The 241524-nt window shown below is 40.3% G+C and overlaps 10 protein-coding genes and 5 long non-coding RNA genes across 24 annotated transcripts; 6 read left to right on the top strand and 9 right to left on the bottom strand.

Moving 5' to 3' along the window:
• Positions 1 to 5432: 5432 nt before the first annotated feature.
• Positions 5433 to 7160, bottom strand: npvf (neuropeptide VF precursor). The gene is made up of 3 exons (XM_028035376.1): positions 6890 to 7160; positions 5796 to 6166; positions 5433 to 5702 (listed from the first exon to the last, which is right to left on the bottom strand). The coding sequence occupies exons 1-3, from the start codon at positions 7049 to 7051 to the stop codon at positions 5630 to 5632; spliced, it is 606 nt and encodes a 201-aa protein (XP_027891177.1). The 5' UTR covers positions 7052 to 7160; the 3' UTR covers positions 5433 to 5629.
• A 21693-nt stretch (positions 7161 to 28853) lies between these two features.
• Positions 28854 to 65045, bottom strand: LOC114155417 (uncharacterized). Its single transcript, XR_003597739.1, has 4 exons — positions 64350 to 65045; positions 62457 to 62603; positions 29880 to 29911; positions 28854 to 29780 (listed from the first exon to the last, which is right to left on the bottom strand). It is a non-coding gene; the product is annotated as an uncharacterized LOC114155417 (long non-coding RNA).
• Positions 65046 to 72067: 7022 nt separating this feature from the next.
• Positions 72068 to 82596, top strand: nfe2l3 (nfe2 like bZIP transcription factor 3). The gene is made up of 5 exons (XM_028036415.1): positions 72068 to 72938; positions 76291 to 76371; positions 78188 to 78292; positions 78625 to 79084; positions 79162 to 82596. Exons 1-5 carry the CDS (start codon positions 72444 to 72446, stop codon positions 79920 to 79922), a joined length of 1902 nt encoding a protein of 633 aa, XP_027892216.1. The 5' UTR covers positions 72068 to 72443; the 3' UTR covers positions 79923 to 82596.
• Positions 82597 to 84839: 2243 nt separating this feature from the next.
• Positions 84840 to 89215, top strand: cbx3a (chromobox homolog 3a (HP1 gamma homolog, Drosophila)). 2 transcript variants are annotated; one of them, XM_028036993.1, is made up of 5 exons: positions 84840 to 84996; positions 85626 to 85776; positions 85988 to 86144; positions 86324 to 86418; positions 88585 to 89215. In XM_028036993.1, the coding sequence occupies exons 2-5, from the start codon at positions 85634 to 85636 to the stop codon at positions 88709 to 88711; spliced, it is 522 nt and encodes a 173-aa protein (XP_027892794.1). In that variant the 5' UTR covers positions 84840 to 84996; positions 85626 to 85633; the 3' UTR covers positions 88712 to 89215. The 2 variants fall into 2 exon arrangements, with proteins under 2 accessions (XP_027892794.1, XP_027892795.1); XM_028036994.1 differs by lacking the exon at positions 84840 to 84996 and adding an exon at positions 85060 to 85210.
• A 1900-nt stretch (positions 89216 to 91115) lies between these two features.
• snx10a (sorting nexin 10a) lies at positions 91116 to 114475 on the top strand. 2 transcript variants are annotated; one of them, XM_028036992.1, is made up of 7 exons: positions 91116 to 91447; positions 93021 to 93067; positions 93229 to 93315; positions 93406 to 93506; positions 93586 to 93684; positions 93758 to 93949; positions 112950 to 114475. In XM_028036992.1, exons 2-7 carry the CDS (start codon positions 93035 to 93037, stop codon positions 112951 to 112953), a joined length of 516 nt encoding a protein of 171 aa, XP_027892793.1. In that variant the 5' UTR covers positions 91116 to 91447; positions 93021 to 93034; the 3' UTR covers positions 112954 to 114475. The 2 variants fall into 2 exon arrangements, with proteins under 2 accessions (XP_027892793.1, XP_027892792.1); XM_028036991.1 differs by lacking the exon at positions 112950 to 114475 and adding an exon at positions 96561 to 97800 and having other exon boundaries at positions 91118 to 91447.
• Positions 114476 to 159864: 45389 nt separating this feature from the next.
• LOC114155491 (uncharacterized) lies at positions 159865 to 167527 on the top strand. The gene is made up of 3 exons (XR_003597762.1): positions 159865 to 159990; positions 165348 to 165466; positions 167392 to 167527. It is a non-coding gene; the product is annotated as an uncharacterized LOC114155491 (long non-coding RNA).
• Positions 164951 to 186653, bottom strand: LOC114155492 (uncharacterized). Its single transcript, XR_003597763.1, has 3 exons — positions 186518 to 186653; positions 167355 to 167475; positions 164951 to 165445 (listed from the first exon to the last, which is right to left on the bottom strand). It is a non-coding gene; the product is annotated as an uncharacterized LOC114155492 (long non-coding RNA).
• A 738-nt stretch (positions 186654 to 187391) lies between these two features.
• On the bottom strand, positions 187392 to 195341 carry hoxa1a (homeobox A1a). The gene is made up of 2 exons (XM_028035436.1): positions 189297 to 195341; positions 187392 to 188502 (listed from the first exon to the last, which is right to left on the bottom strand). Exons 1-2 carry the CDS (start codon positions 189901 to 189903, stop codon positions 188120 to 188122), a joined length of 990 nt encoding a protein of 329 aa, XP_027891237.1. The 5' UTR covers positions 189904 to 195341; the 3' UTR covers positions 187392 to 188119.
• A 120-nt stretch (positions 195342 to 195461) lies between these two features.
• LOC114155516 (homeobox protein Hox-A2a) lies at positions 195462 to 201182 on the bottom strand. Of its 2 annotated transcripts, XM_028035435.1 has the most exons (3): positions 200877 to 201182; positions 197262 to 197484; positions 195462 to 196679 (listed from the first exon to the last, which is right to left on the bottom strand). In XM_028035435.1, the coding sequence occupies exons 1-3, from the start codon at positions 200913 to 200915 to the stop codon at positions 195958 to 195960; spliced, it is 984 nt and encodes a 327-aa protein (XP_027891236.1). In that variant the 5' UTR covers positions 200916 to 201182; the 3' UTR covers positions 195462 to 195957. The 2 variants fall into 2 exon arrangements, with proteins under 2 accessions (XP_027891236.1, XP_027891235.1); XM_028035434.1 differs by lacking the exon at positions 200877 to 201182 and having other exon boundaries at positions 197262 to 198492.
• On the top strand, positions 199339 to 202531 carry LOC114155520 (uncharacterized). The gene is made up of 2 exons (XR_003597765.1): positions 199339 to 200439; positions 201520 to 202531. It is a non-coding gene; the product is annotated as an uncharacterized LOC114155520 (long non-coding RNA).
• hoxa3a (homeobox A3a) lies at positions 202089 to 235679 on the bottom strand. Of its 7 annotated transcripts, XM_028035427.1 has the most exons (6): positions 235565 to 235677; positions 228446 to 228519; positions 222347 to 222483; positions 212002 to 212056; positions 207791 to 208379; positions 202089 to 203776 (listed from the first exon to the last, which is right to left on the bottom strand). In XM_028035427.1, the coding sequence occupies exons 5-6, from the start codon at positions 208260 to 208262 to the stop codon at positions 202965 to 202967; spliced, it is 1284 nt and encodes a 427-aa protein (XP_027891228.1). In that variant the 5' UTR covers positions 208263 to 208379; positions 212002 to 212056; positions 222347 to 222483; positions 228446 to 228519; positions 235565 to 235677; the 3' UTR covers positions 202089 to 202964. The 7 variants fall into 7 exon arrangements, with proteins under 7 accessions (XP_027891228.1, XP_027891230.1, XP_027891234.1 ...); XM_028035429.1 differs by lacking the exon at positions 228446 to 228519 and having other exon boundaries at positions 235565 to 235679; XM_028035433.1 differs by lacking the exons at positions 222347 to 222483; positions 228446 to 228519 and having other exon boundaries at positions 235565 to 235673.
• On the top strand, positions 210899 to 215632 carry LOC114155519 (uncharacterized). Its single transcript, XR_003597764.1, has 2 exons — positions 210899 to 211127; positions 215022 to 215632. It is a non-coding gene; the product is annotated as an uncharacterized LOC114155519 (long non-coding RNA).
• Positions 219767 to 221005, bottom strand: hoxa4a (homeobox A4a). Its single transcript, XM_028036471.1, has 2 exons — positions 220582 to 221005; positions 219767 to 220119 (listed from the first exon to the last, which is right to left on the bottom strand). Exons 1-2 carry the CDS (start codon positions 221003 to 221005, stop codon positions 219767 to 219769), a joined length of 777 nt encoding a protein of 258 aa, XP_027892272.1.
• hoxa5a (homeobox A5a) lies at positions 229689 to 235677 on the bottom strand. The gene is made up of 3 exons (XM_028035438.1): positions 235565 to 235677; positions 231435 to 232536; positions 229689 to 230736 (listed from the first exon to the last, which is right to left on the bottom strand). The coding sequence occupies exons 2-3, from the start codon at positions 232033 to 232035 to the stop codon at positions 230486 to 230488; spliced, it is 852 nt and encodes a 283-aa protein (XP_027891239.1). The 5' UTR covers positions 232036 to 232536; positions 235565 to 235677; the 3' UTR covers positions 229689 to 230485.
• Positions 235680 to 236845: 1166 nt separating the features above from the next.
• LOC114155609 (homeobox protein Hox-A7-like) lies at positions 236846 to 239657 on the bottom strand. Its single transcript, XM_028035576.1, has 2 exons — positions 238572 to 239657; positions 236846 to 237629 (listed from the first exon to the last, which is right to left on the bottom strand). Exons 1-2 carry the CDS (start codon positions 238930 to 238932, stop codon positions 237340 to 237342), a joined length of 651 nt encoding a protein of 216 aa, XP_027891377.1. The 5' UTR covers positions 238933 to 239657; the 3' UTR covers positions 236846 to 237339.
• Positions 239658 to 241524: the final 1867 nt, after the last annotated feature.

Genomic DNA, 241524 nt, shown 5'->3' with positions numbered 1-241524 from the left:
ACAGCTATCTAACAGTTCAAAGGAAGAAGAAGTTCCTGCTGAGCAATAAACCCCGTGAGCACGGTTGTCACTGCTTCTCTTCAGGGAGGCCCTCTTGTAAAAAGGAAATAAAGTAAATCAAACAATACAGAAACATTCTTTATGCTGAAGGGAAAGAAAACAATAAAGGCATATAAGACGGAACATCATATAAGTAACACTATTGTTATAAATGAAACAACAAATATATGATAATATATATACATTTCACCTAACACTAACTAACTAACTAACTAACTCAGCTATTTAAGATAGAAATGCACAAGTAAAGTATGTAAATCTTTGTTTCCCTACAAGGAGTCTGGGACATAAGACTTTTCCTCAGTTTTATCTGATTTGTTTTGTTTGGGGGAAATTCTTGTCAACTGTCAACTTATATTAATACAATAATTGTGGTGCTGATGGTTTTGTTAGAACAATTATTTGTCGACGTGGTTTATAATCCTTACTAAAGAAATGTACTTATGCTAAAGGTTGGGTATTTCCATCATTCTCTGATTGTACCTGCAATAAAATTATTTATTTGAGAGTTTTCCACAAAAAACTGAAAGGTATGTTGAGGAAAAATAGAAAAAAAAATGATGTTGATTATGTTAAATTTGAAGAAAATTATCACCTCTTTACAAGGTTATTTCTGCGACCTGCTAAATTACATAAAAAAATGTGTCTACGCAACACATTCTGTTGAGATTTCTGTATTCAAAACAATGACTGTGTGAATGAGACAAGGTTTTTGTTTACAAAAACACAAGCCTGTATGACATTATAGCCTCAAATGTCAACTAACAATAAAACCAACATTTTCCATTGATGCAACATGAAAAACGAACACAGTGTGAAACATGTAGGGAAAAAATAAAGTTAGGCAAAAATGACAAATAAGAGTATAAGGTAAAAATGCAGCTCTTGTGCGTGTGGCAGTAAAACTTTTGCTTTCTGGAATATTCACAAACTGCAGGCGGTGTCAATCATGGTCATTAAAAACAGGCACTTCCAAGAAACCTAAACATCATGATGAGTCAGCGGTTGTTAAAAATTTTGACACCCAACTTTTCAAAAGCAAGTCAGGAATAAAACCTGTAACTATTGTTCATAGAGAAAATATTTATTTCATCAAGATGAACAATGCTCTTGTAGGGATCATCGGCGTATTAGGAGGTCGCATCCTTCAAGTCAGCAATAAGGTCTTCTCTCTCCTTTTTCTTTTTGATGCCATTGGAGATCATCTTCGTTCCCGGAATGTATTTCTTTGGGTTTTCGAGGTAGATGTTCAGCGTTTCCTCGTACCATATGACACCTGTATGAAAAGTGAAAATTTTAACTGCTTATTGGCAAAGCAGGAACCTTTCATAAATGCGGCCTCATAAAAAAAATAAACTGTCTGCCTCCTCAGACGTGTGGTGACAGTTGTAGGCTTTTCATGTCCTGCTGTCGGAGCGTAGCTCAGAGTCAGAAACGAAAAGTACCACCAACCCCGGCCGGCCTGTCCAGACCGGCTGTTCTCACTGTCATGTCAAGAAAACAAGCTTCCTTTCCTCACAGCAAAAAAACTCTTGGCTGAGATGAGCAGCATGCAACATAAAGTCCTGTGATATAAAGTTATACTATAGTACATTAGAACATCATTGCAAAGAACAGGCTGCAGAGAATGGGCTTTGGTGTATTTAAATATAGATAAAATTTTAGATCAATAATCTTGAAGTGTTGAGTGCTGGGGGGACAGTACTCATCTATCACTGTGCCAACGCACCAATAATATATCACTTCACTTTAAATATCAAACTGACTCTCGGTTTTGATTAATCCACACTGTAATAAAACTCTTCAAATTCTTTTATGGCTTTGTGGTTTTGACATGCCAGTGCAAGACTGTCAGTAAAATCCCCTTCAAAAGCATGATATCCTTAAACTATCCTTTAAAGCTGCTAGCCAGACATCTCCGTCTTGCTCAGTTTTTCTGTTTATCTTCTGGTCTCTGGTAGTTTTATTGTAATCCGTTTGTAATCTGATTGTCGCTTTATCATATGATTTCAGTTACAATGGAGCCATAACTTAAACCAGCCTCTCTAGTTCTCAAGGTCACTCTATATTTGAGAGAAACACCGCTCCTAGAACACGATAAGATGAGCTGTGACTTGCTTTGTAATCTGTAAAAAACTTGAGTTGCTGTGTCATTTACTTTTTAGGACAAACTGGGGTCATGGAGCATGACCATATCAAGTTATTTTGCCCAGTGAAGGCTGCGTGGAACTCAGGTAAGCTGAGTTATCGTTTTTCTTGAAGGCTTGAAGGCTCTCAGTAACTTTTCCCATTATATTGATGATGTAAGAAGCAAAAACATGAATAAGACAGCTTGTACAAAGCAAAAGGTTGTGGTATTCAGAAGACAATGGAACTTGCGACTGATTCCAACTATTTAGCAGATAAGCAAAAAAACATTTTGTGTGCTTTATTATTTGGGGTTAAAAATAGAGGCTTGTTTCACAATCACAATTGTCTGGAATAATTGTTTCAACACAGCATGGCGACCCACTGTGGTAGCATTATGGAAAGAACGCCTTGACTTTAAAAACGTTTGTCTCCCTCTAGTGGTCAAATATAGTAAAGACGGCACAGTCACATCCTCTGCTTTTCATCCCTCACAAAACTAGTTGATCATTGGTTGATCTAATGCTTCACACATTTATGTTCGGTGGAAAAAGTCAAGATTCACCTGGGATCAATTTAGCAGCTCAGGACAGATTTAAGAAAAAAGATAAGCTTGACACATTATGGCAACTTTTTAAAGCATTTTGCATGGAAAGACCTATATTACAAATTTAAGGTTAAATATTACACAGGTTGCGATCATTAAACAGAGACCCATATTATACATTTTGATGACATAAGCAGAAGACAATGTAGGAAAAGGCAAGTAATCGTACATTATCAATTGTATTATTGACCAATGCATTTGCAACCTGCTCAAATGAATGATTAACTGTTTGTTGGATGTGCACAAATGACGATAATTTGAAGACTGAACAAGTACGGTTTTGAACATTTCAAATCTGTTCTGAGAAATGCAACAAAATGACTGAGAAAACTGTAATGTACTTTTTACTCTTGCCATTACTGTATGTAAATGTCCAGTAACACAAAGAAGGGTCTGTAGCCTTTAACTATTTATTTTTTAGCAACTGACAGTAAAAAATACATTGCAATACAATGCAGTGCTTTACTCAAATTAACTTCCCATGCAGCAGCCAGAAAACCTAATATAAAACTCCTGCTAAGGAAAACCAACAACAGAAAAAAAATAATAAAAAATCCCCTGCCCTCTGAGACATAGCAAAAAGGAAAATACAAGATTTGACACAAAACAATTTTATTTATTGGTTCAGATGTTGTACAACACCTCTTAAGAAAATTTTATGATGTGAAACGACTTATTATTGACCCAGCTGCTGAATTACAAATTTACACATAACCTGTCAAGATCTGCTCTAGCAAATTGAAAATGAAAAGATTTGCTTGTAAGTTGCTGTTCTTAAAATACGAGAAATGAGGACAAGAGTAAAATATCTTCCCCATTCAACCCATTCAAAAAAAGGGCCAGTACAAATCTAAACCAGAATTGAACAATCAATATCTTCAGCAAGAACAAACAAGATAAATATAATTGAATAGTTTAGCATAGGTGTTACTATGTGCGTCGAGCGGCTTATTCCACAATGAATAGGCATGAAAAAATAAGAGAAACAGCACATTTCTGACTCATAAAAGCTCATTCAGTCCCTATATGTGTAGCTGTTTGAACGCAATCTACTGTGTCAGTATATTAGGAGGTCGCGTCCTTTAAGTAGCCAATAACATCTGCTCTTTCTTTCTTCTTTCTGATCCCACTGAAGATCATCTTGGTACCAGGAATGTACTTCTTTGGATTTTCAAGGTAGACATTCAGAGTTTCCTCATCCCAGATGATGCCTAAATGGAAAACAAGACAGAAACAATCAGACACATCTGGTGTGTGCACTAATGACTTCAGAATGTCAGTGGAATGGGTTTATAGAGCACAGAGAGGAACAGTAGTGCTGCCAGCTGCATGATCAGACCTGCTGTCTTACTTTATATAGATAAAACCAGCTCCTGTTAAGGAGGAGCAAGAGAAACTTGGACATTATGTAGAGGGAAAGCTACTAATAGCTTTTTCAGATTGATTGAAAAGGAGAAGAAACATTAGGTAGATTATTGTCAAGAGTGTGGTCATCATATCAGATTTGTTATCTTTGACCTGTGTACTTCTGAAACAAATGTTTTGCCGAAGACTTGCAAACAGTATGCAGATATAATAAACAATTTTCCACATTAGGTTGCTTTATTTTGTGTATTTCTTAAAAATTATGATGGTTAGCTAATTGATATTTGTCTGAGACATTTGGTCACTGTAACACGTGAATATGTGTTGACGTAAACCATTCCGTTGCGGCATCCGCTTTATGTTGAGAATAAAACATCGCTGCAGTCTCAAGTCAGCCTCAGTCAGGTTATCTTCCATTGTTGTCCAGTAATTAGCTCCATCCATCTTCCTATCAACTTTAACCAGCTTCACTGTCCCTGCTGATCATAGCGGCCCCACAGCATGATACTGTCACGACCATGTTTCACAAGTGAGACAGAGTTTTCCATGTAGGCATTAAGAAGTTCTGATCAGATGACCTGGATGATTACAGATTACAGATGACTGGAAGCATCTATAATATTCATTTGATATTTCAGTGTGTAATTTCGACAAGCTGTTATTTCTTAAAGCAAATAAGATTAATATTGGATAACTTGCAAACAACTCAGTGATGTGAACTGCCCAAAAAAGAAACAAAAAAAAAATGCATACTTCCGCTTTCCTTTATACCCCTGCCAAATGTAGATTTTGACAAGCTTTTGTCAAAAACAGCTTCTTGACTGAAATGATGAATTTAGCTATTTTTTTTCTGCCAGTACTTTGAGTACTGTTTCCAATTCATATGTCCTGTAAAGCTAAATCTAAGTGTGAAAAAAGGGTATTGTGCACATTTTGTTGTTCTCTCTTGTTGTAATAGTGACATGATGAGTTTGTAGCACAGCAATCAGGGAAGGTTTTTGATTTAAAACACGTTCATTGCACCCTCTAGTGTTCAAATAATGCAACAACTGCATCCTCAGCAGCTTGCTATAGCAGGTTCAGTTTTGCTCATTTTTTAATGAACCGCATTAAGCTCAAAACGTATCTACTCCCCTCTAAATCCAGTTCAAGAGAATAATTCAAAGTAAAGGGCTTTATGATGAACCTTATGCTTTCTCTCCAGAATATCCCTAAGAATCTTGGGACATTTCTACAGAAATGATGACGGGTTAAGATGAATAACACAATAACATTTTGCATTCTCATTGCTTGAAGCTTTATTTTTTACTTTTTGTATAAACCTCATTGTTCTATAAGATCAGTTTCAATACAGAGAAGGACATTATTATCAGGAGACAACATCTACATGGAAATACTCCAGATCTAAGCTTTGTTTTAATAGCTTGAAGCATCTTTACAATAAAAACACTCAATGGAAGGAAGATCTGGCTATCCTTTGAAGGTCTTTTCGTCTGTGTCTACGTCTTCTTCAGAACTGGCTTTGTAGTCAAAATCTTCAGTCCTGTTGGATAATAAGACGCTTTAATCATAGCAAAGGAAGCAGGGTTAGTGGTTGTGATGAGTGTAAGAGGTATATTTAAGATTGTGTCATTACCAGTGCAAGCCAGCGTCCAACAAGTGTTCACTGGCCAGCGTCCTGAGGAGACTCCAGTAAGGAGCGTTTCTTCCAAATCTCTGAGGCAGCACCGGGCTGGGGGCGTCTCGTGCCTCGCGGCACTCTCCGCACATCTCGACCAACTCCCAGGACCTCCCGAACCTCTGGGGCATGTTGGGGCTGGAGTTGGGCACCCTCTCGTCGTTGCTGTCCCTGCCGAAGCGCAGCGGCATGTTGGCGTGCATGTGGAGAGGTTTGGCCGTAGGGGGGTACAGCTTGATGATGGTCGGCAGGCTGTTCCTGCTGGTGGCCGGAGTCACGTGCAGCTTGAAGCTCTCCAGATCCAAACTTCTGCGGAGCCCACTCGGTATCTGGATATGTTAGAATTGCATTTAATCAGATCAAGTGGATTTTCAATGCGGGCCTTTGTTACTGTCACTTTCAAAAAGTGACAGTAACAAATCAACGTCTACTATTTTTAGTTGTCCTATAAGCTAAAGAGCAAACATTTAATGTTTATTTTTCAAAAGTAAAATGGTTTGGTGATTTTCTTTTTGATGCTATCTGAAAGCATGATAGGACCTTGATCAATCAATCGATCAATTAGTCTTTATTTATGGAGCTTTTTTTTACACTAAATAACCCAAAGCACACATGTAAATAAACTTAAAATTAATTAGACAGTTATTTTGAAACAGGAAGTGAGAAAGATCTACTGAAAATTATTCAAAAACAAGAGAGTTGAGTTACAAAATTGATTGATGACGATGATTATCACACTAAGAGGTGATGCATAGCTGTAATTATGCTATGCTCTGAAAGCATGCATTTCTTTTACTGTTATACAACGGCTCTTTCTACTGGATTGAAATAGTTTATTGCCATTTGAAAATCTACGCCTTATACTACATCTTAAGTTTAGCCCTCACAAAGCTGGAGAAAAGCCTTCCACTTATGAAGTACAAGATCTAAAATAAAGTTACAAAGGGCATCAACTGGACCTCGGTTATCTGGAGACCCAGAATATAAGATGGGTTTCAGGAAAAAAAACAAAAAACTAACACACAAGTCATTGGTTTCTGGTTGCTTCTTACCTGCTGGCGCGGCTGTTTCCTCACAGAGTGGCTGTCGTCGATGCTGCTTCGCAGGGCTTCACCGTTGTGGAAGGACTTCCCGAAGACGTGGAAGTCAGACGCCGCCACCCCTCCGAGACCCCCCATCATCAGGAGCGCTGACAGTATCACTGCTGTCAACATGCTGAAATCTGTTGTTCCTTTCTGAACTGTGTTTGGACATGTGGCTTATTTCCCGCTAAGTGACCTGCCGCGTGTCATATAAGCCCTGTGAAAACCCACGTCACATTAAAAAAACTGACGCGCACACACACACACACGCACTCACACACAAAGTGATGCATTCACATTTATTTTTGGCTTCATTTAAACAAGGCAAATTCCTGACTTAGCCACCATTCATACCTGGGAAGGTATCTATGTATGTATGCACTAATTGGGCTGCTGAATGAACAGGGCGCTTTTGTTTCTTCTAAAGAGCAGATAACATTAAAAAAAAAAAAATAAATAAATCACACTTTACTAATTGTACTGAATCAGCCATCAGTTGGGATCAACTTATAATACTGGAACCAAAGTTTGATCCTTCAAGAAGTTTTGCAGCCAAACATCCTAACCTGTGAATTAACATAAAATGCACATTTTTGAAGTTTAACTGTATACATTTTGAAATTAAATCAAAATATTCAGAAGTCATCTGATTAGTAATTAGTCTACCTGTGCATAATTTGAGCTCAGTGAAATCAACGAAAGCCTCAGACGTTTGTCCGAGAATTTTAGTGAAGGATCAGGATCACAAAGACCAAGAAAACCACAGCAGACCGGTCAGGGAGGAAGTGGTAGAGAAGTTTAAAGCAGGTTAGGGTGTGAAACAATATCCCAAGTGTTAACTATCTCAGGAAGTACATTCCTCATTATTTTTGCATTGATCTATCATTTATAAATCCAGTGAACTGCATTGAAGTTTGCAATTCTTACTTAGACAAATGTAAAGAAGTTTGAGGGATATTAATGCAAGTATAGGGAATTTTTAGATGATTTTAAGAAATCTTCTGCTAAATATGGACAAAATTACTCTTTTTTTTCAAGGTTTTATCAGCTCCAGTGGATTTTATTAATTTTTTTGATAATGGTCAGATAGGAAAGCGGATTGTGAGAAAGGGGGAAGACAAGGGGTCGAAGGTCACCGGGCTGGGACTCGAGGATTAAGGCTTCTGCAGATGAGCCACTGCAGTGCCCAAACTACACACATTTATTATGTATTTTGCATCCACTTATTAGATTAGTTATGATTAGATTGGTTTTTATTAGAAAGAACTTTGTTAATCTCTGGAGAGGTTTCCTCTGTGAAATTCAGTTTCCAGCTGCATTACACTGATAGAAAGAAAAATAACTTTAGCTAAGGAGTATACAAAAAGGAGGGCAGGGGGGAAAGAAACATAAAAGATGAAGATGCCTAAAAACAATATAGGAAAACATGAGATGAATTCAACATGGATTCATTAATGACTCGTGTTTATCTCATGAGACTGACTGACGTCACCACATTTTTTATTTCTCAGGTTCTTACAGTTGAAGCCAGTAATGAGCCATTTTTTGTGGGAGGGTCGGGGGGGAGAGGTTGCATTTGGACCAACAACAAACTGAATGTGAAGAATCCCTGTCAGGCATCAGCGACAGCCAGAGAGGGAATTTTAATTTGATCGTTGCATTTTCCCATGTTGCCACGTCTGAGCACTCAGAACATGTAACACCGCGGCTGAGGCAACTCAGCGGAAAAGAATTTCAGTCCCATCTGGTTTTAGTGATTCAGACTTAGCCTTGAGAAGGCTTACGTCTCAGTTTACTTTTCCGTATTATCATTTACCTCCCATCTCTTCTCAGCTCGCCTCTTTGTGCTTTCTTTGCCTGACCCTGGTCCCGGCTCGCAGACTGTGGGATTTGGGATTTACGACCGCGTGTCGGACACTCATCCTGAGCACTATCAGCAGAGGCCTTCAATAGACCTCCCCCTTTGTTCTTTAGCTGAGCTCATAGAGCACTCCCTGGAAGACCTTGTTCTCTGCCACTGTAATTCTCCCTTCCTAATGTTTTTAATGCTCTTCTTTCGCCACCCCTGCAGCCTTTTCATCTTTCCATCTACATGCTTTCAGGCCTCCTTCTCCCTGCCCCCTGCTTCTCCATGTTATTAATGCATGTCTTGCTTCCTTGACAGAAATATAGCCATCATTCCCATGTTTAATGAAAAATGTTACCCATATTGGGGAATCTTGCATTCCCATGACTTTGTTTGGACATTAAAATGTTCTTTATTTGCCTATACAAGAGCCTCAGTCATGTGTATCATATTTTCTGCAACTTATAAATCAACAGATTTGTCTGAGCGAATCATTTTTAGTCCAGTTTGACTGCTCACTCGATGAACTAAAACGTTACTTCTTGGTTTCTCTAGAGTTTGTCTTGTGCTGGTTTGTTAATTTCCGCCTTCTTTCTCGTAATCTTGTGACCGATTTCCATGGAGTTTCCAGCAAACCAGAGAAAATAAACCTGTAAAAGGCAAATATAGTCAGTTAGTGCTATTTAATTCTCAAAACATTCCTTTTTTTTATTGCCTCCTTGTTTAGCAGATGTTGTCCAAGAAAAATTTTCCCTGCAAAGAAAACAAACCAACCCGAGACAAACTCCAGAGAAACCAAGAAGTAACGTGACAACAGGTTCACCATGATCACCGCTGCCTCCCTGACTCTCTAAGCTGCTTGTTTAAAGTCTGGCAACGATCGCAGAGTTCCTTTCTCAGTCTAGATCTCAAATACCTGATATGATATGTGGGAGTCTGCGGCTGCCTCTCCGCTGAGCTGATTTACGTGGAGCTTTATCCTCACCCTTACTTAGACAACAGCCAGGTCATCATCACAACACTTCACATGCCTGCACACTCCGAGAGGAGACCCATTCATCAAGCCTTCCTGGCCGCTTAAGGTTCAGATGGTGATCAAATCCATTTCTGTTGGATCTCAGCGTCAGCGTATGGCACAATTAGCTGACACAAGGCACACAGCGCTGCGTGTGTGGTCTGTATAAAAAAGCAACTGGTTACAGAATGAAAGGAAAACTATTAAAGATACACTAGCGCAAATGTCTTCCTGTCTACTGAGCAAACATTGAATTCCTAGTATTTTATTGGGATTTTAAGTGATAGATCAACTAAAATCATGGCTAATTGTCATATTTTTTTGTAAGAAGGGTCTTGGTAATTTGCATGCACTCCGCTTACTCAAATACCTCTAACTGAAATCCAGCGCTACCAGTTTTCTTCCAAAGAAACCTAATTAATAAATTGTGCACCTGAATATCATTTTTTTTGGTTTCTTGCAATGAAATATTATACAATTGTGTGTATAAGCGCAAACCAGTGATCTATGTATTACCTAAATGATCATGCAATTAAAAAACTCAAAGGTCAGTCACTTTAAAATCTCCAGCTGGCCTTAATTAGAGAAGCAATAAATGCAATCACTGGTGAATATTTTCAACTGCAGGGTTAGTGTTATTAAGAGCTATAACAGCATTATGAAAGCACATGGTGACTATCACAAGACAAAAATGACTCATGCCAAAGCTGGACAATTACAGGTCTCAGATTAAACAAACAGTAAGTCTTAGAGAAATGATGTGATTATGGCTTTTTGGTCTTGTATACATTGTGAGCAGGGCTGGGACTACTTCCTAATTTCTAGGACGGTTTCAACAAACCGATGCCAGCTGTGAGTGTGGACTACAGTTTTCTTTTGAACAAGCGAATGCAGCAGTCTGCTGGCTTGAGTATGAATTTAATGGTACTCATTGCGCTCAACATTAAACACTTAAAAACACACAGTGGCCATGGCTGGCTGTTCTTTATAGGCTATAAAAAGCACCAGCTACTGTAGTTCAACAGACTGGGTTTTAGCACCGTATTAATATTCATGTGATGAACCAGGCGCTATAGAACACCCTGGATAAAACAGTCTGTGGTCCAGAACACAGTAGCCAAACAAACAGGACTACAGGGAAAATTGTTACTCTTTTTCACCAGGGCTTTCGCACCATCTGTGAGATCTTGGTGTTCTTTTAACAATGACACATAAAAAATGTTGATTCCAGCCATACCTTAACGTTCTCTTCCCAGGAGAATACACTCTTGGGGGCTTCGCAGATTCCACACAGACTGGAAAACTTTAAGTTTGGACTCAGAGCATTAAAAAAAATGCCTCAAGGGATTTTTTTAGTTACAACTCCTCATTAGTTTACATGAACACCATTGAGGTTGTGTGTGTTGTGTTGTTAGTGTACTGCCTGACTGTATTTTGCATGTGGGCAGAAAAACCTTAATTTTGCTCTTGACTGACTTTTGAACCTCCGACAGAGCTAACATAGCTATTGGGATGATACTGACAATGAGACCAGTAGATTTGTTGGAAACAATAAATTGTTCCTAACTTTAGCCTAAAACTCATTTGCATGAGGGTCATGTTAGCTGACCTGGCTGCTCTAAAATGCTCATATAGGTGTGATTGTGTGGTACCTAATCACCTTCCTTTTTTATCATTATTGCACAGGTGGTGCTGCTCTTTAGTTTTCTCCTCCTGACAACACTAGATGGCACTAAAGGACAGAGAAATAAAAACGTGCACTTGTTATTTACACAGAAATGTCCTTTCTGCTGTAAATGTTTTCATGTTATACATTATTTTACTGTTTTTAGACTCAGACATTGCATTTTTACAAAGGTTTTTGCACTATATTGCTTTTATTTTCAAATGTAGAACTGAATAATAAGCCACTTAGATTAACACAATGTCCTAATCTAAGAGAATCACCCCACCAGGTGGAGCCCTGGCACACTTATTCCACAAACTTCAAGGAAGGTGGAGCATCTAAAACAGAGGCGGCGAATTAGACGGGGAGGCGGTCCTAACAAAAAGTAGGAGGTGCCAGTAAAAGGGGGAGGTGTTTTCAGGAAGAGGGAGGTGCAAAAGGAGGTCCAATCAGCATCTGGTCTGAATCGACCAATCAGAGGAAGAGAAGAAAAAAGCAGCAATAGGCAGGAGGAAACTGAGCAAATTACCCTTGATGAGAGAGGAGGTGGAGGATGGGAAGGATGGGGCGGGGAGGAAAGGGGCCCTGGAACAGGGATGGGTGTGTGTAGGCGTGTGCGTGTGTGTGGGGGTGTTTGTGTGTGTGTTTAAAATGTTGCCTTTGCTGAAAAAAATCGTCTATATCTTTTGTCGCTCTTCAATCGGAGATGCATTTCTGTTTTTTAACAATACTTATGACTTGTGAATTAAAAAAGCCAAAGTTTGCTGGAGAGGCCAAGTTCCTTTGATAAAGCACGAACAGAGGCAAACATTTCAACGCGAAGTGAGGCTCAGGGACAGCGTTAGTGGGAACGGACGAGGAAAAAACCCGAGATTTCTACATTTACCAATGAGTTATGATTTCTCCAACAATGACGCCTCGTTGAGCGATTAATGCTCAACGAGGTTTAGACATGCCTGCTGTTTTGGGGTGGAAAAAAACAAGTCTTTTTATTGCTTTCCTTGCTCTCTCTTGATTTGAATGTTTACACGGTCATTTATCTGTTGAGTGACTTTCATGATCATTGGGCCCTGGAAACCTCTTAAAAGCCTGGCACATAAATTCCAGAAACACGCCTGTCTTTAGAAAAATAAGCATTTTTGTCCCACCTTTGCTTCTGCTGGTCATGGCACATGCGTGCCATTGTTTGTGCAACTCTGGCTTCAGGAAGACAAAATGAGAAGCTCAGTAAGAAGAAATAGAGGGAAAGAGCAGAAAACATGGCGGAGAGAAAGCTTTTTCCTTGATTGTTCCTCCTGACCCCCGTGCATCCTCTCCTACTCCCAGTTGAACGGCCAGTTTGGCTGCTGTTCAGTGGGTCAGAGGGGGTCAAAGGGTATTAAGACACCCACACAAAAATCTACACTGTAACCTCTGACCTGTTTCCCCATGATGCAGCTGAATGCTGGGAATGCAGCACAGAAAGCGAGGCAGAAAAGATTTTTTCCAATCAGCTTTACACCAAAAATGCGTTTCTGTGGTCTTGTAAAAGGCTTTTTAAATGTTCCAGGAGGAAAATTTGACGTGCAAACTGTTTTTGTTTTTTCGTTTTTTTTTCTTTGCCTTAAAGTCTCAGAAAAGGTTAGATCCCACTCTAACTGTGGGTAGCGTAGATGCGAATGCTGAGTATTATCTGTAATTGAACACATGAGACTTTCATAGCTGGTACCAAAAGCATGTGCTTCTCTGACTCGTCAATGAAGACTAGCAACTTACAAAAAAATAAAATAAAATAAAAATTAAGTAACCAGAATTTGGATGAACAAAACATATTTTTCAAGATTTTTGTGATCCCTAAGTAACTTAGGAAAATGTAAAAAAAACAAAAACAATAGAAATATATAGTGTGCTTTTTAAAAAAAAAAAATAGCAAGAATAGTTTATTGTATTTATAAATTACAAAAAACAACATTAAGGAAAATACTGTCAAATGTGCATCTTTAATTTGAAACCAGAGCTGCAGAAGTGTGTGTGTATCTGTGTGTGTGTTCTGGGAGATGATGGGAAAAAAACCTCACAAATCCCTGAATGAAATCAATGCAGATATAAAATAACAGCTCTCCCAAAGTTCTCCATTCAAAAAAAAAATTGTTTAAACACAAGAGTCAAAGTGCATGCACTTACTGTAGCTGCTTACGGTTCTAGTAAAAGCACTCATGTTTCATTTCCAGGAAGCTCTCAACCTCTGATACAATAAAGCCTTTAAATTAGGATTACACAGTAGTTAATGCTATGTTAAGCTCTCTAATCTGTTTTTCTTTGAGTAATGCTTCTCACTGTCTGAGAAGATATGCATGTTTTAATTATAAACAACAGGGAATGAAAGGGAGGTGTTTTATTATTGGTATGATTTTTTGAAAAAAAAAAAACAACCATCATTGCAAGTTGCAGAAGTATAAAAAAAGTACTTCTAAGTGTAATGAACATAACGGAAAGTAAGAGCATGTTGGAAGAACTTTAAAGCTGACTCTATAAAGTTTTGTGAGATCAACTAACAAGCTCGCACTGTGGGAGCGACCCGGAATTTTGGCTGCTATAATAATTTTACAGGAGCAACGGGACATATGGTAGCTACTAACTTATGGTACATTATTTCAGGGGTTACGTTTGGAAAAGCCACTATGTATCTCATTAATTTATCTCGTGAACTAAAATGCACTTTGGGGACATCGTGGCAGGGCATCAGTGAGGACCTGAAGTGAACTTTTAGTTTTTTTGTTGTTGTTTGTTTCTGGTTTTTAGAAGCAACTTTTGGTAAAAGTCAAGTGTTCTTTACCTGGGCTCTTTTTTAGTCTAATCTAGGGAGCCTTGCAAAAGTCTTCACTCCCACTGAACGCTTTCACATTGTGTCATGTTATCACCAGTAACGTGAAAATATTCTAGTGTTGTTTAATAGAGTAGCACAAAGTAGGGCATAATTGTGAAGGTAAAGAAAAATGGTCTTCAGTATTTCTAATGAAGAGAATCTGAATAATGTGAAAAACCTTTGGGTACACCGCTTTTAATAATAATAATTTTTACTTTATTCATCCCAGCAGGGAAATTATTTCACAGTTACAGCACACGACAGGAGCTGTGTCTGCAGGCAGCCAGTTGAGCCGGCGCCATTTTTTGAAGGAGGACATGTGGTCGTCGGGACCGGGAGTCGAACCCGCGACGTCCGCAGGTCTAAGGCCTCCAAACGTGGGGCGTGCTAACCCGCTGCGCCACCACAGCACACCCCTTAAAAGGAAGCACTCTCCTTCGAGCCGGATATTTGAAACCAGATTCAATTCTATTCTTTTAATAGAATTAAGTGCAACCACTTGCCTTTAGAAATGAACAAATTAGTGAAAGCATTAGTGAAGAAATTAGTAAGTTAATGTCACTCAAATGCGAGAATGATTGTTGGATTATAAAGCACTGTATGAGAGTTTGCAATGTTACCCACAGGTAAAACTATGAGCTGCGACCCTGCTGCAAATCACAGCGAAAGCACCGATCCGTGTTGAGTGATGCGGTGGAGGCAACATCATGTTGTGGGGATGGCTCTCTTCAGCAGAGAACTTGAAGTTGGTCATAGTTGATGGAAAGAGCTACGTCCAGGGCAATTTGGGAAGAAAAAGTTGTTAGATACAACAGAGACTTCCCAACTGGGGGCAGAAATGAACCCCCTACAAAAACTGCGGCCATTTAGCCAGGAGAACTGTGATGGATTGTTTGAATCAAAGAATATTCATACGCCAAAATCTAAGTAGAAATGAGAGGCATCACCTGAAAAGGCTCAGCTACTTTGTATAGATGAATAAGAAAAAAAAAATCTGCCTCTGGATACCAACAGAACTGCAGATCTGTTGTGTAGTTTTATATTGACTCAGGGGGATAAACACAAATTCACACCACACCTTTCAGATGTATCTAGGTACATTTTTACTTTATGTTGACTTATGATCGATGTGTCAAACTCATTTTCATTGTAGACCACATCAAGGTCATAAATGTCCTTGGAATATCCTCAAAAGGCTGAGGCAGAATGTATTGGTAAAACCCATTAACAAACTATTAAAATATTAATAAATATCTGCCTCTGCATTGGATGAGAACTTCTTAAAATGTAGTAATGTTGAACATCTTTTCATACTGATGTAATTTGACAGTATACAGATAAAAAATAACTGCTTTGATTTGATTGATGAAATAATATTTAAGTACACAGCTGTTATCTTCATGGTTCTATTTATGTGTTCCTCTAGAGCCTGGAGGGCCACATAAAAAGTTATGGCGGGTCAGATTTGGTCCCCAGGTCTCGAGTTTGACACTTGTGGTCTATGACATAAAATCTACTAAAGTTTGAAGTTGAAGCAAAACCAAATGTGAAAAATTTGTAGTTGGAATGAATACATCTGAAAGGCACTGAACATTTAAGTATTTTACATGCTACACTGGATTAGGAACAAGATTATATCTTTTTAAGCATCGTAAAGCAAAATATGTAAAGTTCAGAGCAAAATTATTAATATCCAAGGAATGTTAAAATTTTAAATAATAACATAATTAAATTTTATGGGTCTAATTTAATTTGACCATTATAAAATGCATTGGGTGGGATTTGAATCCAAGAAATAATCTACAGCTTTAGGTCGGAGAGAACTCCACATAAACTTTCAATCTTGAACACTTGGAGCTTCTTGCAAAAGATGACTCGGCAAAAATACCAACATGAAAAGGTTGACCGACAATTTTAGGAAGGTTTTTACATTTCTAAATAAAGTCGGACACATGTCATTTTTCATGTGGAAATTCTTATAAAAACAGATGTTTTTTTTTTTTCCTTGAAAATGACATTCTGTCGTAAATTGCTGGTTTGAGATCGGAAAAGAGTGAAAGCAGGAGCTCTGGAGGATCGTGATGTGAAGACTTTTTTTAATGGCGATAAACAAACTACACGCAGGCACAACAGGATCAGGATGAGGAACAGACAGGAACAGGGTGAACTCAAAAACCAGCAAGTAATGAGAAGCAGCAGGCAGGATTCGGGGAAAGACAGTCAGACAGACAGACAGACAGACAGACAGACACAGAGACGAGGGAAGAAGTGGAGAACCAGGAGGCTAGATGGGTGAACAGAAGAATGTGGCAGTGAGTGACAGATAATGAGGAGCTTATATACTGATGAGCTTGATTACTTGACAAAGAACAGGTGGTGGATTAGAAACAGGGTGAAGCTGAGAGAGAAGACCAGGCAAGCCGACTGAGGGAGTTATACAGGAGTACATAAAACTAGAAAGGAATTCCTTGTAAATTGTTTATTCTATTCGGATGAAAATATTTTTGTTGCTCTTGAACCAAAAAGAAACATCCACAATGTAAAGTTTGGGGGGAAAAAAGCAGTTTGACATACCACATTTAGCTAATAGTTGGAATTTTTTTTTATACCCTGCCTGGATTGCGTGTTTTTTTAATTTCCACTCTATTTTCCCACACTCAGGATACAGGGATGTGTGTGGCCTGTTTTGTGTGAATAAAATATTTCTTTACCCTGATTGTTTGTGATGGTGCTGCTGTAAAAGAATCCCCACTTTTTTCTCATTTCCCCACACAATCCCCACCTACCCCAGAGCCATTCCCGGCAACCGGAATTGGAGCATACAGCGCATGTCTGCGTGCGCTGTATGCACGCGTTTGGGTGTGCGTGCGTAGGCGTGCGTATGTAGGGGTGTGTGTGTGTGTGTGTGTGTGTGTGTGGCTTACATACACACAGAGGCAACACGATCCAGACCATTGCTTTCAGAGCGGCGTGCAGGATCCCCAGAGTTTTGAGAGAAGACAGAATTAAAGGGCGGGAGACGGAGAGAGATTTGACCTCGGTGAAGCTGTTCGCGCACACGCACTCGTGCACGGTGTGTGTGTCTGTGTGTGTGCATATCTCTGAGTGGTAGGGACAGCTGTGGGATAGTGACATCATCTGGTTGCTGATTCGCGTATTTGATCTGGGCAGAGAGAGAGAGATTGAAACTGAAACATCTGACTTCTCTTTGGACCTACATCCTTTGGGAAAGTTTGGGAAAGTTTGGGAATGTCTGCGTGCGTGTGCTTCCGAGCACATCTGGATGTGTGTGTGCATTAAAGATATAGGAGCAGCAATAAAAACACCACACTGAACTGTACACCTCGTTCTTTCTCTCCGTCTGCCTCCCTGCTGATTGATGAGTTGTATATATCCTGCGCGGTAACCAGATCCGTTTTATCCAGAGGTAGCTGTAAATACAGTCTGCTGGAGTGCCAGGCTGCCAGGCAGACAAGCCGACTGTCTCTGGCAGGGATTTGGCAGAAGCTGTAAAACCCTGCGGTGGAGGCCTCCCCCCCCGGGAAGCAATGGACGAACACACGATGTCCCACCGTAATGAGATGAGAACATGGATGCAGTGGTGTGCGTTTGACTGTGGGCGTGTGCACGAGCGGGATAGAGGAAGGTCAAATGAGGCCCATGTTAGCATAGACGTGCAGATTCATTAGACATCGGAGTTGATTTAGGCGGTAAATTAGCTGTTACATGGAGATGAGCGAGGCAGAGAGGTGGTGCGCTGATGTGACTTTTTGCAGTTCACTGAAGAGGACAGAAATTGGAGGACATGCAGAAGTCGTACACACAGAGTGACACAACCATGTTAGAGTGTAATTATCTGACAGCAGAAACACACACACAAGTCCGTATTTCTACCCATATCAGGACTTTGTATTGACTTCCATTCATTTTAGTCACTATTTATGCATAACCCAGACATGTTCCCTAACCCTAACCAGTACTGGTCTATTCTGAAATCGAATTCACACTTTATCTCCAAACCAAACCACATCATCTTAGTTTTATGATGTGGCCCTGTACAGGGGGGTGCATCGTATTAGAACCTGGCTTTGGTCCCCATAAGGCCCATTTGTTTCTAAAAGGTTAGTAAATATGTTATAAATGATCAAGTTTAGTAAGGATGAGAAATTTTGGTTTTAAAATGTCCATGTTGTGTTCTGAATAAATGTGACAAATTAGATAGATATTTAATTGCAGTATGTTTTTCTATCTTCACAAGGACTTTGTATTGACTTCCATTTAATATTTTATTCATTTTTATAGTCTAACCCTAACCCCAAAACCTAACTGTTACCAGCCTAAACTCAATTGACACATTAGTCCAAAACTTAACCTCTAACCCAAAACAACACTTCTTCATATGGGGCCCATTAAAGTAAAGGTTTCTGACAACATATTACATTTAGAATACCATGACCCTTTGCATGCTAATACATTACCTATTATGCAAATACTCTTTATTATTGTTGTTGTTTTTTTTTATCATTGTCTCCAAAATGCCAAAAGCAAACTTAAGAACAACAAAAGTGAACTGATAGATAATTGACCAATATGCTAATGTTTATACTTTTAAAATATTAAATTTTACTGTCTGTTTTTTTATTTTGTGAGCAGAATGTTCTGCTCTGCTTAAACTGTGATCATGTTTGCTATAGCACTAGCCAAACGCAACGCCACTGTAGCACATTTGCAGTGAACAGAATTGATGCACTGAAAACAAGCGGTCGAGTGACAAAGACAGAGAGAAAGAGTGAATCTATTGAAAGTGAGAGGAGGGCTACCACCCTCCAGAGCAGACAGCACACCCTGTCTCACTCTCAGCAAGTCAGCTCAGACACAAAAGGTACAAAAGCCATCTGGGATAGGCGGCTACGCTACATCCAGAGACAAAAGGGGCTCATTCACACAGTTCGGCCCAGCCAGAGCCATCTGCTCTTGGTGAGAGTGAGTGGGCGAGGGGGACACCCGGTACCTCCAGAACCCCCCGTTGCTCAGAAGCACAACATCTGATTTCAGCACAATATGAGGACAGAAGTATGGAAATATGAATTTGGATGAGCCGCTTTACAAAACAGGCAATCACAATGAGAGTGGTGGCCGATACAAGCATGAAAGGCTCACGCATTGGGAACGACAACATGTGCTGCCCTCTGCACAACAATGCTAAAAAAGAGAGCAACTGCTAGAAAGACAGCGAGCGAGTGCGGACGCATGCAGTTGTACATGGGCTCTGCAACGTAGCATGTTGCAGAGCCCATGTCATCATGCAGTGGAAACTAAACAAAGAGACAGAGGAAGCTGGAGGGAGTGCGAGCAAATGTCCTTACTGTTTATTTTGTAAACTTTATCTAGCATTGTCTGGGCCCAGAAGTGTTATAAATTTCTGTAGGAAAAACATTCCACTAGAGCACAGATCCTTCTGAGCTTCTGCATTGCGGGACAAGTTAAGAAATAGCGTGAAATCACAGCTGAAACACAGGAGGTTGTACAGTGCAATTGAACCCACACTGAGACTCTATCTGAAGTAGAGATTGGCATGACATATCAAGCACGCAATCATAAAAGTTATGAATGTGCACACTGTCCAATTTTTACCATCTGGACTTGGGATTTCCCCCCCCCATTTGATTTAGTGTCCTTTCTTCTTTTACTCAATAATCCTCTTTCAAAGAAATCTGTTGAGTTTCTTACTGACCTTATGAATGTAGACGCAACACTTCACTCTATGCACTGACCTCTTCAGACAGTAGACTGAATAAAACAGCTGCAATAACTTGATTTGTTGTCTGGTATAGTTCAAAGTTGCTCTTGGAGTTATCAGAAGCATAAGAATCAAAAATATTTAAGAAGTTTGCTAAAGATGTATCTTTCAACCAAAGTGGTGTTGGTTATGCCTTCTAGTGACATTTTTGTAAATTTTCTAAGTGTACTGTAGGTGAAACAAGTGAAGACAGTTTGTCAACTCTTTTTTTCCAAAACCCTTAAGATACAAAAAAACCCCAAAAGACTTAAGAGCTACTGTTCTGCTGCTTTGTGATGCAGCCTTTTACCGACAAACCAGAATCAAATCATTTGACTCCCTCCCAGGCCTCTGGAGAGCTGGATGAAAAAAAAAATAGCTTAAGTAATTCACAGCAGAGGGGCAAAATGGACTCGAGCCTCTTCAAAAAAGGCAAAAAACCAAACATTTCACTCTCTGGCATATTCTCATCACGTTCCGTCTCTGCTTTTTTGGTTTCGAATCAAACTCAGAAGACACAACAATCTGCCCCTAGTTAAACTCGCAGCACAGCAGCAGCACTTGGCTGTCATCAGCAGCTATTGTTAAACTGTATCAGACACAATGACAGCCTGTCAGCGGTAAGTACTTGGCAGCTTCTATTATTTCAGTGTCAACACTGTCATCTCAAAGCTTTTGTCTACCCACTCTTCACTGGCAAAACACTGTTTACACAGTCAAGTTTGAGCAGGCAGGTAGTATTTTTAGCCTTGACTTTAAAGTGTTTTTTTTTTTTTTTGTTTGTGTGTTGATTGTGACGCTACTTGTGCGGCAGTGAGCAACGCACTGGATTTGTGAATCCGTTCGAGCAGGGAAGCACCTGAGTTTACTCTGAGATCAGACGTCGAGGTGCACACCGACGAGAGACGCGGTGTCAAAATGTACGCCCGCGCGATAATGAGTAGCTTTGTTCTCAAACACAACCAAACTGAACAGTGTGGAAATCCCTCTCAGCTGGTGACAGACGTGTGTCAGAAACCTCAGATTAATGAAGGCGTCTCTCAGTCAGCTGTGTCCCGGAGTTCATCCCTCGAGCTTAGTGTCTGCTCAAATCTTCTTAGGTTGTATGTTCACAAGATGTCCCACAAACTTAACGTACACATTCATTCCCATATGATGTGTTGTTATTGTTGCGATATCTCTCGCATGATATGTTATTCATAGAACCCAAGAGCCACAAGTTACACGTGGATCTGTCCGTTCCAGGGTTGATTACAAGCTGGATTCTGCTACACTAAATCAAGAAGATTGTGTTCTGTCAGTTTGTGTCATATTGAGTGAAGTGGAGGCAAGAAGAAGAAAGAAAGAAAGAAATGTGCGTCCCTTACGGTTAAATTGAATTTTTGCACATTTCCCTTGTGGAAAACATGGAGACCAAAATGGTTCTCAGAGAAGCAGGGGACTAAGAGGAAAGCCCTTCATGTGGAAGAGCAACACTACATCCAGAGATGAAGTGATACACGACAATAAAGCAATATTTTATTTTAACAACATTGTTGGGAGATCAAATCATTCTTATAAATAAAATGTAAGAAGAACTTTAATCAGCATACAATATTCCAACCCAGATCTAACAAGTGTTAGACAACTAAGCTACTTAATTGAAAAAACATAAACACAGTAATAATTCACTATTATAGAAAATATTTTGGTGCTTTAATTGTCGCTCACTTTAAACTGCTACATACAAAGCAACAGCATGTGAAATATTTCATGCATGAAAAAGTTACATTGCTGTGATTCGATTTATCACAGTTTGACTGAAATGTTGTTTCAGTAAATAATATGTTCTTAATGAGGCAGGAGCAAAATATGCATTTGCATGTTAAATTGCAAATGCAAACATTCATCATTCTCACTTCTCCAGGGTCATGCCGCCCCCCTCCCCTCACAAGATGCCACTCTGGGCAGTTGCCCATGTCGCCCATATCAGAAACCGCCACTGGTTGTACTGGCTCCTCTGGTTACAAGTGCATGTTAGTGCCTGTGTTTCCCTTACAGAATGTCCAAAGTAGGCTTAGCTTTCTTGATTTTCGCTCACCAACTTAGTCACAGTCATTTGTTGAAAAGCCACCCACAAAGTGAGGGATTACACCAGCACAGCTTGAACTAAATACACTCAAGTGTACTGAAGAGTGACAGAAAAAGCTGCCCTTTGCTGAAGCTTGACAGGGTTTTGTTCAAAGTCATTTGTATATTGTATGCTGACATCTTGCACGTTTTTCATTAGAAGCAAACACATTTCTATCAAACTGTCAAGAGGCCAGCTAAAATAAACGTTCACGTGCCTGATACTGTTACCCTCATCATATTTTGAAGCCTTGGTGTCCTTTTCAGCCAGCCATTTATGTGGTCCAAGTTATCCAAGTTGCATGTGACTCAATTACTACTTGTCCTGACTCCTAGCACTTTAGGGAATTACCAAGAAAGTGACAGGGAGAAAACGCTGAAGAATTCACACTGTGTTTTTTTTGTTGTTGTTTTTTTTTTACTTTTTGGAAAGCTGGAACAAAAGTGCATTCATCTCTTCAATGAGTCCCTTTTTTCAGAGGATACAAACTACATGCATGAGTTGGATCCACTGAGTAGCACTAAACAGCCTCTGTGATGTGATGTATTGAATTTTCGAACTAACTGGATTGAATTTGCAGAATAGATTTAATTTGCAGAGGCAGTTTAGGTGCTCTGGGGCCAGACCTAAAACCATTAATGGCTCACTGTCTCAACAATTTCCAATGTAACTTGTTTCATAATTTGTATGCCGGCAGCTTATCAATTGCCACATACGGTCATTGAGAAAAAAAATAAAACTGCCTGCTCTTCTTCTTCTCTTTCTTTTTCTACGCTTTGCTTCTGTTTGCGAAAGAGTGTGTGTGCACTCGCAGAGTGGAAAGATGTTTTTGACAGGTTTTGACAGGTATGGCACGGTGGCAGACCTCCTGGCTGTCAAACAAACAGACAAACCTCTGAAACCAGACATAAACAGTGCTCACTAAAGAAAGATGACGGATGGATGGCTGTGCGGACTGGGAGGGGAGTGTGCAAGTGGCTGAAAAACAAAGGAAGAGAATAATAAATATTCTTCACTCGCTCTTTTTCCTTCCCTTTTGTCTCCTTCACTCAACACCTGGCTCTCACCTGGACGAGTGGACAGAACCGCAACAAGATGCTGCTTCGCACAAGTAAATATAAACACACCTCAAGTGCTCTGCGTCTTGAAACGGGCCTGTGCAGGAGGAAAGCTGATCGGTGTTTTTAAAGAGTTTTGCCAGTTGGAACTTGTCGTGAAAGGATATACAGTGCCTCGCAAACGTATTCACGTCCGCTGAGCGTTTCGCACATTTTCACTGGGGTTTTACATCCAAGACCAATGCAAAGAAGTGAACAATTTGAAATGGAAGGGAAATCATAGATCGTTTTTTTGAATACAGAAAAAATCAAAAGGCTTGCTTTTGTACTCAACCGCAGTTACTTTAAAGCCCCACGTAAAAATCAACTTCTAACAGAACGTTTCATCTTGAGTAATTTTGTATAAATACACTTTTTCTATGAAAGTCTCAAATGTTAAAGAACTTTTATAAAACAAGCAGCATCACAAAGATCAAGGAACGCAGCAGGGATCTTAGAAATAAAGTTAAAATCCAAATCAGGGTTATGGTGATACAACAATGTCATAAGCTCTCAACATCTCGCTGAGCACTGCTGAGTCCATCATCTGAAAACTGAAAGAGTGTGACAAAACTGTAAATCTACATACATGCTCACATACATCCACAAGTTATGGGGGAATTTGTCCACAAGATAAATTACAAATTCATCATGCAATCCATGAGTCTTGCCATCAGAAGCAAGCAAGCCATAAGCAGTTTGGTTAAGGAAACAAAACCCTTGTGGTGAAATAATGTGTTCTGGTCAGAAGGGACCAAAATGTAACTTTTTGGGTTTCTATGCAATGGCCTATATTTGCATAGCACTTTATCAAGCCAGAGGACTCCAAAGTGTCTTACACTATAACCAACCAATCATTCATACACACATTCGTACAATACTGGTGGTAAGCTTCATTGTATCCACAGCTGCCCTGGTCATGTTTTCCACTTATGACTTGTCATATTCTCAAACTCAAGTGGTCATCTTTGGTCAAAGACAGTAAAATATATCAGAGCGGTGATTAAAAATACGACATGGGGTGGAGGTGGCTCCGGGGATAAGAGTTTGTCCTGTGAGCCGTGGGCTGACAGTTCAACCTGCTGCCTTCGTCTTAGTCATTTTACCATTGTGTCTTTGGGCAAGACACTCCACCCGTCTTACCTGTTGGTGGTAGTCCAAGGGTCTGGTGGTGCCAATTGAATGGCAGGCTCACTTCTGTCAGACTGCCTAAGGCTATGTCTACAATGTAGCTTTATAAAATGAGCTTGTCAAAGTCCAGACCTAAAGGCAACTGAGAGTCTGTGACAATCAACCCAATTTTACTGAATCAGTGGGCAAAACGTTCATTCTCAAATACAGTGAATGTATATCTCAAAAGATTAGAAGATGCTATAGTATTAACTCAGCAGGCTAATTAAATTTTATGTTTCACCTTCAAGGTTTCCACCAGAAAACTTGCTAAGCCCGGTCTTTGGGCGCTCAGCAGTCATTCATCCAGCGGCCCGCCATGTTTTTGAGTTAAAAAATGTGTAAAGTCGACAGGAAATTTGAAAATATAATTAGATAATTATTGTATTTTCCTGACTATAGAGCGCACCATACTAAAAGCTGCACCTACAAATTTTTGAAAAAAAAAAAAAAAAGGAAACGTACATATATAGGCCGCACCGGGCTATAAGCCGCTGGTATCTCCACCGCTCTCGGTTTTTCATAAGGACCCAGCAGAGGGCTGTGTCCTAATAAATCTGCTGGATATATAAAGGATGCAACCCTCCGTCTCCAACGCTGAACTGTGGTTTCGTTCACTCCGAGTTTGCGTGCAGCGTCTCTATTTCCCTCCTGTACTGCCAGATCAATAGCCTTCAACTTAAAAGCTTCATCATATGAGTTTGAATAAATTTCTCAGTCGTGCCTGCTGCTAGCATGTGCTTGTTCTAAATGAAAATCAGCACTTTCTTCTTCGTTTTCCAATTTTTGCTTCCAATGATTCACTTCCTGCTAAAGAGCCCCCTGGTGGTTGAAGAAAAGTCCACAGAAAAGCCGCACCGGGCTATAAGCCGTATGGTTCAAAGCGTGGGGAGAAAATAGGGGCTTATAGTCCGAAAAATATGGTATGTGTTATTGGAAGATTGTAATATTAATATCTGAACGGCAATTATAAAGTCTTAAACAATGCAAACATTTTATAAAGACTTAAATAAATAAGCAAAGCTAAGCCTGCTGGGGGCAAAAGTAAAGCCTGGTGGTCCGCCAGGCTTATAATACATTGGGGAAACCCAGCACCTTTCAGGTTTTTATGTCAAAAATCTTGAAAACTATGTTTGATTTTCCTCTTACGTCACAGTAATGCTGCGACTATGTTGTGTTGGTCTAGTAGCTAAAGCCCAATGATATTGTAGCATGATGCAACGAGGTGAAGTTAAAGTAATACAAGCACTTTTGCAAGTCACTGTTTAGTCAGAGGGCTCAATTAGAGCATGTGAAATGCTGGGAGAAGCACAGAGTGAGCTTTCAGGAATAAGTAACATAGACTGGAGGGAGTGTGTATAAAAAAAAACAGGAGATCTGTGTATTTCCTTGGTGAGAGGGTGCTGATGGTTGAGTTGGAGTGGTCTGTCAGGCTTGTCACCCCTACAACCAACCCTTTATTTCACGCACTTGGTAAAAAAAAAAAAAGAGGCCTCTGGCTTCTAAACCCCTGTATACACCAACATACACAAACCTTCCCTTACACCACCCGAAAACACCCCTACACACACAAAACTAATTCATTCCACTTCCTCATTTAGCTCTGCCAGCTAGAGATCCGTTTCAGAGAAATTACACAACCTGTTGATGCTGTGCTGAAACTCTTGGGAGTCTTTGCGAGTCTTGTTTTAGCAGAAGAGCTGCACCTGGCATGCTCCAAGCTGGAAACACCACGAGGAAAACGGCATCTTTCTTCTCGCTTTGGCACACTGCCAGGCATGCAGGTGTGAATTATCTGTGCGAAAGCATGCAAACGTTCGGCTTCGAATCTGTTACCGTGTTTCTGCCGAAAGAAGCCAAGATCACAGCAGCAGTCACAACAGTGTCTTGGTGCACAAAAGGCACGATGGACAGATGAATGAAGGAGGGATGAGCTGAGTGAGTCGCATGAAAGACGGATGGTCTAATGGATGGATGATTTAAGTGACAAGAGAAATGACAGATGTTGCTGAATAAATGGATAGATTGACAGATCGATGGAGAGGCGAACAGATCCGTGGAGATGTAAAGTGACAAAAGCCGGGAGGAAAGAAAAATGAAAGCACACGGGGAAAGAAGATATCATGTTCAGTCACTGAAACACTCACAGAGAAGAAAAGAAATCTGAATAATGGCTCTTGAAGCCATTTATCTTTAAATGTTTTATGGTACAAACTGAGGTTTTGACAGCTCCTAAAGTGACTGAGAAAAAACATCTCTCTACAAGAAGTTCAGCTTTGAGAGTGGACTTCCGTTTCTTCCGGCTCCGTAGATAGATGAAAAAGCAGGATGGAGCAGGAATGCTGTGTTCCAGCTTGAAGGCAGGAAAAACACACAGACTGAGAGACTTCCCATCCGAATCTCACACGCAAGAGATAGACAGAGGATGCGGGCAGGGACAGAGGGTTTCGTTATACATCTGCATTTCATAATCATCTTGTGTGGCTTCATAAGACTTTTCAAATGGAAAACAGTAAGTGAAAACAGCAAACACAAATGTGGTTCATTTGTGTGTTTAACATCAAGCAAGAAATTCCGTGGAGGGAAGCATTCCCGCTGCCAGAGCCCGACAGCAGGAAACGCTTCCAGATATGGAGTATAAATTTGCGTTTGGGAGAAATGCTCAGAATTGCGTATCAATAGAGGTGTAAAAAAAAAGTTGTCATCCACAGCAATGGACGTGAGAGCTGAAGTTACTTTAATTCTTAATCCGCTGCCACACTCTTTTTTTTTTATGCAGTCTATGTCAGAATATGGCCTAAATGCAGGGATCCAAACAGTTATTTGACCTCAAGATGTTGAAATCCATCCAGAGTGTGCATCCAGAAATCCATTTCCTTGATTTTGTTGGTGGCTGTTTTTACAGCATACTGAGGACTAGCAGTATGCTAGTCCTCAGCATTTATAGCACAATGTAAAAGAGAGCATATTCTTTTTTGAGAGATCCTGCTGACATAAAATCTTAGTACTCTTTTCTTATCACACATAGCTCTCCAATCACTGCTTCTGTTTTGTTTTGATTTTTGTTTGTGTTTTTGTGTGTCTGATTTCACGGTTTTCTCCAAACATCAGTCAGTTGAGGTAGATGACCGGCCACACAGGATCAGGTTCTGTTTGAGGCTGTTTCTTGCTGAAAGGGAGTCCTTCCTTTCCTCTGTCACCACATGCAATCTGGGATTGCTGCAAATAAGGTGTGCACTATGACATTGCAACCTCACTCAGGAGGAAGGATTGCTGGAGAATCACAGACTCACGTTTCCTTTAAAAAAATCTTTTTACCAATCGGTATATATATATATATATTTTTGTATATAAATTGCATCGGTTTTTCATGTTCAGTGCCTGCAGGTGACATTTATTGCAAATTACCCCAATATAAACACATTAAATGGAATTGGATTACCACTTTGGACTAAACTTTAGAATGTTCTGTGTTCTTAATTTGCATTATAAATACTTTGAATAATAGTTGCTAGAATCCCTTCTTTATCACTCATCACCTAGCCTTCCTGCATCATGGTCATTGAAATGAAGGTATTAGAAAGCCTGCAGTAGGTCAACATATTGGTAGACAAGTGAAAATGAAAACCATTAAAGTGCCAGACCAACTAGACAAAATAGGATGGTACATTTGTAATCAGCTTTGGGTACCCCATTCAAGTAAATACAATATTAATTGTGCTTCTTTTATGCTATTTTGGAAAATTATTATTTTTTTTTTTCATTTTGTAAGCCTGTGGGCAATAGGTGCAAGCAGCATTATGTAAAAGGCTCATATGTAAAATACCTCCAGCTATATAAAGTTAGTTTTTCTAACACTAACTTTATATTTTCAATATGATATCATTGTTGTTGTTTTTTTTATTCCACTGTTTTGTTTCCTGGTGTGTCTGAACATTGTGAAATTTATCATCCTTTGGAGACTTACTAACATCACATCACAAGTTAGTTAATTATCATCAGTGATTTCTGAAGGGAATATCTGGGGCATATTTTCCCGATGACAGCTATTCGATCTTTATCAGCTGACATTGAACAAATGACCACTTCATTCGGTCCAGACGGAGACTCTGTTCCCCCTCAGGAAGGACTCTTGTTCATTGCTTATACAGAGACATCATCTTCTGGCAGTTGTAGTGCAACAAAGAATGGCTTGGAAGTGATCTTTTTAAGTGTTTTAATGTTGTTTTTTTTATGTGAGTCATTGTTTCTGAGGTTTGTGTTCAAGTTAAATTAACCCTGATTATTTTTTAACCAAAGACAGACAGTGTTGCTTTTCTTTTTATGAAACGAGTCAGCAGAAAAATGAACAACAATTTTCAAATTGAGAACAGAAAAAAAAAAAAAAAATCCTTTTTTAGCTCTTTTTTAAAACAATAAATATTTAGCTGAAGAGAAACTCCTTTGACTTGTTGAGTTGTGCCATTATAGGGGAGCTTTGTGAGCCTTTCTCAGGTCAGTCTGCACCTCACAGCTGTGGGACAAGAGGTGGTGAAAAGTCAAAAGATACAATTTAACCAGGCACACACTTTTACAAACCGCCACCTACACACCGTGTGCGCACTCAAGTTTAAGTTTGTGCACAGTTTGAAGCGTCTGTTGACCCTCCAACTTCGTCTGCACACACTTTACCGGGACCTTATTCATTAATCTTCATTTCAACACACACTCCGGCTGCCGTCAGCACATATGCTCCCAACAATCACTTCGCACTGTGTATTCTCTCTCCCACGCCGCCTCGCACACACACGAGTTCTCAGTGGGTGAGATCTGATTGCTGACACTGATATCAGGTCCCCTCTTGCTGCTGAGCTGTCCATCTGGTTGCCCGATCAGACGACAGAGTGGGGTCCTCACCGCGGGGCTCCTGTCACTGAGTATTAGGACCGGGCTGACGGGAGATCTGCACTGACATTGAGGATAATATTGGCATCAAAAGATGCCTTTGGAGCTAGTATCACGTTGAGTTTACAGTGGAACATGATGACATGTAAGGTGGCCGGGTCGAGTCATTTGCAGGGCATAGTGTACGCCTACGATCCAGTGTGTATTTTTCTGGCTTTTTCAAGAGGCAAACATTTGGAGTCTCGCTACGCTACTGTCCTTTGCTGAGGTTTTAAATGCGATGACAATTTTGTCACGTCACTGCAGCAAACATTAAGGCATTTTGGAAGTTCATGTGACAGAAGGAGAAGACTCGTGCTCACTTGGTTGTGGGATACACCTTTTATACACGGTGCAGACCAACAGGTGGACATTAAGGACTGTTACACGTTGGTCATCTGCGGGGTCACCTGGAGGGACAGAGAGCAATCTGATGTCAGGGGGCAGCAGCCATTTGAGAGTCTTCGTAGATATTTAATGAAGAATTACAAATGTGAAAAATTTCTCACTGTGTAGGATAAGCACTCCTCAAATGTGTCACCTGCAGATATAAAAATAGTAAAAGTGGACGAGTTGAAGCGTTAGTGTCAGCATTACTGTCTGAGCGCATTTCCACATAAAACATGCCCAAAATCTTTTGACCAATCACACAACACATCCAACGGAGCAAATTCATGCCGTAAAAAAGAACCATTCCACCAGGTGGAATGGTTCGACTCGGCCAAAATGTCGCAATTTCCGTAATTCAACAACGTCAGTGAGTGATGATTTCGAGCCTTTAAGCCATACCTGTGAAAGCATTGTTCATTCAAGCTGTCAATAAAGCAGTCAGGCTGAATGGATGACGTCTTTTAACATGGATCAAATCCTGCAACAGATACTACAGGTTCGATTTTGGTGTGTAATTTGATTGGGCCTTGCAGAACTCTGCACAGGATTGCTGACCAGGTTTCAGGTTTTTTGCAGCTCTTTTATTCCTGTTTTTACCTCCATCCGGCGTCTAATCAGCTCTGACTGGTTTTCCTGTCTCTGCTGGAGAAAAATATCCCCATGGCATGATGCTGTCACCACCACGTTTCACTTTGACAATGGTAGGCGTAGTTTGATGTGCAGTTAGTTATTAGCCACACATGCCCGTAAACAAAAAAAAAAATTTCAAAATTTGGCACAACAGTTCCCCTGTGAATAGATTCTCTCACCTCACCTGGGTGCTTTTTAGCACACTTCAAAATCCCTAAAAGAAATTCTATATTTACATGTGATTACATTACACATCTTTGGTCTATGTTGATAATAATAATAAAGCGACTGCTGAAGGTAATTAGTTACACTGGATATTTATTTGGGGCTCTCAGAGCAAGTGGGATCTGAATGCAAATGCACATGCCACTTTTATAATTTTTATTGTGATTTAGGAAGCTCTATTTCACTTTCCTCTCATTTCAGAATAATGTGCAACTTTGTGCTTGTTTCTCATAAATTCGGAGTAAAAACGGATCGAAGCTTGTGAGATGTTAAGCTTTTGTTACGCTACACTGTAATATTTCCCTGGTGTTGTGACGTTTCTGAATCACAAAATTTCCAGACAGCATGAATCACGTCAGTAGACATGCACCCCCGATGCACAATGTGCCAATCCAATCAGCTTTCCGGTGCTGTTTTTCAAAAACGTCCAAATTGTTGGGGTCTTGTGTTTGTTTGAAGTTTGTTTCTAGCAGGGCCTGACTGATTCAGTACAACATAGACAAATAAACTCCAGATCTGGGTCTTGCCAAGCAAATCAGAGCTGCTGAATGATTCAATCCCACCGTTTATTATGGTTTTTACGGCATGAATTCCAAATGAGGGCCTGAGCACGAACAGGCGAGCGGGGGGGGGGGGAAAGCAGGCACTTATGCTTTGTATATTTATTGCTCCCAGGTCCTGTCTGTATTTTCTGTATTAAATCTTCTCTGTTGAAAAGATTAATTCAAAATCTACAATGCCACATTGTCAGAAATAAGAACAATGGTTCAGAAGGAAAGTCAGACTCTAGCTCCCAAATTGCAGTGAACAGAGGGGCCAGTGTGGGCTGGAGTCATTTCTCCCATCGTCCCCAGCTGTGACTTGGCTGTCAGTGAGACATTTGGCCCTCTGGCTGAGGGCGACAGGAAGGTTTAGGTGTTGTAATCAAGCTCCCCTTATTCCTCCAAGGCTCGTTACGATGCTCAAATTCTACACTAATTGGCCAGTGAGTCCCCTGGCAGCCAGGCACCCTGTCTGCCCAGCAACACCCCATGGGGGGAAAAGAAAGAGCGGTTTTTATTATTTTCATATTGTAGCAATATATAACCTTCTAGTGAATTTTCCAGAATTTAGGGGGAAAAAAAGTACAGATCACACACAAGTGAAACCAGGTATATACACACAGTGTCTGAAAAGAGACATAAACATTATTTTTGGTTAAATTAGGCTAAACGTTTCTTGCTATAGATCTCTTTCTTATTTCCATTTGCTAAATGTCAGAATAATAAAAGGTGTTTTTGGAGATTTAAATGTATTTTCCAAACACAAGCCCTTCCATATGCAACATTTAGAAAGTCCAGTTTGATGTTTGATGATGTAAAGACTTTGACAGCATGTGGATTGGCTGTTTTGCTGAGTGGGGATCTGATGCTTTTCACATAACAAATAGGATGAAGAAAAACGTGTAGAGATATTGAAGCAACATTTTGGGAATCGGTCAGGAAATTAAAACTTGGACACAAATAGTTCTTATGATTGGACAATAAATGTAAAATAAAATACCATAATATTTGTTACAAAGTGGCCTAAGAACAACAAAGCTGATGTTTGGTGTGACCATCGCAAAGCCGTGATCTCAGTCCTACAGGAAATCAATCAAAGCACATGTATTGTAAAGCACATGTTAGCAGCAAGGAAATTCAAAGTGCTTTACATCATAAAAGCATAAAAATACAAAGCCACTAAAGACACCACCCGGTCAAAAATTGTGAAAAAATATATGTGTAAACAAGGTGGACTTTATGTCTGACTCAGCTGCATGTGTTCAGTCTGGAGGAATATGGCAAAATTAGAAAATTACGCTGAGATGCCTGTGGAAGAATACACAAAAGGTTTGACCTAAGCCATTAGGTCAAGACAGAAACAGTCAAATTCTAAAGAAATGCATGGAAACTTCTGACTATGACAAGTTAGTCTTAACAAAATTATCAAAAAAATCTCTCTTTCGTTATTCTTATATTTACCAAACAATTCTGACTGAGCTTAAACACAAATTGTTTTATTTGATTTCATGTCAGACAGTGAGAAAAATAAGCACAGGTATCTCTTTATCCTGTTTATTATGCTAATGTTGTTTTCCAACTGTATGTACAAGACCTGAAATTAGCAGGTTTCTCTGTTAATTTCTGCTAAATTTAAAAGTAGAAGTTCTTTTGAGAGCTGAAAACGTGTCAGTAGATGAACACTTTCTGACCAAAAGGATAAAATGTGCTAGTTTGTCATCCTTGCGGTGGTGCATGATGTGTGTTTTCATAGAGATTTATCAGGATCCACTGCAGACGGATTTGAAAACTAAATGGATTCTGACACTGCCAGACACTAAAGATAATGAAGTGTAACACATAAAGCAGGGTGATGCAAGTGTGGTTTTTCAATAATTGGAACTGGAAGATGAAGAGCCTACCTTCAGCTCCTCCTCTATCTCTGTAAATACCTCTACTGTTGTCCTCCTTCATCTCCTTTAATCTACTTTGCTCCCTTTCTCGCCTCCCTTTCGTTAGTTTATGGCTAGCACTTCTATGGTTGCTGAACCGTCACTCCCTACCCCCCCATCCTTCACCCTAAAGTAACAACAAACTGATCCACGGTCAGCGGAAGTGTCCTTTTTTTTTTACACCGGATAGGTGAGAAATGTTCACCTTTCTGTCTCTCTCATGCACTTACACATCCAAACGTATCTTTCCCGTCCACGCCCGGGCTCAGCGCTTTCAAGATGAAAGGAAAAGGACAGCTGAGAACAGAAAACAAGAGACTGAGAATGGCTGGAAATGTGATCTACTACGGGATGGGTTTCTTCTTTTCTTGTTTTATTGTTTTTGTAGGGTCTCCTTGAACCAAAGCAATTGACACATGTAAGCCTCTACTTCCTAAACCTTGAACAAGAGTTATGGAGAAGTCTTTAAAAGTAAGACATTGTTATGGTTCAGCTTTGTTTGGTGCAGACTGAACATATTTTGTCACATTACAATTGCAGTATTTTTTTTTATTTTGCTTTCATTCTACTGGAATAATATGTCTAACCACAAAGCACTGCTCAATTGTGAGCTAGAAAGAACGCGACACATGGTTCTTAAAAATCTTCTGTAAAGTCTCTGTCATGCATTTGAATGTGGTCTTTTTCATCTGACATTCCAAAATAAAATCATGTGCAAGCAATTGCCTTCTGAAGTCGCAAGTATACTCGTGTGCAACTGAATCTATGTAAATACTGCTGTGCTGCAAAGGCGTAAGAGGTTTGTCATAGAAAGAATTAACCTGACTTGTCATGTGCCCAATTGCCCAACAACTGCTGGGATATGCTCCATTAAATAATTTATACTTTGTGTTTTGAAATAATAAATAAATAAGCAAACGAAAATACTGATCAAAATTAATGTGCCATAAAAAACATTGTGTATGCCATGAGATGCCTAACATATAAGTCCTTGTTATTTGTGGCCATCGATAATATTTTGCCATAAAAGTTTGCAATGTGTTTACAAAGTACCCTTCGAAATTATTGCCATCACTGGCAATGATGTTCAAAAAAACATATAAAATGTAAGGTTTTTAGTGTAGGTCAGAAAGTTTAATTTAATCTGACAGGATAACCTGTTTTGGTTATCCTGTTTTGAGGATAACCAAAAAACTGCTCAAAACAGGATGATCTTCAGAGTCAACACAGGACTTCTGGCTGCTTCTCTGATTAGTTTAGGTAGACTGACATAGCTTGGTGTGGAATGTTTACCATTGTGTCATTGTCTTTGTGTCATGAGGATTTAAAGACAAACTGGGGATTGACAACCACAAACCACACTAAGGTTTGTGGTTGAATGAACATCATGACATGAATACTTTTGCTCGGCACAATACCATATTTATAGACCGATGAATGATTGAATAGCTTTATATATGTTCGGCAGCTCTGAAGGCAATTTCACTCCCAATTAAGAAACATAATACTGAAAGCCAAGCACTTTTTCACTGCAAAGCACGATTCTCCTGCAAGTTTCCTTTGCTTTCAACAAGGGGTTAGTTTTTCATGTTGATCCAAATTAAGTGTGAATTTGTTCATGGTCATGTGGCTGATTAAGAGCACGTCTCATGAAGGCTTGGGTTTCTCGCTTTGACCCACCGCCCACCCAGCAGGCATCACTGGACAGCTGCAGGCGGAAGAGCAGGATAGAGGGAAAACACGGAGGCCTGGGGCCTGAGTGTCACCATTGCTCAGTGTTCTCAGACCTTTGCTGCGAGGACCACGTACACACACCCAGCCATACGGAGACGTATGAAAATGCCCAAACCATCAGCTTGAATGCAACATCAGAGATCTGACAAAGACAAGCTGGCCCTGGCTGTCTCGGTTTTAACAAGCTCCAGCTGAGGGTGGACATTGTGTGCTTGAGTGTGTGTGTTTAGCCTGGCACCCATGGCGACACAAGGCAGCCTGTATATGTGTCTGCTTCTTCATTTCCTGTTCCTGTGGGGCAGACATTCCTCCAGCAGAACATGGCAGCTCACCACTGGAGACCAAATGGGGCCTGTTGTGAGAGAGCGTGTGTGTTCCTGTACCAATGGGACTGAAATGTTATTCACACAAAATGGACTCGGTCGCACTTGTTGCTGATTAATGCCTGACTCCACCCGTTAGCTCTGTCTTTCTCCTTCGCCTTCTTCTTCTTCTACTCATTCTCTGGCTCCTCAGCTGTGAGTGATTAAGTCGAAGGGAGAGCGGTGAAGGGGTGGAAGAGGTGAGATGGGGGGACGGGGTACTCACTCACAGGCTGAGTAATAGCTTCCAGAGATCCACAACTGCCTAGCTCTGTGCAACACGAGAGCTAATCAGGAGTGACGGCTCGACCCGTTTGGACAGTGTAAAGGCAGCCCCACTTCTGTCAGGAAAAAAGACCCGGACAGCCACTCCCCCGTCTTTCCCCCTTCACCACAGAACGCCAGCTTGTCCCCTCCACAGCCATCTGACAGGCGAACGTTGGGGTAAGAAACATGAACAGAAGGACAGGAGAGAATAATTCAAGAAGATTTGAGGCTGAAAAGGGGAAAGCAAGTCAAAGAAAAGCACACGGGGAGATACATGAAAGGCTCCGCGTATAGGGAAGCGGTTGATGCGGTGTGATGCTTTCATGTTTGTACATGCTTCGCTGTCAGACAGACTGCGGGTGTTTAATGGAAATGACGGCGAAACCCATCATGTTCATTTACCCCAACGGATCTCAAAATCAAAAGACAACAAAAAAAGAAAAAAATACAGATGTTGCGATGCTTGTGCAGACGCACGTGCTACGCATACAGGGTGGAACGCATAGGGCCACGATGCGGTTGGCTGATTCGTGCTGTTTCCACAACGATTGGTTTCCATCGCACGTCCGGGGGGGTGTAAGGGAGTGGGTTTCAGCCATTGACAGCGGTCTCCCTTTCCCCGCAACCCGACTTTCTTTTCATTTTTCAATTTCGTTCTCATCGGCCGCTGCTGCCTGCATTTTTTTTTCCTCCTCCATTTTTCTATTTCCAGCAGACGACAGAGAGCGTGTGAAGTGTGAAATTAGAAAGAGCGTCTGTAAATAATGACGTGTAACACAGGGAATACACAGATGGACAAGCACGCACAAACACACGCATGCTGAATTATATAAGCTGGGAGACAAAACTCATTACCTTCAAACTGATCGAAGGGAAGAAGTGAGCTGATTACTTAGTCTTGCTTCTAAATAACTTGATAACAAACAGAAGTTGATAGTTGGACTTCCTATTCGCTTATATCGACAGTAAAAATTCAACTAAACGTGCAGAAAGAACCCTGTGCTACTTTCTCGCTCTGACCAAGACATTATGTGTTCAGTTTAAGTATTTTATTCCATCCTTTTGGGGTCTCTCCATGAAGGAGCCCCTGTTCTATGTCTCTTTGGCACAAAAACACTTTCACACACAGCTTGTGCCCCCACCTGGGTTTAACTGTCTGACAGAGTGAGATGTTGGCGTGGTGGAGTGCTGGAGAAGGAGGTCAGGGGCGCAAGGGCAGCCAGGTCCCTCAGACGTCCATCAAAGTGACAGGTACCCCTGCCTTAAAACTCAGTGACCCCACCCCAAAAAACCCAGTTTCCCTCCTTTTTCACTAAACACACAAACCTTCAAAAACACACACACACACACACACACACACACATCCCCCCACACACCCACAGAAACACACAAATACTGAATTACCAGGCCTGAAAAAGCAGCCCTGCAGCAAAGTAGACCAGCTCTCCGTAATTAGGACATTCTGTGGCCATGAAATCATTCTGAAAATTAGCTCCAGGAAGCATGAGAAGGGAGACAGAGTACTAAAGAAAGAAAAGAGTGAAGTTGAGAGAGGAAAAAAAGTGTTCTGGATGTCTTCAACAGGCAAATTGACAAGCCACATGTGCTGGCAAGGTGAGAAATGAAATAATTTAGACCCATCCCAGATAATGACAGCTGTTAAGATTACTAATTAATCCTCTGGCCTTGTGACATGTTAGATTTAGTTCGGGGGAAATTGCTTGAAGAGGTGTGGGAGTGAGCAAATAAGAACTCAGTCAAGGTAGGATTCCCCTTTCTGTGTCTCTGTTTGTGCCTCATTTGGCTGACGGTGTCCAGGCCTCTGGTCCTGACAGGAGAAAAAACCAAGGGTTTGGATCCCGTCTCTCGGTTGACCAGCTCTGCTCTGTGTTCACCATTTCTTTCAGGTTTTGGCTACAGTAACACTTGCAGATCAGCGAAGCTCCTGTCGCCACTGGTTTACCCCATTCTGACCTTCTGCCATTGCGCAAACAGCATCTGCCAGCAATCAACCCTCCAACAAGCACTAAGCACTATAGGACAACATAAACCAGTGTCACCACGACCCTCAGGCCATCCTGTCTTCTCAGCTGAACACTCAAGAGATAAAATTGGGGAACACTTGCTGGTAGCTATTTAACTCAAGGATAAATGAATGTGTGGATAAAAGTGGTGTTGGCCCAGCTGTGGGTTGTTAACACTGAACTGAGCTCTGTAGGGAAGGGCCACCAGATGGCTGGCGAACGGAACGATTGAGAGTTGAAAGGGAAAGGTGTAAAAAAAAAAGGCAACAGGATGGAGAAATTGTAGAACCAAGCACAGACGTGAGCTAAAACAGAACTTTTCCACCACTTTACTCCAAAAGAATTGTGCAGACATGCGTAAAGTGCCTTGCAAAAGTATTCAGCGTCCAGAATGTCTTTACAGTTACTCATTTGCTTAGAAATAGACTCTGGTGTATTTATTGACATTTTATGTTACATACACAATGTAGAATATAATAACTTTTCTCTATTTTCAGATAAAAATACAATGGGATGATGGTGACGGTGGCGATAGGAGTTCGTCCAACAGTTGGTGGGTCGAACCCCGCGCTGTCCACCTCTGGAGGCAAGGTGAATTGCTTTGCCCAAAAAGGCAACAACTGAGACAAACACAGTGGGGGTTTGAACCAGCATCCCACCTGTTACAGGACAAACTCCTACCACCTTTGTAACCAAAACCTTGTGGAGTGAGCATAAACATTTGAGACATCAAATGTCTCAAATGTTTAAGACATCAAATCTTAAACAGTCAGAGCTGCAATGGAATAGCTTCTTCTTCTGATAGAACGGCCTAGTCAAAGTCAAGACCTAAATCTAACTGAAAATATGTGGCAAAACTTGAGAATTTATATGATTTTGGATAAATATGTAAAACGATGTGAAGAAGGTCAACGAGTGTGAATTCTAATGAGAGTCAATGTATGACTCCTTAAATGCGCAAAGTAGGTAACACAGAGAAGTTTTATGAATTGGGACATCAGTAACTTTGGGGGCTGGCAGTTTTGCTCTGCGTATCTATGGAGACAAAACAAGAGTAAACATTTTCTAAGGTTGTGTAATCCAGGCTGTGTTACAACACACTTCCCTTTTAATTTAGTTCAAACAAGGGAACAATCTGACAGTCAACCAAATATCACGCTATCGGCAAAACAGCTAATCAAGCGATGAGAGACGTTGGGAATTCCACAGCAGGCGGACAATGGCAATGTTTTGCAGTATCCAGAGCAGGAGGCAAGGACAAATCAAGCTCAGATGACTGGCCAGTCAGATACGCTCACATTATTATTTGACAAACATTTGGCAAGATCAGTGCTGATCTTGATTAAAGGCCATGCTCTTACTGTATTTTTCTACTGATGACATGTTTCACTGTACCACAAGGTTTCAAAAATCCAGTCAAATTCTGTCCTGAATGGGAGGGTTGGTGTTATATGTGTTTGTTTTGTCCATGCTGATCGACAACTTGTTGATATAAACAACAAAAATACACGCAATACGCACAAATACACGCTCCGACACATTTCTAAAAGAAATGGGAAAGAAGTCAAACCCAGGTAAAGCTATGATGTTGAAGTGCATTATGGGTCACCGAGACCTCACTCAGGCGCTGAGTGATGATGTAAGTCTGAGGAAACCACCACTGGGACAGCAGGAGGAAAAATAAGAGCTGTGGCATGAAAACAGGGGGGAACGATGGAGATTGGAGGCGACAGTTGAGTTGTGAGAAAGTGTTTTTGGGGCGCCGTGGCTGAGAGTGTGCTGTGCGGTTGCTGGCTGGCTAAGGGATTTTAATAAACAGCCTGCTGAAACATGACAGGACTATTGGGTGAAATCATGGTTGTTTTAAAGTGATGACTGTTGGAATTCCCTGAACCTAAAAATTAAAGCAGAGCTCACCAGAAAGTGCCTTTATTATACTTTGTGCACATTCAGATCTACAAAGAGCACCCTAATTCTTTTACTTGTCTGTCAGACAAAAGCAAAGATATATATATATTTTTAAATTCTTTAAACAGAACAAGCGCTTGCTTTGTCATGAAGTATGTATGCTCAAAGCTTGTACACTTTAAGAATACATACAGTGTGGCCTCCTTTCCTACTTTCCTTTCCTCCTTTCGCTTTTCCGTGATGACTGAAAAGCTTGATCCCTCAACAGTTAGGACACATTCTCTGGTCCTCTTTCTTTAAAGTGACATGATGCTCAAGCAAGATCGCTCAGCCCACACTGAAGTGTAACTCAGATAGAGAGGACCTAAGAAAAACAAGCACGGTTATAACGATGGGGGTATTGAAGCTCACAGCGTTACCTGAGACATTTGGTGAGTCATTTTTGCCTTATCAGCCAACATGAAAGCAAAGAAGGTAGGCCAAAAAAAGATTCAAACGAGTCATATTTTAGGTCCTTGAAATTATTTGTGGGAAACGTTTAAGCCAAATTGTCTGATCTTAAACCATTCCACATACAGGCCATCAGGCTGTGTATGAGTATTTGTATCACATGCCTGAAAAGTTATTGCTTTACCCAATAAACTGTACCCAGAGAAAATAGAATTGCAGCCACAGCTCACATGTATTGTTTTGAAAAGCAAGCAATGTAATGATGAGAAAAAAATGGAAGATTTTCTTTCAGTTACCTTCATAAAGACGAGAATTTGGTAGTATTGTCGACCACTGTTGTAATCAGATTCTCATGAGGTCAGCTGCAGACATTTTATTTATATATATATATATTTTCCAATCTGTTAAGGTTTTGAACATTTAAACAGCTCTATACCACCCTGTAAGTGTTTTTGGTAAAGCATGTTGTGATTGAACACTCAGCATTTAGCCATTTTCTCTGATTTCTTTTCACCAAATCTCTACGACCGCGCAGCGTATTCGTAATGATAAACTCTGACAACCTTTTCAGAGGTAAAGGTTGTCAGTTCCTCCAGCTTCTTCAGGACAAATTGTGATTGCCAATCAGTCAGTTGCTGACAGATGCACTGGATTGATTGACAGGTTGTGTCATGTCAATTGGGACCATTTCTTTGGTCTACCACCCTATAGGCATTGTTTTTTATGGACATCACATGTCACACACAGAAGTCCAACCACAAGACCCCATGCCTCCTAATTGGATCACTCCATGTAACCTCATTGCTGCCCATGTGGGCAGTCTCACAGGAGAACAACAGAACAGAGACTCAAGAATGTTAGGCATTCTGAACTGATGGTCAGTGTAGCGGCACACATGCTAGTCCCAAACTTTTTCTCACATCTCAAAGTTGCAAAGGGACAATCCTCTCAGTTACTGAGGAACAATTAAACATGAAGAGACTCAACCAGGGGCTGGTGTGTATCTGCACAATTTCCTACCACCTCACTGTCTGGGCTTCTCTAGAGCAGGAAAAATGCCAACCCTTTTCCGGGAGTTGGGTTCCAGAGCCCAAACTTTGTGCAGAGTTGAAATCTTCTAAACAGATGTCCTCAGTTAAGAATTTTAATAGTATAGTGTGACTAAAACACAAGACTGCCTCTAGATCTAAAAACTAGCGTCAAACAACAGATAAGTGAAACAGCCTATTATTCAAAAAAGACTAAGTTTATGGCCAATGATTTGCTTTGCTTCTGATTTTTTTTTTTTTTGCCAGTTGTTTGTTGATTCTTGCGTTGTGTGTGAATTTTTTTTGGGCATGTGCACCGACTGATGGCACCTTTTGAATTTCGTTGTCCTTGTGACAATGACAATAAAGATTTATCTTATCTTATCTTATCTTATTATGCACTCTAAAATCAAACATGATTCTGGATTGATTGCAAATCTGATAAAACTTAGGGTACTAATTGGCAACAAAGGGTTCCATTGCACTAAGCCAAACCTCTACATAGTGACAGCTTGTTTATTTAATCAGCAAATTGTTTGCATTATTACATATCACAATAAATGACAGTGAGTTAATTATCTTTACCACTTAAAACATTAGAAAACTAGCATAAAATTCTGAGTTTTTCTACTTTTCCGCTATCAGTTGTAGTTGTAGTAGAATGAGCTTTGGAATTATTGCTTAAGCAAAACAACTTTGTTTTTCCAACATCCTTTACTTTGAGCAAGTGGGAAAAGTCCTCAATGATAAACAGACAAATCCTATTTCTGGGAGGCTTCTTAAAAAAGACATAAAAATGAGGAGCTGTGATTACCTTCACCAAAGTCTCTGCAACAATTACATTCAGCAACGGGATTTAAAATCTGCATCTTTCTCATCTGCATCTCAACATTTACATAATATAAGGACATTAGGCACATGAGTTTGCCACTTGAGATGCATCAGCATTGTAGACACTTTTGACCTTAACTACCAAACATTTATGTTGCGCTGAGGAAAACTGTTGTATCTTGTAGATTGATGTACCTGTAAGGAGATGGCAGCATAGTGTATGTTATTCTAAATTAAACGTAACTCCACAGTTGCCTTCATGGACTTTTACGTACAGCACCACATACAAAAACCCTTTCTGGTTTAAGCACACCCTGAGGCACTCAATTATAAAATCCACCAATTTATGTAAATGTTGCAATTGCCAGTTGGCTATAGAAATGCTGCTGCCATGGAAAGCAGACAAAGCAGGTATGTACCAGTCATGCGCTCATGGCACTCACTGCTTCCATAGGCAATTTGGAGGACAGAGAGGATGCTGATGTGAGCAAAAAGCCACCTTGCCTAACCCAGTCCCTCAACAGACGTATTATGCTGCTGTAAGGGTGAGGGGTGAGAGGTTACAGGCGAGGGGGTGGACTGTAGGGGGAGGAAGGGTGTCATGCCTCTGGATGACAGCTCTCTCCACGTCATCCGCACACCAGCTGCCCATGATGCATACAAACACACACACACACACGCCCACACACGCCCGCACACACGTGACATTCATGCATAAGCACACTCTTCACATTAACCCACTCAACCTCCCACCCCCTTTCCTCCCCAGCCTCATCAACTTCTCTCCTTTTTCAACAAAGACTTTCTCGCCGCTTGATGTCGGCGTTATTCACCCCGTCTCCATGCAGGTGCCTCATGTTTTTTCCATATCTGTCCTGCGGTCAAGGTTTGACATTTAGACCAATGCCTGGGGCTTTCTGTGATGGCTGACATGTTGTAGTAAATGAGCATTGGTATATGTTCGATGGCGATGCCACAATGATCAGGTATGACTCTTAAGCAGGTAGTGTTCTCAACCTTTTATGAGTGCTGGTAGGGCTCTCCCATTCTTCCATTGCATTAGGCAACCTGTGGATTTTGGTCTTTCACTTATGCCTAATTCATACCTATTTGTCAGCTGTACCGCTCAACTGAAAAGCTGGTGCAAAGTACATTTCAACATCTTGTTTGCCTGCAGGCCAGATTTTCATGACTCCATTGGTTGTGCACTCTGGCAGGTACAGTAATACTCCCAATCAGAAGGTGTTGCCTCGACTAAAGAAGACTTACTACACAGTATATAAAACAGCTCATCATCTTCCTCTAAGAGGCTATAGAGAATAGAGCATATCTCTGAGGTTAATGTTACAGTTCAGCAGAGCTAAAAAGAATATGCATAGGACAACATGGTTATTTGCAATGCCTAAGCAGGTTGCATACATGATTGCAAACAGGTATGTCAAGGCCTTTATAAGGGGAGTAATTTTTCTCCTGACCACATCAGCTTGCCAGTCAGGTTTTGTGGTTAAGATATTGTTTTTGTGAAACCCTCTGGTATCAGAAAGGAAGAAGTCTTGGTAACTGGTTAGTTCAAACTTCCTTTAACTCAGTGACTGCATAATATGTTGCCCATAATTCCACTTCATGGTGATTGAGTAGTCAAGGTTGAGCTCCTCTTGTGGGGAGTGCAATTCTTGCACAAAGAGAAATGTTGTGGAATGAGTAGGAATCTTGGAGAAACTTTGACCAGGCTGAGTCAGAACCATAACTTAATACTCATTTGGACAGTTTTAACTGTGGTTGCAAAAAAATGTCTGGAGTCATGCCCTCTGTTAAGTTTGCCAAGATATACCTATTCATCTTTCCATCCATCCATCCATCCATCCATCCATCCATCCATTCTTACTTTGTGGTTATTGTTGCATCCATATTAAAAAGCCAATGTAGAAATCTGCGATAATTGCATGGTAAACTTTCATTTTTGTACTTTTAGAAACTGTCAACAAAGGACTGAGAACTGTGTGAAATTTGAGTCTGGAGAAGTATGGCATTTTGACATTAAAAAAATGTGCATGAACCCTAGGGGTACATGCCTGCGGGGCAGATGTTAAACACACTGTGAAGGAAGATGGAAAGAGCACAGGAGGACTACTGTCAGAGGTTGAGTGCAGTAGACACTAAAAATCGGCACCGAGAACTGAAATGGCAGACAGAAGAGAGGGGATTTCGTTGTCTTAAACAGAACACAGGTTTTTTTTTGGAGATTAAAACCGAGTGTAAGAATCCACGGCTCACTACATCAAGACCAATCGAGCTGTGATCAAAGATATCACATCTGCAGGAAAAGAACTGCATGTCTCAGATGAAAAGGACGTATTCTTGATTTCTTTCCTGGTAGGTCTGAGCTGTCATGGTGATGGAAATGAGCACCGGCGCTGATCCGCTGGGCCCGATCCGCACATGTGCTGGCCCGTGAGTGTGCAACAGTCTCTCCACTTTCTCCTCCTTCTGGTTCTCTGTCATCTCTCCGTCTCTCCCATAGTTTCCTCCCATGGTTTATTATTACGGTATAATCGCTTCCATCTGCCTATCAAGCCGACGGGCAGAGCGAGATTGGGAACAAAAAGAGAGCGAGAAGGAGGGCAGGGAGGGATTTTTCCCCCTCCTTTCCAACACAAACACTTCTCCTCCGTCCGCTCACCTCTTCTCAAAGTCCCTCGTCAGACCAAATCAAAATGCTGCAGAGTCACTTCTCTCTTTCTGTCTAGTATATTATAATCTAGCATGACTTCTGGACAGCTTCACGCATAATTAGGAGTTCAGCAGCTCTGGGCAACAAAATCTGATTCGAATTAGTGCTGTATTACATTACTGTTTACTCGTGATCTTTCTTGCCATCTCGCATCTCTTTTTGAGGTACCTCTCGTGTGTGCATGTGTGACTGTTAGCACTGCAAAGTTGCAAGACAGGAGAAGAAATTTATCTGCTTACGAGAACAGATTTGAGTTCATGTAAACTTGGTGGATTCTTCAGGAAGTTTTAGTAACCAACAAATGTTTGCTTTGAAAATGGATTCCCAAAATCTCACGGCAGCAACCGGTAGCAATCAGCTGTGCTACAAACAAATATGTTTGATGTGTACATCTTGGGTCAATGCAGGGGCCAAGGGAATACTCACTCTCAAACCACACAGGACCCCCAGTCCTCTGATCTACAATCAGATTAGCCCCTCGGCCCAATTACAGCCAATCAAAGGCAATTAAGTCCAATTATGACCAATTATGGGTAATTAGAATGCCTCGGAGATTGATAACTTGGACAGATGGGGCAAGATGGGGCACCGGGGTGTCACTTTCAAAAAACTGTCACCGGCCTCTCACTCCATCTTTGTCCAAAATCAGAGTGCTGGCTCTTTTCAAAGGATGCCCGCAGAGTTCAAAAAGACTTGGCGATAACTGGGGAATCTAAGAATAAAAATAACACAGGTCTCCATATGCCTTTTGGATTCCCTGCCCCATTTCTTGCAAATTCTGGAGGTTAACATGGCAAAGTGAAAAATCAATGAACACCAGTTGAACTGTGTAACCACTGCGACCCAAGATGATTTTCTCTGCTGCTTTTCTTAGGACATGACCAATTTGATTGTCAGCTCTTTACCTCAGAACAATCTTTGCTTTCGGCACTTGGGTATTTTGGTAATGTGGTCTGGAAACTTCAAGTGAGGGAAGGCAAAGCCTTCGTTTTATTTCCAGTTTCAGATCAGTGTTCTTAAAAATATCAATGTTATACTCTAGTACTTTCTGGGGTTTCCTTGTATGGTGAGTGTTTTTACATTTGCACAGTCCCTCTCACTGAGTCCCGTGGAATGTCCACCGGCTATGTTATTCCATGGCTTTAGGTTTCGGACTGTGAGGGTGTTGATGTTTGACTTGGGGTTGGCGAGAGATTTAGGGAGGCATGTTTCCATCTTTTAGCCCAGAGAAGGTAAAATCTGGAAAATAAATCTAAGACGCCAGCTGATGTTACTCTGTTTTCAAAGGTTTAACATGTTTGTCCATCAAATCTGTTTCTGTCCATCAAAAAGGTCGACTTGTGACCACATCTTATCCCCGCCTCATGCTATCACCGAGGTAGTTTCGTCTTAGCCTTGCATTTAGACAATTCTGTTTTCCATTCCACAAAGCGGTTGATGTTATCATTTTGATTAAAATCACCGCTCAGATATTCGCCTCTAATGGCTGACAGAGAGTAATGGGGGCCTTTTTCAGAAAAAAAAGGGCCTGCCAAGATAAAGTGCACTGAGTGTGGAGTGCAGGCTTTTGCTGTTGGGAGCATTTAAAGAACTGAAATAATTGCAACAAAATGCTTACATGAAAGCTTTCCTCTGTTTGACTCCATCAGATATTGCCTGCAGGGGTTTTCTTCCCTGGATTAGAGCAGAAATAAGCCAAGCTACAAAGAGTTTCACGGCGATATGGCTTTGAATGAACTCCATCGCTGGTCACCCGATGAAACTATGGCGTGTTTTGACAGTTGCTGTTTTCACGCAGCTCCTTTTTTTTTTTTTTACGTCACAAACCTAACTCCACAAACCTAACTCTGCCCTGCGGTTCCTGCTTCCTCTCGGTTTATAGAAGTTCGGATGCCGAAAATCCGAGTGTGCGTTCGAGGCACGGAGGGTTCAAAGGAAACATGGAGGATAAACAAACAAGAGTTTCAGAAGTGTAGACGGCACAGCGCTGATTGCGGGGCTTAGATTGGCTCGGCCCTGGTTTATTTGTGTATGTCACAGAGATAAACATCACTCCGGGACTTCGACAAGAAAAATGAACCCACAAGAGAGGATGGACACTGGTGAGCAGAAACCGCTCACACATGTAGATTAGTACATGCTCGCATGTATAACACACCCACAAACTCTCTTGCTCTCTCAATACACACATTCCGCCTTCCCTTGCAGGGCCCCTGCAATGAAGGGACCTTTTTAGGAGCTGTCACTCAGAGCTGGTCACCATGGAGGTGACTTGGGCACACAACAAAGACCGTTAAGAGTTTCTCACAAGGCCGGAAAAAAAAAGGAAGGCATACAGAGAAAAACAACAAAGAAGGAGATAGAAACAGACAGCGAGAGATTCACTGGGAGACAACATGAACACTTGCGAGGTAAAAAGATTGACTGACTAAGCGAGTGGGATGCCATGCAGATGAAGATGGATGGAATGGATCTGATGGACAAATGAGACACAAGCATATTGTGATAAAGAGGTAGGGAGGTAGAATTTAGAGCTGGCGACATTAAGAGAGAAACAACATGCAGACAGGAACCAAGCCTATAGCAACTACCAACAAAACCCCAAAACCTTCACTTATTAGATAGTTGGGAATTATGATCATGACAAGCTTTTAAGTGCAGATAACTCTGTCTTCATTTTCTAGAAATCCAGATAATATGACTGGAGAGGCTGAAGCTAAAGGCCTCTTTAAGAGAAGTCAAGTCTGAAGCAAACATCTAAAACAACTTCAATTTCAAAAATCTCAAAAACTATTTTATGAAACTTTAATCCATTATCACTTTTGCTTTGAAAAGTTGTTTATGCAGAAGCCAATTCATATTTTCACGTTAAAAGGAAAGTTGGAGGAGGTATGTCACCAAGGCTCTTTTTGTGTGAAACACACACAGGTAAAGGAACATGTATAAAAATCTCCTGTAAGAGTTTGACTTAAAAGTAAATTGGTGTAAAATAATTAATACTATATCGGTCTCCTCAGCCAGTGTAATATTTTAGTTTTCTTTGCACCACCTGACATTTGCAACAGAGAACTAAGTTGTCAGAAATGCTGAGCATGTTTCGTTCTCAGTGTGTTTCCCCGCACTGAAAGATCATTGGTGGTACACAGCCTGCAAATGACTCTTCAAAAAGCCTTTTTTACAGTTTTATTTCTTCTCAGTTTACACCTCTGGGCTTTTACTAGGAAATTGATTACAGTCGTATCCACTGAGTTAGAATATGAGTTCCGGTGAGGCATGTTTTTCAGGTTAAAAGTACCTTTTGAAAATAACACCATTTAAGCAGGAACTAAGCTTCCTTTTTATTAAGACCACATCACTGCATTAAATATGCTCTTTTATAGTCTGATGTGGTAATCTAATTTTAAATGAGCTGAGCAAGGTGGTGGGAAAAGATGCCAATAAAGTTTCATAGAGCGTCACTTTGAGAGTTGGAAATTGTTTCCAACTGGGGATGCCGCCTAAAACCTCTATGTCCCATGAAAATGGATAATTGGGTTATGCGTAAATTATTATCCAGTGAAAACAGTTTAGAGCTGCTAAAGTCAGTGCATATTTAATATTTCTAAGCAATTAGCATCTTAACTAAAGTAGATAATTCTCTCCATTTCCTAAAACTCCAGATTAGTTGGTGGTGGAGGCTGAAGTAAATAGCTTGAAAGAGAGACCCCATGTGTCGACTTCTTTCACATTATTGTCATATTTAAATTGGCTAATTATTTACAAGTAAACCAACGGTTCTTTACCCAAGAAGCGGTGGTAGGAGGCGGTTTAACACTTCTGATCTGTAATCTCACTATACAGAAGCGTTATGAAGCATTTCCTTCGGATTCTCATGTATTCATATATTCATTTCTCTGTTAAATAATATTTGGTTCATGTTTAAATATCTGCCCAATGCAAGTAGGTCCGAATTTACTAAGTGAGTTTCTACTTAAAGGTTATTGGCAGTTGAAATTTCAACTATATTTAACAAATTTTGTGCCATCATAATTAAGTTTAAATCCATATTAGCTGTATCTCTGGCCTGATGTTAAAAGGGTCCCAGACTAAATAAGATTTGTAAAGCAATACAAATCTTTTATTATTATTATTATTCTTTTAGCTGCATTAATAATTATTTACATATATGTCAATACTTTCTTTTTTTTCCAGCAAAACGAGGTATGAGGCAGTGAACCTCAAATTTCTTTTTGTGTAAATTATACTGAAACATCATATGTAAAACATTTTTGATCAGTGACCGTCTTAACCAAAAGTCAAGTGGTAAAGAAAACAGAAATAATAGAAAAACAGGAAACACTTTACATTTTCTATGCTCTGTGCATGTTTAATTTTGCCGTTTCATTGATGACACAAGGCCGACATAGATTTGCTTTGTACATAAAGCTTTTCTGTAAGCAAGCCTCTATTGCAATGAGAAAAGCTTAAAAGTCCATAAATGTTCTCATAATGTTCTGAGCTGTGATGTTTTTGAGAAGAGACTTGTGTTAAGACACTCGGTTGGTCTCTGCCTTCTTTAGCCTTCAGGTCCAGTAATCTGGAACTAACGTAATCTATGGTAATCTGGTTTTACACTAAATAAAGATGTCGAGAAGTTTATCTAGTGCAGGTAAGATCTTAACAACTTTTCAAGTAACCTGGGTTCAAATTATCCGAATTACAATCGATTATTGCCACTACCTATGTACAAAACATTCTGCATGCTGTAACAGCTGGATAAGAACATTTATGTTCTGGATTATGTGGTGAGTAAAAAAGCCAAAGGGAGCGTGGGACAGTGGGTCAAGAGGTGATGGGTCCATGGACGCAAAGGGGGGCCGGGGCAGTGGGTCCTGTGATCATGGGTCAGATGGGAGTGTGGGCCTCGGGCAGAGTGCCAGGGTGAAAGGCGCTTGGGTGGGCTGTCCACTGATTTTTCCGGGAGTAAAAAGCAATGGAGTCAAGGGTGGGGGAACAGTGGGTGAGGGTGGAATACACACACTGGATGAATTCTCAAAGCCAATTGGGCTTCAAAGTAATTCACCCATATAATGTTTTCAAAATGTGATGATCACCAAGCTGTCTTTTTTGAGAAACCACCAGATTTGGGTGGATCAGCTTTATGTGGAAAAGAGGAGAGTACACGGAAAAACCTAGAACCAGAATAAACTGTTTAATTGACTGTTGTGATTCACGTACACACATACACAGTCTGAAGTTGTTCTCAAACACTCCTGCACCTTTTACACTCTGTTTAAAACACTTTCCATCCAATCTTTGACTGAAAGGCACAAGTCGGAGGTTGTCAAGTTTGTTCTTGAGAGTCGCTGACACAGTGATAGAAGGCAGCACGAAGCAATGACAGGCAGAAGGAAAGAGGAGAAAGGAAGGGGGGTGGACTACAGACATTTAAAAACAAAATAGACAGAAGCCCTCAGTGGAAGCAGAAAATACCCACAGAGAGAAAAAGAATAAGATTAGCTTGCAAAGGCGGTGAGAAGATGAGAAGAAGCCAAAGAGAGGCAAAGGAAAGAGAGGCCAGCGGGAAAAGGAGAAAGAGTGACTCAGAAAAGAGAAAGCAAAAGAGAGCGAGTTAAAAAGATTACTTTCAGGTTCAGAGACGCTCTTTCTGGCTGTTTACTGGCTGTCACTCAGTGCCTGGCTCCTAGAGAGAGGGACTGCTGGTTCTCATTGGTGTCATTCACCTGCCAATCTGCCTGACAGGGGGACCATAGGGCCCCATGTTGTGGTGCGGAAACTGTCTGTCAGCCACGCAGCAGCTGCATATGACATCATCCAAGATCAGGTTCGAAACATTCATACGCAAGCTGAGCGTGTGACAAAAACCATGCACATCATGCATGGTAAAACACAGAAGCTTGGATTAAGGACATGCCATGCCATCAGTGCTTATTCCTGTGTAAAAGCACACAAGTGTGTGGAGACAAAGCACGACGATTCCCTGCAGACTGTAAGCCTCGGCCTTACCAATCCCCTGGCTGTCCCGCCCCTCCTCTGTGCAACCCAGAAGTCCTTGTTACTGGCAACCAACTGTGGGGCATCTGCACACCAGAGAAGACTCTCGTTCCCATCAGCACACATGAGCAATATGCACAAAGAAACCAAAGAGAAACCACATTTATGTATAAGTCTTGGTAGCAATTAGGCACACATAAACAACACAAGTGAAGATAAGCACATGAATAAACTCTGTCTGGTTTACTCTGGCACAACCGCACATAGCTTACAGAGATGTCTTGGCAACAAGTAAGCGCCCTTCTGTTTCGAGCTAATTTAACAAGATCACTCAAACAACAGAGACAAAGGCTTGCACTGTGAATAATGGTTCAGTTTCAGTCGGCTAAAATAATAGTGAAAAAAAAATCAATTTCTACTGTATGTAGATTACTGTCAACACACTTCAGGGTTTTTTTTTTTCCTCATTGTGTCATAGAAATCACAGCTAAAACACCAGCAATTAGGTTTACATCAGATATATTCCAGTAAGTGAGTTGCATGAGTAATGCACATGAGAAAAATCTGAGATTTTGAAGTCAGCAGCAATCAGAGCCATCTCTGCTTGGAGAGTTAACAAGAGCACAGTTCTCACTCACTGATTTTGTTGAGTGTTGTTAGCTGCGTACAATGACTTTTGATAAAGTAAAAAAAAAAAATTAAAAAAAATCATGGTTGCATGAAAAAAGTAAAAAATAAAAACAACAGGCTGTTATTTTTTTGTTACAACAGGATCATCAACCAAAAGTCTTTGAGTTAGCAACAAGCTATGATAGTTATCATGTCTTCCAGTACAATGACCATTGACTTGCTGCAAGACAAGAGCAGAATGTCTAAAACCAACTATCATTTAACTTAATTAAAACGACTATTTAGAACCATTACAAATTTTAGCATGTTGAAGTGATATTTATTTGTCTGTTTTTCTTATGGACTTACTGAGTTCTAGATTGGTGGTTTAGATTTTGTTAAAACACTTACAGTACTTGCCAAAGCCCACATTTGGAGTGAAAAAAGTCAGTGTGACAAAACTGTGACAGATGATTGTCGTCTCCCACAGAGAGTCCCTTTCTTTTTAATTTATTCTCTCTGAGGCTAGCTGAGTCTCTTATGTCCATGTTGTGGTCAGAAAGCTACAGGCTTAAAGGTCGTTGAGGGAAATAGCAGAAGGTACATTAACAGAGAACAGAATGAAACGGAAATATTATAGCTTTTGAGTCAGTCCATGTCCGCCTTTTTATCTTCGCCAATTTGACGTTCACAGGCAACATTTTTAATAATGAGAATCCCATTTGAGCTGAGATTTCTTTGTTTACTCGCTGTCATCTGGAGGTTAATAACATATTTGCATAACCAACAGATCGTCAGTTTACATCAGTTGAACAGAAGCATGCGGACCATCTTTGGAGGGAACAGGCTGTTCTGCTGAATGAACCCACCTCTGCCTGTGATTTGTTGCCTGCTGACAGGTTTGTCCATCGGCTAGAGCAACCAGGAGGCTGTTATTACAACATGACGGTCCACAGATTCTTGGAGTGTCTGGCATGAATGCTCAGAGCGCTCCGAATGGCTGCTCACGGTTACATGTCACTTGGAGATCAGTGGGTTGCAGCTTACAAAAGGACTCGCTGCTGTTATTAAGGACAAGCAGAGAGGCTGGAAGACCTCCGTTGTTTCTTTTCTGATCCATCGACTTTCTTCTTAGGAGTTAATTTTCTTCTTAGGAGTAAAACATTGCAAACGTTTTTAAAAACTGTTTCCAATGTGGCAAACGTTTTTAAAAGGGCAATACTGATTGGGAAAATTCTTCCCTTTTTTACAGTACTGTAATAAATGAACTGGGTCAGAATTTTGTGGGCTCACCTTTTTTTTTTTTTTTTTTTTTTTTTTACCAATTTGCAAAGAAGAAGCTCTGTATTCCATTGTCAAGAGCAACAAAGTAGAAGAACATGAGTAACTAAGTTCTTAATTTTAATTGGTCTTGCAGTTGAAGGTACTTTTCCTTCAGTGACATCAGTTAAGAAATATAAAAGTGTATCAAAAGTATCACCTAAAATACAAGCATTAGAATGTGCTTATGATGTGCTTATGAAATTAGCTATTTGCATGCACTGTGTAAAAAGACATTATCTTTTACCCCTCACTACACTTCTTCTGCTTTAGGATTATAAAAGTTGTTTCATTGTTCGGGAAATAATAGTTCTCAACTTTTTGTTTTGTTGCTTTTCTTTCAGGTCAGGAGCTAAACATGTTCTTAATATTTGATAAAATTGCCTCTTAAAGTGTTTAATTTCAGCAGGTGCTGGAATTTGAGTCTGTTCCTCCTAACAGAATTAATCCAACTAAGTCAAGTTGCTGACCTTTCAAGCTGTGGCAACATCTTTTCTAGGGGATCAACATTAAGGGTTTTATGTTGGCCAATCTAGAATATCAACTTTGTTGTCTTTCAGATACTGTGCAATAATTTGGTAATATGCTCAGGGTCGTTGTCCTATTTTTGTGGGACCCATTTGTGCTCAAGTTTTAACTTCCTGGCTAATGTCTTAAGATGCTACTTCAATTTTTCCATATGTTTTTTCCTCGTGATGCCATCCGGTTTGCGAAGTACACCAGTTCCTCGAAGAAAAACCACCATCCCACAGCTGACATGGTGTTCTTCCTCTTTTTTTTCTTTTTTCTCCAAATGTGCCTGTGATCATTACGGCTAAACTACTTAATATTAGTCTCATTAGACCACACAGCATGTCTCCATAAATTGAGGTCTCTGTTCCTGTGTGCAAATTGTAATCTAGCTTTTTGAAGTTGCTTTTAGAGTAATGGCTTAATTCTTTCTCTCGCTGTGGGCTCTTAGGTTATGTCAGCACAGCAATAGTTTCAATGTGGAAAAATTTAAAACTGTCTTTCCAGCCAACATCTTCAAAATGTGTTTTGTTTTTTGTTCTGGGCTTGACACATAGATTTTATTTTAAAAGGTGTTAATCACTTAGAAACAGAACTCATCTTCTCCTAAAACGTTCTAATAAACTTATTGAAAGCTTACAGAGCCATGGCATCATCATTTGTGGTTTCACAACCCATTACACATAATAATCCTATTGTATGTAAACCTATAGCACTTTAAGAAAATATTTTAAAAATGAAAATATTTATCCTTCTCTGTTTTCAGGCATTTAAGAAATAACTTTTTTTCCCCTTAATCCTAACTAACCTCAAACAGGAAATGTTAAATCTGCTTTAATGCCAGACAGTAAAAGCAAATAATGGTGCCTATGTATACAATGTATTCTAATGATAGCATCACATCAGTAGCATGTTCACTCAGGGATTGAATGTCTAACTAGCAGTTCAGCTCTTGAAACCTTTCATTCCGGTTCCAGTCTCAGGCAAGCTTGCAGAGAAAGTCATTCTCCTGCTTTACAAACTTTGCCTTGCTTGAAAATCATACTCTTTAAGTTCAATTGTTTCAGCGACTCTCTGCTTAGCATTTTTTTTTATATAAACAGCTAAAAATATTGCAGCACACCCTAGCATTTTTCTCACTTGGTGGAACCAAATCTAAATATTAAATAGTGTATGATAGATTTAAGGCAATAATCACTAATAACATATTTTAAAATATTTTAGTTTAACAAGCTCAGAGCCATAATGTTGCTTAGCTGCTGTCAATTCAGAATTTTTCCTCTTGAAAATATACATATATAGACATCTATGAAAAAACACATGAGCAGGAATGTTTCACTGTGTAGAGAGCAAAATAGTCACTTTTCATGTTTCTCCAGCTCTATTCTTCTGCTCATCTGTTTCTCTTCTTCAATTTTCGGCTTAAAGTGGTGCTGTTTTTCCAGATGGCTTTGTTGCTACGAATACGGAGAACAACAAGCACAACTTCACTGGGAATATGAAAATATCTTAGCATGTGGAGGTCATTATGGTTGCCTAAATTGTTTGAGCTCCAGAAAGAAATCTAATCCAGACCTAAAGAGCAATAATAAATTTGTGTGCTCATGCACGAAGGCTCAACATGTATGCCTCTGCATTTCTTCAGATCTGAGATGTGCAGATTTCAAACACATGTCTGTTTGTTTCTTGGAAAACTTGAAAGCAATTAACGTGCACAAACCCAATTTGCCTTCCATCTGGTTGAAAAGCCCTAAGTGTCTGACTTCTTGCAGATAAATACCAAACACGAGAGTCGCTCAAACTCATACGAGGAAGAGAAAGAACCCAACTCGTGCTTCGCTTTCTTACTCTGCACGCTGTTTAATTTTCCTCAGATTAGCCGAGGGAAGCCTGTTTTCATTTATTGCTTAGTCGTTCCTTAAATCTGCCTCCAGCGAGTCCTGAAAGTGCCCCAGTGCCAAATGAGCAGTATAAAGCATGCCCCAAAGCATGGCCCGAAATGACAGCCTAACAGCAAAGCTGTCAGCCCATGAGCCAATGCACTAAAACTTGAATGCAGCCGAACAGTGGGGTTTTATAGCTGACAACCCTCAGTCACAAACTCTCTAATGCCCTGTTTAACAAGCTGAAAATCCTTCATTTATTCCGTCTGCATTTCCCTTTATATGAGCTCGTCCATTACAATTCACAAACGGAGGTGGTCTAAAATAAACACTGTTTTGCTTATGGATTTTTGGTGTACAAGGAGGTCCAGTGCCATAGCAGTGTCCAGACTTGCACATAATGTCAGTTGTGTTTTCTTAACTTATTACATGATGTTTGTAGGCAACATATGGGGTGCAATGATACAGGCAGAAGAGCATTATGTCAAAAAATATGAATTCATTTTTATTCTCAAAATAGCTGCAACCCAGATAGGATGGAGAGCATCTATAAAGAGGTTTCCAGCAGCAACGCTCCTAAATTTAGGGACGTGGCCATTTGCTACGTCTTCTACAGGACATTCTATAACTTTTAACTTTTTCTTGCCACTTGTGAAGTTTAGTTCTGTTAAATTGTTCCATCCGAGCAGTGGATCTCTGCAGCTCCTCCAGAGTTACCACAGACAATTTACCTGCTTCCTTGAGTAAAGATCTCATGTGAATTTGCATGGATGGTGGATGGTCACGCCCTCGGTAGGTTTGCAGTTGTGCAGTCCTCTGTCCATATATTGAATTACTAGTTTGGGGTTAGATTGAACCTTTAATAACCTAACACTGTGCTAACGCAGCTGAAGGTACATTCTTCTTCATGTATACTGAGGTCAGCTGGTCAGGATTTCTTGGAAGTGCCATCACTACATTTAAAACTCATGGAGATTGGAAGTTTCAAGACTGTCGAACTCTCTGCCACGTCCTTGAGTTTACACATTAACTCTTAAAAAGCAGGTGGTGATATTTTTGTACAGGAAAGCTTTCAACCGATTAATTTGGTGATTTATTTTGGGTCATTGGGTTTAATCTGTGTGCCTTTGTATTAGTTTGTTTTATTCGTGAAGCATTTGTGATTTTTATTTGGGTGCATTCATACCAGCTCTGTTTAATCTGCTTTAGTTGCTTTAGTTTGTTTGTCAAGAAAGTGCGATTCGTTTTGGGAAGTGTGAATGCGTAACTGAACTCTGATGCGGACCAAAAGTGCAAACTCTAGTGTGCCTAAAAATCTAGGTCTCAGTCTGGTTGAAGTAAACTTTGGCGCAGTTGGAATGCGTATGTGAATGCAAGTGGACCAGAGACTGTTCCAAAGACCAGGAAGTGGACTACAGCGCTGGGCATCCTGGGTAAATACAATCTAAACAAAGGTGTAAGTCAATTACTGGAGAGAGAAATGGCTTGTGATCTTTTAAGAGAGACAAAAGAGAATGCTACAACTGCTAAAATCTGACACTACTCCATTTTTGTTTACATTTTGTGAAGAAGGAAGTTGGGCTCATGTCCTCCGCTGAGGGTTTTGTGCCGTTACCTTCAGTACTTTGTGGTGCAGCACCATCACAGTGAACAGGTTTTCCAATGGGTTTGGATCATTGCAGTATGAAAGTGAATAGTACCCACATCAGTATTACTTACTTACTAATTTCTGTTCACTAATGCAACCATTTGGGGTATTTCTAGACTCTGTTTACTAATTAGACTTCTTAAGGCAATCAGTTACACTAGATTTTATTTAGAGCTATGAGAGAAGAGTGGGCTGGATTGCATGCCCACCTTTTCTGATATTTCCATACAAAAAATATATAAATGCAATTTTTCTTCTTGTTCACAATTATCTAGTGTTTTTGTTGTTGCTGTTGATCTGTCACACAACACCCCAATACAAGACAACGAAGTTTGTGGTTGTAATGGATCAAGATGTGAAAAGGTTTAAGGGGTGTGAATGCGTACCCACTATGTATTCAGCAGTTTGATTTCAAGAAGCTCATATATTTATAAAGCACAAATCAAACGCAATGTACTGCAAAACGCCACCTCAAGCATTAAGAGAGATGTCACTCAACATTTGCAGAGAAAGTTGAGGAATACACGGACAACGATCATTTTAGCCGCTTATTAAAACATATTGTTTTAATAAGCGGCTAAAATGATCGTCTCTATTAGACATAGCATTTCCACTTTTATGGGTTTGAACTGGTAAACACATTTATCCTTCGCAGGCCTTCCTGCTTCAGTTAAATTTTTGGCAAGTGGAGTGCAGCCCAGTTGGGTTCAGATCAGGGGATTTACTGGATCATTGCAGAGTATTACACCTCTTTAGTTTCAGTAACTCCGGGGTTGCCTTAACAGTATGTTTTGGTTTGCTGTCCATCTGAACTGTGGAGCTCTTTCCTGTCAGCTTTGCTGCATTTGTCATTGTTTTTCCGCCTCACTGAACTGCAGCACCGCTGGAAGCCGAGCTCGCTCATGCCATCACACCTCCTCCACATGTGGTGTAGATGACGTTGCTGGCCTTAAGTCGTATTTCATTCGCAGCTTCTTTTTTTCCCAGTATTTTCTGTCCTGTGTTTCTGGTACAGAATGATTTCTTTCTCATCTGTTTTGAGAACTGGTCTGATTTTTTTAACGTTTTTCTTTCTACTTTTACAACCGTGATGGCTTTATCGTCAGTTTGCGCAATATTTTGATCTTTCCTCAGCTGGACGAGATAGACCTCTACTACAAAAAAAAACATGGTTATTTTCATTTTACTAAGCCCAGAACAATGAATTTTCCCAAAAACCTACCATGATTTTTACAGCTCTGATATTGACATGTGGTTTTTTTTTTATGGTTCCAAGGATGTTTTAATTCACTTGAATAGAAGGTTCATTTACCTGCAGGTTTAAAGCAAAGTGTTTTATAGGCACGTACCACTGAGGGACTTCTACTTGCCGAAATAATCATGGAAAAGCTCGAAGCAGTTAATAATATGCAGAGCCTGACACATTTATTGCTTTTAAAAGGTCTTTAAAAATTAAACGATCTTGTATTGCAGTAGCAGAGTCTTAAACTAAAGATTTCAATCCAAGCTTTAATTTGAGCACATTTACTCAGCAGGGAAAAATGTTAAAGATGTAAGGCATTTTATGTCATTTTTAAAAGAAAAATAATTACTTCCACCCCGCTGCTTTAGTACAGTGTCTTTTTGACACTGGGAAAGCACTAATGACAGCAATAATATTTAACAATGTTGGAGAACACGTAGAGGGATCTTTTCACTATTCCTGTTTCACATGTCTAAGTCCTCTCTTGTACTCACCCCACAAGTTTTGTGTTTGGTTTAGGCAAGGGAGCTAAGATAGTTATGGAATAAGTTGAAATCTGTGTCTTATGAAACATTTATTCATTGAGGGCCCATTTTTAGCGTAGTGGCTGAGGCCACAGCATTCTAAAGTAAAATGTCCTGGTATTTGAAGCTTTGGAGGTGAATCTGAAAGAAAAACAGGCCCAGAGCACCACAGATCCCCCTCCATGCTGAACAATAGGCTTAATGTAGTTTTCCACATATTCATCCTTTTTGTTAGCAAAAAGCTCAAATTTACTTTAATCTGATCAAAGCAAGATTTAACTACATAGTGTAGCCAGGGATTATGTTAAAAACAACTATTTCTTACGATTTTTCAGTTGGATTTTTCAGATTAGTCCAGCTTGGGATTATCTTGCTGCAATCGAAGATTAGTTCATTTTATGGCCTTAAGAGTCAGATGTACATAGAAATGTCACCAAGTATGGAAGAGAAGATGTTCACATTCAAGTTCTTACTGATTATGTTACTTTGAGGGACACATATTTAGATAAAGTAATACAGACAAAGGTGGGAGCATATAGTTCCACCACCATTTCTGCACGGACTAGCTTGGCAAATGGTCTTTTTTTTCCTGTTAATCTTTTCACATCTTGTCACAACTACAAAAGTCAGTTGTTTTTTGTATTTTTTACAAATAAAAATCTGACAAGCCTGTAACGCATTTGAATTTATCCCCTTACAATGCGACATCACAGAGCATCAAATTTCTTTCAGTCGTCACGATTAGTAGCGCATCACCTTCATGCAAAACAAGACGTGTGGTGGAAAATTACCCATCACCCTAATGGCACCATTATCCATGGTTCAACATGACGGCAGCATCATGGTTTGGGGATGCCCTCAGGAAGCTGGATGGAGCTTTATACAGACTGAATTCTGGAAGAAAACATGGTGCAGGCTGCAGAAGACTGGAGACGGTGGAGGGTGTTAATCTGTCAGCACCACAATGAGCACAACTGAAATGTTTTGACCAAAGTATATATTTATGTCAGAAGTGAAAATAATTCACCCTCAAGGTGTGCAGAGCTGGAATACACAAGTGGCAAAAGAAGTTATGTGTGATTTTCTTCCGCTGTACAATGTTTCACTACTTTCAGACGCTTCATCTCACACAGACCTTTAGAAAAATAATTTGAGGTTTGTATTTCTAAGCTGATAGAATATTGAAAGGACAACGAGAACATTTGCAATTCTATGTACACGAATTCAGATTGAAAAGGTTTGAAGTTCGTCTTTATAAAGGCTTCTTGCACGTTTTTACGTAAAGGACGAAAAAACTCAACAAGAAGAAAAAGATGGAGTAAAGAGATAAAATGGTATAAGGATGAGGGGGGGTGGTACCTCTGTTCCTCCATCGTAATCACAACAGACTGGATGAAGTCCTCATCGGCGTTAAGCTGTCCCAGTCACAGTCCCGTGAAACCAGCACCGTGCCCTCCCCACACACACACTATATGCCTCCCCCGCCTTTCAAAACAATGGTGTCACTTCTGAGAGCCAAAGAGACTCGCAAGGCATGCTGCATCATGGATATTAGCTATGGGGATCACTTGTTTAAAACAAGAGATCAGAGGTGTGCTTTTGCAGCCTGTCAAGCACCAGCGGCACATGACCACGTTTGAAGTTTTGACTCCTTGCGGTACACACGTCTGTCTTTTGCTTTCAGGCTGGTTGGCGACGGCGAGGACATCCGTGTAGGTTCGTACAGGCATTCCAGCCCGACTCCGCTTGTATATTACCGTTGTGTTTTGTTTTCATCATAGGTTTCAGCACTCTCTGTGGCAGTTTGGAGCGTTCTTTCCACTTCATTTAATTTTACAACATGTCCTGTGGGGTGCTGTTTTACCATCTCAGAGAGAAGATTTTAAGTCAGTTTTAGATGCCCTAATCACACACCAAAGAAGGTTCTGTATTAAGTGGGTCGACTTTATGAGTTGTGGTCATATTTTCCAGCTAAGAATAGTCTGCTTGTTTGTTTCTCTGTTTTTCCACCCTCCAATTTAGCAATGTAACGTGGGAGACTAGCTTGTGCTCCACCTTGTTTCTCGTATCTTGACAACAAACTGTTGTGGCCTCTTCTGAGAATTACCAGTTAAGCGAAGACAAAACCTGGATCAGATGCGATCATCTTTACCTCCCACATCCCCCCACCCCCCAACTATTTTCGTTGAGCGTGTTTTTATAGCCACAGGAGGACATATTTATGTTCAACGCCGTGGCAGGGTTGGAATCCTCAAGAGTGCCGTGATGCGGACAGGAAACCCTGAATCGCTCTCCAGCCCAAACATCATACGGCGTTTACCCCCTCTCCTCACCCGCTTCTCTAAAACAACAGCTTTGACACGATCTGTACCACGTCGCTCGTAACTTGAGAGTAACCTGCCAGACGTCGGAGCTCAGAGGGATCCTTTGCGAGAGTCAATCAGACGACTGATTCATGAAGGAGAAGATCAGGTCGGGGAGATGGTGCAGAAGGTTCTCCCTGGTTGAACAGGCCTAAGCCAGCTTAAGGTGGCAGTCAGCAAAAAATGTCCACTTAAATATGTTGTGGCTCAATCACACACAAAGTCTTGCTACCTTCTTCATTTGGTCACAGAAGTGCAGTCGGGCAAACATCTGTCAGCCATTGCCTCCACTCTCCTCATCCGCCCCCCACCTACTTCCAGCAGTTCATTTTGCCCTCTGACCCTCAGTTGAAGAAAGAGCAACTGTGACTTTCTTGCAAAAACTCTGCACAGACCTTAACTTTTTTGACAAGTAGCTCAAGAAAGATTTAAAGCTTTGACTGCACATGGATAAATCTGTGTTAAATGTAATACCTATTAACATTATTGCACCGTGATGTAGGGAAGTGATAACTCTGTGTTGTTTGATCTCTTCAGCAAAACACAAAATTGGTCATTTACCGATTCGTTTGTTTTTTTTTTGTCTTCATATCTTTTATAAGAGAAGCATTCATGCAGCATCACAGATCCTCCACCGTATCTAACCGCCAGCATGAGATGCTTTTCCACACATGCGTTCTTTGTTTTAGCCAAGACCCACATGGGGTGTTTGTTCCACAAAAGCTCAGTCTTAGTCTCTAAGTCACTCTCAAGCTGGTTAGCAGATAGAAAATGTCTAGTAGACGGCCCAAGACGGCACTCAGTGGTAACATTATCTTGTGATTTGGAGATTTTTCACGTGTCCAATTGATTTATTTGTTTTTTTATCTAATCCTTTGAAAGTTGTTTTCTGAAGGTAAAAGAGTTGAAGTTCTATAATTTCTGCTTCATTCTGATTTTATTTGATCTTTCCTGTTCCTCATCCTGCTCAGTTAATTAGTCAGAAGCTCTGTTCTGCCATCATGGCAGCCACCCTACGTCCCACAGGACCACCAGACCAGCACCACGGACCCAAGGACACACACCAGAGCTCTCATCAGCTCGCCCACTCCCACCTATCTCAGGGGCCTCAGGTTTCTCCACAGTCCCTGCCGTCGCCTCTGCTTCCAGCAGCCCCCCCCCCCCCCCCCCCCCCGCTCCCCCCCTCCAGACTTCCCTCTTTCTCCACATCAATTACGGCCTCTCCCCGTTGCCAGAGCCCTCAGCTCTACGACCCCTAGGGTTACCAAGTCAGGGGGGTCAGAGGTCAATCTCCCCGCTGCCAGCCCAGGCATCTCTCAGAAGTTTCCGGCCCTGCGCCTGAAACCCTGCGGTCGTAAGGGGCAACACCCACACGACCCTCGAGCGGCCAGGGAGAAACACCGAAAAAATCCCCCCACCATTGCTGCAAACAATGCCGTGCCACAGTCAGCCTGGAGAAGTTAGTTGGTTCTCTTAAGTGATTCAGTTTTATGCCTAAGAATAAAAATTAAATGCCGCTTGTTCTCCAGATGATTTTTTTTTTTTTTGGTTAAGATTCCAAGATTAATTTTATGTTGAATGTGTGTATCTTGTTTTCATCTGCTTATCATAAATATGGGAGACAGTGTATTAAATATTCAACAATTTAAACAGTAAATACTAAGTTTTCTAAGTACCACCCTAAAGGAGCGTACTACTGGACAAACACGAGGTTTGATTGGGCGCTCAAATTCCAGTGTGGCTGCCATTCACTTAAGTCCTACTATGACTTACAGTTAAAAGTGGGTTAATTGACATTTGTATTTCTGACTAAATCAAACGTCATTAGTTCTTTCACACATAAGGAATTACACGATATTTAGCAAACATGTTACTACAGTGTTTTAAAACACAAAATGCAAAGATTTATTAGCTTATGTTGCTCATAGCACATACCCACCAGTGCTGTAACATGCTTTCTTCTAGACCATTCCAATCAGACTTTGGCTCTATGTTCAGGGTCATTGATGTGCTGGAATCTGACGTTCTGCCGCGATCTTCATTCTTTTGTGGGTGGCCATGCCGGCTTGTCAGTCTAACAGGTTTCCTGTGCAAAATGACAAAATAAAAACAATCTCAACATTGTGTTAATTCCCATTATTCACTGTAAAACTGGAGTGTCTTTAGGGAGCCTTCTGAGACACAGTTTGTGGAGTGTGTTGCTAATAGTTTTCAACAGATTTTCCCACCTGAGGTGAGAATCTCCGCAACTCCTCTAGCGTTAGCATGAACGTCTCCGCTGCTTCCCTGATAAAATGTTCTCCTGGCCTGCCAGTTTAGTGGATATGTCTGGGTAGTTTTGCAGTTGTGACATACTCTTATTTTTAATTGAGGGATTAAGAATGATAATATTTCTTAACAATGCCATACTGGCTGCAAATAACCCTTAATTTATCGTTTTCCTTTCCTATTATCACACTGTCTCTAAAACTATCAGCATCGTAGTCATTAAGATCTGTCAGGTAGGATGGTGAGTCGCTCTAACTGGCTAAATTGATACACTGGATCAAATGCAAATATGACTTTGCACAAATATCATGACAAATATTAATGACCCTGTCTATTAATGTTGTCTAAACATCCTCTGAGGCCTTCACAGAAGAGCTAAAAACAATTGGTTGCAGTGGATTTTAGGTGGTATCCGAATAAGGAGGGAAAAGGTAAAAAAAAATAAATAATAATTACGCACTTTTCAGATTCCTATTTGTAAAGAAAAAATATGTGCCAATATTCTGGTCAACTTTTTACCAGCCTATTGTTTAAAATCCAATGAAGCACAGTGAGTTTTCTATTTGTAACACGACAAAACTCAATGCAACCAAGTTAAGATGATATAAACACTAAATGGTAAATGGCCTGTACTTGCAAAGCTCTCTAACAAATGCGCATCACACAACAGTCAGTCATTCACTCATTCATGCACACATCCACATGCTGAAAGGCAGATTGTTTGCAAACTGAGCTCAAAGACATAAAAAAACAATGATTTTACACATATGGATTTTGGAAATACTTGAATTTCCTGGGCACCTTGCTGAAAGACAGGGCCAATAAAACCAAAATAATGTTTTTACATCAATTTTTATGTGAGTAAAAAAGGGACATCTCAACAGCCTTGAATTTATGCTCGCTGCGGCAGCTCCCCCACTCCATAAATCTCTTTAAATTGATTACTAATCAACCACAGATATTAAAGAAGGGGGGAGATTTTCACTGATTCGGTGGTAAATTTCACAATGAAAGGCCAGCAGTCTATAAAGATGTATCACACAGTCAGGCAGGTTAAACAGCATGTCAATGGCTCGGGTCGCTTGGTTGAGCACACAGCCTTGATGTGGAGCACAGCTGTATTTCTGTCGTGGATCCCAGAGCTAACAGTATCAATATCAGACGCATTATTGCTAATGGGAAAGCCAGAGGCTGGAGGGAAAGCGGGAGACAGAGAGCCTGCAGAGGGACGGTATCTCTATTGATTAGCTGGGGGAAAAAAGGACCTCCACTCCAGTCCGCTCCCTGTTCAGACATATGGGGTAATAAGGACCACTCTTCCCCACTGCTGCTCATCCCATCTCCCCACACCCCCTAGCAGAGAGCCTTTTAATCAGCCCCCGGGGGAATACATGGATATGATATGGGAGAGAAAGAAAGAGGAAAAGGAGACAGGGTGAGAGGAGTCCATTAGTGAAGCCGACACAATAGCTGCAGAAACAAACCTGACACATGGACGGTTGCTTCATGCACACAAAATATGAGGGACATGAGTAACAAGCACAAACATTTTTAATATGCTTACATGTTTTGATTTGGAATAAAATAGATTTCAAGTTTCAACCACTTTTTGATGATTTATAGAGCTGCTCGTGGTCCACATGACATCTAAGCTGATGGCACTCCACAGTTTCCTGAAGGTCAATTTTCTCTCTGCGCCAGGGCTATTTTCCTCTGTTTATGTATAAGAGCTTTCTGTTTTCTTTTCCAGCCAGAAGGATGCCAATCTCAGCGAGCCAGACTAACTTTATCAAAGCGGCCATCTCAGACGCTGACATCGAGTCCACAACTATGTTTCATGCTGAAAAGACATGAAAAAGAAAGCTGTCAGCGCCTCACCCCTTCGCTGGCCTCTCAGCCTCTCAGGCTCTCTAGGGAGATGGTGAGAGAAAGGGAAGTAAGGCGGAAGAGAATTCAAGAGTAGTTAAAACAAGTTTTAATGTGACTTGAAACTCCGAATAAAGTGCCAGAGATCATCTTTAGGTTTATTTTCAAACAAAATAACAGAGATGTGAATGAAGTGGTAAGATTTCAATTAAGAAGCCCCAGTTTCTGTGAGGCAAAGTAACAAAATCACTGGAAAGCGCTTGTGTTGCGTAAAACTTGTGCAACAGCACCCTCCTGTGGCAGATAAGATTGGAGCACTTTTTAGAGCATCTGCAGATTCAAAGTTTCACACCAGACTTTATTGTTAAATTGTTCAAACTCACTTGGATATTGAAATCTGTAGAAAAAATGTGGCGGTCAGTTTTTCAATTGTGGTTTTGATTTCCCATAACCTTTTATGAAATTGAAATAAAATCTACTTTACCAAACAGTAGCCTTGTACGGACATAATTATTGGAACAACCCATGAAACTTGAACAATTCTTCAAAGTTCAGTTACTTTTTTCCCTATCTATCTATCTATCTATCTATCTATCTATCTATCTATCTATCTATCTATCTATCTATCTATCTATTTTTATTAAAACGAGGGTACAATAAAACACCTGAAAGCAATTTGTGAAACAGACCACGGCATGTCACGTATGTTAAAGTCTGTCTGCAATATTGTTTCCTAATAGGAGTTGATTACCTCCATTTCTAAACCTCTTGTGATGTCACTTTGTTAAGGAGTTTTTCCTCTTTAAAATATTGTACCTTTTTCAATTCCCGCTGGGAAATTCATGCTTTATTGCCCACTTGTATTTTCTGTCACTCTAAAACTAGGCTAGATAGTATAATGTTGAACATGTTGAGGAAAAAGTGGCAAGGTTGAGCTAAAACGAGCAACAACAGTCCTGTAATACTGTCAATAGGACTTTTATTATTGTTGAAGGAGCAAGGCAGAACTACTCCTTAATGTAACACATGTTTCCCTCTGACCAGAGGGACACATTAGGTCTGTTTATTCAATCAGCGTTAAAACAGAACTGGAAAGGGGGAATGGAGGTCGGGGGGGTGGCTGGATTTGGACGGAGGAGAGCAGTTTTCATCAATACGCGTCAATTGGCAAGGAATAATCCTGATGTGAAATTTCTTCCATATGCCCCCGCTGCGGGGCGCCAAAGAGTCTGGCAAAGCGTTCTCCATAGAGTCTGTAAGGACATTTGTTCTCTGTGATTGGCTGATGAGCTTGGAAGCAGCTGGAGAGAGGGACCAATAATGAACTCGTATATTGAGTCTCCAATGCCATTGGCTTAGAGTGGGTGTCAATCAAGCAGCGATTGGGGTCTGAAGAGAGAGATCCGGCCAGTTGGTTGTTTGGCACTCTGGAGGACGGAGCTCTGCAGCAGAGAGTTGCAGACACACACTCGCACTGCTGCTGATCACCGAGCTGAGGACTATGCATTTATATTTAACAAATAATAATAATAATAATAATAATAATAATTTTTGTAACAGTATTTTTTACTACAAACTTTAAATATTTACAAATACCAAATTTGGAATTTCTTGTTATTTATTTTTATCTTACAACAATGTGGTGTTAATAAATGTAAATTTATTCATTTGTTTTATTATTATTTTTGTTATTAGTAGTAGTGTCAGTATCAGTAATAATAATAATAATAATAATAATAGCTATTGTTATTATAATTAGAAGTACAGAAGTAACAACAACAACAATAATAATAATAATAATAATAATAATAATAATAATAATAATAATAATAACAACAACAATAATAATAATCATTAATATTATTGTTATCATCATCATTATATTTATTAGATATTTGATTATTTTTGTTTGCATTGTTTTATTTACTTGTAATATATTCTTTAGATAGATAGATAGATAGATAGATAGATAGATAGATAGATAGATAGATAGATAGATAGATTAAATTTGATGAGGTGTCAGTGGTATACTCAAACTTAACCCCTCATAACTACTAAACTAACAATTTTATAACTCACAGAATTACTACGTGTGTCCAACTTCACATCAAGCCAAGCTGCCTCCATTTTTTTTTAGATACATGCGCGTGCGCATTAGTCTGCCACTACGTCACGCGTGGCTCCTCCAATCAGCCTCGCTCTAAGAGGGCTACATAGTGTGTGATTTAGGAGTCCTCCCTCAATAAATCTGTCCGAACTTCGCAAAGTTGATTTGAATGTGCTTGTTTCACTTCGTTATTGAAAGTTGTCTCGGATTAATGACGTGACAGCGCGCTGGCGTCAGATCAGTGGGAGTTGATAGTTTTAAGCTTCCTAAGCGGCACGCGAGGCGGAGCGGTTCGGGTCTGGACCTCGTTTGAGCCGCGCCGTCCGGTCAGTGACGCTTTCACGAGGCGAAACGCAGATGTCACGTGCTGTCAAGGATCAGTTTCTTTCTATTTCTATTTCGAAGAGTTTTTGCATGTACCCCCTATTTAGGATAGTGGGGATATGTGTATTTCTTTCCTTAGCTTATGCGTTGAAAGATTGTCAGTTGCATGTAATTTAATCTCACAGTAAATACAGTTAATGGGTAGGAAGAGTTGCGGTCGATTGCCAAACACTAAGTTTGTTGGTGTATTTTAGGGACGCTAAATAGTCGAGAGATGTTTGTGCTGAAATACACTATTTACTTCTTAAAATAAAAAAAAATGAATTTAAAGAAACTGTTAAAATATTTTCTCTGTGTGCTTTACGACGCTGTTATATTTTGAAATTAAAGAAACGGTTAAAATAATTTCTCGGTGTACTTGTCATGCACAACGGTGTGTCATAAAAACCCTGTGTACAGAAGGTTATTTTTAACAGACGGTGCATTTCCACTGATGCACATTATGTAGGCTAATCTGGGCCAGGAAAAAATCAGTGTTTTGTATCTCTGTGTGCTTTTGAAAAACCAGTGTTTCACTTTCTGTTTGCGATTAATAAAGTGTTTTGTCAACTGTATTTAGTGAAATTTAGTCTCACTTCTCTCACTTTCTAGTCAAAGTAGACTAGTAAAGTTAATAGTGTCTTCCCATCTATTTCATTTAATGGATAATTTTTAAGGTCTTTTGAAAATTTTAGTCAGTGTGATCAGTTTTTATGGATTATACTTTTGTCTTATTGTGACGATTTTAGGGAGAAAATTCAATTCATTTTCCCCTGAAAATGAATTGAATTGTAATATAAAGGATTTTCTACCAACAACTACGTGTCCATTTAGACATTTGTTACAGTATTATTCAAAGTCCAAAACTGCTTTGAAAAACATCAGTTCAGCAATTACCAAATTGTGACAGCAGGGGTCGCAATGGATCACTAACAAATTACACACACGGACACGGTGCATTTCACCAGCTAGTTCAATCATCTTAATTTACATTTTGTAAGTATAATCTCTACATGTAACGTCATTTTTTTGTTGTTGCTTATTTGTCAATATCGATTTATTCTTATTATGCAAATGAAACCGGATCTTTCTTTGCCCATGTGCTAAATTGCTAAAAACAACAACAACAAAAAACCCTTTTGATATAATTTTTAATGATTTAGACAATACAAAAATGAATTAATAAAACTAGCTTTTTACAGATAAAAGTAGTCTTAGAGATCCAGTACTTCATCAGCACTTGGGATTTTGGCAAAAGGTATTTATTTATACTTTTATAAATAAATAAATGCTTTTATTTATTCATAAAAGTAAATAAATCCTGCATTTGTTTTCAAACCCAGTTTACTATATGTGCATAAATGCGTCACAAACACATCGATCCAATAAAATGAACAACCACGCTAAGTTTTAACAACCATTTCCTCTCTTGTGGCATCAGTCAAGGATATTCGTTCACACAATCCTGCAGAGACCTTGGATAGTGTCTGGTGAAAAACTCTGACTGTCCAAAGTATAGCTTTATCAACTCTCCTACTGCATGAATGCAATCTGTCCTTTTTTTAACCTTAACTATTATTCTTTGATTTGTGCCAAAGAAATAAAGGCGGGCATAAGATAAGTGTGTTCAAAAGAGGCAAATAATAAAAAAGAAAACCCTGCAGTCTATACAAAAGTCTCACTGAAATAGCATGTGGATGAATTGAGACTGACATTGACATTACGGGTTAGAATGGCTTCCATCTTCCAATTCTCAAATTCTCCTGGAGACACAGAAACTATATTTTCAAAACATATTACGCTCAAGGCCTGTGATGGAGATGGTGAACTGTAGAATACATTATTGTTCAAAAACATTGAAAACCACACTCTGCTCTCTAAGTCAATGTACACATGCTGTACCATAATCAGAACTGAATGGAGATTTGATGCATAAAGCCCATATTGTTTCTTCATCATGTTCAGCTTTTAAGAAAAGAACGATTGCCAGCAAGGTGTGGATTTAAATGTGGACTTTCCTCACATGTCCCAGTAGGATAAACCACAAAAAATATGAAAAGATACTATTAAAGGCTGCAATTATTTGGTTTTGCAAGACATAGAAAATTGTATATGTTGTTCAGCAAGTGCTAGTTTAGATTCTTAGTCATCAAGGACATTACAGTCACAAGTGGTTAAACAGAACATAATTAGACCTCTTTGCTTATTACTTGAAGATACTTCACCTCTCATCCAAAAGGCTTTCTCAGTTCTGAACATGTCTTTGAGCAAAAGTACTCACATGGAGAGGCAACATTAAAAATATACAATTAAGTAAGATGAGGCCTATCCAGGTCTTTAAGACTGCCATTAAATTGCATCTGCATTTTTAAGATGCAGCTGCAAGGCAACATCTAAATAAAGCAGTTGGTTCCTGTTGTATTTTTTTCTCTTTTATGTGTGCACAATAAAGTGAAATCCAGTGTCATGTCAGAGCACTTTGCAACGCAAACAGGCCAATTCATATCCACACATAGAATCCAATTATAATTCAAATAATTTTCTGATACAATTAAATTATAAAGTACCGTAATATTCATGTTGGTCCTGTTAAACAACACAATCAAATTTAGTTTATGTAACACCAAGTGGTCTGTCTAAAGAAGTCCAGCTGATTGCATTGATTCACTGACTTTTTTAGAGATTCCTTATCCTACATAACCCTTGCACAAAAGCACTGGTAGCTCCTTCAATAACATTATCTGGGAAAGAAGCACAGATAAGTACTGAACCTGTTGTACTTTTTGTGAAAAAATAAAAATAAAAATCATGGATGGAATAGCTAATTGTGGCAATATCTTGGTCAAAAGGTTTATCCAGAAATGAGACATGATTAACAAAAGCACCGGCCCCAAATTACTTTGTATCAGCAAGACAAATAAAGAGAATAAAGTAAATAATTCTATCAGTGATTCTGTGAAACAGCTTACTTCAGAATGACTGAGCTGGGAGTCTAGCAAGGACAATTAAAGCGAGGACACAGCTTATGGCAATAATATTTGTGCCAGTGACTCCATCCAGGAAAAAGACACAGCTAAACTCAGAAGCAATAAACCACGTGTACTTTCTATGGAAAAGAGAAAACCTTAATGCACATAATTCATGGCAGCAATAGCTCTCTCAATGTCTTCCATACAGGAAAGATTTAAAACAAAACACAGAAGCAATGTGCCAATCACACCTTCTATAAAAAGCACAATTAGCGAGAGAGCGCAAAGTTAATGTCTGCGATAATGGCATTGCAACAATTATTTATTAAGGACTAAACGAGGACTACACTCATATTGTGAATAGCTGCTTTGGGCTAAAAGGAAACAAATTGTTTCACTTCAGTATATATCTATATTATTATTATGGGTTTGTTTTACCCAGAAAGAGATCATACATTTATTGTTCAAAATCAATTTGCAGGGGCTGCACAGTGGTAGAGCTGTTGCCTTGAAGCAACACACACACTCACACCTTAGGTGTGAGTGTGTGTGTGCATGGTTGTGTGTCCTGTCTGTTTCTGTGTTGCCCTGCAACAGACTGGCGACCTGTCCAGGGTGAACCCCGCCTCTTGGCCTGAACGTTAGCTGGAGATAGACACCAGCAACCCTCCTGAACCCACTAAGGGACAAAGGTGTACAGAAAATGAATGAATGGATGAATCAATTTGCTGACAAAATCCCAGGATTATCACTTTTTTGTTTGTTTATAATATAATAGCAAAAGAACGAAAGCTATTTAACCTGCTTCATTCCATGTAACTTTTTAATATACTTTATTAGAAAATATATGAGGGAAAAACAATGTAATCAAGCTCAGTTTTGCTATATTAATGTGTATGGCACTGTAAAACAAAAGGATTTTCCCCTTTTTTATTTTGCATGGGACATTTTTGCCTAACGTCTTTCTTATTGTTAAATTGTGAATAATGACATGAACCATTAAGGCACTGGGACATGCAGTGCTTTAAGTGATCTGTGATTTTTCATGACTCATTGATGCACTCTTAAAGTAATTTTGGTAAATTGCATTAGGGTTCAGAACTGTGGTTCCACAGTCATCCACAGTCATCCGCAATCTCAGTAAATTACTTTGTAACCCCTTTGAGGCACATCAATTTCAACTGATTTGTTTCTCATCTGTTCTTGAACTTGTTGATATCAGAGCATCATGTTGTTTTGAGATCTTTTAGCATTATTTTGTCAGCCAGTAATCATCCTAGACTATAACTATTGAAACTTACCTTAACAAGGAAGCATTTATGTAGGCTTGTGTGTATTGGGTGGAGAGCCTGGTTAGTTATCTTAAGTAAAATCATCATTTGAAAACTTCACTGACTCAGTTGACTAGGCAAGATTTTAAGATAGTAAGCAACACAGATCAACAGCTCCGTTTGTATTTACTCTGTTTATATGATTTTAAAATGTGGTTGAGAATTTCAAACATAAGTACGTATTCTGTAATGGGATAAATACTTTTTTTTATATGGCATTTTACTGCTTCCATTTGTGCTCCTTTGTAAATAAATTAAGTAAACAGTTTGAACGTATTCGACTACCACCTTGTAAAGATACAGGTTAAAAACTAACAGAGAGGCTAAAAGGTTAAAAAGTTGGTTCAAAGCACAAATACAAGGGGAATTAGAAAATCCTCACTGAAATTCCTAAGTAACAATATAATCTTGCACCTTAGAACTTAGAGATATTCAAAATTAATCAACACATTATCAAAATCATAGCTCACCTCGTTCGGTTAATTATTAAAGTATGAATGATAAACGATTAAATGGAAGCTTACTTTCTTGTTGTTCAAGTGGACAACTTTTCTTTGCTCCTATTGGTTTGAATTTATGGACAGTTGGCTTGACCAATTACTCTCTCTTCTGGCTAAAGCTTTCGCCCAATCAACACGGAGCTATGCAAATTACGAAAGAGTTGCAGCAGTTTACAGTGACAGCATTGGAGCTATTTACATGTTTCATTTTCACTTTTATCCAAACGACTTTGGACTTGTGATAGCGTGGACTCGTCGGGAAGAAATGTATCCGCTGCAACGCACAGAAAGTTAAAGCTTGTAGTATGTTAATGACGTGAAGTTGCCTTTTTGCCGGTAGTTAAGGTCTTGGAGCTAAACGCTAACAGCTAGCTAGACGTTGTCACCGGTACAGGCGGACCTCTTTGTCTGACAGGGGAAGGCGTGCTCTTTTGTTAGCTTTTTCCCCCTTTGTCCGCTCGGGATAGAGGAACTGACGGGTCAGGATTTCATAGGCGCCCGTATTTTGGGAGTATTTAGAAAATGCAGGTCGCGAAAAAATACTTTACAGAAGGCCTAATTCAGTTGACTATCTTGCTCAGTTTGGTTGGAGTTCGAGTAGACATCGACAGCTACCTTACCGGCTACTATCCGCCACTCACTGAGATCAACTTGGGTCCAAGCTCAGCCTACATTCAGACACCCTTTCACGTCTTGAGAGACACGCTTGACGGATACGGAGTGCATCCAAAATGCCCCGAGCTGGACTACTTCTTCGCCAGTCGTCGTCTGCTGGATGAGGTGAGGAACCTCGGCTCGCCGCGGTTCCACACGCAGCTGAACGCGTGGCTGGTGCACCAGGTTTCCTCCACGGGGCCTTCCACCAGCGACAACCCTGACGCCAGCGTAGGGTTAGAAAGCACTGACAATGAACCTGCAGATGCCGGTGAGCACCTGCTTGCCAGAGACCAAGAAGTGCACTGCCAGCCCAACTCTGAGCTGGGACAGGGGCCTTGTGGTGCTGGAGCCTTCCTGAATGTAAGTAATGTCTTATTACGTTGGGGGAATTGTTATTAATCAACAACATGTTTTGGGGTAGGCTGGCTAACTGACAACAAACAAAGGGATCAACAAGGACTTAAAAACTTATGCCGTGACTAACCGGTGCCTCAGAAAGGGGGAATATCCACCCATGTAGTCAATTATTTTTATGTTTCCTTGTAAACCAGGAAGGAAACAACAGAATGTGATAAATCGTTGGCATAAGGAACAGAGTACATTCCTTTTCATTTGTTTGAGGCACTTCCAAACCTAAAGTGCTTTTCTGGAGTATACGTACAGTTGTCTGTGTGAAAGTCAAGAACTTGGGGTTTGCAGGGAAAATCAAGGATGGGGTTTGTACTTTAGTTAGAATTTCTCAAAAAGAACGCATGAAATCTCACATAATATTTAGACATGCCCTTTAGAAAGTTGCTGATGAACCAGGCAGGTCTTGTAGCGTCAAAACAATGTCAGCTCCACTCCATAAGCTTAATCCTGCCCTGTTTTTATCCATTTCAACACCAGTTTCAGTGTATGTTTCAAATTGTTATGACTACCCAGTAGTCTCCAAGTCCAGCCATCTGAACCAAACTGTTTCATGTGTTTGGGAGCAACCAGAAAACCACCAAGATTTAAACCTTTCATAAACTGGAAGATGCTGGGGGACCGTTGTATTTATCTATAGTGAAATTAAACTCAAAAACACAGCATCAGTTGTCAAGCATGGTAGTGGTAGCGACATGATTAGAGCATTTTCTGCTACCACTGGTCCTGATGCGCAAAAAGAGGATGGAGTAAGAGAGAGAAGGACTACCTCTGAATTCTTCAACTTGACTTCAAACCAACAGATAAAGGTTCGAAACATGGACAAAACTAAATGTAGAGTGATTCCTGAAAAACATGCTGCTTTTGGAGCGGGTGCGGCAAGATTATATTAAGCTTCTGGAAAGATCTGACTTTAACCCTAAAAAAGGTGGCTACACACTGTACATTGAAACAGGCCAATTCAAAAACAATTCTGCTGCCTTTGCTGAGAAGAGTGGGCAAATATTGGCCAGAATTAGACAAAGTTAATAGAGGGCTACAAAAAGCAAATGGGTTCTCTGCAAGTTGCTAACTTGCTAAACACATTTAACCAAATACAGGTGATGGTGCATGTATTTTTATATTTGGGACGGTTTATATAATCTTTGACCATGTTTAAACCAGAGACGATGCAGCATATATTCATAACCTTTTTATTCTTGTTTTTAAATTTTACTTCACTCCAGCATGGAAAGGTGACAAGTTCATGTGCTTCATCAAAAGTCCGATATTTATGATATTCACACTGATGAGTATTTTAATTTTAGCAAGGGGTTTGCAATTGCTAGATCTTCCTTGGTAATGCAACTAGTCTAGTTAGATACTCATTAAAGGAGATAACATGACAGTCAGGCATCAAAAGTATGCAGAAAACCTTAGGCTGCTCCTGTCAGTTCTCACTAGGTGTTTTCGCCTTTAGTTGGAATTTGATACCTCTAAATAACACAACCAAGATAAAAAATCTTGTTTGTAGTTTCTTCATTTATCATTCTGGGTTTCTGTTTGAGCGCTACATTCTCAGAAAATAAAAGAAAAGCACTGAACATTCTCCTTGTAGTCTTCCTGCTGTTAGCACATATTAATCATTTATATTAAAAGCAGAGGTGACGTCACACTGTGTGTGAGAAAGCAGCTGCTATAAAACATTGCATCACTGGCATTTTAAAACAACTGAATATTTACAGCGCTGATGTTTTATGTTAGTAATTAGCATGGTTAGCATTACTAAAACGATAATCTCTGTTAGGGACTTGCGATGTTTCGGCATCAACATTGATATCGGCCAATAACTTTTCCAAAACTGACAAGTATTTATTTCCTTATTTTTTTGCCATTTGTGTTTCAGGAGGGGTTTAGGAGTGGGTTGGCCATGTGGTATTTGTTTGATCATGTGATAGTGATGCAGCAAAGCATTATGGGCTATCTAACTGAAGAAAAGAAGCAATGTAAGCGATGTGGTTGCTTCAAACATTAGTTATTGGCAGTAATGGCAATATTGATATCAGATATTGATGTCTGCCCAAAATGTTCATATCGGTGCCTGTCGTAAAGAATGTTGCTCTTTACTTTGGAGAATGCTAGAAGGCGGCCAAACTTTCCCAATCCATCATGTTCCATGATCAACTTTTCTATACCCCAGTCGCCATCCTGTTTTCTACCAATGGTCTTAGTCTCTCGCATCATCAGCATTGAGTCATCTTCACTCGATTACAAACTCCTCTCTAAAGAGCGTAGTTGCCTTTCTGACTTGTTTGTTCTTAATATGGTGGAACATATAGAAGAAGGGATCTGATTTATGCGTTTCCAAACAGCTAATCAGTGCCAACCAGCTGATTTCTTAGTGCATCTCATAGATTTTCTTCTTTTTGTAACACAGATAAAACTCTCAACCCTCATGTTTAATTCCTCCCCCCATTAATGACGCTTTTCTAGCTCTTTCTAGTAGAAACAGCTGCTTGGTGTAGGTTATGTTCTGGCAACAGTTGATGTTACAAACAGTGTCGCCTTTCTTCAGGGTTAATCACCAGCTGTGGACCTGGAGAGGTGAAGGAGTGAGGATCAGATCCGCACCCTGTTTGCTTACAATAGCAGTGGTCTACTCTTGAACATTGTCCCTCCCATAGAGTTCCTTTGGAACTGCTAAATGCAATGTTGATGTCTTTATTTCTTTTATTTTACCTCCAAAGCTTTTTAAATTAGCTTTTGCTCTCTACTGTCTAAAGAAGAACGCTTCAGCTGGGATTTTTATAGACTCCAGTCGGCAAGTGTCACAAAGCTATTTGAAGCTGAAGAAGTGACCGAGTAAGGAGTCGGCAAGTTCAGGCAGAGCAGAAATAGGCTGCTTTCTTTTTGCTTTTAGCAAGGACGCAGAAAGTTAAATAGTAATCATTATCCTTTTACATCCAATCCCACTGCACATGGAAAACAACTATAGTGTGTGTGTGTGTGTGTGTGTGTGTGCGTGCGTGTGTGTGTGTAACAGCTGGTAACTCACATCACTGGCAGTGTATCAGGTCATCGCTGCCCTAACTTTTACAACTGCCTATTAAAACAGACCTTGACGTCGTTAGAACGTTACATAACACAAGAACCGCATTCTGCTATGGCTAAAACGGGATCAGGGAACCTGAAAATGCAGTGACCTCTGGCGGCTTATTGGGTCGCAGCAAACAAGATGTTTGCGTCTCTCTTTTCGAACACAAAGTTCAAAGTTTACAATTTACTCATTGCCAATCTCTCTATCTATACTTATTCTCCCTACCAGGAGGATGAAGTTAAGATTAAAGAAGAGGAGGAAGCAGTTCCACTTACTCACCTGGCTCACAGTTCAACTCTAGAACAAGAGGTATGACGGTTCCTTTGTGATTTTTAATGCACTTTTTATTTTTTTGAGCATATACCTTACAGTTCTTGTCTTAGTTTAAGTTCCTCCAGCTCAGTATCGTGCTATGTTGGATGTACTTGTGTAAAAGACGTCATATGGCAGTAATCTTTGAACAGATGTTCTAATTTTGTACAGCATATTTAAGCATATTTGGACTTTAGTGCAAAATTTGCAGGACATTTTGCACTAAAGTCCTGCAAAATGTAAGGTAAAGTAACACCTAAGGCAAAGAACTCTCATAAAATTGTGTGGCATTAATAGGTTCATTTCACAGAAAACCAGTAACAATCCTAGATTTTGAGATTGCTCTGTTTCGCTTCATTGCCCACAGAGTTTACCCAGTTGTTCCAGTTTCTTTTAGTCTTCCAAACTTCTATTTTCACGTGATTCATAAACAGGAGCTTCTAGTTCATATAAAACTTAGCAAAAGAGCCTCTCCCATTTTCTCCTAATAGCACTGATTATGTTCATGTTGTTACCTAACATAGGTGTGGGAGTGTTTCAGTTAGGAAAATGGGTCAGGTTTCTCCGCTGTTCCTGTGCTTCCTGCCTGACTCATCTGCTTTGAGGCGACTCTGCTCACTTCCCGTTAAAACAGTACTGGACGTGTTGTCTAAGACTCCTCTGAGACCCGCTGCAGGGCCCACGACAAAGTCGGCAAGCAAAGTCTGTCTGAAACAGACTTTGCAAGCAAATGCATACACATCTACAGGAAAATCATTTCCGTCTTGTTAAAGTGTTTAACCAAGAATCAAATGTAATGAGTCGGAAAAAAATACATTAGCTCAAAAGCACTACTAAAAACAATGTTCAGTAATTACATTGCACCACCATGGTTCCCCTGGTAAAGATATATAGTTAAATTTTAAAGTCCAAACTTTTCTTTAATGTCAATTTTCAGTTTACAAAATCTCAAATATCTCAAATATAAACTGAGCATATTCTATTATGTCAAAGTGTCAAGGAAAAGCTGACAAGCATGACTTTGTTTTTTTCCTGATGTATAATCTTATGACCAAAATGGACATAGGTGACTCATTATAAGGTCATAAATAAGAGGAAAGTAGACAAATGCTGATTTGAAAGCGTCCGGAAAGTGCTACTTGAAAATAGCTGCTAGCCTAAACTTGCCCTCCAGGAAAGGCAATAATTAAAATGTTTAAAACAAGTGGAACTGTGACAAACAAGGATGGAAAAGGACCCAAGTTAATCTTTCTTTCACGCACAGAGAACAAGACAGTGGGAGAGAAATTAAATAAAAAATATCCAACTGTTTCCTTATCACACATTTGATTCTATCCATACACCAACAACTGCTTTCAGAGGCAGAGGAGGGACAATAGTTTTCTGCACTTTTGTCAAAAATGTAAATGTGTCGAAGTTGATAAATCCTACTTGAGTGTTTAACTGGAACAGGGTGGTTTGGTCAGATAACGCCATGATTAAGCCTTTCTGCAACGAACTGCAACAAAGGTACTGATTCAAACAAAGGGTGAATGTGCCTGTAAAGTATGATGGAAGATCTGTAATGCTGTGGGCATGGTTCTTCTCCAAAAGCCTTCTCTCAGTATGTCTTTTGTGATATGTTATAGAAGAAGACCAACTAGTTTTCTGTTGGCAAAAAGTACCATAATTGCTAATCCAGACAGCAGCAATTTTTGTTTCAAAAAATATATATATTCAAAGAGATTTTACATCTACGGCAATGAAATATACCTCATTTGTGAAATTTGGTTTTTGTTTAGCCTTTCATGCCTGTTTTCCTTTTTTCTTTCAGAGTTTGCTTGAAGGCATCACTACGCTGCCTGAGCCGGTTCTTCATCTTGTTCCTCCAGCTGCTGATATCGACTGGAACAATTTGCTTTCTGTTGCAGATCTTGATGTGAGTTTTCTCAAAATACAAGTGCAAAACACAAGAGTTTGGTTTAAATGGATCTGTATGCTGTGGAAAGGAGTTTTAAAATTGAACAAGATTCCTGTGCAGTCCAGAAGAGAATGGAATTTGAATTGTGTATTTTCCAAATCTTGGTGTTTAGGGAAAAACAATTATATTTCCAGTGTTTTCTCTGTTGCTTTGTCTTAATCTCTCCATCCATCATTCAATTATCCCTCTGTTTTTCATCCATTTGTTCTATTTTGATTCGTTTTGTTTGACCTGAAAAGATGCAGGAACGCTGTGTAAACGACGTTGCTATTTGCTCTTTCAAAACGCAGGATCTGGACTCTCTTGTCACCGATCGTCTCTCGGAGCTCGACTCGGACATCAGCAGCGCCATCAGCCAGGACGTCAGTTTGCATGATGCCATGGTTACCAGCGCCGGGGCGTTTGGACCGACGGACTCCCAGACGGTCAGCCAGCGGGATAGAAACCTCCTGCGACTGGAGTCCACAAACTCCTCGCTCTCTGACTCTTTGCCGGGCATGGCCGTGGGCCTCGCTGCGCTGCCCTTTGCCTCGGTGTGCAACTTAACTGGAAATCTGACATCGCAGAGCGCGCTCGGTAGCTGTCTAGATGAGGCTGTGTTTGAACAAATCAATCAGCTGGGTTTGGGCCTGGAGGCAATAGACAATCAGCTGAACTACCTCGAGTGCTTAGACTCTCAAGCGTTTGAGGACTTGGACTCCGATTCAGGACTCTCCTTGGAAAGCAGCTATGGATGTCCAGCCTCCCCTGGTTAGTAAAATTTTTTTTAGGTTACTAATATATTGCTAATATTTGTACCAATATTTATTTTATCCTCTCTCTTTTAGGTTCATCTGAGATGTCATCATCGACCAGCTCGTACTATGAAGAAGAGGGTGGCGCGACTGGCTACAGCAGCGAGGTGGACTCCAAACCCCCTAAAGGCATACTGGACCACCGTGCCATGTGGCCACCTGTTGATCTGAGTGAGAGTGTGTGGCACGACCACAGCTACTCATCTCCCCCTCTCCTCAGCATGCCACCCCTAAGGCTGCCATGTAAAACCGAGGAGCCAGAGGAGGACGGCGGGTCCCAGCTGGAGGAACAGGAGCTGAGCCGTGACGAGCTGCGCGCCCGCGCCATGTTCATCCCCTTCTCCGTCCTGCAGATCGTCAACATGCCCGTGGAAGAGTTCATGGAGGTGCTGGACAGCCACAGCTTTTCCGCCGATCAGGTGACGCTCCTGAGGGACATCCGCAGGCGCGGGAAGAACAAGCTGGCGGCGCAAAACTGCCGCAAGCGTAAGCTGGACGCCATCACGGGGCTCCAGGAGGAGGTGGAGAGGCTGCAGGCCCAGAGAGACAGACTGCTGAGGGAAAAGCGGCTCACGGCCAAGACCATGGGCGCTGTGGCCCACCAGTTTAAGCAGCTGACCCGGGACGTCCTCTCTCGGGTGAGGGACGCGTCGGGGCGACCCCTGAACCCCGAGAGGTTTACCCTGCAGTGCGGTGCTAACGGGAGGGTTGTAGTTCAGCCCATCAGACAGCCTGCTGTCGCCACATCAGCTGGCAAAAAAACAGACAAGAGAAAGAAGGAGAAGAAGCAGTGAGATTGCTCACTGAGACTTGAGCTTTAGGGGGGTGTTTTGGATATTGCTGAACTTTACTAAACCTAGCATTGGGGTTTTACGTTTGTAAAGATTGCATTGGGAGCCTAAATTTTCACAAGCTGCAAAAACAAGAGAGACTCAGAGCATAAATTAATAAAAAAAACTATCTGTTCTTATGGAAAAGAAAAAGTAGCTTACACACTGGACTTTTGTTTGCTTGTTAAAGATGGGCAAAGCAGGGTTTAAGGGAACAGCTTAACTGCTGGAAACAGCATCAATCTCTCTTTGTGCCTATTAAGATATGAACTCGGACATTTATTGCTAAGTATGGCAGATTCTGGTTAGAGCTCTAAGAAGAGGGTTGTTCTGTTTGTTTGCCTTGTACTTTGCCTATTTAGTAGAAGTAGGAGGGTAAAGATTGTATTTATAAATGGCTTGAGGTTCTTGAACTTGAAGTTCTTATATGCGTCATGAGACTTTTTTATATATATATATATATATATATATATATATATAACTTAAAATGTAACTGATAAGAAAATTTAAATTCCACCAAATGTTTACAGCCAACATTTCAGACATCAGGGGGTAGGTATGGTTAACCTTTTGAACTGAAATGAAAAAAATAATAAAGTAATTCTTTTCTACAATCTTTTTGAATACATAAAGCAAACCAATGATTAAAGAGGCCTTAATCTGCTTTTAAGAAAGTGTGAATTTGTTGTTTTTTTTTTGTTATGTTGGGTGTAAACATGTTTTAAGAGTTTTAAAGGTTTCTAGAACAAATAAAACATCTACATCAGTTGGAGATGAGGACATGTAGGTTTGACCTTTTCAATTGCAACAATTTAAGTGCTGGCATAAAAATACTCAACCTCATCCCTAAAAAAAACATATCAATGTTGCTACAAGGTAAAAGAAAGTCTAAAATTGTCAACATCAACTTTTGGTCAAAAAACATTAAGTTTTGCTTTGACACAATATTACATATTACAGAAATAGTTGCTAGGGAATGCACTGATTAACATTCTGTGGAGGACTTTTAGATCTTTATTTGAACTTGCTGATACTGAATGCAGCTAATTCAAATTTCTCTTTAAGAATAGGCGAGACATATTCAAAGTTTTTTGTTTTTTTTTTCCCTCCAATGAATGTTCAACTATTAGCAGGGATGGAGTCAAAGAATATCCTTAGATTAGCGATTTCCAAAACACGAACAATACTTTAGAATCCACAACAGACTCGAACTCAAAAGGATACAATAGCTCAACCGTGTCTGTACTGTTTAATCTTCTGATTGTCTTCTGAAAGTCTGGCTCTTTCTTCCACCCCGAGTGAGCTGCAAATATGTCTCAAAATTGTATTAAATGCAGTTTATTTTTATAAATATCTGCTTACTTCACCGTCGTTCATCTGCAGTTTCAGGCACTTGTGCAGTAAATAGTTAACTTTGATTCGGTAACAGCATCCACACCCAAAAGTGTTTTTGCCAGTCATCCATCATGGTCTTATCTGTTAATTATTTATGTTGAAGTCGTTCTATTAAAAGGTTCTTCAGTTTATATAGTCACATGAGTGTGGAGGAGAAATGTATCATGTTTGGAGTAGTCTCTAATTTGGAAAATTGTCTTCCGTCAAAAATCCAGCTTTGTTGTTCTGAAGTGCATAATCTGTTAATATTAGATTTGACCTTATTTCTACTTTCTATTCTTTGATCAAACTGGTTTGGAGGAACCAAAAAGGGTGTTTTATTTTTTTTATTTCATGATCAGTGAGGTTGTGTCAAGTACTTACAAGGTGTTTTTGCACTCCTTCACTTTCCACTATATAGTATTTACCTTGGATCAAACACACTGACCCACTCTGGTAATGTTGAGGGCACATTTTTTTAACTCCGCTTGTCTGTCAGGAATCGTACCTGTTCTTTTCTACAAGTAATAAAGTGACCTATAAATAAGTACTGGGCACAACCCCACTTTAATTTATCATTTTGTCAAAGCCACGCAGCAAAAACACGAAATCTTGTCAAGTATTTTTGGTCTAGTTTCTAGTGCAAATATCTGAAATGAAGCAAAACTATCTTATTAGTCACTTTTTAGCAGGATACAGGATCTTATTCTAAGTGAGCAATCCCTTAATATCGATGAAAGGGTACTTGTTTCATTGGCAGATTATTTCACATATAACATTGGGAAAATGTCTTGTTATAAGTGAAATAATCTGCCAATGGAACTAGAACTTTTTCATCAATATTAAGGGATAACCGAGTTAAAACAAGCTCTCATATCTTGCTGAAAAGTTACTTGCAAGTTAGTTTCGTCTTATTTCAGCTGTGCTAAGATATTTGCACTAGAAACTAGACCAAAATTGGCTAAGATTTTGCGTTTTTGCAGTGCAACCAGACCAATTTTCTCCGTGCTCTTTATTATTGGGTGTTGCTGTTGAGATTATCAGAGAACGAAGTGAGATGTTACCATTTATTGCATGAAAGTTGTTCTAGAAGAGGCTAAAAAAAAAAAAAAAAGAAAAGTTGGAGTGCATAATGTCATTTGTTTTAAGTTGTGCTGTTTGTATGCCTTTTTTATAATTTGTTCTTTTTCTGAAAATCATATTTGCTAGACTTCAGAGTGATTGTTGAAAATAAGTTTGTGTGATTAAAAAGAAGAAAAACTTATTGTCTGATTGTTCTTAGCAAATCACAACAGCGATATACTTCAAAGTCAGTGCAACTGAAACTTTAAATGAGTGACTCTCTACAAGTAATAATCTATGCCTGATGCAGGAATAAAGAGATATTGGTAGAATATTTTGGGGTGAGACTTAAAAGACAGATTCTAGTCTTCCTTTCAAGCTTATCTACCGACTGAGCTGATTAATTAATCACTTATGCAAGGAATTTTAACACAAGGGATACATTTATAAAGTTACTCTAAAATTTATTGGCACTCCTGGAAATTAATCTCACACTAATATGATGGTAATACTTAAGGGGCATTGTTATATACACTGCCTGGCCAAAAAAAAAAGTCACCACCAAAAAATGGTCACACTCTAATATTTTGTTGGACCGCCTTTAGCTTTGATTACAGCCCACATTCGCTGTGGCATTGTTTCAATAAGCTTCTGCAGTTTCACAAGATTTATTTCCATCCAGTGTTGCATTAATCTTTCACCAAGATCTTGTATTGATGATGGGAGAGTCTGACCACTGCGCAAAGCCTTCTCCAGCACATCCCAAAGATTCTCAATGGGGTTAAGGTCTGGACTCTGCGGTGGCCAATCCATGTGTGAAAAAGATGTCTCATGCTCCCTGAACCAGTCTTTCACAATGTGAGCCTGATGAATCCTGGCATTGTCATCTTGGAATATGCCCGTTCCATTTGGGAAGACAAAATCCATTGATGGAATAACCTGGTCATTCAGTATATTCAGGTAGTCAGCTGACCTCATTCTTTGGGCACACAATGTTGCTGAACCTAGACCTGACCAACTGCAGCAACCCCAGATCATAGCACTGCCCCCACAGGCTTGTACAGTAGGCACTAGGCATGATGGGTGCATCACTTCACCTGCCTCTCTTCTTACCCTGATGCGCCCATCACTCTGGAACAGGGTAAATCTGGACTCATCAGACCACATGACCCTCTTCCATTCCTCCAGAGTCCAGTCTTTATGCTCCCTAGCAAACTGAAGCCTTTTTTTCTGGTTAGCCTTACTGATTAGAGGTTTTCTTACGGCTACACAGCTGTTCAATCCCAACCCCTCGAGTTCCCTTCGCATTGTGCGTGTGGAAATGCTTTTGCGTTCACAATTAAACATACTCCTGAGTTCTGCTGTTGTTTTTCTTCGATTTGATTTGACCAACCATTTAAGTAATCGCCGATCACGATCATTCAGGATTTTTTTCCGACCACATTTCTTCCTGGAAGACGATGGTTCCCCACCATCCTTCCAGTTTTTAATGATGCGTTGGACAGTTCTTAACCCAATTCTAGTAGTTTCTGCAATCTCCTTAGACGTTTTCTCTGCTTGATGCATGCCAATGATTTGACCCTTGTTAATCAGACTAACGTCTTTTCCACAGGATGTGTCTTTTGCCATGGTTGTTTAAGAAATGAGGAGTTACTCATTGCATCAGCTGGGGTTAAATAACTTGTTGCCAGCTGAAAGATAATCGCCTATGCAGTACTTATCCAATAGGAGGCTTGTACCTATTTGCTTAATTAAATCCAGGTGGTGACTTTTTTTTTGGCCAGGCAGTGTAGATTCCCTTTGCAACGTTTTTTATTTTTGGCAATAAAGGAGAAATACCCTGGACAGCTTGCTGGTGGGTCAAAGCAAGACCTGAGAAAGGCAGGACAAACGTGACTGCAATCAAGAGCAATGAGAAGAATGCAAAACCTGCACAAAGCTAACTTACTGTCCACTGATATGACCTTTAAGTCTGACTGATATTGATCTATTTTGCAAAGAATAGGTTAAATTTCGAGGGACAAAGCTGGTAAAGTCAGATGTCAAAGAACTTTCAGCTGCAACCGGAGAAGCTGGTTTAACTAAGGGAGGAGAGTTGAATACAAATAAATGACCTAAATGTTGAAATTTTATTCATAAAAGTAAATATATTAGGAAATCGTGTAGAATTTTTGTCGAATCTCAAAAATCATTTGCTCTGTCTGCTTTATCCGACTAAATGGAACGTCACAAAATGTTGAATGTTTTTCTACGTTTACTTTATTTTTTCCCCCACATGGAAGAAACACCTGTTTTCTAAAAACCTATAAAAGCTGCCGCTGTTAAAACTTTTCTCTTTCGGTTTTTAAACACGCAAAAAAAAAAAAAAAAAAAAAAGTGAAATAAAAATAAATGTTAATCCCAGTTCTGCTCAAAACAATAAAAAGTGGAGAACTCAAAAGGGGCTAAAATCCTCTCTTTGAAGGCGGAGCCTGAAAGCGAGCGTGTTTCCTTCCGGGTTGCCGTAGAGCACCTAAATCTGGCTTTTCGCGCTATAACTTGAGAGTTCGTTTAGTGGACCGCGTGTTTAGAAGATCTCCCCAAGTGGATAACTGGGTTTAAGGTCGGTGTGCATATTTCACTTATCTTCAAAAACGGCTCATATTCCCACTTTTCGTTTTAACTTGTCGCTTTACTAAAGCGAACTTACAGAGTGCATGCTGATTCTGCACGGTTGCATGTCTATCAGTGACTCTTTAAGTGTTATTACTCAGCAAGGCTCGCTGCACTATTGTTGTATATTCGGCTAGCTAAAGAATAGACGTACCTTTTCGCAGGTACACTGTACTATCTTCCTTTGTGTGCTTTTAGCGCATCATTGCTATGATATTTATTGCATAGTATAGAAATGATTGAATTTTCCACTCGGATATAATGTTAAAAGTTTATAACCTAACGGTAAAAGTCAATCGGCGAAACTTGTAGCTAACTCAAGTTAGCACAGCGGCTTACCTCTGTAATGCTATCAAGAGTTCCCTGGCTAATGAGCTAACGCCGGATGCTAGCAAGTTTATTTCAACACGGAGAAGGCCTCACGATATCAACCAGATTTAGATTGTATTTGTTTCCCCTTTTCAGCATCTGTGGCTGGCTACCAAAAAGCTAACTGTTTTACATATATGTACATAAGCGTATCAATCAAACCGACTTGATGCTAATAATGTGATGCTAATCCCTCCTCCTTGATTATAGAGCACACAATGGGCAAGAAACAAAACACCAAAACTAAGAAGGAAGCGCAGACTCAGGAGGAGCCGGAGGAGTTTGTTGTGGAAAAAGTGATGGACCAGCGCATCGTCAATGGGAAAGTGGAGTTCTACCTGAAGTGGAAAGGATTTACTGAGTGAGTTTCCCCGTGGCTACTATCTCTTCTCTGGCTGAACTGAAAGTGCTTCCCTGGTTGTGCTGTACATTTGGATGCATGTTTGTGCTGCCGTTCTTTGGCGGTGGATGGATGTAGTTCGCTTTCAGGTTTCGGCACCTGTTCATGGAAGTTTGGAGTTGGGGAGAGAAAAAACAAAATGTCCTCCCCCTGCCTGTCTTTGTTCATTTAGTGCTGACAACACCTGGGAGCCTGAGGAGAACTTGGACTGCCCCGAGCTGATTTCAGCTTTTCTGGAGTCGCAGAAAAACATCAAGGAGAAGCCCACGGCTGTGAAGAGGAAAGCTTCCACAGAGGAGGGAGAAACTGATTCTGCAAAGAAAATTGAGGTTGGTTTAAAATAAAAATAGAAAATTCATTGTTTTAGCTGAGTTAGTGGTCATTGTGTAATGATCTACATTTATTGCTGGACTATGTGAAAGACTCATAACTTCATCATTACTATTTTCTTTTAAGATGTGAGTAGCAAGAAAATGTTCCATTCTCATGTTATGCTGTGGTTTTGTAGGCTGAGCAGCCACGTGGCTTTGCCAGAAACCTCAACCCAGAAAAAATAATTGGTGCCACGGATAGCAGTGGGGAGTTGATGTTCTTGATGAAATGGTAAGCTACTATGGATTCCTATAAATGTCAATAGGGACTGCTTGAAGACTCTTTTTTTTAAGTTTTAATTTTTGCTCTCAAGCAAAGATGTTTGCTTGTATGGATGTAAAATGTTCAAATCTTCTAAAATACAATTGAGCTATTCTGAATCCAGGCTGTTTCCTGTAAGGCAGTGATGTCCAGAGTATTTCAAGAGCCAGAATTCTGCATGTTTTCATTCTTCCCTGGTTTATCGCACCTGAATCAAATGATGGTCCACTACCAGACCTCTGTAGAACATTGACATGCTGAGGAAATAGTTGAAAATATTGAGATGCGAAAACTGACACTGGAGCAGGAAACCCCTTCTGCAAGGGACGGCTGGTTATGATTTATATGGGGATCACTGTATTTCATATATGTTGTAGAAAAGTTTTATTTTTCTTTAAATACGCTTTCCATTCAGTGCATCACAGTCCACTTTAGGCTTGGACATTTTCTAGATTCCTTAAAGGGTAACGCAGCTCTAGGCCTGTCACGATAGCAAATTTTGCTGAACGATTAATTGTCTCAAAAATTATTGCGATAAACGATAATATTGTTTGAAGACCTTTTTACACTGATTTAATGAAAATGATGTAATGATGCATGTGATTTCCTGCCAAAGATAGATACACTTTATTTTCAAAAGAATATTTAACACTGGAAATGATAAACAAAATAAACAAAGCAAACAAAAATAAAATGGATTCTCAGTCTCCATTAACAAAAAATGCAGTTGAAAAAGAACTAAACACCATAAAGCCAAAGTGGAAATAAATACTGCATTCAATGAAAAGAGGGCAGATTATGAAGTGTATATACTATGTTGCCCTTCAGTAATAATTAGATTTAAATAGAGAAGATGGGCTCATCGACTACCTGATGCAATAGTTCACACTACACGGTTTTTTGCTACTATCTTTCCCCTTATGACAATCTTAGAACGTTGATCTTTCTAAGATTATGTGGTGTGTTAAGGTAGATCGTTGCTCCGATACTGGGATGTTAACTCCACCTGTTCATTGTAACAGGTAGCCAATCAGAAAGCATGGATTCTCCTCAGCGTTTTCTGAGGGGAAATTACGGAGGGGAATCCCAAACAGCTGACACAACCAATATGTGGAAACAACATTAATGTTTATTCAACATGCAAAGAATATAGAAATGACAAGAGGAGGAGTTGGAGCGAAATTGCTACCGCAGTTGATAAACCCGGTAACTTTTCAGCTGTTCTTCATTACGTGAGGTAAATAGGTTATAATGATTTTCATTCAGTCAGGACTGACACTAGCCACACGCATTGGAGGTAGATTGATTAATGCCCGGTTTTAAAATTAGTTAACTGAACTTGTAGCCATTATTTTGTGCCCATTGTTGGACACCACACGGCAGGAACAAACCCAATCTAACTGTTATACCTAGGATTTCTGTCGGCTAATGTGTGGTCTGTCAGGTTTTGAAAATGGGCCGACAATCGGCCGACAGCTCTAAGATCGTGTCGTGTGCGCTGGGCAGTACACGAAGTAAAATGAGGAAGGGAGGGTCAGTGGAGAGCACCGGAGTTTAGCCTTTTTTCCATTCAGTGTCATTAACAGAAAGAGAAAAGGGCTGGAAGAGACGATAATGCCGATAATTGTTGATAGTTTTAATTTATCGTACGGTTTATCGTTTATCGCGACAGGCCTTTGCAGCTCTTTTGTGTAGTGCTAAATCTGAAGCACCAAATCATGCCAGCCAGTGTACAATTATATTTTCTCAGTGTTTACCTTTTTCTTTCTTTCACTTTGTTTTTGTTTTTCCTATAAATATCAAAACGTTGTTTTTTTTTTCCAGTGCTTATTAGAATTGTTTTGCTAATGCAACCATTTACCATGAATAAGTGTGAAATAGTACAAACACGGTTCAAGATGCTTTAGATTAATTCTTGATAACAAACGTCAAGCTTCCTTCTAGATTTGATTTCTGGCCTTGAAAAATCATCTGCAGTAAGAGCTCTAAAGTGTTATTGCTTGATATTAGTGACTTTTGTTAACTGTGTGACAAAGAATTGTATTTATTTCTGCTTTTATTATTAGTGGAAATTTTCTCCACTGACTAACTTTAATGTTGTGGGTTTTTTTTCTCTCTCCTTATCTGCTTTCTCAGGAAAGACTCAGATGAAGCAGATTTAGTCCCAGCCCGCGAGGCTAACACACGCTGCCCTCAGGTCGTCATAGCTTTTTATGAGGAGCGACTGACATGGCATTCATGTCCAGAGGATGAAGCTCAATAATTCTTCCCTCTGGTTTCTACTGTTTGTTTTTGTATTTTTTCTCTCTCCATAAAACCTGGACTCCTCCTCCTGGTCTGCCTCTTAATTTTAGCTACCTTTAGACTGTTTTGTAGAGTTTTTTGTAGAGTACATTTGTACTTTGTTTGGCAGCAGAGGAGAGCTTTATGGCTGTGTGAAGTAACCGAGCAGCTGATGTGTGCGACAGAGTTCATCCAAATGTCATGTCGCGACGGAGCTACCTTGCATCTCATGCCTGCTCTCAAATGTTTTTTCTGACTACTTGAAAAATGTTAAAAGCTGTTAATTGAGCTTGTTTTTGTTGTTGTTTTATCCTGCAAGTTGTTCTGAAATTCCATTTTGTTTATGGGGTGTAAATACTATCCCAGGTTCCAATTAAAACTTGTATGTACATATTTATAGCTCTGTTTAATTTTGACCCCTTCTATATATGCATACATGACAAGAACAAGAAAATAAATTGGCAATCTTTATGCCTTTTTGTAATTTCCTCTAGTTGTGTGACCTTTTCTTACAGGGCAGCTTGTGTGTATTAAATCCAAGCCGGCATTAAGAGATGAACTTTAGACTTTTGAGCATATTGTTGGGCCTTCTGTGGCAACACCTTGTGTAACGTTGTGCAAACTTTTATAACTTTGCATTAAGGCCAGTTAAAACTCCATCACTTTTACAGTCTTTTTGGGATTCTTGTGGTGTTCTTAAATTAGGTAATTTCTTACTAAGACTTTGTGCTTTTTACTGCTAAAGAAACACATTAGACCATTTGAAAACAACCTGAGTTCAGAAAGGGGTATTTAAGTGACTTGGAATGTGACATGGTTAAATGTGCAAGGTGTACTGGCGTAACCATTTGACCCACTAAAATGTTTTCAAAGCTTTTAACATAACCACCTTGATTTAAAAAAAAGAAAAACGAACAATTAAAGAAAATGGCTTTATATTGGGGGACATGAAACTGAATTGATGAGTTATAGTAGCTCAAATAACCCCATCATAACAATCAAGGTATTTGGAATACCTTTTCTAAGAGCATTTAGCATTGAAATGTTGAAGCAGATGTCCCATAGCAGTCCTACTGGGTAAAAACAGGCTACGATTGTAGCATTCACATGATAGTCAGAATTTGATTTAAAAAAGGGGGGGGGGATTTGATTACTTTGGGCTTTTTAGCACCAATTGAATACTGTTTAAATGACAGCCTCCTTAATTTTTCCTGTCCATTCCTTTATGATTGTAGTGTACCCATTTGTTGACAGCAGTTTCCTCCAATCACTTTGCAACATATCACAGAAATCAAATCATCTAAACTTTTTTTTTTTTTTTTTTTAGTTTACTGAAAAGGACTTCAGGGTTACCAGATCTCTTCCAGTAGTGTATCTCTTAAAATGTGTCTTGAGTTGTAGATTCACATCATGGGTGTGTAACCTGACAAATCTAACAATCAAGATGGAGCAAAGTCTGGACATTTGGGATTTTACCACTTTTGCATCTGGATCACACTAGAACTGCTCCAGTCCCTAAAATACAACTCTTAGACTCTTCAAACTTGGACTAGATTATTCTGCTGTAGTAGCAGAATATTTAGAACCATGTTTGTGATTTGTGAAACCTTTTTCTGATTTGTGAAAATTCAAAAAAGGGCGATTTCACCACGTTTTTTTTATCTTGGTCACACAAGAACTGCTCTAATTTCAAATCTACAACACCTGGACTCTTCAAACCTAGACTAAATTATTCTCAACTAATAGCAGAATATTTAAAATATTTAAAATCCCATGTTTGGGATGCGTGAAACTTTTTTCTGATTTGTGAAACTTCACTTTACAGACCGCTGCAGAAGATCTTTCCTTCCAACAGCCATCACCATAATAACTTTTTGAAGAATTAATGAGTTACACCAACATTTAATTTCCCATTGGGATTAATAAAGTGGTTTTGAATTAGAATTGAATTTAAATTTTAAAAAAACCAGCATGGAACAAGTGTGAATAGTCATCTAAACTTTAGTGAAGTTTCACAAATCACGTAAGAGTTTCACAAATCCCAAACATGGACTAAAATATTCTGCTATTAGAGCAGAATAATCTAGTCCAGGTTTTGAAGTGTCTAGGAGTCTAGGTGTTGCGGTTTTGGAATTAGAGCAGTTCTAATATGAACTAGATGCAAAAAAAAAGAGTAAAAAAAATTGCATGTTTTGAAGTTTCACAAATCAGAACAAGGCTTCACAAATCCCAAACATGGTTCTAAATATTCTGCTATTAAAGTAGAATAATCCCGTCCAGGTTTGAAGAGTCTAGGGGTTGTAGTTTTTAAACTAGAGTCGATTAAAGATGCGGAAGGTAGTGAAAAATTAGGTGGAATCGCCCTTTAGCCATTTCCCGAATCGGAAACCAACTTCAGCTTCGTTCCCACCAGGCTGATTACGGGACAAATGGGTGTGCTGGTGTACAAATGATCCTCTCCTATCGACAGAGGTCGTCACTCCTCTTCCCCATATCCCCGGCTTGTGGGAAATAAAAGTTCAGAGAAAAGGAAAGTGGTTTGTTGATTCTCTGAAGCATCGTGTGCTTCAGAGAAGCAGGTCTCACCGAGCTGTTAGTGGTTAACAGCCGAGCTGCAGTCCAGGCGGGGCGGAGCTGCAAGCCAGAGCCCTGAGCCACCTGGGTCCCGGTTGTTCACAAACACCGGATTAAGTCTCTGAACTTGAAGAGAACAAAGGTAGGAATTGTTTAACTGCATAAGGTCTATGTAATTTCGAATTTTCAACTCTGAAATATTAATATTTAGTTTCATCAACTCCGAATAATCAGCTTATACCGTGAGGCGCTGAGTCTTTAATTAGTTTTAACTGGCAGGTTTGACTCAGGACCCTACATCTTGAAGCAGTGCAACGTTTATATCTTGCATTGACTTTAGTTTTGGTTGTGGTCTTCTGACTAAAATTTAAATTGGATAGTCTAATCAACTGTTTGTTCCTTTATTTACTTATTTACTTATTTATTTTTTATAAATGAATCAAATTCTTGAAGAAAATTCTGATCTGGATGTGTTGCCAAAATGTTTGACTGTACACTTGGTTGAGAAGTTGTTGCAAACGTGTATTAATAATTAATTTGGTAAATCCCTCTGATTCCTCAACCTGCTGCTGCAACATGGTTAAGTTTTATGTTTTAATAGCTCGGTTACTGTGGTAAAGCAACTTCTGATTTACTTAGCAAAATGAGTACTACTAAAGATGTCCGATGTAACAGTGGTACTTGTACAAAGTCTGAAACCATGGCTTTAGAGGGGAAAAATGTGTTGCAGTCTGAAGATGGATAGTCTTTTCTTGTCCTTAGTCAACTTCTGTTTTTTCTTTCAAATTGGACTTGCTGTTAAGAGATTCAGTATTTTCATAACTATAGCACATAAAAATGATGCTGGAGTCTTCTAGGTTTTAATTGGGTTGTAATTTTGAATATTGCAAGGTTAGCTCTGTTTTTTTTGTTTGTTTGTTTTTTTTAAATTAAACTCAAATGGCATCAAAATAAATGTTCCTGGTTTGTCACCGTTATGCAAGACAATCGACTGTCCCAACAAAGAGCTGTTTTTCCTCAACGTGAAGAAATTGTGCCATGAACTGACAATTAACTCAACATGAGGACAGTAATGCTGTCCTGCAGAAAGATTACTGGATCGGTTTGTGACTTCATGCGGTAGTTTTGCAGAGCACATCTACAGATTAGACATGGACTGACAATGTTTGGTTCTATTGATCAGTTCTGCTTGAGGCATGCCTCAAGTAATGTGTCTAAAAACACATGTTGGCAATGTGCAGAGGCCTGTATATGTGACTGGCCATGTGATGGGAGCAGTTGTGCAACAAATAGACCCACACACCCCGTCCATTAGGGGTAGGCTACTCTTGGAGATATTCAAAGATCTTTAAAGTGAGTCTCTAAAAGGATTTAGTTTATCCTAGGAACGTGAAGCTAATGGCTTGGTCAAGATGAGATAAGTGGACTTCTGTCTATAGCTCCATTCTCAAACATCACTTCACTCCTTCTTCCAACGCTAGGTTCACATTTGGATTAGTTTAAACCAAAGCCCTCGATTATTTACACAGCAAAAAGAGGTGACTGGGAAGTGACTTTCATGTGTGAAACCCATACTGGATGTCTCTTTAGAGTGACTGCTGGATATTAAAGTAAAAAAAAAATGTATAAAGTGTTTTGAAGGAATGTTATTACTGGTCTTCTACTTGGAAGAAAAGTTGGATTTGCAATATAATTTTTTTTTACCTTCTATACAGAACTTGTACCAGTAATGGACAGTATTCTGGATAATCTATCAAAAACTGTAAGTATTCAAATGTATTCTTCAAATCTTCAGAATCAGATTGAACTGAAGTACTGAAAATGGCCCCAGATGAAACCCCCCTATACCACCCTCTTTTTTTTCTTTCTTTTTTTTAACTTGGTGAGAAATTTGGATTCTCATTTTCCCACTGACTTTTTCAGGAATTTGTTAGCGTTTGTGTTCGAGATCCTAGACTGCACAAAGTTGACCCTTGGCACACTCATGTCGACTACGAGATCTGTTTACAAGCAAGTGTTTTTGACATAATATTGACCTGTGCTTTATTTTTGTCAGTAAGCCTGTTCGATCAGATAAGTGAACAAATATTTCTCTTTCAGACCAACAGCATGTGTTTTCGAAAGAACACTTCCTATGTGAGACGGCGTTACAGTGATTTTGTTTGGCTGCGTCACTGTCTGAAGGGGAATGCTCTGATCATGTACGTTTAAACTGAAGAATCTTGTATAAACTTGTATAAACATCTAGATGCATGTAAAAATATTTCGTTTTCTGTGCAGAGAATTGCCCAAGTTGCCACCCTGGAATCCCTTCTTTAGTTTGAAGAACAAAGAGCAAGTATCCAAAAGAATGAAGGGCCTGCAGGAGTTTCTAGAAAAGTTAGTAGTTTTATAAAAGTACTGGGTTTTTTTATGCTAACTGAGATGTTTCAATGCAATTTTCTTTTTCCAGTGTTTTTCAGAATCCCTTATTGTTATCAGATAGTCGGCTCCATCTTTTCCTCCAATCAGAACTCAGTATCAGAAGGATTGAAAGGTGTGCTCTTGGTAAGACCAGGTTCACTGTAGCTGAAGCTATTCAACAGTCCAGAAGCAGTTACAGCAGTTCAGAGGACAAGAGTTCTTCTGACTCGGACTGTGAAAGGTGAGATGTTTACAGTGGCTTACAAAAGTAATATGCTTTTTTTTTTTTTTTTTTTGACCTTGAGATTTTCTTTAATATTTAATACTTAAATGGGCTGTTAATGAAAAAGTAAGTCACTTAAGATAATGTGAATTACACAAAAGACGATTAGGACCATTAATAAATTATTTTTTTCAGATTTCTGCCTTGTTTTTTTTTTTCAATTTTCAATGTTTATTAAATCCTTCAACAATTAAACATACAGTGAAACCGATGTTGACAATATCGGTATTGTAAAGTACCGTATACAACATTAAGTAGTTATACAGAGAAGTATCTGAGTTTTAACATTTTCCCCGCTGAACTCCCCCGTTCCCCCCGTACTTCCCCCACCCCAGCCAACAAAAGGAGCTAAAGCAAAAGAAAATATATAAAAATAAAATAAAATAATGTAAACAAAAAGTTCAAACACACTGTATCTTTTATGCTGGACCAATAGTGTTTGAGCCTTATCTCTCTGGTTTTAAGAATGGTTCCCATGTACTCTGATACTCCTCAATCTGACCGTTTATCTTGTGGATGAGTCGTTCGTAAGAGGCGGTTTCTAAAAGTGTCGGATACCATTCTGTATAGGTAGGGATATTTTGACCTTTCCAGTGTCTTAATATAACTCACTTTGCTGTGGTGAGGGCAATTTTTAACCATTTTGCTTCCTTTGTTCCTATTCCGACCTTATAATCTAAGAAATTAAGTAGTCCCAATGTACTGTAGGTGTCAAGAGTAAGTTGGAGTTAAGTGTGCTGTTCATTTTTCCCATAACATTCTGCCAATAAGAAATTCGATTCGGACACATAAGGAACATATGAAGCATTTCTCCCGGACTTTGTTTACATCGCCAGCAAATATCAGAGTTACTTATTCTAGCTCTAAATAATTTAACCGGTGTCCAATATAATCGATTAAAAATTTTGAACTGTAACAATTTGGAGCGCAAATTTCTCATGGGTTTTTTTTTTTGTTTGTTTTTTCCTCCGAAGAGCTTTTTGCGGCGCTAGTGGCTCGTATTTTTTTTGTACAGTAGGCAGACAGGAAGGAGGGTGAGGAAGACATGCGGTAAAGGTCGTCGGGACCGGGAGTCGAACCCGCGACGTCCGCGTCGAGGACTAAGGCCTCCAAACGTGGGGCGTGCTAACCCCCTGCGCCACCACAGCACGCCCCAATTTCTCATGGGTTTTAACATTTGTTTGACTGTTGCACTCCACTGTTCCTCTGTGAACTTTTTGTTTCATTCTGATTCCCATACCTTTTTAAAGTCCCGTATTAATGTTACAGGTGTTCTCAATCAGATAGTTATAAATATGACTTACTCGTCTTGGGGAATCTTTCGTTTTATTAAACATAGCGTATATTGGTGATTCCGTGGGTATGGTTCCCTCAGGATTCTTTCATTTTGTGAGGCAGTCCCTAATTTGTAGGAACTTCCAGAAATCTTTGTGGTTTAGATTGTATCATTCTTGAAGTTGTTGAAATGACAGTAAGCTACCATTTTGGCAGAAGCAGTTTATACTGTCAGTCCCTTTTGTATGCCAGTTCCTCCAAAAGATTATTTTTCCCTCTATTTTTATTTTTGGGTTATTCCACACTGAAGCTGTTCCTTGAGTGAAGGGACAGGTGTTTGCTTTTTTATGTAAATGCTGCCAAACGTTTTTAGTATGGTTGACAATTGGATTGGATTTAACTCCATCATTTGGATGTTGGGATAGATAATCAAAAGCTTTAAATGGAGCATTTATTTCACTTTCCAAGTTCACCCAGGTCGGATTATTGTGGTTGTTTAACATAAGTGATGTTATTTGTGCACTTATAAAAGCTTCCTGATAAAGTTGCATATTGCGTAGTCGTAATCCTCCATATTCTATTTTAGTTTGGCATTTTAGGCTTTTCCCCCTCCCAAATAAAGCTGTTTATCATTTTGTCCAGGGTTTTAAATATAGAGTGTGGGATTTTAAGAGGTAGTAAACTGAATAGGTAATTTAATTTCGGTGTAATAATCATTTTAATGACCTGGACTCTGCCCCACAGCGATATTTGTAAAAGTAATATGCTTTGAACTTTTTGATATTCACATCAGTCACAACGTTCAATGTACAGTTGTCGTTTGGATTGTGGTGGACGAATGTAAAATATCACACAGTTGTTGAAATTGAATGTGGTTTTATTTATTGAACAGTCTGTATTTTTCTGTGCAGAATTCAGTCTTGAAGACAAATATTTTAAATGTGAAAGTTGAATCTTGTGACGGTGCTCTGGTTTAAACATCAGTGTCCTCTCTGACCTTTCTTCTGTCACTTGGTCTTCATGATGCCTGTTCAGTTTTCTATTAAGTCTCTGAGGTATTTACAGAACAGCCAGATTTATACTCTGCTTAATTTGTACTGGTACTATTTCTATAGCTCCTGCAGGCATCTGTTTGCACTGGCTTTTATTTAGTGGGGAGAGAGGAGCTGTGTACACTTGAAGTTCATTCTTTGTAGTTGTAACATGACTAAATCTAAAGGGTCAAATACATTTGACCAAACGTTGTAGCTTGTGCAATTTAGATGCTAATCTTGCGATTTTTTTCATTGTCCAGCTCTGCGTCTTCAGATCTGGGATTGAGCATCGATGCTATGGCTCGAGACAGTCCGGTCCCTTTTCATCATTCAAATTGAAAGAGACCCCTAATTGAGGATTCTCCTTTCCATATCATGCACAGTAGTTGTATTAAAACCTGCATTACCTTCCCTCAGATTATAAATTGGTGTAACTGCCTGTTGGCGATAGTCCTTGAAGTCATGGTATGTTTGACCAGAAAAGTGCAAAAAAAAATTTTATGTTCAGTGTCCTGCTTGGACCATTTTATTTTACCTCATTGTACTCAAAGACCTTTGTCACTTAAATGGTATGTTTGCGAGGAGGAAGTTTGATATACATTTTTTTTAAAACTATATAACATGTATGTTACGGAGAACTCTTAAAAATTTCAGATGCATTTTATTATTGCTTCAGTGTTGCACTGTATAGTAAGTAAGATTTGAATTGTTTTAATATTTGAATATTTGAATTGTATTATTAATGCAATATATTAATAATACGATATATAAAATATGTTTTAACCAATCAGATGTTATGGTTAAAAAATAAACAAATTGTCTTTGAAAAATTGTTGTGGATTTTTATATACATATTCTTTTTTTACTTGCCAAAGTTTAGATTTGCTTTTCACAAGACGATGGTACATGTTTGCATTGTGCCAACACTCCAGTAGAGGGAGTGTAGACAGCATCTTAAACTGAAACAGTTGGCTGTTCAGAAATGAAGGCCACATGGATTGCAGAACATTAACGTCCTCTCGCCCTCTATGTAAGGGAATATTTCTGCAGTTTTAGGAAAACTTGGTGGCCTTATACCTAAATAATTTGATTGGAAGACGGACTTAAAATAGCCAGAGTATGCGTGCACATATTAAAGTTTGAGTTGAGATTTTCATCTCCAGTTATGTAGCCTGAACCCCAAGATGCAAGTTTGAGCAGCAGTTCTTGCATGTATTGCTTTTACATCCTCCTATGTGGCTATAAGATAAAAATTTATGTCCAGACCTCTGGGCAGTGGTGAGAAATGGCTCTGTCAAATCTGATTTCTAGCCTAGCAATTATTTGAAGTTACTGAAACTCCACTGAGAAAGTAAAATGCATCTAAAAGGTTCAGTAATTCTTGTCTCATTTGTGATACATTAATGTCTGGAAGGTTTCCTGACATTAATGTTAGAACATTTCTAACATTTTCAGTGTGGGGTTGATGCTTCAATAAAATATTTGCACATTCACATTTGTCAGCACTTGTGTACTTGGTCACGTTGTTGTATGCCTGTCCAATTTCTGGCTGTTGAAAGGAGATGTTTGTTACATTTCAAATATTCTAGATGAGATCGGTCGAACTAGTCAAGACTACTTTTGAACTTCAAACCTTCCCAGGATGCAACAGTACTTGGCACCCTTTTCAAATTGGAGGAACCAATTGCTCATTACAGAAGACAGCAGCTGCCCCCACCAACCAACCACTGGACAGGACATGAGGATGCTCCCCCCACCTACATTAAACCTGGCCCGTCCTGTCTCTGTTCTTCTTTCCTCTGGATCACACCATCTCCCTGTGCGCACAGGCCATAATGAAGCTGTCAGCGACTTCACACGCCAGCCGCTGAGCTGTTTTTCACACTGCAAACACTGTTGCGTACGTACACGCAACACTGACAGTTGTGAAAGCACACGAGCGAAAGCTGTGCATGAGTGAACATTTTCTCTCCTCTCCTCATCCTGTTGTCATCCGCCCCCCGCTCCAGTCCCACTGGTTTGTGTTTGGAGCTCTCAATCTGTTTGCTGTTAAGGCTGACCTTATCAGTGTACACCCCTTGACAAGCATACAGTTATGACACACACAGTTTGGTTCAGAGCGGGTCAATTTTTCTGCAAAAATGAAATGCAGCTGAAAGCGTTTGCATCTGGTGTGTGTGTGTGTGTGTGTGCACATCTGCAGTTTTGAAGGAAGGGAGTATGGAGGAAGGGGGAGCGGGGGGGGACCAACCAGCATTTGGATATTGAGTATTCACGGTACATGTCTATTTCAGCTTGGTAATTTATAACTCAATTTCCAGTGTGCATTGATGCGCTTCATACCTCAAAAACACCAAACAAAGCCCAAACCCAATTGTATTTGAAAGCAATTAGGGTGTCCACTGGGTTGTGAACGGTCCACGTTGCGATGGCTCTGGGCCCGTGTGATATTTAATTGTTAATTTTCTATCACATTAGTCAACTTCAGTGCGTTTGGACAGGTGACCAAGAGTCTTGTACGTAACACACTCGCTGCTTTTTAATGGCGGGGATACTTCTGTGCGTAGGAGGGGAAAGGTGATGTATGTGCAGAGTTAAATGACAGGACTGGTATATCATATTTACCGCTGCTTTACTGTCACAAAACTCTTAATGCTTTTCAATATACGTGGGTGACCGTCAATATTGGTTTAAGTTTATGACTGTAAATTATTAGCTCATTTAGTCTCTCACCTGACGGCGCCACAGGGGAATGGATTCACCTCCTTGACCGTACAAAAGCCAACAATGGTAAAATCCATACCAGCAATTAGCCTGCGTAGCTCTCACCCTGCCCCTGCTTTCACTTCCACACCCATTTTTCTACTTCTCTCACTTTTTCCCTCTGTTCTCCTCATCATCTCCCTGTAGGCCACAAGTTAATTACCTGTACTCTTTTGTAGTTGGGAGGCTATTTTTTATTTATTTATTTTTTTGCTCTTTTTTCTGCTGATGCTGCACACCCTGACTCCCTGTGCGTCAGATGTTGGACTGTTGAGAAAGTACGTAGGCTTCTGTCTAGAGCTTGAAGATTTCTATGGGCTTTTTTTGTATGGCCAAAGAAGCAATCCTCCATAATTTATCATAAACAATCTGAAGGATGAATCTCACACTCTAAAGGGAATATCGTAAAGGGAAGTCATCATCAGATTTAAACTTATACTTAAGTACAATAAAACAAAATTAGGTTCAGTGTCTGGATATTCGAATTTGAGAAAGATTGTAAATACACATATATATAAAAAACTAAAATGTATTGTATTATCGTCCCCAAATCTATTTCCTCTTTAAATTTTTTTTCTATTATCAGAGAAAAAAATTTAAAGATCCTGAAACGGACTGCTGCTTTCATACAAAAACATATATTATCTAATGTTTTGTAACCTATAATGGTTTGAAAAAATAAAATGTGTTGCACTTAACAGTTATCTAATTCAGCGATCAACTTTCTGACCAGTGTATGATGACCACATTATATAGAGATTTCTGTGATGACCTGGCAAAATTAAGAAACACTCAGTCAGTACATTAATAAGTCTTCATTTGTAGAGCAGTTCTCACACACAATCACGCACGCACGCATGCACACACACCCACCCACCCCTACACACAAAGATAAAATCAGCACAAAGGAACGTTTTTAATCCAAAAAAGGAGCCACTTGTGTGTCCCCTCCCACTTCTGAAATCAAAATCCCATTTTATTTCTTAAAGACCCAGCATTTTGTTTATTTAACGGTGTGACCAAATTTAGTTTTTTCTACTTAAGCATAAGTTTAAATCTGCGGATGACTTCCCCAGCTGAACTACAGCTGGGTAATAAGATATTCCCTTTAGTGTGAGAATTACATGTGCTGATCTCTATGTCCGGTTCCCAGAGATACAACTAGTGTAAGGAATGTTAGCACTTTTATTGTGGTTCAGAGGTGATGTATTAAAGAGATGTATCAAGAGTTCAATCTTCTCCCTAAGCTCCCAGTGAGCCTCTGTGGAGAGACTGACTGCTACTTCCATACAAAACACATACATTATCAAATGTTTTGGAACTGTCTTACCCTGAAAACTTAGTACAGTTTGAAAAAATAGATTGTATTCCACTTAATACAATAGGAGAACCTTCCAGAAGGACAACCATCTCTGCAGCAATCCACCAATAAGGTCTCTATAGGATAGTGACAAGACGAAAGCCACTCCTTAATAAAAGACTCATGGCAGCCAGAGTCTAGACTTGAGTACAGGTGAACATCTAAAAGGTGAGAAATCTGAAAATGGCTGCATGGAGGTCTCCCATCCAACCTGATGGGGCTGGGGAAGTACTGGAAAGAGCGGGCCAAACTGCCTAGAGATTGGTGAGCAAAGCCTGTGACATCACATTCAAAAGGACTTCGGATTGTAAAAGATGCCAAATACGTATAAACACGGTATCAAGCAAAGGCTGCGAATACTTGCTTAAATGTGATGTCTTGGTTTTCTATTTCTAATTCATTTGCAAAACACAAACATTTTTCAACATTGTCATAATGGTGTATACTGTATTTGAGGAAAGAGATTAATTTAATCCAATTTGGAGTAAGGCTGGGACATAGCAAAATGGGGAAAAAGTGAACTGCTGTAAATACCTTCCAGATGCACTTTATTGCTACCTGACAATGGAGGTCGTTTTACCTGTTTGTCAAAAACATATCTTTCACAGTTTGGTACATTAGCAATGATCAATATTTAATGAATATTTTATAAATCTAGTCATAATTCACCTTAAAACTTCCTACACTTATAATGTACTGAAATAAAGGAAAAGTAATGTGTTTCTCATATTTTGGACTTTCTAAGGTGCCACCTACCAAACTAAGGTTTTGTTTTGACTAGTTATAGAAGGCCATGGGGAAAAAAATAGTTTTGCAGGGTAAAGTTCAAATCAGGAGAAAGGCACGTGTGTGTGCACTGTGCAGTTATGTGTTGTTTTGGGGTCAAAAGTCATCACGTCTATTGTCTTTTGGATAATTCCATCTTAAGTGTAATTGCACAAGCTGTCATTTAAAGTCAATGGGTCTCCCTCCACAAACACCGCCACCGCATGCCTAAAACATACACATGGCAAGGTTTTGCACTCACTCCGCACATCACAGACCGTTTAGCAGCTAAAATATGACCCGTGCACAGATAAATGTCAGCGGGCCATCTATCTGAGAGTGTTAAAAGTCGGCTAATGGAGATGACATATTAGCGGCCCAAATGACTGCCATAAAAAGAAGCGCCCTCCATACCTCGCGGCTGTGCCTGGCCACTGTGACGGCAGTCAGACGCAGCAGCGGTCTGTTCGGAGTGGAGGGTGAGCTCATATCTGGATCTTTTGATTCAATAAATTGTGTGGGTTCGGCTGTGAGGCTCTGTGATTGGGAGATGGATGTGACATATTTACTTGAGGGCTCCCACTTTCATGTTGTATTACACATTTCCCATATAAAACTCTTGCTGTAATCCCAATAACCTCTCACCTTTGACTCTTCACCCAGAAATTATTAGCCGGGCCGGCTTTACTGTTGCCATTTGAGTCAGAGGCAAGACTTGCTTTCAAATCAATATCCCCCTCTTCAACCTCGACTTGAAGATCCTCCACAGGTACGCGATTGCCCTCTGATACTTCACCCCCCAACCCCCCTTTCCATCTCTTTATTAATTACCCCTCTCCAGCCATGCGTGTCTTTCTCTCTCTGAGTGAATGGAGCAGTTGTAATTGCTTCTCTCTGGAGCAGTTAGAAGCGACACAAAGGAACCGTATAGAAAACCACATTTGCATTTGAGATGAGCTGAGATGGAGAGAAGGGGAGGGAGTGCTGCCCTCCTGCCCCACACCGAACGGCTCCTCTTACGCTCTACCTTTTCCCCCCTTTTTTCCTCTCCATCCCTTGCTCCTCTCATCTATTGTCTCCCTCCCTTCCCTTCCATCTTATCAACTCCCACCACCACCTGCCCCGGCCTCCTCCCTTGCGCAGCATGCCTCCCCTTGCATTGTCTTTCCAGAGAGTTCCAAGGTCGACGGGAGCTTGCTCATCAGAGCAGGGTTTTGTAGGGCTCAGTGTTGGTACGGGTGAGCTAATTTCTGTAGGGGTGTGCGTGCGTGTGCATGATTCTCCTCATGTGTACATGTGTTTGTCTACATCCCGAGGCCTGCAGGAGTGTGCTTCTGTGTATATAAAAAAAAGAAAGAAGAAAATTGTGGTTGTATTTCTAATGGCTGTTAAAGAAGAGGTAGGGGTAAGGGTGGCTGTAATTAATAACTCAAAACCTCAGAATTGCACTTTTTTACAACCACCAATATCTCACAACCTCTCAGCCCTCCGACATCACTCTCACTCACTCCTGTGGAGGACGCACATACACAAGACGTAAACAAACACACAACTCCGGAGGGCTCTTCTTTTCCAGCTTGATAAGCATTTCTCGCTTGTTTCAGCGTTTTGATCAATACACTTAAAAACGCCAAAGCTAGCATAATTAGGCCTGAGATGGCTCCCGCCGTGACTGAATGGGCTCCACCTGGGGAGGCGCTCACCATTATCATCATCGCCCCGTGGATGCGTGCGCGCATGTGTGCTCATTCCCCGCGCTCAGTGTGATCTAATAGAATTGACAAAGTGCGCATCAGGATGTAGATTAAAGTAGAACTCGGAGCTATAGGTTAATTTTAGCAGGTGATGGAGTTCCCCCATCCACTGCGCTCTCCCTCACCTCCATCTTCGTTCACCATAATCATTTGGAACAACTTTAACAATGCATCTCTGCCAGTGTGTGGCTCATTTCAATATGTTGTAGGCCACCTCAATCATTTTTTATTGGTTTATTTACTCAGAACGATACATGGATGGGGGCCAGAGTGATCATAAATTGCCCACAATTGCCATTATGCACACAGAAGTGGCTCTCCTTTGTGCTACAATTCAGGGTCAAGATCTTTGTAAAATCCATCTTAGACAGTAAAGAAAGCTTTTAGGTACTTGGTGAAGGCTCACTCTCCGACTGATGTTCCATTTTTGATCTTCATCCCCACAATAAATCTATCAGGGGTAACGATGTCCATTTCATAGGTTATTCTTTTATTTTTTTCCCCCCTTGTTGCTTATCTACATTAAACCTAGATGTAATGAAGTAGTGCAAGGTTCCATGTGACATTTCAGTTATTCTGTATACTTTAGTTCCCTGTTAAAGGATTTGTAATCCTTGAACTTTTTCATATTTTGCTATATTGAAACTTTCAATTTTTTTAGTGGAATTGTAGGAGACAGAATAGCACAAAGTAACTCACATCTACCTTGAGAAAACGTGTAGCTAACAAGCTGTGTGTAATTTAGCTTTAAATATAAATACGAAACTTCTGAGTAGGTCTAGGAAGTTTGTGAGAGAGCATTAGTGAACAATCACGTAGACAGAAAAATAAAGCAGGAGGATGAAGTTGTGAAGGTGAAAGCAAGGTTGGGTTATAAAATATAAAACGATATCCCAGACTCTTCACTGAGCACTGTTCCCTCTATCATACAGAGTGAAAGAGTGTTTGCAGTACAACAACAAACCTACCAAGACATTGATGCCCACCTAAACAGATAGGCCTTGCAGAGATCAGGTAGGAGAATTTGTTGTCAGGACAACTACTACTTGAGCACTCAACAAATTTGGTCTCTAAGGAAAGAACAAAAATGAAGTCATTATGAAGAGAAAACTATATAAAAAAATTCTGTTTAAAAGTGCTCTTATCATAAAACCCAAACTGAGTTTTTTAGCCTGTATGCAATATACCATGTATAACAGGAAAATAACACCACCCATCACCCTCAACACACCACCCCTACTGTTAAACATAGAGGCAACAGTATCATGCTGTGGAAGGGCTTTTATTCAGCATAGATTGCCAGAATCGACTGAAAGATGGATGGAAAAAAAAAAAAACTCTTGTGGTGGCAAAGGAGTTAAGTCTTATGCAGAGGTTCACCATCCAGCAGTGAACATAAAGACCCATTCAATAATATATAACTTTATTGACAGAACAATTTATTTAGGAGCTTTATCACAAAACGAAACACATTATGGAGATCAATTACACACAGAGGGATGTTTTGAGTCCGTTAATTGTGATGATTTTGTGCCAACGCTTAATGAAAACACAACATATAAAATTAGAATATTACATCAGACCAATAAAAGAACAACTTTTAAAAACAGAAACGTGGGTTTAATGAAAAGTATGTTTAATAGCTGCTTAATTGATGTTATTTTCAAAAGGTACTGACAAAAGGTACTGATATTCTGACAAATGAGACTCACCAGCATGTAGATTCTAATTTATTGAATATGACTGCAGCCACAGTCTGTTCAAGGCACATTCATGCATTAGAATGGCCCAGTCAAAGTCCAGACCACGATGCTATCGAGTCTCTGTGTTGCAAGGCTCGACAGATATGATGTATCCAGATTTTCCAGAGAACGAATGGGCAGCATTATCTGAAAAACAGGTGCACTCCCGCACCAAAAGACTTGTAACTATAATTGCAGAGAACGCTGGTTCCCTAAAGTATTGACTTGGGCCAGGGCCGCTTGGTGCGGGGAGCTCAATACAAATGCATACTGTATTTGCATTTGCAGAATTTTCTAATTTTTATCACAGATCACATGAAATCCTGATAGAGCGCACATAAAAAAATGTGACAAAGTCGAAATGGTATGAATACTTTCTTGAAGCGCTACATTTCTTTCAGTCTTTCAGTTTGCGAAACCGATGAAAGAATGATGGAACGGATGACAGAAGCAGGGCTACAGTGTTAGCCTGGCTCTCGCTTTAAAGACCAAACACAGAAAGGAGACGTCTCAATTCTGATCACAGCCAACAAAGAGCTTTACATGATATGTGGCTGAGAGGGGATGTGTGTTAGGAGGATTGTACAGGTGTCCGTGGGGGGAAGAGAGAGAGAGAGAGCCATCCAAACTACTGCTGTTTGGGAGTGGAGGGAGGGGAAGAGGGGCTCCACACCGTGCAAGTGTCCACAAGCAATTTGTGTGTGTTTGTGTGTCCGTGAGTGTGTGTGTGTGTGTGTGCACGAAGCAGTGTGGGAGGAGGATTTAGACCCATCATAAAGGAATTCTCCCCCCTCCCCTCCCTCCAGCCCGTAGCTCATCCCGACACTTTTATGCCTTTTTATTTTCAGGCCCATTGCAGCCAAGCCCGGAGATGTGATTTATACTGGCTGGCAGCATGGGCACTGCAGCAAGAAAGACAGATGGAAGGAGGGAGCTGAGGAGGAGGCGGTGGTGGTGGTGGTGGGGAAGGGAGTGGAAGAGAAGAGGATTATAGGGAGCTGCTGAGGGAAAGAGGGGATAGAGGGGATGTAACGGTGTGTGCGTGAGGGGTGGTTTGTTATTAAAAAAGAGATATGAGGAGGATAGGGAAAAGAAAAAGAAGACAGAGAGAGAGGGGGAAGAGGAGCAGAAAGTAGGAAAAGACGAGGGGAAGCTTTCCTCACGTCTCCCTCACCTCCTGTCACATCCTAACCTCTACATTTCTCTCCCTCTAATGAGTTATTGGCCCTGTCGGCCTCAGGAAGAGAAGCCCCATCTCTCCACCACACTGGCGCCCTGACAGCGATAATCCCCTCCATTCCCCCTCTATCCTATTCTTCAACTACCTGCCCCGCACCCCACACACACACTCTACCCCAGGAACCAGGACACACCTCCGCCCCCCCACTTCCCTCGTTTCTGCCTAAGGTATGTGAAATATTCATGACACTCCTATTGATTGGGATGGGAAATATTGGGAGGAGGCAAAAAAAAAAAAGAAAAAAGAATGGGGTAGGGGGCTCGGGGGGATCATTTGACAGGCTCAGGTCTGAGGCATCGAACGAGACGAGGAGGCCGCCGCCCACAAAGAGACAGCTCACTTACAGGGAACATGGGCCGAGTGGAGACGGGGAGGAGGACGAGAGACAGGTAGACAGAGGTGGCGGACAGAGGTGGCAGGGTTGTGAAATGGGGGGCAGGAGAGAGCCTAGGAGGTGGAGCTTTGGTTGGGGTGCCTTGATACCACGTACAGGTGAATGCTTCGGGTGTGGGTGTGTGTGTGTGTGTGTGTGTGTGTATGTGTATGCGTGCGTGCATGCGTGCGTGCGTGAGTGAGACACCTGCCTCCCTAGCTGTGTGGCAGTTGTACAGTCTGTACGCTGTAACATCTCTCTCTGTCACCCAGCCGCCTGAGAGGAGATGAGCTGCCATGCCGACTGTCGTTCATCCATCACAAAAGACAGCACACACACACACACCCATTCACCGGTTCACCCCAACACACAGTCGCATTCTTTCAAGAAAACAGAGCCACTTATTTTGCCTCCATCTACATTTCCACTTAGGCAAAACATCCTTGTGGTCTCTGCAGATACATTTTTCTCTCTTAATGACTCATTTGCCTCCATTCATGCCCTTAATAGGCAAAAGAGGCTGTTTAGCAGGGGCGCTGTCACAAATTAAACCAAGACACTCTGGGGCACAATATCTGAATACAAAAAGAAAAGGCCAGCCCAAACTGACCATTTTATAGTTTAAACTGGAAGTTTAAAAAAGACATGACTTTTTCTTAGGACACGTTAAATCAAACTGAACTTTTCTTGTTTTAGACTAGTTAGAATTACCGGAATGATTTCCGTTTGGTAAATACCAGAACAATGGGAGAATTTTTACTTTTTTTTTTTTTAAGTTTAAAAGAAGTTCACATCTATTTCCCTCTATCTTATGTTGGGTCATGCGCTTTCATCATTGTTCAACAAGCTTCTCCCAGCAGTTTGCTGGAATTTTGACCAATTTCTCCAGACAAAACTGCTTTGACTTTGTCAGATTTGTTGCTCACTTTGCACACAGCTTTTCAGATCTGCCTGCAACTTTTCTCCAAGTCGTGGCTTTGTGATGCCTTCTCCAAAAACAACATTTCTTGTCTTTTAAACAATGCAAAACTGATTTAGGCCAATGTAGAAGACCCACTTGTGTTTTGAGGTTTAACTTCCGGCATCTTGAGATGCCGCTTTAACATTTCAACAAAAGTTTCTTTCTTTGTGATGCTTCCTCTGCTTTGTGAAGTGCACCAGCCCCTTCGCCCGTAAAACATCTAATCAACACAATAAATCACATCTAGTCCATTTCGAATTTGCCCCAATCCATGTCAGACCTGTCTAACTTGAGGCATCCTGCATAAAATCAGAATAAAACCAAAATGTTATCTCAAGCACTTTTCCACATTGCTGTAATCTGCTCCCTCAACGAGGGTCAGTTGTAACATCAGTGGAGGTTAATTATAACAATAATAAAAAGTGCTCATTTTCTAATTAAATGCTAATTACTTTTGTCATCAACTTTAATGGGGTCATTTGTAATGTCTCAACAACAAAAGCATGCGTGCTGCATGCCTCCATGAGCGCTGGAAAAACAGAGCACACGTGACAGCCGTGCTTGTGTGTAGTTAACCACAGTGCAAATAAAAACAGCATGACTCAAATTAGAATTGCGGGTAACTGGTGTATCCTTTAAATGCGGTGGCAGGGGAAATGGCGATTTATCTAAATAGGCTCTCTGCACAAACATGGCAGCCTATAGCAAACATTTACGGGAGAGTTTCTTAATTAAGAAATATCCCTGCCTTTTAGAGCAGCTTCCTAAATTTGAATGAAAGAGGGACTGATTTACTAAAAAAAAAAAAAAAAAAAAAGATTTTCCTTTATATAAAAAAGAAACTGGATTAACTGTATTCAACTTATTTAGGGTTCCTGAGAGATACACTTTCACCACAGTCTGGAGTATTTTACAGCCTTTAACAGGTTTTCCTCCAGGACAACCTTTCTTTACCTCCCTCTGTTCCCCCCATCAGATGTGGGTTTCCAGCGCACATGTGCATCTTGAAGAAAAGCACCACCATGCGTCATTCCTTCACCCCCTTTGGGAGCCTCCCGTTGAGCTGGAGGAGATAGCTGAGGAGGGAAGGAAGGGAGGAAAAATGTTGAGAGTACCAAAGATCCAGCTTTCAGCACGGCTTACTTTCTGCTGCCTGATATCTACAAACAACTTTTACACTAGAAAATAAATACTGGCAAATAAACCTGTCAGTACTTCCCTGCGCTGCCTCCATTTATTAATGGTATATTACCATAGCCCATAGCATTGAAAAATATCACTGATAATATCCGAGCTGTACAGAGGTTATAGTGCATGTCTTGAAACTGAACCACATTAACGTCGACAACTAACAACCCAAAAATTATGAACAAAACATAAAGGTTTGGAGATGGCGTCTCTTTTTGACTCGCCCAAGCTATCATGAGCTTCCTCAAATAAATTAGTTTTCCAAATAACAATAAGTTAATCAATTAATGATCTTTTCAGCTGCGTTTTTTCCACTTTCACTTTTTTAATGCCTCCTGTGCGGTAGCCATTAAAGCCATAGCATGTAATATAATTTGGTGAACAAATCAGTCTAAGTTATTATGCTACTCGTCACACTTCCTTTAAAAAAATGAGTCACCCAACACTGTCTTCCTCGTTCAGGCATTAGCTTAGCACTTTGTTTCTTTGTGGATATCTTTAATTAACAATTTATTTTGTTCCTATGGTGACAGTACACCTCCAGTTACTGTCAAGTCCTGGAAACTCAGAACTTGTTTGTGTGTCTTACCTTTTTGTCTGCTCTTCTAAACGGACTGCTGACGGTTTTTCCTGTTTTCCCCCTGGCTTTAATTTTTGGAACTTTTCTTATCTTTGTTTCTCATATCTCGACCTGTTTCCTTGACAATTCACATCAGCAACAGTACACTCAGTGAATTTATTTATTTATTTTTTATTTGTGACTTTTTTTTGGCTTGTGGTAAAACCCATATAAAGTCAGTAAAGTCAGTTCAGACATTTAGTGTTCAGATGTGTTTTTCTCCTAGATTACATAACAGAAATAGCTTATCTAGGTAGGAATCAAACACCAGGTTCTGCCACCGGTTTCTTCCTGATAAATTGAGATTTCCTTTCCACTATCATCACATGTATTCTCAGTATGAGCAATCACTGTGAAGTTAATAACTTAATGCCGTCAAATGTGGTCTATTGCAAAATACGTGTTCACAAAGAGGTATTGCTTTGTGAAGTATTCCACAGATAGAAAGATTTTATAACTTGGATTGAATTTGACCATATGCAACTGATTTTAAATGAGTTTATATAAGGGAAAATAATTGACTTTAGATCTGTGTATATAGACTGGATCTGTTTGTTTCTTTTCTTTTTTTTGAGTGACTTGAGATAACACATGTTGCAAATTGGTGCTATATAGCTAAACTGAATATAGCCAGACTTGAAATTATAAAGTATTTACAAGCTTCTTTTGTGTGGTAGCAAAAACAATGATGAAGTGTAACATTTTTAATGAAAAGGAATATATACCTCTTGATTGGATTGGAGATGCCATTTCCAGTCAAGAACATGGATGCACTAAATAGAAAATTTAAAATTTGCTTCCATCAACTTCAGGCAAAACTTGAGCAATTTAATTAACAAACATGACCAATTTTTGTCTTTGCTTGAATTAGCTGCAGAAGACAGAAGCCTCTAAATCAGCGACTTGAAGACGTATTCTTTGCACTACAAAAACTGGCAGCCTGCTAAAGTTAAATGCACTGGTTAAACTTAACTTGTTAAAATACAGATTTTGCGCAGAACATGAATTTATGAGTTTTCCATTAATTGTAAATGGACTTGACTGTTTTTGAACTTGTCAGCATTGATTTAACTCATGTCTGAAAGTTGGACTGATTCATAGTTTCAAGGCAGCTTTTAAAGAATTTAAAATTTATCATAGAATGCCCTCTGAGTAAAACAGCGACTCAAAGAGTTGGAGAAAAATCCTACTACTTGGCCTGGTAGACTTTGGTTTATTCAACCACCAGTCTGATTTGATTTGAACCTCATTGAATTTAAAAAAAACTAATTGGTGATTGGTATAAGCAAAAGTCAATAAAACCTAGAGATGCGACATCTTCATCGATGCATCTCTAATTTTAACCATAAACATGCCCTTAAAACTGCATTGTTTACAACCCATTACATGCATTGAGTTTTATTCTGTTAAGAGCAAATTGGCCCAGATTTGGAATATTTGTGCTTGTCTAATAGCCCTCCGCTCCCATCATGCACCGGCGTTTGTTTGAATGAACAAACACGTGCTGCGTTGTTTCTCCAGCCACTCATCGTCGTAGTTCCTAAAAGCCCTTATACTGCCACGATAAATTTGATAAATCCCCTTATCGCCCCGGGAGACAATTAAAGCGCATGTGACAGGGGTCCCTATCTCCGCTCTCCTCCTGTAGCGCTTCATTTAGAAGCCATTTGTCTCCTCTATGGATTTCCTATTTTTAATGGCGTGCGTATGCAGGCATCGGGGCCGTGCTGAATAATAGATGTCTTTCGCTTCCTATCGCTCCCTTTCATCCCCTCAGCCTCCCCATCTCTCCTTCTCCTCGTTCGCTTCTTCGTAGCAAGGGGCCCTGGGGGAAAGAGTCGGTGTCACTCTGGCAACCCAAGTTTGCATTGCCTCTCGTGCTCTCCGGAATCTGGCAGGAGGCTATTTAATAACGCAGACAGGGCTTTTGGTGTACGCCAGCAGCAGACAGTAAACTGATATCAACGGGCACACGTTAACCCTCAGCAGCCGCCCCTTCCTCCCCTCCTCCCCGGTAAGAGACGTTTATCACAGAGAGCTGGGCCGCGGCTCGCTGAGGTGATATATCGCCCTGGCCGAGCGCGAATGAATAGACTAGTAATTATCCCGTTAAAAGGGTGGCCAGACAAAGAGGGAGCCTCGCTATAATTTAAATTGTTTTGTTTCCCCCTGCAGTCGAAGCCCGGCTCCCTGACTGACACGGCGGAATGGAAAAAGTGAGCCTATTTATAGCCTGAGACGCACAGCTAATTGTAGAATTTAATAAGGTTTCTGGAAGAGTGGATTGTGTAAAAGCCCAAAGGCTTGCACCTTCTTGCTTCTCTGCCCTCCTATCTCCTTCACATCTTCTTTCAGCACTCCAGCTTTGCTCTCATATTTCTCCACCTTGTCCTGTCCTCCCACCTTACCTTCTTTTGTTCCACCTTCTCTTCTTCTTCTCCTCCTCCTTTTTTTGGTATCCTCCTGACCTCCATGTCAATTTTTCTCCCCCTCCCTCCCCCAGTTAGCTTCTATCACGTGAAATCTACCTTAGACTAATACTCCTCTCAGTCCGACTGCGTGCCGCTGATTGTGTGATTCTCGACATGTCACAGTGGTTTAAGGTGTGCAAGGACCGTTGTGTGTGCGTGTACGTGCATGATTACAAGCTACGATACGTCCAAGTTGTGTGTGCTTGTGTGTGTGTTCACGTCTGGTCTCGTCTGGTGAGTGTAAGACAGGGGTAATTGAGCTCAGAGGGTTTTCTGTCTTTGGTGGCAGAGGGGAAATTGGAATCTTCAGAATCCATTAGAGAGGCCCTCTCACAGTAGGTGTGTACGTGTTTTGTGTGTCTGTTGCATCTTTGTGTATGTTGCACGTCCGCGCGTTTAGTGACAAAGAGACGCGGATGAAAAGCGGCAAGCATCTTGAGGGATAACACAAGAAGTGGAACAATGCCGGTTGACGGAAAAAATATATATGAAATTTAAGGTCGCAAATTATCTGGAAATGTCTTGCTTCCGTGCTCTATATTGTGTGTGTCTCTGTGTGTGTTGAGTCCCAAGTGTGCATGCACAGGGTCTCTGCTTCTAACTGACTGAGTATCTTTATACACTGCAGGAGAAATGGGGAGGGAAAAAAAAAGAAAGGAAAGGAAAGTAGGTGCAGAAAGAGAGAGGGGTAGGGGGGAACAGCAGGTAGCCAACAGCAGATGGTCTCTCGCTTCCTCCCTACAGAGCTATCACTCTCCTTCTCCTTCTCTCTGCTCTTCTGGCTTGTGTCGTTTCCTGCATCACATGTCGTATAATGTATCATTTCACCTCGGCGTCCTTGGTCACGCACAGTATTTACTGTCTTGCGCTTACCACATTGCTAAACAGCCTTCTGTCGCTAAGGTTTACGGTTAATTGGTACAGGAAGGGTGTCCTAGGATAATAAACAAAGCCCGCATTTTTAATCAATATAATATCCAATTAAAATAAATAAGAGAATTTTGCCTTCATGAACCTACTCTTACTTTTTCTATGGCGCCATGGATCGCTGATGTACCGAAAAAAGTTCTAGTAGGTCAAGTTCTCTGATGACTGTAATGCTGTAATGATTTCACTGCTGTGTTTTTTTTTTTTTAAAGTATGGAGCTCCATTTAAAATAAGAATTTTATTGGGGTATTGTACCTGTAATGAAATTGTGTTCTCATTACGTTGAACAAGCCATTTAAATGCAAAGAGTCCCTGGTTGGTTGTGCTGTGCTGTCGCGCAGTTATTGTACAGTAGTTCTCACACGGTGGGGCATACGGGACTCATTTTTAGTCTTCCATTGCTGCAACTCTGACAGTTCTTTTGCACTGATCAGGCAGGACATTACGATCACTCGCTTGATAGTGCATTTGTTTGCCTTTTGCAGCTAAAAGAAAATTCCCTGACTCATCAAGAGACGGATGCCACGTCAAGATATGGATTCCACTCCAGCAGAACCGCATGTTCTCAAATTAAGAGAAGTTTCCCTTTAGTTGGCAAATCATTGGATGTGTGAAATTGTCCCAAAAAAATCTTGGTATGCTGAAGCGTTAGGAGTTCCTTTCAGTGGAATTAAGAGACTAAGTCTAACCCTTGACAAACAGTTTCACAACATAAACCCAGCTGGAAGAAATTTTATGACTACAATTTTACTGAGCTCCTCAAAGTGACGCATTCTTTCACAAATATTTATAGCAAAAGTGTGCATGTAGCATTGAAAGTGACTGAAACGACTTTCTTCGATGATATGAATTGGCGAGTAACTACTTTTGGCAATAAAGTCTTGCAGATATTCTTTGACTTACAGAGGTCACCGCACATCTTACCTTACTTTAAGTGGCATGTTCTCTTCTATTTACAAATTTAAAACTGTGGGCCAGCGAAAGGACCCTTTGTCTCATATTTTATTTATACCACAGAGAAACAGGAAGTTATGAATTACTAATGAAAAGTTCCTAGACACTGATTCATAAAAAATAAATAATTAAAATAAACAGTAAATTTGTGGTATTTGCAGCGATATGGACCACAATAGTTGAAGGCTATGAATATTTTAGATCTCTAAAAATCATGTTTATCTCCCTGTTCAAACAGTTCAGACACAAAATACACCTTAAATGCACAGTGGAAACCATATTAGCACTACCACAGAAGCTAACATCAGACTTCCTTATCTCTGCTCTTGAGGGTACAGCCAGTAAGAACCAAGGGACATAAATGGCGCTCCTGGATTGGCTGCTTTGCAATTGCCAGTCAATGGTGTGTCAGGTAGCTGAAGTATTTCAGCTTACCAATCTGAATTTCCGTTGAAATATTCAAGATATGCTCTGGAGAAAAATTTGCAGTTACATTTCATAAAATAATTCAACAGATATGTGAATCCTTAAATACGGAACTGAGAATTGTTGGAGGGCCACTGTATAAATAACAAAAGCGTCCAATCAGACATAGTTAGGGATGCTGAGAAAGTGAGGCACCAGTGATATTTTTTGCCCTTTTGCCTCACAGGAAGTATCTGATTAAGCATTTTTTTTTTTTTAAGTTGGGTTACATTAGATTTCATCCCTGTACTTGAGCAGTCATCCTTAGGGCAGAATCCTGGTCTTTACAACTTATTCATGATGTGCTCCCTCCTGTCATCGCCTTTTGACTGACTATCCTTCAGTCCTCATGTATTGGTGATTATCCCACCACATAAATCTCTGCCATTTTTGCACCATTCTTATGAAATCATCATTATTGTTTTTTTTTCTTTAGATTTGGTCATTTAAACAACATCTGACATCATTTTGTGTATAAATGCATTGTCTATGAAGCAGATTTTTAGGTTTACTTTTTCAATAAATTGAACAAATTACACGATTGCATTGGCACGTATTCAGATCAATCACCATCTATTTGATTTTTACAGGATTTTCAAAGCAAACTGATGAAAAGTGAACAACATGTAAAGCACTACTTTCTTGTCAATTAAAGTGATAGGTGTGGTGTTTTCTTTCAGAGCACGCTGTGTTGTTGTTGAGGGAAGCCGCCTCAGATCGATACAGTCACACTGTTAGCACTTTGGTTGTGCCTTTTCTTAATGGGAGGGTGTGTAGTGTGCATCTGTGTGTTTGTGTGTTGTCAGGTCCGTCATGTCCGTAAAGTCATGTTCATGCTAATAACGGTGCTGATATGAAAGTGTGTTGCGCAGCAGGGATGTGTGCACTGCTCTGTACTTGAGTGTGTGTATGAATGCACGCAGTCGGTGTGTTTGTTTGTGTGTGTGCGCGCGAGGTAATGATTAGCCTTCTCTTAATGGGAAAATAGCGTCAGAGCCACTGGGACGTTTAATCCATCTGAGCTGATTCTGTTTCCATCACAGCTATTGATCAACTCCAGTGACAAATCAACAGGGGGGTTACTAGTGTGTGTTTCTGTATGTGTGCAGAGAGCATCTTACACAGCGTTTTACTATGTCACAACTTGAACCCCTAATCCAACAGTAGACTCCAGTGTTGTACGTTCCTATTTCTTTGTTCCCCTTTTTGTTCTCTCCTTTATTTGTTTTTTTTTGTCCTTGTTTTGTCCGGTCTTTAGAGCCAACCTTCTACCATCCTTCCAATCTGCACCCTCCTCCCTATCCTCTATCTCTCAAGTCTTTAAGTGGTATTGGCTTTAAAGGGGCAGCAAATCAGTTGCTGATTAATACGGAATTTTGGTGGCCATTTGTCTGCAACGCTGCCCCTGTCTATGTCAAACCGCCCCCCCACCCCACTCCTTTCTCTGCTTCTCTTGCTCTACCGCTCCCCTTGTTCTCCTTCCCAAGGCGGTGATGAATGACCAGCCGATTGCCCAGGGATTAGAGTCGTCACGGTTACCTGTGCCTTGACAAAGTGGTCCTGATTGGTGACCAAGGAACTCCATGGGGGTGGGAGGGTCATATCTCAGAATGGACTAGCGTGGGGTTATTTGTGTGTGTTCAGTTTCATTTGAACTTATGTGTGGTCTGTATGTATCAGGAAGGGTTAGGACACACACTTTATCAGATTTGTTGCCATGATTGGGTTGCAGGCCTCTGTTGCATTTGTGTCTTGAAAGGGGCAAGGGTGACCTCCCTCTCCCTCGGACGTTGATACTGCCCGACAGAGATTGGCGAGGTCCTGGCAGCAATGTGACCACGCTGACACCGGAGAACCCGCTAAACAGGTGCTGGTGGACACTGATGAATCGGCGGTCGGAGGAATCGAACACGGGCCTAATCAGTGCATGGATTTCTCTGCAGCAACATTTTTCAGTTTTGTCTTGCCTTATCGGGTGAAGGCCATCAGGAACGTCAGATCCCATTTTTCCAACCCCTCTGTCACTCACACTTGTTAGTGATTAGGTACATTACAGAGTATCAGAGGAAGGCTTTGCATTTTGAGATAGCCTTGCTTGTACTTACAGGTCCAACTCTGCACAACCAGTACTTTTCTCAAATAAATTGCTGACATTCAGGGGTGGGCTAATATCATATACAGAGTAAAATCATATTTTCATTCACATTCTCATTTATTAACTGCATTAAAATACTTTCCAGAAGCCTAGTTCCTTGCGTATGAAAGGGAAATGGTAAATGGTGTGCATTTGTATGGCACTTTATCAAATCCAAGGACTCCAAAATGCTTTACACTACAATCAGTCATTCACCTATTCATTCACACATTAACAGCCGGATGGTGGTAAGCTACACTGTAGCCATAGCTGTCCTGAGGCAGACAGAGAGAAGCGAGGCTGCCGTTCGATTGGCTCCACTGGCCCTCTGACCAGCAGCAGACAAGGAGAGTGAAGTGTCTCACAACGTGACAGAGACAGACAGAGTGCTAGATTGAACTGGAAACCCAACAGTTACAGGACCAACCTTTAGCCCCTGAGTCACCATCATCCTCAACAGGAAGCTGGTAAAGATGATGAGAGGCATGTTTTAATGGAAATTCATCGTTTAGTGCATTAACAGAATAGTTAGTTAAAATGACTAACCATTGCAAACTCTCTGTGTCTCGATATTTAACACTTTTAATGCAATAATATTGTGAAACTGGCTTTTTGTGAATGGGACAGCATTTAGTTTCCTATAACGTCCCTCAAGGTTGGAGCAAACAGATGGTTATTTGACCATCCCTTTTCACATATTATCTCTATATCGTCTAGAGTCCTTCGTCCTCTCTTATGTTATCTTCTATTTAGTTCACACAATAGAATTAATCTAAATAGCACTTTCCTAGTCATAGCAACCACTCAAACAGGTTTCAAAGTCATGCAACACACAGAGTCAGTAGACAAATTCAGCTTTAGTGTGTTGCCCAAGGACACTTTAACACTTGGTGAAGGGAAATTGGAATTAAACTCGCAATCTTCTGATTCCTGCTGGGTCTAGACCACCTTTGTGCCAAACTTAACAGAACATACCAACGATTTCCCATATGACTACATGCACCATTACACACCTACTGACTAGTCTGCCTATCAGCAGAGGTCTGGCCAGCTAACACTGTTTATATCAATCAAATGTGCCAGACTTTGCAAAAAAATGTGTTTTTGTGAAGAGCAATTTCTTTAATATATTGAATTTGAGATTTGGTAGAAAAAGAAATACAGTCTGGAATTGGATGAGCTCTAGGTTAAATAGAAGAATTAGGTAAATTGTTCTGTAGTTAGGTTGAGCACATAAAGCCTTGAAAGTGAGAAAGTTTAACTTTAAGTTCAGAGAATGGACTCGTACCTCAATATAATGTAAAGAAAGTTAGCAAGCTGGCCTGTGTTAAAGTGACCTGATGTGGAAAAAGAAATTTCAAATTTTAAAACTTACTTATAAACTCCTGTGCAGATGGGGTGAATGACCCTGAAGATGACTCAACTCCTTGTGTGGTTTCAGGATTTCCTGAGATAGATGACAGGGACTTTCTTGGGTTGGGGGATCCTTTGAGGAGGGGGAGAATATCTCTTCTGTCCCTTCTGGCTACAGGGGGATGAAGAATGGAGAGATGGAGATGCAAAAAGGATGTATAGTTTGGATGGAAGATGATTATATCAGGGCAGTAAAGGTTGAAGAAGAGCCTTGACTAATTATAGTCATCTATTACAGACACAATTAAAATCCAGCTAATTTACTGCAGCTCGACGCTCACACACCCAGCTGATTTATATTAGAGTTCAATGACACCCAAAGGACAGAATCACTCTCTCTCACACACACGCATGCACTTGTAGGAATTAAAAATGCATACTTCATTTTTCTTTTATTCTATTAACATTATCCAGATGCTGGATGGCACAAAAGTCCAAAGACCAACTTTAAAAGTAAACATTTTTAAAGCAGTCATTCTCACCAGTCCTTGTTTGACTAGCTCATCAATGTCTCCACATATTTTTGTGAACATAAACAAAGTTTTGCAATTTACTTTTTTAATTATGTTCAGTTTGAGAGTAAATTATTGTAAGTTGGAAAGTTTGCAAAAGCTACTTCCAATAAAAATGTTAGTCCCTACATGCAAACAGTAGCAATAACAGCCAAGATTATGTGGTTCAATATTGTCCATGCCAAGAGGGAAAGACTGTGAGCTTCTATAGTAAACAACTACATGTAAATTAACGCTGATGTAACCTGAACTGGTCCTGCTCCATGTCATTACCTCTGTAATGAAGAGATAATACTAAACACGTTTATTATAATAATATGCCCTGGGACAGAAACGGTAACTACCAGTTAGTTACAGTTCCCTTGGACCAATTTCATTTTTACCCTCACCGTTTTACTTTAACAATGAATGGAAACTTAGCCTGTTGCACTTTTAGCTTTGGCCGTATTTATTGAGATAGGATCAATAGGATCATAGTTTTCATCTGTTAGATCAGAGCCAGAGAAGTAATGCGGCTCCGGAGCTGTAAGTAACTCTTTGGCTCTGTGGCTTACTTCATACCTTAAGGCTGAAACATGCTTCTTTAGTAGAGTGACTGAGTTCAACCGCAGAGATAGGGTGAGGAGTTGAATGGCTGCTCTTCCTCATCAAATGAAGCAGTTTGAGCATCTGATAAGAAGTTCCTTTGGAGGTTCTCCAGGTTGGGAGTATACTTTGGAAGTTCTCGGAGTATACTTTCTGATTTAGTTTATGAAGTTAGTTGTCTTCAACTGAAGCAAGTCTCAAAGAGGTCATAACAACAAATGGAAAACCAAAAGAAAAAAAAGTTTCATGGATTTGTGTTTTTATCTCCAGTAATGTGTGGCACATTATGTCATATTTTGACTTACATTGGGACTTTGGGCAGACGCATCTTCTGCGTCATGCATTTCATCCATGTTAAGATTTCCAGTCTCCGTTCTGCACAGCAGGTCTTCACACTATGAGAACCATCATTATAAATGATTTTTTTTCATTTCACAGCTTTATTTGATATTTTTTATAGATCTTAACATAAGAAAACCTACAGCTGTGTGGCAAGAAATTAGCTTAGTAAAGGCAAAAAGAGAGGAGGAGAGAGAGATGGGGGAGAGAAAGAGAGAGCAATTTGTCAGCAATATTCTTGATTGTTCAATCGCTTGTCAAGGTGTTGGGTTGCTGCAGCAACGTGGCTCCACCTCCATTTGGGATGGGCCATGACCGCCTTCATCTGTTCCGCCCCTTTAATTTATCAATTGAGCCAAAACTCTGGACAGGAGACCCTCCCACTCTAGCTGAGTCCACCAATGGGAAGCTCTCCCTCTCTCTTTTGCTTTCCCCCACCTCTCTCTCTCTCTCTCTCTCTCTCTCTCTCTATCCCTCTCTCTCTAATAGCAGCCCTCAGGTGATGCAGCACTTTAAGGGTTAAGTCGGCAGCATGCTGGATCTCTGCAGAGGTGACAGATGCTTCCTATCCCACCCAGCACCACAGGGGAACCGGAGACGCTCAGCATACCAATGAGCCACCGTCTGACACACACATGCACACGCCCGCACACACATGCATGCACTTTTCCATACAAGCATGCACAAGCATAAATATGCATATGTGAACACATGCACACGCTCACTTGCACACACAGTTCACCTTCTGGGCTATATAAAAGATGTCATATTTATGGAAATCAGCTGTATGAGCATCATTTATACATCTTCCTGATTTGTATGAGCATACTAAAACAAATAGATGTGCATGACTTCCCTTCCAGCAGGAGTCAGACAGATGTGATCTTTTGTCTCAACACATGACCTTTTATAGAGGGCCGCCGCACACGGCTGTGCGATAGCAGGCGGGCACAGTCGCATAAATACAGATACTCTCAAGCATATGGCCCAAACACAGTATATGCACACAGGCAGAGACATACACAGGCAATAAAAGTGACAGCTGTCGTCATGATGGAGCACCCGGAGAAGGGGAAGTGAAGGCTTAGGCACCGCGCAACATGGTGTCGAGAAGACCCGCTATTCATTTTCAGCTTAATATGTTCCAGCCCATTGGAAAAACATTGCAGCATATAATGTAAGCAATTTCATATGCGCACACAGCTCCCACACAGCTTTCCTCTCCGAAGCACCGGGCGAAATGAAGAGACCAGATTAAGATGATGGTTGACTGACTTCAAAAATAACACTGAGCCTGAACAGGGTGGGGAGATGTCCACTGGTGTGAAGCTGAAGGAAAACATCTAAACTTTTATATAGATGTGTGTGTGTGTATTTTGTGTCTCTGTGTGTGTGTGTTAATTAATCTGGTCCCATCAGTGTCTCTGTTCTGCACCTCTGAACATTCGCTCTCCATCGCCTGGTGTGGTGTTTATCCAGCAAAGTGGAAAAGATCATCAGCAGGGGTGACACGGAACCGATGGCTCTTCCAATGCAAATTCAAATACGTGGCACACGAAGAGTTTCCTCAGAAGTGCTCGGCCAATACTGACTTTCTTTGAGGTCTGGCCCACCAGTTCTAATTTTGACCAATTTTCTTTTTATTAGGATCACAACACACAAATGTGCCCGATTCTACATGAAAACAAAAACAATAACAATTACAAGATTATCCCCATTTATGCATCAAAGCACATGCAATTCATCAGATTTTTATTGTCATTAAATCACAGACACATGCTGTTAAACGATGCAATTGTAGACCAAAATGATGGGAGTTCTCACGCTGCAGTCACGCTGTTTTCTATCTGCAACGTGTGCAAGCATATGAAAAAGGTCTGACATGGGTCTAAGTGTGGGAAAAGAGAATAGATTTATGTTGAACATCCATTCAACATAAGCGTTTGAATTATGTCTCTTATTTTTGATGGTGCTACTGTTCTGAATAGTGCATGTGCATAGGCACCCAAGGTGTGGAATTCACTGTTTACTTCCCAGGTATGTATTTAAGGATCAACTGACCATCTGAGAAAGAAATGTCAATGCTCCACAAATCCCTCCGGGTGGTGATCACATACATGTTAGCTGAATTACTGAGAATGTAGGTCAGACTGTCAGTAACACTTTCTATTTGAAGCAACCTGCATGCCGAACTGAGTTAGCTTTTACACATTGCATTGCTTAATGTGAGATTGCCAAATGTTAAGATTGGTTCAGTGCTCCAATGGCCAAGTCGCAGTTTCATTAATTTCTATGTGCAGCGTGCATGACGCGTGATATGCAGTGGGACAGCATGCTACCATGTCAAGTGTGTAGCAAGGTGATGCCATAGCATTATTTTCTTATCCTGTTGAAACTAAAGGGAGGGACACAGTTGTGTGGGAGCAGGGAATTAGTGCTTGTGTGTTTACTGAATTGGGGAAAGAAAAAAAAAAAAAAATATATATATATATATATATATATATATATATATATATATATATATATATATATAAAAACATCCAATGACATCTGTTATGATGTTTTTTTCCCTCTGCGGCATAAATGCTAAGGCACACAGATCCATATACAAACAAGGCGGCGAGGCTCAGCCAGTCCCCTAGCATCTTATAAGGGTAAATAAATGGTGGGCTTGGCAGTGGGTAAATGCATGCGCTCTCAGCCTGCGGGGCCCAGATGGCATCCCAGTCGTTTGCTTTACCTTGTTTTGTTTAATTACTACAATCGACTCTCTATTTCCAAAATTAATCACCACCAACCTGTTCCATTAGTCTCTCTCTCTCACCCTCTTTAGCTTACACATATCACAGCCACAAATCAAATATTGAAAAATGGCAAATGCCACACACATTAATGCATTACAGAGGCAGGGAAGGCAGCGCTGACTTGGCTGTTTTGTTTTGTTTTTTTAAAATAAAATAAAAATAAGACTATTTTCAATGTTAACTTAATGAAGAGGAAACAAAAAAAAGGGGGGGGGGAGAGAACACAGTTCTAGAGAAGGAGCTGGAGAGACGAGTGGGGGGAGGAGTGGAGCGTCAAGGCTGACAGCAGTCGGGCATATATGAGAATAACGGGGCGGAAAGCACTTCATTACGTCCCTTTTATTCCGTTATAATCACCGCACGGCCATCACTCCTGGGCGACACCGGGGCCCAGGCACTGACACGAGGATTGATGCACCGGAAACGTGGGGCTCCTGCAACACAATAAACAACACCATTAACCAACGTGCTCCCCCCACGAAGCCCCCCGTGGTTCCCCCCCCCCCCCCCCCTCCTCTCTCTCCTCTCGGCGCTGTAAACAGTTCATAATTATGGTCTGCCTGATACGCGCCTGCACGTTGCATTTAATCTGCACTAATTTGACGACAGTCGAGAAGATTGTCAATTATAGTTTTATGTGCAGATGATCACGGATGCAGGTTTAGCTGCTTGTAATGGAATTAGATGGAAATCAATTTGAGGCGGCGGAGGGAGACAGATATGAATTGATATACAGGCGAGCCCATGTAATTTAATGATAAGCCAGAGGGTTAAATTTACATACCTGATTCTTAATGGCCCTACACACCTCAGAAAAAAAAATAATTTTTTTTAAAACTATTTATTAACTAAATGCGTTTCTTAAAAAAGAAAATATATATATATATTTAAATGTTTATTTGGGATTCATAATCACCATCTTATTCGGGCTATCCAAACATACTGTAACAACATGACATGTTCACTCAAAGTGAAACTTTCCCAAATGTCAGCACCCGGTTAGTGTGTTAGGAACCCAAAGCAGCTGACACTTTGTAACAGGCACCAATTTGCCAGATGGTTGAGTGCTGCAGCCACTCTTTGTCTTCTACTGCCATCTAGAGGCCACATTGCAGCATAGCGCCTACAGGTTAGGCTATACAATCTTTTGTTAGGTCTTTGTCACCTGTTCTTTTCTTTTTCTTTGTTTCTCATTTCAGATCTAACACAACTTCCCCTGCTATTTCCATCTAACGTCTGACAACAGTTTACAATTTACAAATATGTTTACCCCTTTAATTGGGTTTGATGGATTTTCAGTAATTGCCAATAAACTTTCATTTTAAGATTACTGCCACAACAATTTAGACTACAGAAACGACACCGATAAAGATGCGGAAAAGGGAAGAAAACGAGCAGTTAGCTATGAAATATCCTTACCTGCATTGCGATTTAGAGAAGAAAACGTTGTAAATTCCTGTTAAAATGAATGACACCTCATTTTTAAAAGGAAGGACTTCTGAATGTGGTTCAGATAAAATGACGCTGGTAAACATTTTATATTCCCACCCATGAGAAATGCCCTGTGGAAATGAATCACACTTCTGTTTCCAGGGCGTTGACACGGATGTTTACTCTTCATGTAAACTGCTGTGTGACAGCAACACAGTTCCTGCTCTGAGAACCAAACAGTGAAACATCCTTGTTTCTGTTATGTTTTTCTTCTGCAAAGTAGCTGATGCTTAGCTGGTTCTACGGTTAATAAAAAACTACAAGGAAAAATAAGGTGTTATTTTCTGAAATAATATTGAAGCCTGGCATTTTGTAGAAAAACCGACCCGAATGTGGGCAGCAATATTCAGATGATGATAATAATAATAATAATAATAATAATAATAATAATAATAATAATAATGAAATCCAAGTGTACATTTTCAGAAACATAAAGTCATAGAGTGCTTTGCTAAAGTATTGAGAACCCTTAAATTTTTCACATTTTGTCACAGTGCACATAGCTATGAACTTTGATGGATTTGATCATAATTTTATGTAATGTGCAAGGTTTTAGGAATTTTTTTCTCTCTGCAAACTTTGCTTTCCTAGAGGCTGCAATTTTTCAAGTTCGTTGCGGTTGGACGTAATGTGTGCGTGAACAGCAATTCTCCTACATTGGATTCATGATTGCATCTGATTGCAGCTTAGACTAGATCAACACGTGGATAAGTTATGATCTAAGCCATTCATTTGTAGCCCTAGCTGTATCGTTTGGGTTGTTCTGTGACACTCTGAAGGTTTACTGCAGCCTGTAACAGGTCCTCTTCCAGGATTTCACAGTATTTTGATTTTTGTTCTTAATGCAAGGTACAGTCGAACAATTGACCACAACCAACCACACACCATGCTACCACCCAGACTTATGTCACCAACTTTACTGCAGAAACACATCATTACCGAACATATTATTATTATTATTTATTTATTCATCTTTTGTCAAAGTTTTGTTGTCCGTCAGATGAGCTGAACAAGTGTGGGGACATTTTTGTTTACTTCTCTACAAACAAGAGATACGAATAACCAAATAATAACTGAATGTCAGATGTAGCTGAGGCCACCCAGGGAAGCACTGCCGTCACAGATGTGTAAAAAAAAGAAAACTGCAGTTCTTCCCTGTGAAGAATATATTCAAACTAATCAAAGCAACGACAACGGCAGCTTACATAAGCGGTGCTCCAGGTGAGCACTTACCCCTCTTTGTTTTTATGAAAGAATAAGGACTTCACACTGTAACTGTTTAGAATAATTAAATTCTTGTTTCCTGAGTCTATGTGTTGTAATTTTCATGTTTGATTAAGCTCAAAAGGGATCCTATTGATGGAGACCACCCACAGTACAGACTTTTGTGCCTTTAAGATAGTAAAAGAAAAAAAGGGTTTCATAAACGTTAAACCTAGCATCCTGGTTCAGTCTAAGTAATACTGGGCTCAGGTTTGTATTATTTAGTCAGATTTCCAACTAGAGCTGGGCTTTGATATATTTCCAAATTGAAATCTTGAATGAGATAAACTTCGTAAAGGCAGTTCAGTAAAAAGTCCATTTCTCTCCCGTCTGCTCCTCTTGTTCTTTTGATACAATGCAGCAATATTCTGGGAGTATTTAACAAAATTTGTAGTACTTTAAATCCATACTGTGACGTTTTGTTAAACCCAAAATGTATTTTTTTTATATTGCTGTAATTGCTTACAGGACAAAAAAAAAATTTAAACAGTACGGTATTTAAGTTTAAAGCTGTTTCTAGTCAGTGGTTTAAATATACAGTACTGTTTTGCTGTTTTTTTTTAATATTACTGTAATTCCTATAGGAACATAAAATATCTAAATATTATATAGGGTATTTAAATTCAAAGCTGGTTCTGTTCAGTGATGCAACACAGTCCTAGTTTTCGAGGCGTCGTTGCGTGTTTCCGTCTGTAGATGGCAGCCTTGAACGTGTAATGCTTTCCGAGGCAGACGCGCGCTCCTGTGGCTTCAGCGAACGCGCACAGCTGCACTGAGTTAGCTCCTTCCTGTAGCTGAGTGATAAACCCCGCCTCCGCGCGGCGTCTCGACGCGGTGCCGTCACTGTCGTGCCCGGGTGAAGAGTTCACGGCGCGGACTTGTCGGTGAATGGTGCTGAGCCCGTGTCACAGCCTAATCTCATTGTACATCGCGGTGAGTGTTATATTACTGGAATCAGTGAAGGCGGAGGGAGGTCCTATGGAGAAGCATGCCAATAAACAAAAGTAATGTCCCTCTTCTCATTTATAACTATTAGGAACACTTAACCTTCTGGTCAGAATATGCTTATGTATAAATCCACCACCCATTTACTGCTGTGGTTTATTGAGAGGAGAGATACTGCATCATCACTATTAGATTTAAAAAAAAAAACAGATATTTTATTGAGTCTATTTGCATCTTTTACTGCCTGCTGCAGCTTTTTGATAAAATTGACTTGCTTTGCTCTCATGGCTCCACAAAAACGCACACAAATACACACGTACATAGACAACGCAGCCTTATCTGCTCTGTTTATATGACACTGTGCAGACAGCTGTGCACCTGTTCTCCGAGCCTTCCAGTTAAAAACGCTGTATTATATCTCCGTTTTACTCACACACTGACACACACTCCAAGCCACAAATAGTTCCACAGCTCTGCACCGGCTTTGCCGTGTCCTTCGGTGTGAAGATGCACTTGAATGATAATGGCTCTGCAGAGATCTCCCTTTGCAATCAAAGTGATGTTTTTTTCCCCCCACAATGAGTTATATCCATATTTGTCCTTATTTATCATTTGCAATTTATTAGAGGAAATCTACCCATATGTTACAGATATTTTTTGTATACCTTGTTTTTGACGATGTGTATATGTTTAATGATAAAATCTCGTTAGTTGCAGTGCTTTGCAAAAATAATCATACAATTTTAACTTTTTTTTTGTTGTTGTTGGATATCAGTTGGATTTGACGTAACAGAACAACACAATAGATGTGAAGTGGCATGAGACTTATAAATGGTTTCTATTTGTTATTATTTAACCCTATTTTACCAGTAAGTCCCTGGAGATAAAAACTATGTTTTGAGGGAGAACTGGTCAAGAGGCACACTGGTATACAGTATACAAAACAAAAATAATAACAAAAAAACATTTCTAGGAAGATTTAGAAATTCAAAAAACATGGTGTGCATTTGTATGTAAGCCCCCTTTTTCAAATAGCCCTAAATAAAATTCTGCAGTATACTTCTGTGAATGCCTCGGGTTTGTGAGGACAGCATTAATTAGCAAAGACTCTCATGAAGAAAAAGGAACGCAAGAGATGGAAAAGCCATATGCCAAGCTTAAAACATCTGTTGGAGCACTGCTCAGTTCATCACCCCAAAACGTAAAGAATATGGTACGGCTGGAAACCTTCCAAAATAAGACTGAGCACTGTAGCTAAAATGGAAGGCGAGGAAAGCGCCGATCGGAGAAGCTGCCAGGAGAACCATGGTAACTTCTTCTACCACAGTTTAGGTAGAAGAAGGTTTTGACTGGACAACTGTTAAACATGCATTGTGCAAGTCTGTGTTAAAAGAAAGTCATAAAAAGTTCAGCTTAAAGTAGTAGTGCCAATTTCCTTAATTTTGTGTGATAGCCGATCATCCGATACATGAGAAACTGACCTTATCAACAGATCTCATCTACCTCCACAGAAGTCTGAAAATCAGCCACTGTCCCCTTTTGCTCTGCTGCTGTGAGAGAGGACTAGCAATTGATTGACCCACCCACCAGGTTAACAATAGTCACCCCATTGCTACCAACTTAGCAATTTTGTTGCTATATTTAGCTCAAAAGATAAATTGGAATCGGCAGGTCAGGCTTTTTAAAGGTCGGTGATCTGTCAGAAAACCGCAATCGGTACACCCGTGGTTTAAAGCCACACAGGTGACACAGGAAATATGTGTAACAAGATGGTTGGGTCAGATAAGACCAATTAAGTTTTTTTTTGTCCACATGCAAATTATTATATGTGCAGAGATAAACTAACACTGCACAACCCCACAGTGAAACATGGGGATAGAATGATGCTGTAGGCCTTCAGCATCAATAATGAGTTTTGAAGAACTTTCCCTTGGGAGTGGAAGTATTTTTAGATTTGAATTGAACTGACAAGCTGGTCGGCATTGACAAAAGAAGACAAATGCAGCTAAATACATGGCAATCCTGGAAGAAAACTTGTTTCAGACCACAATAGACCTGACTCTAGGGTGGAGCGTCACCTTCCAGTTGGACTGTGGTATTAAACATACAGCCAGCAGAGCATAAGAGGGCTTAATGCAAATGCATGCTACACTTTTATTTTGTAAACAAATTTGAAGTATTTGTGGTATACAGCACAAAGAGCTTGTATATAAAAAAGACAGCATATGAACTGATTTATCTCTTTCACTGTGCTGTACAAATATTTATTTCCAGCACACAACAAAAGGAAACTGTAAACCTTCAGTTTTCTAAGAACTACCGGTATGAAAGGAATATAGTGTTCTGAATTATGTGATAAATAGGATCAGAATTTCCTTTAATCTAACCATTTTTTTCATAATATGCAAAATATTACTTGATTTAGTCACAAATTTCAAGAAATCCAGCATCTTTTGCATCTACAGCAAATGATGTGAGTGGTGTGTGAGAGGAGGGTCATCTACTCCAAGTTATTGCAAGTTCCTGCAGTTCATTTGTTTCTCCAGTAGTTGGCAGTAGAGGACTAAAGCTGCTGAGACTCACTTGTTCTCTCCAGATGTGCTGGAGTCTTGCATTCAGATTAGTTATGGTAAAGTTAACTCAACGAATTAAACAGAAGAGGCAGCGACAATGATGGTGGCTAAAACATTTTATTGCCAGCCGGTTAGAAATGGAATATTTGAAAAAAAAAAAAAAAAAAGTTTTTCTTTTTTTGTTAAAATTTGATTTTTTGTCTTTTTGTCTCATAAAGAGCATTTGAGAAAGGCTGTGCTGTATGTGTCACCAGTATGACCCAGACTGCACTTCCTGCTCACCAGACAACTATCGTGACACACACACACACACACCCACGCCCCCACACACAGAGGGACTGTGGTAGGAGAGCCGACACCAGATGGAGGTGCTGACACAGACAGAGCTGATAACGGGGTTACCCTCATCATTCCCACTTTACACCCTAACAGCCGCAACTCTCTCTCCTACACACACACACACACACGAGGACACACAGTCTCTGGTGGAGTGCGTGCTATCTGCGGTCATCGCACCCTCGGCTCACGTCACATCCCTGTCACCTTATCAGTGCCTCTCTGCCCTGAGCTGTAATGTTCTCCCTCCTCACAGGGGCGAAGAGACTACTGAGACAGCTTAAACGTCTCCAGTATACGTGTGCGAGTGTGTGTCTGGAGAAGAGACTGAGGGAGGAAGTGTGGAGATAGCGTGGGTGCAGAGGGCAGCCGGCAGACACACAGCCTGGCACGGGGACGCCGAGTGAAACTGCAGAGGATGTGCGGTGTGACTGCTGAGGTGAAAGTGTTGCCAGCCACATGTGCTGCACCTCCCTACCTTTCCCTCACTCCTCCTGCTCTAATTGTGTCTCCCTGCAGCAGTCTGTTTTCCCACCCGCTCTGACTCCTGGCCCTTTGCTCGACTGTGTCCTTCCTGCTACGGGTCCCCTCCATTTCTTCACTCCCTCCCCCGTCACGATCTGGCGTCTGCATCACACTAAAGTTATCTGCAGTTCTGAGGATTTCAATGTTCTTTTCTCCCTGGCTGATGCAAACACATGAACTTCTTGTTTGATAGCCAATGATTTAGAGGGTTTGTTGTTATTTTTACATGCTGTAAATGCTTTTATATTGCCTTGCAAAAATATTCATAGAACTCAAACTTTTTCACACTTTTGCCACATTATAGCTATATACATTATATTTTATTGGGATTTTATGAGATACCAACAAAAAAGTAGTGCATAATTGTCAGATTGAAGAAAATAATACATAATCATGGGCATTTTTTTTCAAATAAAAATCTGAAATTTGTGGCATGCACCTATGTAAAGCCTCCTTGAATCAATAATTTGTAGAACCACCATTTACAGCAATTCCTGCTCCAAGCATTTGAACTTGTAGAGACTCAACTTATTTGTAAAAATAAATAAATTAATTAATTAAAATATATCCAAAATTGGATAGAGCAAACATCAGTTCTCAAGTTTAGACTTTGCCTGGGCCATTCTCACAAGAATATTCTTTGAGCTAAACCATCCCGTTGTATATTTAGGGTTGTTGTTCTGCTAGTGGGTCAACCTCTTCTCCAAACAATGTGCATAGTTCCATCTACACCATATCATAATTTTTATGCAGATTCTCTTACTCAAGAAAAAAAAAGACACAAACTAACTGTCAAGAAATTTGAGAATAATCTACGTCGTCTTCCAGTTCTGTCATTTTCCATAACCTCAACCTACCTGGAGCACACAAAAGTAAAAGATCTTCACCTCTCAGAGACATGGCCAAGGTAAGGAAGGCTGAAACCCGACCATGATGGAACAATAGTCACAAGCTGAAACGTCTGGACTGGGCCAAGAAATATCTGAAGACAGAATTGTCAAGGGTTTTATGGACGGATGAAAAGAAAGGTGACTCTTGACAGACCAGATGGATGGAGCCATGGCTGAATCAGAAATGGACACAGAGCTTCACTTTAGAGTCGGATGACATCAGGGTGGAGATGGGTTGCTGGTATAGGCTGGTATTACTAAAAATCAGCTGGCCGGATATTTTCGGATTGAAGATGAGCTTAAAATCAACTCCCAAACCTACGGCCAGTTTCTAGAAGACACTTTCTTCAAGAAGTGGAACAGGAAGAAGACAAAAAGAAAGACAATGCACCATCACAAGCATCCTCTTGGATTCAGTTGCAACCTAACAATTTTGTGCAACAGATTTATATTATATTGTTAAAGGATTTTGATATTTAAGAAGAAACTTGAATTTGGAGCAGACTTATGGCAAACTCTTCTGCTCTGAGTTTTCTTCCTTGCTTTTCTGTTTGGTGCATGTTGAATGAAGGAACAAGTGTGTTCATTCACTGTGACAGTAACACAGGCGAGCTGTTAATGATGTTCAGAACATGCCGCATCATCATACATCTGCATTAGCACAACTGGGACAATGAAATGAGGCAGCACCGCCTTAAACCAGGCTTTTTTTTTATTTATAAGCAGAAGCAGAAAAATTGTGCTTTACGCATCTTCATCCTTTATGTTTTACCACTACCTCAGGCTGGTCTGGGGAAGTTATGAGTCGCCTGAGCATGTACAATGCAGATCTTTGTCTTTCATCTCTTTAGAGCTGGCCCTCCACCTCCCACTTCTCTCTGACCATTTAGCTCTAACAAGTGCTCTCATGGTTAATGAAATTTCCCTGTCTTTGCTCAAATTTCTGCGATTAATCTTACTGTCTCCTCTCCCACTTTTCTTCCTCTCACCTAGTGTTAATAACGCCTCCCTCCCCTCATCTCTGCAGAGAAACAAGGCTTCCTGGCTGGGTACTTTTTTTCTTTTTCCTCCTCCACTAGCGGCGTCCTCCGCGCTCTGCTCCAGCCCCTCATTCCTCCCCGCGTTTTAATCGTATGCGAGAAGGACAAGCAGAAGGGAGAGGATGAGGAAAGCTCGGCCAACATTTGCCTAAGGCTCTGCAGCCCGGATCGATAAGTGGTCTTAAGTTTATCTGATTTTTATCAGTGGAGCCGACAGGGGGGTAGGTCAATGGGCTGTGCCCACGTCAAGTTGACCTTTTCAGGGACGATGGTGAGAGACCTCCCCCCGAGACCTCCACGGTCCCCTGTCACCACCTGACTGGCACAAGTCTGTTGCGCTCAACGACAAAGTCTGCAGAGACGTCTATATCAGCGCTTGGTCCAGCTGACAGGGCCTGGCTGTTGTATTTATAAACTGTCCTTTGGCCGTGACACTTTGCCAATGATCGGCTTCTAATTTATGCAGGCAAATCTCCTCGGTGCAAAAATGAAAGCTAATAGAGTCATTAGCCACTAATTCGTGCTGGGATACCTTGTATAAATTGGCTTACTTTGTAAAGCCCTCCCCAGATAATACCCCCACACCACACCTCTCTCTCGCTCTCTATCCGTCTCCCCTTTTCTTTCATTCCTCACTCGGACCTCAGCATAACATCATACACAGTCTGAGCACACAACATTATTTCACTGCCTAAATGGTCGATGGTGTGTGTTTGTTTAATGGTGTGTGAGGGAAGACATTTACCATGTGTGCAGAGCTGAGGCTTTCTCCACACATGTGACCGACTTACACAAACACAGTCAACGTGGCGGGGATGCAGCGCCACAGAACGTTACTCCCTTTTTGCATCTGCGCTCCAACATGCGTCCCAACACCTTGCTGTCTGTGCCCCATGCTGTTGGTGCTGTTGTGCTAGTGCAGCCGCTGCTTGATGGCTGATTATGACATTAAATGTTCATGAGCATTGATCAGCGATATCCCCAATGTGTGAGCCATTTCATATCCTTACTGGCCACTGCTTAGCGGCGTACTGATGGATGCACAATGATCTCCGATACGACACAACTGGGAGACCTACACACACAAAGACAGAGAAGGACAGTCAAAACCTCACAAGAGCACAGGGATCAAGCGGGCCCATGTCGTTATGGGTACATTAACGGGTCTGGTTTTGTTGTATGGTATTTGTGTAGTGATTATGAGGACACAATTGGTGTTTGGGAAGCAATCTGACTAAACTGGATGTAACAATTCAGAAAGACTGAAAAACATTCTACTGATTATGAAATAATTGTATGATCTTGTGCTAAAAATTGAAGTCTTAAGGTCAAAGCCCATAACTTGAAAATTTGCATTAAGAATTTAATTTTACTGTGTGTTCCTTACTTTACAGTAAGCTGCACATTAAATCTATTATTTTATTAAATAACCATCAAGACTCTTACACTCATCACTGTATTGTGATTTAATTTCCAAAAAATGTTAAGAAGTAATATTAAGAGGTAGGTAATATAAGAAGCTAACCAAAACAATGTAAAATTGTGTAAGGCTAAACACTTGCCAGTGTTCAAATGCAAAAAAGAAAAACATAAATCCTCTTTAGGGAAGCCCTAAATGTATATATCATTTGCCATTCGTCTCAGTTGCCCTTCTCTCTTGTTCTGCCTCCAACCACCCATCTGCTGGAGAGAGGTTCTATATCTGACTCTGTCAGAGTCGGTTGTTCTCTCAAAGCAAATCGATTGAAATTTCATCCGTTTTATTGTATAAAACAGTTCTAAAACATGTTTTTTGTTCATTTAAGTCAAGAAGAAATAATGTCATATTTTCATAATTATCATCCTGTCGAGTCACAGTTCATTGACTTTACTTTGACCTGATAAACTAAACCAAGCCCATATCATAATACTACCATGTGTCGGCTTGTAGGCACTATGAATTACAAGCTCATGTCTTTTTCATTTTCTCTTTGTCCTGATGAACTACTCTTGACTCTGGAACAGGGTAAATATGGATTCAGCAGGCCACATTACCATTACCATTAGTAGATTGTTATAGAATCCAATCTATTAACTCACTCACAAATGTACCCTTTCTTTTTGTTTTTAATAGCCTCACTGATGAGTGGTTTTCTTAATACACCACAGCGAATCCCTTGAGCTCTCTTCAGATCAGAAGTTTAAAGGTTCTCTTTGCTTTCATTATGGTGCGGTAATGGATTTCATTTTTAGCTGGATTTTACCAAGCATTTAACTCTTGCCTGAAAATAAACAATTCAGATTAAGTGCTAATCAAATTTCTTGTTCAACCAAGATGAGTTCACCACTAATTTTCATAAAACCTCGGAGAGTTCTTAACCTCCTGTTAAATTAAACAGTTTCAATGGTCTCCTTAGTTGCTTAACTCAATAATTTAACTAATCTAAAACAGAATAGTGTCTTTTATACAACCACAAGATGTTTTTTATGGGATGGTCAAATTGGTGTAAATGTGAACCAAATTTAATAATTGGCAACACAGGTGTCTTGTACATTAGAAGGGAATAATACAATTTTTAAGAATGTTTGAAAATAAATGTATTTGTCCATCTCATAGAAATACCACCCTCCTGTCCATACATTTGTAAACCTTTCTATTTTATTCAGTTTGTTGAGGGGACGTAACATGGTTCACTGCTGTTGATTATCCTTTTTCTTTGCTCTTTTTAATAAAAACTGCAGTATGTAACTTTTAGAAACAATATTTTTTTAACATATTGGTTAAAACTGTCACTATATCATGACAGAATAACATGAGACAGATAATCTGAAAACAATTGAGCTTCTTTGCTTCCTCCCTGTGGTTATATTGTCATCTGCAGAAATAAACTGTTCAGTCAGACACAACCAATCAGAGCCAGGAGGAGGGTCTAATCCTCAATCAAGCTTGTGTATGCACTGCTCACGCCATCCCTCTTGCTGCTGTGAATGAGCAGTCTAGTAAGTATAGCCACCGCTAACGGCATTAACACCCTTTAAGGACATACACAGGCATGATTGACAGCACTAACACCCTCCTGGCTCTAACTGTTTTTTTCTGACTGGGAGTGAGTGGTGCATGTCTACAGATGCCAGTAGGAGCACTGGGAGGAGGCAGACGAGCTCGATAATGTTCGAGTCTCATAGTCACGGAAGAGTTTCAACAAATATATACATATATACGTATATAAAGTCTGATTATCTATAAATGTTACATACTGCAGCTTTAATCAGTGGTGAATCAGTAAGTTGATTGTTACCTTGTATTGATCTAATAATTTTTAGCTGAAGTGTGATTATATTTTGTGTATCTAAATAAATCCTAATCCCGAAGAAACTTACAGAAATTTCCTGCTTTCTAATATAACAGATCACTCAGTGGAAAGGTTGGATTCTTCCTAACCCAAAAATGGAGTCGTTTTGTGCCAGTGTTTGTTTTTTTTTTTTCTTCTGCTGGCTGTAATTGTTTTTGGTGTAATTCTGTGAGATCTGTTGTTGAGTGGTAGTGGCAGGCATGTTGGTGTTGCAGGACGTAGCCGGAAAAAGAACATGCAAACTCAGCAAAGTACCAGCCGCGTTTAAAAGAAAGAGCAGATGTAATGAAAACAAACAAAAAAGGTTTTATGACGTCAGTTGTGTAGAACTTAAATGTCAGGGCAGAGGCTGGGAAGTTGTTAATAGATGCAGGAGAAGAGCATTGGTTTTCAGCTTGCAGACATGTTGTCATTGGTGTTGTATGTCATTAGCAAAATCCAGCTGCCATCTGACATTAAGCAGATGTAAAGCTAACGTTTGCTAGAGTTGGCCAAAAACAGAACCGGCCTATCATTCTTTTGTAATGCAATTTATGGTACATTTGAGTTGGTTTTTCCATTGGCGCCACTTTTTAGTTAAAGTTCTGATGCCAGGCATGACAAATGCTGACGCTTTTTAAAAGAAGATCCAAAAGCACTGCATGACTGCCATGGAAAAGCTCAGAGTCCTCACAGCATGTCCAAAGAAATAGCCCCCCCCCCCCCGCCAACACACACACACACACACCCCCAACAGCAGGCGGCAGATGGAAAATACCAAGTGGAATCACAACATTTATTTCCAGATGTACTGTGCATATGTGGAAATAGGATCTCAGATTTTCTCCATAGTAGGACAGCTTACAATTATAATTTATATTATTAAAATAAAGAAATTTATTGGGTTTAAAATTATGTTCTCATGGACATTAAATGTAGGAGAAAATCATGCCGCCACATTTCATCCTCTGATGAAAGCTGCTTTCCGTCACCTTGGAAACATTTTAGAAAAGTGAAAAGGAATATTTGACTTTATTTTTCCAAATGTTTAAAGTGTGTTTTGACTCTGCTACCTTGAACCTTCATCCACTGAAACTCCATTTCCCTGAAATCTTAATCTTTCCTGAGCCGTTTGTTTTCTTTCTTTGCTATTCCGTGTTTTGTATGTGCATTACTCCACCAGTGCTGAGGCTGTTGCTCCTCCTACTGTCTGCAGGAGTCTTCCTGCTTCAGACAAGTGTTAATTTTTGCTGAGTAAAACTGTCAAAAACATTTTATTAATTCACTAGAGCGGGTTCCGTCCAGCCTGAGGTTGCGTGTGTTCATGTATGTCACGTGTGTTCCCACAGTTTGCAGAGGACCGTTTCTTTGAGCTTTGCAAAAAAGTTGACACAGAACAGAAAGAGAAGACATTTTTGGAGAAACTTTGCAATGCGAAGCACTAGTAACTGACAAAAACAAGACAAACCTGAAAAGTCATCTGGAAGCAGGCTGTCTCGGGATCAGTGTGATGGAAATCATGCTTCAACTAATGTCATGCAAGTTGAGTACCTACTGGGATGTTTACAAGACGACAAACTGAAAGACTGATCGAATGCTATGTAAATTATAATTAGCAAAATTGCAGGAAGCTATCTGAGGCTGGCCTGCCTTGGAGCTTAAACTGTCCAATCTTTCCAGAACTCGAGACCCTGGGTTTCTTCACCGTGCTAACTTTTCATGATAAGCACTCTTCTCCATTTCACATTTGCTATCAGCTTCAGACACTTCAGCTGTCAGGAGAGCAACTGGTAGCAGCCAGCTGCATGTGGTCTTTTAGTAACATCAGTGCAGTGTGAGGTCCCAGCGGTTATTCCAAAACAAAACCTAACTCAAACTGCCCATTGACTGCACATGCTTAAAAGAAATTGAAAAGTTTGAGAGCAGTACTGCTAGATAAGGTATGTATTTTTGTCTGTTGCGCATGCAACCCTCTTTCTAATGTTGCCATAGAAAACAAAATAAAAGATAAAAATATATATAAGAGTAAAAAAGTACTCAAACATGTTTAAAAATGACTGAAATTATTTAAGAATTGTCATAGATGATAATACACCGATTAAAATAAGCATTTTACACATTATTTTTCTCAGTTTAAATATTTCTAAAGTGGCCATTGACATGTAATCAACATCAAATGTTGGCAACATCTCTCTACTCATAAAAAGAAATCAAAGCAGATTACTCCTCAGATAAAGTTATGATTAAGAAACTGATATGAGAAAGGGAAGAGTACTGAACACAAAGAAATGGATGGACAAAAGGGCATAAAAAACCAAGAAACAAGCAGAACTTCTGTCAGCTCTTCTGTGCTGTTTGTGCATCAGCATCAGCTGGTTTAAAATTTACCGATGACACATAAAAGAATTCTTCTTACCAAGCACATTTTATTCCTAAAAACAACTAGACCTTCACAAAAAGTCTTACTGATTCAAAACTTACTAACGGCAATAGTAACAGCGGCATTTTTAAACTTCTTAATGTTCCATTGAACACTGATTGACCAATCGTTTAGAAGTGGAATAAACAACATTTGAAAATATACCAGCCACAGACATGCCTTACACATGATTTCTGAGATATGAGTCAAATTTAATAAAGAGTTACTAAACTGAGGCATACAAAGCGTTTAAAAGTCCTGGAAAAAGGAGTACAGTTTCCCCATGAAAACAAAAAGTGACACTGCGCCATATTCCACTGTTGAAGAAAAATTAATGTTAAATCATGTTTAGAGTTTGCATTAAAATGTTTGGATAAGTGTCAATATTTCATCTGAAATATTTTTGCAGCAACCTGCTACTTGCAGATATGATGATAAATAATTTCATATATGCATTTATTACTCTATTTCAGCAGACCCAGTGGTAATGTTGCATTATGTACTTATTTATCTGAGAAGTTTAGATTGAAATAAAGGCACTGGCTAACTGGAACTTTCAGATTGTCGGTCAGGAAAGGAGAGTTATATGTGTATATAGAGGTGGAACATTTTCAACTTCAAAATATGTGCAAATGTACATATTTGCACAAACTTAGAATCAAAACGTATCCCACCTCATTGCACTCCGACTTGAATATGCAACATGAGCTTTCCCAATTATTGGACGATTAAGAAATAAATAATTAAGGCAATCAAATTGCTTAATAAATTTTTCTTTAATCACAAGCTCACAAATTTCTTTTTGCCTCCATTCGTCATCCGGCTCAATGGCTTCATTACGGATCAATGTGGAGCTGTCCCCATCAAGAGCCACGCTGTCATCATGGAGATTAATCCGCCTGCATGCAGAGTGCGCCTTCAAGACGTTTCTGTAGTAACCAGTGTGTGGCACTGGACGCAAATAAAAAGTGCCGTAACATGATGCAATGGCAAAAGGTTTTTCAGCACAACAAATTCACATACTCACATTTCCTTTCACCTTAAAAGACTGCTCTGTAAATAAAACTGAATCCAGGGATTTCCATTACATGGCTCTGAAAAGACACTGAAAACGAATGTGGAAAAAATGCGATCTTAGGTTATTTTGAAGAGATAATTTAGCATGTACATTTCCAATTGCGTGGGCAGGAGGGGGTTATTCCATTTAAAAGATGTTTGCTCGTGATGATTGTCCTGTTGAAACAAGTGCCTTAGCATCATCTATGTAGCTGCTGATTTTGTATAGAAATTTCGAGACAGTCATTTCTCCTCATTATTTTGTCTGATTTTGCAACGTCCAACTACCTCAGTGAGTAAAACAACCCAACATTATGATGCTGCCACCACCAAGCTTGAACTCAGTACGGTGTTCTTAGGTTTGAAAGCCTCGGCTTGATTTCTTTAAACATTATTCTTGTCATTTTGGGCAAATAGCGCAATCTCAGTCTAGTGTAAACATAAAAGAACTTGCCAGATGTTATCAGGCTCAGTTCTATTTTGGTTGGTACCATATAAGCACCTCGATGTCAAGCACACTTCACTGTGGACAGTGTTTTCAGGAGTTACTTCATCTCAATAGAGAGGTTCAATAGAATGCTTGAGCCTTGATGATTACTTGGTTTTTCTTCCAACACCCTGACCAATTTCCTTTCATCCGAAGATGACAGAAATGTCCAGACTGTTGATACTTGGACATAACTCTGGATTGAAACAGCACAATTACGTCAAAGTAGCTTGAGAATTGATATGTAAGGTACTAGGTGTTTTCCAAATAAGAAAACCACTTTAAATGAACATTAAACCAGGATCAGACCTTTCTGATGGCTAAAAAACATGTGAGGTTGAGATGCAGCTTGTTAATGAGACATTAACCAAATAGTCGGTGTATATATGTATTAGAACCTATAAGCATAATTCAGACCCTGTGCGGATTAGCAAAGTTCCTCATCAAATCCAAACATGTGCCTTGAACCTTGAAATTAATATGGTGGTTTCCCTCATAATGACTGCATGTAAACTTGCAAATGAAACTGTACATGGTCATCAATAGGCAAAAAATGTAAAAACACGAAAGACTGAAAGGGTAAATTGATTTCTTAAAACTTGCTTTACAGAGATATATGAATAATACAGCAAGTAGCTATGAAGTTTAATTGTATAAGAACAGGCCAAAAGTGCAAAAGCACAGAAATAAAATTTAAAAAAACAGTGAACCTAGTTTTTAAACACCTATTTATAAGTTACGGGTATATGTATATGAATTTAAAAAGTGATCCTCTCCTCCTTGGCTGGGAGATTGGTGCTACTTGACATATTAGCTGGTTGAAAAGTGGATCTTTGCAGCAACGAGCAGTAATGGTCTTTGCAGCACTGAGCCGAACACAACATAAACCGAAAGCTCATCAGTCATGCTATGATTTTCATGCTGGTTAATATTTCAAAGTTGCAACTGTTATTATAAATGAAATCTGCTGAGAGAGTAGCCTCGTATCTGTGTTACGTTTGACAGGACTTATGGGAAATAAATCGCTTCACTAACAATTTGGCATAAACATTTAAACATTGAAATAGATTTTGGGGCTTTTATTTTTAGTCTGGGTGCACAGAGACTTCTGGTCTAGAGGATAAAATAGAAAGGCCAGTTGGTGACAAATATATAACTCTGCAATAGGTCTCACTGAAGCTTCACTGGTCTTTGCTTCAACACTCATGACTGCGCAGTTTGTTGCTGTCCTCACTGTAAGCACGTGTTCACTTTTGCAATGCTTGAGCTTTTTATTTGAGCGCCTTGGAGAGCAGACAGGGGGCACAAACACAGCAGCTGGGTGACAAGTACGAAAACCAGGTATGAAGATATCTTCCCTGTTTTAGTCTGAAGTCCTTGCTTATTTGTTTGATTAATTTGCGCGACGGCGTGCCGTAACCCCGTTCTGTCACACGCCTCCTTCACAGGGGTTTTATTTTAGCGGGGCGGTAAGTGGCCCCATAATGTCAATGTAATACTGGGTCAGGCTTTTTTTTTTTTTCTTCTTTTTTTTTCCCCGAACGAAGGGATGAGAAAGGCGGGGGCTCGTAGTGGATAGACAGAGTGGGGAAAAGTGTAGGATGAGAGGAGGAGGAAAACGTCCCTCGTTCATCTTCTGAAAGTGTGTGTTAAAATAACACCTGGCCTGACTGATTCACTGTGGGTGTGCTGGAAGCATCTCGCAGCAATTGTCAGTGGAGATGCTCTTGCAGATTCAGTGAGTGGAAACACAGGGGAGAGCTGGATCTTATGCTTGATAATAAAGAGCAGATTGCTTAATTAACATTTGTGAGAACCTGCAAGCCTTAAGCAGTCAATAAGTTGGTGGGTCAATATGTTTGGTATAAACTTATGAGTTTTTCTATTATTTTTTTTTTTTTAGGGGGATGGGTGATATGACAGTTAGATGGTAGAGTTAAGAGGGATGGAGGTAGAGACATCTTGCATATTCAACGCTCTGTCGCCCGGCTGTCATTGGCCAACTGAGCTTTGAGGAGATTGCGAACTAGTCGAATTACCGGCCGTGCTCGACTCTGTCTCCTGCTCTGACAAGCCTGTCAGAAATGGGATTTAATCTCTTAATAACGCACTGAGCTGAGATGTTTTTTTCCCCTTCCACACCCCCCTCCCACCATCTCCCCCTCTTGCTCTATCCTTTTCTCTCTCGCCATCCTCTGATCATATGTGCTCATGCCGACAAATCGGGTATATATTTAAAAGTGAAATATCCATGTCTGAATATCTCACACCCCCTTCTGGCTATCAGTATCTTTCCATCTCTAATACAAGTTGTCTTACTACATCATGATTGATCATGGCCTGAGTGGCCAACACCAGCTCCCCCCCTCCAACTACCCATCCCCCAGAAATGAATTGTGATCAGATGCACTTTAACTGAGAAGTAGGAAACTGAATTATTGGTAATATTGGAAATCATGAGGAGGAGTCAGGGAGGTGAGCAGGAAGTAGATTGAGTTTGGTGAAACAAGTGGAGGTGTACTAAAAACCTTGGGTGGTGAAAACAATTGAAACACAAGTAACACTCTTCAGTGGGGAATTATTTACAGTAAGAAGACGTCTGAAGTTATTTTCAGAATCTGTAAGATTAAAGGATGATGCAAGTGGAGCAGCTGCTCGCTCACTTTTAAAATCTGGGGTTCAAACCTTGCCACTTGTACAAACAGTGTTATTTCAAACTACGTCTTTGAAGTTTTTGAATAAAAAATACCCAAGATTCAAGCTCTGGATCTTCAACACAAAAAGAACCTTATACACATCTGCTCCAATACACTCCACATTTTTACCAGGCCCTTATATTTCATGAACTGTGAGGTGTGTACTTTATACATGACCTCAGCAAATGCATCAGACACAACTTTTGGTTTCTTGTGGAAGTCAGCAGAACTTCTGCCGACTCTGTATTTTTCTAAATTCGCTCCCCAATTTTACAACACAACCAGGCGTCCATGACTAAGAATAAGTCAGAGGAAGCGCAACAGGTGTAAGAAGATGTTTCCAAAAGAAATTGATATACTTTGAGCCATGTCTGCTGTTCATTCAGGTCGTTACTATAGGGAGAATACGGAACAATGCAATGTCAGGAAAACATATAATTGTGATTGTGAAATGCAATACTCCCACTGGTATCGACAATGACAAATACATTTTTAAGATGCTTGTCTTTCTCTTTCAAACTGTTTGTCTTAAATAAATATATATGTTTTAATGTGCTCTAGCTGTAAAACCATTGTATACACGTCAAAGAATTGAGGAACACAACTGCATTTATTTTACAAGCTGAATGTCTTCTTTCCTTTTCTAATCTGAACCAATAGTTCTTTTCCCATTCCTATACTTGGCACTCACCTTGGAGACAGTTGTAACTCTGGTGATTAATGCCCCAGGAAATGAAGGTGTTGCCAGGGACAATTTGGGAACATCGTAACTTCCTGTGTTCTGCTGGGGCTGGAAAGGCTGGAATGCTTCGGCGTACGACACCGAGCCTTTAGCTAATTAGCTAAATCAGCTCGCTTGGGCTTAATTAGAACCAGCTCGCAGACACAGCCGTGTCCTGGGGCTCTTTAATTACCCCCAGATTCATTAGGAAAGAGGAGCTTCAAGCTCTAATTAACTGGCTATGTGCACTTGCAGGTGTGTGCGTTTATAGGCATATATGCCCTTGTAATAATGTGTATGAAGGCATGTTTTTCCACCCGTACGAAAACGAGAAATTTAGAGTCCAAAGGGGAAACTCTTGCAACTTGCAAAACTGCGTTGCAGATTTAGCAGAAACAAGGGCAAGAGAGAAAGCAAAATAAATAAATAAAAGTAAAGAGACCACTTAATAAGAGTGGGTGAGGGTTCTTTAGAAGTAGAAAAAGGACAAATGTAGAGTGACAAGTGGAGCCAAGTGTGTCAAACAGATGGATGAAGATGGAAGGATGAAGACAATGTCAGCTTTGTGTAAACCTCGCTGTTATCTGTCTTTTCTTGCAGTTGTCCGTAGCAGATCCTAAATGTCTTGGCATTGTCCCTCAACATGGAGAATACAAAACATGGATAGACAGGATGAAAGAAAAGAAGAGCAAACATATACTATGAGTAGCACGAGCATTTCAGACTAAAAGCAGTTAATCTGCCCTCTGAAAGATGTTTTTCAGATTTTTGTTCACGTCTTTGGCAAAATTAACAGTGCTTTGCAGAAATATTTTTTACTCCTTGAAAAAAAGTAGTTGTGCCATGATAAAATGTTTAAGAATTCAGAAGATATGGATTCTTTTGCACCACATTGTATTTTAACTACTCCCAAATTCAAGTAATGCTATGACACCTACCTCAGTGAGAGTCCTGTTTTAAGGATGAGATGAAGTCATGTTTAGTCCTCGCCAACTGTCTGTCAGCAAGATCGTTCAGGCAATTAGGGTTTCATGATACGTGGTGGAGTGGTAAGCCAAAAAAAAAAAAATGGCTTGACAACTTCTGAAGTTGCAGTGAAGATTAAAGCGCAAGTCTACGGTACAAATGTGAAGCTGTCAGAGTTTGTCCGCTTAGGGGTGAATTTCTCAGAAGCCCATATGGTTATTACTTTTAGATGGAAGATGAGACGGCACAAAATTAGCAGAGCTATTGGGTGAACAGAAAATGGCAAGTTCATGTCACGGAGCATTGAATTTTGTGTAATAGGGTTTGTTAATGCACCATGCAGTGAGGTTCTCCCACAAGTGCAGATGCTGTCTTTTATGAGGCTGTCATTTCTACTGTGTGTTGATCTTAGGCAACAACAACTTTTTCCGTCACTTGATAATATGTGGTTTGCATATAGACTCGTTTTACTCATTGCACAGATCACAAGCGCATTGCAGGCCGCTATGTTTTTATGTGTGGCTTGTATGACAATCTGGGATTTTGTGAAAAGTAGCGATAGTATAGCATTATTTTAGTAATCCATTGATAACTATTAGAGTTGTGATATCTTGTCCAATGTCTATGATATATGGGAATTACCTGATACTCCTAGTTTAAACTGAATAAGCTAAGCACAATAGTGTTTTACATTTTTATGTTCTCAAACTGTGGCAGAAGTGCCAGTGATGGTACTTGGACTGTCAAAGAAAATATTTTGCTATCAGTTTTCAAAGTAAATTTGAATAAATTAGTGTTCATATCAAGCTAACAGCAGTGATAAAAATGAGCTCTGGCTCATAAACGTTTATTTAATGAAAAACTAGAAAATGAAATGCAGTGGAGAAAGATGTTTTATTTACAAGCTGAAGCGGATGGCAGTAAACGACAACTACTGTTAGCAGTGCAAGCTAACAATAATGCTTTTATCTTCATTTTGTTTGATCAATCTCTGAGGAAATGTGTGAACGAAAGGAGGTTTTAATAAACAGCATATGAAAGATTTAAAGAGATTAAAAAAAAAGCCAAATGTGCAACTACATGTATACAAACCTTTGAATGCAATGCAACCATGTTGGGACTATTGAGAAAATTCTAAATTATCTAACTTGAAATTCCAACTGTCTGTTTTTTTAAAGCTTGAAACTGAACAACTTCAAAGTCTGTTAAGACTTTTGTCACTTCTTTATTATTATTTTATCAGCAATTGTAAAAAAAAAAGTTGCTGTTGAAACACTGTTCTGTGTTTTATGTCAGTCTAGCTGTATAATAAAAGCGTTGTATCTACCCATTGGCAAATACAATAAAAAATTACATCTAACACTCGGTTGTTTTTGTAGCATGTGGAAAATCAAAGTTAAATGTTTTTCTTGAGTGTATTATGAATTATTATCTAATGAATGAAAAGTGTCAGCATCATGGTTGCAACTATATATTCCCTGGATTCAGTTAATAAAAATGGCAACAACAAATCTTTGCAATCTGAAAACATTTTGCAGAGGACATTCCCAAAAGAGCAATTTCTTCAATCTATGTTCCTGGGTCATAATCCCAGTGTCCATACACAGAGAAATATGCATTTACACCTATCTTTAGATGTTCATTGTGTTGTCTTTCAAGCATAAGATTGGAACTGTGCGTTTTGCGATCTTAAGGGACCACTAAAGAGAGACGGTGTTAGAGTTACAGCACCCCAGTTCCCAGTACTGTGGCTGCACAGCATCCTTCTTCAGTCGGCAGAAGGCTGTGGTCCCTTCAGAGTGAAGGAGGATTCCCATCCATCTTCTCAGCGTTAGGATCTTGTCAGGTGGAGTGCTTCTTTTTGATCCCCACACCTAACTGTAAGCTCACCTCTGTGGTGATGTTGCCCAGAAACCTATCTACAACAGGACCATGTGTACAACCTGCAACACAATGGTCTAAACCGCATTGATTAATAGCATTAATTAATAGCGGATGTTTCATAAACTCCCTTGCTTCTCATCTTTTACAGGAGCATGTGATTTGCTCACACTTGTTACGTCATTAATCAGCAAATGTCACCTTAAAGTTAGACAGTATCTGATTTAAAGGCACATTAGATTGATTCCTCTTAAATAAAATAAAACGCTTCATAATGCTTTTATGCAGTGCCCTGCTTAATTACTCAGACCTTTTGACACATGGAGTTACAACCAAACATGTCTGTCCTTTTTAGTATATTTTATTAATTTGTGGGATAATTGCTTCAACAAAGGCAGGGCAGCTGCTCAGAGTTAATGGGGAGATGGATGAAGTTAAATACTGAAATATACTGAAGATACATTCAGAGCCACTATAAAACAGCGCAGATCAAAACATATTAATGTAGTTAAGATGGTCCGATTAAAGCTTAGGACTAGATCTAATTAAGAATTTGCAGAAAGATTTAAAATGTGTTGTTTGCAGACACAACATCCACTGAACTTGACCAAGCTGGAGCTAATTTGGAGCAGGTCTCTAGATCTGAGAAACTGGCAGAGAAATACCATACAAAGACTCGCAGCTGTAACAGCAAAGTAAGGTGTTTACACAAAGTGTTGACTCATTGATGCGCAATGCAAAACGAAACCAGACGCTTTAAGAGTTTTATTTGGAAAAATAAACTGAAAGTGATGTAACATTTGCCCCCAAATACACAAGTTGTGTTGGTTTGTCACATAAAACCAAAAAGTATTCTGTTTGTTGTAACATAGCAAAATGTGAAAACTTTTCCTATGGGCTGCAAATTCTTGGAGATTTAAGCAAATGTGTTTTTAACATATTCCCTTCATGTTGTATAGAAGATTTGTGAGTTGTAAAAAGGTCCTTAAAATCGCTATAATGTATTAGACATGCACAGCAATAATATTTGATGGGTCTGCAGGGCAAATTTGTTCTTCAGTTTCACTTCTGCTCACTTCCAGTCTAAGAAATGTTTTGTCAAAGTTACAAATCCAGCAAACATGTTTATGTCTGGACCACTTTTGATTGAATCATCAACTAGCTATTGTATTTTTAGATTAAGAGATCTTTATGTGCCTGTCATACCATGTAATTATGGGTGGAAAAGCCTTTGAAAATGAAACCTGGGCAAGCTCGCGTGTCTGGATATACTACACGTTTGAATTGTGTCTGTTCACTAACAAAACTTTGAGGAATGAGACAAAACCACCATTTATAGAAAAAAAAATCATTTTTTTTTCTGGATAACTTCTCAATGAGCTGGTGATTAGTTTTTATGTCACTAAGTATTGACATTTACTGTTCTATCAAAGTAAAACTTTTGACCAATGTTCATTAATGTAACATGTTTCCTATGCTACAATCTCTTCCCAGCTATATTCCAAGACGTTCATAGGTGCTATACACACTAACTGCTGTGAAAAATATTTTTATAACAACTAAAGGTGACAAAGTAATTTGATTGTAGTATAAAAGGGCACCAAGTGCCTGGAAAAAACATAATATCACTCCACAATAATATATGGTAAAACTAATTGGAAAATGTAGTTACAGTAATATACTGTCAAGTGGAATGTTTACATTATTATCTTACTGTGTAGGTAAAGACTTTCTATTTTTTTTTAAATAGTTGCTTCTAGTTTTTCCACAGATGAGTTGACAAATGGATTTTATTGAGTTTTGTATCACTAATCGAGTATAGAGCAATTCTGTGAAACAGAGAAAACATGTTTTGACTTTATAACAGCAAATCTCACAGATTATAGGCAAAGACATGCAGACGTTAAAGTTTTCTTAGAACATATTTACCTCATTAACATTCCCTGTGGTCTGAAAGTTACACATTCCTCTGTGTAATAAAGGCAGATGTTTTATTTTTAATTTTTTTTACTCTGCATTTCCACAAAAAAACAACTTCATGTATTTTCAGAACAGCTGTTGTTGAGTGAGAAGTTCGTCAAGCCAGCTGTCAGATTTCTTCCTCTGTTGTTTATGATGTGTACATGTCTTTCTGCGCTGTTCACAAAGTGCTGCGCCACACTCTGTCAGCCCTGCATGAGACAGACTTTGTATGGATTCATTGATTGACAGCATGACTGGAAGCTGCCAGGCTTGAAGCATTGAGTCGGCTCAGTCGATTTGTCCTTGGCTGACAGAGAGAGAAGTGTGATGACACACAGAAAGAGCAAACTATTAATTCACAGAGTCAGTGTTACAGAGAACAGCAATGCAAGGACAGCACTAAAAGCAATCAGAAGGAAAAGAGGCCAAAGATTCGATGAAAGTGATGATAACGATGATTAACTGAATGAAAAGGATCAACTTTTATTAAGTGGTTAAAGCAATGTTTTATTCATAAACTGTATAGCGGGTCCCATTGGGTTATATTGACCCTTTTATGTGACAAAATGGAAATTTTGTGTGTTTGTCTAGACTTAGGGTACTTAAAAGAAACATACAAATGGTACACAGTAGTTATTTATAGTGAACAAAACTTTGAAATAAAAACAGTCAAAATGTAACATTTACTCAACAGTGCAGGAAATATAATATGAAATATGTGTTGAACTAAAAGCTTCTTAACATTTTAATAGCTTCATATTATGACTTCAAATACTCTCGCATCTCAATGTTCTCAGAAGAGCTATATTAAAATTAAGATTTGAATATGGTTTTTGCTAGAAGTCTTACAAACAGAAGACAACAAAATGTAAACTTTTTTACTTTGCTCACAATTTTTTTTTTTTTAAAGGGAAGTTTCTAAATAAATGTATTTTCGTGCACTGTACCAGCTCTGTGAGTTCAGATGAGGTGTTTGTTTATAATAATTCTACACTAAAGTTAATCAGTGCTGTGTGTATGATGGAGAAGCTTTAAAATGCAGTCAAATAACACATTTCAGATTTTCATGTACTGATGTGGAGCAGTTTCCTAAAGTGCTATGCTAACATTTGGATGTTTAATTTGTTTTTGATAGGACTTGTTGATCATTTGGCTTGTGACATTAAAAACAGTTTAAACAAAAGTTTAGGTCTGAATTGTGCATCTCAGCAGTACATTGGTATCTGTTTGAACACAGCAAAGCAGGACATACAGATGTCACTGTTAACACAATGCTAAACAGCTAAAAACAAGCATCACAGAAAAATCCAGATTTGATAAGTTTACAAACTAATGCGCCAAAGTTTTGAGTGCTAAAATCGACTGCATGGATTGTGAGGGAGCGTGGCAATATGAAATCCCAGAAAACAAAACAACGACAGGCATCAAGGGTTGACTATAGCAATGAGACCCAGATATCAACCAGCGGTGGGCCGTCAGGGCCTGCAAGGCCTTCTCTGCTGGCCTAAAAATATCTGAATCACAGACTGATATTAATTATATTTTGTCCATGAATATGTATTAAATAAATCCAAATGGTCTGTCCACTTCCTTTCATTGCTAGCCCCCTGGTTGCGCTGCTTCCAGACGTGTATTTTCATATTTAAGCATTTAACCAATCACATTTCAGCCGCTATTTGTTGCCAGGGTCAAAGAAATCTGCCTGGAAGCCTTCACAATCAGTTCTGCGGAAATAAATGTCGATCAAACTGTTGCTTCAACCAATCAGATTTTGAGTTGGCGACACCAAGGCCCTCTAGCAGGCGTAACGTCAGCGTATTCACACGCTCTGATTGGCTAGTCAAAGCGTGTACTAGCCAGAGCTAGCAAACTGCATCTGTAGCAAGCTGCACAAGCAAAGATATTGTTGTGTTGATTTAATAGCTGGATTGTCAACACACAATGGGTGAAGGAGGAGAAGAAATGGATTTGGTTGGAGATTTACTGTCAAAGCCATTTTCAAGGCGGACTTTTCAAGAAAAGCTGGACGTTGTTAAGCAAGGTCGGGCAACTCCGGAGCTAGCAAGCCTGTCACAACCGGGAAAAGGATTTGTCCGCCACTTTCTGGCTCACAGGCTCCGAGGAACGCTGCAAATTATATTGCTGGGAGTGCTTGTTATTTGCCACTGATCAACGTGGTGTTTGGAGCCGCATTGGATTTGTAAATTTGACTTCCAAGGCAGCAACGCGGCATCAAAGCACCGCCGGACACTTAACAAGCAACGGTGCTTTCCAAACCTTTTGGGGAAACCAGAGTGGATCTACAGCTGAGCGAGCAAGTGCGCATGGAAACGGAGCCCCACAATAAAAAGGTGAAGAAAAATAGGGAAATCTTAAAAAAAAAAACTGGCAGACTGTGTCATTTTTGGGGGAAAGCAGGAACTTTACTAGAAAGGAGGATGGATTTTGTGTACAATCAGGATTTTTGGTGAGTAAAATGTTGCTATATTCCTAAATAATATTGCAATTTTATCAGGTTATTTTTGATGCTTTTTTTTCATGTGTGTCGCAGCTGTACCTGCAGTAGATTTTTTATAGCCATAAAATAGTTATTGAGGGTTGGATTGATTCAGACGGCCTAGGTGTGAAATGCCACTGATTTCAACAAATACTTTAATCGGGACCTCGAGCTATTCAGTGTCTTGAACGGCAAGAAAGACAGGTTATCTTGCTAGCTATTTAGATGTCTCTTCAATATACATTTCGGAATCAACTTTTCTACTTCAAGAATTAACTTTGTGTTCGTATTCCACCGTCTTGTGTAGCACTTATTCATATCTCAGCTGTTGACCGAGAGAACCCTGCTCAAGAAGGCCAATGAGCCTGGATTGTAGGAATCATGCACAAATGTCAAACCTTGAAAACCTTGAACTTTCAACCTTGAGTTATCTTAACAAATAGAGTGGCAGCATCATGTAACTAAATCTGATTTTTGAAAGTATGATGGTGATTGGGTGCTCAAATAAGAGGTCATTTGATTGATGGAGCCAGGAATGTTTTTCATACCAATGCTAATGCTAAAGGTAAACAAATTGTCATAGCTTAATTATGTTTTCTAAAATCCTGCCAATCAAACTGAGATTGATGAATGTAAATGCTATAGGGATAGCACAGCACATTATGTTGACGTGTAGATGATAATATACATATGATAACAACGCCAATAATGTTGTAAATTAGTGTTGATAATTCTAAATGTAAATACTGAGGGGATGATGATTATCTAATAATTGTGTCGGACTGTAATGATGATAAAGTTGTTACTTAGAATTATTAATGTGAGGACATTTTGTTCTGAGATTTGTTGATGCAGCCCCATTATTTTGGTAATGATGATAAAGATAAAGGTGATAACAAAGCAGCAGTAGCAACCTTTGTGTGAGTAATAGTTACACATGTTCCATAAATATCCTGTTTACTCTCCCACTGTTTGATCTAACAGGTCTGCGAGGCAGTCTAGCACAGACACTCCGAGTGCAGTATTGCAGAAACGACAGTCCTCCCTTTCCTTCCAACTGTAGAGAACGCACCTTCAGCCATTCATCAGTGTCACCCTGTCGCCGTCGGTTACAGCCCGGGGCCCGTCGCGTCTTCATTACGGTCCAAATAAATCTGAAATAAAACCACAGATGATTTATTAGCTTCCGACAGCGTCGTGCTGGTTAGCATGGTCTGCCGCCACTCCGGCCTAGAGAGACAGTTCCCCGACATAAGCAGCAGAAATGTGATGTGACAGGGAGATGTTGGTTTGATATCAGTTTGTGATCACAAATTTTACCTGATGAGAGGAAGGGGGCACGAGGGAACTGTCACAGACCAGTGGTGTTTGTCTGATGCATCCCTGCATGACGCAAAGAAGCAACGCGGAGGCCACAGAGAGCCTTTAGGAAGAAAGCACAGTTGGCTTATTCTCCCCAGCCATTGAAGGGTGAAGTATATCTTTTTTGTGCATGTGTGTGAGGGAAGAGGGAACTCATAAAAGTGTTAAAAATCAGCCTTTTCATTATATATATATATATATATATATATATATATAAATAATTGTGTGTAATTTTAAAAATAGTGCATTCATACTGGATGCCCATTTTTGCTTTACTCCACATTGACTGCATCCTTCTGAAGCTGCTGAAACAGCTAATAATTTGAAATTAAATTGTTAGTTTTGTTTTATTTATCACAGTTATGGACAGTTTTCTCAATTACGATTCAGAAGCTGCAGAAGCTAAAGTTCTTGCTGTGTAGTCACCTTGCTGAAAAGCACGAAGGTGATTTATTAAATATAATGATTCCTTGGACGAAACAAGCCACTGACCAATGTGCAAAACACATGTACATGCCTGTTGAAAGGGATAGCATGAAATATACTTCATAAGCTCAAATGTAATTGCAGTGCATGCAGAAGCAGTGTAAAGCATGTAATGATTAGGGTAAGAAGAATATTTCTTTTTTTCAGAATGCTTGATTTTCTGGTTGGTGAAGAATTGATTTTAATCGCCCAATTAAGCTCATTATAACAATCATTCTGTGTCATCTTTTCTACGTCTCTTACAATAGGTACATTTAAAAAAGCAGAGGAAAATAGCAATGGCACATTGTTAAAGGTAATTTTAAAATTGATTTATTTTTTAAAAAAGGAAACAATGTGTACAATTTTATATGTAATTATCAACCATCGGGGTTGAAATCTACAATGGCAAAAATTCCATTAGTTTTTGGAAATTGATGGTCTGATGGGATAAATTGATATTCACAGATATTCTTCATCCAGACAAGGAAGCATGGGCAAAAATGTACAAATGCATGCTGCACTTTCTAGATTTACATTCACTCACATTACACCTTTACTGTTAATTTTCTATATTTTCGTTAACCTAGGACAGATATAATTATGTTGTTTATTTATGGTGACTACTACATCTTGATAAACAGACTTGATAAACAGACAATAAATTTTAGAGATCAACATTTCTTTCAGTCCTGGTTTTTATACAATCGATTTAGCTTACCCAACAAACCTTTTTAGGTTAAATGTTCTATTTCTTTAAAAGGTCACTGATATACAAACAACTGTATAAACTGAAGTCTTGCACTTCATCATTCCCTTTATAAATGACCCACTTTATTTATTTGTGGAAAAAAAAAAACCTTGAGGATGTCTGAACCTTCTCTTCATCCACATGTTGTTTCTGTTTCTTAAGAGACACAGTCTGCTGTTACTGTGTGCTGCTGAGATAAAAGGTCAGGATTTAGTCTGATATTTGTTTTGTGCCCAGCCGTGCCTCTAACCCTGGAGCTGGTCCCAGTGTAGCCTTTGCAGCGAAGGCCAGTCCAGATGACAGAGCTCCAGCTGACTCTAGGCCAGTTCAGCGGGGAGAGGCACAGCTGAGACCTGCAGGTGTCACATTGTCCTGGTTGTCACTAACCCAATTACAGCTGGACCGCTGGGGACAAGTTTGCTCCACTATGAGGTACGAAAGCACAGGCACACATTTATGTACAGGCAGTTTTAAGACATGCAGATATCAAAGACATGCTTAAGGGAAGAGATGGGGTAAACTCTAGTTTTAACTAAAGAAAAAACAAGACAGGAAGTAATTTCTAAGTCTGCTAATTAATCAAAGATTAGTAAAACCACATAGAATGGATGAAGGCAAGAGAAAAAACACATGAAAAGAAAATTCTCATTTTAATTTTATGCTGTAATTCCCGTCTGTCCTTTTCTTTATTGTTTTCTCACCTTTATTGTGTGTTCGTGTGTGTCTGTCTCAGTGCCTTTTGGGCATATTTATGAACGTGTATGAACAAACGTGTATCATTGATTAAATATTTGTATCCATAATTGCAGTAAGCACAACTAAATATGTGGGTGTTTGTGTGCTAGGATAACACATTTCTGATATTATGGGGACATAGATGTGTCTACGTAGTTGCATAATGGGGAATTGTGTCAAAAGCAAGTTCTCATGATGGTAATCATTATTTTTCATGGCAAAACGTCCTTTCATTTTACTATTAGGCAGGCTCTTTTTCTGTATAAAGATAGATTAATGTGTGTAAGTCAGTGTAAAATCCTCTTAAGTCATGGAAACACAACTGTGCGTGAGTGTGTGTGTTTGTATGTGTGTGCTCTAATGGTGTTTAATGCCCAGACTAATGGTTTCAGCAGGGAATCCTTGTGCCGAGCTTTAGTCCAGGCCCAGGCTGATCGCTGGCAGGACCATTCCTCATCTTGATACCGCATGGAGGTGAGAGCCAGGGGAACACACACACGCATGCACACACACCAGCAGTCTTTGCCTCTCACCAGCTACTGTGATCTCTGTTTCTTTTCCTTTGTTTCCTATTAGTTCTTGCATTTTATGTCTCTTGCTACCTCATAAGCTGTCTCCCCATTTCTGTTACGTTTTTGCTCCTATTGTTTTTATTAGCACCCTTCCAGCTAAAACAAAAATAAAAATTGCTTGCCCATTATAAGGTTTTTTTTTACTTAAATAACAATGCTGTAGCACTGAATAGGTATCAGAACTATCTAAAATGTGAAGAGAAGAATTAACCTCCCTTAGAAGAGCATTTATTGGACCCTCAGGTTAAGACACATAAGAAATATTTACTGTCACAACCTATTAAGGTGTTGGGGCTTTATGAAGTGGTGACTGAATCTAACAAATGTCCCCAGACTGCTAGAGCTGAAGGTACGGGGTTGGTATGGAGCTTTAATTCTTAAAAACATATGCACAAAGTACAATCTACATACCAGTGAGTGGGTTAGGAGGTTCTTTAGAGTTTTGACCAATTTTATATATGATACATAAAATCAATCATTATTCCTACTACTGCTGAAATAATCCAGCATGTAGATTATTAGTTATAATAATGTTATTTATATGTATGTATTGTTGATTGTGATGCAGAGAGTCAAGCAGAAATATACTGTAATCAACAGTATGCCTGATCTGGTCAGATTTGGCTTCTTATAAATAACATTAATGTTCTAGGTAAAAATAAATAGGAACTTGGATTCTGGAAAATATATCAAAATATGCACATGGAGTTAATAAAGAACACTTAGAGTCCATCAATAAAATAAATAAAGCATAATATCCTACAAAATACTCAATTCAAACAGTCCTCTGCAACTGTGATATTACAATCACTGATACTGTAATGGCAATTGTAAGCCACTACAACCTGCAGCTCTGTCTGACACTAAGTTGATTCCTAAATATGGAGAAAAAAAATTTCAACTAGACAATGCTAATGTACCGTGTTTTCATGCAACGTAAGACTGAATTCCACACTCTCAATCCCAACACACATGCACTATTCATATTGGGTGTTACTAAAATGAAACACACATACTCCATAGATGTGGCAACAATTGATGTTTTTATAAAATCTACTCATCTAAATCTATAAATGTGACCAAATGTAGATTTGTGTGATTCCTAACAAGCTAACATTCAAGGAAGCATGGAAAAATTGTGTGACAGCAGCATTCAGATGTCATGAATTTAAATTTTGCATAACAGTAATATATTTAACTTGCTTAAGAAGTCTTTCTGCGGAGTTTGTAGTGAGGAAAGTGGATTTATCACAATACATATTGTCACTGTGATATTCAATAATAATATTGCATTTTTTTCTAGTATCACGCTGCTCTAAAATGCCTATGAACAGTGAGTGATGTATATGTATAGTGTTTTTGGATAAAACTATAAGCTCAGGCTGTAAACGCAATCCTTGTTTTGAAGCTGTTCGCATTTGGGCGCCATGAGGCCTTTTCGTTGGCCCTTATTGGTGCTCGTTTCTTGCATTCGAGGTAACTTAAGGAACTTTCTGACATTCTGGAGAAGACATAAGAAGCCGGAATTGAATGCAGAGGAGACTTTTGACATACAGTAGTAATAAGTGAGTTTGCATAATGGTGATTCCTGTTGAAGCAGCCCAATGGTGTGGACTGTGTCAAAGAAGACTAGCCTCATATTAGGGGAAATTGTATTTGTGGGTTTCTGCACAGTGGCACATTTGTTAGCTACGTTGCCTTTCCAAAAGAAGTTATTGAGTTAGAATCCCAGATTGGCATCTTTCTACACAGATTTTGGACATTCCCCCCTGCATGAGTGGGCTCTCTCCAGGTAGTCTGGTTTCCTCCTACAGTCCCACAGTATTAGGTTACTTCACCTCTCTAATAACTTGTCTTTAGATATGAGTGTATACGTCCATCGTTATTTGCACTGTGTGTCTCTATTACCCTGTGATGGACTAGTAAGTTGTCCAGGGTGTACCCCACTTTTGGCCAAATGAACGCCCCGGCAACCCTGCATAGAAAAACGGGTACAGACGATGGATGGCTGGATTTGTGGGTTGAAGCAACTAATTTTTGAAATAAAAGGTGATTGAAGAGTATCATGATGAAAAGGAAAGTGTAGGGTGGTAGAGGTGGAGTATGGATGCAGAGTGTAAGATAGAAAAGTAGGCAGAGAAGTAAAAGGGTGTATGAGGAAGAGGGAGAAGGCAGAAAGAAATGGAATGTGGGGTTGGAAATGAGAAGAAGGCATGGGGTATTTCTGTATGTGTGGGTGTATGTGTAAGGAAGTAGGCGGTATATGGGTATATTGGTGCGGGGCTGGGGGTGTGTGTCAGTACAGATGCTCTGTGACCGGGTGTCACAGCTCGGGCCAGGAAGCTGAATCCACCGATTAATCACCAGGCCCCTCCGCTTGTAATCAAACGGGCTCTGGCCATGATGTATGAGCCATGTCACAGTTACTGACTAACACACACACGCAGACACACACACATGCTGCATTCACAGTTCATCACATGCACACATGTAGTCACAAACGTATGAGGACGAACAGACGCACGCGGCACCCAGAACAACCTCTGGCAGCTCACCGGGATTATGGCTGTCTTCCAAAGGCCACTGGGGCAGACTTCAAAGACGCAAACATAAACATCGAACAAAACCCAACACATTATAATCTTAGTCAGCAACACAGAGCGAGGAAACAGAAAGACCTGGAGAAAAGGAGTGGGAGCTGAGAAAAAACTAAGGTGAGTCAGAGGGAATTTGGGACTAATGAGGAAGACTGATATACTGAATAATGGGAGTAGAAGAAAGACGGATGAAAAGATCGGAGTCCAGAGAAAGAGGCCTGTAAATGAACGAATCAGGGAAGAGATAATGAGCGAATGAGCTCCAGAAGGAAGTGAGGAGCTGAGGCTGGGATGAAGAGGTGAATCCATGGGGATGAGGGTAAAGCTCTCGGTCAGCGGTTTCCACGGCAGCGCCGGACAGGGCAGCTGACAGGATGAATAATTTAGGACGAGGTGTGTGTGGACATCGATCCTGCAATTCACTTTTGCCTGATCACACTGACCCATGCACAGATTCTCACAGAAGCAGACGCACTTAAATCACCACAGATAAGAGCTGACCTCCATCAAACCTACATAGTAGCAAATGATTGCCATCTTACAGCCATTATTTTGTCTACAACACAGTTAAAATGCCATTATCTCCAGCTTTACTCTGGCGTTAATGTGCACTTCTGGCTTGCTTATCAAACAGCGCCCTTCTCATTTAGTGGCAAAGGTATATAAAAATAATAAAATCTCTATATATTTCACTGTAGTGGATGATCTTATGTTGATAAAATTAAAGAATAATTTTTTACTTTTAAAGTCAATACATTTATTCCATGGGGAGAAATCAATATAAAGAAAAGTTAATACTTTTTTTTTAATTTCAATTTTGAAAATTTCCTATAAGGAAATTTTGAGTAGAGCCTGTTCAAGCTAAATTTATCATTCGTGACACAGAGGCCCAAAATTAAAGAATATGGTATTCAAGTAAGATGTTTGTGTCTTATGTGTTTGGATCTTTATAAATTTAAAGTGGCTTGAAAAAAAATACAGCTACTGCCCTAAAGTTTCCCATATTTACAAAATAAATGTACTTTTGAAAATATGATTAAAAGTTGTTATAGTGTTCTTTTTAGTAGTATGGTTGCACTTTTGATTATAACAGTTGTGATAAAAGTGTGTTTTATTTTTTACTACGGTCATACTTTATTTATGAAGCAGTAAACCTCTGACTGCTGAGTTAGATTAATGAAAAAAAACTGAAATGAAGTCTGAAATTCTGTTACAAAACCCTTTTAACTTAAAAAGTTCTCTTGATGAAAATTTCAATGTTTTTGGCTGGAGTACAAGATGCTACTTTTAAACTACTTTAATAGTAATTGTGCTTTATTTTCTATCAACTCAAAACAAATCAGCAAACAAAACAATGCTGGAATCCGCTTTCAGTTCTATGTGACGTGATGCCATTTCATGATTTTTTTTTTTTTCATCTAAACTCAATTCTATTAGCTCGGTATTTCAAACTCAAGAACTTTTGGACTTTTAATCACTTAAATAAGTAAGCAATAGAGTATCATACAATAAATGGAAATTCTTTAAAGGACACTTTGTGAACACTGGTACTTTTCACTCGAGAAATAAAAAAAAAAAGAGTAATATATCAGGTTTGGTTCTATTGTTTATCATTTCAACTAGACCCAGGTTCAGAACCACAGATCTAATTCAATGAGAATTTAAAGTTGTCTTAAGTGTTTTCATAGTTAATTATATGTTTTAATGTTTTGGGGCACTAACAGCCTTTATTCTTTCTACCACCGAGCCACACAGCGCCTTGTAGTTCTAAAAACGCTAAACCTCACATGCAAATTAATTCTATATTACTTCCTGAAGACTTACTTATTATATCCTATGTTCATTAATTGTGGTTCCCTAAATAGATCAGGTAGTGCTAATGGAGTACAACAGATTAAAAATGCATGATCATACCAAAATAACAGTCCTCCTATTGCTAGATATTATTTATCAGAGCCACAACTCCACACTATAGAATGGCATGAGCACGGCTGTATAAATGTACTTTAAATGATAAATTTTTAAAGTAATTATGAATTGACGCAGGATTAGTCAATTCTTCAAAATTCAAGATAGAAGGTCTGAAAACTGAGAAGACAAAGAGACAAAATGACCAGCACTCATTGAAGCTAGTGATTTTTTTTTGTTAGTTATTCAATCATTTATTTATATCTACTTTTAACTGAATTTTATCACTAGTGTGAGTAAGGTTTTCAGAAAGTTTCATATAATCATCCAATTATATGGATGATTACAGGAAGACTCGTGTAACATCTGCATCTACTTTTTTTTTTTTTTTTTTACCTGTGTTGATAGACGCCAATGACTGTGAATGCTGCTAGCTTTCAGTGGCTTAATCTGCCTAAAGTCCTTCCTGTTTGGACCCCATACTTCCTGTCAACTACAACCTGATACTTCCTAGTTCAGGCACATGTCTTTCATGCTCGTTGCCTCCGATGCAAACCAAACACAGCCGCTCCCACTGTTTGTTTATCCTGCAGGAAAGAAGCAAGGGACAACTTTTAGATACTTATTTACATGGGAAACCTCTAATTGAGCAACTCCGTGCCGCCCGATGACAAATCGTCATATTTCACCACTTTATTACTTTGGCGAGATTGATATTAAACCCCGGTTATAATGAACATCCACTTAAATGGCAGTCTTACATTTTTTTTAGCAACATTCCCTCAGCCTCTGGCACAACACAAAACCATTTTTAACCCGGCAGAACAATGTTTCTCCGAAATCTCCCCGGCTTCGCAGGCACCTCTCCTCTTCATTCATCACACAGCCTGAACAAGTGACCGGGGAATGACCTCGCTCGCACGCAGACGCTCACACGCATACACACACACCGGCAAACTTGGAACATCCCACACAAAAGCATGATTCATTTATCACAAACGATGGATACCTTGGAACACATGCTCCAGCACGCGCCCCCGTACACTCCCACGTAGACACGTACCTCGGCGCGCACGATCACGTGTAGCGGCTCCTTTCACATCCGTTACAGATGGGTTCTCCTCCTCCTCGCTCCTAAATGAATATAAATATGTCTCTTTGACATCATTCATCTGCCAGAGATGAACACATTTGCCTCATTTTGCCAAAAGAGGCAGTGTTGCCTTCTCTTGTGTCGCAGAGAGACGCATATGGGAAGCCGAAATTGAAAAGTAGAGTGGCGGCAAGGATGAAAGGTTCAGAAAATAATAATAATCCAACGGCATCTAATACAGCCTGGGACCGAACGGTAAATGATAACGCAAATGCTTAATGCAGTTTTTGTTTTGCCCTCCCACAAAGACACGCAGGAGAACAAACTTCCCCCTCTTTTTAAACACATTTTATTTGCTGCTGCCCCCGATGATCAAATCTGATCCCATCTCTTGTGACGGCGAGCATTTACAACGTGGTGCTTTGCGGCCCATCAGCGGCATTCTCCACCTGTGCAAAACACCTTAAAGGTGCCCTGATGTAATCGGTAACAGTCAGAGAGAAGATGACGGCCAGACGATAAGCTGAAGGAGATATCGCAGATTGAAACAAAATGGCGGCTGATGTGGCACAAGGAGTTATGTTGTACGGGCCAGTGACGAGAATTCACGGAAGAACTCCAATCAAGTGTTTGAGATAAAGATCATCCAGGATGCTTATTTTTGTTCTCTTAGGGATCAAAGAAGGAAGCAGTACACCTGTTGACAACCCCTTTCTGTCACATTATTAAAAAAAAAAACTCTTTCATGTCATTAAGACATCCTTCAATTATAATTTAGAAACCATTACCAGACATGACCCGTACACTCGGTTGCAACGTCTTCTTAATGTTCTGCCAGTGACGCCCTGAGGGAGGCGACAGCGGTTTTCAAAGCGAACCAGCTTCTGCTGCAATCTGTGCTCCATATGTCATTAAGGCCATTAGGGAAATGCTGCGTTAACGTTAAACCTACAGCGCCAGCCTGGTTCAATGTGAGCCGCTGTGGGTCGACATAAAAGCGCCGGCTCACTTTGTCTCCCCTTCCTCTCTTTGTCTGGGTGCCTGCCTTAACAAGCCATTGTCTTTTTTTCCCACCACCATGCTTTTCGGAACTGCATCCTCCATTTCCCCGCTTTGAGTCATTTCTCTTTCACTTTGCCCTTTCCCCCCCCCACTGCCTGTCTATATCACCTTCACAGGCGCTAAGCTCTGCCACTGGGGGCAGTAGAAGAAAGGGGCGGTGGGTACTTGGGATAATAGGACCAGTGAAGGAAATTTGACATTCCGAGAAATTGTTCCAGTTTTATTTATATCACAATTTTCTTTTTGTTTTTAGATTTATTTAGTTTAGCTTTTTTATGGGTTTTTAAAAATATTATTTCAGAGCATTTAGAAAGAAAATAGAATCCAATTAGCACGCAATAACTTAAAGTGACACAAAATCATAATAAAAGAAATTCCAAACAGGTCTTTTACAGAACAAAAAAAGATTAAAAGTCTCAATTTTGTCTCCATTTAACAAAGTAATTGATATGAGGACATAAACAAATGAGAAATAAAACATCAACTCTTGAAATGTACCCCTCATTTATCCTGGGAATTGTTTATCTTCAGTATGATTTTATATCTGAGCAGATTTTTCAGTTTATTTTCAAAACACCTTGAATTCCAATAACGAACCCCTGTAACTGGGGCACATTTATTTTAGTTTTTCATCTGTTCATTGTTTATATACACTTATCCTTGCAAGATAAGCCTTTCTCCACGGCCCATGGACTGGCAACCTGCACCCTGGACAGGTTGCCTGTCCATTGCAAGGCAACACAGAGACAACACAAGACAAACTACTATGGACCAAATAAGCACAGTCTAAAAACATGACTGTGGATTATGGGAGGAAGCCTTAGTACCTAAGAAGAACCCACACATGCACAGGAGTAATATGCAGACTCCTTAGAAAGACCCTGGAAAAAAATTCACATCCAGGACGACAATAGACAATGACACTGTTCAGTCTTTTTACTTTATTAAACCCTTTTAAAAATATATTTTTAGGTTTAGGGACCAATTTATTTTTAGCATTGGGTCAGGTTGGTTTAGCTTTTTCTATTAATATTTTGTATTTCCTCTGATTATCTTGGTCTAACATTAACATTTGTTTGATAACTTGAAATTTTTTTTAACAAAAAGGAGGACAGTGCTTTCAGGGCACTGTAAATATTTTGAGAACCAAAGTTTCAAATAGCTTGTCAAAATTGGAACGATAAGTATTGAAAACAGTGTGTATCATGACCTTATGTTGACAATGTTTTTGTCTTTATGTACTGTTGCAACAGACTTTGACATATTTGTCCTAATATAGTTTATTTGGTTTCCAGCACAGTCTGTGATCCCTAATGAGCCTTAAAGATTTATTTTCATAAACTATGTTGTGAGACTTTACTAAGAAAAATGCACCTGTACATTTTTTTTTTATTTTAGGCAATAGAAGTGATCTTTGTTGATTCAACAACGCATCACAGTTGGAAACCAAGAAACCAGTTGGCTATGTTCACCTAGAGGTTAGCTAGAGGTCAGCGAGTGTAGTGTCATGTCTCCGCTCTAATCCCACCACCCCTCCCGATTCTTCTTCCTCCTCCTCATTTCTTCTCACCTCCTCCTTCCCCATTCCTGTGACAAAGAGAGCCAGTTTGGTTGCCAAGGAAACTGGCTTTTTCCACGGCAATGTTAGTACACGTAGGAAGGGCAGGGCGGCTTTTGTTTCGTTCCCGAGATGAAGGATTTTCCACATGCATGTTTAATCGCCAGACTTATGGCCCCCGAAGCCCAAGAGCCCCGGCCCATCCACCACCGCCTGATTATGCTCAATGGAGCTTCTGACACCGTCATCTCGCCTGTTTTATCACACTTCGCGGCTCTCACAGCAGCCAGCCAAGCCATTGTTGCACAGCGTTCCTGATGAGACCACAGCTGGGACCACAGATAGTCAGATCAAACAAGGAAGGCACACACGCATCCATTAATGGGTGCACCCCTGGTCAAATAAACGTGCTGACTTCAGATACACACGTACATAAGGCTGCGCTTACAATCCTTTTTGCCTTTTCGTGCATGTTGGCACCCACCCAGTTCTCTTTGGCTTCGCACAGCAGGGGGACAACATGGCTGATCTCCATGGGAACTGTGTGTGCCGTTCTGCTACAGCTGTGATGTATGTGGTGACACTTTTAACCCTGTGGTGAACTCTATATTGCAGGGAGACTATTCTCCCCCCCCTGCTATTTGTTGTGTATGGCTTGAGCTAACGACATATACAAGGGTCACAGTCTGCTACAGAGTTTGCTTCCTGCATGAGGAAGAAAAAATATGCTACCCTTATCGTGGAAACCACAAATGAAATGTTTTAAAATATGACATGTTGTTGGTCATTTATCAGTCACTGTGATTTATTGCCAATTTTTGCCAAGTATATATCAAAAGTGCACCAGAAATAATTCAGATGCGGATATCTTTTGATGGTTTTGAAGATGTATTTAAGCTTTTTTCCCGCACCCTTATGATGGAACCATGTTTTTTAAGGCCCACATTGATTCAAAATTATACCAAAAGGGTAAAATACTTCATAAAAAAACTAGTGCATAAAACGACATCCTGGAAGTTTTTGTCATATTTGGATGTCAAAAAAAAAATCCACCCGTCCCTGTGACCGATGACTTCTGTTGCCATTGGGCGAAAGTAGAGTACGTCCTGAACGGATCACCAATAGATAAAAAAAAGTACTGTTAATTGCTATAATTGTTAAAATGCTATAAAATTTTATCACAAACATTATTAAAAGAATTGTGAGAAATAAATTCCCCTTAAAATAGTGAAAATCATACACAGGCTTATCACTTCAGGCAGACATGACTAGACCACATTTTGAAGGAATGATTAAACCTCATTCATTTAGTTTATTGGAATTCTGATTGTCACAAATTAGACTGAGCATCATGGTACGGTTGCAGGAGGCCTTTAGGAAGATAATTGGAGTATTTTCCGAGTCTGGTAAGAGGTTTACAGAGGCTTAGAAATAATTTAAAGTAGCCGCCCCACTGTACAGAACATAGTCGTGGAGAACATTCAAAACCGCAGCCGTCATGCCTTGGTCTGGCTTTCCAAACAAATTCCCTAGCACTAACCGTACCAGCAGACCGCAAGAAAAGATCTCTCTTAAAACCTTCATCACATGATGTATAGCTGAAACATAATACTGTAGGCTGTGCAAGACGGAAACTTTTGCTTTTTAAGCAAAATATAAAAGTCAGACCAAAGTTTGCCGGAGAGAGAACTGACACAAAGAACACAACGTCTGGAGTAATGTTCTTAACAGAGATTAGTTTAAAATTGAATATTTCATAAACTACAACAGAGGGCATGTTTTGCAGAAACCAGCTACTGTATTCCAGGAGTTTATTTTCCAGGAACATGGAGGTCATGGCAAGGAGAAGCTTTATTGCAGGAAAGCCTGGCCAGCTCACCATCATATAATCCACCATGTAACAGAGGAGTATTCAGTGGAAATGTGACACCATTTATAAAAAATATAAATAAGCTGAAGCATAACTGGAGCCTGCAACATGGCAACACAGTAAGCCCACCAACAACTGACTGAAAGTTAAGAAATGAAAAGGCCTGGATTGAGTTAACGCCCAGTTGAGCTTACTGCAGTGCTGCGTGACTAGAAATGGGCTGTACATGCAGTAGGGCAATGTTTGTCAGAGACTGATAAATGGCAAGATGTTATTTCATTTGAAGATGGTAGCAAAAAGGTAGGACATGGTGTCCTAACTCCAGTGGAGAAAGTGACCCCAAGCACACATTCAAACTGGTTTTGGAATGGATGAAGTGGACTTAAGCTAAGCTTCTGGAATGGTGCTGACCTCAATCCTACCAAAATATTATGGCTTAACCTTTAGGTCTGTGTTTGAAAACCAACCAACTTAAATAAACCCAACCAATTCTAATGAGAAAAATCTTCAAATTAATAGCCTGAATTATGACCGAAGTTTGTTGATCGCCGAAAAAAGCAGCCGACTGTAAATTCATACCAGTGCACTCTAGTTTTAAAGCAGGATTGCAGTTTACTTTTTATCACTCCACCCTGCCCAACGTAAACAGGACTTTTACGACTATCATAAGCGCAAGCATCTTATTGATACCAAATACTGCGCGCATTTTAAAGATGGAAGACAGCCGAGGTCGGGTTTGGTGACTGGTAGATTTCACTGTTTATTTGGCCCTCACTGGTTTGTTTCCGGCCTGTCTCCAGATATGCATGTTCTTTATTGTCACACAACAATTCTGCAGAGCCTCTGTGGGCACGCATTTTCCATTGACATTAACAAATCATGCACTTTGTTTCATACATAAAAGAGGGTCAAATGAACTAAACTTGGGCCCGGATATGCAAGTGAAAACATGGTTAGTTTTCTCTTTAGGTTCACATACAGAGTGACCAACATTGTTGTGTGAAGAGACAGTCGTGTATACCTGCAGTGTCCATGACTCCAACATTGTGACATAAACATACAAGTATCACTGTCAATACAGAAACTTAACACAAAAATATTATGCAATTTACTACTTCTGAAGTACAGTCAAATGTCATGTCTTCCTGCTCTGCTGGACACATAGAGGAACCCCAGGTAAATATGCAAAAAAAAGAAAAGAAAGAACACTTAAATTATATTAATCTTTCACAGCAGCAGCACAACCCAGCTTTAATAATCTAAAAAGTCCAACGTTTAGTTGAAAAATGTATTCAATAAGGGACAATAAATTACGAGTACTTAGCAGGACAGTGCGGAAAAGAGTCTTATTTTAGGTTCACCTAGTGTCCATAACCTGCATTAGATTTTATCTCCATGCCAACCAGGTGTTTGGGAGGCATGGCAGGAAAAAACCCAAACCTTTTTCAACACAGGCTACCTAAGCTGTGCTTGGAGTTTAAATGCTTTTGGTTCAGATAAGACTAAGATTAGAGCACTCTGGATTTGTTTGACGTGTCAAAAGGTAAAAGGAAAAAAAAAAACATCTCATGCCCAGTGTTTAGCACGGTGGAGGATCTGTGAATCTTACGGTCTGTTCTTTTTCGAAAGCTAATAGGATCATTAACAGAGTACATGGTATCATTAACTCTTTAAAGTACTAATATATTTTCCAAAAGAATATGATGGCATCTCCCAAAATTTGGAAAAGCTGTCATTGTTGGGTCTTTCAACTGTTACTGACCCAAAACAAATAACCAAATCACCACAGACATCAGTATAAGTCAACACCACACTCCACAAAACTAAATCCTATAGAAATGTTGCTCTTTTTTGAATTTCCCAACCTTGTAAAATTATAAAGTTAATTAATAAGTCATGTGCTGTTGTAGGACGTCCAAAATATGCTGCACTGGTGATTTTGTTAAAAAGAACAGAATTATAAATTTTTTTATATTTTGTCCCCCAACAAATATTTTTTAAATTAAATGTAAAGGTTATGCTTCTCCAATGAAGATGAATTTATTTGAAGGCTTTTTAGTGTCGCATTTGTGTTGCCCTTGCAGAAATGGGGCATCTCTTCTGTGTTTCCACCACTAGGAGTGCTGCAGCTTTGCACAAAAACCAGGACTCCCAATTCCTCCAGCACTGCTGCTCTCTCACTGTGAGCCATGAGGAGCAGAGGAAGAAGGGGAGATGACACCCAATAAACGCTCACAAGCAGACACCCTCTTAATCATACACTTTATTATGTTTGTGCTTTACAGAAACAATCGGTTCCACATTGAACCAGTTGCGGGGTGACAATATATTGTGAGGGACGGACAGATAATGCAGACAAAGTGATTGCAGATGACAAAACAAATATATGTTCAAGTGAGATCTTAAAAATAAATCACATTTCCAGCACTTTGTGGAACAGCGACTGCAGAGAGAAACAGCAGTACAAACTGAGTTTAGAGAAAACAATTTTTTTGAGATTTTACCATTTCTTACAACACAAAAATTCTAAATTCTAACGCATATATAGACATTTTATTCAAATAGTAGGGGAATTTTCTTGATTTCGTTCGCAAGTTTAGTGTAGCAGAAACAAAACAAAGTGAACATTCCATGTGTTGTTGTAGCTCCTCGGTCCTGTTTGTCCTGCTCATGGTGTGGAAGGGTCATGACCTCCGAAGATACACTCAGACCTGCCATACTGCTGGGAGGTCAACTTGAGGATCTGAAGACAAAAGAGGCAAAGGTATGAAACAGATAAAACATCTCAAGAAACCAATAAAAATCTCAAAATGCAAGTTGATAAGTTTTTCCTTTTAAAAAATATCTTGTCTACTAAAACAAAATCACTCTAAACTTATGGACATTGAGTGAGTTGTGCTCTTTGTAAAAACAACACTTTTCTCTACCTTCGATCTGCCAGCTAACTCATTGCAGGGTTGACTTATTGTCTCATTTATCTGATTGCTATATGGACTAAGCAGTGCCTTGAAAACATATTTCATAATTCACTGTAAAGTGCTTCTGTCACATTAGTTGGTTGCTGTTAAGCGCTATATCAATCAATCAATCAATCAAACAACCATGCAGACACACTCACACCCAAGGGCAATTTAGAGAGGCTATTTAAAAGTGATGTGTTTAGATTGTCAAAGAAAGCTGGTTTACGAAGAGAGAACTCACACATGCACAGGAAGCGTGCAGGACTTTTTCCTTGCTGCAAGGCAACAGTGCTACCAACTTTTCCACTGTGCAGCCTCACATTAGATCACGTTATGCATTTTAGTTTAAAGTCTTATTCAGGTTCTGTTTATTCATTTGTTCATTTATTTTCAGTGTCTTTGTATCTGGGAACTATTTGCAGTGAACCAAAGCAGAAAGATGTTAACATTGCCTGCTTCAGCATTTGCTTATGTCTCTCTAATAATAATAATAATAGTGCACTGCAATATTTAACATTGTTATCACATGTGTGACTTGAACAAAATGTTTAAAAAAAGTGTGAGGAATATACAAGTGTGAGTACTTTAGCAAGGCAAGATATACATGTAAACTGTTCCTTCCCTATCAATCACAAGTTGTGGTCATCATGTTTGGGGACAGCGCCCATCGTCTTGTCCACCCCTCCCTTTCCTGCCTGTGGTCCTGCCACCGTTGTTGAGTGGGTGACCTTTTCTCTTGGCTAATCCACACCAAAAAGCCCTAATTACTGCTGCCGCTCCACCAGCCTCCTCTGACCCAATAATCAATACAGCCAATTGGCTGGCGGATCGCCCCGTCAGGCACCGGAGCTTTACATGCAACTCAGAGTTAAGTCTGCGTGTCTTAACATGCGTGCTTATGCGTATGCGACCTCATGACACAGCGATGGTGATTTCATTATAAGACCTTGCAGAAAGGAAAAGCAGGTAAGGACTTAAAGGTGATGCCGTTTGGATTGGCCGCTACGGCAACAGAAAAATAAACAAGAGGATGACTAAAAAGTAACCCTACACGCACTTGTATTTACACACATCCCTCCCTCCGAGCTGAGTATTGTGACACCAGTTGACCTTATTGAGCTGCTGTTGTGCAAAGAGTCCCTGATTAGAATATCTTCCCTTTAACCTTTAGTAGAGTGACGCATCTCTGAATAGCAAAGAAATAAAAGAATGTTTATACCGAGAGATAAAAGCATTCTGTTGACATTTTATTTCAGTGAAAGTCCTGATGGCTTTTTCATGTAGAGTGCTTCCTGATGAGCTGATAGTGTGGGAGGTGTATGCTGCCCAAAGCACTTGTACCTTTATTGCTATACCTCCTACTTTCTATCTCCTGATATTTTTTGCATACCTGTGCATGCCTGTAAAGCCTGGGGATATCTAGGAGCAATAACAGATGCAACATGATATGGAAAAGAAAAGAGGAGTTTAATTTAGACAGCTGCAGAAACAGAGTCATATACTGTAAAAAGAAAAGGAAAAAAAACAGAAGTAAGCAATTTTTTCCTCTTCCATTTCCCCTCTTCCCTTCTTTTTCTGTCATTCTCTTCTGCTGACAGTCTTTGATTCTATTAGACAAGTTAATGAAAAGCAACAAAGAAGAGCCGACTGGCAGCCTGCACCTGTCAAGAGTGTATGTCTGCGTATGCATACCCGCCAGTGTCTATGTCACGCTGTCTTCTGTCCTCAGGCATGCCAGTCAACACGGTGATGAGACATTAGGAGTGATGAGAAGCTCGTCTATATGCCTCCGAGGTGGGCTCTGTTCTGCAAACTGGAAAACGGTTATGAATATAAACGTCTTTTCCCATATGAGGTAAAGAGAGAAAGTTAGGTAAAGCATCACTTGTGCAGCACAGCAGAAAGTGGAAAATGTACATGGTCAACATGTTGTGTCAGGAGCAGAGATTCTACTCAAGGAAAAGCAAAAAGTAGCCATCCAATAAATTACAAAAAAATATATATCTTTTTAAAATAATTTTACTAGATGGATGGCTCTAGCAATCTGTCTGGTGCAAATAGACCACAAATATCATCTTTTAAGGCACTTTACAAGATATCTAGAGATATATCACATCAGTCCAACACAATGCATTCACACAGACAGATTCAAATTCAATTGTATATCATACATCCCAGTTTGATCCTACTTATAATGCAATACAATCCGTTTTAGTTCAGAAACCAATCACAGTAGCACTGGGCCAGGGCTACTTTCTACAGGGAAAGTATAACTTTGCATGCAGAATGATTGGCAGTCGAAGCTTGGTTTGTCTGGGAGTTAAACACAACTTAAAACGGAAGTGCTGAACTGTTACATCCTTTTATAGAAGTGCTGTCATGTGGGTTAGCATCGCCAAGTTGACAGTGCTCATGAGATAAAATCTTTTCTTTATTGCAAAAAAGAAAATAAAGAAAAACACAATCCAGATCTCATAATTACGAGATAACGTGCCTATTTCTTTTTTCTTGGGAGAATGAAATGCACTTCTATTGAATAGAGACAGTTTGTGACACAATGGGAATCTGTGCATAGGAATTGCTGAAGAGATGAATTACAAAGATCTTCACCAATGACATTACTGGGAGTTGTTAGCTATTCAAACTGAATGAGATGGAGTGAGAGCACCTGGGATCTTGAATGCATCTATAGTTTTTACTGAAAGAGTTTGTTTTCTTGGTAGTCCATTATTCCTTTAAACAAGTATAAAAAAGTGTCCCATTTTCAATCTGCTGCCTCCAAGCTTAACTGTGCGAAACTGAGCCAAAAGCTTCTGACTTTTGTTCGGAGAGTGTTATTTTTCTTTCTTTTCTTTCAGCAAATACTTTTCAATGGACTATTGCTAATGCATTAGCATTAGCATTGAGAAATATGCACATTTTAACAGTTTTTTTCCCCCCCAGAGATACTGTTATATTAGAAGAAACTTTCAAATATTATTCAGTTTTCACTGTGAAACAGGCTGTATTAATCATGCTGTCCATGTAAAGAAGTAATAGGCACATTTTGCCCATCCATCAGCAGAGGTTGATAAGGTGACACCATTACTGAGATCTGTGGTCAGCTGTGAATTATCTATCAGCTCTGGTCAGCAACCTGTTCAGAGAGAGCCAATAACTCCTGGGTGCAGATTCTTATGACATTTCATTTTTGCTACGAATAAAGCATGTTGACTTGGAGACATAGGTTTGCTGATATGTTGTGGGGTTTTTTTTATGTTGAAATTGTTTTTAACCTTAAATATCCCCTCATCGAGTTAAACCTTTCAAGTTAATGATGTGAGAATTATTTTCTTATTTGGATGTTCTTGGTTAAATTCAAGAAAAATATAATCACGTTAAAGCGTCCATAATTGAAAAGCTGTACTTGCTTTAGATTTTTTTCCCTTCCTGCTACTCCTTTTATTTTGCTCATAATAAGTGACATGTTCATTTTTAACTGTAAATTAAATAAAAAAATTTGAATACACAACAATAAATAATTAAAATATTTAATGCACATGTAAAAAATGCTATTAGCTCCCCATCACTTAGTATTTTTTTTTTACATTTTTGCAATCTTACTGCGATGTCACATCTTTCCAACATAGTCAGAGGAATTATGAATAGCAGTAACCGCAACTAATCTCAATCGAAAACAATCAAAACACTATTTCTCTAACAAAATATAATCAACCAAATCTAAAAACAGAAGAAATATGTAAGGGGGAAGCCCTTTTTCAAATCACTAAACCACTAAATTCTTAGTAATTAATAGACAGTTAATTATAAATAAATAGCTTGAGTTGAAAACAAACCATTCCTTTAAATTTTTATTTTTACGTTCAAGCATTATAAAGAATTAGCTACATGTTTGTCTGACCACGACCTGTGCTCCTGCATTCGCAGTTTCTACATGTGTGCTTTTCTGTGAGTGTATGACGGTGAAGTGAAGCCTAATGTGCTCCCACAGAGAGCTCTCCTAGTCAGCCCGGCCTGCTGAGTGAAACCCTGTGGTAATGTTTAGCTTTTGGGGTGAAAAAGAGGGTGAGTGGAGAAAGGATGAGGGGATGACAGGGCTGGAGAAGAGAGTTAGCGAAAGAGAGTGAAGAGGGCTGCAGCTGAAGCAAGGGAGGGTTTGGGTCATGGAGGAGTGACAGAGAGAGCGAGGGAAGGAAGGATGAAAGGTCCAATCGGGATGGAACACAGGAGGCTTCCCGCTTCGGCTTGTCAGTCAGTCGTCTCTCACTGACACCTGAACCTCCGCTGACCGGGTCGTGACTACCTCTCTGGCACAGGAGGTATCATTGGGGGGGATGACCCTTGACCTCCTCAAGTCCTCACTTTGCCGTCTGAAGCATCTCTTTACCTCCTTCCCTGCTTTCATTTCTTTAAAGGTTTTTCACCTCCAACCCTACCTGCAGTTTGGCTGAGCAGTCGCTGGAGCGTTACAGATTTATTAACTCTTCCTAAAGTTTAGGGTTTACGCCTAAGATTCCTTGCGGCAGTAGTTATTCCCATTCAGCTACGCTACAACCACAAACAGATGCATTCCAGAGGGATTCTGTGTTATAAACTAACAGAAAATACAACTTGGTTATGAAGTAGAATAAAAATAATAAATTCTTTTTTCACACAAAAATTCCAAAAGTGTTTATTGCATATTATTCAGCCCCCGCTTATCTGTCACCCCTAAAGAAAATCCAGCTACTCCAACTAAAGACAATCATGAGTTACCAAAATATAAGTAAAAAGAATCTTCCTGGTGTTATGTAAGGCCATTAGAGCTTTGTTAGAGCATATTAGTGAGCAAGCAGCATCATCAAGACCAAGGAACACAGATTAGCGACATAGCTGTGGAGAAGTTTGAAGCAGGATTAGATTTTAAAATAATATTACAAGCTTTAAGCATTGGGCATTGGTCAACACATCATCTACAAATGGAAATACTATGGATACGAAAGAGAGTATGAACTGCAGGAACAGAGACCCATGGTAACTTCAATGGTACTGCAGAGATACACAGCTTTGTTGAGAGAAACTTTCAGGTGGACAGCTATTAGTTCTGAGCTCCAGAAAACTGGCCAAGTGGATTTTGTTCTATCAGATAAAATCCCAATAAAATACACTGATGTATTTTAATTCATCACTGTATGGATATGTTGATGTATCCCAATCAAATACATTGATGTTCCTCATCATAATGTGATAGATTTGAAATGTTCAAGAGGTATGTACCATATACACTTTTGACAGCTCTGTATGGCACCTGCTTCATTTTGGTAATGAAGTCTATCTTAAGGTCCACTGGCATTATTTGTCTCTGTGTATGAGACCTTTCTATGAATGGCGAAATTTGATTACTTCAACATGCATTTTCTCATGCATGTGCTGGATCAGTGTAATAATTAGATCATGAACAGCTAGTCTTTGTGTAATGTGGTGCTTAGATATCTTGAACTGAGACAGTGGAGTCAGCTGACGAGGTTTAGACCATGGTCAACGGAGAACTTTGGCGTACAAATAAGGAAATCCGTGCGATGAATTAATAGGATCTGACCCAAACAGATAAGTTGACATATGACTACGCCATAAATAAACAGATACACATAGTCAGCCATGCTTATGTATCCCTGGAGAGCAAGCTCTAATCCTGGGTTTACATTGTTAGGACAACACAGATAATCCTCCTAACAGGGTGTTTATCTATAGAAAATTGCAACCTCTGAAACCTCAACACACACTTGTGACCTGAAGGGGCAAAAGCAGCAAGAGGGTGACAATTCAAAAGAAAATGTTTGCGTGGACAGCAAAGAAAGGTGAACAAAGAGAGATCAGAGGAAGGAAAAGGGAAGTACAAAATGACAAAGGAAGGATGCATCAGAGGAAGCGCAGATGAAAGAAGGCTCTGTGCTGTCAGGTACGCAAATGAGTGCAAGACGACATCAGTGCACACATAAAGCATATAGACTGTGATTAGAGATAGGAAACAAAGGCGGCAGGGAGCGTCTGATAACAGAAGGAGCAGATAAAATTAGAGATGGAGACTTCCAGTGGTCACATACATAATATCCTGGAGATCATCCATTTTTAAAACGAACACAAATTATATTCAAAACTGTCACTGTAGAACCTCCAAATGTTTTATTAATTGGACCATAGGGTTAGTTTTATCTACCAACTTCTCATTAGTTTCCCCAACAAATACACAATAAACCATTATTAGTTCTATTTTATCATCTTTCATTGTGCTTTAATATTCTTAATCTAACACTGATCAAAGTTGCCAAGAAGGGTTTTAAAGAAACTGCCTGATTTTGTATAATTTTCACTTGCCAGAGTAAGCGGACCATGAAAACAGAGTTATGAAATGAAGACTTGATTTTCACTGGAAGGTGGCACCTATTACAAAGCGCACTGGAGAAAAAAACTGCTAATTCTGGATTGAGCGTACTTGGGTTGAGCACCTAACCAAAGGCATAAGACTGGTGGGTGAGCAACGTTTTTTCAACAAAATATTTGAAAACATTGGATTTGCATTTAAGTTACCAGTGGTTCAACCTGGTGAACCTTAATCTGCAGCTACTTTCTTGGCCTGTGCATAAACAGAGATTTTTGATCTTCTCTCCCAGAGTTGCAAGAACAAAATTGCATCATCCTGTTCTTGTTTTGTTATTCATCGTGGGTGTTCTCCCATGGGAGAGCACTGAGCCACTCTGCTCCAGAAAAAAAAACTATCTTCTAAACTTTCTCTAGGATCTTATTAAAGGGACTTTCAAAACATATACTTATACTTCATACCATTATTACGTGCAAACTCCCTTTAGAAACCATAACTTTGTAAAATTATGCTCTACCTTAGACCATAACTGTAAAGCCTAAAGTCTGTGTATATATGTGTGTGTGCAGATTTGCATTCTACGCTCGCATCATAGTGTACATTACCCATAAGGTTGTTTGGTTTGACAGAAAGGACAAGGCATAGACCTGCTCTACAGGACATGTAAGCTAGAGTTACGTCACTTGTGATTTAATGCTATATAGTCAACAAAGTGAACACAGCCATCAAGGGAGGATAAGGTATGCCCTTGGGATTGTTTTCCTTCTGATTCCTTCTGATGTTTACTGGCGTAATAGTTTGTACTGCAAGTGCATGGAAGGTGGGTCGAACTAGATGGCTGGAGCTCATTATGAGTTGGTAAAACTATCATTTTTGGCAGAAGTAATGGGCGAAGATCCGAAGTTGAAATTTTAAACATGCTCTTGATTGAACAAATCAACCACATTGTATAGTTTGTAACCACTGGACCTACAATTGATAGCTAAAATATCACCTTTGTCTACCAGATCTGTCTGACTAACAGCTCTTCCTCTTCACATTAAGAAGAAACACTCTACTGCTTTGGCCCAAGCAATGGCACCAGAGATAGTGCTCCATTGAAAAAACTGTGACAATGTAAACAGCTGTCTGATTCAAAGGTAATGAGGTGTACAAATACCAAACATTGTTCACTCAAATTTCTAGGAAAGTTTTGATTATATATTTTTTTATTATTTTAATTTTTTTTTTTTTTTTTTGCAGTGGGTGGAAATTTACCCATGACTGATAGTTGTTTTTAATGATTTTTAGTTCAACTCGACCGAAACTTCTTTTCCACGAGCCTCCAAGCTAAGATTACTTGGACAGCTGCTGGGAGACTACTGAATACTCTCAAATTTTTCCAATAAGATGATTTAAAAAAAAAAAAAAACACAATCACTTTACAAGTTTCCAGTTGTGTGAAGAAGCACGTTGCAAAAGGGTGGCAGAGTTTCACCAATGTATTTTTCATTGCACAGATGTATGTCTTTGCCATTTTGTCACACTTGAATGTTTCAGATCATTAAACAAATTCTAGTATAAGACAAAGATAACCTGAGTAAATACAAAGTGCTGTTTTAAATGATAACTTCACTTTCTAAGCGAAAGATGCTCTTCAAGCCTTTTATTTCAAAACATAAAATAGCTTACATTTCAGATTTTGCAAGTTTTGCATGTTCTTTTACATGGAAATACTTTATATCTACCTCAAGCATAACTGGATTGAGTATTTATGTAAACCCATCTGCTATGAAAAGATGGCCCATAGCCAATAAAATCCAACTTTACGATTTTCTCTGTCATTAAATCTTCATTGTCTTGCTGCTATGCTGCAGGCTCTAGCTTCACATTTTATGACCCTGAACTGCAAGATAAATGGACAGACTAAAACTTATTGAAATTCCTTTTAAATCAAAGCTGATGCAATGTCTATTGTTTTAATTTTAAGTCTCTGGTGTTTCGTTTTTTTTCTTATTTCTGTTGCTGTTTGATGTTCAGTTTGAACTCTTGGTCTACGCTAACTGCTGAATTTTTCCATCCCCACAGACTGTTAATGATGCTGGAAATGCAAAATACATTGCTTCCAGTGTGCTAGCGAATATATCCTGAAGATACCACAAACACAAAACATAATGGGAACTGTTTCATCACCTGGGGACGGGTTTGAATTTATAATGTATGCTGTCAGAGGTAGATGTCACAAAAGTTATCATTTCCATAAAAGATAAGTAGCTTAATGCTGTAACACAAGCCATTCCTGATGGGAGACCACACTCTTAGTCACTCATCATTCTTTCATGCTTCAGCTAAACTGCCGGATGAAAATAATCAGTCTTAAACCGGAGCTGCTTTTTTTCCAAGCATCTCTCAGAATGCAAAAGATTTTTGCTTCATAAGCTGGAAAATTGTAAGATTTGGCAGAACACACTCGGCTTCCTGGGATAATTCTAAATTAATACAAAGAGCAAAATTCATTTCTTTTAGCAGACCCAGGACATTGCTTTATGGTAAAAATAAAAAATCACTTGAGCAGATCTCTCAATAGGTGTCAGTGCAGGTAGGGGTGTCCTAATCAGAATATTTCATCAGTTTATCTCAACAGAAACACACCCACTCGTATTCATTAATGATTTTCTGGACGCTTCAGAATCCATTTGAACAAAAAGCTAAATTAAGTCACAACAAATTAAGTCCGCAACATAACTTAAATTGATGCTTTAATACAATGGTAACGATACCGCTAAGCCCCACACACTTGATAGTTTTAAAATAATCCTTTTCATTTCACCAATACTCCAGTTCATAACATGTTATGAACTGAAATTGAACACTTTTAGCCGGGCTGGCTGGGTGGGTCAGAGCATGTGCATCGTGCTCAGAGGCTAGTCTCGACATGGATGTCCTGGGTTCAGTTCCCAGTCTCGCGCCATTTGCTGCATGTCTTCCACTTCTTTTCCCTCCGTATTTCCTGTCTGTTCATTGTTCAGTAAAAACCACTGGAGCCTAAGAGTCATTTAAATAAAAAAAAAGGAATATAGCTCATATCAAATAGCAACTTCCGCTGGGTTTTGCAATGGAACTTGAGCGTAGGTAAATTTGGGTTGATTCCCAGATCAAAGTTCTGAATGCACCCCAGTCGAGACGGGTGGCACAAAAGAAATCCAAATAGTTTCAGAACATTTGACTTCTTGACAGCAAACTGCTCAACAGCAACATTCAAACTGCACCCCACAGTCATGCATACACAAATACACGTCAGTGGCTAAATGCCATTCCAGTATCTAACACCGCCTGCTGGAATATTGCTCTGACTTGCTTTAACTCACCTTTTGGGGGAGGTTAGGCAGCCGCACTGGGTGTGGGGGAGATATCGGCAAAACAGCGACAAGCTTTAGCATGCATGTCAGGGCCGGGGAATGCTTTCTGAGCCAAATGCCAGTCTATAGATTGCAGAGGGGACTAAAGATCACATCATCGTCCAGCCGGGCGTAGGTGACACCGGACAGCGGACGAGAGAGAGGTTGGACCGAATGATCCCTGCCAGGGTGAGGCATTATAGACAGCCGCTGTCATTACAGGCCAAACATGCACTAGTTTGAGAGCACAAATGTAAACACACCCACGGGGGTAACACACACACAGACACGAGCTGTGACAACGGCGATATAGTCAAGGGCTGTCATTAGAGGAGTCTCTGTGGAGCTCAAATGATAACGAGCGGAGGGGGAGGTTGAGCAGGGGGATGCAAAGAAGGGTGACTGGCCAGCTGTCTGCTGGGAGAGCTGGTGGTGTTGGAGAGGTCATCTCACTGTAAGAGCCCTTAAACAGGTGACCCAATAAAACCACATTCCCTCTTTGTGGGTCAACTGTCTCTGAGAGAACTGTTTTCCTAAAGCAGAATCAAAGGACTTTTTTTGTGTACACAACACGTAACTCTAATTTGAAGTGATTGTTTCCGACACTATTTAGAAAGATCATATATCAAAACTTCAAATGAGTCTTCACGAGAATAGACGGTTAAACAAACAGACAAGCTACTTTGATGATGAAAGACTCGACAGGATTAATTTAAGAGAATGCTTTTTTTTATCCATGGTTATGTGAAGTAATTATTTTGTCATCTTTTTTCAGTTGCCTGTAATTTTCTACAAATAAAAATATCGATATAAGACTGCAAGAAAAGACAGACATTTTCATACCAGTTAGGCATTTGGACTAGGTATCCTATCATGGTTTCATACCACCAATGTGCCTAAGTGCTGAATATGTAACACCAGATACAGTTTAAGTGACTGGAAAACCTGAATTAAATGATTTGGATGGAGGAGCAAATGCTTTTTCAGTGCATCATATTCTGATAAGCTACACTATAAAAGGTTACAGATTTTTGCAGAATAGCTGCAAAAGGAGGCCCTCTTCCATGATTACATTCATGTAAGAACTGCCACTAATAAGAAGGAGTGTTCTGTGAAAGTTAAAGTTCTTTGGAACTTTTTTCCACAACGAGACACTGATGTTCAAATAAATGTGAGAAAAGTGCATTAAATAACAAGCCAAAGTTGACATCAAATTATTCAAGCAGTGTTTTCAAAAGTAGTGAGAATAATAAGGATGTAAGACATTGAATCTCAACTCAATTCTTTTGACATATATTCTCATTAATATGACACAAATCCCTGTGCACAAAGCTTAAGATAAACAAGCAGCCATGCAAATACAGTAAATCATACACTTTAACTTCAGATCAATTTGTCGGACTAAGCTCCGTGTTTTGAGTGCTGCAGATTTGGATCTAAACCGCTCTTTGCCCTAAGGGGACAGAGAGCACATCAGTGCATAGTTTCACTCCATCTCTTTGACTCCCACTGTGTAAGGTGCTGCAGGCTCTGTACAAACCAGAGGCTTTGAGTTACAATATGCTAAACATCTGTCACTAAAACATCTCTTCCATTTTCCACTACAACAAGCTGCTGTTTTAACACCGCAGCAAAGCAGTCTGTCTCATAATGTTTGAACCGCAAAACACTCATTTTACTTCACACTACATCTTAAAATATTATCTAGCAAGTGCTGGGTTTTTGGGTGATATTACTCAAGATGTCTAAATCCTCGATGGGATCCGATCTGCTTTCACATGTCAAACCATCAAACAGATTTGAGCACTCTGGCTTGTCAGTTAACACACAAATTGCTCCCTAATCCCTGCAGATTTTGTTTCCAATGCTCTCCTGTCACAGCACACGTGAGCGCCATTTCTCTTCTTGTGAGAGTTACTGGCAGGTGGTTCTCAGGTAATAAAGGTGTCAGGCGAGATCAAACACCACAAACAATGGTTGCCAGTCCCTGCGAGCAGAATCCGCAGCTCGCATCATCTGCAAACTGTCAAGAAAATCCGAGCTCATCCCACTTCCCCATGCTGGAGATTTTAGTTTAACAGTAATAATAAATAAAGTTATCTTTAAAATGAATCACTCAAGTGACATCAAGGCCCAACAGTAGACTTAAGTGTCAATAAAGTTAGTTTAACAGTAATAATAAATAAAGTTATCTTTAAAATGAATCACTCAAGTGATATCAAGGCCCAACAGTAGACTTAAGTGTCAATAAAATAAATCTGGTTGTGTGTGTTGTTTTTGTCTCATGCAAACTTTGCTTTAATTCTACATTTTTCTATCTAATCATAAGAAATCATAGTCAGTCAGAGAGATTCATGAAACAAGAAAAGCAGGTTTCCTGGAAAAAGAGGAAGTTTCCAGCCTGCAGATTTATAAAAATAGCTGAGACTATTTTAAAGCATGAAAGTTTTAAAGAATGAAATCTAAACATTATTAGTAATTGGATAAGATTCAAAGTAAAATACTTATATGAATATTGGTTTACTTGTAATAATACACTTATATTTGTGGGAACTACAAGAAAAACAAGTAACTGTAACTTTAGTAGTAAATAATTAGAATCATGTATTATTCTTGGTTTCTTTTCAGAAAAACATCTGTAATAACTCACATTAAGATTATAATAAGAATAATTAATAAGTTATGGTTATAAAATCATAAATGAATGATAGATCAGAGAAGCTGAAGAAAATAAATGTGATATAAGTTATGGTTATAAAATTATAAATGAATGCTAAATCAGAGAAGCTAAAGAAAATAAATGTGATATAAATGTGATTTTGACATTAAACTTGAAATGGTGTAAAAAGGTGTAACTGCAATTAAACATCACTGATATGTTGGAGGTAGAGAGTAGGTGAAAGGTTGTGCAGGCAAGGGACACAGGAGGTTGAGCAACCCTGAGACATTGGCACAGACATCAGGAAATGTCTGTAAGACAGTGATGGATATGAGATCATCTGTCTAAGCAGACAGCAGGCGCACCAGGGGGGTGGATGAACCCTATATAAGGTGAGTGCAAAAGAGGAACCGTTCGTTGGATCCTCCGGGCAGCTTCGAGCCAAGATCGAGATGGACAAAGAACTCTGAAGCTGAAGAAGTGCCGGGGCCACGGAGCCGGAGACTGTCCTGCACATGGAGACCAACCCGTCTGGCCCACAATCTGTGGCTTCGAATCGCACTTCTCTCATCGGCTGGGTTCTGACCCCAAAGACAAAGATGAAGACAAAGACAAGGAAGAAGAACTAGTGCCTTTTTTCCTGCCAGCACCAAGTCCTGTGTGACCTCAGCATCCATGCGGAGAAGAAGCTCATCGGACCTGCGGAGATCCTGGCCTTCGCCGATCAACATCTTCCTCCTGCTGCCACACCTTCTTCATCATCAAGCCAGGTCTGGGGTTCGAGGCGCCAAACTCCGTCCGTCTCTCTCAAAGGTTCCCTTTTTTAGTTCTCAGTGTCAGCAGTAGGGAAAGATAGACTAGATGATTGATTTTACTTATTTGATTATTTCTGCTACTGAATTAAGCTGTACTGACCCTTGCAAAAATGCCTTACTAATAAAATATTTAGCATAAAGAAAATCTAAAAGATGTTGTGGACATTCAGTTAATGAGTCACCTTAAAGTTCTTTGATGGTTGTAAAATAGCTGTGATGTTTGATTCTGGAGAGGAAGAGGTGGAAAATGTTTTTAGGTTGCTGGTAGCCCATATTTAAAACCTCATCCTTGGGACTCGACCGAGTCACTAAAACCTACCTGGTTCAATAACAAATGCAAGTTGTAAAATAGAGAACGAGCGACCGTTAACAGGTGTGCTCTGTGAAACTAGTTGGCTGTAGGCTGCTCAGTCTGGCTAATTCACAGGGGGAAGAAGGGTGGGACACCTGGATGTAGGCCGTCAGATAACCAGGCGAATCGTTTCTCGAAACCAGCTTAAACAGAGTTTACTTCAGTTCTGGACAGGGTAAATCCCAGCAGATTTAGGAAACTCAACGGACCCGTTAGACGGAGAGCTGGTAGCACATCTCCCCTCTCAGAAGAGGAAGTACGAGAGTGAGAGAGTAGAGACAGAAAGGAGGGGGGGGGGGGGGGGGTGTTGCGCAACAACAAAACTCTACCCGACAAGAAGCCGTTTGACTCAAAGTGCTGAAACCTGTCTTGTGCCCTCAAGCCGTGTAGGTGTATGTCTGTGTGTGAAAGTGGTTACTGTGGTTGTTTCTCTCTGTGATGTGCCAGCAACTATCTCCTTGGGGCTGTTTTAACATGTACTGTTTAACCTGTCTTCCTGTTGATGAAACCAAAGGCTCAGCTCTTTGATATCAACAGCCTGGTCCAGGCTCTATTTCCTAATTGACAACTACTGTGGTTTAGGCTTTCGGATTATGTTTTTACTCTCCATCTTAACCCCATCTCTTTTGTCCAATTAGAAAATTACAGCAAAGTTATCAAAAGCCAAAGCTAGATAAAATGTCATATCATACAAAAGTGGTGAGCAGTATCACCATAAAACACCAGACTGAGGTAACTGGACATTGACCCTAAATATACAGCCAGAGTTACGATGGACTCATTACTTTCATGGTTCTCGAATGGCTGGTGGTAATTGGCCTGCTATTAGTGGTACTCAGGAAATGCTTTGGTATTATTTGCAAAGTGAATTTGATCACATTAACTGTAATGTAGGTCTTAGGACCACCAACAGCTGAAATAATAACCTGTTCAGGCAGTTTTAGCTGAGGTTTGTAAGAAACTTTCAAAAAGAAGTGTAGAGAAAACATTTGGACAAGTCCTACTTTGAACTGAATTGGACAACAGTAGAACAAGGATCTAAGGATTTTTATCAGTACTATGCATGTACTCACTTCAATTTCTACATCACATCAGTGCTGAGCTCATATTATTATTATTTACTATTTTTGTTCAAAAGTATGTAAAACAATAAATTTGGCAAATTATGGCTGTAAAAGCCTTTAGTTGTGGCTTTTGTAGGAAGTTGCCAAAATCTATTCTTTGTCACTTTATCAGTCAATACTATGGAGGTTTGTACACCTGGCATTGGTTTGTTGTAAACTTCCAACCATTTCTTCTGACTTCAAGTAATATGAATGGTTTGGCATAGTCCAATCACAGTCCCAACTTAAACATGGGAATCTGAAGGCAGCTAAAAATTGGGAAGATAGCCAGAATGCCATCCAGACTCAAATCCTTGGAGCTTATCACTAAAGATAAATTCTTAAAATACCAGTGAAAGCAAATGTAAGAACTGTTACTTTAATGGCTGTAAAGGTTGTTCTATTGGTTATTGAGTTTGTTTCTTTATGATTGGTTATAATAATAATAATAACACAGAGTATAAAGGAAAGGCTGATTCATTATGTTGGAACACTGGTGCCCTCTCATCACATCAGTGTTATCACAGAAAATTCATGCTATATCCAATAAAATTTTAAACATCCAGGCTCTTCAAATAAAAGCATCTTTAAATATAGCTACATATTGTATCCTATGATGTGACATTAACAGCTTGGATCGCTCACTTCTTGTTACACAAAATAATTTTAAAAGCCTTACAATGATTGTAATGATACAATCAAATTATTGTATCATTATTCACATTCCATTGGTTTTTGCCCTTTTATTTTTGTTCAATGAATGAAAGCTTAATAGCCTTGGTAATTAAATTTTATTATCTGATTATTACCCCTTTGCTGTTAAGCTATTGGAGTGGTTTAAAATTTAACGAATAAATAATAGATTTGTTAGATTTTTTGTCTTATGGACAGGGAAAAAAAGATTTTTGTTTTCTTAATAAGTTCTACCACGTTTGCTTTAGTTGTTGGTCGCCAAGACGTCTTTAAATACAAAACACAAATTGCTACCAGATCATTACTATTAGTACATACAGTACAGTATATCTTAAAGTTGGTTGACTGCATTCAAATAATGCTGCTTTGTTTAAAATTGTATCTTTCTTCATAACTCAAAACAAAATTTAAATCACGTTTGTTTGGATGTGTCCATAAGACAAAGTTTGACAATTTACACGTTAAGGTTTTTGATGGAATTTTGAAAGTTCCTAAATTTTTCTGGGAATAGGATTTCATTCCCAGGAAATGTGGCTACTCAAATAACCACATTTTCATCAGGTCTGTTACTTTATATGTGCATGCAGCTGCTGTTCTTCCTCTGGATTGCTGCACCGACATGTTAGTACAGAAGTTCAAGAGGGACACGTCAAACACTGGGTGAACCAGTATTTTCCAAAAATGCACTTGCGGTTCTGGGCAGACTGTTACTGCACCCTTTATGAACATGAATGTGGTCATAATTTTGAAGTTGACAGTACTCTTTAATTTATTTATTATTTTATTGCCCTTGATATGCTTCTGGCATAATACTTGTTAGATATTTTACCACTTACCTTTACACAAATCATTGTCCAAAAGTTGATTTACATAAAGTTTCAGCTGTACTCAATGCACAGGGTTGAGATTTTAAATGTGGTAAGATCACTGTTGTTTTGAAATTCTTGTCTAAGTTCCTAACTTCCTACCTTTTGACACAAGCTCTCACCCTGAAATTTACATCTGCTCACAAAGACAAGTCAGATGTCTTCAGGTGAAAGGTCTCATGGTCAGATAAGACAAAGGTCTCATCAGAGACAGTCATTTTGGCTTGTTGGCTGATATATTCAAAAGGCGAGTTGAAAGAATACTGTACATCATTTTAAACATGGTGGTGGCAGCATCCAGAGGGAAAACTAAATCGCATGGAGTGGATGGAATACCGTTACCTCAAATCAAGTGCTGTATAGGTGAAACTTGGACACAGTGCTCCAAAAGTATGTGAAGTGTTCATCAGAACTAGTTTTGGGATGGGCAGAGCTGCAAATAACCTCAACACTAATGAATATTCAGGGACTATGCCTAAAAGTCAGGTTTATGCCAGGGAACAACTCAATTTTTAAATGAACCTCACCAATTACATCCACAAGAGAGGTCTAATGTTCAGCCAGAATCATCAAGTGGTTCAAAGACAGTTATCCAAATGTTAGTAGAGATGTACATGGATAAGCCATTATGGATAGGAGAACAACTACTATGAATTCCGAGTTGTATTGTTGAATTTATACATGAATGAAATGTAGATGTTTTTTGTTGTTGTGTTTTCAGTTAGCGACTGAAAAACAATGGCCTGGATGCACCAATTAGTGAAATTAGCATACTGTGTGACTGTGATATCTGGGTCTGACCAAGATCAAAACAACCAAAAGAGCAAAAGGTACGATATGATAGAGACGGAATTACCAACACACATTACTGATCAAAAATATATATCTTGACACTAGCCCTATATGGCGAATCTTGAGTTTGCTGTAGTTGTTTTTCTGTCCTATAGGTCACTTTTCTTACTGAAAGTGTTACTTATTAGCTACTGCTAATAAGCTCAGTGGCTTTTTCTGTTCAGACGAAAGTATGTGAGTAGTTACCTGAATGTGTGTGCCAGTATACATCTGTCTGTCTCTCAGGTGTTGGTACTCACATTAGATAGAAAAACTATCAACAAAGGATTCTTGGAAACTGGGGGAGGCCTACACAAAGAGCATTCAGGCTCCTTTCAGTGTCACCCGATCTCTTGTGTGTTTGGACGTGTATGTATGGCTAGATAAGTGTGTGTGCGCGTGTAGTTGGGGGGTTCTTTCCTTAGGGTTTGAGGGCGCCTCATTGGCTCCAACGCCAGGGTCAACTGGAGGTCAAGACATGTGTGATGGATGGACCCTGTGTCTGTAGACCACTATCCAGCCTATATGCTCCTAGTCTTGGCTCCTCCTGTGGGCCTCTAACCCATCAAAGTCCCCTGGCTGTGCTCTCCTGTTTTCACATTTCTCTGAGTACCTCCGTTTGGCACCCCGAGTCGGAGTGCCTCACTAAACTGAGAGGAGCGCAGCACAAAGAAAACTGCAGACAACTCCTGGAGGTGAGTGCTGATGTCAAGATGCGGACTTTCTGCTTTTCCTCCATCCAGTCAACCACATCCCTCTTCCCTTCTTCTCTGTCTTCCACTTTAGTCGGCATGCTTATCCTACCATAGCAGCACACAGCAACTGATTTCATGATGCCATCTCCCTCTCTTCCCCCCATCACTCTGTCAATCCAGCCATTTGCCTCTGTCGCACATCTGTCGATGGAGGAATTCATTTTGCCTGCCAATCACACCAAGGGAGTGGTCAGCTTGAGCAGATGTGCCAATACCTGGACCAGCATCTGTCTGTCCACATCACTGCTTCGCTGGGTTTCCGCCTCTCTCTGTTTGAACTGAGCAGTCAGTAAAAGCATCAGAAAGAAATTTCTGAGAGAAGTGTTTGACCCTTTCATATTAGACTCTTTTTACAGAGCTGTATATGTGCATAAAATAAACCTTATTTGCAAACCGAGTGCTAACCTGTACATGGAACCACAAAAATTTTTTATTGCTGCTTATTTACGACATAATACTTCAGACTGACAATGAAGAAATGGGACTTTGCCTCTTCAACTATTATATAAACGTAATTGAGATAGAGGTAAGATGGGATTTATTTGAAAAAGGGATGCTTTTTAATACAAATGCATCCAATTTTTAAGACAGGACATATATATGATCTTACTTTGTCAGTCTTCTGTATAATTAGTATAGTGCACACAGACACAGAATTAAAGAAAAAAAAATTGAACCTGGGATCCAAAGCTTGAAACATCCGATTCCACAAAATAAAAATGCCCTTTGACATTTTTGTCTATAACATTCACTGTATGTGTAAAAAAAGTCATAAAAGTCATCATCCTCTGCTACTTTCAACTGTTTCTATTACTTCATCGAAAAATATTTTGCACATGTTACTGCCTGCCTTAGTGTGTGGGCTCTGGTTTAAATACCTCTTTGCTCTCAGGTTCTTTGATATTAATGGCTCTCCCAACTTTTTGTTTCTTCCATGTCATACCTTTGCAGGAAGAGACAAATCCAATTATTATAATATGTCCATTTTTTAATGAGACTTTTTTATTTCATTTCAATCTAAAAGGAAGATTGATATCATTCTTGTAGAGGAAGCGCCCTTTTTTTTGGGTCCATAGCTAAACTGAGAAAAGCTCTGCTTGGACTCTTTTAAAGCAAATTCAATTACTTCCATATTTCTGGAACATACAAGAAAATGCAAATAAACATAAAACTTTGTTTTTACAAAAAGTCACCTACTACTAAATAAACACATAAACTAGATAGATAGATAGATAGATAGATAGATAGATAGATAGATAGATAGATAGATAGATAGATAGATAGATAGATAGATAGATAGATAGATAGATAGATAGATAGATAGATAGATAGATAGATAGATAGATAGATAGATAGATAGATAGATAGATATTTTAAAAAATTAAATAAGACTGAATTATTCGATTGGAAGAATATAACATCTGTAAAATAAAATTATAAATACATGTAAAAATAAAATGATAAATGCATATAGATTTAAAGTATCTCTTTAAGAAGCAGTTATTATTAGATTATTGATTGATAAAATAATCAGATGTTAAAGTTATGCTTAAAATTATACTGATTGGAAGCATATTCATGAGCGGTTTTGTCGGAAAATTTATTTTATTGAAAAATTATTATTATTATTATTATTATTATTATTATTATTTCGGGGTGTTTCCTAACACCAATGCCTGAAACCCGATGAGCCTAAACTTTGCCAGATCGTGTGAAATATAATATATAGATTTCGTATTCCATCGTAATGCTTTGAACATTTAAAGCTCCGTACCAGCATCTTAATGGTTTGAGTTAAGCATCTGTCATCGTCCATATGTTTATCTCTGGGCCTTAATAGAAACCATCAGGATCGTCGGGAAGTCCTCTCCCGTGACGCCTTTCCTTTTTCTGTCGTTTGTATTGGTTTGCTAATTATTTTTACTTCGGAGTTTCGTTTAAATCCGGCCGTCCAAGTCAGGTTTGTTTGCCCTGTGCGGGGTGTATAAACTCTAGTTTAGGTTTGAGGGGGTTAGGATGGTGCTGTCACAACAAACTGAAGCCGTGACCGAGGATTGACCCTGAATGCTCGGCCTTTTCTTTTGAGAATCAGCTGGGTTCCACTCTGAGAGGATCCTGTAGCGCACAACAGCAGCAGGGGGCCATAAGACTGGCTGCAACTCATGAGGCAGGGTGCGCACGGTTCCATAGAGGAATGGAGATTGTTAAAAAATCACATGCAGAGTATTTTTCCATTTCATTTATACCAGACAAAGTAACGCATCTGCCGTGAAACTGACCCGTAATTACATCTTGTTGCATGTAAGTGGTGTAATATGGTGTCATGTAACTACTACTACTAGTAGTAGTAATAATAATAATAATAATAATAATTTGACCTACTTAAATATTCCTGTTTAAAATTGTAACTATGTAATTTTCGATAATTATTAGCAAATATGTTTATTTAAGGGACCTTTACAACGGATTCCATTAAATAATTTTTGAAAATGTCAAATTTTTATTCTATTCAAAGCGGCAAAAAAGACTGAATTGGTGAATTTGGTTATGACTATAATAGCTGTTTTAAACAAACTTTAATTAGTAATTGCTTCAATTTTTCTTTATAGTATTTATTAAAATATTTACTTTGAAATCTAAAATTATGCCCAGATTTAGCCGCAAACTGCATGGGTTTGATAGTTTGCGTCTATGCGAGTATAATTCCTTCAGGGTAAAAATGTACATATTTGGTTTCTTTTTGAGCACAGAACACAGACAGTAAACCCGCTGAATGTTGCACGTTTTCAGTTAGTCGCGGTATTCAAAGACGCCGTACAAACAAAACGGACTCTCACCTTGAGCAACAAGTGTGTGTACACCAAACTATTTATATAAAACAAATAAAAATAAGGGCGTCTACAGTTATCAAATAACCTTGCCATCGTCCAGAACAAGAAATGTTCTTCCTAATATAATAAACGGGCTCTGACATAACCAGGCGTGCGTTTGATCAATTAAAAGCGGAAGAAAAAAAAAGAAGAACGGCTTAACTTACTCGACTTACCCATGTGTGGAGTTGAATTTGACTGAGGCTGCCTGTGCCAGAGACTCTCTACAGCTCAAATACAGCCGCTTCTGCAGGTGGATCCAAGGTAAAGGTGAACTGCGCTCATTAATCACGCTTCTTTCATGGGCTTTTTGTCCTTTTAAGGCCAAATGGACGCGCATCCTGCACACCAGGAATTAAAACAACAACACAAACCCGCGAAGCCCTGTTCTTTCTCCCAGAGTGTCGAATATACCAAGTTTTTTTTTTTTTTTCCTCACAGGTCATCTCCTTGAAAATTATGTTGTAAACCCGAGAGAATGACGATTGTTAAAGGAAGTTTGCACTCTTTTTTTTTTTTTTTTTTTATGGTATAGGTGTAAGTTTTCACAGTTTATCTTGTCATTAGGTTGGCATGATGACACCCCCGTGTAACTTGGTGAACTTAAGAAGCTGAACTGACACTGTGACATCAGTCAATAGCCGTAACCTCGATGTTTCAATCAATATATTTTTGTCCCCTCAGTAAGCTGGGAGCTCGATAAGGTTGCCATCATAGAAGACGCTGACATCCTCGCTCTCGGATAAACATGCCTTTATTATGCCAATAACTGTTTACTCCAGGGACGGGAGCGCGCCAGGCCGCATACATTGACAGGACTGGACGGGTGAACAGACACGTGGAGTTTCTGTAATTTCTCCTCCATCCTTTTGTCTTTTTGCTTTTAAATATATGTCAAGCGGATTTAGATTTGATAGACTGCTTAGATGGCTCTAAGTTCCCATGTTACGCTACATCATTCCCAATATCTACCCCGCAGGAGACAAAAAAAAAAAAAAAAAGTGACACAGAGGAAAAGATTTATATTTAAACGTACTTTAATACACACGATTGACCCGTAAACGCCTCTCTGGACAAAACACTTTACATTCGTCCCACTTGATTAAATGGAACAGCAGATGAAAGCCTTTCACAGCCCTGAAGGACCGGCTCCGCAACTGATAAAACTCAGCGCCCCACTGGTGATACATGAAGGCTTTACATATCATGCAAATCCCATATAGTACATTCAAACAGTCATCACGCACACACACGCGCGCGCGCACAGACAAAATAAAAGACAGAGGTGACATCGATGAAACAGCTACTGTAACTATTCATTCACTAACGATAAATAAACGAGGTCATCTCGTTGATTGCGTGATGCCCCATTAACAGCATCGCCTGTGGCCGGTGGTGCACAAATTTGGCACTATTTTATTATTATTATTATTTTTTTGAGGTATTTGTTTGTGTGTGTGCAGATTTGTCTCTTTATTTTTTAAATAAAGCAGCACTGGGTCATGGTATAGGGCATAGGGGTGGCAGTCTTTCCACTTAGTTTTATAAATGGGAAGCCACATGTTCAGCAAATAAACACATTTCAAATCATGACTGGACAATAGTGCTTCGTGCAGACACGTTAGTGGTTATACAACAACTCTAAAACCTTTAAGCCATTGTCCGTATTATTGGGAAATGCCCCAAAAGTCTATAAATGTACACGCAAATATCAGTCGCAACAATCTTTAACTTTGGTGGTCAGGCTCACGTGGCCTAAAGAGGTAAAGAGTTGGTCCTCAGTTGGAGGCGTAAGTGTCAGTGCCCGTCGAAGACACGGTGGAGGATGAGGGGGAGGGAGTAGAGGGGGAAGACGAGGTCGACCTCTCAGATGCTGCATCGTCCATTTTCTCCGGGATGATTTCCTCCCGTTCTGCGGGGGGAGCTTTGGCCGGCAGCAGCCCCTCCTTCTCACGCTTTTTCTGCTTCATCCTCCGGTTCTGGAACCAGATTTTTACCTGAGTCTCATTCAGCTGCAGCGCGGCCGCGATCTCTACGCGGCGCGCCCGCGTCAGATACTTGTTGAAGTGAAACTCCTTTTCCAGTTCTGTAAGCTGCTTGGTGGTGAAGTTGGTCCGGACAGTGTTCGGCTGACCTGCGTAACCGTATTCCCCGGATCGTCCTGCAGACAGAAGTGAAGGCTTTATCCTGTTTTCTTTAGTACCATAAACAGTTAAAATGCCCCCCAATAAAACCAGTCTTGTTTTACGCATCTGGAACCACTTTTACTCACCAGAAAATTGATGGCTTCTCTTGCAAAAAAACAAAAACAAAACAAAAACAAAAAGGAGCACTGGTATTCTAATCAACGTATGCCATTGAGTTCTCTTTAAAGATTTAAAGTTGTAAATTTGAGAGTGATAAAAAATTCCTTTGGAGTTTAGTTATCTGAGCGCTGGAAAGAACACATAGATGTCAAAGTTACACTATAACAAGCAGCTTAGACCAAGCAAACGTGTTGGCAGTTTCCTTCAAACATTGATGTTTATGGACGTCTTTTGATGTACGCTTAAGGTTAGCTAGTCCTTGTCTTTATTTAGCCCAAAAACATGTTGCAGGAAAATCTTTGATTTTTAGCCAACATGTCCTGCCCAAAATTACAAAACTGTCAAGCTTAATTACCATATTCGATCAATAAACATCAATAGACGTCTATAAAGTCTTTTCACGTATGTAGTGAGAAAATGCTCACTATTGTAACAGGATTTGGAACATCTTTTGACTTTTGAACATCTTAGGCCCTTTTACATAACTGTGTAAAATACCAATACATGAATCTTTCTCTAAGTCTTCATTTTCGTTTTTCAACTATATGTTGACAAAGTTTCGAGGGAAAGCGATGTCATCGTTTCCGGGTCTGATTAAATGTTGTCGTCGTGTCCTTTCTGCTGTTAAAGCACATTTCCCCCCACTCACCTGTTTTCGGTGGATTCCTCTTGACCTTCATCCAGTCGAAAGTCTGCGCAGAGGAGGCGCCCTCCGACAGAGGTGAACAACAAGCCTCCAGGTGAGCTGCGTGCAGAGGTGACATAGGGTTTGAGCCACCAGGGTAAGGGGGTGCTTGTTCGAGTCCGCCTCCGTAGGCAGCGTGGCTATACTGCAGCTGGCCCAGTGGGGTGGCACTGTAACCGTGGCGGTGCTGAGGAACCATGGAGGAGGGTAAGTTACCCGAAAACATCAATGGACCGCACTGGGGAAACGCAGCTCCAGAGTCCACTTCCTGGTTCAGCGTGTAGTGGTTATATGTTGCACAAAAACTTTGGGGCCCATAGCTGGAGCTACAGGCCGGGTGGGCTCCGTAGGAGAGACCCAACGTGTTTGCAGAAGACTGGTAAGACGCCGGCTGATGGTGGAGGCTGTCAGGAGAAGTCCTGTTTGCCACGAAGTGCTCATCCGCCCCACAGCTGTTGACAGCAGCCCCGCAGGACTGGAAAGCTGTAATCCCGTGGTCCGAGTGGAAAGCCCTGATGGAGCATGAGCCACCTTCTCCGCTCATCACCGAGTAGTCTAAGAAGCTGCTCATTGTGGCATCGTTCTCCGAGGGGCTGAGGGACCGTCCTCTCCAACTAAACGCCCTCTAACCCACCCTTGCCCAAAGTGACCGTGCCAACCTTTACCTATACTCTATCCTTATCAGTGTTGGAAGGAGGGGGCGCGCACTGACCGATATCAATGAACGGCTGCTGTCACGTGGCTACAGGTCAGCCAGTGAGGCACTTGTCCTTATCCCCTATAGGACGGTGACAGATTGGTGTTTGAGGGGCTATTTAAATTCCGAGCGCTCGTCGATCAAGGTGACGCGCGATGCCGTTAATGTATTGGCCAAGCAAACAATGAGCTAGGAGGCAGACGGAGGTGGACAGTCCCGGGGTCGCATGCGGGGAGCAGGGCTGCTGCAAGCAACCCCGCTGCGCGCTCCTGCACCGGTGGAGAGATTAACTTTTCATCCTCTGCTACCTCACCGTGAGGACGGCCCTGCACTCTGACCCCCAGGTAGCCTATTTTTGGTTTAGCGCGTGTGGGGGTGTGCATGTGTCTTGCTCGAGTGTAACAGCGGCGTTGTCACATGCGTAGCACCGTCAGTCGCTCTTGGATGGATGGCCAAGTATGAGTGTCCCTCTGTGTGTCTGTGTGTGTGTGTGCGCGCGCGGGTGTGTGTGTGTGTGTGTGTGTGTGTGCGCGTACCATTGCCGCGGGGTATGTATGGGCTATTAATGTCTCATTCCGATACGAAATGTTTCACGCTTGAACATTATGGGATTTTACTCTGCAAATATTGTCACAGTGTGACAGTAAGGAAGAGGCAGGAACATTGCCCTCCCAATATTGAAACGAGCAACCTTTCCCTTTCTAGATTTTTCTACAGTTTTCTTCTTTTGTTATGAACTGTTAAATGAAGCAGTAGAAGATTTAGAGGTGCAATTAATTTCACCTCTTTCCGTCATTTTGTACCTGTTTTTTTGCAGGTATGTAAAGGAGCCGGGACTGATCCATGTATCAGTTCGTGACCCTTTGCTTTGTACCTTCTCTGACAACCAACTTGTATTTTTTTTATCCTTCAGTCATCTCTGCTGTAAAGTGTGTTTACAACTCCAACTAATGAATTCTATTAGCAGGAGGAGAGAGCAGGATGGAATATGAAATCATCAGATATCAGGCTATATGGCACAGTTTATGTAAAAGTGGAAAGTTGAACATTTTATATCTGTTTATCTGAATAATTGATAAAAACACTTGATTTTTTAGGCAGATATAGCCTGGTTTGTTCACAGTGTACATGGAAAGTATGTTGGAATGAAATGGCATTGAATTGGTACGAAATGGGAGTATCATTGTCAAGGAATCTGTGTTTGCCTATTGTACACTCCACCTCATGTGGCAGCAGGGGCGTCTTCAGAACTTCCTCAGACCAGATAGGAACCAATGAGGATACTGTGTGGGAAACAAAAACCAGAAGTCATATCAAAACAATGTTATCGTTTTATCCATATCTTTATTTTTTAGTGAAGTCGTGAAGTCGTGAGGAAAGAGAGGCAGAGAACCTTCAGTAAGAGGCTCAAATAAATAAATAAATAAATCTATTGTCTACCCGCTTATTCTTGCAGGGAGGAAGTCAGGGGGGAAACTGGTGCCAGCAGTCATTGGGTGAGGAACAGGACAGGGCAGCACAGAGACACACGGGGCAAACAGCCATGCAGACGCATTTAAAATACCAATTGACCTAAGAGTCACCTGCTTGGACTCTAGAGAAATGCGGAGCACTCGTAAAGAACCCTCACATCCACACAAGAACTCCATCCACATAGAGCCTATAGGCGTCGATTTGAACCCAAAACCTTATTAATGCAAGCTCACAATGCCAACTATGCCACTGTGCAAACTCCAAATGTATAAATAGAAAAAAAATTAATAAATGTTACAACTCACAGAGGCTTGTTTTCTCTTAACATAGAGTCTATCTGAAACTGTCAGGCCTGGTTGGTGGAGGGGCTGAGAGCAGATTTACAGGAGTGACCGACCTCACACCACCCACTGTCACATCATTCTCCATTCTGTGCATGTAGTTTTACTTATTGATGCAAGACAACAATCTGTACGCTTCAGAGTTAGGCAAGCTTCTCAACCCTATCCTATAAGGAAGAGCATAAACACAAAGTTAATCTCACATTAGGTCTGGGTAATAATCAATAAATAATAATAAATATATTGTGGAGACCATCTTTTTTCTCTGACCTATTAAATTGGGTGTTCAAATGTCAGGAAAGAAGCGCCAACAAATCTTACTTGTTACGATTCATATAAAATGTCACTCCAGGATAGACTGAGGAAGCAGATATGGTTAAATTGGCAACACTGAACTGTAACCACAAACAACAAATATTTTACAAACATGTCCGTTTTTAGTATACTGATTAGATTCACATCTTAAATTGACACAACTTACTTTTTAAAAATCTACCCTTTTAATCCTTTTAAAGTGTAAGCTGACACTTAACAAAAATAACAGATTAAATTTTATGATTTCTATATTCTACACAAGAATATTGATTCATTATTATTATTATTATTATTATTATTATTATTATTACTTAACTTCAAATTTAACTGTAACAAAAATACCAAAATAAAAGCTCTGCTAATTCTTCTAAGGCTTTTGTCTTGGTTCGAAGTTAATAGTGGGCCCCCGACCCCGTACAAAGTCTTTAAGAGACGCCCCTGTCGTGGTATGTTCTTAAATCTCCCGTCCTGTACATGTAGTTTCACGCCACACGACACACACACAAAACAAACTCTTTGCACTAAACTGGTAGTTGGTTTTTGTTCTCATTTCATTCATAAAATAACGCACAAACAAAAAAAACGCAACTGCTTCATGTTTGGGTTGTCACAGGTGATGAAGAGGCAAGACAACACATTCACCATTAGGATGATGGGGTATTCATTTTTTCATCTCTAGCAGGTCAGAGGGTCTGCCATCTACTGTGGTTTCACTCCCACATGTATTCATTACGCATGTACGGTGATCAAATGATATAATAATGAGAGGAGGTCTTAAATGCGCCTATGTAGCCTGAGGTGTGAGTGTGGGCTGATTATCCTGTTAAGATCATCAAATAAAGCTGCCGGAGAAATGAATGGCCGCAGAAAAGAAGAGGAGTGAGAGAGAGAGCCTGGAGAGCAGAAAGAGAGAGAGAGAGAGAGAGACGGAGGGCAGGGGCGGGGGGAAGTATGCGTGGGAGACATGCGGCAGATGCACAACCTCTCACCGAGGAAGGAGAAGAAAGGGGAGGGAGAAGTAAAGGATCTCATGGAGAAGCGAGCGCCCCCAGAGGCCAAGAGAAGCTAAACGCCCACAACGCTGCTGATACAGAGCTCAGACCGCTGAACGTCTGAGCTCTGACGTTTTTTCAGGACTGTGGGTCGCCTTCTCTATTCAGTCTGGGAAATATGTTTAAAAAGTGACTTTTTCTTTTTAAGGCCTTAGCTTCAAATTGAGCACTATCAAAGAAGTCAGGCTTGGCTAACCTATGACGTCATCGTGGAAAATATGTTAGTTTAGTGAGAATGTGTTGGTTCAAATGATCTTTTTTAGGCCGTCGCTTCAAATGTAGTCTTACGTAAAAGAGTCAGGCTTGGATAACACATTACACCAACCAACCTCAACAACTTTCTGAACACCGTAAGGCGTCAATAAACATCTTTTGTGGGTTTTGATTAAGTTGCTTTCCGACTAAAGTGCATCAAGTTATTTGTAATGAGACCGACATCTTAAATTTCTTATTTTCCTTTGCGTTTTTGTTGTTGTTGTTGTTTTTAATTGCTGCAGCTTCTCTGTTGAACAGAGGTTGCCTTTTTGAATCTTTGAGAGTTTAGGTTTCGATAGGGGAAATGTGACGTCACCGTAAAATAAAAATGAAAACAAAGTGAAATTTGTTTGAAACTTCCCATCAGCGGGGAGGGGTGGAAAAAGCCCACTGGGTTCAATTCCCCTCCACTCCCACCGTCCCCCCTCCCTCTTCTCTCTGTCTCCTCCAGCTGCCTCTGCGGTGAGTGGGCGAAGGCTCCTGCCTCACTGAGCTCGTGGAAAGAAGCAGCGTCGCCACATGCCGGAACCTCGTAAGGCTTTTCACGGCTCTTTGTGTGAGCTGCAGGAGCACAGAAAAGGCGCACTGTCTCGGAATGATTTGGTCAAAACGGCCTCCACCAGGGTTAGTCGAAAAGACATGGGAGGGAAAAAAGTTGAATTTACTTTTTAGCCCCACTTAGTGTCCCCACCTCCCCCCAATCCTCATCCTAACCACATCTGCACACACACAGGGACATATAACTCCTAACTATTCGCCAAATAATAAATAAACAGAAACAGTTGCTTAGCTTTCAGATTTTTCAGTGAAAAGTTCGAGTTGATGTGCAAACGTTTTTTAATCGATTCATTTCAACTGGTGGTTTCTAGCATCAGGCTCAGATGTGTTGTGTTGATTTAATACGTCTAGTAAAAACCCCATTCCTGACGAGGAGTCACATTGAGCAAGATTAGAAATAATCCTTTATTGAATAGGAGGCTTTAAGGCGCAGCTGAAACATACGAGCGTCCAGTAATGTGGTAAAATCCTCCAAACACGCCTAATTTCCTGTTAAACAAGCTTAGACAATAATCTCTACTTGAGAAAGCTTTTCTTCGGAGTGAATTTGATAAATGTTCAATATACCGAAAGGAGTCTGGCTTAAGTTTGAGCGCAGCCTCTTAATCCCGAGCCGGCTGCTGCTACTGCTGCTACTGCTGTCTCTGAGCCATGAGCCGTGTTCAAACAAGCTATAAAAATGAATTATTACCAAACGCATGCAGTGACTCGGCCCCTTTTTTAGTTTTAGGAGTCGGGGAGTCCCGTATGAAAACGTAAGTGGGTGTTTTTTATTATTTGTGCACATTACGCGACAATTGCTCTCCTTAACGTCCGTCTCTTTCATGCCACCTCGGTGATTTATGAGCTCCTGAAGGCAAACATGGCTCCGGTTATTTGCCTGCAACTTGCACTCAGTGTTAACAGCTACGATCTCCGCAGGAAATTTTATTTAGATTTGTTTTTTCTTTAAAATAAATTAGTTTGGAAGTTAGAAAATGTAAATGTTGATCTTATAGTTCTCAAATTTATTTGCTTTTTTTTCCTTTACCTAAAAGTTTAGGCATTTTGAAATAAATAAATATGCCTGTCTTGCATTAAGGTTTAGTGATTATTTTAGTCTTCATTTTGTTTTATATGTTATCTGTATTCTAGGTTTTGTTTGGAAAATATTTAAGCAACTGCGTTTTACTATAAATGATTAGAGGGTGGAATTTATTTATTTATTCACTGATGATGAAAAACTTTTTTTCTAAATTCTTTGTTTCATTCAAACAAGTGTCCCGTTGAGAAATGAATGCAAATCGATCATTTATATTCATTACCAACCTGTTGTTGATTTACACAGCCTCTTACTCTCGCTTCTGATTAAATGTTTCTTACAGGAAACCAGGAAACGAAAAAAAAAAAAGTTCACTCTAGAAATGTTAAAAAGAAAAGAGTCAAACACAAGCAGAAGGATTGTAGCAAGTTAGTTTGTATTCTAACAAAAATATCCAAGAAAACTATACAAAAATAAAAAACGACCCGGTTCCGCATTGACCTAACACTGTTAGATTACTTTCTCTCTCTCACACACACACCCACACGCACCCACACACACACGCACACACACACACACACACACACACACACACACACACACACACACACACACACACACACTTTCCCTCTTAACACCCACACACTTGTAATTTCTATTCCAAGTGATCAAGTTGCTATGGTAATTAAGCTATAAGCAGAGCTATTTCAGTGAGTTAGTTCCGTCCTTACCTTGTATTAATCGTCAAGTCAAATATCAAGAGAATAAATGTGCCGCACATACAAACAATGTGAATTAATGCCTTCGTAGCCTGATTTCATACACACATTCTCTCTCTCTCTCCCTCTTTCTCTCTCTCTCACACACACACACACAAACAAGGAAAATTTGAAGGATTTTCTTTGTTTCTGAGTTAATAGTTCAGATGCTGCAGGTCGATTGTGGTCAGCGACTCCGAGAAAAAATAGAACGTGTCCGCGGAGATGTCCACGGGGCTATCCAGAGACTCCGACAAGCTCGGCGAGGCTGTGTCCGAGAGCTGCAGGCAGGAATCCGAGGAGAAAGGCTGAAAGTCGTGCAAAGAAACATCCAGGGCTGAGGGGCTGTCGCCATTGTCCGGCCCAGATGCCGATCCGGGGCCCATTGTTGACATACAGCCCGGAACAGTGGGTGACGGGTTGGGAAAATGTTTCAGATTTTTGTCATAGCTTGCCGCCTCTCCATTATTGTGAAGCTGCTGCTGCTGCTGCGGCTGCTGCTGTGTGTTGTTCTGAAAGGAGCAGGTATCTCTCTCCAGGAGGGGCCCACTCTGCTCGTACAGCAGGCCGCTCCCCTCCTCGTCCTCCTCGCTGTGGATGCCGTCGTCGGCTCCGGGGCCCTTCGCGTCTCCCCCTCCGTGGTTCTCCTTGGTCTGAGTCTGGCGCTTGTGCTTCATGCGCCGGTTCTGGAACCACACCTTGACCTGTCTCTCGGTCAGATCCAGCAGGGCCGCGATCTCCACCCGCCTCGGCCGACACAGATACTTGTTGAAGTGGAACTCCTTCTCCAGCTCCAGCAGCTGCGTGTTGGTGTATGCGGTCCTCAGCCTGCGGGAGCCCCCTCCTCCAGCCGCTCCCTCCACGATCTCAGGCGAACCTGAAAAATAAACAGCAAGGAGATTCTTAAAAAGGTTTTTTTTTTTAAAGTAGGATACAACAATTGTATAACCCCGCTGCCAATAAATGCGACATTCTTGAGTTTTACATGAAGCAAAATGGCCGCTGGAGCCGTTAACCTGCACATTTTACCCAAACATAATGCCTGTATGGATATAAACTCCTCATTTGATTCTTTTATGGAATAAAATAGGTGCCTTCATGTGCGTAAAGCGCCCTAAAACACTGAGGTCCATCCTGGTGTGGGAGTCTAATGAATGCTCCAGCTGCCCTCCTCGGCAAAGGCACTCCATCACTCTTCATTACTGTCACACATCAAAACTCTGCCTCGCCGAGGGGAATAAATCATCTTACATCACCAAACTTTACCCAAACTTTCCCACCCCCCACACACTTCACACTCATATTCATCCACCAGAATAAAGCTATACTCAAGCATATGTTTTTTTTGTTGTTTTTTTTTTTTTATTCATCCGCATTTATTGTCTGTCCTAGTAGGGGCCCGGGTGGCTCCAAATGCAGCAACAGATAGTGAAGGCGTTGTCGGTTAGGATTCACTCACCTTTCGGGGAGAAGCACACTGGTCCGTTGGAGATGGTGGTGGCGGCGGCGGCAGCAGCGGTGGTGGAGTTCGACACTTGATGGTTCTTCTTGGAGGCTTTCTTCTCCCGCATCCACGGGTACTCCGGGGGTAAGGAGGCGGTAGGCAGCGGGCTGCAGCCATCGGGGCTGTGTCTGGGCCGACCGTGCCGCGGATGGCTGCCCGGGTTCAGGCTGGGGATGGTCTGTTCGAAGGGAGGAGGAATCAGTGTCGGGCGTGAAAGCGTCGAGCTCTTGATTGATGAACTTTGAAATGAATCAGCGACAGGGGGGAAAGATGTCAGGCACTCAGCAAGCGACGGCTGACTATTGATAAAACCGCTCTCTCGCTCGAATTCGTAATTCATCTCCGCTCCCTGAGAGCCGAGGAAAGTTTGCGGCGCCGTATTTTTATAAACGTTGCGGCTCAGTGAGGACGATGAAGAAGAAGAAGAAGAAGAAAAAAAAGAAATATATATTTAAAAATAAATCCCCTGATGTGGGGTTTTTTTTCTATTTCAGTGATTACGGCCGTATGGGGACCGAGCTACCATTAAACTATAGAATTCATGGAGACAAGGTTGAAATTGGACCGAATTGCCTGTCACATGATTACCTCTGCCCAATGACAATTTGGGGCTTAATCAAAAGAAGCCACTCTCTGCCTGATTGATCCAAAAGGGGGGGGGAAAAAAGAGAAAAGTCCTCGCTCAGCTGGGCCATGCACGACTGTTTTTATTTACATCTCTGTCCGCTCAGCTCGTCCTCGCCTCGCTCCTCCAGTCCAGTCCACTAAGCCACAAAATGTGTTTTTTAAGAAGCGCCTGACGCTCTCTATTACAGGGAAGGAGACCAGCTCAGGGTGCGCGGATTCGTGCACTCCTCTTTCTCGTATTGTTTGAGGATGTCAGTCGAGAACGCCCCCAGCACACACACACACACACACACACGCATACATCACAAAGCACACACACACACAGAGAGAGACACAGACACATTTCACGCTAGTAGCTCTTCATATTTAAGCTCTGGGGGTGAAAAATAAACTTGAAAACTTAAGAGTTTTGCAATCAGAACCTACGTAAGTTGTTAAGCATTAATTAAAGCTGTAAAACATCAAAATCCACATGATTTGACAAAACTGACAAATATGGCCATTTATTATGAAAACATCTAAACTTCGTCAACTTTTTTTTCTTTATTTATTTATTTTTTTTTTTGCAATTGAGGAATTGCCCAAATTATTCCACTAAGTAAAGTTTCGTTGAATTGTAATTGAGCAAAGTGAGAATGTGGTTGATTTAAAGCGGTTCAGGTGAGGGGCAGAGCACGCTCACTGATAACAAAACGTTCACTTTTCTCAATCGGTCACCATTGTTTGATACAAAGACAGACCCTCTAACCCAAATTTAGTTCAAATGGTCAACTTTTTTCCCGGAGCAAAGCTTCGTTCATAAGACATCAGGTCGTGTTGTCTTCCGTCCAAACAAGTCGAAATACGAAAAGACCGCCCACTCAAAGGCGTCTGCTGGGCTCCGTTAACTTCTGATTATTTTCTTGGACAATGACCAAGTGGTGTTCAAAAAAAGGCGAACCTTTGTCGTACACTTGTGTTAACACGATCAACCCTTTACCACTAAACAGGAAAAATAAAAATACATATCTGCCTCCCATTTCTAGACAGTCCTATGCAAGGACACTTAGAATCAAAACTATATTGAAAACGTGGTTAAACGGCTAAAATAGAAAATGGGTCACCCTGTATCTAAACAACGTGGAAATGTGCTGGAGAAGTGAAAGGTTCTGGGTTATAAATGGTCAAACTCGTGGACAAATACATAACAGATGCCATGGTTTACCATCTAAACAGCCTAAAAATGCAGCTGAAAAGTCAGACGTTAAAAGACATCTGTTACGTTAAAAATGGTTTTGATTACCAAATATTATTATTATTTTTTTTGTTGTTGTTTTTTGTTGAATAGACAAAGAAATTATCTCACGAATAAGACAATGTTCTGAAAAGTGAAAGAGGGACAGAGATGCTTAATTAAATGAGGTTGAAATGTGATTGGTGGTGATCAAATGGGCTAACCTGGCCTAAATTTCAAAAATATTTGTTTATAAAAAGAAAAAATCTGAACGGAGCCGATACCTTAAAAATTACTTCGACTGTCGGCGTATTTCAGGCGCTAAACCAAAACAAGAATAGACAAGCCTCAAATAGACCTTTAAAAGACGTTTATACGGGTCTAGTGTTTGGAGCCATGTAACAGTAGCATTAAGGCACATTTTCGTTCATTCCACTAAAACGTCGAGCTCATAAACCCGTGACGAAACACAGAATCTCTTTTGATGACTCAAAGCAGCCACGATTACTGCATTCCTTTAAAAGCAGCGTTGGAAATAGTCTTGTTTTCATGTCAGGAGCGCAAAGCCACCAGGCTGCATAAAGCAAAGATTTATTGGACGGACATTGCCACACTTGCTTGGGGTGGGTGGGTGGGAGGGGAATGAGCTTCCCAATGTATTTCTATTATCCTTCCTACCTGAAATGGTCATGGAGCAAGCATAAACACTGTTACAATCGACCTTTTACAACGAAATCTATTTGCCAGCGTTATTATGCTGATGGGAATGCTATTGAGCTGCTCTCTTCCCTTATTTGTGCTCAGTTTCATATGGCTCTTCTAGAAGAATCTGTAAAAGCACCATTCAGGAGATCCCCCCCACCCCCCTTTTTTTTATTCGTCTGGAAGTACATGGGGTATTTTTCGTCCACAAAAATATATATCTGTATGTGGCTTATTGAGTAAGAAGAGGGGAAGTAGAGAAGGAGAAGAAGTGGAAGGCCTCTCTCTCAGTTTGTTGCTTATATACCAAACAAAGAGTCCTGGAAGCCTGTGCGCGATCAATCTTACTCGCCAAAAGGTCTGACAGCTCGGTGCCCTCACAACACATTTAAGGCTTCTAACTCTCCCCCGGATCAAATGCAGCCAGGAAGCGCCGAGAAACAGTGGTCACTCAGATTAGAACCGGTTTCTGCTCGCACTGGTAGTCTGTTTGTCGCTGGAGGGATTTTTTTTCTTTCTTTTTAAGAACAAGAAAAAAAAAAAGGAATCTAGTCACACAAGATGCGACCATTGCCTCTCTAAGAGCCATCGGTGAGTATGTGGTAAGGCTGGTTTCCCCACCTGGCTTTTATGTTTAAATTCTAATTTTTTTCTGTTTGTTTTGTTGTTGTTGTTTTTTTCCTTTTCCTAAGACTTGCAAGTCTGCGAATGGAGCAGTAGCGAGTTGCTAAGAGAAGAGACTGATGGCTATTTTGGAATTGCGCGCAGGCTTTGTGTGCACGGACAGGAGTGGGTGGCGGCATTTAGGGGAGCCCGTTGCGTCCCACACACTTATCTTTAGAGCAGGAGTGATTTAGGGCGCAGTTTCACACGAATGCAAAGAGAAAACACCGAGTGTGTGCTCAATTTTGAATTTAGACACAATTTATTTGTGTGCTACCTGCGTTTGGCGCATGTGGGTCAAATCGCTGTCCTGCTGCGTAACGCGTGTGCATGCGTGTTTCTGTTTTGGATACAGAAATACTCACAGCACTGGCCCTTTTTTTCCCCCCTCGGTGACACACCATGCTTCAATTGTTCTAGGTTTCCCTGCTAACCATATGTCAGGGCTGGTGATGTTCGTGCCCTCTGATATCAATCACGCTAGGTTGAAAATGAGAGTCGGAAAAATAAACAGAAGAAAAAAATACATTAATGCGAGCAAATATTATGAGAACTAAACAAAATCCGTCAGAGGTTCGTTGTGGATAAGTATCTTGGCACAGATTTATTTCGATGGCCTTCTGCTTTCAACACCTTTGCTCCTGGCTTGCGTATTGTAATGTCGTTAAAAACAAATAAGATAATTATTGCAATCAACAAAAACAGCAAAAAAAAAAAAAAAAAAAATTGGAATTATTTGTAATATTTTAGTTTGGCATTTAATTTTGAAGATAAAAATACCAACATAAAATATTTGCAGCCATCTATGTCTAGCACTTGTTTTCCCTCCAGTCGTGGTTTGGCCGGTTTTACGCATCAAAATCTGCACATTTCAGGGTCTGATTGAGCAAATAAGGTCCCTGATTATTGTACTTTAGAGTGCGTCCTCTGTGAGCGGCGTTTGACTGGCTCTGCACACAGGCGGGATTATTTTTAAACGATTTCTCATTTGGCTTGTTGTCTCCGCAGAACCCTCCACGAAGACCCGGGTGACATTTTTATTATTATGGATGTGCCCACGCAGATGAGAGAGACGCGCTGGGAAAGAGAAGGGGGCCCACCTTCAAGGAAGAGAGAGTAAATAGATCAAATGTTTTTTTTTTTCTTTTTTTCTTTTAATCTGCGATTTGTTCTTTTTTTTTTTTTTTTTTAAAAAGAGATTTAATGCGGAGCAGTTTGGACTCTTTAAATTAGTTTTAGAAATTTCTGGTAGGACTTTAATTTGTGAAATGTACTTCTTGAATATAATATTTGTAGTTTAAAAAGAGCGTTATGTTTTATGCTGCTTTACCGATGATTCCATACCATCGCTGATAACCCCTTTTCATTTTCAGATATCTATTTTTGGGGTTAAATTAAACAGCATTATGTGATCATGTAAATGTGAAACTGCTTGCAAATTTTAAAATTAAAACGGGTGGATCTGTTTTTTTATGTTGTTTTGTTCTGTTTGTTTTTTTTTTCACATCAATGCTTTTATTTGTTTCTTCGAACTGGAGCACCGTGGAATGTTTGACATCGAGAAGAAGAAAAAAAAATGATGATGTGTTTTGCTTTTTATTCAATAAAGAAACTGCAAACGTGTGTCCTTCTTTCCACCCTTATTGCATGACTGATTGGTTTCTTTTTTCATTCGCTGACAAAACAGAAACACCTCCTCGAATAATAATAATAATAATACTAAGAAAGAAACAAATTGGAAAACCTGCAATCTAAGTGACATGGCTGCATATATGGGCCGAACATGGCACTAGTTTCTCCACCAACCTTCTCCCCTTGCAGACAGAGATGGAGGGGCGTCAAATAATACTATTGGAGTCTGAATAAATAACATTTAAAAAGACCAATGGAACAAAACAGAAGCAAAAGGGGAGGCTGTGCAAGTTCATGACCCTTTGTTTTAAATGTAATCTCCTCACATTCCCAGCTCCTGGCTCTTAATGTTCGTTTTGTACACAAGTGCAACAGAATGCAAAAAAAACAAACAAAAAAAAACATCATTCTTCAATTGCGGATAAATAAAGACGGACAGTTTCACATTGAAAATGAATAACATGTGTTCATAATACCCTGTTTGAGATTTTTAAAAAGACGTTTCAAAAAAAGGAAAAGATTAAATAAGCCTATGGATATGCTATGCCCTTCTTCCCTCCCTCCGTTCGGCTCTATAGACACTCTATGGTACATAAATGTCTTGGTGAGACAATGACACAAGCAAATAGAGGAAAATTCAAGCAAGTCGTGATTATTTGTCCTACGCTACTTCACACATGAAACTATAGAGAACACAAACAAACAATAAAAGGCAAAAGGAGAAGGCGGGAGCCATGAGGAGGCGCAGAAACAAAGCAGGGGGATATGTCTGGAGCTTGGACGAGACAATGGGGCGGAGTGATCCAGGCTTGCGCCGCATGCTACAGATGCGTCAGTTTGGGCGCTTCCTGGATTCTTCCCTGAGAGTAGTGCGGCGTTAGGTCTGTGTACGTCGGCGTCGCATCACACACGCCGTGATGCTGACCGCCGCTGTTGCCCATCGTAATCGCCCCGTTGTACTCCATGCTCGCGGACGGAGGAGGCGGGTGAGGGAGGTGGGTGAGACCGAAAACTGAGGCCCCGGAGCTGGGCACAGAGTCGATGTAGCCTCCGCCGACGTAGACGGGGCTGCTCTGCATGTGCGTGCCATAGTTGCCGTTGCCGTGCAGTGGGTGGTGCGCGTCATACTCGGGCGTGGCCGAGTCCGTCCCAGGGTACCTCTTCTGGGGGGGTGGGCAGCTGTTGAGGGAGTTGCTCAGAGAAGGGGGATATGACGTAGCCATACCGTACGCATTTTGATGAGTTTTATTGTAAGAGGTTGGAGACTGGGACTCGTACGGTACACTGTTAACGAGAGAATGCATAGAGTTGAGGTATCCGCTCCCTCCACCGCCGCCCCCACCGGACGGTGGGCCTACTGGGCTCCGTGGAGACTGTCCGCCAGGAGACGGCATCATCCCGACGCCCTTCTGATCCTTTTTGTACTTCATCCGTCGGTTTTGGAACCAGATTTTGATCTGTCTCTCCGTGAGGTTAAGCAGGTTGGCCATCTCCACCCTCCTGGGCCTGCACAGGTACCGGTTGAAGTGGAACTCCTTCTCCAGCTCCACGAGCTGCGCGCTGGTGTAAGCTGTCCGGGCCCTCTTTGATGCTGCTGACCCCGGGGGACTCTTGTCTCCTGGGCAACTCTCCACTGTCAGGGAGAAGGAGAAGGAGGGCGTCAATCAGTGACCCATTATAGGCACACGGAGAGAAACACAGACGCAAGACACAGGAGAGTGAGAGTGGGAGCAGAACTGGGTGACAACACGTACACTGATAGTGAAACCCTGCAATCAGGAGGGGGTGGTGGTGGTGATAGAGCTCTCTATTAGATAAATATGCCCATTAAAGTACAGTTTTTCATCTCCTAAGATCTGCAGCCAATGTGGAGCAAACATCTCAACATTTTGATAAATTCACACCCAACGCAGGGGTTATCATCAGGGGACCGTGAGACAATTAACAATCAATGTGCCTACATGTGCGAGCACTAACCAGAAATGCAATTGTAGAAAACTGGGTCACTATCTGATGTGTAACCCTGGTTTCCTATACAAAAACATTTTGACCCTCATCCTGCCCCGAAAGTCACACTGCATAACAGGCGCATAATGCAAGCACAAGCATTTATAGATTCTTCAGGGTTTATAAAACTGCTCATCTTGCCCTCGCTGATAAGCTTTAAGAGGCTGGAACTTGCCTGCAGAATCCTAAGGTCATATCCACTTGCGGTGGCAGCCGGCCAACACTTAATAAATTTCACTACCTGTCTCCTAAACCTGAGGTAGGAGGAATGCAACATGACATAACCCGAGGCGTAATGATATTGCACAGATGAAAGAGAAGTCTGCACACAGGAGAAGAAGAAATGGCTCTTAGCTTAGGCTCAGCCAATATGTGCATGCAGGCCCCATTAGGATCTGGCTTAGTTTGGGTGGGTTCTAAATGGTCTCGCGCTCCGAAAAAAGAAAAAAAAAAAAACTTTTTATATTAGATCCACATGGTTTGAATCCAAAATAAAAACAAGTACAAAACAATTCAGACATTATATCTTAGCTGGTTCTAAAACAGATGTGGTGCAAATCGGTATAAACTGAGCAGCACATGATCCACGGATCACAGAGTTTTTCCTCTGTCAAAGTTATATAAGCAGTAAGTATGAGGTCAGTATCCCAACTAAAAACCATTAATTATGGAGCACATATTTCAGCCCGTTTCCTACCCGTATGAGCCCATATGTAAATGTTGACTGTGGAATGGAAGACAAAATGCTGATTAGTGATAAATATTTATGAATTAATTTCTAATATGCTATGTTTAATAATGTTAAAGATTTGTATAAAGAATAGTGCTGTAAAAACAATGGAAGCAGGGCCGGCATTAGGAGGAAGTGGGGCCCCGGGCTAGAGATGGTGTTGGTGCCCTAACCACACAGATTCCTTTGACACAACGTACAATAAAGTGATTCAAGGTACTTGTTAACTTCAAGGTTCTTAGTTTTTTTTCTGGAACTATGTAATGATTTGTTTAGTATTCTTTCTAAAATGTTTCATATAGACAGTATTCTTCCTAGTAATTTCTTCCTCCATCTGCACATAAATATTTACCCTAAATGTGATAGTAACAGTGAATGCCTAGCATGTGGCAGAGTAAAATGCAGTTACCAAAAAACAACAGAAACAAGAAGGCGGGTTTGGAATATGCCCTCAAGGCTTGGTGTTGTTGAGCCTGAGGTGCTTGTGGTTGACGGTTGGGGTGTGTGCTCCTGTTGTACTTGGAAATGGGCACTTTGGAGTTCTAATAAGTATATTAAACAAACCCTGAGAAAAGCCCTGACGTTACTGTTTTGACTGGAACACTTAGGGATTTATTATCCAATATGTTTTTGTTTTTGTGCAAAGAAAATATAGCAAAGTTGCTCAAGTATTTTTTTAGCACTTTTTACGGTAACTCATATAGTGCACATAGCACTGTCCAACTTCCAGCTTGTGAGAATCTTCCTTTTATTTTCTGTGCATACAAATACATTGCTGTTGCTTGTGTTGCTAATACTAATACGCATTGACATGTTAAAAATAATCCCAATGAATATTAAATTTACATCTGGAACATGCACAACTCTTGGCAACTTTCCCAGAAGCAACTTTTGAGACTAATCAAAAAGTCCCATAAAGTTTGTGCTTGGGCCATGACATCATCATTTTCAACAGATATTCAAGAAATTAAATCGTTACTTAAATATTAGTTCATGCAATTTCTCTAGTACTTTAAAATACAATATCTACAAAATACAAATTTCTTTAAAAAAATATGGAGCGATAAACACATTGAAATCCCAAGATAAGTCTGGCCGACCTGGCAAGGATTAGACATTTGAATCGAGGGCGTAATATGTGTGTAATAGATGACCTCTTCGTCTTGTTACACATACTTTTTAAACTCACTTTGAAGCCACGATTACTTTTGGATTTTTAGGTGCTTTTCAGGCAAAATTTGTATAACTGAAAATATAATTTCACTCAATGAAAAGAAAAAATTTGCAAGCGTTTGAGACCTCAGATCATATCTTCGTTGTTCTTAGAAAATGTGTATTAATGCCATATCCAGACCTGTCGAACTGACTGTGAAACCATAACGCTGGAATTTCAACCATTAATATAGATTGTCAGACAAGGTGCACACCTGAATGCTTAGTTTGGTTCATTACCACTTTTGAATACCACTCAGATCGCTGTAGTTGTGTTGCTTTTGCCTAAAATGTGCTGAAAGGACAACTTTCTCGATGTAGAATTTTCAAACTCACAGTGGAGCCACATAGGTTTTTGAGTTAGAACTCAAAAACCTATGTGTTTCTGAAGACCATCGCTAACTTAATATTTACACCAGAATTTTCAGGTTGCCTCAATGCATATTGTATTGTCAACATATTGTGACAATACATCCATACATCCATAAAAAAGCAACTCCTTAGTTGATTTTTTAAGTTGTGTGCAAAATGTTTAAATTCATACTGAAAGCATGTAAGCGTGTAGCCCATCTCTTACAAAATCAGTGGAAATTTGTTTTAAGATTTATGTCAAATTCTTCTAAAATTTATTAGAAAAAAATATATGAAAGTGCGATGTTGGTCTGCACTTTATTAACTGACATGAACATCTAATTGATTTCTTCCACGGCTCATCATTTGTTAATTTCAGAAGGAAAAGTGACTTTTCTAGTTCTTATGATTTAAATTAGCCAAAGAGAGATTTAAGCAAAGAGACTTGGGATGCATAAACAGGTTATATGAACATAAGGCGATGCCTCAAGTGAATCACTGTGTTCTGTTTGCTCAATGCTGTCTATAATGCATCAAATGTGTTTGAAATGTAGTAAATTGCCAAGTTTCCATAGACAAATAAGCTCAGATATGACTTTGTTTTTAACTAAACCTGAGTGACCACATTCTTAGTCTCCATAGATGTCATCAGGATCGGCGCTCTGTCCATGGAAGAGCTTTATTAATTAAGCCTGAAAATCAAACCTCTAACTATAATTGTCTCATTTTGTGAAAAAAAATAAAATAATCGCAAACATGTTAAAAAAACCAGCCACAATATGTGCAGCGGGTCATGGGAAGATGAGCATCTTTAACGTTTTAGGTTGGCTCTGAGTAAATACCCCACCCCTCCTCTGACCTGCTCCTTTACCCCCCAAAACACTGACCCACTGAGTTTCCCCTCTAATCAAAACAGCAGGACAAACTGAAACAACTGTTGTGTGTGTTTGTTTGCTGTCTCTCCGGGAACATTATGTGATCAGCGGAGATGTGTGTTTACAGTAGGGACAGGTCAGCTGGAGGGCATGGGGACAACAAAAGGAGGGATCTGCTGCTTTTCCCTCCACCTTCCGCTGCCTGCATTTATGCTGGATGATGGTGGAATATTAACACCATCAATAAAAAGTGGGCCCAATCTTCGCAGGATGTGGCTTCATCAAATGATTTGTTACAACAAATGGTTCACCTAAAATGCCACAGCTCAGACAATTACACAACATGACCTTCCCAGGAAGCAAACTAATGCTCTGTTGCGGTTTGCCCACCTCCCTACCTGCCCACCCCTCTCTACCACCCCTGTGTATTGAAGGTAACGATCAGGGTTCGTGTGTCCGCGGCAGCTTGTACCTGAACTGGAGCTACTGGCGGGTTTCTGCTTGGTGTTCTGACGGGACTCCTTCATCCAGGGGAAGATCTGTTTGCTGCGGGTACCGGAGGTCGGAGAGCCGCTCTTGGCTGCGCCGGTCTGGCCGGAGCCATTGCTCGCATCTTGGCCGACTCCGCCGGGGGACAGCGAAGGGGGAGGCGGTGGGCCTGACACCGGCACCGGCGCTTGGTGATTGCTTTCGGGGAGAACCTTGGCCTGCGCCGCCTGAATGGCCCTGTCGCAGCCCTCCGCCACCATCTCCCCTGGCTTCTGCAGAGCAACAGAGCCGCCGCCGGGAGACTGCAGGGAGCAGGCGGGTCGATGGTACTCGCTTTCCACATGAGAGGCCCTGGGATATTGGACCTGATTGGCATCATAACCGAAGCCATTTGCGCTTTGATACGGGTAGCCACTGTAAATTGCGGAGCTGTCGTAGTAGGTCGCCTTTTGCATCTCGCCGTTTCCCAATATTTATTTCAGAAACTGACAGGGTCTTGACACCCTCGTAGAATAACATTGGCACCCCGTGGTCACGTGACGCCTCTCCGCCAATGGCCTCCTCGGGTGAACCTAGGGTTACAAGAAGCACTGTGAGGAGGAGAAATGGTGGCGATCCATCTTACTTTTCAATACAGACCTGACACTGGAGACTGTGGAGGCAAGATAGGGCCAACAGTTCTGTGGACTATTACCGTTTACCTTATGGCTTACACAAAGGCGCACACTAACCTTGCATTACCATCTGTGCCAAACAGCATAACACGTTTTCCAAAGCATTCAAATCATTTTTAAAAAGCCTAACAAGAATCAGGATGACAGTTTAAAACTCTGAGCCGAGAGGGATAAAGGGAATATAGTTACAGTAGAGTTTATGGGGGAAAGTGCCTGCTGTGGAAGCGGCTTGTTAGCGGGCTGCCACACAGGAAAATAATGTTTCTGTTACAATATTATTCTACCAGCCGGGCTGTCAACAGCATATCTAATTTCCTGTGTAAGCAGGTAAAAGACGTTCACTTTTTTTTTTTTTTTTTTTAAATTCTTTTTCCCAGCTAGAAAAATAATCCTTCTGGAACAGTCAGAAAAAAATCGGAAATATATATATTTTTTCTCTCTTTCTATTTTTTTTTTTTATTGCTTATTGCAAGATAAATGAAAAAGGAGGCCCGAGGAAAACCTGAAAAACCAGACCGGCATCTCTGCGCTCCTATGACCACGGTGGGAACTTTTTTTTTTTTTTTTCCCTCTCAGGGTCCATAATAATTTCCTGCCGGCTCCGTCGTTTTGATATATGAGTGGCCGGGAGCGCCGGACCCCGTAAAAAGGAGAAACCCGGTTGTACAGCGGAGAAGAAACCCAGGGAGGACACAACTACAGCCTGCTGCTGTAGCAGCGGATCCAGTAATAACACAGGAATAACAGACTGTTTATTCATAATAGAGCTATAAGTTTTCCGGTGGTATTGTTTTATAGCTTAGATAATAATAATAATAATAATAATAATAATAATAATAATAATAATAATAATAATAATAATAATAATAATAATAATAATGTTAAAATAGATTTGCCTCTGTTTTGTCTGTTTCATACATTGTCACGCTTCCGTCTCCTTTAGGGATTTTTTTTTATATCTAAATATCAAATTTAAATGTATGCAGCACAGTTTTACCCATAAAGATTCAGTTATATTTTATTCTATTTATTTGTTTATGAATAATAGTAAATCTGTAACTTTCAGTATCACGACAAGGTTCCAATAAACTACTAATTTTCTCATTATTTTATTTATTTAAAAAAAAAATCTAAAGCAGTCCTTAGTCTGGGATGCTTTTGTTAAAACATGAGCAAAGATAAAAAATAAAATAAAATAAAAGCAGGACCCATGCAGCCTTGCATACCAAAAGACAAATAAGTCCAAAATGAGACCCCACGTCTGCTTTCAACACAGCCTAACTGCGGATTGAGAGACGCTCTCTAATGACCGGTAAAAGGTACAAGGAGGCTTCTCCTCTCTGGATCTCCCTGCGAACCATTGCGACAGTCATAAATGGCAGAGAAAAGAGAGACAAAAGGCAGACTTGAGCTGTGCTGCTGCAGGAAAAAATCCGCCCGCCTGACTCTGTGTGTGCGTGTGAACTCTTCCTGAACCGAGATCTTAAGTCGTACGGTGATAAATCACCGCCGCGACACACAAACTCCACCATTTACAACCGAAAGGGGAGCCTATTTCTGGCCCCTGCTTACCTTGTCCTCTCACGATGAATGCAGAGCGCCGGGCAATATTTTCTCATTCAGCGACGAAATCGATCAAAGGCAGTAATCCAGAGGAAGAGGGGGCAGACAAAAAAAAAACTTTTAAAGGCAGCGGGGCTGACTGGGTTGAAGGAGCAGCGGCAGACTGCGCCCTGCCATGCAGGCAGGCATTAGCAGGCACAACACACAGGAGGAAAAAAAAAAAAAAAGGAAGAGCCAAGAGAAGCAAGAGAAGACCCCCTTTCCTTTTCTCTCCTTACTCGCCGAGATTGCGAAAGCAGGCGTGAGCAGTCGGGTCAGCGCGATAAGAAGAGTTATCTGCTCCCATGCTTGCAGAGTAATGGACAGGGCTTCATGGCAATATTAACGTCAGCCAAGGCTATGCTTGACTATGAGATCCTTCAGCAGTTACCATGCAGACACCAGTGAACTGCCCCGAACCGGAGCGTCACCGTAGACAAGAAAAATTATGCAAATGAAGCAAGCGCCTTGGAAAGCCAGTCCAAATCAAGTAGTTGCCTCTCCTCCTCCTCCCCCAACATCCCAAATGAGGTAGTCCGGCTAGAAAATAATAACGTTAATATTGCCTCGTTACTAACGCGCCGTCCCAAAAGGTGTTTTAGGTCATTTTCTTATCGTTTGCACCGCGTCCTAGATAGGAGTTATGAACACAAGGAGATTTTTCGGAACAACAAAGGGAAACTGAGAGCCGCATTACCATTTCCATGGGAGATAAAAGCGCTCCTATAGGCGGCTTAATCATTAACCTACTTTTTCTTCTTCTCTTTTTTTTTTCCTTCTCTCTCAGAATTTGCTGTTTTGGCGCAAGGACGTACAGTTCGTTTTCATTTCAACGTGAACCCGCTAACTATGAAGGAAAGCTGCAGGGCAGTTCTGATCAAAGCTCCTAAATATTAAAGGGAGAAGAAAGAAAAAAAAAACCCACAGCAGCTCGAGCACTGGGATGAAAAATGGGCAGAGGTTTCAACACCAAAAAGGCCAAAGCGGGAGGACACGCAGCGTGGAGCAGAGGAGAAGAAGGGAGCCGGGGAATCCCTCTGCATGGTAATGTTTGCGGCCAGAATGAAAGACTTGATAGAATTAGATTTATGACTCCCCTCTCAGCTGTAAACACGGCCAGCAGCTAAAGCTTCTCCGCTGGTTTTCAGGCTGTGGGACAGAAGCATTTCGGTGACACAATTAGAAAGGTGGAGAGAGAGCGCGCACGCTAGGACGGCGTGGGAGTCTTGAGTGGGCGACAAAAAAAAAAAAAAAAGAAATCACACATTAGGATTTTTTTAAGCTAACTTCGCCTTTTTCTTTCACAAAGCAACTGCTGCCACTTTGTGTAATTATTTACTTCTTTGTTCTACGCTAAAACGCTGATTTGGTCCTTTTTCCTTCTTTTCTTTCTTTTTTCTTTATTTGGCCCGAGGAGAGGGCTAAGAGGTCGAGCGTTATAAGAGCAAAAAGCTACATGGGAAAGGTCGAAAAGAAAAAAAAAAAAAACCCGTAAAATTTTAATAAAATAAAACGTAAAAACCTGTTTGCAGCAGGCTGTAGTGGCTCCAAGCAGATGGCTTTCGCAGAAAGTAGGTTTTTTGGTTGTTTTTTTTTTTTTTTTTTTAAGCGAGTAAGGCAGCGCTCCAAGAGCCGCGATTCCCCTCCGTCACTTTTATGGTGACAAATTACACCACAAAGACAAGTGGAAGAGAAGGAAATATTGCTCTCGCGTTGGTCATATTGCTGCTACACGGAAATATACAACAAGCCATACATAGACGGCTTCTGCTTCTGCTTCTGCTTCTGCTTCTCTGGCCTTGTGAGCGCACTGGGAAGCGAGCGCGCGTGTATGTGTGTGTGGTACTTATTAGAAACTGAATAAGGATATCACCATCAAGCATTCATAACATAAATCAGTAAAGATGTATGGACTTACCGAAGGCAGCTCAGGGTGTTTCCCAGACCGGGCCTGAAGTTACTCGGCCGGATTTCTGCAACGAGAAAAGGATTTCCCCCCCTTTCTTTAGCAACTTAAAGCACAATTTAACATTTTCTTCAACGGGCTTATGTGAGCTTTATTTTGTTCTCTTTTTTTTAAAGACTAATTCAGAAATGTTCTCTCATTTAAAATACATTCATGTGGATTTTGATGTCATTTATTTGTATTCAAAGCAGAGACGTAAATGAAACCAGCTAAGAAAGATTTATGTTTTATCATTCGTTTAGGTTTGGGCGCATAATTCAACATAAGCCTTAAGTTAGAACAGCGAAATGGGTAGGATTTTTTTGTTTGTTTGTTTATTAGTCGGGAGCAAAATCCAAACTTCTTTGTTAAAGTAGGTTAACTTCGGATTTAATATTAGAAATTCCATAAAATGTAAAAAAAAAAAAAAAAAAAAAAAAGAGGAACTGATGGATCTCAAATTAGGCCCACAATCTTAGGTTGGGGGGAAAAAACGATTTAACATATGCTTAGATGAATATTATTATAACAGTACGCAAAAAAAAAAAAAAAAAAGATTTCATTTTTGAGTAACGGATATATGAAAGCCCAAGCCATGAAACTCTTCTTCATAAAACTCTGATAAATTCTGCACATAGCTGCGAAAACACATGTAGTATAATAATAATAATAATAATAATAATAATAATAATTGTCCTGTATGCAAATAAAGTGTTTTGTTGCATCTCCTCTCGCAAAAGGATCGAACAGTCATTAGCTGGCGCTCACCACCTTCCCAAAGTCCCCGCGCCCATAAATCAAAGCCGGAGCGCCGTGACCTCAGCGCGGCCGCGGCGGTCCTCGATGGCACTCCGTCTTGCATTATATCCTCATTTCCCCACGGCGGAGCGACACAACAACTACCCCAACTGCTCGCCACCAGCTACTTCATTTTTTTTTTTTTTTAAATCTTCTTCGTCTTTCCTCTCTCTCTCTCTCTCTTCCTTTTTTTTTATGGAGATCGTCTTGATGCATCGTTTACGCACGGGCGCGGTACATAAACCAGCTTAAAGAGATGGGGCTGTTAAAGTTTTATGGGACAGGTTGACACCCTGAACCGCCGGAGCGCTCTTCTGTCTGGGTGTTTGCTGGAAGTCGGGATAAATGGGGGCTTTATTTACTCACACTGGCCTATTTGTCCAACAAAAAAAAGAGGCTTCTTCTGTCATTTATTGTGCTATAACGGTGTAATTATTCCACTCGAACTAATTGCGCATTTTGGATATTATACAGAACGCATAAAATAGATTATTTGGACAAACAAAATATGACATTTATTTAGGTTAACTTATGTTATGCATATTACCAGCTTCTTAAAATTTCTTGCGCTGCAAAACAAAACAAAACAAAAAAAAACAAGGACCCACCCCCACACCCCCTTCACTGACTGACCTCTGTCTGGCGTAGCAATAACTCACGACAGTAATGAACAATCGGCGGAAATACCTCAAAATAAAATCCATCCTCCCAAAGCTCGGGCTCTGACTCCGTCCGCGTGGAAAAAAAACCGCATATCCGTCCGTGACAACAGAATACATCCACAAAAGCCAGGAATCCTTCTCTCCTCTTCTCGTTTGTTCAAATCGGCTTTTTTTTTTTTCTTTCTGGATATTCACAAAAAAAAAAAAAAAAAAAAAAAAAGAAAGAAAAAAACCCCCTACAAAGCCAGGACTCCCATCCCGAAAAGTGGGGGTAACCAGCATATAATCTGCATCATATGGCCAGACCGGGGCTCCGGTTTTCTTCCCAGTGCCATAACACCGCGCGGTATTATGCGCTCTGCTCACGTGACGCAACGTCAACTTAAATCCCCTTTTATTTGAGCCCGTGAATCATTAATGGAGGCAGTCATTGCCCCTGAGGAGAAACGGATCGGGCTTGTAGAGAGGGGGTGGGGGGAGAAAGAAGAAGAAGACGAAGAAGAAGAAGAGGAAGAAAAAAAAAGAGGGGCTGTGTGATAGTGCAATGTATCTGGCTGAGGAGCAAGCCTCTCACTGAGAAGCAGCTTTTCCACGTGTCGCCCCATTCAGAGGGGAGAAAGGGGCTTTTCTGACACTTTTAGAGCGCCATATATTTCGTGCCTGTTTAGTGGCCGAAAGAGCGGCAGAGATTCGAGCACATTTGCACGGCGGAAAGCTGTCCGAGCGCAACGAAACAAAACGCGCTTTTAGCTTCCTCTTCATTCCGCCTCGCTTTGCATGGGTGTATTCCACAGCGCTCAACTCAACACCGCCCCCCCTGTTCTCATCGCGACACTTGTACATTAGTATATACCACTTTGTCAGCCTCTGAGCCCCCCTCAATCAGCGCGGCGCGCACGCTGCAGGGGTAAATAGAAACCAAACGTTGCCACATTTACCTGTCAGACGCGGAGAGGCTGTGCGTCCCGGTGGTCGTGAGGGGCGCCTGTCAGTCAGCGGTGGGCGGGAAGGAAAGGTGAGGGGACCAAAGAGAGGCTGCTCGACCCTGCTAGTCAGTACATGGATCCCCATTAAAACTAACATGGATCAACTCACTCAAGTTTGTGCGTAAAATAGTTCTGGAGATAAATAAATAAATCAAAGAATGTTATTTTTTTTTAAAGAGCGAGGTTCAGGCACACAAAGCATATGTGGCCAAAAGATCGTAGCCCGGAAGAGATTCTCTCCCCTCGGCACCGTTTGGCGCTTGTTTTCCGTCAACACCGAGCAGCGGGCGTGGAAAAATCCCCACCACACCTATTAATCACTCGAGTCGGACAGAGGCTCCGTCCCCACTCCCGCATTGTGGCTTTTGTCCTCTCCGACTCCAACTCTAATGGCAAACTTTTAAAGTGAAGAGCAGAATCGGAGGCAATTTCTTCACTTTTAGTCAAAAACTCTATTCACAACGAACGTGGACGCTTGTTTGCGAGAGCTACAAAAGTTTCACTACGTGATTTAGGACAAAATTTTCATGTGTGTCTTTTCTTGCAGACCCAGACTGATGTAAAGGCTTGTGAAACTGAACGGCCGTGTCCTGCAGGATAATCCCACCCTACCTGTCGCCACCGCACCTGAACTTTCCCCTGACCCGTGCAGAGCTGAGTGGCAAATCAGACATCCAAGCATCGACTTTGGTAGCATTTAAAACTCCCCTTTAATTCCTTAATTCAACAACATTCTAGCTCCTTGCCATTTCCTAAAACTCTTTAATTGATCACGATTTAAAAAAAAAAAAATCAAAATAACACAAATGTTTCCAGATGTATTCCCTACAAATCAAGCCTCCTTATCTCTGTCAGCACGGAGAGGAGCTGCAGGCGCAGAGAGCCCCTGGATGTCGGCCAGACGACTGGCCATATCTTCCCACAATGTTGACACTCGGAGCTCTTAACAGCCAGGCTTGGGTTACCGAGCCTCTCAGCCGAAGATAACTGCTGCAGTGAGGTTTACATCGGCCAACATCAAGACTAATGCGAAATTCAACGCCTCGAGCTGAGTGGAGCCATCTCTAATTAACCCCAGACAAACACTGCAACCAACGAAGACAGAAGAAGTGTTTGCTTGGATGTGGTTGAAATAAAGCAAGTTGGATTTTCTTGTAAGACGTGGCTCTTTATTATCCCAGGAAATTTGTTAGTGACCGTGTTTGAGCAGAAACCCTCAGATGTAAGTTATAATAATAATAATAATAATAATAATAATAATAATAATAATAATAATAATAATAATAATAATAATAATAATTGACTCAGTTTAGTTGTTATATTTGCAGTTCCTTTGCCATTTCCTAATTGCATTGTTAAACACCAACAGTCAGAGAAGAAGATGAGATGATTAGAGCCAAAATCGTTTTGTTTTTGTTTTTTTAATGATGAAAACAACATAGAAACTGTGGCACGAGGTTTAGGTTTATTCTCAGTTAAAGACAAAAAAATATATATATATGTTTTTAATTTTCTATGTCACCATAGTGTGACATAGGAAAAAACCATATTTTCACAGTTTGTATTCATCCAAACTATGAAATGGATAAATAGATACATGCATGAATGAATAACAACAAAACGTCACGTAGCAAGAATGTTTTCCAGCACTATCATCCTTTCAGATTAATATTCCTTCGCGATTTGTATGCAAACAGTGGATACATGGATGCATGTTTGTCAGCATTCACCACAACAAACATAAACTATGAGTAATAATAATAATAATAATAATAATAATAATAATAATAATAATAATAATAATAATAATAGTGTAATATTACAAAACGTAAACATTTTATTGAGTATTATATAAGAACTTTGAGCAACAGTCAGATTGAAATAAAATCCACCGCTGGATCTATTTGATCACCTCAACAACTTACTTAGAATGTAGATTTGTTGATAGGCTGGACATGCAAGCGTTTGAAAATTTGCCACGTTTTAACCTACATTGGTATACTAACACATAACTGCAATAAAAATCCCAGAACGATCTACAATTTTGGGACATTTTACGCATTCTCCTCGTGTCCCTAAATAAAATTGCTAGAATATAACTACACCGATTCTACTTACAAGTCATGATGGTTCCTCCTCCTTAGGTTCTGTCAAAGGAGAAGAGATCTGACTCGCACCTTGCAGAGCATCACTTCAAATGAAATTAAGTCGCATTTTCAGATCTATTTCTGACCCCCCGGGGCATCCATTATTCAGCAAGTCACGTGAACAAGAGCAGATTAAAATTTCAGCACTCTGAAAGTGACCTCTATTCGAGAATCAAAGACTTGAAATGCGTAATTGAACTATATATTTGGACGTGTGCGTAAAGTACGTGCCAATCAGGCTGAGCGTCATCCTGCAAGCCCACAGTCTAGGAGAGAATTTATGTAGCAAAAAGTATTAATATTTTCCAGATTTGTTTTCTCTCTCTCTCTCTTTCGCTCTCTCTCAATAAATGTGGTTAGGAAAAGAATAAGCAGTTTGTTTGTGTCCGTTGTACGTTTACATTAAACGGCAATTTACAATTTGTGCTCTGTAAACCCATAACCAATGAACGTGCCGACGTATTTATGGGCTTTAAACCAACACATGCCAACACATCCTCAAATTTATGCACTGCAACATGCAAAACCTCAGCATGTTACTGCTCATGTGCGCCCTCTCCTCCGGGCCCTGCCAGCGCTCCCTCTGTGACAATCTGCACATGCACAAGCGCTGTCTCTTGGAATAATTTTGGGAAAATTCATGGCTCAGTTTCACACTTAAACACGGTTATTGTTTGGCACGCCGTCTTTGGATAAATCTCAAATGGGCTGACGGAGGTCTCAGCGCTGATGTATGGTCTGAACATTGTGTGTGTCGAAAGGTCAGGGGTCAGAAGAAGTGCTCGGAGCCTGTGATTGGCCAGTGGCTGCCGCTGTCCCCTGGCTGAACTCTCTATTGTTTGGACGGGGCAGGTAGTGACCACTACTCACACTCTTGGTGTTGTAACGTTGGCTGGAGTTATCATTGGAGTGGCAAAGTTGGAACAATTATGTGTGGCAGGATATGCGTAACTGTTCAGGTTTGGTGTTTCACCAAACATTGTATGTCCAGGATATCTTTTCTAGTCTTTGTTTTTTTAGCCTTGGAAAATGCTTTGCCCCATATTTAGCCAAAAATAAAAACGTTCAAAATAATGCATGGATAGCTTTCTTGAACTATCACGACCACATTTAAAGCTCACTTAAACATCTATAAACACATTTACTATCTCGTTTCAGGTTTAACTTTTCAACATCAACTTGTTCTGAGACAATTCTGGCATTTTCTGTTTCTATTTGATAATAAAAATAAATAAATAAATAAAAAACACTTGCTCTCAGCTAATACTGCGTGGACTCGGATCATGTGTTTCTGCCACATATCTTCCTAATACAAGAATATCCGCATAACATGCCATGCACGTGCACGGATTTGGATCCGAGACAAGCGAGCGATGAAAAACACAACAAGAAGATGCAAACACATGTCTGGACGGAAAGTAACAAGACGGATATTAGGGTTCACATCACTAGTAGTTGCACTCCGAAAGGAGAAAAAAAAAAACAACACAGCATTGCGCATTGATCTCCAAATTAAAGCTCAATGCAAATGTCATAAACTGTTAGAAAAGATAAACAATTATTTAAAGAGGGTCGTGCAGGAATAGCGTCTTAACACACAGCAGGGTTTTCAAAAGCGACGATTGGCAAATATTCTAATCAGTAAAGTTCATATATTCTTGATGAATAAATGTAGAAATGACAGCATCAAATTTTGTGTTGATATCGTGAAACCATAGATGAAATGTAAAATAAATAAATTACAATAATAATAATAATAATAATAATAATAATAATAATAATAATAATAAAAGTCTGTTGATGTCAAACTGTTGTTTCAAGGTGTGTGTAGTTTTTAAAATTGGCTGACCAAGCCTGACTTTCTGCGTTTCTGTTTAGGCTAAATTTGGACCGGACATGCAGGACGAAACAAAAGTCAATTTCGTAACATTTTTTGGGGCATAACAGATGCAATAAAATACCATTAAAATATTCCCACGTCAAGTTCCTGGATAGATCGCAATATTTGAATGTAGAACGAGGGGAAAAAATGATAGATAAACTCTGTCTCCTAATGTCTAATTTTAATAATTAATAACGATTACTTAAAAAAAAAAAAAGATCTTTACGAGTTCGGGTAAAACCGCGCGTAAACGACAGAACGGCTTTGAAAACAGACTGTTGCGCTCAAGTGAAATCAATACTGGCGATGACAAAAAAACAAACAAAAAAACATCCAAAACCGCGTCGAGCCTCGTAAGTGGAGCACATATTTTATTTCACAAGGACAGGTTTAACCTACACTATATAGCCTACATTACATTGGTCATTACTGAGACAGCACATACAAATATTCACAGTTTAGAACACAACACAGCATAAGGACGCACGGGAGCACAAATGAATCTATATGGACTTTGTGTACAACACCGACAGAACTTGACACGAAAAAAAAAAACAAAAAAACAACAACGCCTTTTTCCCTCATTGTGCCTTCATTAGGTAGGATTTGTCTATGTACATTTGATGTGAACGTCACCTGGACTATACATTCAACAGTAAGAACCAACCCAGTCAAACACACGAACTACACTGCTGCTCCTCTGACTGATGCCGCCCCCCCTCCCTCCTCTACCTAAAACAGCCCCCCACCCTAAATAAACAGGCATCTACAGAGTCTCCTAAATATCTTTCAAGTATAATAGAACTTTCCATGAGCAATGGTCATAAAAACAATAATAATCGTAGAGAACATATAGAAAAAAATGACCACAAACTTACTTTCACCTGACTCAGTTTTAACTGCAATGACACACACTTTGTGATCCAAGTCCTACACGTCTGAATGTGCGTTGGATTTTGTTTCTCTTTTTTTTGTTTGTTTGTTTATCTTTTTTTCCTTCCTTCCTTCTTTTCCATCAGAAACCAAACACTTCAGTTGCCACCGTGGCAATTAAAGGTGATTTTTCAAGCTTTTATGAAGGGGGGGGGGGGGGGGGGGGGGGTGAGGACGAAAGGGTGTACAAAGGACGTGGCACAGGCCCAATGTGCAAGCTTACAGAGATATAACACCATGAGTGTAAAATACTGAAAATCGGTCCATCGAATTCCACATGTGTTGTTCGCCATCTCAGTCTGGATTATGTGGGGTCTGTTATTCTGGGCACTATAGACCAACTGTGCACGGCGTTGGGACAAGCTGCTGGCCTGTTTTGATCTGCTGCTGTTGGTGCTGCTGCTGCTGCTGCTGGGCCCCGGAGGCTGAGGAAGAGGCCGACCCGGATGATGAGCGGATCTTTGTGTTGGGAAGCTTGTGCTCCTTCTTCCACTTCATCCTACGGTTCTGGAACCAGATCTTGACCTGGCGCTCGGACAAGCACATGGTGTGCGCGATCTCCACCCGCCTGCGCCGGGTCAGGTAGCGGTTGAAGTGGAACTCCTTCTCCAGCTCTAGAGCCTGCTGGCGGGTGTAGGCAGTGCGGGACCTCTTGGGCACCCCTCCATTGTAACTGGCATTGACTGGGAGACGGGAAAGGGGGTTGGGGGGAGTGGGAGGCAGGTGTTACATGCAGGTTTAAGAAGGCATTATTTGCTTTTTTTTTTCTGTGTGCCCACTGCACACGCATATTGCATAATTCGTGCACCACGTTTCTGCAGCCGGCTTCTAAAGTCTCTTCTCCTTAACGGAAGAGAATGTGTACAAGCACTCGCATCCAGGGACACATCAAAGCTTAGGAATGATTAACAAAAGCAGCAGGGCGGAATATAACACTTTGGCTCGGCTCCAGTGCTAGAAGGTAGTTTGGGTTAAAAAGCAACAAAGGCGCACGGCCCCAGACAGACGAACACAAGCAATAAAATTTACTAGGGTCCTTAATTACCGACCCTGCTGCTCGATAGTCGTAAATTGCTGCTGTAAGGACTGCTACTAGTGCTGCCTCAGTGGGCTCATGCTTGTGTTTCCAGTGGCTGGGAACTCACCGCTGCTAACGTGGACCTTTTTCATCCACGGATAGACAACCGGCTCCTTGCCCTTCGCCACGCCGGGGTACACTTCACCGGCGAGGCTGCAGTCTTTGCTCCCGTTTGCCCCTGCGCCACCGTCTGGCGCCGCGGAGAGGCGAGCGCCGTGGCTCTGTGGGACCGGCTGCGGCTGTGCGTGGTGCCCGTCGCCGAAATCGTCGAGTCCTGCAGCGGCGGCAGCCGAGGGGACGGTTCCGTAGTCATAGCCCGTCTCCGCGTAGCCTGACCTGGGATAGGATTGCTCGTCGTGATGGGGGAAGCCCGTATCCTTTGGCCGCTCGTAGTAGTCGCCGTGGCTGGGGATATATCCGCTCTGCTGGTACTCGTCGCATGGTGGGAAGGAAGGCTCGATGTAGTTGGAGTTTATCAAGTAGGAACTCATGGTCATTAATTTGTGAAGTGCAACAATACTAATTTTTATCGCGCTGTCGTTTTTCTGATCTCCACAAAACCCTCCTACTCCCCCCTGTCAAATGTACAAAGTTGTCTGGTCACGTGCGAGGAGGCCACCAATCACCGCCTGTCCTGTGGGCATCATGTAAACAGGAACCAATGGAAAAGCATGGCACTGGCACCAGCAGCAGCGCTCGGACTGGCTTACGTTGGTGTTTTCCTTATTAAATCACAGCATATAAAGCAAAAGAAAGTAATCTGCTAAGTTGTTTACTGCATGAGTGCGAACTTTGGTGGGCGAGGTTCAGCATCTCGGCTGAGGCAGAATAAATCTGGTCGTGCTCCCGCTGAACACCTTTGCTTGCAACTGGAATCTGTTGCATCCCAAAGATGCAACGCAGATTTGAATTGGGGGCACATCAAAATCATCATGGTTGGAAAAGAAAACAAAAGATGTCAAAAGCCTCGAAAGTCTTCACGGGTTTGCGCGTCCTTCTGAAACTGGCACATGTCTTCTGATTCACGCACAACACGTGCAAACAACCTGCAAAACTCTGCTTTAAAAGATCTTCAAATAAAAAGAAAAAAACAACCTCCAATCTGCCGACCCCAATCTTTTACCTCAATAGTTTGCTTTAAAAAAACAAGAAAACGGCTTTTTTCTATTTGTTTGACAACATGATGGAGAGTCTACATAGCCATATTTTGCAGAGTAAGCTTGGCTTGTGCTGAAAGCGTGCAATGCCGCGTCTCGAGTTCTATTAAAAGGCAAATAAATTTGTCTAACACCTAAAACATTTGATTTGCATGTGCAATACAGCCAGACGCCAAAGCAAATATCCTGCAGAAGCATTAATAGAGAGCTGCACGTCAGAACTGAAAGTGTCCGTGCATTGAGGACGACCATAGGTTTTACTTGCAATAATGCCCCTGAATAAATTTATACATCATGGGAAGTCATTTAAGAAGTATAAAAACAGCCTTTAAAATTTTTACTACAAAATCTCATATAGTTTTCTCTTAGTTCTTAGTTTCATCAAGTACTGCAATTTTATTTTTTAGTTAGTTTAGTATTGTTGCGCTTGTTGCTGTTAACAACAAGAACAACAATGGTGCTAATAATAATAATAATAATAATAATAATAATAATAATAATAATAATAATGAGAAGAAGATGAATTTACAGAAATCTGCTTTGAAATTCTGAATTGTCTGTGATTCAATGAGATACAATAATAATAATAATAAAAATTCTGGTTATATAAAATAAAAACAGAAGATAAAAGACATGTTGCATGTTTAGAAGGACATCATGAAAAGCGTGTCTGACCGTGCTGTTCGCCATCAGCCATCATGTTCACGTCCAGTTTCCGCTCCTTATCCGAGATGACCCTCTGTATCCGTGCTCCTCGAGGATGCAGCAACAGCAGCAGCTCCTCTCGGATCTGGTCCACCTCGACAAGGCCTCTGCAAGAGAGAACCAGAAGGGGCCCACAAAACTTGCGGAAATACTGAAAGCTTTCTTTTCTTTTTTCTCTTTTTCTCTCCCTATTTTTTTTTCTGTTCTGCTGCTGCTGCTGCTGCTCAGCCTCTCTCCTATTCTTTTTTTTTTTTTGACGCTCCCCTACACAGAGATAACTTCTGCCTGACCCCGAGGTGACACCGTTTCCATTTTGTTTCTGATTAATCTTGCCCATTGACAGTCTTTGTTAAACAACAAGGCGTTGCCCCCTCTTTTTTTTCCCAAAGAGGCGACATTTTCATATCTGTTAGACGCGGTGACCTGGGGTTCACCCCGGACTTGGACTTCAGTTTTGCAAGGCTCTCTTTAGCTCTTCAGGGGGCGCGCACTTCAACACACAAGGAGGTTCCTCGAGGGATTTCTTGGTAACACGTTTGCAAAAATACTTATACGTTCAGACGTGAGGATATAGATTGCATGTGAATGAAGGGTTTTCTGATGTTTTCCAGAGTCCTTATCTTCACAAAAGTTGCAGACTGTTGGAATAGGGCGCCTGAGAACAGCCAGGCCCGTGCGCACTGAGCCAGAGCTGGTTAAGTATCCATCCTAACTCATTGCAAATGGCATACTGGAGATTCACTGTGTCCTACACGGCCGCAGAGACCACCTGAGAGGCAATGTGTCAACATAATGTCGGCGGGTAAGAAGGCTACACATGATATCTAAATTCACACTCTGCTGGCTTTCTATTGTAACACGGGTCCAGCATAAATATAGAGCTGGTCAGCTAAGCCGTTATCCACTTACAGTAAATTAAGCCGACAAGGCTAGGAGCGGCTGCGAGTTTTACAGATGATTCTACTTGTTGCTGCTATAAACCTCGGACACCTTTTTTTTTTTTTTTTTTTTTTAAACGTCATTATTAGAAAAGCGTTCGAATGCACAGCTTCAGATTACTCCTGTTATCTACTTCAGGCCTGCGCGCAATGGCTCCTGGAGACATTTGTGCCAAAATGCAAGAAAAGAAAACTGATCTACTTTCAGTCCCAATGAAACCCGACGAAAGCGTGTGAAAACGCGCTCGTTATCCGCGCAATTTTCCACAAGATTTAAAACTGAAAATCACGCCTGAAACCGCAACAGGCTTGAGTTGAAATTTCAGCTTTCACAGTGAATGGGTTCGAGGTGTTGGCTTTCCGGGCGCATACACACTGTGAAGTGAAGGTCGAGTCAGCTCATATATATCAAGTTGACAGTATACAGTAAATTTGGATTATCAGAGAAGTGCTTTGAGATGATGGTGACAGATTGTGTATGGCTCCCACAAGGTCTTCTGTCTGCATGAGCAAGAAAAAAATCAAGAAATGCCAGAGAAACATGCCCAATTCACGTCTTTAAAGAAACATTGTGGCTCGGGCTGGCATTGGTAATATAATCGTTTGGTGCGCGGTATGCATGGCGTTATGACGTTTTCACAGCGTGGTTATTGCAGCAACAATTAGCCATTAGAGTAACTGGCGTCTTTCTACAGCTGCTAGTTTTGAGTGGACGCGCTGAACGTTTCTAAAAAGTTGAACAAAAGACGTTTTTTTGTTTGTTTGTTTGTTTGTTTGTTTCTTCTCTTTAAACAGCGCAAGTTATCTTGGGTGCAAACGATTCTGCAAAAGCAAAAATACAGAAAACATCAAATCCATCAATCGTGAACTGATATTTTGATGATAAAATACATTTGACCGTCTTTGATTTTTATAGGAATCCACATAATCCGCATTATGCATTGAAACTAATGAACTAATCGTCCATTTTAGGATGTGTGTGTGTACAATCACAAGACGTGGAGCAACTTGATACCACTAACTCATTAAGGACACTTTAATTTTGAATTTAGGCCTGATAAAACTTTTTTTTTTTTTTGCCCAACTACAGCTTCTCAAAATTATTATGAAACACATTTGGACAAAATGAACATTTAAGTTGGTCATAAAACGCCCAAATAGTCACTAACGGTGTTATATGTGTAGAATGTAATTAATTTTAATTCATAAAAATACCTAAATAATAATAATTACTTCTTTTTTTATGTGGAATTAAGCATTCTTTTTCCATTCATTCCATGTTAATGTTGCAATAAAGAATGTTCTATGTTGTGGTTTTGTTTATCCTTTCCAGGTGATATAAGTATGACTGTGATTTCGTGATATTAAAAGGAAATATGTTTTAAACGTAAAATGTGTCTCGTCCATTCTCTGTTTTACTGTCTGCTAATTGTTTCGTAATTGTGATAAATTGTGAAGCCCAAGAATCTGATCTGGAAATCAATAGCAACTTGTGCTTGCTTACATTTTGAGCGCATTTCTAGGACAATTCTCCAAACAGACCATCTATGCACATCTTTCTTATGTTATGTCTATTTAAAGTAGGTCGGTGATTTTTAATATTTAGGCCGGAAAATGTATGATGCGAATTTTGCTTTCTACCCCATTTGTCCTTTTTACAGTTTTTGGAAAACAAAGACTATGAAAGTAAGGATTCTTCGGCCTATTTGATTAACCCTACAGCATTTAGTCGACGATTTTTCAAGCTTTCTTTTCAGCGACACTTTAAGAAGATAATACCCGTTTATTTGTCTGTTCTGTAATATATCGCCTGATTCGCAAAGGCGGCAGATCACATTTACGCTTTGCAGCTTATTTGATTTTATGTGCAAAAAAAAAAACAAAAAAAAAAACACACAGTCTCTGTAGCTTTTTCATCTTTCTACCGTGTTTAGACATCAATAAACGTCATTTCTGCATATTTTCACTCCCTAACGGATGTTTATATAAAAGGCAATGCTGTGTTTTCCCAGGTATTTTCAATTGAGATGAAAAAAAAAAAATCTCAGGGTGAAAAGGTTAATAATTGTAACTGAATTAAATATATGTATTTGCTGACTGGATGTTATTACCTTTCGTAAGACAACACAATTAAAGCAAATGTCTGAAAACAAAAAAAATCAGAATCTGTTTGATAAAACGCAAGAAAAAACCCCCAGCAAACATCTGTGGTATTTCTAGTTTAAAAAAAAAAAGATTCTATTCAGCTGGTCAGGAAGAGCGGGGCTAAATGTGTTTTAAAGGATCTGGCGCTTATTCAGGGTGGGGGTGGAGGCCTTCTCATTACCCTGTGACCGGGTCGAGAGTATCAATCCTCAAAATGCAAATTTTGCCCTCGTCCCTAAACATATCAGATGCAATTTATTCAAAGGAAATTCACCAATCAGCCGCCCTAATAAAACGCCAAACACTCAATCTTGTTGCTGAGGCGGGGGAGAGACCCATGGAGTGTGTGTGTGTGTGTGTGTGTGTGTGTGGCGGGGGGGGTGCATGCGTGTGTGTGTGTGTGCGTGCGTGTAGGGGTGTGTGTGTGTGTGGGGCGGGGGGGTCCCTTTCACCCCCTCTCTGGTCCCTAACGCGAGGTCACTGCGCATCCAGGGTTCACCTGGAGTGCACCGTGCAACATATGTAATGCAAAGCTATTCTGCCTTTTGTGTGGAGAGTCAAGATTGCTTTTATAAAGGCTAGCATCAAGCTCCGAGTGAACAGATGACGGAGACTTGTTCAGCGCGTAAACTTTTGACCCCAATTTTTCCTCCTTCTCCTCCTCTTCTGCAGCATATATCGCTCTCATCAGTAGCAGCCAGGAGAGATATCTGCAACCTCCCACAGCCTTCCCCAATATACATATATATACAGAAATATATATTTATATATATATGTACACACACACAAAGAAGAAGTCGACTCTTTTAATATGCACTAATTATCATTTTCCACAAATTTGATAAGCAGACGAGTTGCCAAAACCAAGATGTGAAATGCTTTTGCGTCTTTGTGATGATTCCCAGTGACAGTGAGGAGGAAATCAATCCAGCACCAAGCTCCAGCTCAAGGCTGATAGGGCTGTAAAATATGCAAATCATCCATTAGAGTCAGAGCAAGCAAAGCAGGGGAAACACTTTGTTGGAAGCATCGCTTCAAAACTTTCTCTCTCTCTCTCTCTCTGCACACATCAGTCCCTCCGGTGTTGGTGCACAACCGCAGGCTTTGCAACCTTCGCTAACTTCATTTACGTGCACTGTCCTTATGGGCAACCTGGCATTGCCGAGAAGGCGTGCGCGCGTTTGCCGCCGTGCATGCATGTGGAAGCGGTTTGTTTTCCTCGTTTTCCTCTGCATGCAGCAGGGTGACAGTGAACTTGGCCTAAAGCGAGCTCTGCTGGTGGCTCCGAGAGGATGCAGATTCATCTTTGTGCTGAGGGGCTGACCTCCGGATGAACCCACAGCAGCGCTCCCCTTCTCTATCTTAGCCTGGCAGCGCGCTGCACATGGGGCCCTGTCGAACTGTCTCCCTTATTTGAAATATTGGCAAAGGGGAAGAAAAGGGGGCGCTTCGGTTCCATAGATCCGTGCTCGAGGCACGTCCTGTTTGATTTTCAGTACGCCTCAAATGAAACTGGGAAGAGTATAAACAAATATATGCTTTTGTTTTTGTCCTGCTTTTTTAGGTCCAGTTCACATTACAATAGAAATTTGTGGAGAATTGAATCTACTGCAGTTTCGCTTTGCATTTCTGATTTGGACGTTGATATTTTTTATTTGCTTATGATACAAAACCATCATACTCTTCCTATGACAATAGTTTATTTAAAGCTGTTTGATTTTTCATCAAACCACGAATGAATTCGGTTCACCAAATGCGTTTTCTCAACGAATGTCCATCTGGATTGTTATTTTTCTGACCGGAAAGGACGCGCTGCAAAGCCATATTCTGAGCTCTCTAAAGCTGTTCTTCAACAAGGCCTCCGAACCGTCGCAAAACTCTACTTAATCTGTCTGGCCAACTAAGAAGACAGACACGTGGTCACCACCAATTGAATATTATGAAATATGGCCAACTATTGTCACATTTCATAATATTCAATTTCATTCTAGTTACCAGATTTTTCAGCTCCCGATAGTTTCTTACTTGTGTGGCACTTATTTGTGCTTAAAATAAGGGCAGACTGACACACATTATTATTGTTAAGGATAATAAAATAAACTAAAATGTAATAAAATATTGTCACACTAAATATCTGTTTTCTTTAACAAAAAATGCAATCAGCATTTTATTAAGACGTGATTTTTTTTTTTCAACGCTTTTTCCACTTCTGACCGCCTTCGCCCTTATTCAGACCAGACAAGAGGTCACCCGCAAAGCGAGAGTGACTTTTTTTTGTTTTTAGGTCAACTGAATTTTTCAACCCCGAATACACACACAGGGAGAAGAAAAGCTTGGTTGACACAAAACGGAATTCCTTGTCGAACGTTTCCCCCGTTGTTGCTTCTTCCTGTGTTGTGTTTACCCGACAGTGTTTACAGCGAACCCCAAAGTCCACCTCCACGCGCATCCAACATGTGGAGCGCACGTTTGCGCTCCTGCAACTTTTGCTCTTTCCCTCGGCGACTATGGACCTTCACGCGTGCTCCAAAAGTCATCTGTGCAATCGCAATCCAATCACACGTTGTGCATCTGCAGGCCTGCGTCAGGGCTTAACTTTATCAGGCGACACCGCCCGCTCTCCTGCTGCCCAATATGGAACATTTCTGGCTGCACGGTCTGTGAGTCCTCCAATGTAATAAGACGACAAGTTTTGTGGGGGTGGAAATGGACACAGAGATAATTATCCAACATGTAAAAATGGATTACGAGTTACACCGCAGATGGAGGGGAAACAAGTTACGCAGGAAAGGAAGCAATTAAATAGCCATGAGCTGGACCCAACCCTGCGCAACATCTGCCGAGACCAGTATCCAGCACTCCACAACTGACAAATTAGTGTAATGCACTAATAGGGACGGATAGAGAGGGGAGCGAATACAATAATACGGCTGTTTAACACGGGGGTGAGTGCACTCTGGCTACCGGTTGGTCTGGAGAAACTTACCCAGAGAGGCGGTCTTCATCCTGGAGAGAGAGAGTGTCCGGTCCACGCCGAGAGGAAAGTCCGAGCAACAGAGGCTGCAAAGAGAGAGTCAGACAAGGCTTCGCCCTCACTGCGATTATATGTTATGTGCAATATACTGTCAACTCCCCAAAACCATAAAACTTACTTTAATGGCCCACCACGTGACCGTTTATGGCCAGTGAGCCTATCTGGCCGCTCTGCCGGCTGATTTTTTACGATCTAATTCATAGACAAAACCCCCCATTCATTTAGCACCCAAATGTCAAGAGGAGCCAGAATCGGCCCTGTAATAAAGTTTACAGCCGGGGAAAAAAGTCGAGTTAATTTGCTGGGGATTGCTCAGAAGAGTGTGCGCAAAGGGGGGTGGGGGGTGGACTGGTCGGCCCCTGCTTGGAGCTTGTTAGTGGAGTTTCTCCCCCCCCCCACACACACACACACCAACACACCCACCTCCGCAACCCCACTTCCCATGCAACACCACAACAAGGTGAGTAACAGCTTTCATTCAATGACAGAACCTGTTGAATTCAACCGGATTTGACTCAGAAAAGGCGAGGAGACTTTGACTTCTTTTTTTGAGGGGGGGTGGAATGTTTAGGAAGAACGAGCAGAGGCCTAGAATTAACCACAAAGAAGAAGAAAGCAAACGCCTCCTTGTAAACAAAATGTGGTTGAAATGCAAAACATTTCAACCACATTTTCCACTTCTGAACGCAGGGACGTGAAAAAGCGTTCAGATAAAGATGTCCACTGGGGTCTGATCTGAACCTGGTTGAAAATTAAAAGTATATATATATATATATATATATATATATATATATATATATATATATATATATATATATATATATATAGACGTCTACCAGTAGAGGAAGTTTTCATGACTAAATGCGGTTAACGGTTTTGAGGATGATTCTCTAAACAAGACTTTTGACTTCTTAGTTTGGACTAAATCCGGATTCGGTCTATGGCCTAAGAAATGTATGTAATATCTTTTACATTTTCTGGCTACATAAAGATAAAAACTAGCCAACCCTAAATAGCAGTAAAAACACACGTCCAGCTTTTGGAGGAAAAATCCTCCACCAAGCGGCCCCGCGCATCACAAAGTCTGAAAAAGAAACTCACTAAAGTTGCCGTTTCCAGTAAAAAGTTTATTATCACGGCTATGACAGCCATCATCAACATGAGCATCGATATCATTCTTCTGATTATTGTAGCATTTTTTTTTTTTACCTCTTTCCAGTCTTTGAAAAACATTTACAAAAAAAAGCTCATCACGATGAAGTCATAAAGGTGGGGGACCTTCCACATAGAAACAGCAAGAAAAAAACAGGGACGAACACGTTTTTTTTTTTTTTTTTTGTTAACTGTGCTGCGCCCAGGTGAGCAAGTCGAACATAATCTCCTGCAAAAAAAAGAAAAGAAAAACAACTTAAGAAAACAAAGCACCGCCACTGTACATACAAAGGGGCGAGACGGCACCTCTGTCCATACACGTGTGTTCACAATACAATTACGCACACAAAACGCTTATTTGCTGGTTATCGGAAAGCGAGTTTTTTTTTTTTTTCTGACAAGTTGGCACAATACATGAGACAAATAAATACATACATATACAGTACATGTACAGAGAGAACTAAACACAAACCTTCTATTTAGTTAGTATTTATCAGACTGCTGTTTTGAGTGCATCACACAGATTTTTACTGGACAAGTTCAAGCTTTTGATTTTTTTTTCTCCTTCTGAACAAGAAATAATTTAAACGTTTCTTTCTCTTTTTTTGTCCTTAATCTTAACAGAACTGTACATAATGCATATTTTTACTCGCATACTGATTAACACGGTGAGAATATAAAGAAAATATAAGGTTAATGGGGGCATTTACAGAAGATGAGGTGGCTCAAAGCCTCCGCCAACAAGTCTTTGCGAGATTTTTTTCTTATTTTTTTTTTTGTACACTTTCAATAGTTTATTTCATTTCACTTTATTTATGAGAGAAGATGTAGGGGGGGCTATCAAGGCCTGTAGGCTCCCCCGCCTGCGGCCGCCATGCTCATGCTCTTCAGCTTGTTGTCCTTCTTCCACTTCATTCTGCGGTTCTGGAACCAGATTTTGATCTGTCTCTCGGAGAGGCAGAGGGCATGGGCGATCTCGATCCGCCGCCTGCGGGTCAGGTACCGGTTGAAGTGGAACTCCTTCTCCAGCTCCAGGGTCTGGTACCGGGTGTAGGCGGTTCGGGCTCGCTTGCCTTCAGGTCCGGACAAATCTTTGGACAGAAGCACAGCAGAAAGAGAAAGAGTTTTAAAGAACGTTTACGTGAATGTGTAAAGTTTGAACACATTATTGCCAAGACGAGGGGAGCTGGGCATCATGGATCTGAATATTCGAGTTGGAAATTGAAAGTTTGAAACTGAAATTGTATATATATTTTCTTTTCCTCCTGAAAGCAAATTTGAGTCTGACTTTCTGGAATCATTTTTAACTTAATCGGATTATAAATGTGTGTCAATGAATTTATCTTGGAAATATTCCTACCATGTCATTTGTTGTAAAATAGCGCTGCACAAATGAGTTAAACTGAACTGAACTGAGTTAAAAAGAATTGATAACCACCTGGAGATTAATATATTCATTTACACACTACAGAAATGGAAGTATGTACACAAAATATTTCAAAATCCAAATTTTATCGTTAAACAATATTTCATCCTCTGACTAAAAGGTGAGCTTTGCTAAATGACCCTTATCTGCGTAAATCAAAGCTTTAACAAAACAGGTGAGAGGCGCGATTTGGTGCCACGTTTTTAATATCTGTGTCAGACATCACTAATATAAAATACCAAAATTTCACTACGATTTGTTTGTAAGTTACAATACTTTCTTTTTTTTAAAAAAAAATCAACAGCACCAGCTCCACATACAAGACATAAAATCGATAGGAGATCATTAAAGAGAGCAGTTTACCATGACTTATGTGGAGTTTTCTCATCCACGGGTATATCTGAGGCTGTGCCGAGTCGCTGGCACTCTGAGGAGTCGTCGGTGCGCTCCCCGCAGGCTTATCTTCCTCCAGGGGGGAAGCCTTGGACGCACAGTCCCGACCAAGCAACAGCGTGCCTCCCCCGTTCGAGCCCGAGCACTGGGCGCCGCTTATGGAGTTCTTCACGGCTCTGAGTTGGGGTTGCGTCTCGGCGCCCGGCGACAAGCTGGCCACCGTGGAGGAGGAGCACGGCAGAGGCTCAGGTGGAGGCGAAAGGGACGAGTTCTGGCTGCCGCCCGCGGACTGGCTGTACCTGACGTTGTCCACTGAAGGGCTTGCCGCTGCCGCCGCTGTGTGCGTCGGGGAGTAGCCCGGCGTCCGCTCGCTGCCCACAAAGTGTCCGCCGCCGGTCCGCCCGACCGTCAAGTCCATTCCGTTGTAGCCATAGCCGTACCTGCTGGAATGCATGGCCGTGGAGTCCCTGTATTGCTCGTTCGCGGTATTATGCTCTCCATAATTATGTAACTGAAAGTCCGCGCCATTGGGATAGCGACCGCAGAATGAGTTCACAAAATAGGAGCTCATTTGTTGACAGTTCCCCCTTTTTTGCTCGCTGCAGGTATTGCTGTTGTTTTTGTGATTATTTTAGTGGAAGTAAACAGCATAAACCTGCAGCTCCTTGATTTGTGGCTCTTATGCTTTAGCGCGTCCTATTGCACCCTTGCACAATTTATGATGAATTATGGAAATGAGAGTGGGACATGGACTTGATTCTCTCTTACGTAGGCACCCAAATATGGGGTACGAGGCAGAATCACGTGCTTTTGTTGACCAGTCGTAAATCCTGCCTGGTGACCTCCAGAGGTAAACTCGTGCACGCAGGAAACACTCGGGCGGGATGGGAGAGAGTGCGCGCCTCCCCTGCCTTGCGCTCTCAGCTATGCGAGGAGTTTTTCCACTGTCGTGCTGCGCCATCCTCTGGCGCAACTGTTGCACTGACTGTCTGCGGCGCTTTTCCGAGGCGTGGGCTCCACACACGGGGGTCATTCGGAGGTTAACGACCATTGCGGCAAAGAAAGAGGTCTCCTAAACAATACAACGTGACATGCTGAGAGTTCAATCTCTCCAGAGATAGTGTACAGGAATAATTCGATCAGAATCTGTTATGCACGTTGTGCCGGGAGATGGCTGTAAATAGGCTCAGTTAATAGAGTAAAAGCCCATTCAGAGCAGGGCCGCGCGCTCTTTTGCACTTTTCCCCATATAAAAGAGCTGAACGACTTCATGGGAGAACGTGCTGATGAGTAAATGTTGGGAGAGGAGATTGAAGCTCAAAACATCACATACGCAATATCAAATAATGCAACAGAGCCTGCCGTTCAGAGCCTTTGCAGCTTGTGCCACTTTGGTAAAATGAATACCCACACATACAGGCTTTATATGAACACAGAAATATGGTTTATAAGCAGGTTAGAATGGGTCGATGCAAAGCATCAGACACTTTAGAAGATGGCTATTGCGTCTTTTTTTTTACGCACATAATCCGACCTTATTTTTGTCTTATTTAGAGGCGACTCTTTTATCATTCTGACTTTTAAAGACTCCGACCTCCAGCAAAGTTACTTTTTACATGTGTGTGAGATGTCAACTGAGACCGATGAGAGAAATATAGTTCTCTCTTTTTTTTTTTTTTTTTTTTTAATGAGAAACTAAAGGCAACCGAGATTTGTTCTCGAGCTCAGAGAAACGATGAGAGGGAGAAGACAACGTATTGGAAAACAAATCTATGAATATCTCGCAAGTAATTTGTAGTTTAAACTGAAGAAATTGTTTCTGAAATGAGACGGGGAAAAAAGATAGAAAAATAATGACTAATTATAGCAGGAGAAAAGAAATTAGGGGCTCGTCGCGTTCCAAATTTCTCATTTGCTCATTTTTCTTTAGAATTGCACAGATACGGCAAGAATTCTGCATTTCTCCAAACAATGAGTTTGAAAAATGGTCACTGGAAAAAGAAACAACTTTCAGCTGGAAACTTATATTCTTTCTCTTTTTTTATGTTTTTGCTCTGTTCAAAGCATCCCAATCACTCTGTTTAGCGTTTTATTGTATCACAAATGGATAAATCAGCTTCAGACATTATATTATAAAGAGATGAACTATGGAATGGGGTCAAAATCTTGTGCATGAAGGCGCAGAAGCCTCCATAAAGCCCTGCACACATGCAACGGACAGAGCTTCCCGTTTGGCTTTTTTCCCCCTCTCTCTCTCTCTTCTGGAATTTTTATGGCACCTTCGCCTCTCAGAAGCACAGACTTGTTCCCTGGTTCATGCCCTCTCTCACCCCCGGAGCGGCCATTTTTGTTTTATTTCCCCAAATGCACAGGCCCGTTCTTGCGCGTTAAGAACGCAGAAACGCAAGATATGCGTTCGACTTGGTGAGTCCAGAAAGGCTGGATGCATGCTGCAGCAGTGCAGAGGACTGCACAAAGGTTGCACATGAGCTGCTGCGCAAGGAGCGTGTTGCCGAAGCTGCAATGCTGCAGCAGCTGATCTGTGAGTTGGGGCCAGTGACAACAAAGTTCCCACGAAACCTGTTTGAGTTGAAGCAGGGACACACCCGAGAGCTATAGGACCATAAAAAAAAGAAAAGAAAGGAGGAACGAGAGAGGCAGAGGGGCGAGAGGGGGGTCAGGGGGCATTCACAGCGACGCAGCATCACAACACGATTGGAAGAAAACGCAGACGAACCGCTTTACAACTGGCCTTTTCATATGATGGGGACGTTTACCAAAATAAAGTAGCAAAATGAAAAAAAGGAATGTTATTCCTATTATTATTATTATTATTATTATTATTATTATTATTATTATTATTATTATTATTATTATAATAATGTTTCGAACCTTTTTTACTTTTTTTGGGCGCAATCATCTTTACACAGTCGAAACTATGAAAATAAAAATGAGCGTTGTCCTTTTTTAAAAGAATAATTTGAGAAATTCAATACATAAACATCTAGAAATAGAAATATTTACATATATGCGTGTCTGTATTACAGTCACATGATCTGTGAATGTACAAGAAAAAATGTGTTTGGTCTTAAAGAACAGATTGCAAAAGGTAACGAGCATTAAAAAAAAATCTGCAAAGAGCCCTTTATTGGGGCAATGCATTATTTGCATTAATTTTCAATGCCTGCATGCACCGATATAATCACCATCTGTAATATGAGATGCAAGAAATTTAACAAGAGAAGTTGAAAAATATTGAACAAAAAATATATTGTCGGTTATTTTATTTTTTTTATTTTTCTCCCCAAGGTGCACTCAGCGATTTGCTGCAAAGCAACTGAAGCAGCAAAGTCTCGAATTTAGTAACGCAACTGTATTGACGATTTGCATGGTCACACAGTCAAATGCAAAAGATTTACAAGAAACAAAAGACGCAAATGTCAACCCACGAGGGCTTTCCTGGGGCTGCACACAAATATTTGCAGCAGCAGCAGCTGACACCACAAGGTCGGCACAGTTTCAATCCCACGATTGCACATTGATATTTTAAGCCTGTAGATTCAGAGGCAGTGTATAACATTTTCAAGAATAAAATTGTCAAACGCCAAGCTCTGTGATGCTCTGGCTCCACAGCAGAGATTTGCAATTCACCAGTTGCAGCTTCAAAACCCGCAGTTGCACGCAGTCTGACGCGTCAATGTTTAAAAGGTGCATGCTCAGGTAAAATGCAAAACACGGTCAGAAAATAGTCACACACTAACACAATATTATACACAAATGTTTAGCTCTTTGGCACCAGGACTACAGGCAGACCTTCATAACGTTTCCTAATCTTATCCACGGGAGGGCAGCAAAGAGCACGTTTTGAATTTCGCAGACCACATTTAAAGCAAAACAACAAACAAATAAGGTCCACATGGGCAAGTCAGAACACGAAAGGAACGCAGTCTTTCAACAACCTGGACACGTATCTATTTGATATTGACATGTACCTCTCGTTGAATTCGACAATGCACAGGAAAACGGAGCATTAGTATTTAACTTTGCGAATTCATATCGACGCCTGAACATGTGCAGTCTGGGAACTTCAGCTGCCTTACCTTGTGACGGCCTCTGCATGTCAACAGTGCAAATCAAGGGTGGAAGGGGAAAGCCTCCAGCTGAGTCCACGGACGGAAACCGGGACTCCTGGGGGTCAGTGACGCGCCAGCGCTCCTTCCATTTGTCCCGCCAAGGCGTGTCGAAAGCCCAAACATATCCAATCATGTCTCAGTGTATAGCTCCTGTGTTTCGATTTAAAATAAGAAAAAAAAGATGCTAACAATAATCTCCAAAATAGCAAAGACGAGAAAGAGTTGAACATAAGGTTGATGACTGGTGGGGAGAGTCGAGCAAGAAAGCCCGAGTCTTCTAAATGAAAGGCTGCTCTATTCCGCTATTGGAAATTATATATATATATATATATAAATATAAAAAAGTTCATGTTCACGGCTCGATGACACGTGACCGAGCCGTCCAGCCAATGGGAAGCCGAGTCGGCTCGTAAAGTTGAAGCGCTGTGTTGTAAATTTTCATAAACAACAACGGATTTATGGCCCGGCGCTGGGGACGGAGGGTGAGAGAGAGAAAGGGTGGGTGATGGAAAGGGGAGGAGAGAGGCTGGAGAAGGAGAAAGGGAAGGGAAGGAGGGGGTGCAGGTCGCCATCAGGCGCCATTTTACCGAGAGAGGAGGAGAGGGAACGCAGAGTTCAACATCCGCAGGCAGCCAGTCCCACCTCGCATCCTCATAGTTCAAATTCTTTAACTTCACTGTTTATCTAACCTCTCACACAGAACAGACTTTAAAAATGGCCTGCACAGGTGACCGAATATGGAGAACCTGTTATGCATATGTTCACACTTTCTGCTTCGACGAAAGTGTGAACATATGCAGACAGGTTCTCAAAGGATACACGCGCAACCTAAGTGAAAATATATATAGATATATGAAATGTATTCATATATATATATATATGGCTCACTTACAAGTGTGCCAAATGTGGTAGTCTGTAGTTTATAACCTTTACTTTCCCTGTAATTATGTTCGTAATAAAAACATGTGCAGGTCGTAGCATTTTTTTTTTCCCTTAACATTCTTTATGCTCCATTACACTTTTAATGTGCCTCCCATTCATTTGGAAGTTGCTGGCTTTACAGTTAGCACACAGCCTAAATTAATCACAGTACTAGTTACTGGCACATTGTCAATTAGAGCTACCAACGCAACAAAAAAAAAAAAAAGAAAAATGCCGACTAATGCTTATCCAAGCACTTTTGCAAGCCTTCAATTCTAGAGGCGTGTATGTACAGTAGATGGGAAGTCGAGGCAGAAACAGCACTCATGAATATTCAGATTTATTGATCAGGACACCTACATTTCCATTCAGTGATGAATTTTTATTTAATTAAAGCACACATCCGTCTCGAAACAAGGCTGATTCCCGGGAGGAGACAATGCATTTGCTATCATCAAAAGAAATTGACATCCGTATTCGCTTAGAAAATATCCTGATTTAATTTCAATCTGTGAAAGCTCGATGTATAAAAGGGAACATGTTAGGTAGTTTTCGTTCAACGGAATGTTGGTTCAGTAGTAATCAGTCACATGCATGATCATTTGTGTTGATATAGCTATCTACAAAAACATAGCTAAAAATAAAGTTGAAATATTTATTTCCCTTAGCTGTTCAGTATTTAAAATGCAAAGCAGCAGAAATCACACAATCATTTTTGAAACTCAAACACTCGAATATGTGCACGCTTGAAAAGTGAAGAAACATGTCCCTTATTATCCCTAAACATATGTAATGTTATTTAATTCTCTCTATCTCCGTCTTTAATGTTTAGGCTCCACCGGGTCTGCGCTGCCGGGTTCCCCATCTGCGGATTCGGTGTGATCGTCGCCCTGTTTCATCTCCTCGTGGTTGGACTCTTCCTTGTGGTCCTTCTTCCACTTCATTCTGCGGTTCTGGAACCAGATTTTGATCTGTCTCTCGGAGAGGCTGAGGGCATGGGCGATCTCGACCCTCCGCCTGCGGGTCAGGTACCGGTTGAAGTGGAACTCCTTCTCCAGCTCCAGGGTCTGGTGCCGGGAATAGGTCTGCCGGCCTCGCTTTCGGGTTGGATCTGCAGAGAAGATGAAAAATAATAAGTTAGATGCCTGTATTACAGTTATTTAATCATTATTATTATTATTGTTATTATTATTATTGTTTTTGTTATTATTTTTCGGAAGCTGGCAATGAAAAAAAACAAACCAAACACTTATACCTGCAGGCACAATGTTTTCCTCTATGGTATTTCATTGTTGTGGTTTGTATTTTCGTATTACTTCAAATTTCCTCAACAGACACAAGCCTTTTTTTGTTGTTGTTATTTTGTTGTTGTTTGTTTTTGACACTTTAAAGTGGTCGTGTTGGAGTCATTTGCACATGTCTGTAACCTCTGGTGTCACGAAGGCCTTTCCAACTAAAAGCCTATAATGGTCTTCCCACACACACCCACCCACACACACACACACACCCCAACACAGAAAAGCCACACGTTTCTGGTTTAAAACGAACCAGTTCTCACTGGTATATATATATATATATATATATATATATATATATATATATATATATATATATATATATATATATATATATATATAAGGTTTCATTGTGCTCTAAATCCATCTGACGGAAATTGTGAGTCATATTGATCCTGGTTCTCAGAGAATAACACAGCCTCTGCGGTGCAGACTCAATTAGAAGGAAGCTGCAGAGTACAGGGAGCTGATTTACGCCACAGACCGGACTCTTTTACAGCCACAAAGGGGGAGAAGAGGCTGTAAGAGTAATAGGAGTGCAGAGGAAAAAACCCCCAGCGGCAAGTCTCTGCCTATAGTGAACACACGGGAGCTTTGGTCAAATGAATTTATGGCTGCAGAACTCATTAGCTGCGCAATAAAAGTTTTACGATTCTTTCCATGCGACAGGAATGAGCGCGTGGATATTAATCGAACTGCTAAGGTCCGGCGTAAGTATTGTTTTTTTAATGTCATTGTGGTTTGGGGTCAGAACTTACCCGATGCCCTCATCCAAGGGTACATATGGTACTGTTTGTCCGGAGGCGAGGTGAGGGGTCCCGGTCCCGGATGACAGCAGCTCCCGCTGAACAGGCGGCCCTGATCAAGCGGGCTGCTGCAGTCCTGAGTGTGTATGTCCCGTCCCAGGCCACATCCTGAGATAAACACGGGGTTCAGACTCTGGTAGGCTGCGTTACTGACGCTGTAAACTCCAGGGAGGGATGGCGTAAACGTGACGGCCGCAGTCCGACTGTTCTCCCCTCCAGGTCCAATGCCACAAGAGGCTCGCTCGACGATCGGAAACAGAGAACTACCCGGCGCAGATTTGCAAAGGAGACTGTCCACATAATAAGAACTCATAATTTTTTTCCCCTTTTTTCACCCCCGCTCTGATTTGTTGGCCCAGAATCCTCAGTGTCGTTTTTACGAGGTAGCTTGATATATGACAGCAATACACCCTAGATTTACACCAAACCCCATTTTTGCTCTGGACTAAAGAACTCAGCCATGTGACTAAGGCCCGGTTGCTCTCATCCAATCAGCAGAGGCGTGGATGTCGCGATGGCACCGGACCACGGAGCGGGATCAACACCTCACACGCATAAACACGTAGAGTCGAATAAACACGCTGCAGAGAAATTCTCGCAATCTAAATGATGTTTAGATGCAGTTACAGTCATAACGGCATCATGTCGCTTCCCTTCTTCCTCACCAAGAGACTGGAAATGCATTATTTTTTGTTCGTTTTAATATTTTTACCTACATCTAGTGGCGTGTAACTATTCTAATAAATGCAATAATAGGCGGCGTTGGTATATTAACAGTGAGACTCCTTTTTAACACCTTACACTAGATTAACTATTGAACATGTAGAAATGTAACGAAATAATGGTGAACGTGTTTTGAATCTTTTACGAGTATTTTAAACGAATCAGTTAAGTGACTTGGTGATAAACTCAATTTTATGCAAATACATCTCTATTTATGTTCTGTATTAATATCACCGAAGCTGAAAATGTAATTCAACTTTAACTTAAACAATTTTGTCGTTGAATTTAACACACACACTTGAGTCAGATATGTAATTTATGAAAAGCTCCTTCAATTTAAAATGACAAGAAAAAACAGACTTATAATAATAAAATTTCTGTTATTATTATTATTATTATTATTATTATTATTATTATTATTATTATTATTATATACACATTGTATAATTGTATATTATTGTATATCTATATAACATTTTTCAAAATGCACTGCAACTACACCTACACGTCCATCAGGATTAAAACCATGCCCAAGGCAACCGAGGAAATATTACCAGTGGCCCTCCGCTTTAATTGAATTGCAGGTATAAAAAAATTAAAAATAAAAATAAATAAAAATAAAAATAACAAGAACAGAAAACACACGACTAACGTATGACCTACTTCCCTACTTATTCATTGACGAATAATATTTATTAATAGTAATAAATACTACATTTATAATCGATACATTTAGTCAATTCAAACGTCTTTTAAATAACCACAATATGTCATTGCTTTTCATCCTTGACAAAAATAGCAACAATTTGAAAAAGTACTATGACATGCACCTAATGTATTTATATTTTTACTACTACTACTACTACCACTAATAATAATAATAATAATAATAATAATAATAATTGTTATTATTATTATTATTATTATTATTATTAGCCTTAAAATTTTAAGCTGTCGAGGCTACTTAAAACATGCCGATGCCCTCAATAACCTATCAATATCAGCAATCATGAAACGTATTACTAAAAATAAACGAAATAAAACTACAACAGTCTAATCTACACATTAAGTGATAATTCTAGTTTCTGTTTCCATCCCACCTCACTTCAGTTATTTGTGTCAGGGTTATTACTTTTTACTGTCACTTAGTGCCACTCGCGTTAGAATTCGTTACTTTTTTGACATTAGATCCTCTTTGTAAGAGCTACTGCAAGAAAAGACATGAAATATAGTAGAAGTCGAGGAAAAAACATACTAATTTGAATTTTCAGCTCTATCAAAGAAGCTTGGCTCAACATAAATAAATAAATGAATAAATAAATAAATAAATAAATAAATAAATAAATAAATAAATAAATAAATGCCACTCCGAGGAAGGAAAAAAAAAGAAACACCAGTAAAAATGTAGACCTCCGTTGTGCGCATGAGCAGCAGTTATCCGGCGGAAGCCACATAGTTAAATCTTCACTGTGTCGCCTTTCGCCTTCTCAGAGCTGCACCAGCTTCTGCGGTGAGACTGTAAAAAAGGTGTGAAATTATTTTCCTTGACTCTTAAAATGTTACTACAGTTTGTTCCCTCTGCGTTGCTTCGCCGGGGAGGAGCTGTTCAAACGGCACAAACAGCAGTGACGTTGATGGAAAAGTGTCGCCACCTCCTGTCAATTTGTGGGTATTGCGAGGTGCAGGAGGTAGTTTCCAGCTGCGTCGACCTTTTTTTAGATTTGTGACATTACTTCAGGAATGAAAACAGGTCAGAGAAGAGGGGACGTGGCAGAGGTAATGTGTCTCCATGGTTATGACATTTTCAGCAGCAAATATGATTTTTTTTTTTTTTTTTTCAGAACAATTTAAAGCTCGTTGTTGGTTTCGACTCCAGCGCCCCAGTTTGTTCCGCCACTCCCTTATGGATCAAAATAAAGAGCAAAGGGCGGAAGGTTCCCAGGTGGAAACAAAGGAGAGTTCCAAATGACCGTGAGTCCTGCGCGTTCCCTCTGTCGGATAGGAATCCAATAAAGCTGATCATTTCCGCTCGGCCTTTTGTCCCAGATCCCAATCACACAGAAAGAGAAGGAGGGTGGGGTTGGGGGGGGACAAATGGGTGCCATTCTGGAAACGGTCTAATTGTGTCTGGACGGCCATAAAGCCATTAAAACTGGAATGCCAGACAGTGTATAGCAGAGCA

This window comes from Xiphophorus couchianus, chromosome 13 (genome assembly GCF_001444195.1).
Source record: "Xiphophorus couchianus chromosome 13, X_couchianus-1.0, whole genome shotgun sequence".
Taxonomy (NCBI): Eukaryota; Metazoa; Chordata; class Actinopteri; order Cyprinodontiformes; family Poeciliidae; genus Xiphophorus; species Xiphophorus couchianus.
This window is presented reverse-complemented; position numbering and strand designations above follow the sequence as displayed.

Excerpts from the sequence above, each read along its gene's own strand:
- hoxa4a (XM_028036471.1), bottom strand. The coding sequence starts at position 221,005 with ATGAGTTCCTACTTGATAAACTCCAACTACATCGAGCCTTCCTTCCCA. Across the intron at positions 220,120-220,581 it reads AAAGGTCCACGTTAGCAGCG|TCAATGCCAGTTACAATGGA; the intron begins GTGAGTTCCCAG and ends CCCGTCTCCCAG.
- nfe2l3 (XM_028036415.1), top strand. The coding sequence starts at position 72,444 with ATGCAGGTCGCGAAAAAATACTTTACAGAAGGCCTAATTCAGTTGACT. Across the intron at positions 72,939-76,290 it reads GTGCTGGAGCCTTCCTGAAT|GAGGATGAAGTTAAGATTAA; the intron begins GTAAGTAATGTC and ends TCTCCCTACCAG. Across the intron at positions 79,085-79,161 it reads TGGATGTCCAGCCTCCCCTG|GTTCATCTGAGATGTCATCA; the intron begins GTTAGTAAAATT and ends TCTCTCTTTTAG.
- cbx3a (XM_028036993.1), top strand. The coding sequence starts at position 85,634 with ATGGGCAAGAAACAAAACACCAAAACTAAGAAGGAAGCGCAGACTCAG. Across the intron at positions 86,145-86,323 it reads ATTCTGCAAAGAAAATTGAG|GCTGAGCAGCCACGTGGCTT; the intron begins GTTGGTTTAAAA and ends GTGGTTTTGTAG. Across the intron at positions 86,419-88,584 it reads TTGATGTTCTTGATGAAATG|GAAAGACTCAGATGAAGCAG; the intron begins GTAAGCTACTAT and ends CTGCTTTCTCAG.
- LOC114155609 (XM_028035576.1), bottom strand. The coding sequence starts at position 238,932 with ATGAGTTCTTATTATGTGGACAGTCTCCTTTGCAAATCTGCGCCGGGT. Across the intron at positions 237,630-238,571 it reads CCCTTGGATGAGGGCATCGG|ATCCAACCCGAAAGCGAGGC; the intron begins GTAAGTTCTGAC and ends TCTTCTCTGCAG.
- LOC114155516 (XM_028035434.1), bottom strand. The coding sequence starts at position 197,646 with ATGAATTACGAATTCGAGCGAGAGAGCGGTTTTATCAATAGTCAGCCG. Across the intron at positions 196,680-197,261 it reads AGTGTGCTTCTCCCCGAAAG|GTTCGCCTGAGATCGTGGAG; the intron begins GTGAGTGAATCC and ends TTTATTTTTCAG.
- hoxa3a (XM_028035429.1), bottom strand. The coding sequence starts at position 208,262 with ATGCAAAAGGCGACCTACTACGACAGCTCCGCAATTTACAGTGGCTAC. Across the intron at positions 203,777-207,790 it reads CGCCAGTAGCTCCAGTTCAG|TGGAGAGTTGCCCAGGAGAC; the intron begins GTACAAGCTGCC and ends TCTCCCTGACAG.
- npvf (XM_028035376.1), bottom strand. The coding sequence starts at position 7,051 with ATGTTGACAGCAGTGATACTGTCAGCGCTCCTGATGATGGGGGGTCTC. Across the intron at positions 6,167-6,889 it reads GGAAACAGCCGCGCCAGCAG|ATACCGAGTGGGCTCCGCAG; the intron begins GTAAGAAGCAAC and ends TAACATATCCAG. Across the intron at positions 5,703-5,795 it reads TTGGACGCTGGCTTGCACTG|GACTGAAGATTTTGACTACA; the intron begins GTAATGACACAA and ends ATTATCCAACAG.
- hoxa5a (XM_028035438.1), bottom strand. The coding sequence starts at position 232,035 with ATGAGCTCCTATTTTGTGAACTCATTCTGCGGTCGCTATCCCAATGGC. Across the intron at positions 230,737-231,434 it reads AAAACTCCACATAAGTCATG|ATTTGTCCGGACCTGAAGGC; the intron begins GTAAACTGCTCT and ends TTCTGTCCAAAG.
- snx10a (XM_028036991.1), top strand. The coding sequence starts at position 93,035 with ATGGACAGTATTCTGGATAATCTATCAAAAACT. Across the intron at positions 93,316-93,405 it reads ACTACGAGATCTGTTTACAA|ACCAACAGCATGTGTTTTCG; the intron begins GCAAGTGTTTTT and ends TTTCTCTTTCAG. Across the intron at positions 93,685-93,757 it reads CTGCAGGAGTTTCTAGAAAA|TGTTTTTCAGAATCCCTTAT; the intron begins GTTAGTAGTTTT and ends TTCTTTTTCCAG.
- hoxa1a (XM_028035436.1), bottom strand. The coding sequence starts at position 189,903 with ATGAGCAGCTTCTTAGACTACTCGGTGATGAGCGGAGAAGGTGGCTCA. Across the intron at positions 188,503-189,296 it reads GAGGAATCCACCGAAAACAG|GACGATCCGGGGAATACGGT; the intron begins GTGAGTGGGGGG and ends TTCTGTCTGCAG.